This window comes from Panthera pardus, unplaced genomic scaffold, assembly GCF_024362965.1.
Source record: "Panthera pardus isolate Hobbes unplaced genomic scaffold, ASM2436296v1 HiC_scaffold_15, whole genome shotgun sequence".
NCBI lineage: Eukaryota > Metazoa > Chordata > Mammalia > Carnivora > Felidae > Panthera > Panthera pardus.
This window is the reverse complement of record NW_026526710.1, coordinates 51,327,305-51,615,662: the sequence shown is the minus strand read 5'-3', so window position 1 is coordinate 51,615,662 and position 288,358 is coordinate 51,327,305. Positions and strand designations below refer to the sequence as shown.

Here is a 288,358-nt window from a genome sequence, read left to right as displayed (position 1 = left end):
TTGCAAACCGGAGTGCACAAATTCTTGATGAGAATTTTTTTTTTAAATTTTAGAGAGTGCGCACACGAGTGGGGGATAGGGGGAGAAGGGGAGAAACAGAGAACCTCATGCAGGGCCCATGCTCGGCGCGGAGCATGACACAGGGCTCTATCCCATGATCCTGGGATCGTGACCTGAGCCAAACTCAAGAGTCGGACCCTTAGCTGACTGAGCCACCCAGGTGCCCCTGATGAGAATTTTATTTTTTTTTATTATTTTTTTAAACGTTTATTTATTTTTGAGACAGAGAGAGACAGAGCATGAACGGGGGAGGGTCAGAGAGAGAGGGAGACACAGAATCTGAAACAGGCTCCAGGCTCCGAGCGGTCAGCACAGAGCCCGACGCGGGGCTCGAACTCACGGACCGCGAGATCATGACCTGAGCCGAAGTCGGACGCTCAACCGACTGAGCCACCCAGGCGCCCCCCTGATGAGAATTTTAAAATGTTATATTGAGTAAAATGGTACAGGTGCTCTGGAAAAGTTGGGCAGATTTTTTTTTAATAAAACTAAATATACAATTACCATACAGTCCAGCACTCTCTTTCCTAGGCTTTCATCCCAGAGCAATGAAAATTTATGTTCACACAGCAACCTGTACATGAGTTCATAGCGACTTTATTTGTAATAGCCACGAACTTGATATCCCCCCGATGTCCTTCAACAGGCAAGTGGTTAAACAAGCTGCTGTGCCTGTACTGTGGAACAGTACTCCACAATAAAAAGGAACGTACCATGGAGGCACGCTACCCTTTGGGTGGATCTTAAGGGAATTCTGCTGAGTACAGAAGCTGGTCCTGAAAGGTTGCATCCTGTACGATTCCATTTATGTAACATTCTTGAGATGACCAAAAAGAGAATGGATTCGTGGTTGCCAGGGACTGGAGGACGGGTGCGGCACAGGAGGGAGATGTGTGTGGTTATAAGAGGGTAGCTCTAGGGATCCCTGTGGTGACAGAACTGGTCCTGATCGTGACTGTGATGGTGGAGACTACACACGGGGTAACATGGCATAGAACCAAATACACACAAGGACGCCTGGGTGGCTCAGTCGGTTAAGGGTCTGACTTTGGCTCAGGTCACCATCTCACAGTTTGTGGGTTCGAGTCCCACATTGGGCTCTATGCTATCAGAGCAGAGCCCACTTCAGATCCTCTGTCTCCCTGTCTCTCTGCCCCTTCCCCACTCACAAGCACGTACTGTTTTTCGAAAATAAGTAAACATTAAAAAAAAATGGAATACACGCAAAAATAAACACAAATCGGTCGGTGTATGTTAAGCCAGTGAATTCTGATGAAGATTGGTGCATTGTCACTGACGTCAATGTCAACATCCTGAATATGATATGCCTATAGTTTTACGAGAAATTACCACTCTAGAAACTGGGTGACAGATACATGGAATCTCTCTGTATTATTTCTTAGAACTGCATGTGAATCTATAATTATCTCAAAATAAGTTTAACTTAAAAAAAAGCTACATGGATATTTTCATGGTAATAAAAGGATGATTATCAGTGTATTCTGGATGATACACGTGACCTCTTTCTAGCCTTGTAATCTAGTTCCTTGGGGGATATCAGTACTTTCTTTGGCATGACTGTTTATGGCCAATCACTTTGCACCAGTAACAACCATTAGGCAAGAAAAGAGTCAAGGACAGGCCTCCCCAGTGAGCAGGCCAAGTGTCAGGCACATGGTACAAACCAAGGAAGATTTTGTAAGGCAGGACTGAGAAAAATTCTTACTGATTCCCAGGGTTGGTTTTATTATTGTAATGCTACTTAAATACATATAAGCTCTGGGAATGCAAGCTGGTGCAGCCACTCGGGGAAACAGTATGGAGGTTCCTCAGAAAACTAAAAATAGAACTACCCTATGACCCAGCAATTGCACTACTAGGCATTTATCCATGGGATACAAGTGTGCTGTTTCGAAGGGACACATGCACCCCAATGTTTCTAGCAGCACTTTATATATAAAGAAGATACATATACACATACATACAATGGAGTATTACTCGGCAATCAAAAAGAATGAAATCTTGCCATTTGCAACTACGTGGATGGAACTAGAGGGTATTATGCTAAGTGAAATTAGTCAGTCAGAGAAAGACAAAAATCATATGACTGCACTCATATGAGGACTCTAGGAGACAAAACAGATAAACATAAGGGAAGGGAAACACAAGTAATATAAAAACAGGGTGGGGGGGACAAAGCATAAGAGACTCATAAATATGGAGAACAAACTGAGGGTTACTGGAGGGGTTGTGGGAGGGGGGATGGGCTAAATGGGGAAGGGGCACTAAGGAATCTACTCCTGAAATCATTGTTGCACTATATGCTAACTAATTTGGATGTAAATTTTAAAAAGTAAAAAATAAAATGAAAAATAAATACATAAATACATACACACATACATACATACATATAAGCTCATCTACAGCTATAAAGCCAAAACAAACTCTAACTGAATGTAAGAAAAACTACAAAGCCAATAAAATTCAAATTAGTAGTATTAATTTAATGCAGTGATTGATGCTGATGTGCTGAAGGCAATTCGCTGATCACGAGGTAAGGACTATATTCACATTACTACAGAGCTTACCTACCATCTTCATCAAAAGATGGGATTTCTTTACTTACATCTTGAACTTTCTAGGGAGCTAGGGAGCAAGTAGGAAAAGGCCTTAGACTTTCTAGAATAAATGCAGCAAGGACCACTAGTTCTCTACCTTCACAAGACACATCTTTCTGAGACACAGCCATGACCAGCTTGGTTAGCTAGTTCCCTGGCCTTTGTCAACAGGGCAAGGGGATTGCTTTTGTAGGCTGTCCCCTTATGAAATGACCACAGAGAATCCAACAATCATGATGAGATTTAAAAAAATTATGAAAAGCAGGCACAGAAACTAAATATTTTAGCACTTAAGAGGAAAAGGCACAGAGCTTCTGAGGAAATCACTGTATGACTATATTACACGATAAATAACGTTCATGGTAATAACTGAGCAATAAATGAAAGGTTGAATTAGGTTAAGAATCTCATGTTTAGGAAGACTGGACAGTCCCATCGGGACCCTTACGTGTTTTTCAGCTCTGGTCCTCAAATGAGCATGCTTCAGTTACCTTCAGACCTGTGCATCTGTGGCTCTCCCTCCCAGCAGGGAGGAGGTGGCTGTGTGGGTGTGTGTGTGCACATGTGTGTGTGGTCTTTATGTGTGGTGTGTGTGTGTAGGTATGTGTGTGGTATATGTGTGGGGTGGTGTATGTGTGTGGTGTGTGTGTGGTATATGTGTGGGATGTGTGTGTGTGTGTGTGTGTGTGTGTTTGGGGTTAGAGTGGGGGAGGGGAGACTGTGTGTGTGTGTGTGTGTGTGTGTGTGTTATGTGGTGTATGTCTGGGGTGTGTGTGTGTGTGTGTGTGTGTGTGTGTGTGTGTGTGTGTGTGTGGTTTGTCTGTGTGGTGTGTTTGGGGGTGGGATGGGGGAGGGGAGACTGAGTTCTGTGACTCACAGAACAAATGCCTCCTGCATGATTAATCTGTGCCCCAACCCCCGCCCCACGCTCAAGGCTGCTGATAATTGCCCCCTGTTTCAGGAGTTTGAGGCAGCACATCTGACCTTCTGAGCTTTTATCTTTACACCTCTTCATCCCTCTTGTGACAGATAATTATGGCTGAGTATGAGCATCAACAGGAAAGCAGACCTCTTATCTTCCTGTTGGGCACTTAAATGAGCATTTTAAGACAAATTATTAATAACTGTGCTTGAAAAAATGATATCGGGAAAAGCTTCTGAGATATTGGATTGTTGTATTGTGACTGTGGAAGAAAAAGAGTCCATTTCCAGGATAAATAGGGGCACATTTATGAAGTAATTAAATATTAATTTATGCAACAAATATTTATTACACATCCTCAATATTCAAGATATCTTATTAGGGGCCACAGGGTACACAAAGCCATACATGATTGAGTTCCTGATCTAATGGAGTTTACAACCCAGGACTTTAGAAAAGATTTATATTTTCAAAGTCCTACACTATAAAGACGTGTCAAAAATGTAGTTCAAAAAAAATGTGGCTCAGTAATAGCACTTGAGGAGATGAGAACTGGGGGTGTCTAATGAGAAGGGGCACCCATGGGTGCTTGGATGGCTCAGGTCATGATCTCACAGTTTGTGAGTTTGAGTCCTGCATCGGGTGAGCTCAAGCCCCACTTTGGGTGAACATGAGCCCCACTTTGGTGAAACACAAGCCCCAGGTGAGCCCCACTTCTCTCTCTCTCTCTCTCTCTTCCCCTTGCTCACTTGCGCCCCCCCCATCTCAAAAAAAAAAAAAAAAAAAAGGAGCATCAGAGCTACCCCTGGAAGGGTGGGCAGTGCAGTGACAGGCGGGACTGGGGAAGGGCTTGCCGTGGAGGGACGCTGTGAGCAAAGTCATGGCGTTGACTGTGAGATGCTGATGGAGGAGAGGCTGGAGATGGACAGAGATCTGGCCGTAAACCATTTTTAAATGCTAGAGAGCCGTTGGCAGTTTCCGTGAAGAAGGCCTGGAGAGGGGAAGGGGAACTAGTTCAGTAGTTTCAGAGAGTCTGGGAAGCCTGTGTCAAGGGAAGTCTGAAGGAGGGTGAGATTCACTTTTTGTCAGAAGCTAGCACCGGGTTTGATAAGGCTGAGTGGGGTACAGCAGGGAGGGGACCCAGCCTCCGAGACATTCTCTTCCCCAACTTCAATGTTCTGAAATTAACCTACTAAATCTATCTCATCTGCAGGTTGCCATTTTGCAGTTTTGAGCTGATCCCACGGTCACGTGGTTTCACGCGAGGTGCCTTGAATCTCCCCAGAAGGTAACCCATACCTGGCAGTGAGTCACAAACCTGCTGGAATTGGTTCGGAGACTTCTCCCTGCGGAGCGTGCCTGGCACCCAGGATGTGCACAGCCGATGGCACAATTCATAACCGTGGTTTCTAGGAAAGGTCTCGCTCAGACCTTCATTTATTGGTTTGTTCATTCAGCTGAGTATTCTTTTTTTTAAACATTAAAAAAATCTCTTTTACTGTTTCTTTATTTTTGAGAGAGAGACAAAATGTGAGCAGGGAGGGACAGAGAGAGGGGGAGACACAGAATCCAAAGGAGGCTCTAGGCTCCAGGCTGTCAGCACAGAGCCCGACGTGGAGCTTGAACCCACGGACTGTGAGATCATGACCTGAGCCAAAGTCAGACGCTTAACCGACGGAGCCACCCAGGCGCCCCATTCAGCTGGGTACTCTGAGCCCTGTGGTGTAGCCAGCAGCTGGCTACCTGCATGGATGCCAGCCACGGTGAGCTGCTCTGAAATCCAGCTTTCCGGAGTGTGTGGGGCACATTGGTGGTTGGTCTCACAGGCCAGTTCTTCCCTCTGGAGGTGGTGGGAGTAGAGGGTTATCTGCTGGACGGGATCTACACTGACCTCCAGTGAGGAGTGGATTGAGGGTCACCTCTGTGGGGAGCCTGGAGAGTAACGTATCATATCACCTCTGAATGTGTCACCAGGAAGGAACCGCATTGCTGGTGCATACGGCAGCTAGAGCGGCTGCTGCCTGTGGGTGCTTCATCTGTGCCAGGCACTGTGGGCCACATTCTTTGGCCCTCATCCCATGCCATGGTGCCTCATCCCCTTAGTGCTGTAAGCGCAGCACTATACCCCCATTTTAAAGACGGAGAAACACGGAGCACCTGGGTGGCTCAGTGGGTTAAGTGCCCAACTTTAGCTCGGGTCATGATCTCACAGCTCATGGGTTTGAGTCCCATGTCGGGCTGTGTGCTGACAGTTCAGAGCCTGGAGCCTGCTTCAGATTCTGTGCCTCCCTCTCTCTCTCTCTGCCCCTTCCTTGCTCATGCTCTGTCTGTCTCTCTCTCTCTCAAAAATAAATAAACTTAAAAAAAAAATAATAAAACAAATAAAGTTGGAGAAACAAATGTGTTTTCACAAGGATTATGTAATGTTTCCCAAGTTACACGGCTCGTGAGTCACATTTGAACCCAGATTTGAACATTCTGGCTCCAAAGCTTAGGCCCTGGCTCCCCCTATACACTGAACCTTCCTACTGTCTCTTTGGGTAGAAGATAGGATTGCATTTGGCTGCAGGTAACAGATGCTGGCCACTACGGCCTGAACTGGTATAGCGTTCGCTATTTTATTTCCAGTGCTTAGCACAGAACCAGGCACACAGTCAAGCCTCTGTAAATGTTTGCTAAATGAATGAAGAGTGAATAATTTCCTTTGATAGTAATTCTTCTCCTACCTTCCATCAACAAAACATTGTATTGTTAGTGTTCACTCCCGCTTCGTGGGTGACAGAGAAAACCCTCGGCTGCTCTACCTGTGGAAACAACTGTGGGCAGAGGCCAGGACAGGTTGTTTTCGTTTTTGTTTTTGTTTTTTAATGTGGATTCTTATTTTTCAGAGAGAGAGAGAGCGCGCAAGCCAGGCAGGGGCAGAGAGAGAGGGAGACACAGAATCCCAAGCAGGCTCCAGGCTCCGAGCTGTCAGCACAGAGCCTGACGCGGGGCTCGAACTCATGAACCGTGAGATCATGACCTGGGCCAAGGTCGGGCACTTAACCAACTGAGCCACCTAGGCGCCCCTGGACAGGTTTTAATATCTCTGTTTTGCAGAGGGAGAAACTGAGGCTTAGAAACTTTAAGTGACTTGTCTGAAGTCCCAGAGTAAGGGCATCGCGGCGTAGAATTCCAAAGCTAGCTAGCAATTTGTTTGTCTATCTATTTAACTGTGAGGTCAGTATTCCTTTTTCATCACTTGCTTTTTCCTCTAAATAACATGGTAGAAGCCAAGGTGCATGGACTTTCTTTTGTTAGCATTCCCTCCAAACTAGGTGTGGAGGTTTTACCAGTGGGCCTGTTGTATTAAATACTGTAATCCAGTAGCCCGCAGCCTTTCCTTCACCGTGTGGGCTCCTGTCTTGCTTAGGGAAGCATCTGAGTCTCATGTTTGGCAGGCAAGGGAAGAAAATGTATTAGGTTCTCTAACATGATCATCATATAAAAGAAATTTATGGTGCCCCAGAGGGAGAGAATTATAAATGGATGAAAGGTAATTATTTAATGTAGAAGCGCTTTTTTTTAGGGTGTAAAAATAAACAGAAGAAAATAGAGACCAAAGAGAACCCGTGGCCAATGAAAGGCAAATGGGCCTGTTTTGTGGGTGCCCCTGCTCCAGCCCACCTCCCTGCTTAGTGATGGCCATTTTTAAACATTTCCTACTTTGTCATTTAGAAGTAGCTCTGCAGTCTCTCACTTATTTGCCAGTCTTCGAGATGTTCTAGAGCTCCCAGTGAATGAGGGGTGGCTTTGGCCCCGCCTTTCCCTCCCATGCCTTGCCCTCACCACCTCCCTCCAGGTTTGGGCCCTAGGCCAGGCGTGGCAGAGATGGAGGTGACCGGGGCTGCCGAGTTCGCCAGGCCAGGCCGGTCAGCGTGCCTGGCTCAGGGCCCTCTGTGGGCCGCCCTGTGAGGGTCAGGGGGCCTGTCAACCAGGGAAGCCAGGCCTTTGCTGACATTCACATGCCAGGGTCCTTCACAGGCTGTGGTCTCTGCCGCAGCCTTTTCCCTTCCAAACTCCGGGCAGGGTCCCCTATAGCAGGACACCCAAGGGCCTGCACCCCAGATGCACGGCCCAGGGTGGGGTTCTGCTCCCAGCCCTCCACCTGCAGGCCTCAGTCTGTCCAGCTTGCACCATCGCAGCCCTGCCGAATGGGGAAGCTGCCAGGACACTCTGTGCAGTCCAGTCCTGCCCTGAAATCCAACTGTGCTTCACCAAGGCCACTGGCCTTTGAGGAAGAAAATCCGCTTCTTGTTTCCCCCACGTCTCCCCCCATCACTGTTCTTGGGGAGGCCCCGACCCTCCACCACATGGTCTGCACTTGCTGCAGATGCTCTTTGACTCACCCAAAGCATCTTTTCTCCTCTGTCCTCAACCTGCTGCCCTCCCTGTGCTGATTTCCTTGTTCCACCATGTGGCAGGTGCGGTTCTGGGAGCTGGGGTTTCTGCTCTAAGCTTTTCTTTTTGATTCCTATTCTGTCTTCACACTGCCCTCTCACTGGCACACACAAGCCAGGCAGCTCTGGCTAAGCGTGGGCATGTAGGGTACCACTGGTTCCCTCCAGGACCATGAGGGGTTGGGGGATGGGGAAGGGCCCAGACAGCCAGTTGGGGCAGGAGACTTGTGTTGTTCTCACCTTCCTGCAACAATGTCAGCTTCCACTGTTCAGGCCTCCTCTGCTTCCCACCGGCCTTGGGCTCACCTTCCGGCTTGGCTGGGGCCAGGGTTTTCTGGCTGCTCCCCTCGGCTCAGGGTAGGGCAGAGCACCCACCACTGCCCCTGCCCCTCTGCTGTTCCAGCTGAGCCCCCATGTGGGCCGGGCCTCCGACTAGGGTAGAAGACCCCACCCACAGCACCCAGGGGATGTGCTATGGGGCAGGTGCAAAAGGACTCCAGTGGTCTGAGGCTTGGCCCTTGCTGGCCCACACTTCGGTTGCTGGTTCCTAGAGACCAGCTCTCCTAGCGTCGGGCAAATGGGCAGGGCGTGTGTTTGCTCATCATGGATCTGTTTGTGGGATCTGCTCATCACGGCCTCACCCTCTCTTGCTGCCTGGCCAGGGCTGGGGTTTGAGTGTCTCTGCTTTTGCATCACCATGGGGCTTTCTCCTCAGTGTCCTGGCTCCCTCTGTGTCCCTTAGTTTCTCAAAATACACCACAGGGTGCCACATATGTTCACAGTCAGAAGTGCTGATAAACACGGGGATAACTTCATTTTCCTAAAATGGAACTCAATCACGCAAACCCACTTATGCTGCTTTTCAAAGGCAAGGTCATCGTGTACTGAATTTCAGTTTCTTCTGAGTTTAGTCAGAATGAGCCAGCCCCCTGAGCGTGGCTGCCTGGGGACGCGAATACCATCTGGTGTCTAAGGACTTTCTAAGCAGAGGTCCTGGTGAGCGGGGAGCTTCTCCCAACAGCCAGCAGCAGGACACCACCTGGTGGCTCTGTGACAGGTTCTCCTTTCTCAGAGGTCCTGTCCTGGACCCTGAGAACACAACCAAGTCTTAAAAAGTGGGGGATGCCCAGAAGAGACAGACATAAAAGCTCCAGGAGCTTGTGGAGGGCAGGATCCGGGGAGTGGGAGCTTCTTGGTGGAGGTGAGCAGAGGGAGTGAGACTCCCATGGCAGGCATGGGCATGAGGACAGGGGCCCCATGCCTGTTTAAGCCATGGGGGTCAGTTTTCTGTTCCTTGAAGTGGAATGCAATTCTATTTAACACACAAGGGACAGAACAAGACACTAACCCTTTTCTCTCTCTACTGCCATCCGCTGATATTTTCCCTCAAGCCTGCAATGTTGATGCAGTCTGCTCTTTCTGCCTCCCTCTCTCCCTCCTTGTGGCCCATGTCATGTGGCTCGTGCACTGTCTTCCTTCATACCTTCTCAGGTCACCTTTTTTGTGATGTTTACTGCAGCACATCTCCTGCCCTGCCCTCCTAGTCCCCTTGTCCTGCTTTATTTTTCTCCCAAGCACTGCTCCCCTTCCATCGTGTATTTGCTTCTTTATTTGTACATTATTTGTCTCCCCCTAGAACGTGACCTTTATAAGGATGGGGTCTTTGCTTTGTACCTGCTGTGTCCTCAATGTCTAGAATTCCAACTGTCAGATCTATCTAGAATTCCAACTCTCTAGAATTCCAACTATCCAATATATTCCAACTATATTCCTTGAATGAATGCATGGATGTAACAAGAAGCCTGGAGGTAGAGGATAGGGCTGGTGTGTGGCCCGTTGAGGACATGGGCTCTTTCTTCCTCACGCTCACAAGATGACTGCCAGGCAGCACAGCCACCTTTCTGGCAAGAAGATGATGAAAGCAGAAGGCCAAAAAGCAGATGCCTCCTCTTGTGTGCCCTCATGACAGCAGAAAAAGAACAGCTTACATCCTTCATGATTAGAACTAATTCACAGGCCATCAGGCCATCAGCTGTAAGGAACACTGGGACATGGCCCCTGGGAACCCATCAGTGGTTCTGCTGGGGAGGAAGCAGCAGGGAAAGGAAACGGGATGGCAGCCAGCCGTACCTGAATGGCCATGTGTCCTGTGCTGCTTCCCCAGGACCTCATGTGGTCTTGGGTGAGAATTGCCTGGTTTGTGCAAGGAATTTGGGGGAAAAATAACTTACTTGGGGAACGTGTACCTCCAAGACACTGCACACACTTAGATCCAATGGTGAGAATTCAGGTGCCCTGGGAAGAACCCTTTTATACCGTTTAGGCAGGAGAAGGGATTATTTTCCTTCAAAGTTGTTCATTTTTAATCTGCTCAGTCTGTATAAATGTGGGCACAAGGTTACTCTGTGAGCCTCGGGGATTCGTGTCTTCTCTTATTGGCGGAAAATCATGTGATATTTCTATACTTTATTTACTGTCTAATCTGTGCTCTAAGTCCTTTTTGAAAGATGGGAGACAGCAGTAGGGTGAGCATTGCTTCTGATGACTCCATCAGTCCCAAAGCCGGTGACTTCAGCGGAGTTTAGCCGAAGGGGAGTCTGGAGGAGACATTTCAATAGGTCACCTTTGGAGGAACTGACGTGGAGCATTCTTTTGATTCTGGACCCACCTCCTTTTATTTTGTAAGGAAAAACAGAAATGGTTCACGAAAAAAAGAATCCACATAAAAATGATATGTAGGGGTTTTTGAATAAAAATAAGTCATAAGTAAGTAATAAATCCTCCCCAGGACCATTGGAAATGGAGAGCAATAACCCCGTGTTTACCGCCTTACTCCCAAAGGGCAGATATTTATTATAATTCAGGGCAATTCATTGTACTAGTCGGGCATTTATAAAATTCTCATCATAGTATTAGAGGAAGAACCCATTTCCTAGGAAGTATTGTGGTAATAAACTGTAATTAGTGGCTTGTAAACAGCCATAATTCATTTCTTGAAGGAAAAGACGTGTGGGCAGCTAAGTACCTGAGTGCAAATACGCTCTCTGAGCATTTGCGTCAGGCCCGGGGACTCACGTGGAGAGCGTGGCGCACACCCTGCCCCGCGCGGGGCTCCGTGCTGGAGGCTCCAGGCCGCCCCTCGCCGAGGCCGTTGGCGTCCCCCCCGCTGCCAAGGGTCCAGCCCCAGCCGCGGCACCTAGTCCCCATGCCACCCTCTGTTTTCCAGCTTGCCCGTCCCGGTGCACAGCAAGTCGGATTCGCCAAGCGGAAGCCAGGTGGCCCACCTGGAAGAGGAAGCGGGGCAGGTGCCCACCGGCCGGGCTCGCCACAACACGGTGTGAGACCTCGGGCTACAACACGGGACCCGGGCGCTGCTCCGACCCCTCGTGTCTTGTGTTGCAGCCGGAGGGACGCAGGTCCGCAGCGGAGCCCGCAACGCCGTCCCCCGCCCCGGACTCGAGGCGGACGGCAGAAGACCCAGCTAGGGCAAAGGTAGGTGTGGTGCGGGGCGGGGTGGCCTGTAGGGCAGCCCGCCGACTCACCCCTTCTTGGTGCGCCATCATTCTCCGTGCAGGGCTTCGCCTCAACCCTAGTGCGCTTCAGTAGCTTGTGCCAAAAAGCACTGGCGTTTTTAGTTATCTATTAAAAGGGGAGTTATTTTCCGGGCACCTGGGTGGCTTAGTTGGTTAAGCATACGGACTTTGGCTCAGGTCATGATCTCACCATTGGTGGGTTTGAGCCCCGCATCTGGGTTCTGTGCTCACAGCTCAGAGCCTGGAGCCTGCTTGTGATTCTGTATCGCCTTCTCTCTCTGCCCCACCCCTCTCAAAAATAAATAAACATTAAAAAAATTTTTTTAAGAATGGGTATTTTCTGCAAGGTCCTAGATTGAATGATGCCACTATGGGCATCACCTGGCTTTTATTTGATTATGAGGTCTTCCAGCGTAACAAAGGCTTGAGACAGGAAGTGAAACCAGATTGTGAATTTCAATAGGGAAGAAGCTCCAACACAGCGCCCTACGGGTGTCAAGGGCAAGTCCCTTCACCATTAGGTCGGGCTCCACCTTGGGTGGGGGGCTGGGGACACAAGGCCCAGCGAGTGACCCCTGCCTTCACAGCTGGAGTCTGCGGGTCGTATTTCCGCACAACAGGATTCCTCCAGCCAGAGCAGGCTCCACCCGTGGCCCTGTGGCTATCCGCGTGCCTCCTTCACACCTGCCCTGAGTCCTAAGTAGAAAGCATGTTTATTCCCTCACTTCCCACCGGCCTCAAGGTGTTCACAGGGCCCCCTCTTTTAGAAGAAACCTACTAGTTTTTAAATGTAATAGGCTAAACTGTTTCCTTCTTTGAAAGGTTTGGAGGGGAGTAGAATAAAATGAGAGACTGTACTTAAACCAGCACTGCTGGGGCAACCAGATTGTTAAGGGGTTGAGATGAAGAAATGGCCTACAGCTGCTGGTGGAATTCTTAGGCACTTGTCTTTATTTAGGAAAATACCTGGGGACGGGAAGACCTCGGAAATGTGGTTTGGCAGACCTCAAGGAATCAGTAAAAACAAGATTGCTTTACATTAGAAATGAAAGGGGCACCTGTGTGGCTCAGTTGGTTAAAAGTCGGAATCTTGGTTTTGACTCAGGTCATTATCTCGAGGTTCATGAGTTCAAGCCCCCCATTGGGCTCTGCAAGCCTGTTTGGGATTTTCTCTCTCTCCCTCTCTCTGCCCCTCCCCTTCCTCCCTCTCTCTCTCCTCAAAATAATAAATAAGAAATGAAAAATAATTGGGGGGTAGAAGAGAACAGAAAAGGAAGAGGGAGAGGGGCACCTGGGTGGCTCAGTCGTCTGGCTCTTGGTTTTGGCTCAGGTCATTATCACAGAGCCTGGGATGGAGGCCTGTGTCTGGCTACACGCTTAGCATGGAGCCTGCTTAAGAGTCTCTCTCCCTCTGCCCCTCACGTGCTCTCTCTCTCTCTCTCTCTCTCTCTCTCTCTCTCTAGCAAATAAAAAAAAAAAAAGAAAGAAAGAAAAGAAAAGGAAGGTGAGAGAAGAGAGAAAGTCAGAATCTTGGGGTTTTACTGTGCAATTTGAAGTTGTTTGTGTTGCTGAGAAAGAACCTATCCTGTATTCACTAATGTTACACCCACAAAGTCCTCATGTGAATGGGCTTCTATTGGCTTGTTGGTTTTGGGGGAACTTGATGGAGGAGGCTGAGTTTCACATTCACAGCACATGTGCGGAGGCCTGATGATTCATAAACTGACTAATTTAGGAGAAATACTCACTTGGAAACCATAGGAATGATCAACCTTCAAGAAAGTTAAGAAATCATGGTAGGGAGAGGTAATGGTTGATTTTCTGTGTCAATATTTGGTCAAACATTATTCTGGATGTTTCTGTGAAAGTATTATTTTGGATGATATTAACGTTCAAATGGGTAGAATTTGAGTAAAGTGGATTACTGTCCACAGTGTGAGAGGGACTCACGTGTTACTTGAAGGCCTTAAGAGAGCAAAGACTGACCTCCTCTGAGTAAAGAGTTCTGCCAGCTGACTGCCTTTGGTCTGGAACTGCACCTCTTTCCTAGTCTCTAGTTTGCTGGCTTGCCCTGCAGAGCTTGCATTTATCGAGCCTCTATAATCTCATAAACCAGTTCATTAAGACCAGTCTTTCAGTTTCTCTCCCTCTCTTCTTTTCCTTTCTCTCTCTCTCTACATATCCATATCCATACATTTACATATCCTGTGGGTTCTGTTTCTCTGGAGAACCCTGATAGTACAGGAGGGGCTATCAGATTTCCATAAAGTATGAGGGGTTGAGACTATCTTAGCTATATCATTTGAGTCAAGGAGACTCCTGATATATAGGTGAAGACTTATTTTGTTTTTTTAGAAAAAATCAATTTCTAGTTTAATTCCATTATGGTCAGAGAACATATTCTGTATGATTGCAATTCTTGAGATTTATTGACTTGTTTAATGGCTTCAATATATGGTTGATATCAGTGACTATTCCAGGTGCACATTGAAAAGAATGTGCATTCTGTTGTTGGATGGGAAGTTCTATAAATGTCAACTAGGTAAGGTTGGTAGATAGCAGTGTTCAAATTTTCTTTTTTTTCTATTATTTTTTTTCATGTTTATTTATTTTGAGAGGTGGGGGGGAGGGGCAGAGAGAGGGAGACCCAGAATCTGAAGCAGTCTCCAGGCTGTGAGCTGTCAGCACAGAGCCTGCTGTGTGGCTCGAACTCATGAACCATGAGACTATGACCTGAGCCCAAGTCGGATGCTTAACCAACTGAGCCACCCAGGCGCCCCTCAAATTTTCTATATATTTACTAATATTTCTGTGGACTTACTCTACAAATTATTGAGAGAAGAGGGTTAAAACATCCGACTAACATGAAGGATTTGTTTGGTTCTATCAATTTTTGCTTCATGTATTTGTAACATGAAGGCATGTTATGGGGTGCAAATATTTAGGATTGTCATGTCCCACTGAATTAAACCTTGTATCATTATGAAACATTACTCTTTTACTAGTAACAGTTCTTGTCTTGAATGTACTTTCTCTGTTATTAACAAAGCCACACCAGTTGTTATGATTTGTATTTATGTAACATATAACTTTTGACTCTTTTATTTCCAACCTTTGTCCTTATATTCATGTGTACCTCTTATAAATAATATATAGTTGTATTTTAAAAATCCAAATGATAATCCATATCTTTTATTAGAGTGTCTAGTCCATTTCCATTTACCATAATTACTGATACAGTTGGGTTAAATCTGCCATTGTTTTCTCATTTTATATTTGTCCCATCTGTTCTTTGTTCCTTGTTTCATGCTTTCTTTTAGAGTAAGCAAATACTTTTTAGTATGCTATCTTATCTCTTCTATTTGCTTTTTAGCTACATGGATAGATAGATAGGTAAGATAACTTGGTGGCTGCTTAAGATATGCATCCTTAAATTATCACACTCAACCATGAATTAATATTATACCACTACAAAAAAATTATAAGAATCTTACAACAGTATTTAACTCCATTTCTTGCTTTGTGCTATTTTTGTTGTGTATTTTACTATTATATTTGTCATAAAGCCCTCCACACATTGTTACTGCTTTTGCATTAAACAGTCAACAGTTTTTCAAAATCTTTTGCTTTTGAAATAGTTATAGCCTCTCAGGAAGTTGCCAGATTGGCACAGAGAATCACGTGTATCTTTCACCCATCTTCCCCCAGTGGTAACATTTTAGGTACCTGGAATACAATAGGGAAGCCAGGAAATTGACATTGGTGCCATGCTGTTAACTATGCCTTATGCCTATTTCACCAGTTTTCACAGATAAGTGTGTACGTATAGTTCCATGCAATACAGATTTATATAACTACACCACAAGCAAAATACATACCTGTCTGTCACTACTGAGAAGTTCTCTTGTGCTACTCACTCTGTCATAGTCACCCCCTCCAACCCCACACGCAGATTCTTTTTTTTTTTTTTTAATTTTTTTTTTTTTTTTAACATTTACTTATTTTTGAGACAGAGAGAGACAGAGCATGAACGGGGGAGGGGCAGAGAGAGAGGGAGACACAGACTCGGAAGCAGGCTCTAGGCTCTGAGCCATCAGCCCAGAGCCCGACACGGGGCTTGAACTCACGAACCACGAGATCGTGACCTGAGCCGAAGTCCGATGCCCAACCGACTGAGCCACCCAGGCTCCCCATCACACGCAGATTCTTATCCCTTGGCAGCCATTAATTTGTCCTTGATCTCTAGAATTCTGCCATTTTCAGAATGTTTTACATGTGGAGTTACATAATATGTAATCTTTTAGACTGGCTTTTTTCACTCAGGATAATGCCTCTGAGATCCATGCAATGTGTATCATGTATCGATGGTTTGCTCCTTTTTACTGCTGAGTAGTATTCCGTTATATCTTAGTCTGTTTATCCATTCACCCATTGAAGGACATTTGGGCTGTTTCCATATTTTAGCTATTGTGACTAAAGCTGTGGTGAAGGTTCATGTACAGGTTTTTGTGTAAGCATAAGTTGCAGTTTCTCCGGGTTAAATGCCCAAGCATGTAAGTGCTGGGCCAAATGGTAAGTATGTATTTAGTTTTATAGGAAACTGCCAAACTATTTTCCAGCTTGATCCTCCCGCTTTACATTCCCATTGGCAATGTATGAGAGACCCAGCTTCTCCACAGTCTCATCCACATTATTATCATCTTTACTTTACTCTTTCCAGTGATTTGTAACGTTTCATTGTTCTTAATTTGCATCTCTCTAATGGCTAGTGACATTGGCAACTTGTCTTATGTTTATTTGCCATCCGCATATCCTCTTTGGTGAAATGTCTGTTAATGTCTTTTATTCATTTTCTGATTGGATTACTTGCTTTTTTTTTTACTTTGAGTTTGTGAGTTATTTATGTATTTGAGATACAAGTCCTTTGTGATATGTATAGTTTGCAAACATTTTTTCCCAGTCTGTGGCTTGTCTTTTTATTCTCTGATGGCCTTTCATAGAGCAAAAAAGGGTTTTAATTTTGATGAATTAATTTAATTTAGTAATATGAACGAATTTAATTTAGCAATATATTCTTTTAGGGATCCTACTTTTGGTGTCATGCTAACAACGAATTAATGATGTTGAGCTTGCCCCCAGGTTCCAAAGACGTTCTTCTATGTTTTCTTCTAAAAGTCTTGCAGTTTTAAATTTAAGTCTGTGGCTCATTGTGAGTAATTTTTTATATAAGGTGTGAGGTTTAGATAGAGGCTCTTTGTTTTTCTTTGGTTTGGTTTCTGCCAATCGCTCCAGCACTGTTTTCTGACTAGACTATTCCTCCTTTGAACGGCTTTTGTACCTTTGTCAGAAATTGGTTTGGCATATTTGTGTGGATTCTCCATTCTGCTTTGTTGATCTCTGTGTTTATCTTCCACTGATATCATCCTGTCTTGAATTCTGTAGATGTGTAGTAAGTCTAAAAATTTTCCCACTTTATGCTTTTCAAAGCTCTTCTGGCCATTCTAGGTCCTTTGCCTTTCCACATGCATTTTACTTATTATTATTATTATTTTTTAGAGAGAGCTCACATGAAGGAGGGGCAGAGAGAGAGAGAGAGAGAGGCTGAATCCCAAGCAGGCTCCGTGCTGTCAGCACAGAGCCCAGTGTGGGACTTGAACTCACAAACTGTGAGATTATGACCTGAGCCAAAATCAAGAGCCCAATGCTTAGCTGACTGAACCACCCAGATGCCCCTCCATGTGCGTTTTAGAATAAGCTTGCTTTTGGGGTGCCTGGGTGGCTCAGTCAGTTAAGCATCTGACTTCTGCTCAGGTCATGATCTCACGGTTCATGGGTTCAAACCCTGCATCAGGCTTTGTGCTGACAGCTCAGAGCCTGGAGCCTGCTTTGGGCTCTGTCTCTCTCTCTCAAAAATAAACATTACAAAAATTTTATAATAAAAAAAGCGTATAAGCTTGCTTTCGATTGTCTTTTAAAAGAGAAAGTTTTAAATAGTCTTTTAGGGCACCTGGGTGGCTCAGTCAGTTGAGCCTCAATGTTGGCTCAGGTCATGATCTCACAGTTCCGTGAGTTTAATCCTCACATCAGGCTTGCTGCTGCCAGCACAGGGCCTGCTTTCATCCTCTGTCCCCCTCTTTCTCTGCACCTCCCCAACTCGTGCTTTTTCTCAAAAATAAACATTAAAAAAATAGTCTTTTGTGTTTACCCACATCTTTACCAAAGCAAGGACTCTTTACTTCTTCCTACAGATCTAGGTCTTTTTTTGTTGTTAATTTATTTTTAATTTTTAATTTATTTTTGAGAGAGAGTGTGAGTGGGGGAGGGGCAGAGAAAGAGGGGAACAGAGGATTCAAAGTGGGCTCCTCACTGACAGCAGTGAGCTCAGTGTGGGGCTCACACCCACAAACTGTGAGATCATGACCTGAGCCACAGTCAGCTACTCAACCGACTGAGCCACCCAGCTGCCCCAGTCTAGGTTGTTATCTAAGATTATTTTGCTTTAGGATTTTTTTTTTTGCAGTGTATTTCAATTAGTAATAAATTCTATTTTTGTATCAAAATGCCTATACTTTGTCTTCATTTTTGAAGGATACCTTTACTGGGTATAGAATTCTAAGTCAACTAATCTTTTCTTTCTTTCTTTTTTTTTTTAACGTTTATTGTTTATGTTTAAGAGAGAGGGTGAGCAGGGGAGGTGCAGAGAGAGGGTGGGACAGAGGATACGAAGCAGGCTCCAGGCTGACAGCAGAGAGCCCCATGTGGGACTCGAACCCACAAACCTTGAGATCATGACCTGAGCTGAAGTCAGACACTCAACTGACTGAGCCACCCACATGCCCCCAACTAATATTTTCTTATAATGCTTTGAAAATGTCATTCTACTGTCAGATTTCCATAGTTTCTGGTGAGAAGTCAGACATTATGGATATTGTTGTTCCTCTGAATGCAATGTATCCCCCTCCCCATATTGGCTGCTTTTAAGATTTTTCTCTTTCCCTTTAATTTTCTGAATTTACTATCATGTGCCTAGGTATAGTTTTCTTTGTATTCATCTTGCTGGGGTTAACCTTGATTCTTGGATCTGTAGATTAATGTATTTCATCAGTATTTGAACAGTTTCATGCATTATCCCTAAAAATGCTTCTTCCCCATTCTATTCATCTTCTTCTGGGACTCCATACATATATGTTAGGCTGTTAATGTCCCACAAGTCTCAGATGCTCTTGCTTATTATTGTAATTATTTTCTCTATATGGTTCATTCAAAAGTTTTGATTATAGTTGACATACAATATCCTGTTAGTTTCAGGTGTGCATCATAGTGATCCAATATTTTTATACATTATGAAATGATCCCCATCTTAAGTGGTTCATTTTGGATACTTTCTGTTGACCTAGCTTTAATTTCACTGATCATTTCTTCTGTGTCAAGTCTTCAGTTAAGCCCTCCAATGAATAACTTATTCAGATATTGGATTTTCAGTTTTATAAAGAACCATATGGTTCTTTTTAAGAGTTTCTCTTTCTCTTGTGGAAATTCCCATTTATTCACTTATCTCACAACTTTTCCTCTAATTTTAAAACATATTTATAGTGGTTATTTTACAAATCCTTGTCTGATAATACCAATATCTGAGTCATCTATGCATCTGCTTAATTTTGTATTATCTCTTGATCATGGATCACATTTTCTAGTAATTTTTTTCCTGAATGCTGGATATTGTAAGTGATAAATTGTATAGGTGCTGGGCTATGTTGTTTTTACAAAAGATTGTTAAGGTTTGTTCTTTCAGGTAATGAAATTACTGGCAAATATTTTTGATCATGTAGCTGCTTGGTTTTAGGCCAGATGTGTATGTGTATGTATCTATGTAATGAATTATAATAAGTATCATCGGAAAACAGTAGGCTAAGTGCTTAGGACCAATGAAAAATACATATTTCAGGACCTAAAAGCCCATGATGTGAGTATAATTGAAAATTAACTCCAGATTAACTGCAGATAATAGGTTTTTAGGAGTTTATTGGATGAGAATTTCTCTAGACTCTAGTCTAATTACAATCATTTTAATATCAAGAATCTTCTAGGTAGAGGTCTGAAACCTAAAATCATTAATCAAGTGATTGTCATAATTCTTAAATCTTTGTATCATAGGTCCCAGTATCACAAGTAATGAGACATTGTCATAATTCTTAAATCTTTGTATCATAGGTCCCAGTATCACAAGTAATGAGACAAGTTTACAGAGAGGTTATCTACAAGGATGTTTATTGCAGCATTGTTTACAATACTGAGAGAGAGAGAGTAGGAAAGAGAGAGAGAAAGAGACAATCCAAATGTCTATCATAGATGATTGATTAAACAAATGCACCCATAAGTTTGATATGACAGAATGCTGTACAAGTAACATATGTATATTTAAGGGCATAGGACAATGTGTTCATTTTATATTAACTGGAAAAGGTTACTAAACAGTATATAATATGATCCATTTCCCATTAACAAAAAATGTTGGAGTGTATAGAACAAAATCTCTAAGTATGTGTGTGTATATATACATATATATGTAGGTATATATATATATACATACATACAGATATACATATATTTTTATTTAAAATTTTTTTTATCAATTTAAAAATGATTTATTTGTTTTAAAGTTTGTGTATTATTTATTTTGAGAGAGAGAGAAAGCAGGGGAGGGGCAGAGAGAGAATCCCAAACAGGCATCCCACTATCAGTGGGGAGCCCAATGTAGGGCTCAAACCCACAAACTGTGAGATCATGACCTGACCAAAGTCTGACACTTAACTGACTGAGCCACCCAGGAGAGATATACATATATTTTTAAGGAAAACATTATCTTTAGAAGTAGGACAACAATTTTTATTTTAATTTTTAGATTTGCATTGAGGATCCCAAGACCATCCATTATGTTCGATGATTCACTAGTAGGACTCACAGGACTCAGAAAAGATTCTAAGCTCATATTAAAATCAGCAACGGGAAAAGGTACATAGGACAGAGTCCAGGAAAAACCAGGACAAGCTTCCAGTTGTCCTCACTCTGTGGAGTCACACAGACAGTGCTCAGTCTGCCCGGCAACAGTGTGTGACAACATGTGTGAAGTGTTGCTGGCCGGGGAGGTTCATAACTGGGGATGCTCACTAAGCCTTGGTATCCAGGGGTCAGTCATGTAGGCAGGCACACTCCACATCCCAGAGGTCAAACGGATATACAGCACGGCCAAAGCCTCAAGAATACGAAAATAGTTGTTCGGGGACACTTGGGTGGCTCAGTCAACTAAGCATCTTTCTCTTAATTTGAGCTCAGGTCATGATCTTACAGGTCCGTGGGTTGGAGCCCTGCATGGAGCTCTGCGCTGAGAGCCTGCTTGGGACTCTGTCTCTCTCCATTTCTCTCTGCCCCTCCCCTGCTCGCGCATGCTCTCTCTCTCTCTCAAAATAAATAAATAAAACTTCAAAAAAATTGTTTTGAACCAAAACACAAAGAGAGTTGTTCACCATAAATCACAATGTTAGCATAACTATCTGGTGTGGCCCAAGTCTTCAGGCATACAAAGACACTTCCATCAGGTGGAATGCTCCAAATGCTCAGAGATCATCTGGAAGGACTAGGCCAAGAGCAGGTCCTGAAGACCTTGACGGTGCAGGTTTGAGCAGCCCAAGCCTGCTGAGTCAACTCTTTACTGTACAATACTTTTCTTGTTTTTAGTGTTGTGCAATAACTGCATATTGCTTTTATCATCATAAACAGGAATGAAACTGGAAAAAATTCTGCATTTCTCAGAAATGTCTGTGTGCTGTCATTCTAATATTGTTAGATGTCACCAAATTCAAACCCTATATGCCAACTTTCTGAGCTGCCAGAAGTGACAGCCCAATGGCTGTAGGTGAAATAGATCATTATGAAGTAACTTTCCTGCCAGGAATTCTCTGAACTTTGTAAGTAGTCTCATGAATTTATACCAGAGATGACCAGGAGTCAATTCTCTTACTTCACTTTGAAGAAAATCTTAGTCCAGGATGCCCAATGACCTTCCTGGGCAGTATTCTTATAATACATTGTAATTAGTGGATTGAAGCAGATGGTTCTTTTCCTTTAAAAAAGTGTGTGTATCAGAGTAAAGAGCTTTGTTGGAGCTGTACTCTTTGAGTTAGAAAAGAGCTACAGTAGAAAATGGGTTATTCTTTTGGCAGCTGGGAGAAATGGTCTGTCAGTCAAGAGCCTGAATATTATTCAAACAGGAGAGAATGAACCCTGTAGAATGTTCAGGTGTAGAGAGGCCCTTGGAGCCTTGGAAAATATTCCGCGTTGCTTAATGCCGAATGCTAATTGATGGATCTCTGCTGATTGCTGTTAGTTTTAAAGCTGCATTCCGATTAGGCTTTCTCTGCCTCGGAAAATGTGGCAATTAAAAAGTGCTTTAATATAAAAGAGAATGGGCCCCGGAGCAACGTGGAAGGCTCCAAGAGCTCATCCAAAATAACGACAGATGTGGGGCTGTTGAAAGTGCTCAAGGTGGGTAAACAACTCAGCGAGGCCATTTTTAAACAAAGGCTCAGAGATTAGCATGTGATAGTTTGACAGCAGGGAGCTTTCTCCACTTTGTTCCTCGGTTACGCCCAGCCCGGCCTTTTCTCCCCTTGTGTTGTCCTTCCCCCCACCCCCACCCCCCTTTTCTCTTGGACCTTCCTGCCTTTGCTCTCAGGACCCTGGGTTCTGGAAACTTTCTGTGGCTGCCTTCCCTGCGAAGAGCTTCACCAAATCCAGTTATTTCTAGAACTACTGGAAATAGGAGTACACCAGAGGTGGGTAGAGGCTGGGAATTTTGTTTCCCCTACGCTTCCCTCCCATTCTGTTCCCCCAAAGACTGACTTCTATGGAGTGCAGCGGCTGGGTGTTTTTGGCCTCTGGCTTCTGATTAGATCAGCCAGTGGGAGGCAGCAGCAGCAGATCAGACGATGGGAGAGGAAAAGAGTGGAAGTATTTGTTCTCTGCTCCTGGTCCAGCCTGACTGCTCAGTTCCCATCAAGCAGACCCTCTCATGTGGTTATAGCTCTCACTGGATTGCTCTAACAGCTTAGGGGTTTAATGAGCTCCCTTTATATCTCTTGATGCTTCTCCATGCTTTTCAGTTCCCTTGACCCTAACTCACCCCTCTGTAAACAATCTATGTTTTAAACTCTCTTTAGTGTCCCTTTTGAGCAGCCATCTGTCACCTTCTGGGACCCTAACTGATACATGCAGCAACTTAGGTCCTTTCTGCAGAAGTGGTGAAGGCCAGCATCAGGTACCACTGATGTGTTGTCACCTGTGCCATTGTGTAGCTGCCCTTTTTGCTGCCAGGCTCAGGTTCCAGTCAGGGCCGTGAGGCCATGACCAGCTAAAGCAATGTGCAAGCCAAAGAGGGAGGTAAAACCACAAGGGAGCGGGGGCGGTGGTTAGTAATAAATGGAACAAGGAGAAGAGACAGAGGCTAAGTAGCTCACCAGGGAGGGCTAGAAACAACCAGTTCCCCAGCTGTCTGAGAACCTGATGGCTCCCACTTCTAATCCCTGTGATACCCAGCTGCACCACACTATTTGCTGTTAAGTTCCCATGTGATCATGGTTTTCCCTTATGTGCCAACCATACTCTAAGAGCTAGGGCCCTTTAACAGATCAATATCAGTGTAGGCCTCTGTTCTTCACAATAAAAATAAGCCTATCTGAAATCTGCGTGGGCCTCCAAAGTTGACAGCACACCTTGCTTGGAACGTGGAGACCAATGGCAGGCATAACATGTCTGGAGAGATAATGGAAGAAGTAGAGTTGGAGTAGGGAGGGAAGAGGTTCTCCAGTTCCTTCCTTACCTGTTTTACATGCTCTTTTCCATGGTTTCCAAAAGGAGACTTGGCTGTCCTCTGTCCCTTTTTCCCTTGGTGTAGCAGTTCCATCAAGTCTGATGCTTAAAGGATGTGGTACAATGTCATGATTTAGGGTGATGGCTCTGGAGTCTGCCTGCCTGGGTCTGGGTTCCAAATCGTTAAACTACCGAATGTGAAATCTTGGACAAGTTACATAGCCTCTAGTTTAACTTCAATTTCCTCGTTTGTAAATGGGTAAATTAATAGTATCTATTCATAGTCCTGTTATGAGTGCTAACTAGAGCAATCCTTATAAATGGTTCAGCACAGTTGCTGGCATATAGTGAGTGATTAGTGTAGTGGGGTGAATTGTGTCCCCCAAAAAGATATATGTATATATCTTTGATATATATATACAGTGCGTGTGAATGTGACCTTATTTGGAAACAAGGTCTTTGCAAATGTTATGGATCTTGATATGAGATCATCCTGAATTTAGGATGGATTCTGAATCCAGTGAGCAGTGTCCTTAAAGAGAAAGGAAAGGGATACTTTGAGATACAGTCATAGAGACACAGGGTAGAGAAGGTCTTGTGGGGAAGAAGGCAGAGATTGGACTAAGGCTGCCACAAGCCAGGCTATGCCAGGAGCCATCAGAAGCTGGAGGAGACAAAGGTGGATTCTCTCCTAGAACCTCTGAGAAAGCATGGCTCTATTGGCACCTTGATTTTGGATCTATATCCTGCAAAACTAATAAGAGAACAAATTTTTGTTGTTTTAAGCCATTGGGTTTGTGGTAATTTGTTATAACAGCCCTAGGAAAACACACAATCAGTATGTTTTCTCTTGATACTTCAAGAGAGATCTATGTTCACAGTGACTGAGGAAGGATAAGGGTAATGTTCAGATGCCACTGGAAACAGTCTCTCGAGTATTTTATGTTCTGTGTACACTTACAAGAGAAGGATGAGCAGACAGGAGAGATAAATCCACAAAAGTGGTCTTACTGTGATTTCTTTTTGTTGTTAATATATATTTTTCAGTTTTATTAAGATATAATTGACATATATCACTATATAGGTTTAAGATGGATAGCATAATGATTTGACTGCAGATATTGTGAAATGAGTATCACAGCAAGTTAGTTACTGTTTTAGTTACTATTCATCATCTCATATAGATACAATTAAAAAGGAGGGGGGATTTTTCCTTGTGATAAGAACTCAAGATTTACTCTAATAACTTTCATATATATCATACAGTAATGTTAACTATAGTTAGCATGCTATATTTATATCCCTCATATTACTTATCTTGTAACCGGAAGTTTGTCTTACTTTCATTCTTTACAAAACAGGGAAAATGCCATGGAAAGTATTTTGGCAATAGCAGAGTAGGTCAATTGACCCAATCCTTCCTACTGAGGGTTACAATTTACAATAACAGAACAGAATAGAAAAAAATATATTTGAAGGCATCAGAAAACTAGCAAGAGAGTGAGAAATTGCAGGACCAAGATCTGGGAGTGGAAAAAGGCCCAGAGGGGTGAGTGTAGGGTCAGTTTAAACTCAAAGTGTTTGCTGATTCTGAAAGTGTAGAGACTAAGAAGCTAAAGTTCAGTAGACTCAGTGACTTAAAGGAATGAAAATGGGAGTTCAAGATTCTACTAGAAGAAGATGCTGCTAAACTCCAAGGCTCTGGCTCAGGCTACCTCGTAGGAGTAAGCATGAACCAGAAATAATCAGTCAGTATATGAGATGAAGCCATTTCAAATTCTCTTAATCCCTTATTGGATTAAGATGGTCTGGGATTGAGAGTGTCTGTGGCTGCCTACCAGAAACAAAAGTAAATCCTTTCTGGAGAAAGATACTAACATCCAGGCCTCAAATTTTATCTATAATTGTTATATGCCCTGTCTAGTACTTAAAAAAAAAAATAGTGCCAGGATACAAGGAGTCAAGACTATCTGACCAAAAATAAGAGAGGAAATAGACAATAGAAACAGGCCCACAGGAGATTCAGATAGTTGAGGTATCAGATATGGGATTTAAAATAACAATGCCAAATATATTCAAGGAGGTAAAAGATGATATTCAGAATTCCAGGTGGCTCAAGAAAAATGGCAGCTGCATGAATCCTGATCAGTCCACATATCCTCCAAAAAGTATACAGATCAACACGAGGAACAAATAAACCACATAAAACAGATGCCTTTAGGATAACTAGAAGATAGAAAAACATGACAAGCTCCAAATAACTTATTAGTATTAATATAAACACTAAATCCCAGCAGACCTGTCTCTCTAGCTTCCACTATAATCCTTTGTGGAGAGTGGTTGTGGGAGGGGGAGACTTGGAAAAACTGTGTGGAAGATCATGGATCTAAGCTCATGCTGAAATCACCCTCAGGAAGAGAAATTTCATCCTAAATAGGAAAGTACTGAAAATGAGTTTTGCTAAATCAAAGCACTGACTACAGGAAAGAGACTTAAAACTGTGTGGAATTTGAAGTGGCATTCTTGGAAAGGCTTCTAGGGAAGAAGAAAGTAAAAGAGTGATGTTCTCGGCAATCAAAAAGAATGAAATCTTGCCATTTGCAACTACATGGATGGAACTAGAAGGTATTATGCTAAGCAAAATTAGTCAGAGAAAGACAAATATCATATGACTTCGCACATATGAGGACTTTAAGACACAGAACAGATGAATACAAGGGAAGGGAGGCAAAAATAATATAAAAACAGGGAGGGCGACAAAACATAAGAGACTCTTAAATATGGAGAACAAACAGAGGGTTGCTGGAGGGGTTGTGGGAGGGGGGATGGGCTAAATGGGTAGGGGGCATTAAGGAATCTACTCCTGAAATCATTGTTGCACTATATGCTAACTAACTTAGATGTAAATTTTAAAAAAAAGGGTGATTTCCTTTGTAACCTGAGTGGTGAGGGGGAAAAAAGAAGCAAGAGGAGGAGTTTTAGAATCCTGTGAGATAGAAAAGAATACAAACTCAAAGGAAAGCAAACTCTTCTCAACGCATTACAAAACAATCCATTAAAGAAAATGCACTTCACTACACTGACAGAAGAGGGTGCTCTCAATATAGAAATCTTGAGAAACCTGCTCCTCCCCATGAATACATGAATGCAGTCATTACCTATGTAAAGCTTTAATTAGAAGAGCACAACAAAGAATCAACGTTCCCACCTAAACCAACCATAAAGCAAAAGAAAACAAACATGGTACTTCAAACTGAATATCAACAAACACTTGATAGGAAAACTATCTTTTCGTAAGAAGAAAAAAAGAATAGATAAAGACAGAGGAAATAAAAGTTAATCAGACTCAAGAAGGAAATGGAAGAAAAGGAAAATCATCTCAGGAATGAAGACTAATTTACAAGATGACTAAGAGAGGATAGATTCTAGTGAACATTTAATCATGGGTCATTGAAGAAAGGCAGAAAACAATCAAGAAAATGAAAACAAAATGCAGAGGATGTGAAAGGGATTGCGGAGAAAGTGGTTGAGATAGAAGACAGACAAAGCAAAGTCAACATAATTTCTGCTTCCCTGAAGCAGAAAAATAAACAATGGAATAGAACTAATGTTTAAAACTATAGCCCAAGAAAATACTTTGGAATTAAAAAAAATTTGAATCTACATAGTGGTAAGTCTGACTGGGCACCCTGGAAAATTCACCAAGAGCAGTTGATTCCAAGAAGTATCTTAATGAAACTATTAGACTTCAAAGATTAAAAAAAAAAAAAAAATCCTCAGAGCCTCCAGGCAAAAAGACCAAATGGCAAGAGAATTAAGCTAACATCAGACTGCTCAGAAGAAACATACAAAGCAAAGCAAAATGGAAGGCATTACAAGGAATTCAAGGAAAGAAAAGTGTGACCCCCAAACTTTATATCCAGCCAAGCTGTCCTTCAAGTATCAAGGCTGTAGAAAAACAGTTTAAAATATACAAGAACTCAGCAAGTACTGCATTCAGTGAACTCTTAAGAATCAGCTACCCAAGAAGAAGCTACAAAGCGATCAGAGATCGAAGATAAAAACAAAATCACACATTTTTGAGAAGAAAGTATTGGTGAATTCCTCTATAACCTAGATATAGGCAAAGTTTTTTAGTTATCACTCAAAATATGGGGCAATTTTATTGAATAGTTAATTTAACTATATTTTAAAAACCTCAACCTTTACATGGTAAAAACAAACAAAAAAACCCATAAGCAAAATTAAACAATGAATGAAAAAATAGGAGAAAGTATTTGAAACATGTGTTACAGATAGAGCTAATTGCAGGAAAGTAACCGAAGAACTCAATAGAAAAGTGGATAAAAAAATATGAGAAGACAATTCACACACACAAAAAAGATATCCAAAATTACTCAAAATTAGAGAAGTGCAAGTCAAAATTATTCTGAAATACTAATTCCTCACATAATGAATTAGTAAAGATTTTATTTTAAATTTTTGAGTATAGTTGACACAAAATGTTACATTAGTTTCAGATGTGCAACATAGTGTTCAGCATCTCTGTACATTATGCTATGCTCACCATAAGTGTAGCTACCATCTGTCATCATACATCACTATTACAATGTCATTGACTATATTCCCTCTGCTGTGCCATTTATTTCTATTACTTATTCCATAACCCCACCCCCTTCACCCACTTTGCCCAATCAGAAGAAACAGTGAAACTTAGAGTTAAGTTAATGAATAGCATTAATATAAGCTGTGCTATTATCTGCATTACTTTTGGCAGGTAACATAACCTTATTTATACCTCATAGACATATTGGTAAGAATTGATGAATTAATACTTCTAAGTCATTTAAGACAAGTTGTGGAATGGAGTAAGCTGCCTGCCTTATAAATATTAGTTGCCATTTTTATTATGAACAGTATTTTTTTTTCTTGAGAGAGAAAAAGTGAGCATGATCATTAGAGGGACAGAGGAAGAGAGTGAGAGAGAATCTTAAGCAGGCTCCACACCCAGTGCAGAGCCTAATGCAGGGCTCGATCTCATGATCTTGAGATCATGACCTGGGCCAAAATTGAGTTGTATGCTTAACTGACTGGGTCACCCAGACATCAACAGTATTCTTGTTATTGAAACTGAAATTCCAGATAATTGTAGTGTGAGAGGTGGCAGGGGTGAGTAAGGGGGAAAGAAAAGCTTGTTAAGTTTCTTAAGTTAATAAATAAAGTTAAGAAATAAATATGTTTTAAATATTTAAGGAAAACCACTAAAAGAAAATAAAGTAAGCAAAATTCAGTTAATCTTTAAAAAGGTAGTAGAGAAAGAAAGAAATACCAAAAAATCATAGAAAATTTGAAAGCATAAATTAAAACTTTAATCACAATAAATATAAATGGGCTATATTTTATTAAAATTCAGAGTGGTTACAATAAATAAGTAAATAAATCAGCTCTGTTGTACATGAGATTTTCTAAAACAGAATGACATAGAAAAATATATGCCAGGAAAGCATTAACAAAACATACATATAGCAGTGTTAATATCAGGCAAAATACAATTTAAGGCAAACATGTTTTGGGATAGAGGTGTTATTTCATATTGATAAAAGTTATATTCCAATAAAAATATATAATAGTCACATAACATTGTATGTTTATGAGTAGTTTAAAAATACAGAAAAAACCCCAATAGATTAAAAAATGAAAATAAAAACTACAATGAACTACCACTTCATTCCCTGTAGGATAATTATAATCTAAAAGACAATTACAAGTGTTGGTGAGGGTGTAGAAGAATTGGAACCCTCACATACTGTTTGGTGTGAGAATGTAAAATGGTGCGGGTGCTTTGGAAAACAGTCTGGTAGTTCCTCAAAAAGTTAAACATCATAGGTGATCATCTGACCAGTGGTTTTACTCTTGAGTATATATCCAAGTGAAATGAAAACATCTGCACAAACATTTTACATGAATGTTCATAGTGGCATTATTCATAATAATCAAGAAGTGGAAACAACCCAAATATCCATCAACTGATGCAAGGATAAACAAAAATGTTGTAACCACAGAATCAACAATAAAGCAAGAGAATAGCAATAAACAGGAAATACTAATCCATGCTACAACATGGATAAACCTTGAAAATATTACACTAAGTGAAAGAAGCCAGTCACAAAAGACCACATATTGTATGATTCCATTTATATGAAATATCCAGAATGGGCAAACCCATAGGGACAAAAAAGTAGATTAGTGGTTGCCTAGGTCTGCAGGGGTTGAAGGGAAGTGGAGAATGACTGATAATGGGTATGGGTTTTGGGATGATAAAAATATTCAAAATTGATTGTGGTTATAGTTGCACAACTCTATGAATATACTAAAAGCCATTGAAATGTACACTTTAAATGAGTGAATTGTGGTATGTGAATTATATTTTAATGAAGTTGTTATAAAAATAAATATGAAAATAAGTATAAACAGGAATTGACAAAAATGCAGATTAAAAAAGCAATAGTAGTGTAATTATTTAATCATGTATGCACAGCGAATTATTCTGTGGAGCATTAAAAATGTACATAAATGTTCACTAATGCTGGAGTGGGACCTGGCCTCCACAGATTTAATATAGCTCCCACTGATGTAGTGTGAAGTCCATGGTCCTAGTCCCAGATTCTGATACCAACTTACGCTGGGCCCTGAGGAGAATCCCTCTACCTCTCTGGGCTTCAGTTTCTTTCCCTGTAAAATAAGAGGGAAAGAGTCTGTGTGATCACTAAGAACCTTCTCCCCTCACATCCTTTATTTATTTATTTTTTTTAATTTATTTTTTTTTTAACGTTTATTTATTTTTGAGACAGAGAGAGACAGAGCATGAACAGGGGAGGGGCAGAGAGAGAGGGAGACACAGAATCAGAAACAGGCTCCAGGCTCTGAGCTGTCAGCACAGAGCCCGACGCGGGGCTCGAACTCACGGACCGTGAGATCATGACCTGAGCCGAAGTCGGACGCTCAACCAGCCGAGCCACCCAGGCGCCCCAGACCCTCACATCCTTTAAAGACTTAGAGCTTTCCCTTGGTGTGCTATTCCAGGCAAGCTCTGTGACATTGACACAGTATTGGCATCTCTTCCCAAGCAGGAGTTAGAGCCCCATACAGTCAACAGCAGGTACCTGAAAGGTACCTATGCAAAGAGAAAAGACAGAGTGTATGTTCATTTCACTCTCTGGAGGCTATTGCTAATCTGGACCTATGTTCATTTTTTTTTAAAGTTTATATATTTATTTTGAGAGAGAGAGAGCACATGTGCACACATGCATGAGTTGGGGAGGGGCAGAGAGAGGGGAAGAGAGAGAATCTCAAGCAGGCTCCATGCTGTCAGTGCAGAACCCGAAAGGGGGCTCAATACCATGAACCCTGAGATCATGACCTGAGCCAAGATCAAGAATCAGACACTTAATTGAGTGAGCCACCCAGGCGTCCCCATTTTGGTTTTTAAGGAGTATATTTTGTCTCTATTTAAGGTATAGTCTATAATTATATTCAGGAAATTTGACTTATGGATATTTGTTTATTTGCATTTTCCTTTCTAGGGATCTGGGGAGTTCTTTCAAAAACTTTTGAGCAACTTTGATCAGAGGTAGATAAAGCAATGAGGGAATTTGCTACTCTGCATTTAATTTTGACCAGTTGGGTGGACATAGGGTGGACTGGTGGAAATGGGAGAAATTAAACTGGAAAGGTCAACATTAGGGCATAATGGATTGAACCTGCAATTTGGAATCAGATCTGAATGCTAATTTTGGTCCATCTATTTACTAGATGTATGACCTTGGATCTACAAAATTACCACTTTGAGTCTCAGTTTTCTCAAGTGTAAAATGAAGACAATAGGCCTTCACTTATAGAGTTGTTATAAGAACTAGAGATCATAATGGTAGCTGTTATCATTTCCAACCACTAAATGCAGAAACCATTTTACAACAGCTAGTTACTGCTCCAACACAAAGGGCTTAGGGACTAACTATGCATCATGGAAAACCATGTGTTTGTAAGTATCTGTGATTGCTAAAATTTCATCTTTCTATTGAGGTGAAATATTCATCCCTTTAACTTCCAACTATTGTCCTGGTTTTATTGTTTGAATTATTGTCATCGTAATGATAGACTTTAGATACTACATCACCTCCTACCCCTAGCACTAAGTATTCTCCTGGCTAAATACTTCCCATTGCCTCAGTTTTTCCTTATGGGACCAGGTTTCCAAGATTCCCCACCATCCTAGATATCAGCTTGGTGACAGCACTATGATTTGCAGCTGGGACCAATGGTCTAAATGTGGTTTGATTAACTCAAAAACTTGAGGCCATTTCCTCTCTTGATAATTGTAATGGAGCCAGGAGTGTCATTAGTTTGTTTAGTTGCCTAGTCATATCCTTAGTTCCTGTTGAACTTGCATTCAGCTGAGACCTGCAGAATTTTTCAAATGGACTTTTTTCAGAGTCAGGTCTTTCGTTCTCTTTATCCTACAGTTGTATATACAGTTTATAACTATATGTGTATATACATACATACACGCACATACATATATGTATTTCTTTTTTTTTAATTTTTAATGTTTATTTTTGAGACAGAGAGAGACAGAGTGCAAGTGGGGGAGGGACAGAGAGAGAGAGGGAGACACAGAATCTGAAACAGGTTCCAGTCTCTGAGCTGTCAGCACAGAACCCAATGCGGGGCTCGAACCTGTGAACTGCAAGATCATGACCTCAGCCGAAGTCAGACGCTCAACTGACTGAGCCACCCAGGCACCCCTGCATATATGTATTTCTAAACTTGTGTCTATATTCATTTATGGAAAGAGTTCCAGAAAGTACTAAACACAGCATGCAAATAATATTTAACATTTATTGAAAATTTGCTGTAAGCCATTACTGACTTTTTACCCTATTTTCTTTTGTTAAGTGTTTATTTATTTTGAGAGGGTGGGGGAGGGGCAAAGAGAGAGGGAGACAGAGAGAATCCCAAGCAAGCTCTGTGCTGATAGCACAGATCTTGACATGAGGCTCGTTCTAACAAACCATGAGATCATGACCTGAGCTGAAATCAAGAGTCGGCCGCTTAACCAACAGAGCCACTCAGGTGCCCCTACTCTACTTTCAAATGAGCAAACGGAGAGGTTAAATAGCTTGTGCAAAATTTCACAGCATGTGACTGTCAGAACCTGGTGCTCCAAGCTTGTACTCTGAACCGCTGCTCTACATTGATTCCTGACATGGCACCAAACACGTATGCATACACCAGCATCACTTCCACTGGGAAGGGCACTGAACTGCATTTAGGTCATAGTCTTTCTGGGCCGTGTCCTTATCAGTATGGTGACTCATTGGGCTAGAGAATTTCTTTTGTTTCACTCAGCGCCAAGAATCTGCATAAATCCACCAAGACACTAATGGAACTGTAGAAAAGAAGTTAAAGTTTTGATTCTCTTTCCTAAGGATTCTGCTTGCACTTGAGCTCACACACAGAATGGCACATTTGTCCCTATTGAGTTTTGGCTTATCAGATTTGTTGGAGCGATGAGAGCTTCTGGGACTAGTATTTCTGCATGCAGCCACATCGCGCCCCCCCCCCCCCCCCCCCCACACACACACTCAGCAGCAGCACATCCAGGCTGATGTCGCAATCTTTTTGGCCTTATTCCAAGTCACTGGTCACATGCAGCAGCCCACATTGGCTGGCAGGGTCCTTGCATGGCCACTGGAAATATAGGACATCAGGACAAGTTTTATATACTTCCATCTCCACAACTGTTTTAGAGATGAGTCACATAGTATTCTTTCCTGGAATAACCATCTGTGGTGTCAACCACGATGAACCATGACCACAGTCTCTGGGTCAGAGAGTGACCCTGAGCAAGTCCCCTAACTGGCTGGCTGTGACCAGTGGGGTCAGCTTCAAGCAGACCCTGTGAGCTCTTGGGCAGGGGTGCAGTGATGCTGAGAAGCTTGCTTACACATCACTCCACCATCCTGTCCCCAGCAGGCTCTGTGAGCCACTTTTTCTTCTTTGGTAAGATCAAAAGCTCACTTCTGGTAAGAAGAAAATGTTGGATCTTTTATTCCTAGCCTTCTTTCCTCTCACCCCCAAACCTAAGCAAGAACCTTATCTTTTCTCAGTCAACACACATGCCCTGTCTGCAAGAAATAGAATTCTTTTCATCACAAGGATATATTTTTACCAGTCATGCCTGTCTCTGGAATGCAAACACAGACCAAGCTGGTGTAACATTTGACTGGTAGAGAAACTCTGATACTATTTTGGGAAATCTTGGGGGAAAATCTTTTTGGTGCTGGAGATTTTTCTTTCTCATTGGCAGCAGATAAAATGAATAGAAAAAGTGTCTTTTTCTTAAGCAATGATGCAATAATTGATACATTCCTTTCCGGGACAAGTACTGCATATCTGCAATGAGGAAAAGTACATGTAATTTTGCAAATTTCTTGTTAATTTTCTCTTCTTGTTTAAAATTATGCTTGCTTGTTGAAAAACATTTGTAGTCAAGACTGGGGTGAGGGGGGTGGGGGAAGGGTGTCTCACTGTGACCCACATGAGGGAAGAACCTTGTGATTAGATGTCACCTTTAACCCAGAATTTCTGTCCTCAAGAAAGAGGTACAAGAAATAAGTTAGGATCCCTTGTGCCTTGCAAAGATACAGCCTCAGTTGTAGCCCTCTATGTTCTTTTGCTCCCAAAGACAAGTCAACCAAACCAGATCCAGGGCATTTGGTCATGTGTAGAATCCCAACTCAGAGGCAGTTGCAGCCAGGTATTTGTGGATTTTATGGAACTTGCCTTTCATAAGGCAAGGGAATAGGCATAAGCAAATAAGAGATGGAAATCCTTTGTCTGCTGTCTGTCCCTCAGAGTCCTGGCTTTCTATCGCATTGTGATAAAAAGAATTTGAGTATGACCTGACTCAGGGACGGCATCCCTAATTTTGACAGGTCCTAAAATAAGCACCAAGTGTTTAAGTGCTTATGCCAGGGTCACTCAATACCCAGGTTACCTCCTGACTCTAAACCCAACGTTCTAAACCCACTTAGTGTCAAGGGTCAGGTTTCCTTCAAGAGAAGAGCTGACAGATGCCACCCAGGGCAGGGTTTCTGACCTCATACTTCTGCTTGAGCTGGGGCCCCCAGCTTTAGGGGCTCTGGGGAAGGAGGTAAGTGACGAGGATATTTCTGCCAAACATACCGACTTTGAGCACGACGTAAGCAATAGGATTTCTTGGCTTAGAGAAGAGAATAAGAACAGACCCGAGGTTCCTTTCGGGAGTGTGTCTCTGGACAGCCGTGACCGCTGCAGCTCAGGGCACTTCTTCCATTAGCTGTCATGTTGCCCTGGGCAGCCTGAGCCAAGCACAAAAATGGATTCCGTTCCAACTTAGTGAACTGTGGTGACATCAGTTATTCTGGCTGTCTAGCTCTCCGTGGTTCATTTCTTCCGTTGATTGATCTGTCCTTCATCCCTGGACCTTCCTCCAGGTCGGTCTCTCTCTTAGCCAAGTGTTTTGACCCTCCAGAGAAGGGTGGCTTTCTGGCCCCTGTGGGTCCCTGACCCACTGTGCAGGCGTTTTGCCCGTTCCCGGCTCTCACCATGGCACCTGCATTCCCTCCAGACGTGCTACTTGATTAAGATGCCCCCCAGTGAAGCGTTAGGAAGCCTGTTGATATAGAAGTCTTGGAGACGGGCCGAGGAAGCCATGCATACTCAGACACTTGGACTGCATTGTACGGCAATCCAGCCCATCGAACTGCCCCTGACAGCCAGCCCGGGGAGCCCATTTTCCTGGTGACATCAGGACTGGGAGACCAGGGTTCATCTGAGTGCTGTTTCAGGTGCAATGATAGGTGTTTTTAAACTGGTTGCCTTTTGTGCCTTAGATTTGTAGCGGCTCTTACTTTGATCCAAGAACAAGTCAATTCCTCTGCCTGATCTTGGGATGATAAACATAACTCTGGTGAGAGACTGAATGTACAGACAGACAATGGTCAGACCATACATGACAATGGAACTCTGACTCAAGCCTCTGCAACAACCAGTCCCCGAAGGGTCAGTGCTTGAGCTGTGATTGCAGCGCTCTCTCTCTCTCTCTCTCTCTCTCTATCTCTTTTTAATAACCACCCCGCTAAATCAGGACCAGCCAGAGAATGCCAAATGAGCTCCCCAAACCAATCCCACAGGATGCCCCATTTTTGATTAGCCCTCCCTCCTCCAGCTTCCCCATGCCAGCAGCCTCCAATTAGAGCATTCCTGAAGCCTTCCACTATCTTCCACTATAAGCTTTCCTACTCCCTTGCCTGCTGTTGAGTCCCCGCCAAGCACAAGGGATGGTGACGGACTCCCTTGCCATTGCAAGCTCTGAGCAAATAGCCTCTGCCTGTTCTCATTCAGGAAAGCTTTGTTTATCTCCACACTGGGTAAATCATAACAGCTCTGGAACTCTGGCCCCCTCCCACCCTCAACTGCTCAAAGGGAAATATCCTCAGTAATGGGAAGGGAGTGATGTTATGGTGATGGCTCTATATCCTTAAAAAAAAAAAAAAAACAATAAAGTGACAGCAGAGGAACAGAAAAACATTTTTTTTTTCTTAGTGTTTAGCATTGTCTCTGCATTACCACCATGGATGTTAAAGGAAAGTGGCTTCCCTGGGGCTGAAGCTCCATTGAATGGAAAACTCAAGAAGTTCTGCTAGAGAGGCAAGCTTTTAGGATTCTGAAGTCTGTCCCCCTTTCCCCAGTAAGTGCCTTTTGAGGTTATAGGTGAAGCCCCACCCTGTCCCTCATTTCCCCCCACCCCTCATTTTTCTCTTTGTACTCCTTTCTTTTTGCGGGATAGCTCCTTGCTCCCTCTAGAACCTCCTATTAGTAGCAATTAAAAAAAAGTCTTCCAGCAACTTGACACTTTTTGAAATGCTAATTGATGCTAAGCAGAGCCATCAGGCTGTCTTTCACACCTACTCAGTCCCTGCCCCAGGCTTTTTTGCATATTTGAATCAATAAGTTTCTAAACCGAGGAAGTGTGAGCTGTGCAAATAGAGTGCTCCCACTGCCCTTGCCGAGATCGGGACCCGGAAAATCCCCACAGCACCCCACAGGTTGACAATGTCTTAACCCTTCTGCAGGTGGAGTGCTCAGATCAGTTTGGAAGTGACTATAGTTAGAGCTTTGTTCAATGATTTGCATAAACACTGTTGACAAACATTTGGTCAAGTCTGTCGTTGAAGCAGTGAGACGGTTTAAAATGAAACCAGTGTGCACATCCAGCAAAAGAAAGAATGCAGAGAGGAGATTGCTGGATTCGGTAGGGAACTGGCTGATACCCACCCAAACAAGAAAACCATGACCACGGGACAAAACCCATTTATAAAGTATTGATCTCTGCAAGTCAATATCTAATGTCACAGTCTGATCGGTGGTTGACAGTATGTTAATAGTATGTCAACCCAGGTTGCATTTCTCTAGAGCAGCAAATGACCCTTCAGCTTGTCAATAATCTCATATGTGTTTAAAGGGGCATGCAGTCATCATTGGCCTTTGTTTTAAATACTCCACGCTTTCAGAGGTTGTCCCTGAAGGGGTAGCAGAATATGCCAGTCCAAAATGTGCCTTTTTGGCATAAGGATTATTTTGAACTGATTATTTCTGAGAAAAAGCAGACACAGGAGAAGCTCTAAAAATAGAGTAGAATTTACTCTTTTGTAAAAGGAAATTTACATTTATCAGGGAAATCTCTGTTTGGAACACTGTCTCCCTCTTTGTACCAGAAAGAGAAGGATGACTAAATCACAGGAAGCCCCTGTCACTGCACCTGACTCAAAGCTGCATAACAGCCTTGTCCAAAAATCCATAACAGCCAGGATTTTTCCTGCTAACCTCCCATAGCTTGCCTCCCTTCCCACCAACATCCTTCTTTTGTCTTTAGCTGAAGATGGTATTTAAAGTGATGATGTGGGTATTTCAGGGCGTTTTCCTCAGTTTTCCTGGGTGTCTTCTGTATATGCAAGATGAGGGAGCAGAACACAAGCTGAGGGCAAAGTATAAGCTAGTACCCTCCCCCACCTCCACCTGGAATATGTGTGGTGTTCCTCAGACACTCCTGGCTACCCAAGAACAAAAGAAAGGTGTTTAACTGCTTGCCATGGTGATGTGGGAAACTAAGGCAAATGAAAACTTAAATTCCCTTACTGCCTACGGCCCGGCCCGTTGACAAGCCCTTGAAACTGGCAGAGTGACCTCCCTCTAGGAGCTCAACTGCCTCCATGATGACACTTTGCTAGCAAAAGGGGATCTTGGCTTAACATTATCCTGACCCGCAGGAAACTGTAAGTCTACTTTAACATATAAAAATTCCTTTGGAAACTTCCTTTATCTCACCTCCCCCAAGATATATGCTGGCAATCATACTCCAAGCTTATGGCCCCTGATATACATCTGAAGGGTCTCATGACTGAGGTTTTACTAAATGGTAATAAATGGCTTTTTCCTAACAGTGGCTAGCCCCTCAAGGTCCTAGAAACCTTGCTTCCAAAATTCCTTAGAGACTTATGCTGTCCCTGACCCCCTCCCAACCTGAGGGTATATAATCAGTTACCCATCACAACCCCAGTGCAGCTTTTTCTGCCCACAGGTTCTGTCCCCATGTTTTAATAAAATCACCTTTTTGCACCTAAGACGTCTTCAAGAATTCTCTCTTGGCCATCAGCTCTGGATCACCCCACCATCACCCTAAAGCCCCATTAAGGTACACATGTTATTAAACTTCTGCTTGTTTCCTCTGGATAGTCTGTCTTTTAGTACAGGGGGCTCTTCCACACGACCTAGAAAGGTAGAGAGAAAATGATTTTTCCTCCCTATATGCCCACATTTACAGGGCAGACCCAAGACTCCATGTGAGTGGTCTCTTCCAGGAACATATCCCTGCAGTTTATGACTGCAGCAGTATTGAGCAGAAGCTCCTCTCTGGTGGCCCTTCCTGTCCCTAAGCCTGGTTTGGGTAGCTCTTATGACAAAGACTCTCTCCTTTACCAAATGTCAGTGAGGCCCCTGTGAGCCTTCTTCTTGACTAGGCCTTGACCTTGGCCTTCTGTGCCCATTCTTGCTGAGTTTCCATTAAGTCAGTTTAGAAAGAATACCCACCCTTGATATTTGATCAAGTTCTTTATCTTCCACCTTTGATGTCCAAGTCCTTGGCCTGCCTAGAGCAAGAATCTTATTAAGTCAGTTTAGCAAGAATCCCTTACCCTTGATATTCACTCTTAGTAATGTTCTATTCACTGGCCTTTCACGCTGCTCCTTGACTATAAATCCCCACTGTCTTTGCTGGATTTAGAGTTGAGTCCGATCTCTCTCCCTCGTTGCAGTAGTCTTGAATGAAGTCTTCCTTACTGCTTTAACAAGCGTCAGAGTAATTTTTTCTTTAATACCACTCTTTCTGCCAGGCTTAGTACTGCTGAGGTCTGGGGCTTACAGCAACAGTGCTCAGCAGGTACACTAGGGTGGAGAATAATGGAGCTACTGCTTTGGCCAGCACAGTGTCCCCTTTATCTCCTTTTGGTAGTACCAGCCCCTCTCTTTGACCACATGTGGGCACAGGATTCCAGCCTGGGCCACTCCCTGGACATGGTCTGGTCCACATGCCCTGGGTCTGATACACAGTGGTAGAAATAAGGTCTTTTCTGTTGAGGTTGCCAAGCTTGGAAGATGTTAAACTGGGGCTTTGCCCCTGTCCCTCAGTGGAGGAATCCCTCTTAAAATTGGCCAGAATGAAGCTAAGATGCATAGAGCAGTAGGGCATAATGGAGAAGGGTTCTGAGGATATTCCAGATATTCCAACTGGTCCCGGTCAGTCCCAAAGCCAGGACATTCCCTTTGGGTCTGAGTTAAGATTTTTGTCAATAGCAGCCGAGAGCCCCAAGTATTACAGGGCCATGGTTCGGTTACCCCCTAATACAGTCCCAGAACAACCCTCCCTCACCTGACCCACAAGGCCCCAGGAGCACCTTCCCTGTCAGTTCTCAGGCCCTCTCTGACGTGACGTACTGAGCATATCTGAGCTGGGTGTGGCTTTCCTTTTCTCTTTCCAGCTTTTCTCTGAAGTCTGTCATGACAATACATTAAGGCAGTGTTTTTCAGATTTGAGCAAAGAACAGATCCTATTCAAAGAAAAAAAATTAGACCCCCCGTGTGAAGTTAAATTATTTTTATACTAAGTGCAAACATATAACATATGCCCATGGCTATATAAAACCAAAATAAATTTTCAACTATAAAACCAACAAAACTCAAATTAAAAACAATAATTTAAGGACATATTTTGCAAAAGCCATATTGCTGACATTGAATTTATTATTAGAAAATCTTGTCTATTGGGACTCCTGGGTAGCTTAGTCAGTTAAGTGTCTGACTTCAGCTCAGGTCATGGTCCCATGGCTCATGGGTTCAAGCCCCGCGTCAAGCTCTGTGCTGATAGCTCAGAGCTTGGAGCCTGCTTCAGATTCTGTGTCTCCCTCTCTCTGCTCCTCTCCCGCCTGTGCTCTCTCTCTAAATAAATAAGTATTAAAAAAAAAAAAAAAAGAAAATCTTGTCTATTTAGTTAGTTATGAATTTTGATGGGGAGTAAATGGTGGGAGAAGCCCTTGGGCCAATTACTGTTTCTCAACATCCTAACATTTTTGTTTCGTAATGATCTCCCAAAAGGAGGTAGGCACTTCTGGGTCTAAGATGGGGGACAACTTCTAAGTTTCTCCTTGATGTTCTGAGAGCCTGGCTTGGAAACCCTGGGTTCTGAGATGCTTTGGTGTCTCTGTTCAGGTCCCTTGTCTTGAGAATGGAGGAGTCCTGCCCATGAGGCCCATGGCCCTGGGCCCTTAAAACACCTGCTTCTCTGGGGTTTGGTCCTAGGCAGGCAGGTGTGAATGTCCCCTTCCCAGGGGAGGCTGCCCTAATCACATTTGTGCTAATTAAATTCTCAGAATTTGGAATAGATAATGGAAAAATAGAAATATATGAAAAAATAATGTGAAATAATAGCAAAGCAGAACAATATCTATTTTCCAGAAATATATATATATTTTTAAATACATACTGAGAAGAAACTGAGGCCTGGGGTCCTGGGTAGGGAAGCAGAGTGCAGAGAGAGGGATTACTCTAGGACCCTGGGTCCCCAGCCTTGACTCCTCCACCTCCTGCCTCCGGTTTCCCAGCCCCCCAGCACCAAGCAACCCTATTCCGTTCTATTTTTCCAATAACTTTATCCTGTTAGAGAATACCTAAGTTTTATTCATTACCAAACATACTTCTTTGTACTAAAGAATATGTATGATAATTGAAATGAAAAACTTTAAGAATTTTCCTATGACCATAATGCCTTCTTAAATTTTTTTGAAAGCAAATAATGGAAAGTAACATTTTAGAAGTACATCTCTTTTTAAAAAAAATTTTTAACATTTATTTATTTTTGAGAGACAGAAGCAGGGGAGGGGCAGAGAGAGAGGGAGACAGAATCCAAAGCAGAATTCAAGCTCCGAACTCAGCAAAGAGCCCAGTGTGGGACTTGAACTGTGAGATCGTGACTTGAGCCAAAGTCAGACGCATAACTGATTGAGCCACCCGGACACCCCTTTATTAATTCATTTTTAAGTGACTTCTACACCTAATGTGGGGCTCAAACTCACAACCCTGAGATCAAGAGTCGCATGCTCTTATGGCTGAGCCAGCCAGGCATTCCTGATGTACCATTTTGATAAGACATATACTGCTATAATTATAATCTTTATTCAATACAGAAAAATTGCAGATTAAGAAAGATTTTAATTTTAGAATTTTATTTTAGAGAGAGAGTGCAGGAGCAGGGAAGAAGGGCAGAGGGGTGGGGAGAGAGAGAGAAAAAAGACTCCTAAGTAGACTCCACCCTCAGCTCAGAGCCCAGTGCGGGGCTGGATCCCATAACTCTGGGATCATGACCTGAGCTAAAATCATGAGTCAGATGCTTAGCCGAAATCAAGAGTTGGGTGCTTAACCAACTGAACCACCCAGGTGTCCCAAGAAATATTTTCATACTGTGAAGGGGTTCAGAATGAGCCTCCCCAATGTACCACTTTGGCATGTGGATTACTTTGAGCTGAAGTCAGTCAGGGCCCAAAAGACTCAGGAAGAGCTTTTGTCTACCCATTAGCTGCCTAAAAGAATTAAGATAAAGGGCCTGGCCCAGGAAGAGAACTATCTCCAGAGATATAAAGAATATGGGCTAGGTGTGTTGAGCTGGGGGGAAGCTCAGCAGGGCCTGGAGATCAAATTCCTCTCTGTGTTCCATTGTCTCTGCATTGACATGGCAAACATTTGTTTTTTGTTTTTGTTTTTGTTTTTTTAAGTTTATTTATTTATTTTGAGAGAGAGAGAGAATTCTAACCAGGCTCTGTACTGTCAGTGTGGAGCCCGATGAGGAACTTGAACTCGTGAACTGTGAGACCATGACCAGAGCTGAAATCAAGATGCTTGACCAACTGAGCCACTCAGACACCCCAAACATTTATTTATTAGACATCTTCTCTGCCCATCTTCCTGTAAATTGTCTTCCTTTCCTTTGAAGTCCCTAAGGAGAGCCCTACCCCTTCTCCTTAGCTTAAGGTGACATATGAGCCCCAGTTGCCTGTATGCCTGAGGGTCTCATAGTTTTAAGGGGCTCCCATGTGTATGTAATTAAATTTGTTTTCTCCCATTAATCTGTTTTATATTGATTTACCAGTCAAAGAACATAGAAGAGTTGGGGAAAAAGTTTTCCTCCCCAGCTACCATCACAGGAAAGTTTTTTTAAGTTTTAAATTTCAGTTATCTGATGATATATTCCTTGTGAGTTTCAGCATAAAATTGGAAGGAATTCAAAGATTGGGTGAATTTTTTGACAAATCTTCCCCCACTCCCATCTACTTATTTATATGGATAAGGGTATTCAGTTCTTACATCAATGAAAATGAAAATTTCAGATCAAACCTTTACTGAACTCTGTCTCAGTCTAGTAATAAGTACTATCCATGTGTGAACAGATGAACTAATTAAAAAAATAATAGAAAGAAAAACTGGTTGGAGCTGACTTCTAGTGGGCATTCCTGGCAGGGAATAAGGGGTAAGATCAGATTCTCCTTGAAACCTGTTCCCATTCTCCCCTTCTCTCAACAAGAGTTATATTGCCCTTTAAGATGAAATCAGTATTCAGTATTTACATTATTATGACTGGGTAATGGGTGAACTAGCAGTGGACTATACTTTTATTTCCTTTTCTATACAATTATATTTTTTTATATTTCTTTTTTTTTAAATTTTTTTAATGTTTATTTTTGAGAGAGAGAGAGAGACAGAGAGAGCATGAGCAGGGGGGAGGCAGAGAGGAGAGAGACACAGAATCCGGAAGCAGGCTCCAGGCTCTGAGCTGTCAACACAGAGCCCGATGCAGGGATTGAACTCACGAACTGTGAGATCATGACCTGAGGCGGAGTCGGATGCTCAATCGACTGAACCAACCAGGTGCCCCTATTTTTTTCTATTTCTTAGTCTTCTACATTGTTATCACCAAGTCAGTCCTAAATTCTGTTATAGAATTGGAAATCTACTCTCAGCATGATTAAACATGTCAGGTATAATAATAATTTCAGTTTTTTTCTTGGAGACATTTTCTGTGGGGCTCTCACCATTCTCCTGCTCCAATCTGGACTTTGCCCCCTCGATATGCTACAGAGCTGTCATCGAAGACTCATCCCCACAACATCTGGGAGAACATCTTTGCCACTCTCCTGAGCTGGACTGCAGGTCTTTGGTCTACCTCATGGTTTTAATGGAACACATCCTCCTTAACTTCCTGAGAAAGTGCGCCAAGGGAAGTTCTCATTCTCTTCTAATTCCAAATACCAATATTCAGGAAATAGAACAAAGGAGAATATTGATATCATGGGGACGCAGTCAGCAAAATAATCTAGAACATAGGGAACGTTACAGGTCACACAGCCCAGTTTCTTCAACAAATAAATCTCAAGAGGGAAAAAAAAGCACCTGCAAGAAAATAATTTACAAGGAAAATAGATGGAGAAGGAAATTATAGATTAAAATATTTTAGAAAGCAAACTATTGACAATGTTGGGACCTTAAATAGATCCTGATTTAAACAAACTATATATATATTTTCTTTTTAAAGATTTTATTTTTAAGTAACTTTTACACCCAGTGTGGGGCTTAAACTTAACCCCAAGATCAAGCGTCACATGCTTTATTGACTGAGACAACCAGGCTCCCCAACAAACTATATTTTTTAAAATTATGTGACATTTATGAAATAATTGGAATTTTGAATACTGGAATCTGATGATGTTCAATTCTATTTTAGATGGAATAGTAGCATTATTCTTATATTTTTAAGTTCTTATCTTTTAGAGAGACCCACCACTAGGACGAGAAGGGGAAATGTGGTTAGAATATAGATAAAGCAGTATTGGCCATAACCTGATTATTGTTGATCAGATCATGGTTAAACCTAGTACTTGGCAGTTTATTATACTGTTGTCTAATTTTATACACATTTGACTTTTCCACCATAAATAGCTTTTTTTTTTTTGAAAATAGAACAACAGAAAGTCACTGTTTTATCCCCATACTTAGGTGATACCTCAACTGGATGTGAGTTTCTTTTTAAGTAAGCTCCACACCCAATGTAGAGCTTGAGCTCACAACCCTGAGATCAAGAGTCACATGCTCTACTGACTGAGCCAGCCAGGTGCCTCCTTATTTATTGACTAAAAAAATATTTTTTTGTGGATATAAATGACAAAAACTCCATTTTAAAGGAGTTTCTTCACTAATGTCTTCTAATTCACAGTAAAGTTAGTTTCTGGGAGATCCAATGCTTTTCTGAGTCTTGGTCCTTAGTCATAGCTTAGTTTTCTCCCTTTACATAAGTTTCTAAGAGCTTTGTTTTGATTACTTTAGTTCTGTAATTTTTTAATCAAATTCCTTGGCATGCATCTTTTTTCTCCTCTTCATTTATTGTACTGAGAATTCAAAGGGCCCTTTGAATCTAGACTGTTTTGCTTGAGAAATCATATTTTTCTTTGATAATTTTTTCCTACCATCGTCTTTGTTCTTGCTGAAATTCCTATCATTTGAGTATTGAACTGAGGTTATTTTCCTGGGATCACATTAAATTTGTAGATAACCTTAGGAAGAATTAACACTTATTATCTGGTAGATTTTCTTACCTTGAACATGATATATCCTTCCATTTATCCAATTGTCCTTGCAGTTTTGTCAAGAGTTTAAAATTATTTTTATCATATTTGACATTTTTAATAATCTTATTCCTAGCAATTTTTACTTTGTTGTGTTATTTTGAAGTGAAATCTTCTTTTGTGATGTTTGCTAGCTAGTTATTGTTGCATATAGGAAAGCTACTGATTTTACTTTTACACGAGTTTCACTGATTCTCTTATTTCTAATAGTTTTCCATTGATTATCTTGTTTTTTTTTTTTTTTCTGGATATACATCCATATCATCTCCAAATGAAGTTAATTTCACCTCTTCTTTTTAAAATTTTTAACCTTTCATTCTATTCTTTAAAAATAAATGGTGGAGTATTATTATTATTATTTTTATTTTTAGTGTGTTGCTCATTCTCTTTCCTAGTTTTTCATTTTGGAGTTTTCTTTCATTATTGATAGGTGATGTTGGGTTCTGTTGGTTATGATGCAGAAAAACATGTTCCCCTGGCTTCTGTATTTCCTGCAGATTGTCAGCTGAAGCCAGAAATGGACCAGTCTCAAGTTTAATTCTTTTGGCAAGACTATAGGAGGCACGTAATGTCTGGTTGTTTCTCTTTTTGTAATTACAGTAGTCATTGTTGCTTCCTACCATATTAATTCATTGGGGAGACTGGAAAATGGTGATATTCTGACATTCCTTTTTAAAATATTAAATAAAGTTTGGGGGTGCCTGGTGGCTCAGTTGGTTGAGTGGCTGACTCTTGATTTTGGCTCAGCTCATGGTCTTGTGGTTCATGGAATTTCCCCCCACCCCACCCCCACCCCACCCCGCTCCGCTGCGCTCTGTGCTGACGGCTTGGAGCCTGCTTGGGATTTTCTCTCTCCCTCTCTCTCTGCCCCTCCTCTGCTAGCACTCTCTATCTCAAAATAAATCAACATTTAAAAATACATAAATAAAATATTAAATAGTGAACTTTTTATTTTAGAATAGTTGTACATTTACAAAAAATTTGCAGAGATGGTGCAGAGAATTCAGTGTACCCTACCCAGTTTTCCCTGTTATTACCATCTTATGCTGCTATGATACATTTGTCACAACCGATGAACCAATATCGATACCTTATTAAGCTGCATACTTTATTCATATCCCCTTAGTTTGTGCCTAATTCTTTTTTCTGTCCTAAGATCCCATCCAGAATACCACAATACATGTAATGATCACATCTCTTTCATTGCTAGTAGGAATGCAGAATGGTACAACCACCTCGGAAGATAGTTCGGCAGTTTCTTATAGAGTTAAACATAGGCTTCCTATATGATGCAGAAAGTATGCTCCTTGGTATTTACCCAAATGAGCTGAAAATTATATCCACGCAAAAATCTGCACATAAATGTTTATAGCAATATTCATAATTGCCAAAAATTGGAAGCAACCAAAATATCCTGGGATAAGTGAGTGGAGAAACTAGTACATCCATACAATGGAGTATTATTTGGCAATAAAAAGAAATGAGATATTAAGGCATGAAAAGACATGGAGGAAACTTAGATACACATTGCCAAGTGAAAGAAGGCAATCTGCAAAGGCTATATACAATATGATTGCAGCTATATGATGTTCTGGAAAAGGGAAAACTTGGGACTCAATAAAAAGACCACTGGTTGCCAGGGTTGGAGGGAGGGAAGAAGGCATGAATAGGTATGTTCATGGTAGTAAAACTATTCTTTAGGATACTGTAATGGTAGATACATGTTATTATACGCTAATCAAAACCCATGGAAGGTACAACACAAAAAGTGAACCCTAGTGTAAACTATGGAGTTAGTTAATAAGAATATATCAGTATTGCCTCATAAATGGTAGCAAATGTACCACACTGATGCAAGATGTTAATGGGAAAACTGTGTGTGTGTGTGTGTGTGTGTGTAGGGTGGGGAATATATGGGAACTCTGTATCATTTTTCTGTAATTCTAAAACATAAAGTCTATTTTTGAAATCTCATTTCTCATCATTAGCTCAATTTAACTGGGATTTCTTTACATCTGTAAGGATTTGTAGATTCTGATTTTGTCCCATGGGTTCTAGTCCGTTATTACTGAGAAAGGAAAAGGCAGTCCCTGAGACATGCGAGCCAGTCTGATGCTTACAGCCAGGTGTCGTGTTTGAAGCTGGCCTGGTGTTTGCAGCCAGCCCACGTTATATTCTTCTGTTGGACACAAATCATCTCTAGAGCACCAACATCAGACAAGGTCACTCTGAGACCATGGTAAATTGAGACAAAACAAGGCCACTTCATAATTTTGTCTTGGCACAAGGAAAACAGGATGCAACCCACAAAATGCCAAACAGCCCTCTCTTTACGGCTTCTTTACCATTATGGCTATATTCCTGAACTGGTCTGCTAGATAGACATACAATTTATTGAGTATTGAGGCACCCAATCACAGAAATGTCCCCACTTTCTGACAGCGTGCAATCCAGAGTGAACCCTACATTGTTGGGCTCTCCTCAAACCCTTCCAAATCAAAGCCCAATCCTACAATAAGTTTTCTGACACCCTCTCATGAGAACTCCCCATGGTTCCCTGTTCTGTGTGTTCACTCTTACTGTAATGAGTCATCAACCCAACTGGTTCAACTACAGACAATGAGTCTATCATCTATTTTGATAATAAAATTGTCTCAGATTTTGCCTGTAGGCCAAAGTCCTTTTGACATATTCCCATTGTTCTTTGAGCACTTTCCCACTTTGTGGAACAACAAGATGTCCCAGGCTTATTTTGTAGGTTCCCTGCTCCAGGTCTGGTATTAGTCATTTTTCTAAGGAGTCATGGTTTCTTTTAGTTTGGAGTGATATTTAAAAGTTCTGGGAGCTAAGAGCACCTGGGTGGCTCAGTTGGTTAAACATCTGACATTTGATCTCAGGGTTTGTGAGTTTGAGCCCTGGTTCAGGTGAGTCCTGCTTTTCTCTCTCTCTCTCTCTCTCCCTCCCTCCCTCCCTCCCTCCCTCCCTCCCAGTCTCTCTCCCTCTCCTTCTCCCTCTCTGCCCCTCACTCACTTGCACCCTTTCTCTCTCCCTCTCAAAAAAAATTTTTTTAGGAGTTCTGGGAGCCTAGCTCATTGCTTTTGGGGTAGGGTTCACTGCTTCCAGACGTTGCCAGAACTAGGGAATATATATACATACTTTTATATGCACACTGCCTGGAGCCACCAGGGCTTTCCTCCACCTTGCTCTGCACTACCTTATGGTTTTAAGGCTGAATTGAGAGGAAGAAAATGAAGGAGAAAAGCATTTCTGTATTTCCTTTAAACTTTAAATAAAAAAAAGAAGAATGGTGTCAGCCAGTTTGGTCTAAGCAAAAAATCTGCCTAAGGGAATATCCATGGCAGCTTGTATATTAAACATTTAATTTTGCTTAACACATGTTTGTGAAAGCATATGCTCGTGTTTTATTTTAATGTACTTTTGTGACCAATTTAATATAAATAGGATATATTTCAGGGACAGAGCGATTCGCAGCCTTGTATCTGTGGGCACGGGCTGCCGTGGCAGCTCTCGCGTGCCAGGGGCAGAGGTGGAGAAGTGCCTACCTTTGCAAGGGCAGCCCCAAGCTGGGGGGCTCCCGCTGGACCCCCACCATGGGTGACATGGACAGGAAAGGTGCGGCCTCACTGTGGGCAGTATGGGCAGGAAAGGAGGGAAATGAGTATGTGGGTGGTGGCAGGTGGGGCGGGAGTGGGGAGGCTGGTGGTCCTGTTAAAGAAAAATTTATTTGTGATACTTGTTAAAGATGGTTAGGCAGACTTTATTCAGGACCATTGTGATACGTGTAGGGATAACCGCAGTGAGATTTTGCAGCAGGGAGAGACCTTGCCCTGAACAACAAATACAACATGGACAAGTGGGAATTTATGGCCCAGGAGCAGAGTAGGGGTCAGTCCATGGAATGTTACTAAGAGGGAGCATTAGAGGTAAGAGGGGTTCTGGCTAACCCAACCCAACAGGATTCTGCTGAAGACAGTGAGCGTGATCAGACATCACTTGGGGGGGGAGGGGAGGGGGATGAGGAGCCTGATCAGATGTGAGGGTGATCAGATATCGAGGGGAGGGTTCTTGTTAAAACTGGATTTTATAAGGATGTGCAGAGATGGTCCTAGGAGAAGGTTTGGGAGCCTGAGTAAAGTTTGGTCAAGCAGAGAATCTTTGTTAGTCCTTACAGAACCAGGCTGGCCCATGAGGCCTGTCACCCCCTCTGAGCCTGTCATAAGGGATTGTCCTCCAGGGACCCTACTGCTAAGCTACTGTGGTCCCACATCACTGAGAATGCCTAGAATCACCCACCATTTGACAGCTGATTCAGTCAGATGAAGCTTGGATTCTTCCCTCCAGCCCCCCAAATTCAATAAAATGAATACTGATAAAGCATGGATTTCTGTGTTACATGTTAACATTAAACTAATATATATCTGCTGGGGGAACATACCTCCCCAGCACACCACTCAAGACACATAAAAAGACTTAACTGTCCTCAGAGCATGCCCCGTTGTCCCGTCCCTGCCCCTTTGCCGAAGCTGTCCCTCCGTGGAATGTCTTCATCCATACTTCCATCTCTGCCCACCGTGCCCATCCTCAAACCCCTCCCTGACCAAGATGCTCACCAGACTCTCATCAGAATGACCCTGTCAATCTTTACCTGAATTACCCAGGCACAAAGGCACACCCTCCTTTCTACCTCCATTAGAACACACCTCCCATCTGGGCATCATCCACTTCCTATCTCTTTGCAATCCCACACAGTGTGGGGCAGAGCTCAGCAGCCTTGCCCAGAGCCGCTCACCTGGTGGTGCCCAAGGAAAGTTTGTAAATAGATATTACCCTCTGCATCATGGACCTCAGAGACCGTGGCCCTCCTAAGAGTTTCCAGAGCCTTCTCTCCTTTGTCTTCTCTTTCTTCATCCCTGCAGGAACTGTAGTTTCTCTTTTTTTAATGATCATTATCTTGACATTAGACAGAACTGCAGAGTTATTGTGATTGCACCCTGACAATGGTGGGGAGTGTAGTGAGGGGTTGTGTTCCTCAAGTCTAAGGAAATAAAACTGTCCTAGAATCTTCGCTGAGAAGCCCAGATGAAGCTGACCAAGTTCCTCAAGGAGTGATTCATGTTTTCAGGAAGCTTCCAGGAAATTGTGTATTTTACTAGCTACTGTGGGCATCCACTCTTGTGAGTTAAGTGAGTTACCTGTTATTCCCATTGTTATTTGTTTGACTTATCCGTTGACTGTCACTGTGGAGTTCTGTTTCCTCTCACTGGCTCCACCCACCCCCCTGCCTCCTTCATTTCTGTGTGCTGGTTTCCCCATGCCCTTGGGAATGAGTAGTTAAGCCATTCCATCAGCCGCCTCTGCCCCCTGCCTCTGCCCTCGCTGTGGTCACTCAGCCCATTGAGGTCTTCCTTGCTCCTTTGCTGTCTACAGAAGATAGATGGGGGACCCATGATGTTCAGAGATGTCTGTCCATTTTCACAAGCCCACTGACTGCCCCTTCACCCCCACCTAGCAGTTACCCTCCTTCAGAGTGCCCGACCCCGGGACTACAACCAGCCTCCTTGCCAGTGGGAGGCTGCATCATCAGGTTTTCCCGTCTCCACCAGGGTCTTTCTAACTTTCTTTTTTTCAACATGATTGTACTTTCATGAGCATTTGATGACTGTATATCTTGCCAGCAAATGTATATTCTTCTGATCGAGGTTGCTTCTGGGACTATTTCCACAGGCTGTGATTTGGGGTATTTTTGTGACTAAAGAGCCACAGGCTGGGAAAGCAGTTTGCTACCTCCAACTCTTTTTTTTTTTTTTTTTTTTTTTTTTTTTTTAGTAATGTTTATTTTTGAGAGAGAGAGAGACAGAGCATGAGTAGGGGAAGGGTAGAGAGAGGGAGAAACAGAATCCAAAGCAGGCTTCAGGCTCTGAGCTGTCAGCACAGAGCCCAACACAGGGCTTGGACTCATGGACTGTGAGATCATGACCTGAGCCGAAGTCAGATGCTTAACTGACCGAGCCACCCAGGTGACCCTCTAATTCTTTATCCTGTAAAGACAGGTGGCAAGGAAGCTATTTTTTTTTAATTGAAGTGTAATTGATATAGAATATCCTATTAGTTTCAGATGTACATCATAATGATTTAATATTTTTATACATTTCAAAACCTCCCCCAATAAGTCTAGTTACCACCTGTCACCATACAAAGTTATTATGATAGTATTGACTGTATTCCCTATGCTGTACATTACATTTCCATGCCTTAATATTTAATAACTAGAAGTTAGTATCTTTTTATCCTCTTCACCTATTTTGCTTATCTCCCAATTCTCTCCACTCTGGTAACCAACAGTTTATTTCCTTTATCTATGACTGTTTCTGTTTTGTTTATTTGTTTTGTTTTGTTTTTTAGATTCCACATATAAGTCAAATCATATGGTATTTGTCTTTCTATGTCTGACTTATTTCACTCAGCGTAATACCCTCTAGGTCCATCCATGTTGTCTCAAATGGCCAAATTTCATTCTTTTTTATGGTTGAGTAATATTCCAGTGTGTGTGTGTGTGTGTGTGTGTGTGTGTGTGTGTGTGTGTGTGTGCGCGCGCCACAACTTCTTTATCCATTTGTCTATCAATGGACACAGCCTGCTTCCATACTTTGGCTATTATAAGTAATGCTGCAATGAACGTAGGGGTACATATATCTCTTCAAATTGGTGTTTGTTTTCCTTTTATTTGGATCAACACCCAGAAGTGAAGTTACAGGATCATATAGTAGTTCTGTTTTTAATTTTTTGAGGGAAGAAGGCTATTCTTTTCTGTGTGTTCTCATTGGTCTGGCCTGGGACTGGAGCAGCCAGGGGTCCTGGCAGGTGGGTGGTCCTGTCCAAGGCTGTGAGATGATCCTCTCTTCTGCAGACCTATCCTGCCATTATCTGAGCCTTTTCTGGGAGCCGGGGTCTGTGCTATGTGCTTCGTTGCTAAGTTTATGATCTCCTGTAATCTTCATAACAGCTCTGTGAGGTAGGTGTTAGCAACCCCATTTTCCAGAGAAGGAAACTAAAAGGTTAGATAAGGTGTCTCTGGCCATGACAGTAAGCTGCAGCATTAGACTTCTGGCCCCAGCCTGCCTGGACAACTAATCATTAAGCTATTTCAGTTCACAACAGCACACCTACAGCGTTAAAAAGTTTGAGGACAATATTATTATAGTGCAAAGCATTAGTGGTTCAAATAACAAACAGGTTGTCCACTGCAAGCACGTGATATGGTTACAAAATCACCTTTATATGACTGGAAGCCCTGACCTAATTTCTCTTCCTTTGCCGTAACACAGACCAACTCTACCCTAGGCCCCATAATGGGTTTGGGGGTTTAGATTCTGCTTTTGTCCAAGACACCCACCCCAACCCTCAGACCTCAGAACCCACCCATGCTTAGGAATCCATCCTGAGCAAACTCTTATGGTTTTCTCAGCCTTGCCCTCAGGTCTTCCAGAATCTTTCTGAGATCTTCTTTCATCCCCACATCAGAGCACATTCTTGTTCCTTCTCACAAGGGTGCGATGCTGCCAGAAGAGCTCAGCTGCTGTTTATTATGGGATGGCCATCTAACCTCTTAGTCTTGGTCTTAGTCTTCTTGGTCTGTAAACCAGGGCAAAAAAACCCAACAACAACAACAAAAAACAAAAGGCAAGGTCCCAGTGGTCCCTCAGATCCATCCCAGCCCTTCCTCTGCTCCTCTGATCACAGAGACCTACAATTTCCTGGCTCCTTTACCAGTGGCCTTTGATAAGCATGGTCAATAACAGGAGGACTGGCAAACACTGGAGGGAGCACTCCCTGGTGCTTTCCTCACTCTCTCTGCTCTTGCATCTCAATGGTGGCTGCATTTCTTCATGGCCCACTTCTGCCACGTGGCCCCTCCCTGTGGTCCCAGCTCCCACTGGACCATCTCACCACAGTCTCAGCACCTACAGGAAGACCTGGCTTTGGCCGTGGCCACAACCCCTCGTGTGTTGGTAGCTTCCTGCTATGCCTAATTTCAACTTTGTCCACTGTCTCCTGTTGATTCCCCTGCGCTCCTGTCACTCGATCAACAAATTCCTTGTATTACATTTCTCTATTCAGAGACCTAGAGAGATTTCTGTTTTCCTGGGCAGAGCCCCACTCTCACTATGCTTTTTTTTAATGTTTATTTTTTTTTAATTTATTTTGTTTAGAGAGAGCACACTTGAGTGGGGAAGAGAGTCAGAGAGAGAGAGAGAGAGAGAGAGAGAGAGAGAGAGAGAGAGAGAGAATATCTTAAGAAGGCTCCATGCTCAGCATGGAGTCCGACACGGGGCTTACTCCCAGGACCCTGGGATCATGCCCTGAACCGAAATCAAGAGTCAGACGCTCAACCGACTTAGCCACCCAGGTGCCCCTCACTGTGTGCTTTTTGAACCATCTCTCCTAAACAAAGGAAAGAGACTTTTGTTCCTCCATTCCTCTCTTCCCATCTCAGAAGTGAGGAGGCCAGAGCTCATTTCTTTCTTTTAAAAATTCTAAATTTGTTATGATTATAGAAGTTATGTGTTAGTGAGGAAAGCCCTGCGCAGCAGCCATGAGACCCTCCCTCCACTCAGATTGTGGGCCCAGTGCCTCCTTCTCCCAGATTGTCAGCTCTGTCAAGGGGAATCAGATAAACATCTATAGCCAATAGTTCTTGTTCCCAGATGCCCACAACCACCCACCAGGAGCCAGGCTGCAAATCCTTCCTGGTGAGGTCATGGCTCAAGGCTTCAGTTCACCAAGCAGGAGCTGTACCTGGAAACACATGGATGCATTCAATCAGGCCCTGATAGCAGGAGATGTGAGTGTGAGGGGAATCCTGCATGAGAACTTCAAATGCCATTTTCTGGGGTGGGAACTTTGTCTGCCAGGGTCTCCAGGGAGCCCAGAAGGGGATGGGGGATGGGGAAGAGTAGGAGTCTGATGCAAATCAGCCCTGTAACCCTGGAGACCCATGTGGTTGGTACATTCAGCAAACACTGAAGACTTCTCTCTTCTATGTTAGATTTATTTCCTCTAATGTGTTACTATTTGACACTATTATTATGCTTTGTCAAAAAAAAAAAGGAATATTACATTTGAAGGGGGAATTCAACAGTTCTCTAGTGGAAGGGGAATGGAAAACGATGTTGGCAGAAGAAAATCTCCACTTGAAATCTGGCAGGTGCTGTTGAAGGTGGCTGTCCCGATATTACTCCAATGCTTCTTTCTGATGCTTTGATGGAGGAAATTGAGATATTCCAGTTCTTTTATTCTTTGTGTCAAAGAAGTGGGAGCTAATTATAAAATATCATTCAATATACTCTCTGTTGAAGAGTGACAGCCACTATGTTTTCCCCTTCTCAAAATGCAGAAGCGACTGATCCATTTCATTGCCTGGCCTGCCTGTGTAAAGTCTTTCTTATGGTACACATTCTGAATGCTAACTGTTATGTTTCTCAGAGAAACTTCCCTTTGATAGAACTTTTCCAAATAGTAGATGATGCATTCTATGGTTTTAAGAATGTGACACACAGCAGAAAGAGATAAACTGGGGCAAAAAGAGTCTGCTTCCTGCCCTCCGACCCTGAGACTAAATGCTCAGGGCTAGTTCTTCTGCCTTTGAGACTTTGAGGTGGGGGGGACCACCTTCCCCAAAACTCTAGTCTGGCTCAAGGGAAGACCGTGCCCCACAGTTCGTAAACTGATGTTCTCAGTTATTTAAAATTTTTTTTTCAACGTTTTTTTTTTTAATTTATTTTTGGGACAGAGAGAGACAGAGCATGAACGGGGGAGGGGCAGAGAGAGAGGGAGACACAGAATTGGAAACAGGCTCCAGGCTCCGAGCCATCAGCCCAGAGCCTGACACGGGGCTCGAACTCACGGACCGCGAGATCGTGACCTGGCTGAAGTCGGACGCTTAACCGACTGCGCCACCCAGGCGCCCCTGTTCTCAGTTATTTGATAAGGTGTGAGAAAAAGCCTCTTCCTTTGTACCCTGGGCATGGTCTGGAAAGAGGAAGATGGACCAAAGGGTCAGCTAGTACCTGACACAATAATGAAAAGGCCCACAGAAAACATGTATTCCCTTCCTAATGTTACACTGTTTTGTTTCTGGAAATTATTATTGTCATTATTAAATGTTTATCTATTTTGAGAGAGAGTGTGCATGTGTGTGCACATGCTCACATATGTGTGTGAGTGTGACTGGGGGAGGGACAGAGAGAGAGAGGGAGAGAGAGGATCCCAAGCAGGCTCTGAGTTGTCAGTGCAGAGCCCAACATGGAGCTCGAACTCACGAACCTTGAGATCATGACCTGAGCTGAAATCACGAGTCGGACACTTAACTGACTGAACCACCCAGGCACCCCCTGGAAATTATTATTTATCATTGGTAAGTGTGTCTGTGTTGGGTGTGGGGGCATTACTGCTCAAAAACTGTCACAGGGAACTGAGGGAAAGTGGACATCAGCAATGTGGCTGGAGCAGGGCCTATGTGAGACCAACACCTCCTCTTTCAAAACAAGATGGACTATGAGCTCTGGTTGGTGAGGCCAATATACTGTTGTCACAAATTCTCCCAGTATTTAATGAAGGGTTGTTCTAGATGTACCCATTGGTTATGATTTTATGATTGGTCAGCAGGCATTTCCCCCCAAAACCCATGCTATTAAAAAAAGTGAATTAATATAATAAGTAATTTATTGAGGGAAAAGCCCCAACCCACATATGGCAAATCATTATTTGGAAATTTTGGAGTGTGGTGAAGTAAAGAAACTCAATAACAAAATTAAAGCCTTAAAAGACCTCAAGTTATTAAAAAAAAAAGACTTCAGGTTATGATGTAGCATTGTGAAGTAGTTTTATGCTTTGAGCTAGGAAATACTGACAAATTTAAATCTCATTCATAGGATTTATTAAGAACCTTATCCAGGGGCTAATAGCTTAAAAGTAGCCCAATAATGAAATGGTTGTCGCCCATCCAAGCAAGATAGAATTCAAAATATTTCACAATTGAGTGGGACACTGGCCTCAACCGCTTAGATTACCTGTCAGCACGGAATGCTGTGCCAGATGACAACTCTTCAGTTGCCGGTTGTGGAAAGGACTGGTGGATTTCTGGGAGGAACAGGAGGATTCAAAACAGCCAGGACAACAGGAGGCACTTCAGGAGCTCAGGGAAAGGGCTTTTCACCAATTGATGTGAAATTACTTTAATATTTTGATGACTTGAATACCTTGAATATACTGTTGCATATCATCTTAGCCCTGCCTCCACCATCCATCCATCCATCCATCCATCCATCCATCCATCCATCCACCTACCTACCCACTCATCCATTCACCTATACACTCAGTATTCCATCTAGCTATTCAACAAGCATATCCTGGGGATGTTTCCTTGGGGGATATGTGTTGCAGTGAATATACAGATGAATTGGAATGGCTCCTATCCCTAGGGAGCTCACAAGTTATTCTTGTTACTTGTGGAAAGGATGTGTTTTAGCTGCTGCCATTGTGATGCTAGTGAGATGTCATGGAATAACAAATTAAATAAATTATAAAATTTATCGAAGAATAGGTTTATCATTTCATATTTTTGAAAGAAATTTTGTATTATTTTGCTCATTCCTCATTGCAGTTCGACAAACAATGACACTGAGGTACACAATGCTTATGTAATAGCCAGAGGGGGGCAGAGCCAGGAATCTGGCCAGTGGATTTTTCACCAAGGGTGGAAACACTTTGCTAAGTGATTGTGGTTTCAAAGTATGGATTCCATTCCTATCTTAACATTGACATTGTCTGACAAACTGTACAGCCAGGAGTACATGATCCAGTTTATTGTGGTTCAGGTGATACTCTGACTCTGCAATTAGCCAGTGTTGGGCTTTTGGCTGGTTTGATAAAGTAGGAAGGAAATAGAGGTCTATTGAAATTCAAGAGTTCCCTGTGGTGGGAATAATAAATTTTCATATAAAATACAATTAATTCAAACCCTCAAATGAATCAAGTGCTTCTCATTTTCTTTCAAGAACCTATTGAATCAAGACAAATGTCCCATTGTTCCCACTAGGATTTACTCTCTTCCTTTTCATGAAACCAGTATGAGTGCTTACTTTTCAGTCATGTAGATCTTTCTGCACCTGACTTTGACAGACTCTGATAAAGGGATTGCTTTTGGCTTTGAGGGTGAATGGAAAAACATATTGTTGTGGTTCAATGAAAGAATACCTCCCAGAAGTTGGTCAGGTTTGAGTCAATTTTTAAACTGTCAGTAAGGAACAGCCCATAGAGTATTTGTAAGAGGAAAATAAGATTTACCATCCTTCTCTCTTCCCTGAACATCACTGAAGGTTTTGGCTAGAGAAGAAATAACTGCAAGATGCATGACCTATCCTCAGGAGATTTATTGCCAGGGTCTGGCCCACAGTGATTTAAGCTAAAAGCACCTGGTTGAAAAGCGTAAGAAGAGTTCACTCTTGGGTTATTGGTCATTCAAAGGGTGAAACTATAACCAAGAATTATTACTCCCCAATCACATCTGCTTGAAATGGGTCAGCACCTCCTGTACCCAGAGCAAGGGCAGGTATATCCTTCTACCAAAAATCAAATGGGCTTTTCTATTATTTATGATGGCTGAAACCACAGGAGCCTGTGTGAACAGAATAGATTATTCATACACAAATCATCACAGGTTGTCATATGCCTGTCAAAGATGTTAACAGAGACGAGGTCCTGGGGAACCTACACTTGACCCTTTGGGCCAGGAGTGGGCCCTGGATTGGGAAGGGCTGGGAAAGGAAGATAGAGCATCATGGTCTGGTCCTGGAAAGCAACACCTGAAAGAGGCAGAGCCAGACTCAACAAAGGGATAGACAGGCCCTGTCTGCCGCATGTATGTGGCCTCCTGGCACAGGCCTCTGTGGTCCCTACCTGTCCCTTGTTCTCAGCAGGTCCTGGTTAACTCCCCACATTCTGCTTATCTCCTCCAGGTGGACTTCAGTGAAGTTGGGGCTTTCTATATATATAACCTCCAAAGGTATCAGAAAGCCTGCTCAGCACTTATCTGTTACAAAGAGCTCATATGAATTGTCTATTGCTGCATTAAAAATCACTCCCAAACTTAGAAGCTTCAAACAACGATGTTACTTGCCAATGATGCTGTGTATAAGAACATGAAAAATGGCACCAAGAGCCAACAGCTGGTAGTCCTAATGGTAGTCCAGCTGGTAGGTAGTCCTAAATGTACTTAAGCAATTTTCATGGCATATAAACAATATTCAGACAAGACCATCCTTTGACCATGATGGAATAAGACAAAGACAAGACTATCTTATGATCATGCCTGCAACTATACAGAGGCAAGGACATCCTGCAACTGAAAAATAACGAAACATCTCCCTCTTCCAGCTAATATGAATTGCTACTGACAGCTTTCATCCCACTTTAATCCTCCTGCTTCATAGATAAAAATTACCAAGAGATCCAGTCACCAAGTTGCCCCTACTTTCTGACAGCACCTGATGAAAAACTCTGCCTCTGGTTTCTCTAAACCCTTCATGAAATCACCCAGCAGACACCCAAATCCTATAATAAGACCCTCCCAATTTTCCCTTCCTGGTTCTTTTGGTGTATTTTCTCCCTTTCTGCAGCACATTAAGTAAAGCTAATTTTGTTTGACTACAAGTGTGTTTCTGGTGGTCTTTGATATGTGGGTTAGTAATTTGGGCTGAGCTCAGCTGGCTGGTTCTTCTGCACCTGGAGTCTCTTATATGGCTATGGTCACCTGACAGCTTAATCAGGATAGGATGGTCTAAGATGGCCTCACTCGCATGGCTGGTGGCTGGACTGGCTGACCTATAAGTTACATATCTCCAGCAGGCTAGTCCAAGCATCTAATACCAAACTTGAGTGGTATTAGAAGGCAGTCCCAATGCGCAGTATGTTTTAAGCTTCTGCTCAAATTATGTTTGCTAATGTGCCATCAGTCAAAGGAAGTCACATGGCTAATCCAGAATCAGTGTGGGAGGGGACCACCAAGGGTGTAGATACAAGAAGTGATTGGAGTCCTACTTCTATAACAAATTACTGTAGTGTTGAACACATGGTTTCATTCAATCCTCACAAATGAAGACACTGTTATCGTAATTTTGCTGATGAAAAAATTCATGTTTAGAGAAGTTTGAGTCTTTACTAAAGCCATAAAGCTAGTAAATGTCTGGGCGGCCAAAGTGCAAGACCAGATCACTGAGTCATACTTCAAAGTTTCTTTCCCCAGACCCTCACTGTGGATTTGCCATTTGGGTACAGATGTATTGTCACCTTAGTTCCATGGGGCCCTTCAAGTATGTTTTGTGACTGCTTTCATTTAGCATAATGTTTTCAGGTTCATCCAATCCTTGTTATGGCCAAATAATATTTCGTTATTTAGATATACCATATTTTGTTTATTTATTCATTATGTGATGGGCATTTGGGTTGAAATTCCTTCCCCTAGAAGGAAAAAGATCAGCGAGTTTAAATTATGAACTTTATATACGAAATTCATACCAACCCATTTATGCATTTTACTGGGGCAATTGAGTAGCGAGGCATAAATATTACAAACTACCTTCTCTTCTTCAGGTTGAGGAAGAGAAGACACATGCTCCAGGTTACAAGGATGGAATGGGCTCATCCTTGAGCCCCAGTGCATGGAGCCTCTCCCAGGACCATCTGAGCAGTCTTGTTGAGGGGTTCCTGTTGAGGCGTTCCTCACAGGACCTTGTCTGGGGTAGGGCTCTTATGGCAGGGCACAATTTTATTGCAGAAACATTTGGATACAGGTTATTTTATCAATCAGGGATTTCTTCGGTCACCAGATCACCAACTATTGCCCTAACACAGCTAGAAAAAGATTCCCTAAAAATACAGATTTGACCAATCTCTGATTTTTTTTTTAATAGAAAAGGCCTAGGGTAAAGGTTGAAAAAGAGGAGAAAAAATGATTTCTTTCTCCAAAGCTACTCCATGGCAGGCAGCAGTAAGTGTTGGGTGCCTGTGACAACTGACAGGGCTGCAGAAACTGGATTTGGTTCTTAGTCGAAGACCACACAAAACAAAACAATTGTGCGTTTTGAAACCTGTTGCCAGAACTAACTGTAAAAGGCTGCAATGAAAATGGTTGTCAGGCCATGTTGTGTGACCTGTTGTGGCTGCATAGGGGTCCCTGGAGTCCATCTGCCCCCACAGGGTTCCCAGGGGCATCTGAGGGGACCCAGAAATCCACCCTCTTCTCAGAGCCCTGAGTGATCTGAGCACCCCATTTTCAGAAACAATGTCCCAGATGCCACTTTGTTTTCTCTTCTTTAGGTTACAATGTTCATTTCTGAAGGTGGAAGTCACAGGAGAAAGGAGAGTGCTCTGGAGTCTTTGGGAGAGAAATGGATTAGTCTGCACCTAACTGGAAAATGTAATTGACCAGCATATTCTACATAATGCCCGTGCTCCTTTAGGTTGATGAAAGGAATACTTTAGTATCAGTTCAACTTGTTTGAGTTGAGAAACTTTCCAGGGAGTTTCTACTCATTTCTACTGGAAACTCATGGATATTCACAGGTTGACCAGGTTTTGTTGTATTAGTCAGGGTTCCTCTATAGAACCAACAAGGTATTATGTAAAGAAATTTATTATAAGGAATTGGCTAATGTGATTATGGAGGCTGCATCTGAGTCTGAAGCAGGAGAGACGATGGTGTACCATGTAACTTCTAGTCCAAGTCTGAATCCAAAGGCAGGAGAAGTCCATGTCCCAACTCAGATGCTTGGAGAGAGAGTGAATTCTCCATTACTCAGCCCTTTTGCTCCATTCAGGCCTTAATGGAATTAGATGAGACCTACCCATATTGGGGTGGGCAGGTGGGATTACTCAGCCTACTAATTCAAATGCTCATCCAGAAACACCCTCAGCGACACACCCAGAATAATTTTTAACAGAATATCTGGGCATTCCATAGCCTAGTTAAATTGACACATAAAATTAACCAATACATATGTTTTTTCACATTTAAAAATAAAAAGGGAACCAGGAGCACCTGGGCGGCCTCAGTTGGTTAAGCGTCTGACTTCGGCTCAAGTCATGATCTCATGGTTTGTGGGTTGGAGCCCCAAGACGATGGGCTCTTATGATGGGTGCTTACAGCTCAGAGCCTGAAGCCCGCTTTGGATTCTGTGTCTCCCTTTCTCTCTCTGCTCCTCCCCTGCTCACGCTCTGTCTCTCTCTCCTTCAAAAATAAACATTCAAAAAAATTTATTTTCAAAAAGGAATCTAAACACGTTATGTTACTCTTCATTAAACTTGGCGAAGGACCCCAAAGTCAAAAGGTTTCTAAAAAGATACCTCATTCACTGTTTTTTCTTGTGTTTGCTGGTTTAGTGCCCTTCATTTCACCATCTCTACTCTGTATCGTTAACAGTGGCTTTTTTTTTTTATTAAAAAAAAATTTTTTTTTTTTAAGGTTTATTTATTTTTGAGACAGAGACAGAGCATGAATGGGGGAGGGTCAGAGAGAGGGAGACACAGAATCTGAAACAGGCTCCAGGCTCTGAGCTGTCAGCACAGAGCCCGACACGGGGCTCAAACTCACAGACTGAGAGATCATGACCTGAGCCAAAGTCAGACGCTTAACCAACTGAGCCACCTAGGCGCCCCAGTGGCTTTTGACACATACGTCTTGACTATCAGTCTGTGAGTTCCCAGAGCCTGAAATCTGGTCTATACTGCTTATCCAGTACCATCAACCTGAGATGGTGCCTGCCACATAGGAGGTGCACAATAAACTTAAAAAAAAAAAAAAATTAAACTTTAGCGGTTCCTGGGTGGCTCGGCCAGTTGAGTGTCCAACTTTGGATTTTGGCTCCGGTCATGTTCCCAGTGTTGAGGGATCAAGCCCTGCTTTGGGCTCTGCTCTGAACCTGGAGCCTGCTTGAGATATTCTCTCTCTCTCTCTCTCTCTCTCTCTCTCTCTCTCTCTCTCTCCCTTTGCTCCTCTCCCCAGCTTGTGCATGCTGTTTCTCAATCTCTCTCTCTAAAAAAATAATAAAAAAAAATTGAACTTGATACTTGATCCATGATACTGGTTGTGTTGAGTTGCCTTCCCCAGCCCCCATCAAATCTCTGGCAGAACAAGTTAATGGCATTGTATAAGCTTGGTTTAACAATTTAATATGAAATACTAAGAGAAATTACTGACCTTTAATTGACAGAGAAAGCTGTAGAATGAAATAAAATAAAATTGTAGCAAATGACTAATAGAAGGGGCTCAAGTGAATAAACAACCTTTCTATCATTTGTTTTATTTTGGTGAATTGTGGCAGCAACTGCTGATTTACAACAGGCTGATTCTGACCGAATCTAGCTCAGCTAGTGATTTAGAAAAATCACTCAACATTAGTTACAAAATATAGTTCTTTGTTGTGTTTTTTTTTTTTCACCAAATGTCATTAAGGCATTTAGAAAAATGTTAAAATACCTTTCATGGATGATTTTTCTCCAGTAAATTTTTAATCACACCAAATATGCAATAAACAAAATGCAGCTTTTCCTCTATAATTAAATGGTCTAAATTCACAAGTTCATCGCATTAATTAAAAGAGCAGTCACCCAGTTGTAAAATTGCAAATAGCTGACTTTCTCTTGGGCTTCAGATGGTAGCTTTTATTAGTTCATATATTTAAACATATATAGGCTATTGTTTGCCCTGAACAGTTTCAGATTTGTTAATTTTTTTTTCAGGTTTGTTAATTTTGTAACAAATCCTTTTTTAGAAAAAAGTAGCAATTTAAGTAAAATCTGGCCTTTGTCTGAAGCCCACAGTCAACCCTGGTGCAGCAATGTTTCAGTCAAATGCCAGCTGTGTCCCTATAAATAAAGCTAGTTACCAACTTCAAAGTAATAGATAACCTTGAACTTTCAGAGAAAAAGGATGTTGATTTTAATCCATTTAAGCCTGGATATAAATGATTTCAGGACATAATGGTGCAAAAACCCAATATTCTCAGAGACTGATTATATTTGATTCCATAGACCCAGTGATAATACAACATAATTAAACACGTGGGGCACAAGTGTCTTTGAAATACATTATCTGCAGGGTGGATAAAGAGAAAAGAAATAGGATTCCTTTTTTAAAAAATGGGATTTTAAGAATGTAAATCTGGTTTTAAAATGTTTGGCTAAATCGTTCTCTTATCTCTCTTTCAAATCCCACATGAAGTCCATTTTCATAGACTCAGATTTGGAAGCTCTTGAGTCTAATTCCCGACTCAACGCCAGAATCTCCTTTGTGTTGCTCTAAGCTCAGGCAGCCTCTCAAGGCAGCCCTTCCCTCTGTTTGAAGGACTGATTGCTGGAAGCATCTTCCTGACGTTATCAGAGACTTAAGCCACGTCCCTGTAGTTTCCGCAGTCATTAGTCCTTATTCGACCTTGTTTCTGTAATAGAGAAAAAGCCCCCCTCGGCCCTAGAAATGACCCAAATTCTGCAATGATTGCTCATATTATACACTTCTTAGACTTCTCTCCATTCTGGATACCATGTCTCTTGCTGACTCAAACTTGTGAAAACTAGTTTTAAAAATGAAAATCGCAAATTCAGTGGTACAAAATGTATTGAGTACCATGTAGCAGGTATCCACTAGGAACTGGACATTATAAAAAGATAATTTATACATGTGCACAATAGCCCTGTTCTCCAGCAGTTTCTAGTAGGGAATAGAATAATCCTGTACCTCTCTCCATGCCTCTCTTTCTGCCCCAGTCACCCTCTATATGGGAAGTTGCACCTGTGGTTGGGTAGGTTCCTGAGTAGTCAATGGGCCCTATTTTACTGGATAACTAGGTGGCTGAGCCTTAAAAGATCACCGTCCAGGGGTGCCTGGCTGGCTCAGTCAGTAGAGGTATGACTCTTGATATCGAGGTTGTGAGCTTGAGCCCTATGCTGGGTGTAGAGATTATTTAAAAATAAAATCTTAAAAAAATAAAAGATCACCACCCATTTGTGGTGCACTCCTCACTTTTCTGTTTTATACCATGGTAAGACTTGGAGCCTACTATTTGGCTAGCTACTGTTTCTACTTTCTGCTGTTTCTACTTTCAGTGTCTACTCTGGTGAGTGGACTCAGTGCCCACTTGGGACCTCTCTGTCTCTCTCAGTGTCTCTGCCTCTCTCTCTGTCTACACTGGTGGTGGAGGTGGAAAGAGTAAGAGTCTCACTTTGACTTCAAGCCAAAGCTGCCTATTCCAATTTAATTGCCCTAGTGGGTTCTACTTTGTGGATCAAGGGCATTGGTTCAAATTTAGTCATGGCATTTTATTCTCATTCCACTAATGTTCTTTATACACAGATTACTCAGTTTGGGGCCCCATGAGGAGAAGTGAGGAGGAGAAGCATGATACAGGCATTTCTGGGACCCTCCCTAAGCCTAATTCCACCAGATGAACACCAGAACTTCACCCAGAGATCCCAACACTCACAAATTAGACATGATTTAAAAAATACATATATCCATAAGAGAAGAATAAAAACATGGAGTTTTGTGGATAGGAAATTGGAGGTAGAGGTGGGGGTGATAAGGCAAGGGGCAGGAAGGACTGGAATTTTCAGCAGGTGCAGCTGGAAGACTATGGAGAAAGATGGCACCCTGTGAGGGGATGGGAGAAATATATTCAGGGAATGGAGAGATCTCAAATTTGGTTGAAACATATAGGAGAATGTAGGGAGAAGAATACTGGAAAGAGGAGCTGGCCCAGATACAGAGAGCTCTGGCTGTCAGGCCAAAGTTTGCACATGATTTGATAGGCAGTCAGGAGCTGCTGAAGGTTGGGTGTATGGGTATGAAAGTGGTCCTGCACATATGATGACAGAGCTGGCAGACAGGGAGGGAGGAGGGAAAAGACTGGCCACTGCGAGGTGAGGGAGGAGGCACTCAAGCATAACACCCATACAAGGTGGTCCTTGGGGCGGGCAGTGCAGCCTCAACTCCCTGCTCTCTGGGGAGGATTGATGGACTCATCATTTTCACTGCTACATCAAACTTTTGGTTGATGCCGGGCCTGGTATTGACTGAGATCACCAAGTCTTTTTTTCACAGGATTTCTTCCAGGTGTCTTCACCCACAATTTATTAGTGATTTGGAGAATGTCTGTGTAAAACCTGACCTTCATCCTTTTGCAAATTAATCTTTTTAGTGTTAATTTGACATTCCCAGCTCCCAAGATAATTCTAAATTTTCACTCTGTCGTCTATCACGTTGTCTCTTCTTCCCAGCTCTATTTTGTTGGAAAATTGAACAACTGTCAAAGTTTTGCTGACAGTGTTGACAAGATAAGGGCAAAGACCGCCTCCTGGAGCTCTAATTGAAAGCCCCACTAATAGCACTGGAGCCGTTGACCAACAGACTGCAGGAGCCTTGCTTCCCTGGAGGCAAGTCCACCATCAACCTCATTGTGCCCCTCAGCATTCATCATTTCATTCCATAGAAACCTGAGTCATCAAAGACGGTGTGTCCCCTTGACCATCAGACTCTCTAGTGCCAGTGTGATGAGAGAAAAGTCCATGTGACACTGTCATTCTGTTACTTCTGCAAAGGCTGCTTTTTCTTAATTTTATTTTAAAGATTTTTAAAAAAAGTAATCGCTACACCCAAGGTGGAGCTCGAACTTACAACCCTGAGATTAAGAGTCGCATGCTCCACCGACTGAGCCAGCCAGGTGCCCCTATTTTAAAGATATGTTCATTTTTCTTATACAAATACAAGAGGTGGGATTGCTGGATCATCGTTTTCCACAATGGCTGCAAAAATTAACATTCTCACCAACAGTGCATAAGAGTTCTCTTTTCTCCACATCCTCACCAACATTTGTTATTTCTTGTCTTTTTGATGATCGCCCACTCTAACAGGTGTGAGGTGGTATTTCATTTGGTTTTGATTAGCATCTCCCTAGTGAGGAGTGATGTTGAATGCTTTCTCCCCGTACCTGTTGGTCATTTGTATGCCTTTTTTGGGGAAAACTGCCTATTCAGTTCATCTGCCCATTTTTTAATCAAATTGTTTTGTTTTATTTTAATTGCTACCAAGTTGTGTGAGTTCTTTATATATTTTAGATGCTAACCTTTTATCATATAAATGATTTGCAAGTCTTTTCTCCCATTCTGTTGGGAGAACGTTGCCTTTTCATTTTGTTGATGGTTTCCTTCGCTGTGCAGAAGCATTTTAGTTTGATGTGGTCCAATTATTAATTTTTGCGTTTGTTGGCTTTGCTTTGGTGTCCAATCCAAAAAATCATTGCCAAAACCTATGTCAAGAAGTTTACCCCCTATGTTTTCTTGTAGGAGTGTTATGGTTCCTGGTATTATGTTCAAGTCTTTAGACCCTTTTGAGTTGATTTGTGTGTATGGTGTAAGATAGTGGTCCAGTTACTTCTTTTTTGCATATGACTGATTGCCCAGTTTCACAACACCATTTATTGAAGAGACTATCCTTTCTCCATTGTATATTCTTGGCTCCTGTGTTGTAAATTAATCGATTATACATACTTGGGTTTATCTTTTGACTCTCTACTGTTTTCGATTGAACTATGTGTTGGTTTTTTTTGGCCAATATCATATTGTTTTGATTACTATAGTGTCATAATATAGTTTGAAATTAGGAAATGTGATGCTTTAGCCTTGTTCTTAAGATTGCCTTGGCTGTTTGGGGTCTTCTGTGGTTCCATACAAATTTTAGGATGTTCTATTTCTATGAAAAATACCATTGGAATTTTGGTAGGAACTGTAGTGAATCTGTAGATTATTTTAGTATGGGCATTTTAACAATATTAATTCTTCTAATCCATGAGCACATAATATCTTTCCATTAATTTGTGTCTTCTTTAATTTATTTCATCAATGTCTTATGGTTTTCAGTGTAAAAATCTTTCACCTCCTTGGTTAAATGTATTTCTAGGTATTTTATTGTTTTTGATGCAATTATAAATGGGAATGTTTTCTTAATTTCCCTTTCTGATAATTTGTTATTACTGATCTTTATAGAAATGTAACTGATCTTTATAAATTGATTTTGTATCCTGCAACTTTACTGAATTCATTTATTAGTTCTAATAGATTTTTGCTTTTCTATACAGAAATTAGTATATTTTATCTCTATATTATATATTCTTTATATAATTTATTTATTATTTATTTATTTATTTATTTATTTTGAGAAAGCACGAGTGGGGGAGGGGCAGAGACAGAGGGAGGGAGAGAAACCCAAGCAGGCTCTGCACTATCAGCAGAGAGCCCAATGTGGAGCTTAATCCCATGAACCATGAGATCATGATGTGAGCCGAGATCAAGAGTCAGACACTCAACGACTGAGCCACCCAGGCTCCCCTATAATTTATTTTATTATTATTAAAGAAATTTTAAAACACACCCTTTAAACAAGATTCTAAGGCGGTTGCATGATCACCACCTCCTAATGTTATGGCCATTATTAGGTTTCATTATATGGTAAAGGTGAAGAGATTTTGCAAATGTAGTTAAGGTCCCTAATGAATTGACCTTAAGTTAATGAAAAGAGATTTACCTGAATGGGCATGACCTAATCAGGCAAGCTTGTTAAAAGAAACTCAAAGCAATAAGGCCTCTCTCCTGCCGGCCCTGATAAAGCCAACAGCCATGCTGGAACTGCCTATGGACAGCGGCAGCTCATAGGAGCACAGACCTCAGTTCTACAACTGCAAGGAACTGAACTTGCCAGCAACCTGAGTGAGCTTGGAAGCACATTCTTCCCAGGCCGGGCCAGTAGATGGGAATCCTGCCCAGCTGATACTTTACTGTTGCCTTGTGAGACCCTGAGCAGAGGACCCCGCTAAGCATTCTCGGACTCCTAACCCATGGAAATGGTGAGATAATAAACGTGTGTTGTTTTAAGCCACTGAGCTTGTGGCGATTTGTTATGCAGTGATAGAAAACAGATAAACACATAAAAGTAGAGAGAATAGTACAATGAAGTGCTACTCAAACTGTAGTCTATGAACCCTGGTGTCCACAGCCTGTTTCTGATTCACGAGAAGTACAGAAATTGGGAGTCAACACTGAGAAACTTTCATGGCAGTTTGAGTTTGCTGTGACTTCAAAGTGGTCACAGCAAAGTGTGTGTCATTGGACTCATCTCAAGGAGCAGGATGTAGACCAGTTTGGATTTGGTAAGCTTACATGATAAATCGTGTATGGTGTGACCTGTGTACCAGATACATATTACAACATGTATAATTTTAAATTTAGTTTGTCAGTCAAAATCTGAAAGTGTACAAAAACATGAGAAATGTAAGCATTTGTTTATTTGTATAACTTTTTAAAAATCAAGCTTGTTTTTAATTTAGCAAATTGTTAGCTATATTAGGAAAGTAACAATCCAGTGGTTTATTTTATTTTTTATTTTAGTGTGTGTGTGTGTGTGTGTGTGTGTGTGTGTGTGTGTGTTTTAAAGTAAGCTCTAGGCCCAACGTGAGGCTTAAACTCACAACCCTGAGATCAAGGGTCACATGCTTTACTGAGTGAGCCAGCCAGGCTCACTTATTTTGATCCCATGTTTCAATGACCATAGCTTGACATAGTCAGGAACTTCTGAGTACAGAAATCCAACCCACAGAGCAAATAAACCAGTGAAGAATTTTTCACTGTAGCTTAAAGAATGCATAGATTTGTTAATGTGGCAATTCTAGTACATGTGCAACTTGAACAGGATGGTAATGTGAACAGTTCTTTTCTCTTTTTTTAAGTTTATTTATTATTGAAAGAGGGAGAGTGCAAGCAGGGAGGAGCAGAGAGAGGGAGACCGAGGATCCAAAGCAGACTTCACACGGCCAGCATAGAGCCTGACACGGGGCTTGAACTCACTGTACCATGGGATCATGACCTGAGCTGAAGTTGGACACTTAACTGACTGAGCCACCCAGGTGCCCTGTGAACAGTTCTTTTTAACCTCATTGCCAATTAATACAACTAGCTCTATACAACCAAAAAAAATACAACTATATAAAACTGTGAAAGAATACATTGTCAACAAATGTGGTTTGGAGCTAAAGTTTTCTGTAAGAGTGTGTTTTGCTAGCCAGCTGAATACACAGGAGCACAGGAGAATGTTCTGGAACAGTCATCGGGATTAAGGAGCTCATGACTCTAAGCACTGCTTCCTTCATTGAGAAAGTCTTGCTACCAAACAAATGAACAAACCAACAAACCAAAACATCAGGTGAACTGAATAGTGTATTTAGTGATTAAGAATTTGTGAATTACATAAAGGCAAATGCATTAAATTCAAGGCCATCCTACTTTTATGTGATGGATAGAAGTGGAGTATAATTTCTTACTGCATGCTGAGGTATAGTACTTGTCGCGGGGGAGAATTCTGTCAGAATAAAATACAGAACAAATTCATTATGTTTCTGTGAGATAACGAATCAGTTTGATCCAATATTTAGAGATGTGAATTGGACATCCAGACTTGCTGATTTTTCTGATAGCTTAGATATTTTTAATGACCTTAAAACTTCCTTAAAAATAACAAAGGAATGCAAGAAAGATCAAAAGATAAAGGCAAAATTTGGAATTTCTGTAGATTTTCACGGCAGATCTCAACAACAATCAGAAATGTAGATGGCAGCCTATTACTGCACACTTGTACACCTATGAATTTGAATTTTATTTTCCATCAAAAGATAATGCACATGTAAGGAATCTGTGGCTCAGGAATCTATTTTTTAAAATCAAAGGATATGGGTAATTTAAATTGAACTACAACTTTACAGGATAAATTGATGGCCCCAGCTACTGATCAAAGACTGAAGATGAATTCTTAAAATACAACATTATTTGTTTCATTTTTGATTGAAGCTAAAAATGGATATCCTGAGCTTGCTGAAATTACTGTAAACTCTCTTCTGCCATTCTAGTCAACACGCCTCTGTGAGGCTGATTTTCTCTACCAGAAGTGCCATGACAACAAAACACAGAACTAAGTTTAGATGTACATTATCCCCTGTGAGTAGTATTGTCAGCAGTCCAAACTAGGTTAGATAAATTAACAAGCAAGAAGTAAGCTCATTTGTCACATTAATAATTTTAAATATTGATGAACATGATTTTTGTTCAAACTGTGTGCTGAGGCATTTAATATGGGGAATCTCTATCTTATTCGTAATTCTCTGAGTTATGATTGGGAAATTACAAAAAGTTATGAAAGTAAAATAGCAATTCTCCATATTCCCTTATATACACACGTTCAATGGAAAACATGTATAGTTTTAACAACTCTTTTCTCTGGGGTGCCTGGGTGGCTCGGTCAGTGAAGTGTCCCACTTCAGCTCAGGACACGATCTCATGGTTGGAGGGTTCGAGCCCCACATCAGGCTCTGGGCTGACAGTTCAGAGCCTGGAGCCTGCTTCAGATTCTGTGTCTCCTGTCTCTCTGCCCCTCCCCCACTCTCAAAATATAAATAAACTTAAAACAATAAATAAACTTGGGGCACCTGGGTGGCTCAGTCGGTTAAGCATCCGACTTCAGCTCAGGTCATGATCTCACAGTTTGTGGGTTCGAGCCCCGCGTTGGGCTCTATGCTGACAGCTCAGAGCCTGGAGCCTGCTTCGGATTCTGTGTCTCCCTCTCTCTCTGTCTTTCCCCTGCTCACACTGTCTCTCTCTGTCTCAAAAAAGGAATAAATGTTAATAAATAAATAAATAAATAAACTTAAAAAAAACTCTCTCAAAAGTAAACTTAAAAAATACATAAAAATAACTTCTTTAAAAAAATAAAAACAATAAAAATTATTTTCTCTTTCCATATGGTAAGTTTATTTTGATTCTCTATATTGAAGCATAATTTTATGTGTGTTGAACCCGATGAAAAATTTAGATTTATCTGCTGTATGTCTTTTTAAAAAATTATTTAACTGTTTTGGCAATTCACTTTTATTGTACTTGATAAAAGTTTTGGCCTACAATAAATTAGAAAAAATTTTTAAAAAGCAAAGCAGGGGTGCCTGGGTGGCTCAGTCAGTTAAATACCTGACTCTTGATTTTGATCTCATGGTTCAGGAGTTTGAGCCCTGTGTTGGCTCTGCACTGACAACAAGACTGCTTCAGATTCTCTGTCTCCCTCTCTCTCTCTGCGTCTCACCCCTTCATGCTTGTTCTCTCTCACTCTCTCAAAAATTAAATAAGCATTTAACAAATAAATAAATAATAAAATTAAAAAGGCAAAGCAGTCCTCTCCCAGGTGGATGAGAAGCTACATGGGTGTAAAACTGCAGAAGCCAACAGCTGCCCCCAAAGATCCACCCCCCTGTCAGCATTCTTGTCTCAGCTCTTCTCTCCCTTACGTATTTTGCCAGAGTATTTTAAAGCAAACCCCAAATAATATATAATTTTACATGCAAATACTTCAGTATGTATCTTTAAAAAATAATAACTTAAAAACTCGAACCACAATGTTATCATATTCAACAAAATAAGTAATTTCTTTTTTTTTTATACTTTATTTAATTAATTTCATTTTCTACTCACTTATCACTTTAAAGAATAACAGTAAAGCCGTTTTTCTTAATTATAAAAACTAGTTGAACTTTCATAGCTCCTATCCTATAAAACCTTTTCCTGGTCTCAGGAAGGAGGTCAGACCTATAGACTCATAAACTTTTATTTTTTTATTTATTTTATTTAATTTTATTTATTTTTTTTATTTTTTAATATATGAAATTTACTGTCAAATTGGTTTCCATACAACACCCAGTGCTCATCCCAAAAGGTGCCCTCCTCAATACCCATCACCCACCCTGCCCTCCCTCCCACCCCCCATCAACCCTCAGTTTGTTCTCAGTTTTTACCAGTCTCTTATGCTTTGGCTCTCTCCCACTCTAACCTCTTTTTTTTTTTTTTTCCTTCCCCTCCCCCATGGGTTTCTGTTACGTTTCTCAGGATCCACATAAGAGTGAAACCATATGGTATCTGTCTTTCTCTGTATGGCCAAAATAAGTAATTTCTAATCGTATCTAATATCTGGCTTATATTCACTTTTCCCTAATTACCTAAGAAACTTATTGTTGTAGTTGGCTTGTTCAAATCAGAATGCAAATAAGGGCCACACGCTGTATTTGGTTGTGATGTCTCCAATCTCCTTTGATCTAACAATACCGTCCTCTCTTTTTTTAAACCATATATATTTTTTAAGTTTATTTATTTTGAGAGAGAGCACACAAGCAGGGGAGGGGCAGAGAGAGAGTGGGAGAGGGAGAATCCCAAGCAGGCTCCATGTTGTCAGTCAGCATGGAGTTTGATGCATGGTTAGATCGCATGAACTGTAGGATCATGACCTGAGCAGAAATCAAGAGTCTGACACTGAACTGACTGAGCCACCCAGGTGCCCCTAAACCATATGCTTATTGAAAAGCCTGAAGTATTTGTCTAGTAGAACTTCTAACATTTCTGCATTTGGCTTATTGCTTCCTGGGACTGTCTGTTAGCCTGTTACTCTATCCTTGATAGCTCCTTCTCCTGGAAGTTAGAGTCAAAGCCTCGATTAGATTCAGACTTTACTTACCTTTCTCCAAAATGACTTCTAGGAAGTGCTGTGCGCTTCCTCTTGCATCACCCCAACGAGCACATAAGTCTAAGTCTCGTTGCCTACCTTTGGAGATGCCAACTAACATTCAGTGGGTTTAGGTTTCACCAAAGGTTGCCTACCTTTGGAGATGCTAACTAACATTCAGTGGGTTTAGGTTTCACCAAAGGTTGCCTACCTTTGGAGATGCTAACTAACATTCAGTGGGTTTAGGTTTCACCAAAGGTTGCCTACCTTTGGAGATGCTAACTAACATTGATCAGTGGGTTTAGGTTTCACCAAAGGTTGCCTACCTTTGGAGATGCTAACTAACATTGATCAGTGGGTTTAGGTTTCACCAAAGGTTGCCTACCTTTGGAGATGCTAACTAACATTGATCAGTGGGTTTAGGTTTCACCAAAGGTTGCCTACCTTTGGAGATGCTAACTAACATTGATCAGTGGGTTTAGGTTTCACCAAAGGTTGCCTACCTTTGGAGATGCTAACTAACATTGATCAGTGGGTTTAGGTTTTCACCCTGATCCATTCATCATAATATACTCCACTGACTTTTAGTGAGTGGTTTGCAGCCATTAATTATTACTACCTGGATCTGGTTTGCATTAGGAATTCGCAAAATGGTGATTTTCTAATTATCTCATTGCTTCTTCATTTATTAGCTAGAATGGCTTTCTAGAGAAAGAATCATCCCTTCTTTGATTATTTTGAAATATAGTCTGTAGAGGAAAGCTCGATAAATGCTCGTTTTTTTCCTTTTATCAATTTTCAGAATAAGAAATTTGTGGTTTAGCAACTTCCCAAGATGATCAATTAATCTGGGGAGGTTTTCTTGAGTATCAATATGAACTCATAGATTGCAATATATTTGATGTGTTTCAAGACATTGTTATCATTATTCAAATGGTCTCCTTTTTGGGCAATGGGAGTCCCCTCAAGTTGGCTCTTGGATTTTTGTTATCAGTCTGGCAGTAGTTGAGAGCTCCTTGTTTTGTTTTGTTTTTTAATTTTTTTTATTTTTGAGAGAGATAGAGACAGAGCGTGAGCAGAGGAAGGGCAGAGAGAGGGAGACACAGAATCCAAAGCAGGCTCCAGGCTCTGAGCTGTTAGCACAGAGCCCAATGTGGGATTCGAACCCACGAGCTGGGAGATCATGACCTAAGCTGAAGTCAGAAGCTTAACCGACTGAGACACCCAGGTGCCCCAGCCACCCAGGTGCCCCCAAAGCTCCTTGTTTTCAGGCATGACAAAGTATGCCAGGTTTATGTTATATACTTTGGGCCTCAGGTCTGGAATCAGCCATTTCTCTAAGTTATCCTGGTTCCTTTCAGTGGGAGTTAGCATTTAGGGACTTCAGTCTGCATTCTGCATGTCTGATTTCTCTACTCTTTTCTCATGGACTGGAAAAACTCCCCAGGGACTGAACACATTGGAGTTTGGGGCCAAGGCCATTGCATTATGTTGTGTATATGTGTCATCGTCAGGTGCCCTATGAGGAGGCAACCTGGTCTCCTGACCCAGTGCCAGAAAATGACACTTGTAACACCCCCTGAAACATTTAACTGATTTCATGCATGCATTCACTCATTTATTCATTCATTCCCTTATTCATTCATTCATTCACTCAACAAATACTTAATGAGTACCTATTGTATCTATTGTTTCAGGTCTCAGGGATGTAGTGGTAGACAAACAGTACAGTCCCTGCTACCATGGAGATGGCTTTCCAGGGAGGGGAAGAAGACAATAGACACACATGTGATGGGGTGTGGGAAGGGCTTTCTATTCAGGGTAGTCTGATAAATGTTGGGGCAGAGACCTGGAGGAAGTGAGGAAGGATGCTAGGCAGAAGTCTGGGGGAAATTGCTGGGCCAGAAGGAGCAGGCCAGTGTAAGAGCCCGGAGTCAGGAATGTGCTCACTGATTCCTAATACTGCAGACACTGACAAATTCTTCGCTATCCAAGTTTTCAGCATTTCTTATCAGTTGCAAAATATTTTTTCACAGTAAAACTTTAGAGTTTACAACTTGCTGGGGCGCGTGGGTGGCTCAGTTGGTTAAGTGTCCGACTTCGGCTCAGGTCACGATCTCGTGGCTCATGAGTTTGAGCCCCGGGTCAGGCTCTGTGCTGACAGCTCAGAGCCTGGAGCCTGCTTTGGATTCTGTGTCTCCTCCTCTCTCTGCCCCTGCCCTGCTTGCAATCTGTCTCTTTCTCTGTCTCTCAAAAGTAAACATTAAAAAATATTTTTAAAAAATAATAAAGTTTACAGCTTGCCTTTTTCTTTTTTTAATTTACTTGAGACAGAGAGAGTGGGGGAAAGGGACAGAGGGAGAGAGAGAGAGAATCTCAAGCAGGCTCCCACACTCAGTATGGAGCCTGACACAGAGCTCGATCCCACGACCCTGGGATCATGACCTGAACCCAAATCAGGAATCAGACACTCAACCTGCTGAGCCACCCAGGCACCCCTACAGCTTGCTTTTCAATAGTGATCTTTTATTTTTTAATTTTTTTTAGAATTTATGAAAACAATTTTTTTTTAATATTTATTTTTGAGAGACAGAGACAGCATGAGTGGGAAAGGGGCAGAGAGAGAGGGAGGCACAGAATCTGAAGCAGGATCCAGGCTCCACACTGTCAGCACAGAGCCTGACACAGGGCTCAAACTTATGAATGTGAGATCATGACCTGAGCCAAAGTTGGACACTTAACCAACTGAGCCACCCAGATGCCCCTCAATAGTGATCTTTCAATTGGTGACTTTTATGTCATCACTCATGATACCTTGCAAAATATACCGTCTTCTCTCCACCCCATGCTATATTCTTAAAAATGACTTTTCTAATTCCAGAAGTCATAGGTGTTTATTGAATAATACACGGAAAGCACAAAAAATTAACACAGAACAAAGTGAAATGAGAACAAAACAGAAGCCACCTATTGCCTCCCCCCCCCCCCAATAACCTCTGTAATATGGCAGTCGGTGTCCTTCTATTTTTTTACAAGAATGTTGTCCTGCTGTGAGTACTACATTCTGCCTCCCACTTTCCGACATGGTCTTCAGTGGCTATAGAGATTTCTGGCTTATATCTGCTCAATACTTCTTTGTCAGAGCAGGAGTTCCTTGCTGAGCTGTGGCTTACACCTGCTGGCTTGAAATGTCCCTTCAGACCCAGGGTGTGCCCTGGACCAGGGCCCATGCCTCTGGGTCCTGCCATTTCCATATCACCAATCAGTTCTTGCTTCTTGGTCAGAGAGAAGTGACAAGGAGAGTGTTTCCTCCCCCCTCACCATTTCTCCTTCCTACCAAGAAAGAGAGAGAGAGAGAGAGAGAGAGAGAGAGATCATGGTAGAGGGGGATGAAGGACAGAGGAGAGGAGTCAAGCAGTATTTCAAAGGTAACAGTGGAGCCAGAATTTAATCAATTCTTCTTGGAAGGAAATAATTTATTTTCATGTAAAATGGAATTTTCGTTTACTGATTTGCTTTCATCACCTGAGGCCAGGTGTGATATTATGACAGAGGACCTACTCATTTGGTGAGCCCCATCACCAGTTACCTGAGCCCTTGTATATGTGAAATACTCCTAACAAATTTAGACACATGTAGGGGAAAGAAAAGTCTACCCAAATGAGAACAAACAGATACCAGGTGTTAGGATTTCAATGGATCTTTCTTGGGGAAACAATTCAATTTAACCTACAACAGGTACCTTGATACTAACAAAAAAAAAGCATTTTTGAGACACAGCGTAGCACAGTGGTTAGAGAAGTGGTACCAGAGTATCCAGATTGAACCCGTGGCTTTGCTGCTTCTTAGCTGTGTGATCTTGGGGAAGGTGGTAGGTAACCTGTACTTGAGTTTCTGCATCTATAAAATGGGGACAGTGCTAATCAAAGTACCACCCCCATGGGGCATGTTGTAAGGGGATCTTGTGACTTAGGACGTCTTTGGCACTTACAACAGTGCTGACATTTAGCAGGTGCCTGGCCCATGTTGGCCATGTTGATTGACCTAAGCGCTTCACAGGTATTAACCTTCCTAATCTTTAGAACAAGCAGTTAAATGCATATTATCATCATCCCCGTTTTACAGAGGGTTTAACTGGGGCAGACGGGTTAACTAGTCCAAGGTCCCACACAGGAAAGTGGTACAGCTGAATTCAAATTCAGGCAGTCTCAGCTCGGAGCTCATACTTTACTATAATGTCTGATATAATTACCCACTATTTAGTCCACCTGGCATTCCCTTCCAGAGCCTGCTGCTTGTGAATGGTTTTTCTTCCTCAAATATGGATATGAATATGGGTCTAAGTTTAAAATGAGGCCTTCTGTGCCTCCTGAGTCATTGAGCTGTGGCCCCTTACCCTGGACTGTCTCCAGTCTTCCAACTGCACAGACCTTTGACCTTCACCATGAACTTCCCGGCCCCTTTCTGCCTTTGCTTACTTGCAGGGAGATGCCAGCAAGACTTCAGTTACAAAACGTATCTCTGTGTGGAGGTTTGTCCTCACTGTCTGCTGGCCATCTCTCAACATTTGCCCCTTCTCCCTTGTTGTGTTCCGTTTTTAGAAAAGACTCATCCCCAATGCTGATTACTTCATGCTTTATTTATATCTGTAAGAGATGGCCCCTTTCACAGAGTTCACACCCCAGGTCCCCATGAGCATGAGTCAGAAGACCACACAGGGACAGAGAGGTGGCAATGCCTGGCCACAAAGGAAAGAGGGGCACGACTTGACATAGGGTTCATTTTGGAGGAGTTTATTCAGAGGCTGCTTTGGGTCGGGGCTGGGAATAAATGAGGAAGAAGTTCCCCTCCTGGTCTTGTAGTCTAGCATGGGAGGCAGACGCATAGGCCCTGGGTCCCAGGGTGTGATGCAAGTGCCACACGGAGGGTGTGTGGAGGTCAGGGAAGGCTCCCGGGAGGAGGAGACCCTGAGCTGAGTCAGACCCAGGTTTGAGCCAGAGCGTCATCGCTCCCTAACTGTGTGCCATCATTGGCCTCTCTGGCTTTCTTTCCTCACTGGCTAAATAGGGCTGTTGTGAAGATGAAATGTGTACCACACGTGGCACCCAAGGGTTGCCCTATAAATCACTGCAGGTGGTGCCGTTGTGAATATTGACCCACCATTAATAATAATGGTTGCTTTCTAATGATGTGCCCTCCTCATGTTATATTCAGAGGTCACATTCACTTCCAGTAGCAAATCCCAGCCTACATGCAAATACGGCTCTTTAAAAATATGATTATATAGAGAAGAACAAGCTTTCCTCTCCCACTTTCCTCTCCATGAGCCCCATTAAATATTTGGGGATTTGCAGAACTGGAATCAGACTTTCCATCCTCAAAGCTGACTTGCTTCTTGATAGCAACAAAGATGTTTCCTGCACCTTTAACACATTACCAGGGATGTGTAATTATGACAGTGGCAGAACACTCTTGGCTCCCTGGGATCACTTCCTAGCGATGATTCTTTTATACAATTGCCATTATTTCTCCACAGAGTACAACTGAGCGAAGCCAAGTTACTGAGACATAAATGGTGTAAGCATGTCATTGCATTAAACGGACGTTTCCCCCACTGTGGTGTTTAATAATTTATACCTTAAAGAAGACAAGTAGCTGCCCAGCTAGCTAATTAAAAATGCTAGATCTCACAGATGAGAAGTATGGTTCTTGTTAAAGTGTCCGTTTGCTACCTTGACAGTTTCTAAGAAGCAAATATTTCTACTGCTCCAGATATAAAGAAACAGAGTTACTCAGCCATGGGAATCCACTTTGGAAAACGAATGAATCCACGAGACTCCCCTGTGATGACACAGCCCTCGGTGCAAAATCAGATGATGAAGTGGAGTGCCATCCGAAAAAGTGCAGTTCTCATTAAATAAGAGAACTGGAACCTTCTTGATTCCAATAGCAGCCTCTGGTCCATGCATTCCCCTCAGTTTCTCAAGGAAGGGATTTATTGGACATAAGTTCTGGGCATCCCCTCATCGAGCCCAGGATTTCACTGAGGAGCAGCTCTCTGACAAGGCAGGTCCACATGACAGCTCTAAGGACTGCCAGTCACGTATGCTGTGGGATGTAGTCACCTGCCTCTGCTCTCTCCTGAAAGTCCCCTCAATGACTGTCAAGGGACAAAAACAGTTTTGGGTTTTTTGTTTTGTTTTTTAAGGCATAAGTCACCAAAGGTAAAGAGACTAGGCCAGAAGACTGCTGCAGAGAGAGAAGGCCACGAGCATTGAGAGACAGATCTCTGCGTGATCAACAGCCTAGCAAACTCAGGAAGCTGAGAAGCCAGCCACGCAGGCCATGAGTGCAGAAGGCTTGCAGTGGGGCTTCAGGGACCAAAACCACAGGTGCAGTTGGGGCCTCAGAAAGATCAAAACACACCCTGAGAGCTGGGAGCTAGCCTGGAACCCACAACCAGGCCATGATGTTCTCCTGTTCAACAGAAGCAGTTGCACAGAACGCCTCCATCAGACAAGGCCACTCTGTGATGTAATAGATGAAGATAACAACAGGACAGTCCCTGACCATACCTGAACAGTGACAGCAACCGGAACACTGCCCCAACCTGAAGAATGGCCCAGGGACCACCCCCCCCTTCCCAAGGCAAGTGACAGAGGCCTCTGATGACAGCATTAGCCTACTTCATGCCCTGCAACTCCTAGATGAAATGCATTAAGTCATCACAGGACTATTCTTCCTTGCCACAGTGCTCCCAGTCCAGAGGGAAGTGCTGCCCCCCTGGGCTCTCCTTCGTATCACCCAACTCAAGTCTAAATCAGACCCTAAGTCCTTCCTAACACTCACTGAGACACTTACAGTTCTCCATGGTCGGCCCCTCTCAATGCAATAAAATGGTAAACCCAAGTGTGCTCCCAGTGGTCTCTGATGAACACCAACAGGTCCCGGGCCTCACCCACTGCCCCACCCCAGTGCCAGCAGTCAGGGGTGGCAGGAAACCTCCGAGAGATTGGCCAGTGGGCACTGTGGTTGCAGAAGCACCAGGCCCTGCTGAGGAAGAGGTGTATTCTCCAAAACAGGGACATTAAATGCATGATGACATCACAGCCAGACTCCCAGCCTCTCCCCTGCCTGGCTCTCAAAAAAGACAAAGCAAAGAGGAACTGAGAATCTCCCCAGAAGCAGAGACCATGGCAAGAATGTCTAAAGCTGAAGCGTATTCTTTAACCAATACTTTACAAGAACAAAATAAGAGTTGGAAGGGAAGTTATACATTAAAAGAGATTTATGAGTTTTATCAACCAATAGAAAAGTGTGGACCTTACTTGAATTCTAGTTTAAACACACCACAAAAATAAAACCATTTATGAAACAACCAGGCAAAGATGAATATTGACTGCATTTTGATGATATGAGGAAATTGTCAAAAAGTTTAGATATGATTATTTGGATTATATTTACATAAAAAATTCCTTATCTTTCAGAGGTACTATGAGAATAAGTACAGGTGAAATGTTTTGAATTCTGGAATTTGCTTTAAAATATTCTTCTGGGGGATGGGTAAAGATGAACCAGGACTGGCACAAAGGGAGGTGTATAGAGGTTTAAGGTTTATCATTTAATTAGCTCTACTTTTGTATATGTTTGAAATTTTCCACAATAGAAAATGAGCAAAAACAAGAAAAAAAACTACTAAAGGTTAACTTTCTTTATTTTTTTCATTTTGAAGATTTTATTTTTAAGTAATGTCTACACCAAATGTGCGGCTTGAACTCACAACTCCGACTCCAAGATCAAGCATCACATATTCTACTGACTGAACCAGCCAAGTGCTCCAAGGTAACTTTCTTTAACCTCACAAAAATGCCTCCATTTATCCAGACCTGCCCCAGACCTCAAGCCAGGAAGATACCAGGGTAGTCCATTCTCAAAGTCTGCAGATACAGAAAACAAGGCTTTATTTTTTTAATTTATTTTTTAATTTTTTAAACAAGGCTTTAGAAAGCTCTTTAAAAAATGGCAAAAACCTAATTTATCAAGGAAGGTAAAGCAGGAAGGTAAGAGGACAGCCCCAAACACAGTTGTACACTGCTGTCTGTCCTCCTCCTGCTTCTATGCCCCCACTCTTTAGTGAGCCTGTGGTATCTGCAGACAAGGCTCCTTCCACAGCCCAGAAATCACCTTGCTGGGCATCTTGCCTGGGTGTTCTGGAGGGCAAAATGCAGTCGATGGCCATGATATCAGATTTAGCTGTGGGTGGGGACAAGGAGGTAGCTTGCTTTTGATGCGAGGGAGGGGACGGAAATGCCCTCCACTGATCTGGGTGACAAGTGAGAGGTGGGCATTGGGAAGAAGAGGATAATTCCATCTGTGGTACCTGCGTTGTTGGCAGAATGAAGGGTTGGGCAGGATTTGACTCCTGGGGGCAAGATGCTGGAGCTTGGGGGTTTTCCTTGCTATGTCTTCAGCACCTAGGACAGCTCTCAGTAGCGCCCTTGGATCCTTGTAGGGATGAATGAGAAGAAAGCAAAATACAACACTCTGAAAAAAACCAAGTGCAGAGATGGTGGCTAAAGAGTGGGGCAGAGGGAGTAAATCTCTGTGGAAGGTGGCAGGGAGACCGTGGAAGGTGTCCCCAGAGAGGAGAAATTTAAGCTAAGTTCTGAAGAATGAGACCTGGGAAGAGCATTTCAGATGGGAAGACCAGGGTGTGCATAAACCCCAAGTCAGGAGAGGTGTGCCATGGTGGCAGAGGAGGACAGGGTGAGTGGGGCCTTGGGAGGGCACATGGTGAACCTGGAGCATGGAAAGGACCTAGACACAGGGCCTTTTAGACCAGGGTAAAGAGCCTCTGCTTTAATTCTGAGTACTATGGGAAGCATTTGGAAGGTTTAAGCAATGCAGTAATATGATTTGACTTACATGTTCAGAAAAATCACTCTGGATACTATGTAAAGAATAAACCATAGGGAGTAGAGGATATAGGAGACCAGTTGTCTGGATAAGAGATGGAGATGGCTGTTTGGATAGGGAGGATGAATTGGAGGTAGTGAGAAATGGCTGGATATAAGTGACCTTTGGAGAGATTGCCAACCAGGTATGGAGATAAGTTGGATGTGGACAGAGAAAACCCCTGGCTCCTGGCTGGAAGGATGGTGTCTCATTTCCTCACAGAGGTGAGGAAAACAGAACAGGTTTTGAGGGAAAAGTTACAAGTTCAGAGTTAGATGTATTGTGTTTGAAAAGTTGATTGGATGCCCAAGTGGAGATGTGAAGAAGGCATCACTATAAGAAGAAGGAGTCCAGAGGTAGAATTTGAACTGGCAGCTGTCACAGCACAGCGGGGATTAAAATCTAGAGAGGTTAGGGGACATACAAAGTGGCCGTGGGGAAGCTGGCACAGGAGACAGAGCAGGAGGGACAGAGGCTGAGAAGGCAGGGCTCTGACTTGGCCCCATGTGCCTTCTCCAATGCCTCTCGCTCTCGCTGGCAAGACCCTCTGCACTTCAGCCAACCTGCTGGGACTTCTGAGTCTGGAACACACCATTTCTGCTAAAGCCTCTGCACTTATGCTCTGCTCCTCCTCCCTCCAATGCCCTCCCTGATCTAGGCTTTTCTTAATTCTGGCCATCCTTTTAAGACCCAGCTCACTCTTCCTTGATGTCCCCCTGGGGGCAAGCATCTCATCCCCCACCTCTGCTCAGCTCTGTGCTGAAAACCAGAGCTAACCTGCCTCTCACACATTTTCCAAGCAGGCATTGCACATACATCCATGGTGCCCCCCAAACCACAGAGAATGCAGATCAAGCTCTTCAAGTGCCCTGCTAAGCCCCTCTCTGTATTTGAGGTGAAGGGGAACCCCCCATCCCAATTTTCAGAACTTTTATGCCCTGGATGAAGGTGTGGATGAAAGTCACATGGCTTTTGGGCAAGTCCTGCATCATGGGCTTCCCACTCTCAACCATGGCAGCAATATGGTGCCTCTGCCCTGTCTTTTAAATATCCCCACTTACCACGCTTTGTTTCTAAGGTGGGAAGGGATTGGGAGGTGGTGGTGGCCTTCGTATGGGCCCTGGGGCAGGGGCAGGATTTAGAAAGGGAGGGACATTTAAAACATTTTTTTAAAAAGGGACAATGGGTGGTTCAGTCAGTTAAGCACCTGACTCTGGGTTTCAGCTCAAGTCATGATCTTGTGGTTTGTGGGATCAAGGCCCACAGTGGGCTCCGAGCTGACTACATGGAGCCTGCTTGGGATTCTGTCTCTCTCTTCCTCTCTCTCTGCCCCTCCCCCCCACGCCTCTACCCTCCCCCATCTTTCTCTCTGGCCCTTCCTCCACTGAGAGAGTGCTCTCTCTCTCTGTCTCTCAAAATAAATAAACATTGAAAAAATTTTTAATTAAAAAAAAAGGGAAGAGAGGAGGAGAGGAAAGCAATAGTGGAGGATAGGAGGCCATGGAGTAGAAAACTCTGGGAATTGGCATCTGGGGCCATTTCACTGCTTCTCTTTTTGACAAAAAGAATGCTTTGCCTCAGTCATGGCAGAATGGGCAAGTGTTCCTTTTTTTAACCAACTAAGATATACAACGGTTCTTCACGCTCTCTCTTGGAGCCTCCATTCTAAGCATAGTGACTGGACTTCTGGGTGGGGTGGATCTCTGAAAGCCAGAGAGGGAAGTTGTCAAGATTGTGGCAGGCAGCAGGGAGCCAGTATGGGTCCTAGCAGAGAGGAGGGGTATCACAAGAGCCCTGTGAGGTGCAAACCTGGGAAGAGAAATCAGTCAAATGCTCCTCCTGCCATCTGGGTGGGAGGCCGGAAACTTGATGCCCTCAGGATCAGAGCAGCTGCTGGGCCTGAGGCCCCAGATATCTCCTAGGAGATGTGGGTCCAAGGCTGAAGTAGAGGAGTGGGTAGAGATCCCTGTGGGGAGTTTTCTCAGAGTCGAGAGAGGGAGGGAGTGTGCAAGGAACAGGACAGACCGCTTAGCAGTCTCATTCAGCTGCTTTTGTTTGCTACTTTGGGCTACATCAAGAGAAATCACGGAGGCCTTTGTAGGAGGAGGCCACCGGTGTCGTCCAGCCCAAGGCTGACAAACAAGACAGAAAGAAGTCCCACAGTTACTCAGGGCTGGATCAGGTGCTCTCCGTGGGGTGCTGGTACACAGTTAGCAACTGCCTCTTTGGAAAGAAGGGGGACTGATTTGTAAGTGCTCCCACTGGGGCCAATTTTAAGCCACCAGCATAACCTGACTGCATCCCATTACATAGTCCTCCCACCACGGCTGTGAATGAGCTCAAGGACACAATAATAAAACAATAATGAAGTAATGAGTTCTGAGTATATTTTATCTTCATTTTAATATGTTTTGTTTGCTTGTAAGTTTACATAATTTAGTTTTTAATAATGATTGTTGAGGAACTGGCTTGCAAATTTCCTAAAAGCTTAATCATCAGCTCTTGAGAGGGGGTAAGAGCCGGTCCCAGCACCTCTGGCTGATGCGAGGGCAGGTCTGGCTGTGGGAATGGGGATCCCTGCCTGGCAGAGCTCTCCTGCAGGAAGCCGCGGCTTTCCAAGGTCAGGAACTGGGAGAAAACGACAGGCTGACTTCTAAGAAGAGCTCAAACCTGGGACAGCTGGACCAGCCTACAAGACGAGCACCTTTTCTGTAACAGGTCCAGGAACTGTCTGATTTTTAACCAAAAAGAACAACAACAACAACAACAAAGAGTTTAAAACTTGCATTTGCAAGTGTCATCTGAGCTGGAACGGCTACAAGACAATGTATCAGTGTTAAAATTAAAGTGAAAATTAAGCACACGTCACCCTATTAGTCAGCGTTTTAAGGCTGTATTATTGCGCGAAGTTCAGAAAAAGAGTTAAAGAATCTATTTAAATGCAAATGTGCCATAAAACCGACTAACGGCAATGCATCTCTGAAATGCTCTCAGCCCTTCTTTCAGCAGACTCTGCTTATAATAGCGTTGGTTTTTTTTTCCCCCAACTTGGGGAATAATATCTCCGAGAAATCCTGTGTTGGTGGAGTGCAGCTGTGTGATTACCTGGGGGTGGGGGATGAGCGGGAGGAGGGATCAGGGCTCCCACTGGGGCGGAATCTGCACTCATGCCCCTGTGCCCTCTGGGACTGGTTGTGCAGCACAGAAGCCCGGCTTGGCGGCCATCAGGCAGGGCTTAGGGCTTGTGCCTAGAATTGTCCCCCGCTGGCCCTGCTGATTACCATGCTCCAGAGCAGCCGAAGCTGGGGTTGCTCACAGACCAGGGAGCAGTGCGGTGCCCTGACCCAAGGACCGAATTGAGACACTCCTCCGAAGGAGGTAAGCACAGCACCTGACTCAGAGGGAGTAAACTGCCAGTGTTGACCACTAAACCCTCTGCCCCACACAGGAAGGAGGCAGGGAGGTGACAGACCCTCACGGAGACCCTGCGCTGTGCCAGGTGCCAGCCTCATCCTCATGATGGCCCTCTGGAGGAGGCCTTATTGCCCTGACTTGACAGAGGTTGGGAACAGGGGGCACAGGCAGTGGGTGGTCGTTGACATTGGGCTTCTGTGGGAGGACTGGCCCAGCCCCCGCCCTGCGTGTGGAGAGGAGTAACTAGGGCATCAGGCAGCTATGGCAGAGCTTGGTGATGAGCCTGGCCTGGTGCTGGGTGAAACCATCTGCTTCTCCCCATCAAGGCTGGGGGCCCACCCTGGGAGCAGCCAGGGATCCCAAGGTGTATCCAAAAGCCCATGGTTACCCTCGGCCCTGTCTCCTCAGCTAAGAGGGGACTGTGTACCTGAAAGCCCCTCAAACTCCCAGAACAATGTAAGAACTACCTTGTTTAAGGTAGACTCTGTCAGGGAGCAGGCAAAGCCCACCTCGCGCAGCTCACCTCATCTCCATCACTGAACCCGTGGGCACCTCAAGGTAGGACCGTGGCCCAGCCCGTGTGTGCAAGCAATAAAAATGTGTCGAGTGTTTGAAAACTGCTGCTCGGGCATGTAATATAGATATGGGGCAGAATTTATAGATATTATAATTTTAATATAAAATTAGCATTTATGTCGCTCTTTTTACTTTGGTTTATTTGGAGCCATTCAGAAGTTGGTTTGAGGGACCCTATGCTAAGATGGGTTGTTCTCTAAGTACCCTACCCCCACCCCCCAAAGGACCCGCTCCCTTCAGGACTCATGCGTGGATGCCCTTGGGAAGAAGGAATGCAGGGCTGTTGAAAACCTCCACTTCTGTTCTTCCTCTGTTTGGGGGATACCATGGGGGGAGGCACAGTTTGGGTCTGGGATTGCTTTTCTGCCTGGAAGAAGGCACCAGAGCCAGGGCCAACGAGGGGGCTAAAAGTGGTGCTCAGGGCTTAGAATAAATTGGTTCAGGCAGGGATCATACGTGTAGTTCAACTCTTGGGAATTCAGCCAAGCAGCGGTGGCCTTCAGAGGACTGATTGCAGAGGAGGGGACCCCAGCTGTGGTAGCAGGAGGGGAATAGCGCCTAACAAGGAAGCATGAGAGAAACTGTCACCTAAGGAGACCCTGCCTGGTACCAGACATGTGCACTATTTTATGTCATCTTCCCTCCAACCATCTCTGTTTGCAGACAACATAATCTTGAATAGACGAAATATTTAAGAATGCACTAAAATCCAGAACTAATTAATGAGGTCAGCAAAATTACAGAATACAAGATCAATACACCAAAATATAAACTACATACAAGATATGAAAAAAATGGTACTTATGTATACTTGGAATGAATAATCCAAAAGTGAAATTAAGAAAATAATTACATTTACAATAGCATCAAAAAAATAAAACAGGAATAAATTTAAGAAGTACAAGCCTTGAACACTGAAAACTATAAACATTATTGAAAGAAATTAAAGAAAGCCTAAATAAATGGAGAAGATTTAATATGTTTAAGATGACAATACTCCCTAAGTAACCTACAGGTTCAGGTTCAGCACAATCTCTGTATAATTTCAAGTGCCTTTTTGGCTAAAATTGATAAGCCGATCTTGAGATTCATATGAAAATGCAAGGGACCTACAATAGCCAAAACAAAGAAGAAAGTGGAGGATTCACATTTGCCCATTTCAAATTTCCTACAAGGCTACTGTATCAGGGCACTTGGGTGGCTCAGTTGGCTACGCATGTGAGTCTTGACATTGGATCAGGTCATGATCTCATCGTTGTGAGATCAAGTCCCGCATTGGGTTCCTGCTTGGGATTCTCTCTCTCCCTCTCTCTCTGCCCCTCCTTTGCTCGTGCGTGCACGCTCTCTCTCTCTCTCTCTCTCTCTCTCAAAATAAATAAATAAATAAATAATTTTTAAAAAGGCTACAGTATCAGGAAAATATGCTACTGGCATAAGAATAGACATACAGACCAGTGAAACAGAATTGAGAGTCCAAAAATAAACTCGTATTCACATTTATAGTCAATAGATTTTCAACAAGGGTGCCAAGACAATTTAATGGGGAAAGAAGTCTTTTCAGCAACTTGATATTCATATACAAAAGAACACTTCCTCAAACATACATATGTAAAAGTTAACTCAAATGTATCCTAGACCTAAATGTTAGAGCTCAAACTACAAAACTCTTAGAAACGTCTCTTTTCCTGTCCGGCTGCTTGAAGCTCAGCTGCCATCATGAATGACACCGTAACTCTCTAGACCAGGAAGTTCATAACCAACTGACTACTTCAGTGGAAACAAGTGGTCATTGATGTTCTTCACCCTGGAAAGGCAGCAGCACCTAAGACATATTTGGGGGAAAAACTAGCCAAGATGTACAAGACCACACCAGATGCCATCTTTGTATTTGGATTCACAACCCATTTTGGGGGTGGCAAGACAACTGGCTTTGGCATGATTATGATTCCTTGGATGATGCAAAGAAAAATGAACCCAAACATAGACTTGCAAGACATGGCCTGTGTGAGAAGAAACAGACCTCAAGAAAACAGCAAAAGGAACACAAAAACAGAATGAAGAAAGTCAGGGGGACTGCAGAAGACAGGGTCGATGCCGGGAACAAGTGAGCCGGAGACTGGACAACAGAAGGAATAAAGATTCTGCAGTGGCTCTGTAGTGACTGTGCCAATTTTTCAGGAGAGGGTTAATAAACTAAGAAATTCTACATGAAAAAAAAAGTCTTAGGAAAAAATATAGATGTAAACATGCATGACCTTGATCAGAACAAGCATTCTTAGATACGACACCAAAAGCACAAGCAATGAAAGAAAAAAAAGATAAAACAAACTTCATAAAAATTAAAGTTTTATGCTTCAAAGGACACCACCAAGAAAGTAAAAAGACAACTTACAGAAGAGAAGAACATTTTTGCAAATCATATATGATAAGGGACTTGAATCTAAAATATATAGGGAACACTTACAATTCAATAATAAAAAGGCAACCTAATTTTATTTTTTTTTAAGTTTTTTTTTTAATTTTTTTTTAAATTTTTTTTAACGTTTTATTTTTGAGACAGAGAGAGACAGAGCATGAATGGGGGAGGGGCAGAGAGAGAAGGAGACACAGAATCGGAAGCAGGCTCCAGGCTCTGAGCCATCAGCCCAGAGCCCAACGCGGGGCTCGAACTCACGGAGCGTGAGATCGTGACCTGAGCTGAAGTCGGACGCTTAACCGACTGAGCCACCCAGGCGCCCCAAAGGCAACCTAATTTTAAAATAGGCAAAGGATCTGAATAGACAGTTCCCCAAAGAAGATTACACATGGCCAATAAACGGTTGAAAAGAGGCCTTAACATCATTAGCCATCAGGGAACTGCACATATAAATCATGAGCTGCTATTTCACATTCATTAGGATGACTGGAATTTTTAAAAAGACAGAAAATAACAACTGTTGGTGGGAGTGCCAATGGTACAGCTACTTTGGAAAAGTCTGGAAGTTCCTAAAAAAAATAAACATGTGGGGCACTTGGGTGGCTCAGTCAGTTGAGTGTCTGACTTCAGCTCAAGTCATGATCTCGAGGTCCGTGAGTTCAAGCCCCATGGCAGGCTCTGTTCTGAGCCCTCAGAGCCTGGAGCCTGCTTTGGATTCCGTGTCTCCCTCTGTCTCTGCCCCTCCCTTGCTCTCTCCCTCAAAAATAAAGAAGTATTTTTAAAAATATAAACATACAGTTACCATATGACCCAGCAATTTCACTAATATGCCCAAGAGAAATGAAAACATGTCCACACAAAAACTTATATACAAATGTTTGTAGGTATATTATTCATAATAACCAAAAAAAGTGGAAATAACCCAAATGTCTATAACTAATCAATCAAATATGCTATATCTATATAATAGAATATTATTTGGCCATACAAAGAACCGAAGTACTGACCCATGCTACAACATAGATGAACCTTGAATATATTATGGTAAGAGAAAGAAACCAGTCACAAAGACTACACGTTATATGATTCCATTCATATGAAATGTCCAGAATAGACAAATCCATAGAGACAGAAAATAAATTAATGGTGGCCTTAGGCTGGCCTTTTGGGGAGAAATAGGAAGTGATTGCTAATGGACACAGGGTTTCTTTTTGGGGCAATGAGAATGTTTAAGAAATTTTTTTAATGTTTATTTATTTTTGAGAGACAGAGAGTGTGAGTAAGGGAGGGGCAGAGAGAGGGAGACACAGAATCCAAAGCAGGCTCCCGGCTCAGAGCTGTCAGCACAGAGCCCCATGCGGGGCCCTAACTCATGAACTACGCTATCATGACCTGAGCCGAAGTTGGACACTTAAACGACTAAGCCACCCAGGTGTCCCAAGAATGTTTTAAAATCGAGAGTTATCTGTTTTATGATGTGTGAGTTTTGATAGTTTGTGGGTTTGGACAGTTTGGTCCATTTCATGTCATTTGCCACATTCATTTGCATAGAGACGTTATTGTTTTAATGTCTATGAGATCTGTAGTTGCCTTTCCTTTTCCATTCCTGATTTGGTAATTTCTGTCTTCTTTCCTTTTCTGTTTATTAGTCTGACTAGAGAAAATCAATTTTACTGGTCTTTCAAAGAACCACTTTTTGGTTTCATTGATTTTCTGTTTTTTTGTTTCCAATTTTATTAATAACCATTCTTCATTATTTCCTTCCTCCTACTTGCTTTGGGTTTATTTTGCCCCCTCCTCCCATCAGTTTCTTATAGGGAAGCACAGGCGTTTGCTTCGAGACATTCCTTGTTTTGTAATATAAACACTTAATGCAGTAAACTCATCTCCCACTTTAGCTACATCCCACAAATTTTGATATGTTATATATTAATTTTCTTTCAGTGTAATATATTTTCTAATTTCCTTTGAGATTTCTTTCGGAAAAACGTCATTTCTTTCCTAGTGTTTGGAGAATTTTCAGTTATCCTCCTGTTATTGACTTATAGTTTAATTCCATTGTAGTCAGAAAGCATATTTTCTATGATTTGAATCCTTTTAAATTTGTTAAAGTTTGATTTATGACTCACAGTATGGTCTGTCTCGTTAAACGTTCCATGTGCACTTGAAAAGAATGTGTAGTCTACTGTTGTGTGGAGTGTTCTATAAATATCAATTAATTCAAGGTAGTTGGTGGTGTTGTTCTGTTCTATCTTTGCTAATTTTCTGTCTTTTATTTCTATATATGACATACAGAAGACAGTTGCAGTTTCCAAGTATAATGGTGGATACATCTCCTTTTCTGTTCTGACAATTTTTGCTTCTTATATTTTGAAACTCTATTTTTGGGTATCATACATTTAGAATTGTTATGTCTTCTTGGTGAATTGGTTCTTCTATCACTAAGTAACGTCTGTCTTTAACTTGTAATTTTCTTTGCTCTGAAGTTTACTTTGATATTCATATGGTTGCCCCTTGCTTTGTTTTGTTTGGGACTTCCATGTTATAGTTGTTGTTTTTTTTTTAATATTTTTTTCTTTTATCCTACCTATGTCATAATATTTAAGGAGATTCTTTAGACAGGATGTACTTGGATCCCTTTTTAAAAACTCCATGCTGTCAATCTTTTTTATTCGTGTGTTTACTTCATTTACATTTAATGTAATTACCAATATATTTGGATCTAGACCTCCTATTTGATTATTTTTTTCTACTTATTCCCTCTATTTTTCATTTTTGTTTCTCCTTTCCTATCTTTGGGTTAAACTTTTTGTGTGTGTTTTTAGTATTCCATTTTAAATTATCTAATATATATTTGACATTGTTTTTTTTTTTAATGTTTATTTATTTTTGAGAGAGAGAGAGAGACAGAGTGTGAGCATGGGAAGGGCAGAGAGAGAGGGAGACACAGAATCTGAAGCAGGCTCCAGGCTCTGAGCTGTCAGCACAGAGCCCCCACAGGGCGTGAACTCACCAACCATGAGATCATGACCTGAACCAATGTCGGTTGCTTAATGGACCGAGCCACCCAGGTGCCCTTAGTTTTGACATTATCTTAAGTGTTGGGGAAGATGGTCCTGCTTGAGCATCTGTTCTCCTACATCTCCTACTGTGTGGGCCTAAACTGTAAACCCTGACTACTTTTTTACCTGGCCACTTCTCAGCACTTGGCATGGGTGCCCAAAGCACCAACAGCTGCAGGTTGGAATGTGGTGGCCAGTAAGGGGGAGAAGCCCCAGGGCACAGGCACCAGAAACTAGGAGGAAGAAGTGCCCATGCTCAGGTATAGACCCTAAAGGAAGGGAGAAAAGAAGCTGACTTTGTTTCCTTTGCTTTGCTTCCACTGTCTTCCTGGGCTAGCCTCCACCACTCCCTGTGCTTCCTGAGCTCCTAGCCAGAGGATAGCCTGGTCTCCTGGTATTAAGGACTTTGCAGTCCCTGACTCGTATGCATGTTAGACTCCTTAATCCATGTTCTCATGCAAAGACTCCTAATTTCAATTGATGGAGTTTTGGTGAAGGAAAGGTAGGGAAGGAAAGCCTAAGTGGCCTTGTGGGTGGGGCCCTGTGGGCCATTCGCTGTACCCTTGTGGCTCCCCCTGCTGAAGGATAGTAAGAATCCATGTGTTCTGTGTCTGCACTTTCCCTCCCCTAAGTGCCAGAAGGGATTCTCCCATCCGGAACTGCAGCATGTACAAACATACAAGTGGTCATGTAGACTGCAACTTCCCCTTTCCCCTTTCCTCCCTAAACCATCCCTGGTGCTCCAGCAGAAACAATACAGAATTTCAGCAATAGAAAGAGAAATCGGTGTTCATCAGATTTAATGGCTGCCCGATTACTCAAGGGCATTTCCTAGTGTAACAGTGCCACCTGGTGGACAAGCCCCCCAGTATACTGTTTGCTTGTTTTATTTGAGGAGGTTACGAGCAAGCTCTTGTTGAAACCGCATGCTTGACGCCTGGGTGCCTTGTAATACTTTGACCTGACATCCCCATTTTGGGGTTGATCAACTCAGACTCGATGACTAGCAAGGTGAGAAGAGCCCAACAGACCTCTCTGTTCCATAGGAAGAGCAACTCAAGAGCCAGTGGGCCTGGCCTTACCGAATGTCTAGTTTATATAAGGAAGTGACAGCAACGCGCCTTTTGGGAAACAGGCCCCCACCACAGACCCTAAAGCAAGCTGCTGACTTAATGAGGTCTTCGATTCATGAAGATTCCCCTAAATTTCTGGGCCTGTTCTCTGGCAGTTTAGCTAAATCGATGGCATCTATATACCAATGCACCACCTCCATAGAACAGAAAGTGACCAGGGTCTATCACTGGGAGCAGAACTCATGACAGTCCTTATCTCCCTGGTCGGGACTCCCCTTGATGAACCTTGTCACTTGTTTACTGACTGAGCTGTCGCCGACGGGCTGGCCATCTGGCCTGCTGCGGGAAGACTCTGGGTTGGCAGATTACAGGAACCCTCTGTGGGGCAGCAAACTGTGGGAACAAATCGCTGCTGCTGGTGGGACAGTTGTGTCACTGATGCAGATGCTCTCGGTAAGGGTTCTCTGGTGAAACCAGCTGGCGTCACATTGCTGATCAGGCCTTCACGGCCCACACCACTGCCTTCACTGGTCCACATGCAGGTTTCGGGCCAGAGCTGGGCTTCAGGGCCCCGTTCATGCTGTTCCCTCCACCTGGAAGGTTCTCTCTTCTGCTCTTCACCTTGCCAACTCATTCTCATTCTTCGGGTCTCAGCTTAAATCTCACTTCCCGCAGGAAGCCTGTCTGACTGCTCCCTACCTGCTGAGCTCGGATGGTGGCCTCCACAGAATTTGGTATTTTCTTCTCTTGGTCCTTCGATGTATTTGTTAACTTAATCGTTTGCAGTTGTTTAATCCATACCAGTTTCCCCTTTTAGACAATGAGAATATGAGGGCAGCATCCACATACGTCTGCTCATTGCTAAGGTCAGCCAGTGAGGCAGCAGACTTGCAGGGAGAATGTGCTCTGTGCCCACCATGGCGTTGGGCTCCAACATTCCTAAGGACGAGGTGTGGCCCTTGCCTGCTGTTCTTTGCTTGTTGTCTCCACAAGTGCTGGGGCCCAGTGGTAACTGGCTGCCGGCCAGGAGGTGGGTCTACCTGTCAGAGGGTGTGTGCAAAGTGGAGACAAGGGGCAAGTGGCAGAAAGGGGGTCACAACCAGGCTGGAACCAGGGCCTGACGGTCAGAGCTGGACTCAAAAGTGGAAGTAGACATTGCCCACATCCTTTGGAGACCCTAAGGATCAGGGAGTCCCAACGTGGGACCCGCTGGTGTTTGCCACCCTCATGCAGGCTGTAGTGAGCCACGCTGCCCGGTGCTCTTCTAGCAAGCTCCAGAGGACCATCAGGGCTGGCGGGAGGAAGAGGCCCAGAGCTAAGGCTCTATGTCATTCTTTCCAACACCGTGGCCTCCTACGCCAGAGTGAGCCTTGAGACTCACTCTGGGGCCACTGACTTGGGGAAGTGACGGGGCCAGCCTGTCTGCTTGGAAATCCCCTGTGCTCCTCAGGGAGCACCTCGAAGAAGAGGGACCTGGGTGGGGAGGCTGCTTTGGCCATCTCCTTCATCATCCTCGATTTTCTGCTCTCCAAACGGCCTCCTGCCTCTCAACCTCCCTGGAGGCTCAGAGTCCTTGTTTCCCGAGGAGGAGGCTGGCCGGGACAAGCTTGCCCGTTGCGTCCATCAGTATTTCCCGCAGAGGGCTCTGCTCACAGGCTCTGCCACTTTCCTCTTACATCCCTGGCAGAGTCACCTCCGGTGAGAACACAGGGAAACGAGAGAGATTTGTCTAAATTTGTCTAACCCAGAGCTTCACACAGCTGTGTGATCAGTATCCATTTCCCACAGAACACCTTTTAAGATTGCAGGCAACCCCGACTGGGAAACTCCTGGATAAACGGTTTCCATTTTAGCCTAGCATGTAGTAGGCGCTCAGTGTATGCTTCCTAAACAAATGAATGCTTGAAGGGGTTGTGCCTCCTCGCCCTCACTTTCTTGGCTTCTCCAGGGGCACCATCTTTTCTGCCCATCCTCCTCTGCGCTCCAGATCTGACTCCTCTGGCCCTAAGTACATGCTCCCAGGGGGCCTGTGCACAGGCTGCACGGGGCCTGATCCATCTAGACCTCCCCAGGAGCCTGGATCAGCTACTCATTTTTAAGCCCAGATGAAACCTCCTCCCCTAGGGGGGTGGGGAGTCCAACTTTCATTAAAGCAGAGAATAGCGGGGCGCCGGGGTAGCTCAGTCGGTTAAGGCTGAGTGTCCAACTTCGGCTCAGGTCATGATCTGGAGGTTCATGAGTCGGAGCCCCGTGTTGGGCTCTGTGCTCATAGTGTGGAGCCTGGAGCCCACTTCAAGTTCTGTGTCTCCCTCCCTCTCTCTCTCTGCCCCTCTCCTGCTCACACTCTGTCTCTGTCTCTCTCTGTCTCTCTCTCTCTCAAAAATAAACAAACATTAAAAAAAAAGAAGAGCATAGAAAATGCCATCAGGATTGATTAAACACATTTCTCTTTTTTTAATGTTTATTTCTTTATTTTGAGAGCGAGAGAAGGAGAGAGAGAGAACACATGCACACTCTCGAGCTGGGGAGGGGAAGAGAGAGAGAGGGAGAGAGAGACTCCCAAGCAGACTCCGAGGTGGGGCTTGATCTCACAAACGGTGAGATCATGACCTGAGCCAAAATCAAGAGTCGGATTCTTAACCAACTGAGCCACCCGGGTGCCCCTAAACACAATTCTTGAGGAATGACTGTGTAGCAGACACTTACTTCGTGGTTGCTTTTTGGACACGCTTTCTGCTCTGAGAAGTTCTCGCTGCTCTTGGGGGTACATTATTTGATCCTGGAATGACCTGTCCCATCTGCTTGCCCTCCTCTGGCTCACAGATGACCATTTCTGCACACGGACCATACCCGGGCCCTCATTCCCCAGCACCTGCCCACCTCAGTCAGTGCCGAGGGGCGTCAGGTCAGACTGAGAAAAGGCGAACACAATATCACACCGTGGGCTGGAACTTGGGGGCAGAGGTCACAGGTGGCTGCGGCTCCTGTGGGCTGCACAGCTCCTCCCTCGGCAGCACAGGTGCCTCGCTTTCCGCTGCTAAAAATAGGTGCAGACCCGTAAAATCGTCACTTCTTGACATTTTAGAAGCCATTCTAGTCATTTCAGTAGATATTAGCTCTAAAGAAGTGACTAGAATCCAATGTCTGGCAATATCTGTCCGTAATGAAAGCTGGTATCCCCTGGCAAATTCATTCCTTTTAGAGGCAAATTATTTCAGACTCGCATCACGTAAATCGTGTATTCCCAGTGGGTTCAGAAACATTCATAGGTGGGTTACTATGAGCGAAAATAATCCAAGCACAGAAATCCAAGGTTTTTTGTCAAAGTAACAAGCAACATGCAGTACTCCAGGGGGGAGGAGGGGGGTGGCGGCAGGGGCTGCCTGGACCTCTTCAAGTCCTCAGGAAGAGTGATGGGGCTGGGGTGTCCAGGGTTAACTAGGAGCCCTGGGCCTCCCTGAGATGTCCCCAGCAGGCCAGGCTGTGGTGTGACCAAATTCTTTTGGGTCCTTTCAGCTGGGGGTTCTCAAATGTAGGGGGAAACATATGTTTTAATGGAAATTATGAATTGTTGAGATCACACCCTTGGGGTTATCTGATTCTGGCCTTTTATTGCCAAAGTGCTGTTTTATACTTATAAATTGTAGAAGTGCCTGGGTGGCTGAGTCAGTTAAGCATCTGACTCTTGATTTCGGCTCAGGTCATGATCTTGCGGTTCATAAGATGGAGCCCTACATCAGGTCCTCTGCTGACAGCATAAGCCTGCTTGGGATTCTCTCCTTCCCACTCTCCCTACCCTTCACCCTCTTGTTCTCTTGCTCTCTCTCAAAATAAACAAATAATAAATAAGTAAATAAATAAATAAATAAATTTAAAACATAATTATAAATTGTGCATGACTGAGAGTGCAAAATAATTTTTGTCCACAGCCATGCAAATGAATTCTCTCTGCTGTAAAGACAATCCTTCTCCCCTGTGGAAAAGCCAGTTTTGGATCCAAGTTCATTTAATATTCCTGATATATTAAAAAATTTTTTTTAATGTTTATTTATTTTTGAGAGAGAGAGACAGAGTCGAGTGGGGGAGAGGCAGAGAGAGGGAGACACAGAATCCAAAGCAGGCTCCAGGCTCTGAGCTGTCAGCACAGAGCCCAACGTGGGGCTCGAACCCACAAACCACGAGATCATGACCTGAGCTGAAGTCGGATGCCTTAACCGACCCAGCCACCCAGGCGCCCCTGATATTCCTGATGTATACAAATGTGTCTGTTCTTTGGATTCTCTTTTGAATTGACTGTAACATCCTCCAGGTTTCTTCATTAATAATGAGTTAAATACAATGTTTAACACATGCTCGTTTTATATCTATTAACGTCATAGGTTTAATTTTTGCTGGAAGTGGTCCACCAGAGTCAACCGCAGAGTTTGTGTTCCATCAGGTCTGGGGTAGGGCCTGAGCACGTGATTTCTAACATGTCCATGGGGCACACTTTGGGAAGTCTGCGTTAGGCTTCCTCCAAGAACAACTCTGGGGGGAGGGGGGTGCGGTGACAAGGGCTCCATTGCAAGGGGAGGTTCTCCTGGGGTGTCTAAGCCCCTGGGACCCACCGGGTACCTCCCGGACCCCCATGGAGACTCTGCTTTGCAGAGACCAGCAGAGGGGAGCCCAGATGAAGGGAAGAGGAATCATGGAGCCAAGGTGCCTGGCCGGTGCCTGCTACACAAGTTGTCCCGGGCTGTGGGCTTTCATCCATGTGTAGTTACCACTTGGGCCCCTAAAAGCTGGCGTGATCTGAGGTGGGCATGTGGCCCCGGAAGGGTGGGTGAGTTAGAGTTGCCTCCCCTGGGTGCCGTTTCTCTTACTGAGCACAGAGCCAGCCTGCATGCAGCGCTGCCTCGAGCAAGGGGCACATCACATCCTGGGCTAGTCTCTAGGACCCGGGACCCTGGGAGAGGCGGGGAGGGGTTGCTGCGGCACCCCATCCTACTACCATCCCCCACCATGACCACCCTCTTTCTGGGATGCAGAGGACAGGGAGACCTGAGACTGTGACCCTAGCTGTGAGCTGTCTTAGGCATGGCTAGACTATCCCCACAGGTTCCAGAAAGCAGGGGTCTTTTTGATTTTTCATGGCCACATTTGAATCTAGCCCTGTCTGGCTCTAAAAATGGGCTTTTTCTGGCACAGAAGAGGCTGTCGACACACAGGGGGGCTCCTCTGACTGGAAATATGCCTGCTTTTGACATCTGACCTTGCAGTCTTGATCCTGCTCTGAGACACCCCATAAGCAAGAGTCTTGTGACCCAGGACAAAATACCTAATCTTCTGGGACCTCAATTTTTCTCTCTGTAAAGGTTGCAACAGTAGTGGTGCTGGCTTTCCAGAGTTCTGGTGGGGACTCCTTGTTATTCTCACCAGAAGTGGTAGCCCTGGGGTCAGGGTGCTCGTCGCCTGCATGAAGTCAGATGGTGGGGGAGGCAGAATCATGGCCCTCCATGATGTCCCTATGCTAATCCCAGGAACCCGTGAGTATGTTAGGTTTCGTGGTAAATCGGAATTAAGATTGTTTCGGATGGAATTAGGGTTGCTAATCAGCTGACATTCACATGGGTAGCTTATCCTGTATTATCCCACTACAGTCACAAGAATCCTTAAGTAAAAGGGAGGCAGAAGAGGAGTCAGAATCATCATCTATGAGAAATTGACCTGCTATGGCTTTGAAGACAGAGGAAGGAGGCCGTGAGCCAGGGAATGTGGGCTGCCTCTGGAAGGTGGAGAAAGGCCGGGGACAGATTCTCACCTAAATACTACAGAAAGGAACACACTAATTTTAGCGCATGTCAGACTTCCAGCTGATAGAACTGCAGGATAATACATGTGTGTTGTTTTAAACCACCAAGGTTTTGGTAATCTGTCACAGCAGCCTTAGAAAACCGCTACAGAGGGTAACGGTAAAGCCCCTTTGTAAACCAAGCACAGCAATACGTGTGCTGTTGTGGTTCGTAGGAGGAGGCTCAGTATTACGTGTTCACACGTCCCACCTTCAGGAGCAGCAAAACGTTTAAAAATGTTAACGGAAAATGGGGTTTCTGGTTGCAGATGAAACAGAATAGGCACACGTGTCCCCATGTGGCCTGCTAAGTACACCCTAAGAACATCGGGCATTAAACATAAAACTCAAACGAGAAACCACTAAAAGGGGGAGAGAAGGCAGTGCAGCTAGAGACACAGGATCTCAGGAGGGGGATGATGTTGAATTCTGCTTTTTCTTTTTGTTATTGTTTTTGCTTTATACGCCTCTAGAACGGGTGTGAGAGAAGCCTAAAACCCGGAGTCGCACGTAGGCCAGCGCCGGCGCGGACCAAAAAAAGCCTCAAAGAAAGGCTGCTCCCTCCAGCTGAAGGACCAGGAAAGAGGCAGCCTGCAAGACAGAAAACAAACAACTGTTGGGGCACCTGGGTCGGTTAAGCGTCTGACTTCGGCTCTGGTGGTGCGTGAGTTCGAGGCCTGCATGGGGCTCCCTGCTGTCAGAGCAGAGCCCTGTTCGTATCCTCTGTCCCCCTCGCTCTCCGCCCTCCCCTGCTCATGCTTTCTCTGTCTTCTCTCTCTCTCTCAAACAACAACAACCTCTTCTACTCCACGCAAACACCACAGGAAAACTGGCTGCCACCAGCCCGTGTGTCCAAATGGAGAGTCTAGAGTCCAGATTTCTATCCTTGCCCCACGGGAACAAGGGGCCCCAAACCCCAGGTTAAGGAAACCCTAGTGAGGAGCCTACACTTCCACCCCGCCCACACCTGTGCCCTTCCCCCCTCGCCCCCCGCGTCAAGGGAGGCGGAAGGAGGAAACTTCTATCCTTCTCTGTCGGCAGCAGATGGCGCTCGCCTCCTCTCCCCACCCCTCGCACACGGACAGAGGCCGCGTGTGAAACAGAAAATTTAATTAAGATCCAGAGGCTCATAACCCAAAATGGCTGAAATGAAAGCCACTCATACCTTGAATGAGAAAAGATAATTAACAGATAGCAGCCCTTCCACAACGCAGATTTTGGAAAGATCTGACGAGCACGTTAGAGCAGCTGTTACTACAACGGCAATTATGAACATGCTTGAAACAAACGAACAATCTAAAAATTCTCAGCAAATAAATAGGAAGTCCCACCAAAGACATCGAAGACTTAAAGAAGACCCAAATGGAAACTTTAAAGCTAAACTATTACAGGGTGCCTGGGTGGCTCAGTCAGTTGAGCGTCAGACTTCAGCCCAGGTCATGTTTTTTTTCTAAAACCTTCCTAAAGTGCACTACAGTGACTAAGCCCTAGCTCTTTCTGGATAGCAGTGCTCCGGACAGATATCCCAAGGCATCTGACGACCAGCTGTTACTGGTGTATTCATTAGTATGGATTGGGTTCTGGGAGTGAAGGGCTGTTTTTTTCCCTCGGGAACCAGCTTGTTCTGTAGAGAAGGAGGAGATTGGCTACGGTTGGCTGGTGGGAGGTGGCCAAATCTGGCAGCACCGGATATTATCAAGTGGACTCACCTTTGGTTCCTCTGCGCTTTCGGTTTGCTCCGGCCTTTGACCTTGCTGATGTAAGCCTGGAGCCCCTGGAGCCCCTGGAGCCCCTGGAGCCCCTGGAGCCCCTGGAGCCCCTGGAGCCCCTGGAGCCCCTGGAGCCCCTGGAGCCCCTGGAGCCCCTGGAGCCCCTGGAGCCCCTGGAGCTTGTGCTGGTATCCTGGGGCTTTGGCCTCCGGGGGCCCTGGGCATCCTGGAAGGCGAAAGAGACCCCCAGGACCCACAGGTGAGATTCTCTCCTCAAGTGGGGGCTTGGATGTTACTACCCTTGCACTTCTGTTGGTACAGAACCTGTCCCTCAGTCCTTGCTGGGTCCCCGGGACAGCTGCAGTCCCATGTGACTCTGTTGGGTGAGGAGCAGTTTTGAAGATTTTTGCTTGCTTGGTAGGTGGCATGAACCACACTCCGTTCTGAAGGGTTTGGATAGAGGTGTCAAAATGTCTGGTTGACCAGTTGTCCCTTGGTGCTGTCCTGTGCATAGCTTCTTGCTCCGAGATGCCAGGTTAAGGGGTCATCTCGTTAACATGGTTGTGGCAAAATTGCTTTGGCGTGGTTTCCGAGTTTGAGCAGGTGGGAGGGTGAGGGCAGGTGGGAGCAGGTGGGAGGGTGAAGCTTTTTAGAGGTGATACAAGTGGCCTGAATGGGCAGTGGGTGTCTAATGCTCACATTTATTATTTGAATGGGATGGAGGGGGCCCCGAGGTTTATAGGCAAATAACCATAATAATTACTATAATATACATATGTTGTATAACCTTAAATATAAAACCTAGATCATCATAAATTATATATCCATATAAAAAAGTAAAAACCATATAAGCAATAAAAAAATAGAAAATTACCCAATCTGAGCTATAGAGAAGAAACAGTTTAAAAAAAAAAAAAACAAAGCCACAGGGAGTGGTGGGATTTAATATTTGTATTACTGAAGCCTCAGAAGGAGATGAGAAAAAAAGTGTGCGGCTGAGAAAGTGTTCAAAAAAATAATGGCTGAAAATGTCCCAAATTTGACAAAAGTTACAAGCCAACAGACTCAAGAAGCTGAACAAATCCCCAACAGGATCAGCCCAAGAAAGCCACACTGAGATACAGGATAAAAATTCTGCAAAGGAAAGACAAAAAATATCTTAGCAATAAGAAAAATGACATCTTACCTGTAAAGGAAAAATAATCCAAATTATGGTAGATTCCTCATAAGAAATTATAAAAGCCAGAGGAAGTGGCACAACATTTTTCAAGAGCTGAAAGAAAAGGTCTGTCAACGCACAATTTTATATTCCATGAAAAAGTCCTTGAGGAATGGAGGGCAAATCAAGACCTTCTCAAATGAAGAAAAACTAAAACAGAGGCACCTGGGTGGCTCAGTTGGTTAAGGGTCCGACTTTGGCTCAGTTCATGATCTCACAGTGAGTTCGAGCCCCGCATTGGGCACTCTGCTGTCAGCACAGAGCCTGCTTTGGATCCTCTGTCCCCATCTCTCTCTGCCCCTCCCCTACTGGTTCTTGTTCTCTCTATATATACTTAAACTACATATAAACTTAAAAAAAAAAAAAAAAGTAAAACTAAAACAGTCATTGCCAGTAGAGCTATTTTGAAAGAATGGCTAAAGGAAATTCTTAACACTCAAAGGAAATGATAAAAGAAGGAATCTTAACCCCTAACATATTATACACAAACATTAAGAAAGATAGAAGACCTAAATGTGACAGCTAAAACTATAAAACTCTTAGAAGAAAACATGGGAGCACATCTTTGTGACCTTGGATTTGGCAGTGCTTCCTTAAATAGAACACCCTAAGCACAAGAACCAAAGAAAAAATGGATAATTTGGATCTCGTAAAAATTTTAAACATTTGTACTTCAAAGATGCCATAAAGTGAAAAGATAGCTCACATAATGGAGAAGGGTTTCTCAAATCACGTATATGATAAGGGTCTTGCATCTATAATAAAGAACTCTACCAAGTCAATCATTTGGGGGAAAAAAGTTAAGAATGGGCAGAGTATCTGCATAGATATTTCTCCAAAGAAGATAAAACAATGACCAATAACCAGAGCTAAAGAATGTGCGCACCATTGGTCACCAGAAAAATGCAAAGCCAAGCCACAATGAGATCTACTCCACACTCACTAGGATGGTTATTATGGAAAAGACGGACAATAACAGGTGTTGGTGAGGATGTGCGGAAATGGGAGCCCTCATAGTTGCTGGTGGGAATGTAGAATGGTACTGCTTTGGGAGACCTTTAGGCACGTCCTTAAAGATTTAAACCTCGAGTTACCATGTGAGCCAGCAGTTTCACACGTAGTCCTGTTCCCAAGAAAAATGAAAGCCTACTTCCCACAGATATTTGTACGTAAATGTTGCTGGCAGCGTTGCTCGTAATAGCCGAAAAGTGGAAACAACCCAAATGTCCATTAACTGATGAATAGGTAAATCGAATATGGTATATCCACCCGATGGAATATTATTAATATTGCCTGGGAATATAAAGGAATGAAGTACTGACACGTGCTACAACAGGGATGAACCTAGAAAATATTATGCTAAGCGAAAGAAGCCAGTCAGAAAACATTATATATTTCAAGATTCCATTTATATGAAATCTCCAAAATAGGCAAATCTGCCCAGAGATAAAGTAGTTTTGTGGTTGCCCACGACATGGAGGGTGAGAGCTAAAGAGTATGGGGTTTCTTTTTGGGGTGATGAAAATGTTCTAAAACTGATGACCGTGATGGTGGCACACCTCTGCGAATGTACGAAAAACTACTGAGTCGTACACTTGAAATGCGTGAATTGGATGTAGGTGAGCCATTACCAAAACACGAAAGAATCTTAGAACCTCAGCAAGAAGGACAGAAAAGGAGTAAATATATGATAGATTTTCTTTTTTTTCCCCTTGACTTTTCTAAATTATGTTTGGTTGAAACAAAAATTACTGCATTTTCTGATGTGGTCCTCGTTGTGGACCAGCTAAGACAATTGTAATGTAAATGGGGAAGGGTAAAAGGGATGAAAGAGAAATAAGGGAAATAAGGGAAAATAAATCTCCCCTTGATTTCTCAGTGTTCCTATCAGAGCCTCAGACTCCAGAGATGAGAAATTAATATTCAACAGAGGATTTTTTTTTCACTCCCCACCTCCCAAAACATGTTACTTTGCACATATCATTAGGATTAGATCTGCAATCATTTGTTTCCCTGATGGCAGAGCTAACTATTCCCATCCAGTAGCCTTTTCTTCTCTCTCCAAGAGAAAAAAAAAATTATGTTCTAGGATGGACACTTAGGTTACAACATTATCTTCCTAGGTAACGGCTTTTGAAATTTCAAAAGGAATGAAACCAAGGACACACAGACATTTGCACATTTTAAAAGCTGACTGTTGAGCTTTATTTGGACCCTGGAGGTTTTATTTCAAAGGGTTAGAGTAAGACATTTCCAAAGAGACTCTCTGAAAAAGGGAGAAGGAGGGCTCTTTCTTTTGTACATAAATGGCCTAAGTTCTGTGTTCATCACTTAAAATATAGACTGTGTCTTTGCATTTGACCTAGCTTTCACTGCATCATTTCAGGGACACAGGAGAAGCATGTAAGTAAGGTAAATACAGGTACTAGATGGGATTGAACTGCGTGGGTCCATTTACAGGTGGACTGTTACCTTTTTTATTTTTCTTGAGTTGACAGTAAAAGCCACATGGCATTGATTTACAACTGCCCAGCCCAGTCTCCACAAGAATGAATCTAAGGCAACAAGCACAGAAGTCTTACCTGCTGCCCTCTGAGCATCCGAGCAGGGCTGGCAGACAGAAGTTGGGGCTAAAGTATAGGAACATATCCAGAGAGCAAGGACAGCTGGTGGCCCCAGCACCCAGGCTCCCAGTCCTCTGCCCCCAGCTTTGGGGCTGTGCAGGGATAGCTGCAGGGCCTGGGACCCTCCTGGCCGGGAATAGACTCTTGGTGATGGGTCTCCCCCCCCTGGTGGGGCCCTGCCCCGTCACCTCCTGGAGGCTGGCATGCTCACATGTGGTCACAGCTGCTGATGGCCATGGGCTGGTGGTACACCCCCAGGCAAATGGGGCATCTGTACGGTACTTGCAGGCTGCTCTTGCCCTCTGAAGTCCTGCCTGGCAGCTGCTGCTGCTCCTAAGCTGTGACCACCAGGCTGCTGAACATCCCCATCCCTGCGCCAGGCCCGCAGCTCCTGTCCTGGCTCCCTAAACATCATTTCTTTTCATAAGTATACATACAGTACTGTAAATCTATTTTCTCTTCCATGTGATTTTCTCAATATTTTCTTTTCTCTAGTATGCTTTATTATAGGAGTACATGTAACATACAAAATATGTGTTAATTGACTCTTGATGTTGTCAGTAAGGCTCCTGGTTATTAGTAAGGCTTCCAGTCAGCAGTAGGCTATTAGTAGTTCAGTTTTGGGGGAGTCAAAAGTTTTCTGCAGACTTTTCAACTGTATAAGGGTTGGCACCCCACAAGAGGTTGCATTGTTCAAGGGTCAACTGTAATATGAAAACTACTTCTGATACAAAAATCTCATGAGTATATTGAGGACATGTGTGTATTGTTTGTTTTGAGAGACAGAGCCAACATGAGTGGGGGGAGGGGCAGAGAGAGAGGAGGAGAGAGAATCCCAAACAGGCTCCATGCTGCCAGTGCAGAGCCTGATGCAGGGTTCCAGCTCACGAACCATAAGATCATGACCTGAGCTGAAATCAAGAGTCAGACACCCAACCAACTGAGCCACCCAGGCGCCCCAGTGTCCCACTCTTGATATGAGCTCAGGTCATGATCTCACAGTTAGTGAGATCGAGCCCCGTGTCAGGCTCTGTGCTGACAGCTTGGAGCCTGCTTGGGATTCTCTCCCTCCCTTGCTCATGTTCTCTCTCTCAAAATAAATAAGCTTTAAAAAAAAAAAAGTAAAAGAAAATAAAAACTATAAGGAAAATCCAAATGGAAGTCTAATATCTATAGGAAGGACTTCTGATTTCCAGTTCCACATGTATGGAGTTTGGAAGTCACTACTCCATTCTAACAACAAGTAAAAAGCCGAACAGACTAAAAAACCTACAACTCTTCTTGGATCCATAAGAAAGGGGAGGACATAGAGCAAACTACTGCCCTGAGATTGGAGAGTCAAACAGGCAAATAGAGAGAGTCGCAGCTCACCAGAGGAGCAGAGACTCATGATTAGAAACCAGTGCCAGGTGCCAGCTCAAAAAATCTGAGCTGTAATTGCTAGAGGCTCAGTGTGGACAACTCTGAGAGAAAAACTCAAAGGGGGACCCAGTTATAGGAGAGCCTCCACAAGATAGTGAGATTTACCTCCAGGAGCTCGACCAGATTCTCACAATTAAATATCAAGGAAAAAATACCACCACAGGGCATCAGGCATGGGGTAGGGAAAAGGAACAATTTTGAAATATGCCAGAGCACTCTGTTCTTCTTAACAGGGCATATCCTCAGGGTAAATTAGCGAGTTACTTTATAGATCTCAATAGACTGACTCTAAAGTTTGTATGGAGAGGCAAAGGACCAAAAATAGTCAACACAGTGTTGAAGAAAGACAATATTGGAAGACTGATGGTATCTGACTTGAAGACTTAATAAAACTACAGAAATAAAGACAGTGTGGTATTGGTGAAAAGATAGACATCTATAGATCAATAGAACAGAATCAAAAGGTCCCCAAAAGACCCCCACAAATATAGTCTTGACAAAGGAGCAAAGGCAATACAGTGGTGCAAAGATAGTCTCTTTAACAAATGGTGCTGGAACAACACCTCTCCATACCAAAAAAAAAAAAAAGAGCCTTATACCCCCTCACAAAAATTAACTCAAAATGGATGATAGATCTAAATGTAAAATGCAAAACTGTAAATCCTAGACAACTACATAAGAGAACACCTATATGACCTTGGGTATAGTGCTGCTTTTTTAGGTAGAACAACAAAGGCTCTGGGGCACCTGGCTGGCTCAGTCACTTGAGTGTCCGACTCTTGGTTTCAGCTCGGGTCATGATTCTGGGTTCATGGGATAGAGCTCTGCATTGGGCTCTGTGCTGAGAGTGGAGCCTGCTTAAAATTCTTTCTCTCACTCTCCCCTACTCAATCTCTCTTTCTTCCTCTCACATAAATAAGTAAATAAATAAATGAATAGAATAAAAACAAAGGCTCAATCCATGAAAGAAATAACTGATACGCTGAACTTTATTAAAGTTAGAAAGCTTCTGCTTTGTAAAAGACTATTGAGAGAATGAGAGGACAAGACCAGACTGGGAGAAAATATTTGCAAAAGACATACCTGATGAAGGACTGTTACCCAAAATATACAAAGAACTCTTAAAACTCAACAATAAAAAACAACCAATTAAAAAAATGGACCAAAGACTTTGACACCTCACCAAAGAAGATAAACAGATGGCAAATAAGCATATGAAAACATGTTGCACATCATATGTCATCGTGGAAATGCAAGTTAAAATGAGATACCACTACATACCTATTAGAATGGCCAAAATTTGGAACACCAGCAACACCAAATGCTGACATTACTTTGGAAGACAGTTGGCAATTTCTTACAAAATTAAACTTCCTTTTACACAGAATACAGTAAGTGTACTCCTTAGTGTTCACCCAAAAATGTAGAAAACTTATGTCCACACAAAAGCCCACACATGAAAGTTTATAGAAGACTTATCTGTAACACCTAGACTTAGAAGCAACTAATCAACTAAGACGTCCATTTATTGTTTTTTTTTTTCTAAGATGTCCATTTGAATGGATACATAAACTGTGGTACACACAGACAATGGAATATTATTTAGCACTGAAAAGAAACGCATTATCAAGCTATGAAAAGACATGGGGTAACCTTAAATGTATATTACTAAGTGGGGAAAAAAAGCCAATTTGAAAAACCTACATATGACCTGATTTCAACGATATGACTTTCTGGAAAATAAAAACTATAGAAATAATAAAAAGATTAGTAGTTGCCAGGAGTTAGAGGTGGGATAAATAGGCAGAGCACAGAGGATTTTTAGGACAATGAAAATACTCTGTATGATATTATGATGGATATATGTCATTATACATATCTCCAAGCCGATAGAATGTACAAGACCAAGAGTGAACCCTAAGGTAGCCTATGGACATTGAGTGATTATAATTTGGCAATGTAGTTTCATCCTTGGTAACAAATGTACCACTTTGGTGAATGATGTTAATAATGGGGGAGGCTATGCATGTGTGGGTGTGGAAAGTATATGGGAAATCTCTGTACTTTATATATATGTTTTGTGAACCTAAAATTGCTCTAAAGTCTTATCCTAAAGCAATAAAATAATAAATAATACCTACAGGAAAGTAAGAAAATGAGAACTAAGAAGTTAAAAGCAAAACAAACATTTAAAAAAGTGGTAGACTTGATCCTCACATCAATAATCACATTGAATGTAAGTGGTCTAAATATACCAATTAAAAGATTGGCAAGCTGAATTTTAAAATGTCTCAACTGTACACTATCTATAAGAAACTCACTTCTAATATGACAATTTAGGTAGGTTGAAAATTAAAAGATGGGGAAAGACATATGCAAAAACCAAAGCAGGTGTGGTTATATTCTCAGACAAAGAAGACTTCAGGGCAAAGAAAATGAAAAGAGATGGAAAGGAACATTACTAATGATAAAAAGGTCAATCCCTTAAGAAGATATAGCAATCTTACATGTGTATGCATGCTCTAAACACCAGCACTGCAAAATCTGAAGGAAAGACTGATAGAACTGAAAGGAGAAATAGATCCACAAATAAATTTGGAAACTTCAACATCCCTTTCTCCACACTGATAGAACAATTAGAAAATTAACAAGGATATAGAAGAATTCATCATCCTAATTCTCAACCAATGGAATCTAATTGAATTTACAAAACATTCTACCCAACAAGAGCAGATTACACATTTTTTTTTCAAGTGCCCATGGAACATTTACCAAATGTCATGAAGTAAATCTCAACAAATTTTTAAAAATGTAAATAATACAGATGGTGTTCTTTAACTATAATTAATTCAAATTAGAAATAAATAGAAAAAAAAGAGGACAATTTCTAAACACTTGGAAACTGAACAACACTCTTCTAAATAATACACATGTCAAAGAGGAAGTCTCAAGGGCAATTAAAAAGATGAACATGAATGTTAACTGAATGAACTGAATGACAGTGAAAATACAACCTATCAAAATGTGAGACACAGCTGAGGAAGTGCTTAGAGGGAGATTTATAGCACTAAATGCTTTCATAACAAAGAAACAATGTTTTAAACCAAAAGCACAAGTTCCCATCTTGAAAAACTGGACCAAAATAAGCAGAAAGCAAGCAGAATAAAGGAAATAATCAAAATCAGGGCAGAAATCTAAGGAATTCAAAGCAGAAAAATAATAGAAAATAATCAACGAAACCAAAAGAGATTCTTTGAAAAGATCAATAATATTGACAAACTTCTAGCAGGACTGACAAATTTTTAAAATGGAGAAGAGAAATGATCGGTATCAGGAGTGAAACGGGGGATATCACGACAGACCCTGAACAAGGATAATAAAGGAGTACTACACACGACTCAATGCACAATAATTCAACGTCTTAGATGAAGTGAACCAATTCCTTGAAAAGTACAAACTATCAAATTCATCTAATCTAAAATAATTTAGCCCTGTAACCTTCGAGATACTGAAGCTGCAGTTTAAAATCCTGTAAAAGAAATTTCCAGGTCAAATGGCTTAGCTGGAGAATTCTAAACATCCGAAGACTTCTAAATTGTATAAATCTCTTCTAGGGAACACTTCAGAATTAACCTATCGGACTGCACAGTGATAGCACAAAAAAGAAATCCCTCATAAATATAGATGCACTATAAAAGAATTATACACCAAATGGGTTTATTCCAGGGATGCAGTGGTATTTCACTATTTGAAAATAAATCAATGTAATCCACCATTGCATTAGTTTCTTATTATTGCTGTTACAAATGAACACAAACTAGTAGCTTAAAAACACAAGTATATTATCATACAATGCTGGAGATCAGAAGTCCAAGATGAGTTTCATTGGCCTAAAATCAAGATAATAAAAAAAATTTTTTTTAAGGTAATTGAAGTAGGCCTATGTTCCTTCCTGGAGATTTTAGGAAATAATCCGTGTTTTCACACTGTCTAACTTCTAGGGGCTTCTTGCATTCCTTGGCTCATGGCCCCCTTCCATCTTCAAAGTCAGCAATGGCCAGTTGAGTCTTTGTTATATCACACATGACTCTGGCACTGACTCTACTGCCTCCCTTTTTAACATTTAGGGACACTTGTGATTGCACTGGGACCACTCAGATAATCCAGGATAATTTCCCCATCTCAAAGTCAGTTGATTAGCAACCTTATTTCCATCTGCAAACTTGATTCTCCTTTGCCAAGTAACCTAACATAATCACAAATTCTGAGGTTTAGGACATGGCCATCTTTGGGGGCCATTATGCTTCCTACAACAATTAGTCCTCTGGTTGCCTGCTACTTGGTCCTGTCTTGAGCCCTTTCCCTTCTCCTAGCTATTGCTTGAGCACATTGCTGTCTAATCTTCCAGCTTTCTAACCTTATCCCTATGCCAGAGCCTTGCCCTCGCTGCTCCCTGACCTGGAAAACAGACCAATTGCCCCACAGCTTACTCTTTTGTACCTTTCAGGCTGTGGTCAAATAGTCCTTCCTCTGGTAGGCTGACCTGATAGAGAATGGCTCCCTCCCCTCTGTTATTTCATTAGCTGCATGAGTTTTCTTCAAGGCGCATTGTTTGTTTTGTTTCACGGTCTCTCCACTCCTCCTCCTCATGTCAGCTATGTGGGGACAGGAAGTTTGGCATTCTGAGTCCTTAATGGAGTGGATGTGGAGGAGGCTCTTAATGTATATTTGGTGAATTAATGAACGAGTAAATGACAATCATCTGCAAATAATGAGAACAAATTGTTGTTTTTGATGATATTTTTTTTGCCTCCTTTCTGTTTCATGTCCTGATGCATTGCCCAGAGCTTCCGGAACACTAGTATAGTGCTAATGGTGATAACAGGCATCCTTGTTTTGTTTGATTTAAATAACAGAGTCTCTAGAATTTTATCATCAAATATAATATTGGCTTTTGGTTTAGAATAACATAAGTTAAAGTACAAGAGTACTTTGTTTTTTTAAGACCATTTTTTAATGTTTATTTTGAGAGGGAGAGAGCACAATAGCAGGGGAGGGGCAGAGAGAGAGGGACCCAGAGAGAGGGACAGACAATCCCAAGCAGGCTCCATACTCAGTGCAGAGCACAGGACTTGATCTCATGACTTGAGCCAAAATCAAGAGTTGGACGCTTAACCTACTGAGCCACCCAGGCACCCCAGTACAAGAGTACTTTAAAAATAACATGTTAAACACATGTTTTTGCAACAAGTCTTACTAGTAGTGTTTTAGCAAACATTTACTGATAGAACTTATGCATAGATATTTTGTTAAACCTTAGTTACATTTTGAGACAATCCCAACTTGGTTGAAGTAATTGTCCTTTTAATCTAATGTTGAATTCTCTTTGTTAATGTTGTGTGTAGGAGTGTTGAGCCTGCAATCATGAGAAAGATTGACTGAGACTTTTCTCTCTTTCAGTTCTCTGTTTCAAGTCCTCTTTTTATCCCTAAAGCGGCCTGTGAAACAGCCTCCCCTGGAAGGTTGCACACTGAGGGGCGGGCTGAGCTGAGTAAAAATGGGAGTGCGGAAGAGTAAACACCAACAGGTTTCTTTACACTTTTTGCAGTTGTATGTGTTTCTTGGCTGGAGTTGAATCAAGCCATGCGTTGGTTAAGGAGGACCAGATTGACACTTTTCTGAACGGGATCCTCTGTGGGCTGTCCAGCCGCAGGCGATCCTTGGTCTGGTCTGGCACACAGCCAGGTGCAGCTGCTCCCACCACTGGCCCCTGTCCCAGCAGAAGCAAATGCTAACCGAGGAAGGGAAAGGTCATTTGTTAATGCTGGCAAGATGTTAAAACTCCCCAGTGAGGAAGGCATTTTATGTATGTATGTATGTATGTATGTATGTATGTATGTATGTATGTATGCATTTAGCGGGGGAAGGGGCAGAAAGAGAGGAACTGAGGATCTGAAGCAGGCTCTGCACTGACAACAGGGTGCCTGATGTGTGGCTTGAACTCTGGAACCCAACCCTGAGATCGTGACCTGAGCGGAAGTGGGAAGTTGGACACTTAACCGACTGAGCCACTTAACCGGGTGCCCTGAGGAAGGCATTTTAGAGATGACCAGACTGAGGCACAGACAAGTTACTTGCTAAAGATCCCCCGACTGATACATGGCCCACCTGGGGTTTGAACCAGTGACTGACTTGAAGCCAGTGCTCTTTCCATAGTGCCCGTGTCTCCTTTCACGGTCGGCACCCTTACTTTGGCCATTCAAATGCCATAGTTAAGAGCAATGTCCCTCTCCTGTCCTCCCACAGGACAGGGAGTGCAATGTCTCCTGCTGTCCTGAAAAGTGACAAAGGCCCAAAGCTGAAGACAGAAGGCAAAGATTCTTCCCGGCCTTGGAGGCAGGGGCTGAGGTGGGCCAGCCCCTCCACACAGGCTTATAGGGAAGCAGCAGTTTCTGACCCAGCCCGTTCTGCCTTCAGACCTGTCCCACGTTCAGCTCCCGAGCCTGCGTCTGAACACTGAGCTGGGGAGGAGTGGCGGCCAGTCCTTCTGAAGAAACTCGTCCCTTCCTGGGTGTGTCCCCACTCAGCAGAGCGGGGTGCCTGCCTGGAGGGAGCCTGGCATTGGCACCGCACACGCTGCCCATATGATCAGTCAGCAGGCTTGCTGGGGTTCCCTCTGCCACCTGAACGGCAGAGAAAGAATGTCCGGTGACAGCTGCCTGGGGAGGGGGCCCTAGTTCCTAAAAGTCAAGAAGCAAGATGGCAAAGGCCCGCCCGCCTAGGAGTTGGTCTCAGAGAGCAGTTCCCATCCCACACTAGAGGGGACTTGGGGAAGAACTAGGGCACAGCGGACTGGAAGATCCCCTCCCCCACCCCCTGCCTCTACCAAACACACTCTGAGAAGGAAGAGAAGAGAAAGGAGAACTCAGCTCAAGATGGGATATCAGAATGAAACAAATGAAGGTGGCTAGAAAGTTGTGAAACTGGGCCAAGGCATTCTTAAGGGAACTGCTCCCAAATGAGGGAGACCCCCAAAAGATGGCGGGGGGACAGTTACAGGGACAAGCGGAACCATTTCAGGTTAAGGCTTCACAATAACTGGGTTCCACACTGTTGGTTGACTGACACCCCGCCCCCACCCGAGTGGAGGAAATGGAAATCCTGGAGTCAACAGGCATTTGGGGAAATAGACCCTCAACCACTTATCTTCACACGTGCTTTAGTTTGCTGTGAAACCTTTAGCTCAAACCGACAGCATGACAGACAGGCCTTCAGAAATGGCTGGGTCATCTGCTTGGCAGCTCCCCTGGCCTTTGTAGCTAGACCAACGCCTCCTAATGGGCTAGGGCTCTTCCCTTCTTGGTGAGCCTTTGCTCTTGGTGAGCTTTGATAGCGGATTCAATCTTCTTGCTCATCACTAGTTGGTTCAGATTTTCTGTTACCTCATGATTCAGTCTTGGCAGAAGAATGTTTCTAGGATTTTATCCATTCTAGGTTATTCAGTTTGTTAGCAGATAACTGTCCCTAGTGTTTTTCTATAATGCCTTTTATTTCTGTGGTTTTGGTGATAAATTCTTCTCTTTTATTTATGATTTTAGTTTTGAATCTTTTTAAAAAATTAATCTAGACAAGGGTCTGTCAATTATATTGCTCTTTGAAAAATCTTAGTTTCAAGGGACGCCTCGGTGGGTCAGTCGGTTATGCATCCTACTTTGGCTCAAGTCATGCATGGTCTCAAGGTTCGTGAGTTCGAGCCCCGCGTTGGGCTCTGTGCGACAGCTTGGAACCTGGAGCCTGCTTCAGGTTCTTTGTCTTGCTCTCTCTCTCTCTCTCTCTCTCTGCCCCTCCCCTGCTCACACTTTGTTTCTCTCTCAAAAATAAGCATTAAAAAAAATTGTTTTCAGTCTCTTAGTTTCAGGGCACCTGGGTGGTTCAGTCAGTCAAGCATCTGACTTCAGCTCAGGTCATGATATCCTGGTTTGTGAGTTCAAGCCCCGCATCGGGCTCTGTGCTGACAGCTCAGAGCCTGGAGCCTGCTTCAGATTCTGCGTCTCCCTCTCTCCCTGCCCTCCCCTGCTTGCACTCTGTCTGTCTGTCTGTGTCTCTCAAAAATAAATATTAAAAAAAAAAATCTCTTAGTTTCATTGATTTTTTTTTTAAGTGTTTTTCTCTTTATTTAGTTTATCTCTGCTCTAATCTTTATTTCCTTCCTTCCATGTTTGGGTTCTTCTTTTTCTAGTTTCTTGAGGTATTAACTTAGGTTAATTTGAGATCTTTCTGCTTTTTTATAGTCCTCATTTACAGTGATATGCTTCCCCATTAGCACCACTTTCACTATATCCCATATGTTTTGGTATATTGTGTTGTATTTTTCATTTGTCTCAAGGTATTCTCTATTTTTTTTGTAAATTCTTTGATGCACTGATTGTTTAAGAGCGTATCATTTAATTTTCACATATTTCTGGATTTTCTGGTTTTGTGCTATAGATTTCTAGTTTCACTCCATTGTGATAGGAAAAGGTAACTTCATATCTTGTTTTGTGACCTAACATGTGGTCTATGATGGAGAACGTACCATGTGTACTTGAGAAGAATGTACATTCTGCTCTTGTTGGGTGGAGTGTTCTATATCTTTGGTAGGTCCAATTGTTCTATAGTGTTATTCAATTCTTCCATTTGCCTATTGATCTTCTGTCTGGTTGTTCTATGCATTATTGGAAGAGTGGAATTGAAGTCTTTAACTAGTGCTGTGTTGATGTGTATTTCTCTCTCCTATTCCTTTTTTAAAAATTCTAGTATAGGGGGGCCTGGGTGGCTCATTTGGTTAAGGGTCTGACCTGAGCTCAGGTCATGATCTCTTGGTTTGTGAGTTTGAGCCCCGCATCAGGCTCTGTGCTGACAGTGCAGGGCCTCCTTGGGATTCTCTCTCTCTCTCTCTCTCTCTCTCTCTCTCTCTGCCCCTACCGTGTCTCTCTCTCTAAAAATAAATAAACTTAAATAAAATAAAATAAAAATTCCAGTGTAATTAATGTACAGTGTTATATTAGTTTCAGGAGTACAATATAGTGACTTAATAATTCTATACATAACTCAGTGCTCATCACAAGTGTACTCTTAATCATCTCCACCTGTTTCACACATTTCCCCACCACCTCCCTTCTGGCAACTACCAGTGTGTTCTCTATATTTAAGTTTGTTTTTTTTTTTTCTGATTTAGTTTATTTCTTAAATTCCACATATGAGTGAATCATATGGTTTTTGTCCTTCTCTGGCTTATTTCACTTGACATTATACCCTCTAGATCCATCCATATTGTGGCAAATGGCAAGATTTCATTCTTTCTTTATGCTGAGTAATGTTCCATGTATGTATGTGTATTTGTATGCATGCATGTATATATACATATACGCCACATCTTTACCCATTCATCTATCGATAGGCACTTGGGCTGCTTCCATATCTTGGTTATTGTAAACATAGGGGCACACAGATCTTTTCAAATTAGTGTTCTCATATTGTTTGGGTAAATACTTAGCAGTGGAATTACTGGATCATATGGTAATTCTATTTTTAATTTTTGAGGAACTGCCATACTGTTTTCCACAGTGGCTATATCAGTTTGCATGACTACTACAGTGTAAGAGCGTTCCTTTTTCTCTACATCCTTGCCAACCCTTGTTGTTTCTTGTGTTTTTGATTTTTAGTCTTTATGGCATGTGTGTGGTGATATCTCATTGTGGTTTTGATTCACATTTCCCTGATGATGAGTGATATTGAATATCTTTTCATGTCTGTTGGCCATTTGTATGTCTTCTTTGGAGAAATGTCTGTTCATGTCTTCTGCCCATTTTTAAACTGTTTTTTTTTTCCAGTTTTGAGTTGTATACATTCTTTATATATTTTGCATACTAACCCCTTATCAGATATATCATTTGCAAATATTTTCTCCATTCAGTAGGTTGTCTTTTGTTTTGCTGTTTCCTTTGCTTACAAAATCTTTTTATTTTGATGTAGTTCCAGTGGTTTATTTTTGGTCTTGTTTCTCTTGCCTCAGGAGACATATCTAGAAAAATGTTGCTACTTGTTTTGAATAATAGTAATTCATGATAGCCGCACTTAGTTTTGTGGAGAAAAGCTTTATTAATTATAAGGGAAAGGGAATATAAAGAATTAAACAATTATAGTTAACATAAAGAGGGAAAGAGTGTAGAGAACAAAGAAGTCTTAATACATCAAATTGGGTACTCACAGCATCCAGCCTCCTGCCTGGGGAAGCCTCATGGTGAGCAGTGGGTTTGAGTCCCAGTTGAGGGTCCTGGGAAGAGCGTCCTCTCCTCAGGTGAGACACTTCCAACTCAGTATTTCCACCAGCGCCATACACACACACACACACACACACACACACACACACACACACATACATACATTACCCATGTATGATTTATGATTGTTCATTAAGTTTGCCTAACTGCAGTGCTGAGCAAGCTGTTTTTTCTCTGTTTCTCATATGGTATCACACAGTGTTAGGAGCGTGGGAACCTGCATATTTCTCTTCCCTCTCCAATCCAGTCCATGGAGCCAGACTGGTCTGACTCAAGGTAGTGAGGCAGAGTAATCCCTCTTAGTGTCAGGACAGAAGGGCCAGCTCTGACCCTGAGTCCAGAAATGGAATACAAGCCAAATAAACCCATGTATGTGCAGCTCTGGGCAGAAATGTTTGACAAGTCACAAACAACTTCTGTATAGAACACTGCAGCCAATGTCAGAGAAATTTCTGCCTGTGTTCTCTTCTAGGATTTGTCTATGTTCTCTTCTAGGATTTTTATGGTTTCGGGTCTCACAATTAGGAATTTAATACATTTTGAGTTTACTTTTGTGTATGTATAAAGGAGTGGTCCAGTTTCATTCTTTTGCATGTAGTTGTCCAGTTTTCCCAGCACCATTTGTTGAAGAGACTGTCTTTTTTCCATTGTATATTCTTGCCTCTTTTGTCATAGGTTAATTGACCACATAATTGTGGGTTTATTATTGGGCTCTCTATTCTGTTTCATTAACCTATGTGTCTGTTTTTATGCTAGTACCATACTGTTTTGATCACTACAGCTTTGTAGTATATCTTGAAATCACTGATTGTGATACCTCCAGCTTTGTTCTTTCTGAAGATTGCTTTGGCTATTTGGAGTTTTTTGTGGTTCCACACAAATTTTAGGATTATTTGTTCTAGTTCTGTGAAAAATGCTGTTGGTATTTTGATAGAGATTGCATTAAATCTGTAGATTTCTTTGGGTAGAATGGACATTTTCACAATTTTTGTTCTTCCAATCCATGAGCAATGGAAATATCTTTCCATTTGTTTGTGTCATCTTCAATTTCTTTCATCAATGTCTTACAGTTTTCAGAATACAGGTTTTTCACCCCCTTGGTTAAGTTTATTCTTAGATATTTTATTATTTTTAGTGCAATTATAAATGAGATTGTTTTCTTAATTTCTCTTTCTGCTACTTTATTATTAATGTATATAAATGCAACAGATTTCCGTATATTAATTTTGTATCCTGTGACTTTACTGAATTTATCAGTTCTAGTAGTTTTTGTATAGTCTTTAGGGTTTTCTATATATAGTATCATGTCATCTGCAAGTAGTGAACGTTTTATGTCTTCCTTACCAACTTGAGTGTCTTTTATTTCTTTTTGTTGTCTGATTGCTGTAGCTGGGATTTCCAGTGGTCTGTTGAATAAAAGTAGTGATAATGGACATCCTTGTCTTGTTCTTGATCTTAGGGGAAAAGCTCTCCATTTTTCACCATTGAGCATGATATTAGCTATGGGTTTTTCACATATGGCCTTTATTTTGTTGAGGAATGTTACCTCTAAACTTACTCTGTTGAGAGTTTTTATCATGAATAGATGTACTTTGTCAAATGTTTTTTCTGCATCTATTGAAATGATCATATGGTTTTTAGCCTTTCTTTTGTTGATGTGATGTATCATATTGATTTGCAAATATTGAACTACACTAGCATCCCTGGAATAAATCCCACTTGATCATGGTGAATAATTTTCTTTAATGTAGTTTTGGATTCAGTTTGCTAATATTTTGTTGGGGATCTTTGCATTTATGCTTATCAGAGATTTTGGCTAGTAGTTTTCTTGTTTTGTAGTGCTGTTATCTGGTCTTGATATTAGGCCTCATAGAATGAATTTGAAATCTTTCCTTCCTCTTCTATTTTTTGGGATAATTTGAAAAGAATAGTTATTAACTCTTCTTTAAATATTTGTGTAGAATTCTCCTGTGAAGGCATCTGGTCCTAGACTTCTGTTTGTTGGGAATTTTTGATTACTGATTCCATTTCATTGCTGGTAATCAGTCTGTTCAAAATTTCTATTTTTTCCTGATTCACTTTTGGGAGGTTATATGTTTCTAGGAATTTATACATTTTTTTAAGGTTATCCAATTTATTGGCATATAGTTTTTCATAATATTATAATCATTTGTATTTCTGTGGTGTTGGTTGTTCTTTCTCTTTTATTTCTGATTTTATGTGAGTTCTCTCTCTTGGTGGGAGGGATGAGTCTGGCTAATGGTTGATCAATTTTGTTGATCTTTTCGAAAAACTAGCTACTGGTTTCATTGATCTGTTCTATTGTTTAATGTTTTTTCATTTCTATTTCACTTATTTCTGCTCTAATATTTATTATTTATTTCTTTCCAATGGGTTTGGGGTTTGTTTTTCCTTTTCTAGCTCTTTTAGGTGTAAGGTTGGGTTATTTTTTGGAGCTTTTTCTTGCTTCTTGAGGTAGGCCTGTATTGGTATAATTTATCGTCTTAGAACAGCTTTTGCTACATCCCAAAGATTTTGAACTGTTGTGTTTTCATTTGTCTTCATGTATTTTTTTACTTTCCTCTTTGATTTCTTGATTGACCCATTCATTGTTTAGTAGCATGTTATTTAATCACCATATATTTGTGTTCTTTCCAGATTTTTGCTTGAAGTTGATTTCTAGTTTCATAGTGTTGTGTTCAGAAAAGATGCAATGATATGACTTCAGTCTTTTTGAATTTATTGAGACTTGTTTTGTGGCCTAACATGATCTATTCTGCAGAATGTCCCATGTACTCCTCAAAGAAAAGTGTATTCTGCTGTTTTAGATGGAATGTTCAGAATATATCTGTTAGATCCATCTGGTCCAATGTGTCACTCAAAGCCACTGTTTCATTGATGATTTTCTGTTCAGATGATCTATCCATTGATGTAAGTAAGGTGTTAAAGTCCCCTACTATTATTCTATTACTATCAGTTTCTTCCTTTATGTTTGTTAATAGCTGCTTTATGTATTTGGGTGCTCTTATGTTAGGTGCATAAATATTTACAATTGTTTTATATTCTTTTTTTTAAATTTTTTTAAATGTTTATTCATTTTTGAAAGACAGAGAGAGGCAGAGCATGAATGGGAGAGGGTCAGAGAGAGAGGGAGACACAGAATCTGAAACAGGCCCCAGGCTTTGAGCTGTCAGCACAGAGCCCAACGCGGGGCTCCAACTGACGGACCATGAGATCATGACCTGAGCTGAAGTCGGACACTTAACCGACTGAGCCACCCAGGTGCCCCAATTGTTTTATATTCTTGTTGAATTGTTCCCTTTATGATTATGTAGGGTCCTTCTTTGTCTCTTGTCTTTGCTTTACAGTATATTTTGTCTGATGCAAATATTGCCACATTGACTTATTTACTTCGATTTGCATGATCAATGTTTTCCATCCCTTGACCTTCAATCTGCATGTGTCTTTAGGTTTGAAATGAGTCTCTTGTTGGCAGCATATAGATGGGTCCTGCTTTTTTCTTCATTCATTTACCCAATATCTTTTGACTATAGCATTTAGTTCATTTACATTCAAAGTAATTGTTGATAGGTATCTATTTACTGCCATTTTATTACTTGTTTCATGGTTGTTTTATACTTCTTGTCTTGCTGTCTTCTCTTGTGGTTTGGTGGCTTTCTTTTACTGATATGCTTGGATTCCTAGGTCTTTATTTTTTGCATATATATTACTGGTTTTTGATTTTTGATTACCATTAGGTTTATATATAACATCTTATGCATATAGCAGTCTATATTAAGCTAATGGTCACTTAAGTTTGAACCCATTCTAAAAGTGCTAAATTTTAACTTCCCTGCTAGCTCCACTTTTAGGTATATGGTCTCATACTTTAAATCCTTTTATTTTGTGAATCCCTTGACTTTTTTTTTTTAAGAGAGCACACAAACCAGAGAGGAACAGAGAGAGGAGAGAGAATTTTAAGCAGCTCAGTGCAGAGCCTCATGTGGGGTTTGATCCCAAGTGTTGGATGCTTAACCAACTGAGCCACCCAGGTGATCCTTGACTGATTTTTATATTATACTTGAATTACTGCTTTTGTGCTTTAATCTGTGTACTGGTTTTATACATAATTAATCTACTACTTTTATTATGTTTATATGTACCTGTGAAATTTTTCCTTGCCTACTTTTCTTATGCTTATGGTCTTTACTTTTCACTCAAAGAATCCCCCTTTGACATTTCTTGTAAGGCTGGTTTCTTAGTGATGAATTCCTTTAACTTTTGTTTAGGAAATTATTTTTTATGTTATTTATTTTGAGAGACAGTGGGGGGTGGGGAGGGGACGAGCAGAGAGAGCAGGAGAGAGAGAGAATCATAAGCAGGCCCCATAATTGGCACAGAGGTGAATGAGGGGCTTGATCCCATGACTATGAGATCATGACCTGAGCCGAAATCAAGAGTCAGACACTCAATGGGATGAGCTACACAGGTGCCCCTGTTTAGGAAATTCTTTATCTCTCTTCTAGTCTGAATGATAGCCTTGCTGGATAGAGTACTTTTGGTTGCAGGTTTTTTTCCTTTCAGCGCATTGAAAATACCATGCCACTCCCTTCTGGTCTCCAAAATTTCTGCTGAAATATCAGCTGATACACTTATGAGATTTCCCTTGTGTGTAACTGGCTTCTTTTCTCTTGTTGCTTTTAAAATTCTCTCTTTATCACTACTTTTTGCCATTTTAATTACTATATGTCTTGGTGTGGACCTCCTTGGGTTGATTTTGGGGGACTCTCTGTGTCTCCTAGATCTGAATTTCTGTTTCCTTCCCAAGATTCAGAAAGTTAGCAGCTGTTATTTCTTCAAATAAATTTTCTGCCCCCCTTTTTCTTCTCCTTCTGGGATCCTTACAATGTAAATATTATTATGCTTGGTGGTATCACTGAGTTACCTAAGTCTATTTTCATTTATTTTTTATTTTTTTCTCTCTCTCCTGTTCAGCTTGATTGCTTTCCATTACTGTGTCCTTGAGGTCACTGATCCATTCTTCTGCTTCCTGTAGTTTACTATGTATTCCATCTAGTGTATGTTTAATTTTGGTTGTTGATTTCTTCACCTCTGGTTCTTTTTTCTTTTCAGTCTCAGTGTTGAGGATCTCACTGAGGTCTTCCACTCTTTTTCCAAGTCTAGTGAGTATCTTTGTGACCATTGCTTTAAATTCTCTATCAGGCATACTACTTATCTCCATTTTGTTTAGCTTTCTTGCTGTGATTTTGTCCTGTTTTTTCATTTGGGACATTTTCCTCTGTCTCATCATTTTATCTAACTCCCTGTGTCCGTTTCTATGTGTTAGGAAAGTTAGCTACATCTCCTGCTTTTGAAAGTAGTGCCCTTATGAAGAAGAGGTCCTGTAGTGCCCTTCGGTGTAGTGTACCCTGTTCACCAGAACGTGGCACTTCAAGAGTGTCTGCTGTGTGTGTTGTATGTGCCCTATTGTTGTGGCTGAGCCACTTTTGCCTTAATTTCAGTCATTTGCAGTGGCTCTCTTTGTCTATTGTTGGCAGGATTTGGTCCCTCCGTTTTTAAGGGGTCAGTCTAGGGCTGATTGGGGCTTGAGTTGGGTCAGACCAGGTGTTTGCCAGAGTTGTGGTCACTCCAAACTCAGGGTGTTCTCCCTGCATTGTCTCCTAAGAGGATATGTTGGTGGGTGGGGCCTACAGTCAGACCAGATGTCTGGCCAGAGCCCACTCCTGGGACTGACTTGAACTGTTGTATGTGGTTATCTTCCCCTCTGCCTAGGGCAGGAGTCACTTTGGAGTGGTACTGGCCACTGTTGGGTTTGCTTGCACAATGCCATATTTGTGGCACTGCTTTAGACGGATTTCTTCTGAGGGTAGATTGGATGGGGCAAGTCCATGGAAGAATATGGGGAAGTGGCATGCTGTTAGCAGTCTAGCTGGAGAGTGTTCCTGCTCTTTCCCACAGGTGTCAGTGTATCTAGACTGGAGGGCAGAGAGGGAAATGGCACTGGCCAGCTTTTCTGTTCTTGGAGAAATCCAAGGATCCCTGCCTGTTCTGAGATTGGGAAATAAATCTCTTGGTATACCCAAGACATTTTTCAAACTGCTCCTTCTATGCTGTATCTCAGTGGGGCCATTTGTTATGCTGTCTCTTTAAGGGTGAGGACTGTTTTGTCTCTCCCTCCTGCTCTCTCAGAGCAAAGCTGATGATTTTTAAAGTTACAAGTGTTAAGCCCCACTGATAGTAAAAATTCAGGTAATTAAGCCGCTCTGGCTTTGAAAGGGAAATGTTGGGGGGATTGCTTTTCCCAGTGGGTCCCCATACCTGGGGTCCCTGGTGTGGGGTCTGTTCCTCTCCCTTTTCCATGCCTGTGGTGTCCTTCCTCTCATGGACAATCTCACTGGTCATTTTGGTTCCTAATCATATCTTAACCCTTCTTCCCCTCTTCAATTGTGGACTCTTCTCTAATTTAGCTGTGGAGTCTGTTCTGGGTTGTTTTCGGGGTTATTTGCAGTGATGTGGGTATTATCTAGGTGTATCTGTGGGAGGAGGTGAGCCTAAGGTTCTCCTACTTTTCCATCTTCCCTGGAACCTTCTCCCTCCTATTGTATCAAAGTTTGCCTCATATATTTAGGAGCCCGGAGCTGTGGTGCATAGATATTTATAACTGATAGAGCTTCTTGGTAAAATTGATCCCTTTTTTCATTATATTGTATCTTTTTTTTTTTTTTTTTTTTTTTGTCTTTTTATTCTTAGAGCAGGGAGAGGGGCAGAGTGAGAGTGAGAATCAGGTTCTCTGCTCAGTGTGGAGCCCAACTCAGGGCTCAATCTCACAATCCTGGGATCATGACCTGAGCTGAAATCAAGAGTCAGATGTGCAATCAACTGAGACACCCAGACACCTCTCCTTCTTTGTCCTTTATAACAGTTTTTTATTTAAACGTTGTCTGACTTTAGTATAGCCACTCTTATTCTATTTTTGGTTAATTCATACAGAATATCTTTTTCCACCTTTTCACTCTTAGCCTATGTGTATCCTTAGGTCTAAAGTCTCCTATAGATAGCATATAGATGGATCATATATTTTTAAAATCCATTCACTCAATCTGTGTGTTTTGTTTGAGGAGTTTAATACATTCATATTAAATTTTTTTACATTTATTTATTTTTGAGAGAGAGAGAGAGAGAGGGAGACACAGAATCCAAAGCAGGTTCCAGGCTCTGAGCTGTCAGCACAGAGACCTATACGGGGCTTGAACCCATGAACCACGAGATCCTGACCTGAGCTGAAGTCGGACGCTCAACTGACTGAGCCGCCCAGACACCCCAGTACATTTATATTTAGATTAATAACTGATAGGGAAGGACTTACTATTGACACTTTGTTTTCTGTATGTCTGTAGCTTTATTGTCCCTCCTTTCTTCTCTCACTGCCTTCTTTTGTTTGATTTTTTTTTTGTAGTGGTATGCTTTGATTCCTTTCTCCTTTCCATATATATATTATATATATATATATATTATATATATATATATATATAATATATATATACACACACACACACCATATATCCATATATACACATATATATGCTATACGTATTTTCTTACATATATACATATATATCCATATATATATGCTATATGTATTTTCTTTTTTTTTCTGCTATATATATATATATATATATATATATATATATATATGCTATACATATTTTCTTCGTGGTTTATCATTTCAATTAAATATCCTGGAGTTGTAGTCTGTTTTAAACTAATAACTTCAATTGTATATAAAAACTCTACTCCTTCGCAGCTCTACCCCATTACTTGATGATATTGATGTCACCATTACATCTTTAAATACTGTATGCCTATTTTTTAAGGTTTGTTTGTTTGTTTGTTTGTTTTAAAGTTTATCTATCTTAAAGTTTGTTTTGAAAGAGCACACAAGCAGGGGAGGGGCAGAGAGAGAGGGAGAGAGAGAATCTCAAGCAGGCTCTAAGCTGTCAGCATGAAAGACTTGTGCAGGGCTGGAACCCACAAACTGTGAGATCATAACCTGATCATTACTGTATACCTATTGCTATAGATTTATTGCTGTTTTTATTTTTGTTAATTAAATTTTTTCACCAAGGGGTGCCTAGTTGGTTCAGTCCTTGAGCATGCAACCGTTGATCTCGGAGTCATGAATTGAAGCTCCATGTTTGTTGCAGCGATTACTTAAAAATAAAATATTTAAAAATAAATAAATAAGTATATGCACCAAAATTACAATTGTAGAAGTTACTATGTTTTTTTCATTTATTTACGTTTATTGAACAGCCTTATCTTTTCATACAGATTGGTGTTGCTCTTTACCATTTTTATTTCAACTTGAAGGACTCCTTTTATCATTTCTTGTAGAGCAGGTCTAATGGTAATGAACTCCCTCAGCAGTTTATCTTGGAAGCTCTTAATTTCTCCCTCATTTTTGGAGGACAGTGTTAACAGATAAAGTATTCTTGGTTGACTTTTTTCCGCTCCAGGCTCTGAGCATTTTGAATATATCATCCCACTTCTTGCTTTCAAAGTTTCTGCTGAAAACTCTGATATCCTTTGTATATGATGAATTACTTTTTCTCTTGATGCTTTCAAGATTTTGTCTTTGACTTTAGATAATTTTTTTAATGTTTATTTATGAGAGAGAGAGAGAGAGAGAGAGAGCACAAGCATGAATGGGGGAGAGGCAGAGAGAGAGGGAGACACAGAATCCGAAGTGGGCTCCAGACTCTGAGCTGTCAGCACAGAGCCTGATGCAGGGCTTGAACTCATGAACCTTGAGATCATGATCTGAGTTGAAGTCAGACGTTTAACTGACTGAGCCACCCAGGTACCCCTAGACAATTTTATTATCATGTGTCTTGATGTAGTTCTCTTTGAACTTATTCTAGTTGGAGTTCTTTGAGCTTTTGGAATCTGTATGCCTATTTCTTTCCTCGGATTTAGGAAGTTTTGGGCTCTAATTCCTCCAAATAAATTCTCTGACCCCATTTCTCTCTTTTCTTCTGGGATTCCCATAATGTGAATATTGGTCCCTTTGACGGCATCCCTTAAGTCCCTTAGGCTCTCTTTACTTTTCTTCATCCTTTTTTCTTTTTGTTCTTTGACTTGATAATTTAAAATGACCTGTCACGTTTGTTTGCCTGATCAAGTCTGCTATTGAATCCCTCTACTGAATTTTTTAGTTTAGTATTTATATTTTTCAGCTCTAGAATTTCTGTTTGCACCTTTTGTATAATTTGAAATAAGATAGATTGATGCCTCTAGCTTTGTTGTTCTTTCTCAAAATTGCTTTAGCTATTCAGGGTCTTTTCGTGGTTTCATACAAATTTGAAGATTATTCTAATTCTGAGAACAGTGGCATTGGGATCTTGATAGGGGTTGCATGGAATATTTGAATGTTTTGAGTAATATGAGCATTTTAACAATAATGATTCTTCCAGTCCATGAGCATGGAATATCTTTCCATTTAGGTGTGTCTTCAGTTTTTTTCATCCATATCTCATAGTTTTCAGTATACAAGTCTTTCACCTCCTTGTTGAATTTATTTCTAGGTATTTTATCTTGCTCCTCATCTTAGAGGAAAAGCTTTTAGCTTTTCACCGTTGAGTATGATGTTAGCTTTTTGTTGAGGTATGTTCTCTCTATATCCACTTTGTTGAGATTTTGATGTGATTTTTATCAGAAATGGCTGTTGAATATTGTCACCTGCTCTTCTGCATCTATTAAGGTCATAATATGTTCATTTTATTAATTTGGTGTGTCACATTGATTTATAGATGCTTAATCATCCTTGCATCCCTGGGATAGATCCCACTTGATCATGGTACCATCTTCCATTCTTCTCCTGAGTTCAGTAAGCATCTTTATGACCATTACTTTGGACTCTTTATCAGGTAGATTGCTTATCTTCATTTCATTTAGTGCTTTATCTGAGGTTTTGTCTTGTCCTTTGTTTGAAACATATTTCTCTGTCTCCTCATTTTGTTAGACTGTCTGTTGGTTTCTTTGAATTAAGTGAATAAGCCACCTCTCCTCGCCTTGGAGAATTAGTCTTGTGTAGGAGATGAAACTTACCATTCAACCCTGTTTTTGCTCTTGGTTGCCTGTCAAACCTGTGATTGTCCAAGAAGCCTATTTTATTTTTAATAGTTCCCAGTGTTTGAGGATCTACTAAGACCTGTTATTGTCCCAAATGGGAGGGTATCTGTTACCACCCAAATTTAGGCTGCTTGGAAGCCAGAACCCTCAGCAGCAGCTTTTAAAATGCAGATATATACAATCCTGTGGGACTGCAAGCTTAATCCCTGCTGACCACTAGAGCCATGCCATCTGGAGATGTCCCACAAAAATCAGGGCTCCATATGAGTGTATAAGCTCCTTTCTGAGAAGTAAAAGTCAACGGTAGTGAAGCAGAGGGAGAGCTAAAAGACAGTATTCCCCAGCCTGCGTTCCCTGTCACCTATGTATCTCCTAGATGTGTTCCAAAGCAGAAGCCTGCCCCTCAAATCTGCCCCTCTAATCTATGTGCTCCAATACAAGCACATAGGCCTCTTTTACAGAAAGACTGTGGGTGTGATTCAATATGTTGTCTGTGCAGTGCCTTCAGGATGGTAGTTGGCCAATAACTGTCTCTCCAATTGTTACAGTCCTGTGGGACCCAGGAACACAAGCTCCCCTGGCCACCAGCTAGGCAGTCAAGGGGCATTCCATGGGTGGCAGCTACAAAAATCAGATCACCATTCATAAAAACTGGTGCATGTAGGAGCTCCCCTCTAAGCGATACTGATGCTCTGGAGCGCAGCAGGTGGAGAGCATGAAGATGGTACCTACTGTCTAGAGCAAGGCAGAGTGGGAGTGCAAAGATGGCTTCCACCTGGAAAAAAAAAAAAAAGACAGTGCACACCAGCTTTAACATGGCAGAGGGGAAGAGTGCAAAGATGGCATCCACCAGCTTCTGTCCCCCAAGGAGTATCCTAGCAGGCACCTGCCCCTCAGATTGACACTTAAATTTAGGTGAAAGACTTGTATACTGAAAACTATGAGATATGGATGAAAGAAATTGAAGACATGCATAAGTGGAAAGATATTCCATGCTCATGGACTGGAAGAATTAATATTGTTAAAATGCCCCTATAACCCAAAGCATTAAAATATTCTATGCCCTATCAAAATTCCAATGCCATTTTTCTCAGAAATAGAAAAATCCTAAAATTTGTATGGAACCACGAAAAGACTCTGAATAGCTAAAGCAATTTTGAGAAAGAAGAACAAAGCTAGAGGCATCACATTATCTTAAAATCAGGTTCCTTTCAAAAGACTACTTCTGTTCTAGGTTTTGGGGTGAGTCCACATACAGGCATTTTAAGACCCATTTCTTAGTTCACCACAGCCCCATGGGTCTCATGGGCATGAACACCAATGGTTTCCAAAGCTAGATGTTTTGGGGTTGTATCTCAGGTGCAAGTATTAAAAATTGGGGTTCCCAATGTGGGGTACAAAACCATTGTTCCTCAGGGAGAAGCTCTGACTTCTGTGTTCCCTCCCATTTGTGGGTCATAATGCTGGGCATGGGGTTTATGGCAAGATTGTGTCTCAGCCTTTCCTACCATCTTCATTGTGTGTGTGTGTGTGTGTGTGTGTGTGTGTGTGTGTGTGTTTCTTCATTTGCCTGATGTGAAGGCATTTCTCCACTAGTTTTTAGGCTTTTTTTCCCACAAGATTTGCAGCTATAGATCTGGTGTGTCCATGAGAGATGGGTGAGTTCAGGATCTTCCTACACTGCTGTCTTGAACCGGACTCCAAATCTTTTAGATTTGGTCTAAATATAATATAAATATATTTGGTCTACAAATAGACCAAGTTCTACTTATATATTTGCTTTTCTACCTTTGCTGTTACTTTCAGTTTTATATCTAAGAGATTATTGCCCAATGATCACGTCATGAAGATGGTGGATATGTTTTCTTCTAACAGTGGTACAGTTTTAGCTCTTATATTTACGTGTTTGATCCATTTCGAGTTAATTTTTGTGTGTGATATGACATAGGGGGTCTCATTTCTTTTACATGTAGGCATCCAGTTGTCCCACCACCATTTATTGGTATTCTGTTAAATTTTCTTCACACTTTTGTTGAATAAGTATGGGGGTTATTTCTGGACTCTCAATTCTATTGATCTGTGGGTCTATACTTATTCCAGTACCACACTATCTTGAAAACTACAGCCTTGTAGTAAGAAATTGGGAAGCTTGAGTACTCCAACTTTTTTCTTCTTTTTCAAGATTGTTTTGGCTATTCTGAGCACCTTGAATTTCCATATGGATTTTAGGATCAGTTTGTCAATATCTGCAAAAAGACACTTGGGATTTTGGTAGGCATTACATTGAAATTGTAGCTCAATTTGGGAGAAATTACCATCTTAACAATATTATTTTGATTCATGAACTTGTGCTGTTTATTTAGATCTTTTAAAATTTCTTTTAGTGATGTGTTTTAGTTTTCAATGCATATGTCTTGTACTTTTTTGCTAAATTTGTTGCTAAGTATTTTATTCTTTTTGACACTATTTTAAATGTCTTCTTTTTAAAAATGTTTGTTTATCTTAGAGAGAAGGGGAGAGAGAGAATCTGAAACAGGCTCTGAGCTGATAGCACAGAATGTAGGGCTTGATCTCATGAACCATGAGATCTTAACTTGAGCAGAAATCAAGAGTTAGACACTTAAGTGACTGAGCCACTCAAGCAACCCTTAAATGTTTTCTTAATTTTATTTTTGAACTATTTATGCTGGTGTACAGAAATACAACTGATTTTTCTGTATTGATATTGTATTCTATAACCTTGCTGAATTCATTTATTCTAATGATTTTTTAAAATGTTTTTTCATTTTTGAGACAGAGCATGAGCAGGGGAGGGACAGAGAGAGAGGGAGACACAGAATCTGAAGCAGGCTCCAGGCTCTGAGCTGTCAGCACAGAGCCCCACGTAGGGCTCGAACTCACCAACCACAAGATCATGACCTGAGCCAAAGTCGGACACTTAACCGATTTATCCACCTAGGCGTCCCTCTAATAATTTTTGATGGACTTCCTAGAATTTTTTAATATATGAAATGATGTCATCTGCAAATAGAGATAGTTTCATTTCTTCTTTTTCTATGTGGATGCCTTTTGTTGCCTCAAAGTTGCCCTGGCCAGAGCCTCCAGTACAGTGCTGAATATACACAGCAAGAGTGGACATCCTTGTTATCTTCCTGATCTTAAGGGAAAAGCATTCAGTCTTTCCTTATTAAATATGATGATAGATACGGATTTTTCATAGAGACCCTTTATTGAATTGAGGAAGTTCCATTCTATTGAGTTTGCTTAATCAGAAAAGCATGTTGGGTTTTGTCTAAATGCCTTTATTGCATCTGTTGAAATGATCACGCAGTTCTTTATTCAAATAATATAGTGTATTACATGGAGTTTTATATGTTGAACCAACCTTGCATTCCTAGATAAATCCAACTTTATCATGGTTTGTAATTATTTTAATATACTTCTGGAATTGGTTTACTAGTATTTTGTCAAAGATATTTGCATCTATAATAATCAGGGATATTCATCTTTATTTTTTTTCTTGTGCTACTTTTGGCTTTGGTGCTGGCACCATAGAATGAATTGAGATTATTCCTCTTCTTTTGTGAAAGAGTTTGTAAAGGACTGGTGTTAATTCTTCTTTAAATGGTTAAGTGGATGCACTGGTTTGGATAGTGTTTCCCCCAAATTCGTGTCTACTCAGAAATACTTCAAAATAGGACTTCATTTGAAATAGAGTCTATTATTTTCCTGAGGCTGCCATAACACAGTGCCACACATTGAGTTGCTTAAACAGAACTTTACTGTTCTTGAGTTCTGGAGGCCCAAAGTCCAGAATCAGGGTTTTGGCAGGGAAGATTGCTTCTAAGGGCTGAGGGATAATCTGTTGTATGCCTATCTCCTAGCTTCTGTCAGCTTCAGATATTCCTTGACGTATAGATGGTTCTACCCATGTCTTCTCACCATTTTTTCTGTCTCTCTGTGTCCAAATTTCCCCTTTTTATAAGGACATCAATCATATTGGATTGGGGCTCACCCTTATGATTTCCTGATAACTTGATTACTTCTGTAAAAAACCCTATTTCTAAATAAAGTCACATTCTGAGGTACTCAGGGTTAGGGCTTTATCCTATCTTTGTTGGGTGACGTAATTCAGCCCATAACAGTGTCTTTGCAGATGTAGTTAGGAAAGAGGAGGACATACTGAATTAGAGTTAGTCCCAAATCCAATATAACTGGTATCCTTATAAAAAGGAGAAACACAGAGACACAGAAAGTATAATGCCATGTGTAGACAAAGGCAGAATTTGCAGTGAGATTGGCAGTAATCATGGAAGGGAGGAAGGGGGCATGAAACAAATTATTTCTCAGAGTTTCCGTTGTTTTCTCTCTTTTTAGGTGTCAAATGCATGTATTTTATCCTCAAGGCTGTTTTTCCCTCCCTCAATCTTTTTCTCCATCTGTGGTTTAGTTTGGAAAATTTTTTTTAATGTTTATTTTTGAGAGTGAGACAGACACAGAGTGCGAGTGAGGGAGGGACAGAGAGAGGGAGACACAGAATCTGAAGCAGGCTCCAGGCTCTGAGCTATCAGCACAGAGCCCGATGTGGGGCTCAAACCCACCAACTACAAGATCATGACCTGAGCTGAAGTCGAACGCTTAACTGACTGAGCCACCGAAGTGCCCCTAGTTTGGAAATTCTTTATTGACTTGTGTTCAAGTTCACTGATCTTTTTTCCTACTGTGTCACATTAAATTGATTTTTTAAATATTATTCAATTTTAGGATTCTTTTCTCCTTTCCAGTTTCTAAATTTCTTCTGAAATTTTCCACATTTTGATGATATCAGTTTTTTATCTTAAAAGAAATCCCGGGGCGCCTGGGTGGCTCAGTCGGTTAAGCGTCTTACTTCAACTCAGGTCACGATCTCGCGGTCCGTGAGTTCGAGCCCCTCGTCGGGCTCTGGGCTGATGGCTCAGAGCCTGGAGCCTGCTTCCGATTCTGTGTCTCCCTCTCTCTCTGCCCCTCCCCCGTTCATGCTCTCTCTCTCTCTGTCTCAAAAATAAATAAAACGTTAAAAAAAAAATTAAAAAAAAAAAAAAGAAACCCCATTTTTATTGATGAACTTATCTGCTAATTCCATCATTTAGGTCATCAGTGAGTCTTTTTGTTGACTATTTAAAAAAAAATCTACTTTCTTGTTTCCTCATTACTTTTCACCCTATACTGGACAACTCAACATTGTGATTGGTGCACCAAACAGTTCTGTATTATGTCCTCTTCTTCTGAAGACTGTTTATCCAAGTTAGCAGATTGTTGGCAGATCAACTTGATGTTGCAGAGGCCTGGTTTTATATTTTGTTAAGTATGGTCTTTCTGCATTTTGTCCTTGGCCCTAGGAATAGCCCCAAGTCCTTAAGAAATGGTCTTTATTCCTACACAGGGCCTTGGGGTTCAATACATAGGCATACTTTGTTTTATTGAACTTCATTTTATTGTTTCATGGACACTGTGATTTCTACAAATTGAAGGTTTGTGGAAACCCATTGAGCACCTCTACTGGCACCATTTTTCAAGTGGCATTTGCTCACTTCATGTCTGTGTTTCACTTTTTTAATGGTTACAATATTCCAAACTTTTTCATTTTTATTATATTTGTTATGGTGATCAGTGATCACAACTTACTCAAAGTTCAGAGAATGGTTTAGCATTTTTTAGCAATATTTTTAAATTATGAATGTACATGGTTCATGTTTTTAGACGAAATGCTATCACACACTCAACAGATTACAATATGGTGTACACATTACCTTTATATGTACTGGGAAGCCAAAAAAAATTGATTTGACTTGTTTTATTGCGATATTTGCTTTATTGCAGTAGTCTGGAATTGAGCCTACAGAATCTCCAAAGGTATGCTCGTAAAGTCTAAAGTGTTGATCAAGCGCCTCCAAATGGGAAGTTTTTTCTGTGGACTTCTTGGAGTCTCATCCTGCGCACATTCAAATCATTCCAGCAGTTGAGGAAATTCATATGCAGATTTGGGGACTCCTCTGTGACTCCCTCTTTTAGATATTCTCCAATCTCCAGCCACTCTGCTCATAAATACAGTCTCTGACTCCTTGGTCTAAGACAACAATTTCTATCTGTATGACCACTACCTCTAGTGTGTTGTGTACATTGGAAATGTTCTTTGGGGAAAAGACATACATATGTTACCTTATATAGAAGGTCCTTTTTAATAAGGGTTGAATCCTCTACATTTTGTGTCCTTTGTTCATTTCCCAAGGCTTTAAAACGTTTAAAAAATTGTTGTCCAGGACTATTAATTTATTGGCAGGTTTAATCTGACACAAGCTTTCATCACTTTGCCAGAACTTTGTTTTGGTAATACCTTGGTGGCTCATTTTCTCTTTTTAATAATTTCATAATTAACTTGTGAGCATATAGGGGCCTGGATTAATGTTTCCCCCCTCCCCCCACCCAAAGAAATACTGTATTCTCATTGTTTCCAGCAAGTGCCATAAATCTAGATTCACTCTATTTTCTTGATCTGCAGACTTTGTAACTGTGGTTTTAAACTCTTGATCTATTTAAAAGCAGGCCTTGGGGTGCCTGGCTGGTTCAGTTGGTGGAGCGTGCCGCTCTTGATCTTGGGGTTGAGTTCAAGCCCCATGTTGGGTGTAGAGATTACTTGAAAACAAAATCTAAAAACTAGGCCTTATGATCACAGTGGTGGCATCATCCTTGCCACCATTTACTACCTAGAAAAAGGGCAGAGTCTGTCAGATTTTACCCTTTGGTTTCCTTTACAAGGCAGACTTCTTTATGCATCCTTTTACTTATAGAGCTCTCTGAATTTTCCAATTTTATGTAGGGATCTTTAGTTTAATTCCCCAGCTTTGTTCAGGGCCAAGGCCTAGGAACTATCATTCCCCAAGCCCTGGTTATTCTATTTTGTTCTTAGGAGAGGAAAGGCTTTCACGTTTAACCATTACCTCTGTGACTTGTGTACTTATCTTCCCCCCTGCCTCACCGGACCGTAGGGTTTTCCCATATTTTCTTGTGAGTTCAGTTGAATATGTTTGTTGCAATTTAGCCAGTCTTTGGGTATTGTGTAGCAGTGGAAGGCTATTTAGAAAACTCTGATACCAGCAGGGTATTTTATTTCCCCCCAGCACTTTATTGAGGTATACAGATGGCAGAATGCATATATCCCAAGTATATAGCTCAGTAAAACTTTAAATTATCTAAATAATTTGCATTATCTAAATCAATTTATAGACTACTTCCATCATTCCAGAAAGTCTTCTCATGCCACTTCCAAGTCTATACTCACCCAAAGGTAAGCACCTTAGGTTAGTTTGGCCTATTCTTGAGCTTCATATAAAAGTAGTATGTCTAGCATTCTTTGTTTAATACTTTTTCCATTTATCCCTATTGTATCAGTAATTCATTTTTTTAAAATTGTAGACTAGTATTTCAATAACTATTTGATTATCCATTATCATGCTGATTGGTATTGGTGTAGTTTCTAGTTTGAGGGTTATTTTACATCTGCTTTGAATATTCTTGTATGCATCTTAATGTGGGCATATCCCCTCATTTCTCTTGGGTTTTATCTCTAGAAGTGAAATCAGAGTAGGCATACATTTACATTTATAAGAAACTGGGAAGCTGTTTCCTCAGGTGATCATACTTACACTTTTGCCAGTTTCTACACCTTCTCACCCTCTGGGCAAGTGTGCAACAGTTATTTCCTGGTGGTTGCATTCTTCCTTCCCTCATGGCTGATGCTGAACACCCTTCCCTATGCTAATTGCGCATTTGGATAGCTTCTGTGAAGTGTGTATTCAAGTCACTTATTAACTTTTATATTGTGTTGCTTTTGCAGTGGCTTTTAAAAGTTGGTTTTCTGCATACAAATCCTTTGTTATGTGTACTGCAACTATTTTGTCCTTGGCTGCAGCATGGTTTTTCACTTTATCTTTTTGATGAGAAGAATGTAATTTTGGTGAAGTCAAATCAGTTTTCTTTTATGGAGTTTATTTTGTGTCCTAAGACATCTTTGCCTATCCCAAGAGTCACGAAGATATTTTCTTCTAGATTTATTGTTTTGTCCTTCACATTTAGGTCCTGTGATCCATGTTGAAAACATTGTGCATTGTGTGAAAGTATCAATATTCAGAAAGTTTCTCCATGGAGTTGCTTGTGTTTTTTTTGTTGAAAAGCCAATGACCATATACGAGTCTGCTTCCCAATTCTCTTCTATCCACTGATCTATTAGTCCTGAACCCTAGTACCACTCTCTTAATTACTGTAATTTTAAAGCAAGTCATGAAATTGAGTAGTGTTAAGTCTTCCAACATGTGCCCCCTCCTTCAGGACTATCTTGGTTGTTCTGGGTCTGTTGGATTTCCATATATATCTGCAAATTTCTACAAGAAAGCCTCAGGGGAAGGATTGTTTTTTCACTGAAATTTGAATTGATTTCTGTAAATCAATTTGTGGGAAACAGATCTTGATATTATGCAGCCTTTCAATTCATGAACATATTTATTGCAGTGTTCTATATACTTTCAGCAACATTTTGTAGTTTTCGGGATAGAAGTCTTACATATCTCTTGTTAACATTTTAGATATTTGACTTATTTGATGTGATCACAGATGGTAATTTTAAAATTTAATTTTTAATTGTTGCTATGTATAGTCAATACAGCAGAGTTTTGCCTCATTTCCTTAAAATTATTAGTTTTTGGTAGATCAAGCAAATTCTTTATCTTCAGGAAGTCAGACAATGGGAGAAGTGTTGCATAATTGAAAACATCTAATTTTCCAGAGTAAAAAAATGGTTCACTCTTTGTATACCTCTGCTCACAGTTACCACCTAAGAAACCCTACCTTCTGATTTTCTTTCTCCTTAAAAGAACATGTAATTCTGAGTTCAATTTACTCTTGGTGTGCTTCTTGAAAGATGGGGAGAGCACCAGATCTTTACAGAGGAACTTCTGTTTCTCAGCTAAATGTAGAATAGGAAAATGAGGACATGTCCTACATGCTGCCCTTCACTTATATTTTCAGGGTGCCAATCAGAACAGAAAGACATTAAAATGGATTGGGATGGGAGGAAGGTGAATAAATTTGAAGATTCAGATTATTCTTGTCACATTGGTGAATTCTTCACTGGTCAAATAATCCCCTCTTTTCATCCTTTGCTTTCTTTTTGATTCATTCTTTTCTTCCCAATTTGACGTAGAGCGATTAGCATACGGCCTGATCTACAAATAGCTGTAATGATTAGGGATCCATTTTAACTTCAAATAAAACCAATGTAAGGCACAACTATTCAGGAATATTTTATATTTTCAAAGTATTTATGAATTCTTTAATTAGAAAAATAAAGGCAACGGGATTATCTATCAGGTTCTAAAAGTACCCATGAATTAAATCACTCACATCCCCCTCTTAAAAAAACAAAACAAAACCTTGAATCACATTGCTATTTAAGCTTTCTTACAATAAGGAATAAGACCAAGCTATACTAGAGTACAAAAACCTGAAATTCTGAGCATGAAAATAATTTATTAGACATCTGGTTTATTCGAACATTAGGCCTACTGAAGACAGAATTAACAGAGCTCATGGAGTAGGAAAAACACACACACACACACACACACACACACATACACACAAAAACAAAAACAACCCATCCAGCACCTGCTTCACTGCAAATTTCCTGGGGACAAAATGTATGCATTCTGTACTACAGTCTCACTCTAAACCATCCATATGTGTTTGATGCTGATTAACCTGAATAGGAGATGAGAAACTTTCTATACACTCAACTTGGCAAGTAGCCATTAGTGATGCAACTTTCAGAAACATTCTTAGGCACAAGAACTAGCACTGCCTGCAGTGAGAGTCTTTGATAATCAAAGAAAAGAATATCACTAAATATATTCTTACAAATAAGAAAATACAAGCACTTTTGCCAATGGACTGCTTTACATATCAGTTAAGATGTCACAATGAGATCTTCTATGAAATTAAAACACTAATTGTTATACTCAACTTTTAATCGATTCTGAAGTTATACTGTGGTATTAAAAATTAGAGGAAAAAACTGATTTAATCTAAATAGAATTTAGGGAAGAAATGCAGGACTAATATATAAGAGTAGCTGCACTTCTTTGGTTAACTCATTAAAAAAAATCAAACATTTTCAAATTAAAAAAAAAAAAAATCACCATTACAAGAATCTAATCTAAATATGCACCTGACAATAAAGCACATCTGAGTATGCAGTGAAAAAAGTTTTCCAAAAAATCATCAAATGGATCCTCTCCAAATACCCAAATAATCACTTCTGCAGGCCTTTTGTTGAGTGGAATCATAAAGAACTGAAGATTTATTGCTGTGAAAACAAATCTGTAGTACAGTAGTATGAATCTTGGGTATTAAGCATAATCAGCTGAATCAAGTTAAGAAGTTCAAACTCTAATAGGAAATTTTGTGTGTGTGAAAGTCAGCCAGTTGACCCAAGAGCAACTGAGAGATCTAACCTGTTCAGTGAGACCAGACATTGTTAAATCTTCATTCTTTGAAGGCAATTAGAAATTACAATTTAAACAGCCCATAAACCAAATAAAACAAAATTGAAGAAAGCAATTAAAACTACGTTCAAAGAGCCATTTTTTTTTTTAGCTCAATTTCAGCACCCCAAGGAAAAAAAGCATCCATGACTATCACAGATGAAAACAAAATGTCACTGGAATCCGTTATTTTTTCCCCACTGAGGTATAAAATCTATATAGAAATTTGATACTATACTATAACAAATTGTACTTCTCATAGTTCTGTTTTAATTTCCTTTAAACCCTGTTTAATATAGTTTTTTCTTAAATTGTAAAAATGTTGTTTTCATGATTCTGAAACTGGTTCCAGTTCTTTTTCACTTATTTTTCTATCAATATTTAATATACTGGTTACCAGTCCTAATCAGAAAAAAAATCTTAGAAATCTCTTCATTAGGACAGCACATTCAGTGAAAGTTACTGATGTGCAAGCAAACCATGAAAGGTGCAGCTCCCTGGAAAGCACGTTTGTTGACTGCTTCACTGCCTGAATATTCTTTACAATGATTCTTGATGAAAGACTCTTTCCATCGTGTAAACATCAGTGTGCGCAGTCTTGCTACTCTGTAGTTTCACGTCCTTGGACAAGAAGGCTGGTTCACAGCTAGTGAAAAGCGAGAGGAGTCTAAGTTTCAATGGCTGATAAACCTTACATCCCCACAGGAGGAAAGCACTTTTCCTTTTTTGCTACTTAAGAATGTGGCAGAAATGTATGCTGAGGTAGCCCAGTCAATCCTTATTTTTTTTTCTTCTTTTTCCTTTTTTGTAAATTTGGTCTCAGAATATTTCTGGAAGGGTGACGTTTCGAAGAAGCCACTGCTGGGACCGGCTTCCATTGCAGTCTCTTATGCTGGGCACCTGGCTGTCCTCTTCTGTGGCTTTATCCAGGCACTGATTACTGTTCACATGCTGCAGGGTTAATTTCTGCAAGTGACAGAAAAGAAATCTTAACATGAACGTGACAGAAAAAAACTCAAACATCTCAGCCATCGTTTCTGACGAGTATCAAACTGCCCTGTAGAAAAGGTGTCTACGTTAAGACCACCTTAAGAGCTATGTGGGAGGGAGAAAGGCACTGGGGTGCAGTGGGCTACAATGAATTTAAACGAACATGACCACAATGCTAGCTACTCCCAATTCTGCACAAGCTCTAACACTGAGAAATTTCACTTTGTGTGCTTCAGCTTCCTTTAAAAAAAAAAAAAAAAAAAAAAAAATCAGATTAGTGGTTCCTAATTTAGGATCCTCAACCTATTTTCAAAAGCTATTTCAAAATTGCTTCATTTCCCTGTGATAAGGCTGTTCAAATTAATTCTATGATTCCAAACCTCATGTCCTTAAAATTCAGGTCCTTTTGAAGACTCAAAATCTTAAGAGATCATCTTAAAGCAGCCATTAATAAATGGGTGACAGATGGTGCTATGTAACTTTTTATGTACTCATTTGTACTCCAGACTCAATACTGTCAAGTTGATATTTAGAATAATTTCAAAATGTCAGGACAGAGTTATCAGAGTGATTAGCCTAGGTCAGTTTATGTGTCTGTTACCGCACGCTGGTCACCAGCATGGTCACACAGCCAACAGCTGTGTAGGAACATGAGTTAACCATTATCCTGTAAATGTATACAACTGTTAAGAAAGTGTGAAATATGTTTACTAACACATTTATCGGACTCTTACTCATCCCTCTAATGTAATTCTTTTATCTGGAACATTTCATTTTCAGGGACTGTCATCACTGTGTTCAAGAGAGGACCCAGTCAGCACTGACTACTCTCCACACAGGAGAGTAGTTTTTTGTTTTTTGTTTTTTTTTTTTAACGTTTATTCACCTTTGAGAGACAGAGATGGAGCATGAGCAGGGAAGGGGCAGAGAGAGGGAGACACAGAATCCGAAGCAGGCTCCAGGCTCTGAGCTATCAGCACAGAGCCCGACGCGGGGCTCAAACCCACAAACTGTGAGATCATGACCTGAGCCGAAGTCAGACCCTCAACCAACTGAGCCACCCCAGCACCCCAGAAAAAGCTTAATTAAGGCAACTAGATAAACAGGTGACAGATAACTGACTGTAACCTTTTAAGCAGAGAATAAAAGCTATAATTATCATTGCAGAGTCTACTTGCAACCTAATAAAGGTAATTTGCTGGCTCCTGCCCCTAATCTCTAGTATAACTAGGTCAAAATCTGCATTTCGAAAGGACAGAGCCATGCATCAAAGCAGAAGCGTCTGGTGTCATAAATGGAATGTGATATAGAATATAAATAAGACTCTAAGATGTAAGAATATATAAATCTAATCAAAGACCTATGGTATTATGCAAAGAATCCTGGATCAAGAGTGGCAGGTCTGAGACCCGGTTCCATCATTTTACCTGCTCCGTGACCCTGGGGCAAGTTCCATTCTGGGCTTCAGTGTCTCTACGTGTATAAAACAAGGTCCTGGGTTTTATTTCTATGGTTCCTTTGGAGCCTTCGGTTTCATGATTTTAGGTTTAGATTATAAATCACTGACATGAATATTTTATTTCTCCAGATTGCTGTGGTTGAGACTGATGGAGGCAGGACACCGCCGACAGGCTGTTCTGGAGCTCCCCATGCAGTTGGCTCAAGCTGTGGGACCTGCATCGCAGCGTGACTCCTCCCTTTGCCCAATTCTGCTTTGTCCTTTTCACAGGCGTTGATCCAAAGGGTGCTCCCTAATAAACACTGTGAACACTGAACTTTATCTTGTGAATACTGAACTAACTTTATCTGATAGAACCCAGCCTGCAAAACTAAAATTTTACCTCAGAGAAGACACCATGCAAAGGGCTCCAGAAGTTTTAAAACTACATTCACAACTGGTTCTTTCTAAATACCTTAAACCTACTTTGGCTCCTTAAACTTCTAAGCACACATTTTACTTTTGGAACAACAGGTGTGGCAGATTGCATAGATCATACACAGGCTACGAACATCCACTCCCACTTCCTGTCCCCATCACACCTTAGAGACTGGAAAACCAACGCCTGTTTAACCAGCCTCCCTTGCAGATGGTCACTAGGGGATGAAGTTCTAGCCCATAAGACACAGCAGAGTCTGTGAAAAGAAGTGTGAAAGTACAGGGTATGTTCCAGAAAGAGGAGAGTTGATGATTAAAGGAGACCAGGGTTTGCATATGACCTGGTATAGGGAGAAAAGACAGCCAAAGTCTTAACTGCTAATAAAGTCATGATGCTAATAAAGAAGTTAAAGAAGTTAAAGAAAAAGAGACAGGAATGCTCCTGGCTTTGCAGCCAGGAGCTATTTCCATAGTGTCAGGCCGAGGCTAGAGCCACGGTTGGAGAACCAGAGGCAGGAGTGCCAGCCAGCCCCTCGCTTGCTGTTAATACATGTAACACATGATGGTATGTAGAAAGTAAGGTAGGAGCAAAAGTCTTTCCTAAGAGAAAAAAAATCAGTGCTTGTGCAGAAGAAAAAGAACCAGAGAAAGACCTACTGAAGATTCCAGTGCTGGTTCCAGAACCTTAAAGCAAAAGCACAAGCAGGTTAGCCAGATGCAAAGCGCAGGAGTGAGGCTTACTGGGGGTGCTCTGAGTGATCTTTTCTGCACCTGTGTGAGGACAGCACACACGGTGTGCTGACAGGAAGAGGTTCCAGAGGAAAGCAAAGGTAAAAAGCTTTGTTACATATGTCACAGAAAAATCATTATGAGCCAGAGAATTTAATTATTTAAAGCTCACCTTTTACCTAAGTGTTTAATTCACTAATTTAAACAGCCTACTCACGTCTCCATTTCTCCCACACTAGACGACTACAGAGCTTGAGGACATACACACAGAAGACTGGCTATAGTGGCAACAAGGACCCAAGAAATGGGGGGCAAGATTAATTACTGGGGAGATTAAAACATGTTTGTTTTTCCCACCTGTAGGTTTTTAGATGTAAGAACAATTTGATCCATCTTCAAACTTTACAAGAATTCATTCTTTTTGCCGTAAAGAATTTTTTTAGCTTCACAACACACATAATTTCATTCCTCTATGCAAGTGGAAAACTTACCACTGGGTCATACTCCCAAAGCTGGTTGCCTTTTAGGTGGTGGCATTTGAGCATTGTGACTGGGCCATTAAGTTTGGAGACATCCAAGCAAAGGTCATCTGTTCTAATTTCTTTGTTGGCAGTATAAGAGAAAACCTGAAAAACAAAAATGCACACGTATAAGCTTTAACAATAAAAGAAACTAGCCAGTAATCTAGCAGAGAAAAAAAACAAGTATCTCAAGATATTTGATTTCTGAACTTTATTAACGTAGTATTAGGAGAATAAATGATTCCGAAAAAGCTACCACAAATTTTACATACAGGATAGAAAAAATGACCGTGAGCTCTCTGTATACACTGAGTGTATTGTCAAGGGCTATCAAAAGCTGTTCGACTATAAAGGGCAAAATAAATCTCACGCAAAGCAATGTAAATACGGTTCTCACAAGGGGCCTTTTATAAATGTTTCCATTTAAAAACAATCATTAGACTGAAGGCTCCCTTCTCCTAGAGGTTTTTAGAATTGTCTCTTCATAGGTACGAAAATATTTCCTGAATGACGTCATGAGATAAAAGATTCAAACAAATCCAAAAATTATTCCTTTTATTTATTTCTAACATTTATTCATTTTTCAGAGACAGAGACAGAGCATGAGGGAGATAGGGGCAGAGAGAGAGGGAGACACAGAATCTGAAGCAGGCACCAGGCTCTGAGCCTGACACGGGGCTCAAACTCACAGACCATGAGAATATGGCCTGAGCTGAAGTCAGACGCTTAACCAACTGAGCCATCCAGGTGCCCCCAAAATTATTCCTTTTAAAGCTTTACTAAAATACTCACCTGGTTACCTCCCATACCGTGACAGTTAAAAATTCCAACTTTTTCATTCTCTTTTCTAGCCATGTTATCTAGACACTGATTTGTTTCCACATTTCTTATCTATGGAACAGTGAATAAAGAAAATACAAGGTGTTAGATAAACAAGACATACATATAGATGCATATGGACATTAAAGTCAATCGAAACTCTCTACCACATACATATACACAGTGTAGACTGACGGCAGAATGCTCAGTGGCTTCAATACACTATCAATTCCTTCCAGTTTACTCACATTCCAAGTTCCATCTTGATGACTGCCTTGGAAAGAGAAATAAGAGATGTCCTCTTGTTGGGTAAAATATTTGGTAAACATCAAGATGTCTAATGGCAACTGAGGTTCTAAATTATCAGGGACCCTTAAAGACTTGATGTAGGAAAAGAAGGGAGCTTTGCATCATTGGAGTAGATACTCCTGAACATAAATATGATCTTGATGTCCTCCTTAACCTAGCAGGAAAATAACTACTGACAGGATGGTTTGGGAATATGATACAGTACATCCCTATGAAAGTTGTTTTAGGATGTACCTAAATTGTTTGAGATTACACAGGGTATACAGTAGTTATGAGCTTTTAAAAACACCGGGTTTGACAAACAAATGTGGAAACCCCAACTTAGGGCCTGGCAGGGAGAAATGTGTGGAATGACAGCAAGACAGACAACTTCCTGTGTTGCTGTGTTAATTAGCACTAATAGAACTTTCTGTAATGATGGAAATGTTCTATACTTGTGCCATCCAATATGGTAGCCCCTAGCCATATGTGGCTATTGAGTACTTTATTACATTTTTTTCTTTTACTTCTTGCTATTGAGCATATCCATTCCTGGGAAACAGGCAGGAACCTATAGCCCAGATTTCTTAGTTTTTGCTATAATCTCCTCTAGGATCTTGGCACTTCCACTGGGCAGAACAACACAGGCAGTTTAAGGACTTCTCAATTCTAATATAATGGAATCTGGATTCACTCTTTCCCTCACTGCAATAAGAGAAATATTGGTGGATATGAGAAAGAGTATGGGTGTGAATGGTTAAGAGCACAAATTCTCAAGCCATACTGCCTATGTTCAAATCCTGTCTCTTCCATTTTGTGTTTAAACCATTTACTTATGCCTCAATTTACTTATGGTTAAGTGGGGATAATAGTACCTCTATCTCATAGTGTTGATATGAGGATAAAATGAGTTAATGTTTGTAAAGCACTCAGACCAAGACATAGAGTTGACATGGAGTTCATACTCACTAAATCTTAGGATTATTAGATCTGTCTGGGGAAGACATTGGTTAGTCCTTAAGACTGGCTAAACTGTGAAAGATCTGACTTACTTGTTATCTGTGGTTGTTGTTTAGTGTATTTATCTCCTGGATTAACAGGTCTGAAACTCATTTATTCAGTTTCAGGTCCTACAGGAGCCATGAAAGTCAGACTTAGTAAAGGCAGAGACTCTAAATTCACACCTTCTCATTCCCCTTTCTACTCTAAAATTCTATGATCTCAGGCTTCTCTAGACCCTTTGAAGCATGACAAAAGATCCCTGAAAGGCTAAATTCCAGTTTCTAGCATAGGAAAGCTCAACCAGGTGGAGCTATGGTCCCAGTATGAGACCCCCAGCTGCACTGGGGTGGGTGCTTGAGAATGACCCCAGCACCAGAAGTCAGAGCTTTAATCTGCCTAGTGTGGCCTGATACTGAGGGCAAACAAGCTTAAGACCATCTGCTTAGTTAAAAAGACAGTGTGACAAGTAAGCCACAGTGGGTAAAATCTGTTCCTTTTACAGAAAGCCAGCTGGCAAGAAGCAGGTAAAGAGCAAACTTGCCTGGGCAATCATCTACTGTGGGTTAGACAAGTGGCTCTTTGTAATATGCCTGGATCCTGGCTCAGCTAACAATGCCTAGGTGTTATCCAAAATTGGGTCAGTTCAAGGAAAAAAACCCCAACTCATTCCCTCTATTCTGAAGGCAAGTTATAGGAACAACTGCTATTCTGGACCGGAATGAGGCTACAGCAAAGGGAACAGAGTCTCATTAATGAATCAAGAAACAGCCTACTCCTCACCTGTTTGAGGATGAATTTCTTAAATTACTACAGAGTTCACACGTAGGGAGCTCAGGTCTCCCCTGAAGTAGCCTCAGTAACTACTAAGGACAAACGGTAGCCTGTACTCGTGCTGGCACGGGCTGAATGGTTTCACTCCGACTCACCACCATCAGCACCGGGCTCCCCTGTGATATATCTGCTGCTGTGATATATTGTCCCATATCCTGCTCTTCTACGTTCATCTCGTCCTTATTCCCTAAGCCCCTAACACCACCAATACACTCTCTCCACTCTCAACTGATGATCTTGTGTTCAAAGAGGACATGGAAGAATCAGAGAACTTCCCACCACAGACTACCCGTCTCTACCCTCCAATCACGACTGACCTTGCATTTGTCCCCACTCCCTCCACTTCCTTCCTACTTCAGTGGACACACTGCCTTCTCATCCTGCCCACCATGACCATCTATTACATCTAAACAACATCTATTACAGGTGACTGCCATTAGTACTCTTTTCTAACATCTTCACATTTTCTCTTTTGGTCAGTTGCATCAGCACAGTTCTGGTTTAGCAAAAATAAACACAAAAAACCCTTTCTTTAGCTCCATATTCCCCTTCAGCCACTATTTCTCTGCTCTCTTTACAACAAAATTTCTTGCAAGACTTGCCCAGACTCATGATCTCCACTTCCTCTTCTTCCTTGAAGCCATCAAGGATTTTGTCCCTACGAACCTCCATGGGAACCCTGCTGACACAGTGAGATGGAGCCCACCAACAACTTCTCCCTTACTAGTCCAGTGGTCAGTTCTCTGTACTAGGCTTACTCAGCAGTCAACCACTTCCTCTTTGTTTTTAAGTTTATTTATTCATTTTGAAAGGGGGGAGGGGAAGAGAGAGAGGGAGAGAGAGAATTCCAGGCAGACACCATGCTGTCAGTGCAGAGCCTGAGTTGGGGCTCGAACTCACAAACTGTGAGATCATGACCTGAGCGGAAACCAAGAGTCGGACTCTCAGTCGACTTAGCCACCCAGGTGCCCCAACCACTCCCTCCTTCTTTAAACACATCCTTCACATAGTCTCTGGGATACCCACTCTTAGTTCTCCTATTTCAATGGTCACTCTTTCTCAATCTTTTTGGCTAATTCATTCTTGTTTCAAAATTTCTAAATTGTGGAGTTTTCTAATTGCTTTGTTCTCAATCCTCCCCTCTTCTCAGTCTACACTCACTCCTACCACGGTGATCTCATACAGTTTTGTGGTTTTAAAAATTACCCATATATTGACAACTCCTACATTTAGATCTCCACCCCCAATCTCTCATGCAAACTACAGATTTGTAAATGCAAGTACCTACCCTGTATTTTTACCTGGATCCAATTTAACAGGTCCCAAACTGCACTGCTGAATGCCTGCTGTTACCTTCTCCACAAGCCTTCCCATCTCATTGCCAACTTCCCTGCCCCAGTTTCTCAGGCTGAAATCTTACCATAGTCCTTCATTACGCCTTTCCTTTCACCCCAGCTCTACTCTTGTTCCCACAGACAATCTGACCTTCTCCCAGTGAAAGTTTGCTTGTCTCTCTCTGGCTTCCCATCTCACTCAGAATAAAATCCAGAGTACTTACTGTGGCCTACCAGCTCCATGTGACTTGACCTTCAGTTTGTCTCGATCTCATCTTCTACTACCCTCCCAGTCCCCCTGTTCACTTCATTCCAGACAACTGTCCTCTCTGCTGTTTCTGGAACACGCCAAGTACACTCGTGTCTTAGGGCCTTTGTACCTGTTTTTCCCTGAGCCCAGAACACTCTTTCCCCAGGAATTCATATGGCTTGCTCATTCACTTCCTCTAAATCTCTGCTCAAAAATCAAAACTCTTATATGAGGTGCCTTTTTCAACTACCCAAACAGTACCGCTACTCAGGCCCACCAGCCATTCTCTTTCCCCTTTGCCCTTAGCACCACCTGCCGTACTGTATACTTTAAAAACCTGGCTTCCTCCACAGATTGTTAAGATTTGCAAGAGCAGAGACTTTATTCACTGCTATAATCCTTGTACATAAAATAGTGCCTATCACACGGTAGGTATTCAAATATTTATTGAATGAATGAAATAGCTGAAGAAGGGACAGCCTCCTATGGAGTCAGGGGTTACTTTTCCCAAATATCATGAGATTGAATCCTGGGATGGGGCCTGGCTGTGGCCCTGACCACACATATCATTTGCTGCTGTGACTTCTATTATATATGGTCTTTCAACTTTCTTTTTCCCTTCTTTACAATTTATCTTTACTTTGATGTTTGTTAAGCTTTGATTCAGGCTAATTAACACCAGGAGTATATGCTTTCAACTTCATGGGACATTTTGTTAAAGAAGTCTACTGAAGACACTAATATATTGAAATAAGAGTCCACCTCTGAAAGGTTAAGGGTGGAACATTCTTATTTTAATAACATGAAAAATTAATAAAATTTCAAGTTATGAGGTAGACTGTGTTAACAAGAACTGTCTCACACTTGAAGTTATTTAATTTTAATATGGAGGGATTCCCTTGTTGGATGTTTAAGCTCTATCGTTTTTGATAAATGAGAACACAACAACCACACAGAATATATATATTTTACCTCTCCCAAAGAGAAATAGTGACGTGGAATTTGGGAATCAGGATAAATATTCTCTAGGTACCAAGAGAAAGGTCTGCATTGTAGTTTGTGTCTTAGGCCAAGTCTTGATGATATATCTCCATAATCTACCTTTGTAACACCTGTTGAAAGAAATAATCGACTCTGAATTACTCATGTTCTATTAGGTAACATATTTCTATGTAAATAATGCATTTATTAACAAGCCAGGCAAATGGGAAAAGCGGTATCATTTTGGTGATATGACTACACAAGTGATATACCATGAATCCATTGTTCAAAATATAAAACAAGGAAATATATTTATGTGTTTTTTTTTTTTAAAGAAAAATTAGATTTTCATTGTGAGAATGGAATACAATGCTAGTAATATCACACACAAACATAAGTTATTATGGGATCAGAAAGCTTGAATATGTATGTTTAGGCAAAAACAAGAATCAAGATCTATTTTGCCCAAGTATTAAGCAGTGCAACTGCTTCCAGTCAGGTTTCTCTCCCACACCTCACTGACCTGTGCAAGCTGACTAGCCAGTCTTATGGTAATTAGAAAAGGGGGCTGCAATGGCAACAGCGTCAGGAAGATATAGAGCTTAGGGAACAACTATTCCCACAAAATTCTGAATAGCAGAGAAGTTCCTGTCCAGGTCCCTAGAGGCATGCTACAGTGCTCTGCACTGGCCCCGAGAGACTCCAATCTTCATATAAAAGTTAATCATCACAATTAGGTTAAAAATAGATACAGAACACTGACGACACCTGGGCTAACAGTAACATGTGCGATACTGACCTGGATAACTCATTGTGTTACTATATTAGGCACTTTGCTAAGCACTCTGGCACTGAGTGTGATTTCATTTATTCCTTATGACAACCCCGTGAGGTTGGTGCTGTCCCCCTACTCAAGGCTTTTCTACCCCTTATCTCTCAGATGCATTAAGATCAGGAATAAGAAAGCTATACTCTTGTATTTCTAATGTAAAATAATGCTAACCTGGAGAAATTATATAGAAGAAATTCTTGAACTCATCCATCCACACTTCTGCAAGTCGCCTGTTATTTTTATTGATAATCTGTCCTGTGCCTCCAGGAAATGTGTAAGGTGTGGCTTTCCGAAATACATGTCCGACATGTGAGCAGGTAACAATCTCCAAAGTTCCTCCACACTGCCAGATCTGAAAACAACAGAAAAGAAGACCACATAAGACCCTGATGTTTTTTTAAAAACTGTTCACATCTCTGGATATTCACAGTTAAAACTTCACAGAATCATGGCTATACATCCTCACAGTGGAGCTCCTGCTATATGGTCACAAAGCCAGTGCTTCCTCAGAAGGATACTTTTCTGTAATTTTTGGTTCTGATCAAACCAGAAGTTGAAGGTTAAATTCAGAAAAGATATGTTAAAGGCTAAATGCAGAAAAGATATAAGGTCTAGAGTATTATTTTTTTTAAGTTTATTTATTTCGAGAGAAAGCACATACACATGTGCGCGCACATGAGCGGGGGGCGGGGGACAGAGGGAGGGAGGCGGAGAATCCCAAGCAGGCTCCACTCGGACTGCATGGAGCAGGACGCAGGGCTCCAACTCACGAATCATGAGATCCTGACCTGAGTTGAAATCAAGAGTTGGATGCTTAGCCGACTGAGCCACCCAGGTGCCCCCAGAGTAATGTTTTTCTAACTGGAGGCCAGGACTCATAAAATGATCGTAAGTTCAACTCTGAGGAATGGCAACCAGCACTCACTAACAAGACATACTGTTTCATGAAATTGGTTAGATTTTGTGTGTAGTATACACATGGTTCATGGTCAAAACACTTTTGACCATGCAATATGCAGCCAGAGTCCTATCTACTCCTCCTCCTCCTCCTCCAGACCTGTCATAGCCTGTACATTAAACCGACTGGAAATTGAAACTGGATCTCTCATGAATTATTCACTGGGACAATGACAGCACGCTCTGTCATCTTCATGAGAATAAAAACAAAAGGGTAAAAGAAACATCAAGTTTGGGTTCACATTCTTAGTTTAATGAAATTATCCTTCTGTTCCTTTCAAAATACATTCTTCTGTAAGTCAAAAATCTGCTATTTACACTTAAAACAGATTTTGAGAAGTTCTGATTTTGTTAAATATTCAGTGTCTCTACTTTAAAGTTCTCCCAGGATCACAAAGCGATACAGCTGGATAGGATCTCCCAGATGATCTAGAGTCCAGACCTCTCCTTTTCTAGGGGAGCAAAGTGATCCACTCGAAACAAAATGAGCTAGCTGGTTTAGATTACAGGGCAGTTCAATGTGGTTTCCACTATACGCCAGGTGTCTCAAGTTAATTATTTTCAGAAATACACAATGTCACTTAATGGGTTGATTTTAGTGAATGTGAAATGGTTAAGTGTTTTATATAAGGTTGACTGGGTTAAATTAGAGCAATTTCAGAACTCCGGTCTTTTTCTTTTTATTGAAAAATGTAAAGCCAGTAAAGTGACCAAGTTTTATATAAGAGAGAACAATTTTCACAACAGAAGGACAAAGCATATTACAGAAAGTAAAATTACGTTTTTGGCAGTCAAGTACCATAGTAGCATATAGAAACTACATATTGTTTTTTATTTTTAGAGCTTGAATTACTTCCTTGTAAGTAACAGAAATTCAAAACAACTAGGGGATCTTGTGTAAGTTTTATACTTTAACTATTAAGATAACTGAATTATTTGCTTAAAATATAGTTTATAAAAGGAACCATTAATAGTAACACCTAAGTTTTTATGAAGTGAGGTTCTGGAGTCTGATGAAACTCAGAGTAAATTCAATTTTTATTTTTTATTTAGAGATACATAACATGAATAATTAACGCATACCTATATTTGAGGTTAAAAGATTATTTTTTGCAAAGGGAACTTACCCTAAAGGAAATCTCTAGGTTTTCTCCTCCCCAAATATCCATTCCAGCATCATATGTTCCAATCTCCTGGAAGTAATCTCTGTCTATTGAAAACAGGCCTCCTGCCATTGTAGGTGTTCTGAAATCCAATCATAACTCTATACGGTCAGTTGTAAGAATTTAAAATTTACAATCAATTTTTGTTTTTAAAAGTAGTTATATTAACTGTATACAATGACAGAATAAATGCTTATTCTCACGCTCTTCAGAAACATTCATAGGCCCCTAAGGACTTTCCATGTTTTTATGATCTGCTATTTGGTCTTCAGGCAGACCTATACCCACTGTGCTGACCGGTGGACCTACTCTTGTCACAGCCTGTGTGTGCCCTGACAGCCTTCTCTGCCCAGTCCCAAGGCCACTCCTGTTTTTAGTACCTTTCCTGGTCCTCAAGTCCTGACTAAGCTTAGTCACCTGAAACTCCTTAAATTGAGGCTAGTTCTCATAATTCTCTCCATCTGACTGTGTATCTTCCCACAGTTCCCAGCAACTACACTGACTATATAATCAATTAGATTCATGTTAGTTAACTCTCACACATGAGGTTTTAAAGTGTGGCAAATATTGCAAAAGATATAGATTAAATAGGACAAAAACAGTGAGACTCTTTTCCTACACCTAACAGAAACCTTTAAGGAAAGGAATGAAGTACACAATGAAATCAATACACTCTAAGGGGACTGTCATCCTGATCAAGTATGGCACACTCTGTGCAGAAGAGGAGCCCAATTCATCAGCACGTGACCCAGGTATGCAGAGTGGGTGGAAATGACTGGAGTTAAGCAAAGAAATGATAATGAAGGAGGATTTAAATAAACAAATACCCATCAACCATTTGATTTCCATGAAAGATGTGTATGAAGAAAAATGGACTTCAACTAGAAGAAAATAATTAAGTTCCAGGGAAAAAGGAAACTATGGCCATCATATTTCATGATGAATTGTCGCCTGTGATTCCATGTCCTCAAATATATGGATTCTAGGCTGTAAAGAGTGGCAGCATTTGCCTTTCCAGTAGAAAGTCGTTTCCACATAAAAGTTAGAATATACTTTGATTTTAGAAGAGAAAAAGAATGAGAAAAGCCTACTATCTTAGGAGGCAGAGGAAACAGGCCAACACCCACAGAGTTACCATTTAGTACCCAGGTTTCTTGCCCTGGGTTTTGAGCTATCTCTGCATTTCCTGGAATTGTATGCTCAATCTTCTGTTTGCACATGTGTATTTTCCCCCTATTAGAGAAGACTCACAGCTTTTATCAGACTTTTCAAAGAAGCCTACTGTCTACAAAATGTTTCAGAACCTCTGACTTAGATGGTGATTTCTTGAACTGTCAGCAAAAGAGTAGAAAAGTACCTTTGCTAGAAAAAGACTCTGGCAGGGCAGGAGAAAAAGCACAGAATTAATGAAATTCTCCTCAGCTTGGCCAAAACAGGACTTGAGTTCAAGGGAAAGCAGGCCTGAGAAGGCCGGGAAGGGAGAAAGCTAAGGCGTGGTTGGTTCTGAAGGGGCTCTCAACCACTACAGAAGCAGCAGGCTGGTGCTGCTGGACAAATCCCAGGATGGCTCCCAGAGCTCAAGGTCTCAATTTCAAGGTTCTGAACAGCATAAAGATTCTTATCCCTTTCTGAAAAAAAACTACAGATGACCAAATATAAAACAAACGAAAAATCAGAATGTGTCCATGGAAATCCTTTTTTATACTTCTGTCAAGTCTAGTTATTTTTATATCTGAAACAAGCTTTTCTAACCTTATCAGTCAGTAACTATCATCTGAATGGTACAAGTTGGAATTTACAATCTTATTTTTTGGTGCAACGACCCACTTTTAGGTAATATTTTCACATACCAACACTTACAATTAATTAAGGGACAGTTTAATTTAAAGCTAAATATTATTATCCTTAACAATTGAATCTAAGCATAAATCTGACAGATTTACAAAATGTTGTTCATACAGGAATGAAAAAACATATGCATGTTACCATCACTTTTCAGGTGCACTATTTATATAGATTTATATAAATGAAAAAATCTATATATATAGGCTTATAGAAAGAAAAATTCCAACTTTGTTAAATGATCAGAGTAAAAAGCCCTCTTTAAAATACTAATACACGTGAAAGATGGCTCTTAACTACATATATGGTATACACCTCGTGTATGTATGGTATACATTATATGAAGTATGTGCCTCATGTTTCTCAAAATATACTTAAAATCCTTTTGATAGGATTCCCAAAGCTTCGCTATCCCCCATTGATAACACTTTAGGGAAAATGTTTGACAAATCAATTACCTGACAGGAAGAGTCCGATCACCTTTCCTTCTGTCCATTTCTCTTTGGGGAACAGGATACCATCGAAAATTGAGCTTCCAGTTGAAGCCACCATAGGTCATATCAGAGCCTGCCATGTACTCAAAAGTATCATCGCTGATCACATCAATGATAGGACATACCACTGTTTTTCTAAAATCATAAAAGCAAACAAAAAAATCTTCACAACTTTCCTTTTTGAGGCACAGTATAACAACTATAATTATATGCTAAGTGTGTTTAAAATAAAAATACATTCTATAATGTTAAAAGCAATGATAAAAAAATTTCCTGCTATATCCTACTAAGTTAGCATAATCATTTATCACACTCACTTGTAGCCATTGATAACCTTTCATCCCTTTTTAGTTCATACTTTTATATAACTGCCACATATAAAAACAATCCAGGGGCACAAGGGTGGCTCAGTCAGTTAAGCATCTGACTCTTGATCTCAGCTCAGGTCATGATCTCACAGTTTGTGGGATTGAGCCCCTCATCAGGCTCTGTGCTGACAGTGCAGAGCCTACTTGGGATTCTCTCTTTACCTCTCCCTCTCTCTCTCTCTGCTCCTCCACTGCTCCCTTCTCTCTCTCAAAACAAATAAACTTAAAAAAACAAAATTCCAAATATTTCCAGTTTTCAAAAATAACGCTTTTAATGACTACATAATCATTTTAAAATGATTACTCTTAAAATGAAAACTCTTGGATATGTGTGTTCCTTACAGTTTTTTTGTTATTCAGTTACTAAGTGGACATGTTCATATAACCAGTATTTTGCTTTTGCTTTAGGAGTAAACTTCCAGTCTTGTATTTCTTCCTACAAACTGTCTGATCACAGATATTTAAATTTTTTTCTATTGGTTTTGTGAGTTTTTATAAATCTGAAAAAACTTCCACATGACCACAGCTCTTTCCTAGGAAAGGGTGCACTGCTCATAGCCTTTGGCAGCCATATTCTAGAGTATGTAACATCCTCAGCATCCCCATCTTTCCTGTCTTATTTAAGAAATCATTCCCAGTCCAAAATTATAAAGGTATTCTCCTATGCTGTCTTCAAAGAGAATTATATTTTTACTTTTCATATTTAAGTCTTTAATCCTCATGGAATTGATTTTGGTATGATAAACAGTAAGTATCCAACTTCATTTATTTTCCTCATGGATAACCAGTTATTACAACACTATCTGATGGTCTTTTTTCCTTCTGCTGTACTAACCAACGCCTCCTCTGTCATAAGTCAAGTTGTTGTGTAAACATGGGATGGTTTCTAGACATTACTGTTTCACGAATTTATTTGTGAACTTCTGCATCAATGTCACTGCCAGGGGCACCTGGGTGGCTTGGGTGGGTGTCCGACTTCAGCTCAGGTCATGATCTTGCTTCGTGAGTTTGAGCCCCACATCAGGCTCTGTGCTGACAGCTCAGAGCCTGAAGCCTGTTTCAGATTCTGTATCTCCCTCTCTCTCCGCCCCTCCCCTGCTCGCACTCTGTTTCTCTCTCTCTCAACAATAAATAAACATTTAAAAAATTTAAAACAAATATGTCACTGCCACAATTAATATAGCCTCAAAATAAGTCTTGATATCTGGTAGAGCCAGCCCTGTTGATACTTCGTCTTCTTCAAGAATATCTCACCTATTTTTTTAAAATATGCATTTCTACATAAATGTTAGAATCAGCTAGTTCCTCCAAGAAAATTCTGTTGCGATTACAACTGGAAGTGCACTGAATTTCTAGATCAGTGTGGGGAGAACTGATATTTTTACCTTTCTATCCATGATTATTATCCTTCTCTCCACTTATTTTCCAGTAAATTTTAAATGTTCTATTTTAGGCATATTTTGTTAAACATATTCCCAATTATAGCTTATTATTTCCTCTGCTATTATAGAAAGGACCTTTTCTTTTTTTCTTTTTACAATTTATTTTCTAACTATTCCTTGCTGGTGTGGAGAAGGCTTTTCTATGGAGATCTTATATTTGACAACACTGCTAAACTGTTATCATGTCTGTTTTGTGTAAGATTTTGTTTTCCATTAAGAACACATCATCTGCAATTGACAGCACTTGTTTTTTTTCCGTTTCCAATCTGTACACCCTTTACTTCTTATATTATTGCAAAACCTAAGGCTTCTATTAATACTGAATGACAGTAGTTAATTCAGGGCATCATAAGGATGTTCTGTATATTTTTAAAAAATTTTTCAACTTTTCTCCATTAATCTGATGTTTGTTAGCTAAGGCTTTTTTTTTTTTTTTTTTTTTTTTTTTTTAGGCCATCCTTTCTCAGATTAGTAAATTTCCATTCTGTAATAGTTCACTAAGTACTTTTAATCATAAGTGATGTTCATTTTAATCATAAATGAACACGTTTTTCTGTATCTACTGAAGAGATCACAGATTTTTAATGATAGGGTTTTAATCATAGTTTTAGAAATGTTAATGACAGTGTATTATGTGAACTGATTTTGTAATATTAAACTAAACCAATTAGTCATGATATGTTCTTTTACATGTTTTTCATATAAAAATAAATGCTATAGTTATTTTTTTTACTCCTAGTAGACTCAGTTTTCTGATATTTTGAGAATTTGGGGTTAGTGTTCATGAGTGGATTTGGATAATTTTCCACATACTTCCCTATTGTCTTTCATGTTAGAGTTCTACTACTCTCACAAAGAGTTCTCTCCTTTTCTATATACTCTGTTTACAAATTCTGTTTCCCCACCGCCACCCCACTCCAAGGTTGAAACAGGCAAGTATTCTTGGGTGCGGTGGGGTTTCTCTTTCTCACTCACACGGGGGCACAAGATCTTAGCTTTACACAGGTGTTTGCTCTTCATCTTCCCACCTCAGGCAGGGCCTAGGCCCGGTCTCCTATCTTCCTGTCGTTTGTCTATCTAAAGGCAGAGAGGCTCTGTGTCCTCTGAGTTTGGCAGGAATTCTCCAAGTGAGAGCTGGCTTTAGTGTTTGGACCACTCTCTTGCCTCACTTTTGAGATCTGCAAAACTTCTGACTTCAGTGCCAGTTCAGCGATGCATTTAGAAATGCATTTTATAACCTATCCAGCATTCAAACTCTTTCAGATGGAAATGTTACTCAGGACACCTAAGGCACCACACAGCCCCAACTAGAAGTTGTGACCGTCATTTCAGTCAACCCCTCTTTAGTTTGTCAGCTCCTCACCCTGCTTTCTCTCCCTGGGGCCAGGCTCTTGCTTATGTGTGCTCTTTATGCAAGCCAGTATTTCCCAAGTCAGTCATCTCCTCAAAGACAACAATTCACAGAGATATTCTCTTCCTTCTTCGGGCTGTGTTCTCCTCCCTAAAGCTGCTGTACCTTCTTGCTGTCCCAGCGCTGGTTTTTCCCTATTTATTCATCTCTGAAAGGGTGAGATGTAGGCTCAGCATTTGCTAACAAACAGAACAGATGCAGTGGCTTGTGCCATGTTTCACTTAACTTGTACTGAGTTCCCCTTCCTAAAGTCAAACCTTTATGTGGAGCTGGCCCAGGCTCAAACTGCAAAGGCAAGAAGAAATTCAACTAATCTTGAGTCTAGCAGACTGAAGTTAGCTTCCCTCCTGGTATACAAGAACTGTGCCAGGGACCGGCAGTAGGTCACACCGAAAAATGTGTGCATTGCTCTCACTGCTCTTCCTGCATCCTCAGAGATTATAGCGCTTTTCCATATACAATTAAGCACCTTGGGCTACGATGCTGATCTCCCCACCCCCTCCTACTTCCTGCTGTGCTACAGGCTGAGTGCTGTAGTCTCAGTAAGGAAGTGGAGAAGGAGAGGTGACCTGCCTGCCCCAGTTTAGCCTTAGGCAGCAGGGGTGATCAAGGGTTTTATCCTACCTCTCCTGAGTTCACAGCCTTCAGTTCTGCTCCCAATTAATAAATAGAGCATGAGGTGCACATCTGAACAACCTGCTTCCTGATGCAGCCTCATCAACAAGACTGCAAACATTTCTTCACGGTCGCCTTCACTTTTAGTTTAGAGTGTTCTTCACGGGTATTTTAAAGCAAACTTTAGAGGAAATTATTTTTACATTTATTTAAATATACAGAATTCTGCAGTTTACCATACTGTTTAGGACAAACACACTGAAAACAAGTTTATAGACTCTGGAAAATTACCTGTCATGTTTGATCCTGGCTAAGAGAGGCTCCAGCCATCCCACTGTACATTCACAGTGAGCATCTAAGAAGGTGATCACCTGGCCTTTAGACACAGCAGCTCCTTTTAATCTAGCTCTGATCAATCCAGAACGTTGTTCCATTCGAATTACATGAACTGGTACTTTTAATTTTTTCACATAACTCTCTAGAGGTCTTTTCAGAAAGTCTGAAAAATTAACAAAACAAAACATCACATGAAAAGACCAACCCGGTGCTACCCAGATGTAAAGCAATTCTGATGTGCGGTATTTCCGAACACTTTCAGGGAGGCTCCCTGACTCACAAACCCATTTCACAGCAGGGAGGCTTTTTCTTTCCTAAGAGCTCATCCTAGAGCTGCCCTACCTTCCTGCATGAAGACTTAGGAGAGAGCCTTTGGGTGCAGGCTCAGTCAAAGACAGGCAGGTCACCACGGTTCCCTAATACCTCTCTTGGCTCAATTCTTCTTTCTCCAACCATGCTTAAATCTCAGGAACAGAAAGAAAGTAGTTCAAGAGCATTAAATCCAGACCTCAATAGAGAGAAGGAACAGAATACGTCACAGCTGTTAGAATTGAGACAATTGTGGGATGTCGTCAAAGGCAGAAACCAACTGTCTTATTGATTACTACAGTCTCTATGGTTCTTGTATTGGGAAGCATGGAGTGAGGTCAAGCTCAGAAGAGAAATGCTGTACTATAAATGCAAGACCAGAATTCCTTAGCAGACAAGTAGGTCTAAGTAACAAAGGTCTTAAGGGGGAATCACAAATGAAGGAGAAGGAGAAATCAGAAAGGATGAGGAAGTGGCTACATGAAACCAGCAACTATCCTGGAGTGTTCAAATAGAGGTTGTGCCCTAAGCCAAGGAAGTCCTGCCTCCAAAATACGTAACACTTTAAAAAGCGGAAACGTCTCAGCTTCCTCAAAGCAAAGAGAAATAATTTTTTCAGATCAGGTTAGTTCATGGAATTTATGCCAGAGAAGCTATTGATGGTGGTTTGGTCAAATGTCTTTCCAACATTCCAACGACAGGATAGGTATGAGGATAATCTCTTTAGGGAAGGAAAATCCTGAGACAGAACTCCTGGGACTCCTAGGACTAGTTCTGTCCCACAGGACTCTAGTAAGGGGTAGGTCCCAGAGATCAGAGTGTATGCATTAAGGGGCTCTTAAAAGAGTAAACATGGGAATCCAAAGGGCTTCCTATGCCGCACAAAGGTTAAGAAAAACAGGGATGACATGGTTCTCGCCTGTCTGAACTAGAACGACTCAAAAATGAAATAATCAGGGACATGAAAATTATGAAAGAGAAAGGCCTATCTATCCCACTATGGAATACTGATTCCATTTCTGCTCATATATTTCCTAAAGTATCTGGGCTAAAAACGGTATCTGTAAAATACTGGGAGTAGAACTCGTACTGAGTCACCACTGTGATTTTATGAAGCAAATCTTAGGGTCAAAAAAATAGAACTCCATTCTGAATAACAAGGTGAGGACAGTACCAATCCCGGGGAAGAGGAAGATTCTGCAATAGCAGCTATCATTTTGTGTCTGTTTAGCATAGTGCCAGGCTCTTTGCACCAACTTAATACCATTTATTCCTTAAAACAGTAACCCTATGAGAATGTCATTACCCGTAACTTAGACACAAAAATTCAAGGCTCAGAATATAAAATGAACCAATCAAAGTGACACAGCTTGTTGAGGGTTGGAGCCAAGATTCAAACCCAGGTCTGCCTGACTTCAAAGCCCATCTTCTCATCCACAACAAGAAATCCCAGAAGGGAACTACAGAGAGAACAACTCAGGACAGTACGATCACCTGAGCTAACACAAATTTAAATTACTTTATGTCCAGAGTTGGATGGACTCCCATGTGTTAGGGTGTGGGATATATTCTAGGGCTTCAACCAATTGAGGCTGGGTGTGTCATACACAAGATGTCTCCTGATAAGCTTACCCAAAAATATCAGACAGCTTAAAGTCTTCTTAAGAATCAAAGCAATCTAATTCCCAAGTCCCACGTCTCTGAAAGCTAAAATACTCTGTCCTGTCTATAAATAAAATGAAAAATGCATGATTCTATGGTCTGGCAGCTCAAAAAAGTTGCTATTCCACAAATTTTCTTGGCATCTTTGTGGCCTTCATGCAATAAGGCTAAGAAATAGGTGTCCTCCTAACAGATGATACAGAATTAGGGACCCAGGGCTGGGTGGGGGATTAGGAACTACTTATTCAAGCCTAATTCTACAAAAAATGAAGACACAGAGGGTTAAGTGATTATGGGTCGAAGCCTCCATGTCATCTAAAAATAAATGAGAATTTTGTTTATTAGAATATCTTTATAGCTATTAGCCTATAAATGGGCCCCCAGGCATCTCTCCATCAGGGGGCATGAGGCTGCCAGAGAGTGTTTCGGGGGAAGTTTCATTGCTTCCAGCAACATCGAAGAAATCTTAGGCAGAACTCTACAGAGCAATAGAAAGAACAAGGAATTTAGAATCTAGTAAATCTGACTCCTAACCCCTACTAAATAAGAACTTCTGCTTCCTTTTGTGTAAAATGAGAAAAGCAACAGTCATCTCAAATTAGGAACATGGTATCAGTTCTAGGTCTTAAGATAACCTTCTGAGATGACAATTACATAACTTTGACGTGAATTAAAGACTCATCCTGACTCTGCCTTCATGACAGACCCTGTAAGCAGTGAAGTTATGAGACATGACGTACGCAACAGTTAAGAGGTCAAGCGTTAGGTTTATGCTAAGCCTCATCAGTAAAACAGGGATAATTATAGCACCTGCTTCATACGCAATAAATGGGGCTACCGACAACTCAGCAGGTTAACTGCGCAATTGGGTATCCTGAGGCCATAAGCAAACCATGCATGCTACACGACCTAATTAGAAGTCCGCACAGACAAGAAGTAAGGGCGAGGATTAATTGGTAGATTATTCTTTCACTCATTAAATTCTGGACTGTTTATGTAATAAGTGCTGTGGGCACTGAGAACAGGGAGGTGAGCACACAGCCCTGATGGAGTGTACAGTCTAGCAGGGGAGATGGTCATTAAGCACATGGATAAATAGTTAAAACTGATGACAGCCGTGGAGGAGTGCAGTGTTCCCAAACATGTTAGGAGGGACACAACCTGGTCTCCGGAGTTCAAGGAAGGCCTCTCTAAATATACCGTGATTCTGAGTAAACATCTGAGCTGAACTGTGGGGATGGGGTGGGCAGGGAGTGGTTTGGGAAGTGAGTAGAGATGCAGGCAGAGGCCGGGGCAGACAGGCCTCAGAGGAACAGTTTTAGTCAGAAGTGCCAGGATCACAGCCATGTGTTTAAAAGCTCACCATGCATACAGAGTGGAGAACGGATGGGAAGGGCAAGGGCGTGTGAGGGGAGATGGGACCAGCTAGTCTGTGTCAATAGTCCAGGTGAGGAGTGAGGGTGCCTTGGATGTATCTCATGAATAGAAAAGGCAGACTTACAGAGTTACATAAAAACAGAGTTTGCTCTAGTTCCTGGGCCTAACAGTTACCACCTAAAAAAGAGAACCAAAGAAAATTACCCTAGAGAATTCTCAATCTGGATAGAAGGACTACAAACAATGATAACCACAAAAACACAATACCTAGTGGTTCCCAAATATCAGAAATGGCGAGCTACACACCTGAGGCTTTCCAGGCAGGAAGATACAGGAGAACCAGCCCATGACCCAGGGCTCTGGGACAGTACTCAGGGACCCTGCATGGTGACTAAGAGCCCCGGGTGGAGCAGTGAGGGAGACCTCTGCCCATGTTTTCTCTTACAGGTTTATACAGGCTGGGTGACTAAGAAGGGCCTACATGAGGAATGGAAAATATAGTTGGTATATGTGACTTTGTCACTTTAGATTTGTGGGCACATGTGTCTTTGATTAGACCACTTCCTACAAAAATGTACTATTCACACAGCCCTCTCAGGCACTCAACAGAATATTAGAGAATACAAAGGAGGAAATGGAAAAATAACTCATTTCATCTGAGGAAAAAGATCTCTCCTTGAGTATTTAATTTAGCAAATATCAACATGTAAGTAAAACAAACGTTAAGTCACTTGCAGAATCGATGTTCATATATATACTGCTGCTGAAATGAACTTAAGCTTATTTTCTTAAAGGATTAATTAACTCCTGGCAAACAATTATCCACATGAGGATTTACACTTCTATTGTCAACAATAACTATTTAAGTGTGGTATTCTTAATTTCTAACAGCTCACATGTTGACATTAATTACATTACATATTATGCTATTATTCAAATGCTTTGTGTGTTTATAAACTGTCTCCTTAATTACACCAAGGAGGCAAGCTACAAGGTACTCAAGAAGGTAGGACCATATATTATTCTTCATTTGTACTTCTATAATCTGGCAAAGTGGCGAGATTTAAATTGCTATTAATGTGCAAATTACTCCCCATAATTAAGACATGAAGTGATTGTGATTAAATTTACATATTTAGAACAGTCATGGAAGGAGAAGATAAAATACTTAGATAAACCATCTTAGTAGATGCAGTGATATTAGGCAAGAAAGATGGAAGCAGCAAAAGAGGCTGAAATAATGGTCAGGAAGTCTATGGCTGGTCAAGGAAGAGACATTTTCTGTAGTTCCTTCCAAATTTTTGGAATATTAGGGGAACGAATACAGGACACCAATGATCCTCAATAGTGCTGTGGGGGAAAAAAGCCTGGGAAATGCCAGGTATGTCTGAGTTTAACAGGTTTCTCTACAGATGGGACTTAGCAGAGCCTTCTCTATGCTACCTTGTGGTGTGAAATCTCCATGAAGAATTCAAAATAAACGATGTTGGCTCAAGGTACTTTAAATTAATACACCTTTCCCAAACAAGGACTTCATGAGACAGTTTGAGAGATTCTAAGCTTGTGAAACACTCTGAGATCCCTAGAAGAGTATTTGGGCAAGAGTCACTGTATAGATTTATTATGAGATCAGAGTCATATTACATATCACTTTCTCATAAATTCCTTCCTCAGCCTTTTATATAACCAGCTATAGATCATTCTTGAACTTAGGAATGGAGAAAATGGGGAAATCTAAGAAGAATCTGGAGAACTAAGGCTTGCCCAGCCAAGACTCATTTTCCTTGCCAGAGGTACTTCCCTATGACACATGGAACTCAATTTCTCCATACTGGCTCTAAGGAGGTCAAGTCTCTCTCCATGGACTCACGGCCGCAACTTCCCAAAGGGAAAATTCTAATAAAATTATGTGGGTTTTTTCAGTAGTTCTGCATAAATGTTTATATGATATAGCATTATTTCTTTTTAAAACAAGATTAAGTTGTAATACAAATTAAATGCTAATTAAGGTAATACCTTAATTTTCTTTCACAAGGGTGTAATTTTTTGCATATGTGAATGAGTCCAAATGCCACAAACATTTTTAGGATAAATTAGAAGTCTGTATAAAATTGTTAGGTTAAAAATGATAGCGACGTTTCTTAACCATTAATGATAAAAGCTGTAGCATATTATGGCATTAAAATTTAAAATTTACCTCTTTCACTGGCATCATCTACTAGAACAATTTCTTCTAGCATGTGTCTTGGTGAGCGATTAATGACACTATGGACAGTTCGCAGAAGTGTGCTCCAAGCCTCATTGTGGAAAACAATCACCACACTTGTTGTAGGAAGATTATCTGGATACACCTTTGTTTTACACCTAGAGACAAAGCAAATGCCTTTATAAAAAGTGACTGTTAAAACAGCATACTCAATGCACCTGGAGAAGGAGGGGTATCAGAACAATAAAGACAGTTTGCTCTAGTGCTGGGACTCTTGGGAACTGTTCATTTAAGTTTCGGTTTATTTAAGTACCTATTTAAAGTTATATTTTTAGATGTAAATTATCTTAAAGATGTTAACTGTACACTTAAAATTAGGCACCTCTTCCTGGTCAGTGTTTTCTGTTGATTCAATTTAATGGACAATGTATTAAGGCGACATCATCAATCTGAAACTGAATGTGTCTCAAGAATCCAATTAAGACAAAAAAAAAATGGAATCACTGGAATCTATGCAGTTTAATAATCTAAACAACAACAAAAAAAACACTTTCCACAAGAGAACTCATATTTACTGAGTACTATTTTGTATCGGCAGAGAAGCTTCCTAATAATTCTTAGAAGTATCTGAGGACACATTTCACACAGGAGAAGATGAGGACAGACATAATGAGGAAGTAGCAGGGCCTGACTGAGAACTCCAAAGTCCATGCTCTGCTCAACCAAAACGCGTGACCCCCCTTCCTCCATGCTAAAATACCAATATGCATCTTGTGTAGTAAAGACCAGGTCTAGAAATGCAATCACCAAGAAGACCAAACACACCCAAAATATATGCACACAAAACCAACATATTAGTCATATGTTTCCAGCACTTTTTTAGGCAACATGCCCTCTCCCTCCAGTCTTGTTAGCTGGATGAAACTACTAAACCACAGAGGACTATAACAGCAGTTAGCAAGCAGACACCAAGGGATGCAGCTTAGAACATGAGCTCTCCTAAAAAATGCACGTGTTAACTCTTTTGGTTTGGTTTGCAATCTGCAACCATCACTCCAGCCTTCTATTTCCACCTTTGTTTCCTGCTCTCTTACAAGCTCCTCAAACCTTGTGGTCTCTCCTATCTCATCTGTTATCACCTGCCAGTGGGAGTGGAGAAAGGAAAGAAGGGGAAAGAAGTAAGAAAAATACCAGTGAAACCCCTCTTCTGAAGCAGTCATGATGACCTACTTACTCAAAGTCCCACACTAGGGCGGCTGGCTGGCAGCTGGAAAAAAAGGAAAATGGAAGGGAAAAGAGATGACAAGGGATAGGGACTGAAAGGAGGAGGAGGAGGAGCATTCATTGTGGGGGGCCCCATCAACACTACTCCCTCTCTTTCCAAGGAGAAAAGGACAGATAGCATCCATTGTCCTTCATTAAATCCCTCTTCAGCCCCTACCATCCTCTTGACCATTCTCCAAGTCCCCCTTCACAATGTGGTATTCGTCACCTATTACTTATAACCTTACTCCTGTCCATTGGCCCACAGCCTCATTTCCACACCACATTCCACACCCCTCACCTTAGGTTCATTCCAAGCCCCACCAGGAAGCCACCACACAGCCTGCTGCCCTGTCTACAGTTCCTTCCAAGTCCAGGCAGCATTGGTGAGGCCCAGACAACCAGGTGTGCAGGCCATGGGAAGGATATTGTGCCCTTAGCATTCCAAATAACACTTTTGCCAACAGCTTCCCATCAAAACTCTGTTATGTTATAAATGGTGGCTAGATTATATACATACTCGGTACTATGCTTCAGATACATCACAGGTGAGCAAGTCAAGACACTCATGTTCTCATGGTGTTCATCCTGAACACTTGACTCACAGACTACCGGCACAGGACTCTGAAATCAGGAATGGCCTGTATATGAGTAAAGGGGGCTCAGAAAAAGTGTTTCTAATATTATTTAACTGAATCATATTAAGTCATATATGATCTCTTTTCTCAAATTAATCTTTACTCATTATTGTAGAATTGGGACACAGAAAACAGCCAAGGTGACTACAAAGTTGTTGGCTTACAAAACAACAAAAGAGCAAAATCAAGACCCAGAAGATAATTAGGCAAAATGCACAGTGTATAAACAGTATGCATGGCTAGCAAGCAGACAGGAAGAAGAGAAAATCCTGAGAAAGCAAATTCTGCAGAAGAAAAGTAAGAAGCCAGATTTCTTGGAAGATACAGTAAAGAATTCAATTCTGGAAGTGTATGGAAAGGAAGACTTCAAAGACTACAAAGAACACTAGAAATAGAGACTAAAATGGAAATCATTCACAAGAGGATGTAAGAATCAGAAAGCCAAACAAATATTAGGATCTGGACCAAAGGGAAAATAATTTCCTAAATCAAACAGTTAAATTTAATAATTCAGAGAACACAGCAAATTCATAAATGTTCTCTCAAAGCAACACAGAAAATATAGAGAAAATATGAAAAGTCAACATAACTGATCTCAGAACACGTAACCCCCACCCCAACCTAGACATAAGGCTCTCGAGGAAAACCAAAGGTCCTTTCAGCCTTCTAGTTAAACTGTTCCCATGGAGGGACGACCTGTCCCCGTGGAGGTGAGAGTGGGGGATCCTTCTGGGGGCGGGACACACAGAGCTGAGGACGGGCAGGAAGGTCACAAGCAGCTTTCTTCCACCCTGTCCCAACAGAATCTTTCATCCTTAGGAATGAAAATTAGCCAGTGTAGGGTTGTGCTACTTAAATAGTTACAAGCAGGTTTAACAACAGGGTGTGGGGATGGGGAGAGAGGGAAAAGAGGTTTAATTTTTTACTGAAATAAAACATACATACACAGAAGCAGACAGATCACAAGTATGCGGCTGAATGAATTTCCACCAAGCGAATGCATCAAGTAGCCAGCACCCAGATGAACGACTGTTTATTTACTTATTTACTTCATCTGGCACCCAGATGAAGCCGACTGTCACCAACACCCCCACAGGTTTCCTTTGTCCCCTTCGCAAGGTCACCACTCTGCTGGACCTTTAGCATTACAGAGGAGTTCTGGTTTTTTTTTTGTTTTGTTTTGTTTTTGTTTTTTGAACTTTATTTGAAAAGAATAATATAGAGCAGTAGTTCTCAAGCTTTTTTTCATAATCCCTTTATGTGTTTAAAAACTGATGATCCCAAAGTGCTTTTACATACGTTATAGCTATTGACACTTACAGTGTAAACTAAAACAGAAAATTTTAAAACATAAGCATCCACAAACACGTATTACACTAGCTATCAGAGAGATGATTCATTACTATCACAGAGTGTGCCCATTATGGATTTATGGTCTCTTCGCTCCCAATATACCCTCCACTGTCTACTCTGTGGCAATGTAGCTGGCTCCTATAAGCATTTCTCCTTTGCAGCTGGCAAGAGGCATACAGAAGCTGTGCATGGCACACATACAAACAGAGAGTGTTGGAGGGACACTGCAGGAAGTAAGGAGTTCCCTTCATGGTTCCCGTGCGCTTTCATTTTTCTTCTCCTTCCCACTTTGTGGCTGCCAGTGGAATGTGTGGTGGACGCCCAGATGCGCTGTCTCCAATGAGTTTCAACAGCACCTACCCCCTCAGGCAGATTCTCAGCGAGTCTCCCAGGCACCTTAGCAGCTCGCTTCTCAGTTTTGGCTTCCTGCACCCCTAAAGGGGGGAGGTTCCTGTTTGCCAGTTCTGGCTCTGGTTTCCTGCCTCAATGCACTTCAAAGTGTATTTCCTGCTTATTAGGCCTGCCTACCAGCCCCCACTCTGGAGGGTACCATGTGCCAGGTCTCACCAGGAGTAACCGGTAAGATTTCCCTCTATCCAGTAACCAGTTATTACACATTCTCCAATGAGGTCTGAACCACAGCATTAGGGAGGGGGCTCCCTTCCAAGATTTTACATTCCTTGGTACTCTCAACCCATGATATACTTTACAATTGTCTTTGCCTCCCTGCAGTCAATCCCACTATAGTTAACAATTATATTAAACTTTCTCTGTTCAAATTACTGCATGATTTCAGTTTCCCAGCTTGACCCTGATCCATATAGCCTCTCAAACTCCACTGTGCACCAGCTGAGTAAGACAAAAAGGGTTAATAATTGTCTTGGTATTATTATGAAAACTTTTTGACCTTGCGGGCTCCCTGAAAGAATCTGAAGGACCTCCAAAAGTCCCAGCATCACACTTTAAGAAGTACTGATACACAGCATATTCTTTTGTGCCTTAATCCTTTCCTTCGACATTGTTTGCGTATCATCCATATTGTTATGGGTGACAGCTGCACAGTATTCTTTTACAGGACATATAAATTATATATATATACAATTATATATTATATATATAAATAATAAATAAATATATTATTATACATATATTAGAATGAATATATATATATATATATATATATATATATATATATATATATATTCATTCTAACACTGATGGACATTGAGGTACTTTCCAGTCTGGGCTATTATAAACAATGCTGGGGTGTCTGGGTGGCTCAGTTGGTTAAGTATCCGACTTCGGCTCAGGTCACGATCTCGCGGTTCACGAGTTCAAGCCCCACGTTGGGCTCTGTGCTGACAGCTCAGAGTTTGGAGCCTGCTTCGAAATCTGTGTGTCTTCCTCTCTGTGCCCCCCCCACCCTGCTTGTGTTTTGTCTCTTTCTCTCTCTCAAAAGAAACAAACATTTAAAAAATTAGAAATAAATAAAGCTGTGAAAATCACTCATGTACATGTCTTTTGGTGACTACATGTATGCATTTTTGTATTTTTGGGCAATAAAGTATATATAGGCTCAGCTTTAGCAGATACCATAAAATGGTTTTCCAAAGAGGATGTAATAACTTACACTCTCATCAGCAATGTTAGTTTCAATTGTTCCACAAACCTACCAAGAGTGTCATTTTTTTAAAGACCCCCCCCCCCCACCCCACAAAAGGAGGTAATTAAGTTTTCTGAGTTTTAACAAATGCAATAGTTTCATAAAACCACCACCACTTTCAGGAAACAGAACAATTTTACCTCCAAAGAACCCCTTTTGTTACCCTTTTATAGTTTCACCCTCCCCTACACCTAAGCCCTAGCAATCCATATCGGCTCTTCATTGCTATAGTTTTGTCTTTTCACAAATATCATATAAATGGAATTATACAGCATGTAATCTTGGAGACAGGTTTCTTTCACTCAGCACGTCTTTGAGATTCATTCAAATTCTATGTATCAAAAGTCTGTTATTTTTTACTGAGCAGTATTCCATTCCAATCAGTGTTTTCATTCACCAGCACTTTCCAGTTTGGGGCTATGATGAAGAGAGCTGCTAAACACATTCATGTATCAATTTTTGTGTGATCATGTTTTCATTTCTTTAGGGTAGATATCCAGGGCTGGGCTTGCTGGGTTACGTGGTAAGTATAACTTTGTAAGTGTAATTTTTAAACTGCCAAATTGTTTTCCAGAGATACTGTATCACTTTGCATTCTCACCAGAAATGTATGAGAGTTCCAACTGCCCTGGATCTTTGTCAGTGCTTACTATATTTTTTTATTGGAGCCATTTAAATAGGCATACAGTGGTACCTCATTATGGTTTTACCTGGCATTTCCCCAATGACTCATGTCTTTCCATGTGTTCACTTGCCATCCATATAGCATCCTGGGTAAGTCAAATCTTCTGACATTTTATCACATTCATTTTTTTAACTGGGTTACATGTTTGAGAGTTCTTCATGTATTTTAGATACAAGTCTTGTGTTGGAGGTATAGTTTGCCAATATTTTCTTCCAGTCTGTAGCTTGTCATTTCACTCTCTTTTCATCAGAATCAAAGTTTTAAAATTTGATGAAGTTCACCTGATCAATTTTTTATTTTGTGAAATTATGCTTTTTGGTTTTTTAATTTTTTAATGTTTATTTAGAGAGAAGGTGTGCATAAATAAGCATAAGTAGGGGGAGGGGCACAGAGAGAGGAAAGCGAGAATCCTAAGCAGGCTCCAGTGTCAGCGCACAGCCCAATGCAGGGATCAATTCTAAGAACCATGAGATCATGACCTGAGCCAAAATCAAGAGTCAGATGTTTAGCCAACTAGGACACCCAGGCACTCCTATGAAATTATGCCTTTGGCTTCATGTCTAAATACTCTATGCCTCATGCCAGGTCCTGAATATTCTCCCTAAAAATTATAAACATTTAGATTTTACATTTTAAAAAATGTTTAATAATTTTTGAGAGAAAGCAAGCGGGGGGTGGGGAGGGGGGGAGAGAAAGGGACAAAGGATCCAAAGTGGGCTCTGTGCCAACAGCAGCAAGCCTGATGTGGGGCTAGAACTCACAAATGGCTAGATCATGACCTAAGCCAAAGTCAAACGCTCAACTGACCGAGCCACTCAGGTGCCCCCTAAACTTTTAGATTTTAGATTTAGATTTAGGATCCAATTTGAGTTAATTTTCATAAAACACCTGAAATGTGAGATTCACATTTTTGCATATGGATATCTAATTGTTCCAACATCGTTTATTGAAAAGATGATCTTTACTGAATGGCTTTAACACCTTTGTCAAAAACCAAATAGCTATATCCCTGTGGGTCTATTTCTGAACTATGTATTCTGTTCCACTAATCTATACGTTTCTTTGCCAACAGCACTGTCTTGATTACTGTGGCTTTATAGTAAGTCTTTATTTTTTAACGTTTATTTATTTTTGAGACAGAGAGAGACAGAGCATGAACAGGGGAGGGGCAGAGAGAGAGGGAGACACAGAATCTGAAACAGGCTCCAGGCTCTGAGCTGTCAGCACAGAGCCCGACGTGGGGCTCGAACTCACGGACCGTGAGATCATGACCTGAGCCGAAGTCGGACGCTTAACCGACCGAGCCACCCAGGTGCCCCTATAGTAAGTCTTTAAATTGGGTACTGTATTTCCTCCAATTTTACTCTTTTAAAAAATTATTTTTGCTATTTTCTTTGCCTTTCCAAATGAATGTTTAAATCCCCTGCTGGGATTTTGAGTGGAACTGTATTGAATCTACACATCTCCTGGGGGAGAACAGACCTCTTTTATGTGGAATGTTCCAACACAGCTAGAGAACTGAGGCGTTACTTGTCTGACTCTGCTGGGCACTGCCTGTGCCTGTGTCTGTGCTCTAGGCCCAGCAGCGGGAGACAGGAAGAGAGAAGCATGGAGGATTCTACCCATGATCTGGAGACCAGAGCTGTTCTGCTCCAAGAGATTCCCCTCCCTCAGAGTCAGCTGCTTGTCTGGCCGTTGCCCCCATGGCTGTGCTGCCCCAGCAATACTGCCTAGGAACTGGGGTAGTAGAGAAGGGGAAAGAAAAAGAGACAAAAATAGGGGTGTTTCTCCATTAACCCTTAAGAGATCCCTTTCTCATTCCTCAGAACAGAAGGAGTAGGTTACTCCTGGGGCTCTCCTTCTGCACCCAGTACATGTATCTGAGTTCTGGCCTGCCTTCAAGTACAACGTTGAACAGAAGCGGAGAGCACACATCCTTTCCTTGCTTCTGATCTCAGGGGAAAGATTTTAGTCTTGTACTATTAAGCATGATATGATACTAAAAGCATGCTTCATGAAAGAAACAACTAATCAATCTGACTTCCTCAAAAGGTACAACTAAGGAAATGAAAAGACAAACCACAAACTGGGAGAAAATATTTAGAAATCACATTTGTATCCAGAATATATAAATGGCTCTTACAACTCAGCAACAGGATGACAATCTGATAAAACATGGGCAAAACATTTAAAGAGAAATTGCATTAGAGATGTAAGAATGGCCAGGGCAATCAGGTGGCTCAGTGGGTTTAAGCACCTGGCTCTTGATTTAAGCTCAGGTCATGATCTCACATCTCACTGTTCCTGGGGTCTAGCCCTGCGTCAGGCTTTGCACTGACAGCACAGAGCATGCTTCAGCCCCATCTTTCTCTGCTCCTGCTCTGCTCCTGCTCTGTCTCTCTCACTCTCAAAATAAATAAATAAACATGAAAAAAAAAAAAGACATAAGAATGGCTAATAAGTACATGAAGATATTCCCAATATCACTGGTCATAAGGAAATGCAAATTAAAACCACAATGAGATACCACTTCACACCCGGCAGAATGGCTATAATAATAAAGACAGGTAAAAAGAAGTGTTGGTGAGGATGTGAATAAACTAGAACTCTCATACATTTTGCTGGTGGGAAGGTTCATGGTGCAGCCACTGTGGAAAAAAGTTTGACAATTTCTTAGTTAAAAATAAGGTTACCATATGACCTAGCAATTAGGAATCTACAAGAAAAATGAAAACATATCTACACATGTACCTGTATACCTTCTTGTACGCCTATCTTCTACACAAATGTTCTTAGCAACACATTCATAGTAGCCAGAAAGTGAAAACAACCCAAATGCTCATCAACTGGTGACAGGAGAAATGAACTGTGGTGTATCCATACAACTGAATAACTGTGGCTGAGTGCGGGAAGGCAGAGTGAATACAAATGGACACGAGAGATCTTTTAGGGGTGATAGAAAAGTTCTAAAGTTATAATGCTTGCATAACTCTGCAAACGTGCTGAAAATATAACTGAATTTTACACTTCAAACGGGTGTATTTTCTTGTAACAGTAAAGATGGAGTAAGTCACTCCCCCCTGTCTCTCCCAGTGAATGGCACTGTAACTCCTGGATACAGTGCACGGAGCAGCTTCCTGAGGGGACTGAAATGTAAATGGTAGCAGCAGCAGGTCAACCAGGGAAGGAGACCAGAATTCGAAACTTCACCAAACCAGTGGGGAGTTTGCTACTTTTGTCCTCTGGCATTAGCCAGCCTGCACTCAAAGCCAGCTCCAAAACTGAAAGTGCACAATGGGTGCCCTAAGGTAAGAGCCCCAAGAGAAGCTCTCTGTTTTGGTCTGAGGAACAAGAAAGAAGTGTCCTTAAAGGTCTTGACTCCTGTTCTGTTTTGTTTTTTTCCTTTCTCCCTCCTCTGCCATCCTAGCAAGTCTGAGTTTGAGCAGCACTACACCGGAGCAGCGAGTCTCCTGGGAGGTGGGATGTCCGTAGAGATCAAAATTACCTGAGCACCATTATTTAGTTTTTATTTTGATCCAAGGCCATGTACATAGCTTAAAGAATAAACAGCTCTGCAAAGCTTGTTTTAAAAAGTTGTTCTCTCAAAAAAAAAAAAAAAAAAAAAAAAAAAAGCGCCGTTCTCTCACCTGTCTGCCATTTTCTCCTTTCCCATAAAACAAACCACATGCAATTCTTTCACTGCTTTCTCTTGGTATTTACCTCCATAATTCTAAATACTATATCTGAATTTTGATTTTTCAGTTCTAGATATTACATATTGACTTACTATAGAATATAGGGCTTATTTCCCTCCTATCCCCATCCTAACACATACACTTGCTACTCCTCAGTCTCCCAATATAGTTACGTTCAAAATTTGGTTCCCTGTTCTTTAATGTTCATATAAGGACTATACAAAATGCTATTTATAGCTGATTAATATATTGTGAATACTTTCCCTTTTCTGTACAACATTCCCTTCCACTTCACCCTGGATTATTTTTCCCCTTTCCTTAGTTTTCTATGTATTTGTCATTAATTCAAACACAGACTCTACAAATTATCTAAATAGTCTCTTAAGATGTTCAGAAGCATTAACTATAATATCACTGAAATCTTAAAACAAGCTCCCCTGGAATTTTCCAGGCTGGCTGCCTCTGTGCCTACACCACTGTCATCTGGGCTCTCCCCCTGCCACCCGTCTGTGGATTCTGTGAGCCCTCTGCACAATGCATCTCCTGGCTTTCATATCCTATGTCTTTCTCTTCCTTAGTTTACTGCTTTGTCTGGCAGAGAACACAGACTGAGAAAGGACGAGGGGAGACGGGCAGGTCTTTGAAACTATATCATCACTACCACAGTGGACTGATGATGCCTTTAATGGGAGTAAGTTATATACTGAAGTGGAGCTGGAGTTGATTGAAAATCCCTTGTTTTTAAACGAGTGAAAACACAAGTGGTTTCATTTAGGTCTCTATGTACAACAGAAATTAAACGATGGCCTATATAACAAGCACTCTTGTTAGAAGTGAAAGAAATACTGAATAAACTCTAATGCTTGAATTTCACTGTGTGGTCTGAGAGTTCGTTTGAGGGCCTGCCTGAGTGACTCAGCAGTGTTTTGGGAAATAGATTATTAAATTTACTTAGCACAGTGTTCATCTCAGCAAGACTGGGCTTACCAGAGAATCAATTCACACAAACACCTAACAATTCAGGAATGTATAAGTCCCATGATAATTACTATTTATTATATTTTGCAACTGTTACAGTCCCATTATACTTATTTTAACCCTTTTAGGGCCTGAAAAATTATTAAGAGTTTTTATGCATTGCCCCACTTTATCCTCACAACCCTAAGACAGAGGCCTTCTCCCAATTTTACAGATGAGAAAACTGAGGCTTAGGGAAAGGAAGTAGTTTTACTCTAAATCAAGGTACATATGCACATAATCCAATTCTCTTCTCTCTGTCCCTTTTGACTATTGTTTTTAAAGTATTCTTCATCATCCACTAAATTCAGCCTGTCACTGCCATTTACCAATGACGAGTCAGTATTTCTTAAGATGGCTGGCCACCTGTCTGGCAGTGTTTGGCAATGTTCTATAATTTCTCTTCCATGTACTCTCATTCAGACAAGTTCAATGAAGATCTAGCCATAAAAGTGATGGCAGGGCACAGTGATTAAGATGACATGTTTTATCAATGACAGATTTCACTTGGATCACTTATTAGCCATACTTTGCACAAATCATTTAATCTCCCTAAGTCCAAGTTTCCCTGCCTGTAAACTGGGCATGTTAGTATTTTGCTCAATTGCTCAAATATGACCATGTGTGTAGTGCCTGGTCCATACTAAACACTCACTAGATGGCATCATTATTACTTTTTAAACATCGGAGACCAATTTTATAGGATGGAATTGCCACATTAGGTGACTTGGAATTTGCCTCAAACCTCCTGCCCTAAGATCACACACTACAAAAGTTATTCTTTGTTTTTAAGTCTTCTTGACGCTCGAACAATGCTATTCTTTCCCCCAGTTTCCTGCAGGAAACGTGTCCTTGGAGATCCTACAAGACGGTAACGGTTCCTGGCAGGCACAGGATGGTTTGTACACTGCCAGCTATACCACTGGTTAAGCCAATGACTTAGAACAAGCAGGGCTTCTCAGGGTTCAGAAAAGGGGGTGGAAATGTTGCACTCTAGGGGCCATCCACACTGCTACTCTTCCACCTCTGCAAACTGGCCTGAAGATCTGCTGGCCAGCTTGGTTCACTGTAGTACACAGACAGCTAAACATTAATCTCATGTTTCTCATTTCACATTCCATTGTAAACACACCTCAGAAGCCAGATGGTGATTCATAAAAAGGATGGAGGAAGCATGCTCGCGGTCAGCTTTCATGAGACTCACACAGGAGGACCTAGAGCTCCCTCCCGGAACACAGGCCTTCTCCATATCCCGGTGCCACAAAGTATTCACAGCACTGCAAGTCCTCATGACAACCCCTGTTATTTTCTTACTGTATAGATGAGGATCCTGAGGTATGGAAAGGTCACTAACTAGTCCAAAGCCACACAGCGAGTAAATGGCAGAGTGAGACCTGGACTTTGCCACTATCAGGATATTAATGAGAAATTTATTCAGGTATAATTCAAAAAAGAACAAAGGGAGAGAAAAGTAAGGGTACAATTTGAGAAGCTCTAGTCTATGCACATGAGTAATTCCAGAAGAACGGGCTGAGGGAATGGTGACATGGCAATATTTGAGATTACAGCCAGAAATGTCCTGGAATCGAAGAATACGAACGCTTAGATCACAAGTATGCTATGTGAACTGAGCACGTAGATAAAGATAAATCCAAACCTTGACAATTACAATGTACCTGGGTCTTACTACTAAAGGAATAAAAATAAAATGTACAGCTTCCAAACAAAAGAGAGAAAAACATGAATACTTAATTTATCAACTGAAATGGTACCCATTAGCAAAACAGGAAAGGAGGAAAAAATGAAAAGGATGGTAAACAAGATTTATTAGTTGAACTTTATGAAACTCATTTTCATAGGTCAAAAATGGTTGAATATCAATGTCATATGGTTCAACCTAAAAGAAGCCCAAATATATCAAGTCACAATAAATGTAGATGCATCAAACTCACCTATTAAAAACTTATTAGGCCTGAAACCAATATTGTGCTGTATGTTAACTAACTGGAATTTAAATAAAATTAAAAAAAATTATTATAATGAATTAAAAATATAAATCCAGCCATTTAGTAGAGATACACCTAAAATAAAATCACACAGATAGCTGAAAGAAAAAGAAAAAATAATAGTCATATTAGGAAAATGTTACACAGACTAAAAGTTGTACAGCGATATCAAAACCAGGGTAAAAAAATTAATAAAGATATAGTGAACACTGGATTTAAAAACAACAATATACTATGCATTGCCATAAATTCAGCCAATGATGCAGCCTTGAAAAATAAAAGAATGAATTAGAGAAATTGTCAAATCCATTATCATAGTGGGAGGTTTTTTTTAAAGACAATGTAATCAGAACCTAATAGAGCATGCACTCTAAAACAGAAAAAATCCAGAAGTAGCAACCAACCAAACAATATTATTTTCAACTACAGAAGAAACAATTTTAAAAAACTGAACACTTTCTAGATTACAAATGAGGCTTTAACACATTTGAAATAGATCATGTTCATATACCGACCATGTTCTCTGACCATGACAAAATTAATCTAGGAATCACTAATAAAAAAAAAGAGGAAGTCAAAAGGCAAAAAGAAATGTACCTAGAAATGTTTTAATGTATTTCTAGGTCATCCCGAGTTAAGCAAAAATCAAACGGAAACTACAAACTACTTAGGAATAAATAAGAATGAAAATACTATAAATAAAACTAACAGGCTATACTGAAGTGATTCATAGATATAGAGTCTTTAATAATTATTAGAAAGCAACAATATTTTTAAGTAATAGTTTAAGCATTTAATTAAAGAAGCACTGGGGCACCTGGGTGGCTCAGTCGGTTAAGCGTCCAACTTTAGTTCAGGTCATGATCTTGCGGTCTGTGAGTTCGAGCCCCGCATCTGGCTCTGTGCTGACAGCTCAGAGCCTGGAGCCTGTTTCAGATTCTGTGTCTCCCTCTCTCTCTGACCCTCCCTCCGTTCATGCTCTGTCTCTGTCTCAAAAATAAATAAACTTAAAAAAAAATTAATTAAACAAGCAAGGGAACAGATTGAACATGAAACACAGAAGAAGAGATAATTACACAGAAAACAATTTAGGGGCACCTGGGTGGCTCAGCCGGTTAAGCATCTGACTTCAGCTCAGGTCTTGATCTTGCAATCTGTGAGTGTGAGCCCCGAGTCAGGCTCTGTGCTGACAGCTCGGAGCCCAGAGCCTGCTTCTGATCTCTCTGCCCCTCCCCCAGTCATACTCTGTCTTCTCACCTCAAAAATGAATAAATGTGAAAAAAAAATTTTTTAATAAAAAAATTTTTTTAAAAATCAGATAAACGAAAGAAAAACCTACTTCTTCTTTGGAAATTAAAAAACTGCACACCACTAGCAAGATTATCTAAAGAAAAAGGAGAAAAGTAACAAAAAATAATAGATATGAGAATAACTATATATTATATACCTAGTGAAAATGTTTTAAAACTATACGATAATGCTGTGAACAAGTAAGAGAAAACACAGGGCTTCCAGTCACTGTGAATTACCCAAAGTTTAGTTGCTATTGGGCTAACTAAAGCTCCTGACCTGTGTGAAAATTAATGAAGAGAAACCTCACTGAAACAGAGTCAGGAGGCCGGGCTGAGAAGCCAGTCCACCCAGCCTAGATTATAAGATTGTCAATTACAGGCCCCAACAGAAGAATGGTCAATAGGAAAGGATCACCAACTACAGGTCTCAACAGGAAAAGACATACACTGCATCTTCTACAAGAAATCGATTCCCTAGCTGCACCTCAGCAAATGAGAAACCATCATCACCCCCAACTCCTGCTTTTCTCTAATTAGCTTTCATTCAAAACAACTCCTCCCAATTTCCTCTCCCACCTCCATAAAAGAAGGTCTTCTCCTCTGATCATTGCATTTGCCTATGGTTTTGCCGTAGCCTGTCCTGAACTGCAATTCTCTGCTACTACCAAATAAACCCATTTTGCAGGTAAAATAACTGGCTGTTCTTTTTTTCCAAGTTAATACCTGCAAACCTTTCCATGGTGCTCTGGGGAATTGATGGTGCTGTCACCAGTAAAATCCGCTATAATCACAATCCTAAATTCACAGTTTTCTGAATACTCCCTTCATTTTCTAGCACTGATTAAAATATCACCAAGAGCACTGCTTCCAGAGTTGTCTTTTTTTTTTTTTTAACGTTTATTCATTTTTGAGAGACAGAGAGAGACAGAGCATGAACGGGGGAGGAGCAGAGAGAGAGGGAGACACAGAATCTGAAACAGGCTCCAGGCTCTGCGCTGTCAGCACAGAGCCCAACACAGGGCTCGAACTCACGGACCGTAGGATCATGACCCGAGCTGAAGTCAGACGCCCAACCGACTGAGCCACCCAGGTGCCCCCAGAGTTGTGTTTCAAGATGAGGCTGCATCTCTTCCCTATCTCACATACCACTGAGTCTGGAGGTGGGGGAAGATATCTTCCTTGTTCCTTACTGCTGATTCAAGACTACTGCTTTTCTCTCTTCCCTAAGAAGCCTCAAGTCCTTTAAAAAAAGGTGCTGTCAGGGGCGCCTGGGTGGCTCAGTCGGTTGACGTCCGACTTCGGCTCGGGTCATGATCTCACGGCCCGTGAGTTCGAGCCCCGCGTAGGGCTCTGTGCTGACAGCTCAGAACCTGGAGCCTGCTTCAGATTCTGTGTCTCCCTCTCTCTCTGACCCTCCCCCATTCATGCTCTGTCTCTCTCTGTCTCAAAAACAAATAAACATTAAAAAAAAATAAAAAAAATAAAAAAGGTGCTGTCAGAAGTTGCCACCCGATCCTTGTTACTGCCATCTATCACCTTCCCTATCAGTTCCATTGCTAAGTCTTGTCAACACGTTTTCGGTCATCTTAGCATCTATGTAGTCAATTTTTCAACACCCTGGCTTCTCAGATCTTTACTCTGCTCTCTTCCAGTGAAACTGTCCTCCAGGACATATCACCCATGTACTTTTTTCATGCTATCCCCCTAGATCCTCCATTAATGATCACCTCCATTTGAAGCACTACAATCTCTGGTCACCATTTCCCACCCTGTCCCCAATCCTAACTCTTCCAACTCAGTTACTCCAATAATCCCAGATCTTTAGCTTCCTTCACAGGGAGGCGGGGGGAGTCTCCACTCCAGACCCTCCCACTTTTTTTTTTTTTTCTAAGTTTATTTATTTTGAGAGAGAGAGAGAGAGAGAGAGCAAGCGAGCATGAGCAGGGGAGGGGCAGAGAGAGGGGGGTAGAGAGAATCCCAAGCAGGCTCTGCATTGTCAGCACAGAGCCCAGCTCAGGGCTCAATCCCATGAAACGTGAGATCATGACCCAAGCTGAAATCAAGAGTAGGACCCTTAACTGACTGAGCCAGCCAGGTGTCCCAGACCCTCTTTTTACTTTCTGTTCTGTTCATGTTTTCCAGTTCCTCTACTCTGCTTAGATCCCAGACCCTTTATTATTATCACCACCTTGTTATCTCCCTATTCTTTTATCTCACTTGCTGGAATATCCCAATCATAGCTAAATCCAACTTTCTGCTGGTTTTGCATCTCACTTGAGCTGCTGAATATGGCTAAAGAAAACTTATTAAGCATGCTAAATGACCTCATTTTCAATTTATAACCACAAACCTCAAGCAGGCGCTCTGCATTGTGCAGGATTCTTCCTTCCATTTCCTAGTCACCTCCTTCAACCTGTTTCACATGTCCACAGATACCCAATCTCCTCCGTACTTCCTCCTACTCACAGGTGGCAATTTCACCGAAAACCCAGAAGTTGTCAGGGGAGAATTTCCATACTCCCACGAACACACCATCCTGTAGGCATGTGTGATCATGCACATTGTGCCTTTTCCCCACTACACAAGGCCTGAACTATCCCTGTTGCTGTCTGAAGCCAAGTACAATCTCCTCACTCCCTTGAGTTAGATGTTCTTGCTATAATACTGCCCTCCCAAATTTTCCCTCAATGGGGTCATTCCCATCAAAACACACAAACATACTGTACTATACATCACATCTTAAAAAGACAGAGAAAATGCCTCCCTTATCACACCATCTCCCCAGGCAACACCTCCACTTCTCTCCCTACTCCAATGACAACTCAAAGTCACTGCTACGCTTGCCGCCTCCCCTGCTCCCCACCCCACTTTGTTTCCCCTACTCTTTTTTTCAAGTTGATTTTATGTGAAGTGTAACAGAGGACACAAAACATAAATTTAGGGCTGAATGAGTTGTCACACAGCAACCACCCATGCAACCATGACAGGGCAGAGCGAGAACATGGCCAGGACGTCACAAGGTCCTCTTGTTCCCATTACCTTTTCTTTCCTCCCCAAAGGTGATCAATAACTGCCCTAACACTTAACATCATCATTTTGTCTTGCCTGTTTCTGACCTTCCTAGCGACAGCATAATTCCATATATATTGTTGTGTGACTCTAAGGGTGAGATTCATCCATGTTGTGGCTTTTGTTCATTTCCTGCTGTAAAGTACTCCATTGTACGAATCTACCACATTCCACTGCTGATATGCACTTAGATTAATTTCAGTTTGGAGCCAATATAAAAATACTACCATTAACCATTTTGTCCTTGGGGTGCCCGGGTGGTTCAGTCAGTTGAGTGTCCGACTTCAGCTCAAGTCATGATCTTGTACTTCATGAGTTCAAGCCCCACATCAGGCTTGCTGCTGTCAGTACAGAGCCCGCTTCAGATCCTCTGTCCCCCTTTCTCTGCCCCTTCCCTACTTGCACTGTCTCAAAAATAAATAAAACATTAAAAAAACAAATACAATTTTGTCGTTGTCTTTTGATGAATATGTGCACACATTTGCTATATCCAGGTGGGGACCTGCTTGGGTCATTAAGTATGTTAATATTCATGTTAGTAGATACTGACATGGCTTTCAATGTGGGTATAACAATTTATACTGCCACCATAGTGTATGAGAATATGAAATGGTATTTATTTCATTAGTCTTGTGTCTTCCTGGTTACTAACGAAGTTGAGCATCTTGTGATATACTGATTGGTAGTTTGGATTATCTCTTCAAGTCTCTCATCCACTTTTCTACTGGATTGTCTGTCTTCTTTTACTGATACATAGGAGTTACTCATATATTCTGGATCTGAGCATTTTGCTGGATCTTCTGTAACTTGTCTTTTCAATGTATTTTTCTTTTCACTTTTTTTTTTTTAAATGAACAGGAAGTCTTTAATGCAGTCCCATTTATCAAACTTTTCCTACATTTTTGGGTGTTTTTTTGCCTTGTTTAAGAAACCTTCCCTTCTTTCAAGCCCATAATAATATTCTATGTGATCTACTTCATTGCTTTGCCTTCACATTTGTATCTGAAAAACACATGAAAATGATTTTCTGTATGGTGTGAGAAAGAGTGAGTTTCAGTTTTGTCCTTAAATTCCAGCACTTCTTTTTTCTTTAGGAGATCATTCTTCTACTACTATGCAGTACCATTTTTGCCCTAAACCAAGTGTTCATGTAGTATGGGACTGGTTTTAAACTCCATTTTGTTTCACCAATCTGTCTATCCTTCCAAAAATACCACACTACCTTACTATACTTTTCTGAGTAATTTTGATAACTGTTACTGCAAACCCCCCAACTTTATTTTTCCACAAAAACGTCTGGCTCTTCTGGGTCTTTGCACTTCCAGTTACATTTGAGAACCAATTTGTCAAATCACACACACACACACACACACACACACACACACACACACACACACACACGATGACTAGAAATGCACTGAATCTGTAAATCAATTTGGAGAAAGTCAATATTTTTATAACATTGAACTGTCCATCCACAGACACAGGCATTTCTCCATTATTTAGGTTTTTAATTTCTCTCAATAACATTTTAGAATTTTCTTTGAAGAGAGTTTCTGATATCTGATATTTTCTGACTGCACTGTAAGTGGTATTTTTAAAAAATTTATTGCCTTTTGTTAGAAAAGTGACCTAGAAATACAATTGATTTTCTTTACAAGCATCAACCTTAAAACAATCAACATAGCTAAACACTTATTGATTCTAATCCTTTGACTGTATTTTTTATGAATTTTCGTTATATATTACCATGTCAATTTCAAATAGTAGATTTTAATTTTTCTTTTCTAGTACTTATAACTATTATTTCTTTTGCTTACCCACCTTATTTTGGCTAAAACCTCCTGCCTAACATTGAACAGAAGTAATAATACACACCTATGTCATGTTCCAGGTCTCAAATTGAACATTTTCACTATTGAGAGGCTTTGTTTCATTTTGGTTTCGGTAGACATGTTTTATCAGATTAAGGAGGTTCCCTTTCATTCCTAGTTTGCTAGAATTTATGTCAGAACCAGTGACACATTTTGATCAAATCCTTTTTCTAGATCTCCTGAAATAACATGACTTCTTTCCTTTATTCCTGTTAATGTGGTGACTTTAAATGATTTTCAAATATTAAATCAACCTTGCATGCTGGCATAAGCCAATTTTGTTTTAATGCATTAATTTTACATATTGCCGGATTTAGCTGATTAACATTTTATTTAGAATCCTACATCTATGTTTATCTATATCAATGAGACTGGTCTATAATATTCCTTTCTTATCAAGCCCTTGTCAGATTTTCATATCAAGATTATGCTGATTTTGGGATACCTGGGGGATTATACTATCTACTTACAATTTTTTAAATGTCTGCAGGATGTGTGGTAATTGTCCTCTTTTCCATTCATGATAGTTGTTATTTAGGAATGGGTTTTTTGAGGGGTGCCTGGATGGCTCAGTTGGTTAAGCGTCTGACTCGATTTTGGCTCAGGTCATGATCTCGTGGTTTGTGAGATCGAGCCCCCTGTTGGGCTCTGCACTCACAGTACAAATCTTGCTTGGGATTCCCTCTTTCTGTCCTTCCTTTGCTCACGCATGATCTCTTTCTCTCAAAATAAATAAATATTTTAAATTTTAAAAAAAAGGGTTTTTTGATTTTTGATCTTTTGAAATAACTAACAATTGGCTTTGTTGACTCCATACTCTATGTTTACATTCTGCTGTATTAAGCTCTGCTCTTTGAAATATATTGTCTTTTGAGGTCAGCATCTATGGTAATGTTACCTTTTTCATACCTTATACGGATTATTTGTCCCTCTTCTTATTTTCTTGACTGGTCAATTTTATTAGCATTTTCAAAGAACCAACTTCTGGATTTGTTGTTCCTCTATTGTAAATTTGCTTATTAACTTTAGATTCCATTCCTCCATTTTTTTTAAGTCAATTTGCTGTCCTTTTTCTAATTTCTTATGATAGTTCATTTATATTCTATCTTTTTAAAAACATTAACTGCATTTAAATGTATTTATTTTTACCTGGACATGGAATTAGCTGTACCTCACAAGTTCTGATACTCAGTATTTACATTGTCAACTAGGATAAAATATTTTCTTCTTAATGCAGTTAAGCTTTTTGCCTTGAAGTCTCCTCTATTTACCTGACAGTAATATAGATCAGGTATGTTTTGTTCTATTCTTTACCCTACATGTTCCTATATCCTTTTTTTTTTTTAATGTCTGCCTCTTACAATAATATATATAGTCGTCATTTTTCTTAATCTAAAATCCTTTAAAACCTTCACTACATTTAATTATACATTTGCGTTTAAATCCATGATCTTACATAAATAGAAATAGTTGCCCTTTTCTCTCCTTTCTTTCCCTCTTTTGAATTTTTTTTAAGTGGGCTCTATGCCCACCATGGGGCTTGAACTCATGACCATGAGATCAAGAGTCACATGCTCTACCAGCTGAGCCAGCCAGGTGCCCCTGAATTTAAATTTTTTAAATTTCTACTTCCTCCATTCTACTAACATTTAGCTTCTTCTGGTGGTAACCTTAAAAATTGCAATATACAACCTTGATTTATTTATTAAAGTCTAATATTAACTGGCATTTTTACCCATGACTTGACAACACACATACACACACACACCCAAAAAACCATTATATGTTGACATTAATTCATCTACAAATTTACCACTTCCACTGCTCTTCCTTCATTTCTATACCTGATCACTCCAGTGGGATTTTTTTTTCTTTTTTTTTTTTTTTTGCTTAGAGAACACTCTTTACTATATTTTAGTGTAGGTATTGAATTATCTCAGTTTTGTTTATCTTACAGGTTTTTATTTTTGAAAGATACTTGGTATCTTGGCTGGATATAGAATTTTAGGCTTAAAGTTATCTCTCAGACTATAAAAGGCACCATGTTATCATCTTTTGGCTTCTTTATTTTTTCTCTTGAAAAGTCAGCAGAGAGGTCAGCTGTCAGACTCAACTGTTGTATCTTTTTTTTTGTTGTTTTTTGTAACATTTATTTATTTTTGAGACAGAGAGACACAGAGCATGAACGGGGGAGGGTCAGAGAGAGAGGGAGACACAGAATCCCAAACAGGCTTCAGGCTCTGAGTGGTCAGCACAGAGCCCGACGAGGGGCTCAAACTCACAGACTGCGAGATCATGACCTGAGCCAAAGTCGGCTGCCCAACTGACTGAGCCACCCAGGCGCCCCAATTGTTGTATCCTTGAAGGTAATCTTCACCGTCCCCTCCGCCCCTTTGCTTGTTTTTACAATTCTTTTCTCTAGCTCTGGCTTGCAATATTATGATGTGGCCAGCATCCTGCTGAAAATTCATCAAAATTATTGATATTGTGCCTTACGGTTTTAGCATCAGTTTTAGAAAATTCTTAGCCATTGTACTTTTGAATACTGCTACTGCTCTATTCTCTTTCTTACTTTGACTACAATTTGTTGACAACTCTACACTTCTCATTCTCTCTGTTTTCTATCTTCCATGCTTCACTCTGGATATTTACTTCTGATCTATAATTCAGTCACTAATTTTCTCTTTAGCTAGATCTCATCTGCTATTAAACCCATCCATTATGTTTTTACTTTTTATTATTGTACTTTCCCAATTCTAAAATTTCCACTTGGTTATTTTCTAATAGATTCTAGTTCCCTGCTGAAATTCTCAATCTTTTTAAAAAATCTCCTTGAACACATTAATATTATGTACAATCATTTTAAAGTCTGTGCCTGTTAACTCCCTTACCTGGGTCTATTTCCACTGTCTATTGTTAGTTGTTTTTTTTTTTTTGTTTTTTTTTTTTCATGTTGCCTTATTTCCTCAGGTGTCTAGCGAAGCCAGGCACGGTACATGAAATACCATTTAAAAATTTACTGGCCTGGGGCACCTGGGTGGCTTAATTGGCTGACTTTGGCTCAGGTCATGATGTCATGGTTTGTGGGTTTGAGCCCCACATCTGGCTCTGCCCTGACAGTACAGAGCCTGCTAGGGATTCTCTCTCTCTCCCTCCACCCCTCCCCCACTTGCACACTCTCTTCCTCTGTCAAACATAAATAAATAAACTTAAAAAAATAAAAATAAAAATTCACTGGCCTAATAGCTTTCTATGGAGAGGATTTACATTTGAATCTAGGGGGAGCCAGAGGCACCAGTAAATCTTAATCATCTTAATTCAGTTTCCTGGGTTAAGATGGTTTAAACTTGGGCTTCAGTCACTGCCAGGGCTGATCTACTTGAATTTCATCACTATTTCTAGGAACCTAAAACAAAAGCATGCAGGAAGGGCTATCTGACTCTCCCCTTACCACACACACAATTAGGCTCTGGACTATAGGTTTTATGTCCCAGCACCAAAAGGCTATCAAAAGCACTATTTAGTTTCTCAGTGTACACTTTCTGGAATCAGTAGAGGGCCCCCTGGTAAAAGTTCCAGGCTTGTTTCTGAGTTTTTATCTTCTCCCATATTTTGGCTCCGTAACTCTTTTTTTTTTTTTTTTTTTTTTTTTTTAATAATGTTTGTTTATTTTTGAGAGAGAGAGCCAAAGTGCAAGAAGGGAGGGGCAGAGAGAAAGGGAGACACGGAATCTGAAGCAGGCTCCAGGCTCTGAGCTGTCAGCACAGAGCCTGAAACAGGGCTCAAACTCACGAACTGTGAGATCATGACCTGAGCTGAATGAAGTCAGACACTTAACCAACTGAGCCACCGAGGCATCCCTTGGCTCCATAATTCTTCACTGCCTTCTAAGCTCTGCCATCTAACATCCAGATGCTTTCAAGCAAACGACTTATATATAAAAAAATGTATACATTTTTTCCTAACTTTCTCATTGTCCTCAACTGAAGAGGTGATTTGAAACACTGAGGCTGCCATTACAGAAACTGTAAGTTCTTCCTCATTCTTTTTTTTTTTTAATTTTTTTAGTGTTTATTTATTTTTGAGACAGAGAGAGACAGAGCATGAATGGGGAGGGTCAGAGAGAGGGAGACACAGAATCTGAAACAGGCTCCAGGCTCTGAGCTGTCAGCACAGAGCCTGACGCGGGGCTCAAACTCACGGACCGCGAGATCGTGACCGAGCCGCAGTCGGCCGCTTAACCGACTGAGCCACCCAGGCGCCCCTCTTCCTCATTCTTTTAAATGAGGGTCTCATTCCTATCACTCCACAGAAACAATGTTATCTAAGTTCCAACAGTCTCCACACCCTGAAATCCACTGGGCCATTTACAGACCTCCTCCTCCTCACATCTCAGCAGCACAGTTGACCACTTACTCCTTTCAAACATTTGCTTGACTTCCATATGCTTTCCCCCCTCATACCTCATGTTTTCGTACCCTTTGGCTAGATCTTCCTCTTCTCACTCTTCAAAAGCTGAAACAGCAGTCACTTAACCTCGCCTCCTTTTCATCTCATCCACTCTGATTGCTATCTCAACCAATCCCATATTCCTATTTTCCCCCTCTATTTTGGCAAGTATCTCTGCAATTCAGACGGCTGCTCAGACCTAAATTCTTACTCCTCCTTTTCTCTTTTACTCCATACCCAACCCACCAGCATTCTGATAGGTTCTATCTTAAAGATGCAATCAGAATTTTAAAACTTCTCCACCTGTGCTAGCCCAGTCCATGCCACTATTATCCTCTGCATGAGTATGTGCAGAAAGGAAGTCTCTCATTCTCTATAGCTGGAAAATGTAAACTGGTGAAAACAGTGTGGGAGCAGTATTTTTAAAAAATCGACTGAAATAAAAGAGCACATGCCTCTCAGCACAATAATTTCACTTCAACTGTCAAACACTTCTGACCATAACCCACAGTAACAAATACATTTTATGTTAACCTAGTGCACACATCCTGAAACAATGATTAATGAAAAATATTACCACACGAAAACACACTCCGATGTCTTCTATTTCACTAAAATGCTAACAGGTATTCACGACTGATTTCACAATCCATTAGTAAGTAAAGGGTCATGAATTATAATTTGAAAAGCACTATTCTACAGAAAACTGTTACATCTACAGAAAGGAATACATGTAAAAGGATGTTTACAGAGACATAACTGCAAAATATGTACACATAAAGTAAAACAATAATAGATAAATTATGGCATATTCATACAATGGACTTCTACAAAGAAGTTATATCATCCAGAATTACACGTACTGACATGAATAAATCTCAAAATCAATGCCTGAACGAAAACAATTTTTAAAAAGTTGCAGAAGGATATGTGCATATCCATATGCTGTACTACCATTTGTTAAGTTAAAAATATGTAAGTACACTATATTTTATATATATAGACATATAAAAGTACTTTTAAAACATGAACAGTAAGGATAAATGGAAAAATCAGAACGACTGTTAGAGAGAAGTGGCCTGGAACTGAGGAGGAGGATACAAAGGGATTCAACTATAGCCATAAAGTTTTATTGCTAAAAGCAAAATATAAAGAAAATATGGCAGCTGAAGCTTCAATAAAGCTGGTGGTTGATACAAAGGTTTGTTACCTCCTATAGCTTTCTGGATGTTTAGATGATTTTATTTTTGAGAAATAATTAAAGGAAACAGAAGGTTAGTTTTTCACAAAAATAAAATTTCTGAGATCCCTAGTAAAAGATGGCAAATACAAAATAAAAAATACATATAAAAAGTTTCAAGACAAATATTTTGAAGCATGTTTTTAAACTATAATTTATCAGGTCTCTCTGAGGCAAAAGATAAAAAACATCAGGGAATTTGCTAAATTTCTATAACAGAAAAATTTACATTTCATGAAGCAGGTAGAAACCAAATTAGAAGACAGGTACAAAAAAGTAGTATTTATGCTAGAATATTCACAACAAAATTTTATCTAAATGAAACAAAATATCTACCAGCCTTAGAAATACCAATTATTTGGGGGCACCTGGATGGCTCAGTCGGTTAAGCAACCAACTTCAGCTCAGGTCATGATCTCAAGTTTATGAGTTTGAGCCCCATGTTGGGCTCTGTGCTGACAGCTCAGAGCCTGGAGCCTGCTTTGGATCCTGTGTCTCCCTCGTTCTCTGCCCCTCCCAATCTTGCACTCTGTCTCTCTCAAAAATAAATAAAGAAAAGAAAAAAATGCCAATTATTAAAAAATTTTTTTAAATGTTTATTTATTTTTGAAAGAGACAGAGCAGGAGCAGGGGAGGGGCGGAGAGAGAGGGAGACACAGAATCTGAAGCAGGCTCCAGGCTCTGAGCTGTCAGCACAGAGCCCGACATGGGGCTCGAACCCACAAACTGTGAGATCATGACCTGAGCCGAAGTCAGACGCTTAACCGACTGAGCCACCCAGGCACCCCAGAAATGCCAATTATTTATAAAGCACCTGGAAAATACAAAATCTTAAAAAATTATAAGCAAAGCAACCTCCACAAATTCATCCCAAGTTATCTAGAGGAGCTTATCTGATGTAAGAAAATCAACAGAATTCTACCAAATACATTACTTGAATCAGTTTCCATAATTTCACCTAGCATTAGAAGGAATGGTTAAGAAAATGAAAAAAAGTAGCTTTCAGCAATTAGGAAAAGAGAAAAGAGAAGTAAGAGCCAGATGACCTGGATTCAAAGCCAATTCAATTATCCTGGCCCCGGCAATTTTTCTGAAGACCTTTAACAGCAGCCCGCCTCATGGAACTGATTATTTTTTAAACCAAAGTTAAATTTACTTTAAAAACTAGAAAGGCTGAAGCAGCTGGGTGGCTCAGTCGGTTAAGCATCCAACTCTTGATTTCAGCTCTGGTCATAATCTCACGGTTTGTGGGTTTGAGCCCCACACTGGGCTCTGGGCTGAGAGCACAGAGCCTGCTTCGGATTCTGTCTCCCTTGCTCTCTGCCCCTCCCCTGCTCATTCTCTCTCTCTCTCTCAAAATAAATAAACTGAAAAAAATTAAGAACTAGAAAGATTAAAATGCTATTGTTATACTAAATATCTCACAAATTCTTACATGTATAAAAATGGTAAAGTGCAGAATTTTGTGCCTACATTTTTAAAATGCCAGATAACAATGGCAAAGACTTAGTAACAAAAAATTTAACAAATAAATTCAAGAGAATAGCTCAAAGATAGTCTAGGATTTTTCCCTGGAAGGAGAAAAAAGAGCAGATGAAAATATAAGAGACTAAAAGAATCAATTCGAGTAGCCCAGAGCCTGGCTAATGGGAGTTCCAAAAGAAAAAAACAGACAGATGGGACACAGAACGCACCTGTCCAATGGAGATGCACATGACTGACCAGAGTGCACACCTTTCCTACCACAAGCACACAATTTAGTTGACTTGAAGGATACTGGTACAAAATGCCTTTAAGCTACCAATCCACAGCGAAGAGAGGGAACAGAGGAAGAGCCAACGACACCACAGTGACACAGTCCAGAAAATGCAGGCTGAGGAAAGATACGAGACATTCAGCCTGGTCTTCCAATAACAAAACTCTAAGGAGAAAAAAGATGGAGAGGAAACTTACAGAGACTAAGAAAGACTTAATTAAGAGACCTGTTCGCCAGTTGCAATGTGTGGACCTTATTGGGATCCTGATACAAATACTACAAAAAAAATAAAAGTATGACGTAACTAGGGAAATCTGAACACTACCTAGGTATTTCATGTTATTAAGGAGTCACTGTTAATTATTTTTTCAGGTATAAAAATGGTATCATAACCTTCCTACCTTCCTTCCTTTCTCTGTAAGTCCTTATCTTTCAGAGATACATAATGAAATATTTACAAATGATATGCCTTTGCCTGGAATAGGAGAATCTGCTTCTAAGAGCACTCAGCTGGTTATCCACAAAAGGCCACAAACCAAATGGGCTTTACCACAGGGGTGCTCATGTCAAGTCAACTGGGTAATCTCAGAGCTAATAATCCAAGTGAGAATAAAAAACCAAACTGGAAACCACAATGCATTTTATAACCTAATCCTGAAAGCGACACTCCATCACTTGTACTGTGTTCTACTGGTCATACAGACCAATGCTAGTGCAGTGCAGGAAGAAAATACATAGAGGTGTAAATACCAGGAGACAGAGACTGTTGGAGGGACATATAAAAGGGCATTAAGAGACGAGACTATTAGGGATTATTGAAGCAAGGTGATGAACACATGAGGATTCATTATACTACTGTCTCCTTCTGTATACATTTGAAACTTCCCACAATAAAAGTTAAACAAACAACAACTTTAAAGGACACTTGCACAGAGATGGAGCAAGAAGGTGTAAAAAGGCTACTCAGTTGCAGTAGTGACTTTGTGCCGGCTTCCTTAAGTGGCCCACTCCCACGGGGCCCAAATGTCTGGCAAGAAGGACTATGTATCAGCAGCTTGTGCAAAGTAAGACTTTCGAATCTGAGCAGTCTTCAACAAGCCCAAAATTCAGTGCACGAGCATGTGTATCACACCATTTAAACACTGTTCAAAACGTAAATGCTTAACAAAATGTGTTAAGAGTGATAATGTACATAGGGGAATTAATACAATTACAAAAATAACTTTGCCAAAACAAAAATAATTGAGTCTTTTTTAACATAGACATCATTCAAATTTTAACTGCAGGCTTCCCTGAAGAGTCTGGCTTTCTTTAGTAAGAAAATTGTTCTTAAATTGTTCAGGAGAGTAAATAGCTTGTGAAAACCTAAGATTTACAATGAATCTGCTGGATGAACATATAGATACTCTCAATCCCCCCCACCCCGGTTTAATTTTTATATGCACAATATTAACTGCATCCCAAACTCCCCATCAATTGTCAGATTTAAATCTCTTCTAGAGACATTCAGCGGTACCATCCCCCATCTTCTTGAAGTCTCTCCAGGGCATGAGTATCCTGGCCTCCGTCCATCTGGGTGGGCCGCCTCTTGGCCTACACAACTCTCATGAAGGGCTCTCCCTTCACCATCCTCAAGGGATTCTCACCACATTAATTTTATGTCACATCTCCTGTCTTCTATATCCTGTGTCCATCTTTTCCCTGGTTTGAGTCCTCACTTGGTGAAGCATAATCTCCAGTAACTTCCCAAGAAAGGATGTGTGGCAGCTCAGTGTTATGAGACCTTTTTGGATTTCCAAAAATGTCCCTTTTTAACCTGTGTGTTTGACTGCAAGTTTGGACAGATATAGAATTCTAGGTTGGAAATTGTTTTCCTCTAGAATGTTGCTCCTTTGTTTCTAGGGTTGCTGCTGAGCTGCTATTGAGTTCTGCCTTTTTCTTTCTTTCTTTTTAAACTCCCAAAAACTCTTTTTGGCTCTCCTAGTGTATCTTTTGAATAGTATCCTACTCTTGTTTTACGGTTGTAATATTTTATTTCTTTGGGATTATTTTTTTTTTAAGTTTTCTTCTACCTGAATAGTTTTTGCTTCTCCCAAATTACTTACTTCTCTTTTTGGGGACTATACTTTCCATGTTTGAGGGTTTCTTGTGATCGTCTAGTATTTCTTGGTTACCTATTTGTTATAAAAATAGGGAACCAAAAAGGTGATTATTAGCTCTGAATGATGCTTAATATCAGTTTTCCTCCCTCTCTCTGTGTTTAGTCCTATTGTGTTACGAATGATCCTCCAATCTCTTGCCTGGAGAGGGAGAGGGAAGGCCTGGCTGTTGGCATCAATGGGAGCCACAGAGGGCAAGGTGGTAGGGTCTCAGGAGCTACATGTATCTGCCCACTTGTTCCGTGTGTTTTCTGCATAGTTCCTTTGCTCTTCACTGGGCCTGTTGTCCCCTAGCCCAGATATCTTGTGTACCTTTCACACGCAGCAACTGGGCCTCTTATATTGGGGGTGGGAATGCAAATTGGCACAATCGTCCTGGAAAAATGTTTGGCAGCGCATACTAATGCTAGATATATGTATAACCTACTCCTTTCCCCTAGACATACCAAACAGAAACAAGAGTCTAAGTCCTCCAAAAGACACGCATAAGAATGTCACAACTGCTTTGTTCATAATAGTCAAAGGGTGGAAACAACCCAAATGTCTATCAATGTGTAAATAAATTATGGTATATTCATTTAACACACATATCTTGATTTGGATAATGATGAGACAGGTGTATATGTATATGTAAAAATTCACTAATATGTACACCTATGACTATATACATTACTGTTTTAAGTTACAACTTAAAAGAATCTTTTTTAAAAAGCTGATTATAGGAACATTTTGATAAGTTTAAAATACACTTCTAATCTAAAGCCTAAAATATATAGCCTAATGATCAGTACTATTTTCATCAACATTTAATAAGTTAAATGGGATAAGTAATAACAGTGATATAACATTCACTTTCAGAATAGTCAACACTGAAGTGCAACTTACTGGGACTTGAGAGCACACTTTTCATTTTAATTAAATGCCAACAGGACCACACTAGGTACTTACCCTTCTAACCTAACATCTGGTAACGATCTGTTGAGTGCAATCATCTCACTTGCCATTAAATTGAACTGATTGATTTTAAACATCTCTTTCATCTTTTCTTGATCCTCTTTAGGAATGACAACTGGTTTCCCCATTTCTCCAGGACCTTCATGAGGCTTTTGTACTGGCTCTAGAACTAAGAATAAGGAGGAAACTTAATTAACAATTTTACAGCAAATGTAAATATTTCTGTTTAATAACATGAGTTTAAATTGTGCCCTCAGCACCCAGAGCCATTTCTGAGCCCGTCCTCTACGTCTGTGACACCTTCTAGGGGCTGCCCTGTCCTCCTCTTCCACACAAGTGTCCTCACTCAAGACCTCCACACCCTGCACTACTCACTCACCTGAATCGCACGCAGCCTTGGCGTTCCCATCTCAAATACTGTCACCACATTAACCTCTCTAAAGCATGACCTTCATTGTGGTATTCCCATGATCTCCTAAAGTCTAACCCTTTAATAGGGAATTAAAAAAGATTTTTTTTAATGTTTATTTTTGTGAGAGAGAAAGAGAGAGACAGAGCATGAGTGGGGGTGGGGGTAGGCAGAGAGAGAGGGAGACACAGAATCCAAAGCCGCCTCCAGGCTCTGAGCTATCAGCACAGAGCCCGACATGGGGCTCAAACTCACAAACCGCGAGATCAGGACCTGAGCCAAAGTTGGACACTTAACCAACTGAACCACCCAGGCGCCCCTCTTTAACAGAAAATTTAACCAAATTTCCCAAACCTAACACTTATTCAGCCCTCCACCATGCCACCCCCCACGCCCACTCCAGTGTGTCATCATCCTTCAGTCAAACAGCAACTCACTACTTTCCTTCATAAGTGCCTCATGTTTTCCTGTGTTGGTGCCTTTGCTCACACTGGTCCCCTCCCATGGCATCTCCCCATTCCAATTTCTACAATACCAAACCCCTACTTGTCTTTCAAGTCCCAGCTACAACAGCTTCTTTTGCCTGCAGCTTTTCCAAATCTCTCTGCAGCGATCATCTGCTACTCCTGACTGCCACATCATTTCATTTAGGGCTCTTAGATCTCTAATCAATTACTACCTCCATAATGATTGTTAACCTGTCTTGTGGGCTCCCCACTAGATTACGATCTCTTTTTAGCTGAAGTTTGATTCATTTGCATACTTTTTGGGGAGTTTAGCACAGTGTCCTGTAGGAGTTTTATAAGTATATGCTGAATTAATGAGAGCAAAAGTGCTATTCAAAATAAGCCAAAATGAAACCCTAGAAATGATAATAGACATCAGAATAAGCATCAAGCAAGGTGGAGTATCATGAAAGATCATTCTAAGTCATGTTATCTCGTGATAACATAAAAAGGGTAATATTCTAGATCAGCAGTTTCGAAATATTATTCCTTGTTTTATACTTTTGACATGTTAAAAAATGTTCCAAGAAAAACAAGTTCCCAGATATATTAAACTTGGAAAAAAGTGTATTAAACTTCTCATCTAAAAGGGATGGGGCAAAAATTTTTAAAAAATAAAAGGGATTGGTAGAGAATGGGGTGAGGCCAAGAATGGGATAAAAATACCTGTTTTGAGGGCACCTGCGTGGCTCTGTCGGTTAAGCGTCCAACCTCAGCTCAGTTCATGATCTCACAATTTGTGAATTTGAGCACTGCATCAGGCTCTGTGTTGACATTTCGGAGCCTGGAGCCTGCTTCAGATTCTGTCTCCCTCTCTCTCTGCTCCCTCCCCGACTCATGCATGCAGTGCGCTCTCCCTCTCTCTCAAAAATAAACATTACAAAAATTTTCTTGAATACCTGTTTCGTACATTACTTGTTTATTTTTAAAACTGAAAATTTTATTCTCCCATTGTTTACGTTTTAGGCACCTCCAAAAAGTCTGCACAAAAATAGAGACATCAAGGCAGTAGACAAGCCATCTCTCTTCAGCCAGGCTTCATCTGCCCAAGAATAGGACTAGTTGGTAAAGCTGACCTGTAGATTGTTTCAGATCGTGGTACAAAGCAACCTACCAACACCAGAGCCAGAGAATATGAAATTACTGTGTCTTCAACAACTCTGTCTAGAATATAAAAACACCCGTCTTAGACAACCATCAAGAAAAAAAAATGGTATAAGATAATTTTGCTCTTGTTCTCAGAATGAACTGTGATTTGGGGAGGGCATTAAAATATTAGGAAATAGGGGCACCTGGATGGCTCAGCTGGTTAAGTGACAAACTCTTGGTTTTGGTTCAGGTCATGATCTCACAGTCCAAGAGTTCAAGTGCCACATCAGGCTCCATGCTGACAGTGTAGAGCCAACTTGGGATTCATTCATTCATTCATATGTTCTCTCTCTCTCTCTCTCCCCCTTCCTCCCCCCCCCGCCCCTCCCCCAGCTCAATCTCTCTCTCTCTCTCTCAAAATTAATAAATAAACTTTAAAAATATATTAGCAAATAACTTCAATTATAGGAAAATTATAGGAAACTCATGTAAAACAATTTTTAAAAACAAAGCCTGTCTAATGTTTGCCAAGTAACTAAGCTCTTTAAATATCAGGGTTGATACAATTTCAAGATTTCCCAATCACAAGTGTAATAAAAACTATAATACAAGTAGTATTTTAAATATTTAAAAATCACAAGTTATAAAACTCTTATTAGAGTCAATTCTAATTGAGTCTGTCTCTGAAAAAAAAAAAGCAACCAACAGATTTGGGGATTGGGATATTCAGGGGTCAAGAGAAAGCAGCAGAGTTCTGGATGTGGCAATTTTACTGTGTGCATGGAGAGCACAGTTAACACAAAGAGTAGGTGGGAGACATTTAGTGGCTCTGATCATAAATATCTTTCGTTATCAGAACCCTATTTTAGTATAAGACGATGCTTTAAAGTTAAAATGGAAAAAAAACATTTTCATGCTGTTTGGCTTTTAAATTAAGAGTGTTAAGTTATGCATGGGGTGCCTGGGTGGCTCAGTTGGTTAAGTGTCTGACTTCAGCTCAAGTCATGATCTCATGGTCGTGGGTTCGAGCCCCGTGTCAGGCTCTGTGCTGACAGCTCACAGCCTGGAGCCTGCTTTGGATTCTATGTCTCCCTCTCTCTCTGCTCCTCCCCCACTCATGCTCGCTCTCTCTCTCTCAAAAATAAATTTTAAAAAAGTTAAAAAAAAAAAGTAAGAGTATTAAGTTATACAGAATACCACCTACAACATATTTTTGCTGGGGTGAGGTGGTGGGGGAAAGAGGGAGATCCTGAATTTGATCAAGCCTTCGGACCTACCTATCAATTCACAGAAAATATAAGACACCAAAGGACATGACAAAAAGTGTTAAAGGGATGCAAATCCTAACTGTGGGAAACTGGGGGGGTGGGGGGGAAACACCCAATTTTTTCTTCATCATCAACAACAAAATATTGAAAGGGAGGACAGAGAGAAAGAGACATCCACACATCCATGCCACCAGACCAGCTCTGAAATGAAAACTGCTGATGCCAGATGGTGGGTATATGGGAGTTCGATTTCTCCACTTTTGTTTATATTTGACATTTTCCCTGGGGGTTGTGGGAGCATGAAGGAGGACTCTAGATATTACTTCTGTGAGGACTAGTAAGTATAAGCTTGATTTCTTATAGCTTAAGAGACTATATGACCAGAAAGTTAAAATCTTGCCCAATCACTGTGAAGTAAAACTCTGGCCTTAAGATCTTAAAGAAGCAGACAAAACTCTAGAACATATACAATCCTGCTATTGTGACATGTTACTAATCTGACCACCTGGTACTTATTAATAACCTGAATATCTAGTACAGTGTCCACATTAAGTAACTCAACCTACTGGTACACATGAAATTTCCAAGCTATAATAGAAATTACCAAAAATTATATGACTACTAGATGACTTACAGAATCCACCACAATACTCTAATTTAGAGATTATAATATCCTAAATAATTAAATGGACTAGTAAACTAGTTTTCTTTGGCAAAGAGCTCAGGATAAAGTGCATGTGGATAATGAATGTATTTTTCCTACTAATGCACTTGCAGATTAAATGATAAGCATTAACTTTCCATGCACTCTACTTACCAGTCTTTTATGTAAATTAAAAGTTCAGTGAAATTTTTGTTTAAAACCAACTGAAATGGGATTTGGATATCATTTTATGAACTGAAAGAAAATCTTCCTTGGCATAAAATTTTACATGCAGATCATTTCTAAAAATCAAATCAACTCTGACAAGGGAGAGACTAAGGTGTTTTAAATCCACAGTATTATGTGAGAACAAATGTATTTTACATTTCAGGTAAACCTCACTTATAAAACAATAAAGTCTCATGTTTTATTTTAAATAATCTCTACTCCCAATGTGGGGCTCAAACTCACAACTCTTGGTCTTATGAGCCAACCAAAAAGTATCATGTTTTAAAAACTTAATTACCAAGAAAACTACAGATTCACCCTGAATGCCACCAAACCAGATTAATATACACAAGCCACACGACCTACCTTTGAATGTATTTTAATAAATCTTACAAATTTTAACTTGTATTTTTCTCAAATAAGTAGAATAAAGAGGTATAAAGTTATGAAACCCTTTTGGGGAAAAATACAAATAAAAGGCTAAAACCACTTCTCATAAATGATTTTCTCTTATTACACAATTATCATCTTTTTAAAAAATGTTCATTTATTTATTTTGAGAGGGAGAGAGAGAGAGCACACACAGGCAGGGGTGAGGCAGAGAGAGCGGGAGAATCTGTGCGTCAGCGCAAAGTCCGAGGAGGAGCTTGATCCCACTATCTGTGAGATCATGACCAGAGCCGAAATCAAGAGTGGGGCACTTAACCAACTGAGCCACCCAGGCGCCCGTACACAATTATCATCTCTACTGTTTTTAGGCATTATCTCTTTTATGTATTCCAAAATATTTTTTCCACATTTTAACAACTCTGATTGGGATGTAGCTTACAATGATAGCTGGAATGTTTCTGCTTTCTTACAGTATATAAACCAATAAGTATGCTACCTTTGAAGCCCCGTCTGGAACCCTCAGCCTCTCACCTGGTCTCCCTTCCTACAGTTTCCTCACCTCCTGGCTTACTGCTCAGCCATTCTCTCATGCTTCCCTCCTCCTCAGTCGTGTGAAACAGCCTGATCCCCTCTACCCCCCACCAATGTAAAGCCTCTTCATTCTCTTTCTCCACAACACATAGGCCCTTCTAGCAGATTTCACTCAAATTTGCCCTCCCCCAGAGCCCACCACCCTCACAAACCTCTTCTGGGAGAACTGGTCATTCTCTGTGTCTCACAAGGTTCGGATGAGATCTCACATCTCCACACCGTTACTCCCAGACCATTTCTCCTTTACCTAGTACCTTTGTACTTTGTATAAAAGCTACTTCTTATCTTTGATGCTCATGCCACCGTTGTTTTCAAAACTGTATTAGCCTCGGCAATTTCTTCAAATACAATCCTTTTCTTATGGTTTTGATACCACATAGTTTCATCTGCTAAGAACCTGCTTTTTCAGGTATTAGTTTTCCCTTACATTTTAACCTCCCCCTCAATGTACATAAAAAATACACACAAACATAAAACTGCCTCCATTCCTTTAACTACTGCGCTACCCTTCTCTTTTTTGTCTTTTCCGTTAAGATTTTATTTTTGAATAATCTCTACACCCAATGTAGAGTTCAAACTCACAACCCCAAGATCAAGTCACATGCTCCATCAACTGAGCCAGCCAGGCACCCCATGCACCACCCCTTTTTCTGTGTTGAAGCTTCCTAAAGAATAAGCTACACATCTCTACTCTTCACGGGTACATCAAACCTATTGGCAATCAGATGGCACCTGCCAGGGTCAAAACAAACCTCATACAGAAACATATAGAAACACTTCCTCTTCATCGCAGATAAAATCTCTTGACAAACAACACTCCAGGGTTTTCATGAGCACTCTCCCTCTGGCTTCCCCTTCCACCTCTAACTTCCTGAGATGACTCTTTACTGACCTCCACGATGCTCTTCAACACTGGGTCTGTCCCTTCTGAGTCTATACATGCTCCTGATGCAGTCCTCTGCACAGACCAGGCTTATGCTACCACCTACATTCTGCGCCTCGACTGCTCTCTCCTGCAGAACGTCTCTACCAGAATTTTCCAAGTTAAATACTCCCAACCCAGCTCATCCTTTCACCTTCCACCAAAGCTGCTCCACCTCTGGGGGCCCACCTCCTATCAGTTCATCGAACAGGGAAACCTGAGAAGTATCTTAAACTCTTCTTTCATTACTACCTACATTCAGTGGCTCAAGTTATATAAATTCCACTGTTTACGTATTTCTTATGTATATATATTTTTCCTTTCTACCTCAGTATCACTTTAGTGTAGGCTCTAAGAACTTCTCTAAACTTTCATGACAGCTTCGACTAGCTGCTGCCTTATTCTCTTCTAGTACGTGAGCCACATGCCCACCGAGGCTTTCTTCAGAAAGTCTGGATCCCATCAGGTTACATACTCCCTTGTTTAAAATCCTTCAACGGCATGCCACTGCCTACAGGAAGAAATCCAAAATCCTCAGGATGCCATAAAAGGCCTTCGGGAATGTGGCTTCTGCTAACCTCCCAAGCTTCATCTGTGCTCCTTCCTCACATTCTCTATCCATCAACTCTATTCTCTCACTTGCATATCTTGCACATGCTTCTTTCCTTTGCTTATTTATCAAACGTAAAAAACACCTGCTCACCATGACACTTCTCAACATGAGCATTATTTCCCTATTGAACCTTCTCAGACACCCCGAGATGTTCCCAGCACTTTCTGCTCTTGTGCACATCTCTAGAATGCTATTTATTCTATCAGTATTTTACTTATTCTTTCTCTCCTCTTGAACTGTGAGTTCCTCAAAGGGAGGAATTTTGCCTTATTTTTTGTTATTGAACTGTGTAGCATATATATACTGCCCAGCACATATCAGAGTTTTAAAAATATTCACCAAGTGGATCTTCACACACTAAAGGTCCTATTCTAACTTTTATGTCTCTGTGTTTAAAATAGAACATCATGAGCTTCCACTATAAATGGCAATAAATTAAAGCAGGGTGAGGGGAAAGTTAATCTGTTCTATTTGGGAAAAGAATATCCAACTTACTGGTAGATGGTAATACCTGCCCTCTGAGTTAAATCTAGACAGAGTTACAGTTCTGACAACAGTTAAGGAGTCAACCAACAAAGGTACTAAACAGCAGAGCCACAGAGTAAACCAGGAAGGTCAACAAATTAATAAGCTGACTTTGAATTAAAGTATATTTTATTAAAACTTAAGGGGAGGGGCGCCTGGGTGACTCGGTCGGTTAAGTGTCCAACTTCGGCTCAGGTTATGATCTCACAGTTCGTGGGTTAGAGGCCCACACCAGGCTCTGTGCTGACAGCTTGGAGCCTGGAGCCTGCTTTAGATTCTGTGTGTGTGTCTCTCTCTGCCTCTCCCCTGCTCACACTTGGTCTCTCAAAAATAAATAAAGATTTAAAAAAAAAAAAAAAACTTAAGGGCAAAGTGAAAATTAAAAAGTCAGGGAGGGATTATAGCCTAGGTATTACTAGAGCCAGTGCAAGCAACTGAATCTAATTTTAGGTAAATTTCCCAAGAAGAAATGAACAGAACTTGTTATACAAACCCATCTATAAAAATTACAGTAAGTAGGCACAGTTAACCAATACAAACAAATATTTTTAGATTATAAATTTTAGGGGACCAGGTGCTCTCATTATAAAAACACAAAAAATTTAACTGTGATTACATATTCAAATAAAACTGATGTTAAAACAGTAATCATTCACATAGAATTCCTAAAAATAGTAGAATTACTGCATAGCCAGATTTTCTATAACTAATCATAGAGAGTTCAGAGCTCAGAACAGCTGAATTATTGACTCATAATGCAAAGTCATTTTCATTATGTTAAAAAATAAAAAGCAGCACTTGTTTGTTGGTTTGAACACAGGTATTCAAAACTGAATTTTCCAGGTGTCCACTGCCCAAAATGTCAGGACTTCAAACCTAGGTCCTTCATATTTGTGTTTCCTTTCTTTTCCATACCAGATACTGCAGTCTCACTGTGGTCTTTATTATACAGCCTCATCCTTCCAAAAGTCCTCTCAAAAGTGCTAACTGGAGCTATTTACAGCATTAACAAAAAGAACTCTCCAGACTACCTCCATCTAGAATGATTTCCCTCAGCAATGAGATGGGAAGGCAGGAAAAAACATCTTTTAATACCCAACAATGAAATTTTAACACTCTATTCAGCATTTATGTCATTACACTAATGCCATACCATTTTGTTGGTTCCAACTATTAGTTGTTATTAGTTTCAAAACCATTAATATTAGTTTCTCCACATTACTTGGTAATACAGTTTGCAGAAAATTAACTACAAGTAACAGTGAACACAAATATTGAATTCAGCAACTCTATACTGAGACTTGAATCTCGTTTTTAACTGTTGGAGGAACCCACTGGAAAACTGTTGGTAACATGATCATCATATTTAGGAAGTCAGGAATTACTATTAATCTAAAAAAATGAAAATTTTATAGTATCCAAATTAGTGAACAAACTAGTGACATACTTATTGAAACAGATGTATCAGTGTAAAACGTCACTCACCATCCCCAGCAGGAAGTCCTCGCTCCTTTTTTTCATCACATTTGTTGCATTCACTGAAGTAAAGCAGCAGGAACATATCCAAGAGTACCCAAATCAAGGAGGTGGCTAGGACCACCTTGCAATATGCAAATTTTCTCATGGCACTTTAAGTCAAATGCAAAATTTTAAAATATATATATATATATATATAAATATGCAAAGATCATGAAAACTATTCCAATCCAGTTTCATCAGAAATCACGTTCATAACCTATAGAGACAAAAAGAAAAAAGATAACTTAAAAAATCAGAACCTTAAAAATGAGCTGTAAGATTAATTTAACATGCACATGAAATTTTACTATTCAGAGTAAGTTTAAACATTTGACTTAAAAAACACTTGTAAAATACATAAAAATGAATAGTGCCAAGAGTGTACAAATAACTCCTACAAATCAATATATAACAGTCCAAAAGAAAAATGGGTGAAGAATATACAAAAGCACTATGCAGAAAGGAAACCTGAACAGCCTATAAATGTGGAAAAGCGCTCAATTCAGTATTAGGAAAACGCAAATTAAAACAATAGTGTGCCACTATCTCATATCCATGAAACACACAGGGCTGAACTGCCTTCTATTCAACTGCTATGTTAAATGCTAAGCCATTAACTGCCACAGGAGTTTAAGAAACCAGTGATTCTCAGTCCATTCAGGTTTCCAGGTCCTAAGGACTAATAGGAGGTCTCCCAGTATTGTACGATAGCAGTTTATTGGGCTAATTCTTATCCCTCTGTTCCATTGAATCCCATTCTAAAAACACTACAGTCACCAGCCACCATTCAGAAACACTCACAGCAAGTATAATGGAGAAGAAAAGAGTTTAAGATCCGAGACCTAGTCCTGGCTCTTGACAGTAATTTTACAGACTTCTCTGATCTTTAGTTTCTATTCCCCCCACCCCACCCCACCCCTCAATCTGTTAAAACACCAAAGAAAATGATGGAAGGAACTATCACCCAATTTGGAAAGTCATTTGGGATAGTCTAACTAGTAACATTTCTGTTACTAAGGAGCTCATCTTGGGGAGCTCTGGAGCAGTGTGAGGGACCTCAGAGAGGTCAGGAATCATTCTGATAAGCAGCTGACATGGAAGCTCAAAGGCCTATGTCACTGCTGATCAGGAGGGAGACAAGCCAAGTGCATTCAGATGAAGTGGATAGAAGAAACACACTTTGCACATGTGCCTCACGAAAAAAGCCAAATGAGCAGATGTTCTGAAGGATTGGGCTGATGGGCAACATAGCAGCTTCTTAAAGGGCAATTTTACATGCCATGGTGGGCAACAGTGGTACTTATTACCTGAGCAATTCAGGACAGGCCAGAGAGTTTATCTATAAAAAAGATATATAATAGTTCTTGCCTACTTCACAAGGTTGCTAGACAGCGACCTGAAAAGCACCCAAAAAAATACTAAGTGATACTTACAAATGTAAAGTATTATTTGTGCTCTGAGACCTTTGTTTTCTTGACATTCCTCCTTCATCAAACCAACATTCCCTGACTGCACAGTGAACAGGGATGTATGTTACTGTCATATGCTTGCCTCAAAGTTGTACTTATTCAATCAATATCTGATACTGTGTCCCATGCGGTGAGCAAGTACTGATAACTAGGGTGACTAGGGTTGGGGAGGGGGGGACCAGAAGCACTATAGTGCACAGCATCGTAAAGCAATAGTTTTCTCCAGAGAAGCTAGATAGAAACAAATTTTTATTTTGAGCTACTTTACATGAAAAGCTGTCTCTTTTGGTCACTGGCAAAGCAAACAATCTGACTGCTAGTACAGTATCTGGGATTCAAATGTAGCTTTCTATTCTCGAAAATCTGCTGATTGTTATTTTTTTAAATGCTTATGGCCCACAATACTCCAGTGTAAATCTCTATTACTTTGTATCCATTCTTATTTAATTTTTCCAAGGCAGCACAATTAGATTAGAAAATTGAAGATGAAGTGGGTATGTATGTGTTTGGGAGAAGAGGGGTATGGATGAAGCAGGAGGTGTAGGGAGAAAGGAGGATAAAGGAGAGACAAAAAGTCTTTGAGACCCTGGGTGAGGCAAAGTTTCCTCAGAACAGAACAAAAGAAGTACAAATCATAAGATGGTAACTTGGACTTCACAATCAAAATCTTCTCCAAAAGACAGTTAAAAAAATAAAAAAAGCAAGTCACAGATTGGGAGAAGATATTTACAAATTGCATATCTGATAAATGACTTATATCCAGAATAGAAGAACTCTTAAAATACAGTAAAAAAAAAAAAAAAAAAAAAAAAAAAAAAAGAAAGAAAGAAAAGAAAAGAAAAGAAAAGAAAAGAAAACCCAATCCAGGGACACCTGGGTGGCTCAGTCGGTTAAGCATCTGACTCTTGGTTTTGGCTCAGGTCATGATTTGGTGGCTCATGAGTTCAAGCCCCACATTGGGCTCCGCACTGACAGTGCAGAGCCTGCTTGGTATTCTCTCTTCCTCTCTCTCTCTGCTCCTCCCCTGCTTCTGCGTGCTCGCTCTCTCTCTCTCCCTCCTTCCCTCCCTCTCTCAAAATAAATAAACTTAAAAAAACACAAAACAATCCAGTAAAATAGGCAAAAGGTTTCATCGATTTTATCACCAAAAAACCAATACAGATGGTAAATGAGCACGTGAAAAGATGTTCAACATCATTAGCTTTTAGGGAACTGCTAATTGAGACCACAGTGAAACACCACTATGTGCCGATATATATGGCTAAAGGGAAGAAGAAAACTACCAAGTGCTAGCTAGGAATTGCTGCAACTGCGACTATAATAATGCTGCCAGGGGAATGCACAAGGGTACAGCCTCTCTGGAAAACTGGCAGTTTCTTCCTACAAGAATCTGGCAATTCCGTCCCTGGCTATTTACTTAAGAGAAAGGAAAACATATGTCTACACAAAGACCTGTACATAAATCTTTACAGCAGCTTAACCGTAATCATCAAAATCTGGACACAATCCAAATGTCCATCACCTGGTAAATGGATAAACAAACTGTACCACACCAGTGAAATACTAACCTAGCAACTAAAAAGAACAAACTCTTGATATATATGCAATCATTTGGGTGAATCTCAAAAGCATTATGCTAAGTGAAAGAAGTCACAAAAATGCTGCATACTGTATACTGCATGATTCCATTTAGAGGGCAATCCAGCAAAGGCAAAACTATGGACACAGAAATCAATCAGCGGTTGCCAGGGGCTGTGGAGGAAGGAGAGAACTGCCTCAAAAGGGGCATGAAGGAACTTGTGATAATGAAAACATTGCAGGATCTTGCTTGTGGTGGTGGTCAGATGACTCTGTCCATTTGTCCAAACTCATAAAACTACATCTAAAAGGGCAAGCTGAATTCAACCTCAATTCCCTTAAAAAAAAGAAAGATAAATATGGGGGGAATACTTCAAAGAAACAATGCCAATTTCAGAAGCAGACAAACGGTGTACATTTCCTCAAATGACACACACCAGAATTTATCTTGGAAGTCACTTAAAGCTCACAGTTTTTGTCCCAACAATGATAAATTAAAACTTTCCATTTGAAATGCATTTGACTACCTAATTTTTTTAAGTTATAAAATCATAATTAATATCAAAGTACAGTGATCAATTATATCAGCAGAGTTCTTTTTATTTATTTATATATATATTAAATATAATTTATTGTCAAATTGGATAATATACAGTGTGTAAAGTGTGCTCTTGGTTTTTGGGGTAGATTCCCATGCTTCATCACTGACATACAACACACAGGGCTCATCCCAACAAGTGCCCTCCTCAATGCCCATCACCCATTTTCCTCTCTCCCCCACCCCCATATCCACCCTCAGTTTGTTCTCTGTATTTGAGTCTCTTATGGATTGCCTCCCTTCCTCTCTGTTTGTAACTATTTTTTTTTTCCCCTTCGCTTCCCCCATGGTCTTCTGTTAAGTTTCTCAAGATCTACCTATGAGTGAAAACATGGTATCTGTCCTTCTCTGACTTATTTCACTCAGCATAATACCTTCCAGTTCCATCCACATTGCTGCAAAATGGCATGATTTCATTCTTTCTCATTGCCAAGTAGTATTCCATTGTATATACAAACCACATCTTCTTTATCCATTCATCAGCTGATGGACATTTAAGCTCTTTCCATAATTTGGCTATTGTTGAAAGCATGTATCAGCAAACTTCTGATCCTACTCTATGTCATACTGTCAAGTTCCTCCAAAGATTCATCAGCATTTTCTAGGGCTAAATAATTATTCTTTTTAAAGTTTATAATGTTTTGAGAGAGAGACAGAGACAGAAAGAGAGAGAGAGTGCACACACACATGCACAGGAAGTGCAGAGAGAAAGGGAGAGACAGAGAGAATCCCAAGCAAGCTCTGCACTGTCAGTGCAGGGCCTGACGCAAGGCCTGAACCCACAAACTGTGAGATCATGACCTGAGCCGAAACCAAGAGTCAGACACTTAACCGACTGAGCCACCCAGGCGCCCCTAGAACTAATTATTCTCTCCTACTTCTAATCATACTAATACTAATCATACTTCTAATCATACTTCTAATCATTCTAATCTCTCATACTTCTAATCAAGGTTCTCCAGAAGTTTCAAGTCTAAGAAGAGAGTCTTGGCTCAATAGTATCTTTACGAAAAAATGGAAGTTTCATTCTCTTAGACCTAAAGCTTTTGACTTCTGGGTACATCGTAGTGTATATCTCTCCTCTAACAGGAACACAGTATTCTCAGGCACCTCGGATCACTAGCTTGGCATCATACTGACCCAACAGAGGTAGGAGAGATGGGCCCTTTCGACAGATCTATTCACTTAATTTGTAGCTGGAACTTCTGTCAGAAACACTAACGACTTAAAAACATGATAGTTATCCTCTAACATAGTAAGGGAAGGCTAAATTATTTTATTTACTAGTTATATATTCCATTTACTCTATTTCTCAGAGCTATAATCAAACATATTCATTCGCTTATTAATTCATTCAATGCACACAAATTCGGTAAATATAGGGAATGTGTCAAATGTAGGGAATACAAAAATAGACAAAACGCACACTCCCTACCCTTATGAAATTTAGAGTTGGCTCCAGGAAAGCAAGCATTAATCAAACAGTCACATATACATAAAGTTTCAGTGGTGATAACTTTTTGAGGGGAGGTACACAGCAATATAAACAAATATCTGACTGTCAAAAAGGCTTCCCTGAGGAAGACATGACTTGAGATGAAAAATTTGAGGCGGTGAGTAGCAAGGGCTCTGTAGCAGAAAGGAGCCCAACACTGAAAGGTCAGGGGATCAAAGACAAAAGAAGAGGAAACCTGTGATTAAGATAAAGCTGGAAGCTGGATAAAAGTGGGCAGATTCAAGAGGTATTCAGGAACAAATTCAATGGGATTTAAGGATGAATTAGACAGGAGGAAATACTAGCTTATGCAACTGGATGCAGAATGGTGCCAGTCACAGAAACAGGGACCAACAAAAGAGGAAAAGAAGGAGAAGCAAGATGGGAAGAAACTTAAGTTTGACTTTGGACATGTTAAGTATGAGGTAACCCTGATACCTTCAAGAAGAGATATTAACCACAGCTAGGATACAAAAGTTTGAGGCTCAAAGGAGGTGTCTAAGGTAAAGATATACAGAGAGAAGCCTTTGATCTTATGCAACTTTGTTAGGGCAGACAGACTTTTAAAAAATTAAGATGAAAAATAATTTCTGTGGACTGTAATTTCCCTCCTAGAGTGGGGCTGGACTTAGTGACTTGCTTCTAACCAACAGAATATGGTGGAAGTAATGGTGTGTGGTTTCAAGGCTAGTCATAAAACACATTTCCTCCTACCTTTCTCTCAGATCACACTCTGGGAAAAGCCAGCACTAATGTCAGAAGGATACTCAAGCATCCATATAAAGAGGGTCACATAGAAAGAAACTGAAGCCTCCTACCAACAGACCCCCAGGCATCTATTACACCAGGCACGGAAGTGAACCCTTTGGAAGCAGTCCCAATTAGCCCTTCAGATGGCTGTAGCTCCTGCTGACATTGACTGCAACATCCAGAAAGATCCTGAGTCAACACCACCCTGCTAAGCTGCTCTTGCATTCCTGACCCAAAGCAAATACGATAAATGTCTGTTGTTTGGAGTCATTAACTTTGGAGATAATTCATTATTCATCAATTATAAAATTTCAACAACAAAATAGGCCTAGAAAGAAAATTCTTCAACCCACAGTAAACATATTTAATGACAGAACTTTTCAGGCATTTCTGTAACATGACTTATGCATCTTTACTTCAATTTGACACCATACTAGAATCTAAGCAATAAGACAAGAAAAGGAAAAAAGATGAGCAGGGGGGGAGACAAAATTATCTGCAGACAGCATGATTTCTACACCAAAACTCTAAAAGAAATCAATAGATAAGCCATTAGAGCTAATCATGGTTTCATCAAGGTTGCTGAATACAAGATGAACATGTAACATCAATCAACTTCCTGTATAGTAATAACTAATTAAAATATGCAAAAGAAAACAAATTACATTCAAAATAGCTATAAAAACCCTAAGGTATTTGAGGATGAACTTAAAAAAATATGTGTAAGACATAAAAAAATGTGGCGCTTTATTGAGAGATATAAGAGAACACCTGACTAATGGATAGATATACTATGTTCAGTAAAGAAAAACAACAGTCTCTTCCCAAAATTAATCTATAAATTCAATATAATTCTAATCCAAACACAAAGTAAGCTGTTGGAGACTGGATTTATAACAAAACAGAAGAATCCAAAACCATGTGGTTCTCCAAAACAAACCTGTACATGTGTGGAAAACTGGACAGGTGCTACTACAAATCAGAGTAGAAAACTGGTACAGGGACAAATGGCCTTCCATATGGTAAAAAATAAATTTGGATCCTACCTTATACCAGTAACAAAAGTAAATCTGTGAATAGATAATAACTGAAGCCAAAATTGTCAAAACAAAGAGCAGCTATTCTGGCCTATTACCTACTGCCTAAGGTAAGTATGGCCTCTGGTTCTTTAGTTTTTAATTTTATGGTTTCTGCTTCCTGGGAAGCAGTGTTTAGGCCAACATTTCTCCCACTGTCTTTGAGTTGTCAAGTGATTACTGACTAAAATTTGGCACTGAGAAGGCTCATTCACCAGACAAAAACGCAAACCAATTTTTAGGTATTAGCATACTCTCATTCTGAGTATTGAACAAAGACTAGTTAAGAACCAGTCTAAAAATTCTGTATAAAATGATGTCCACATTTCATACGAATTTGGATATTCTCTTTCTCTGTTTCCCAGGTGTTAACAAGTTTACAGGTTGGGGAACAAGTTTATCATTTGGGGTTCTCACGGTATAGACTCCTATAAAATTTACTAGTATCCTGAATGGAATCTCAGTTTCCAAGGCAATAAACTGACTTAACCTACAGCAATACCTTTAAAAGTTAATATTTTTCCTGATTATAAAGTAATATATGCTCAATGCAAGGAATTTGGCAAACACAAAAAAGTAAAAGATACAAAACCACCTAAACACTACTAATCCCAGTTAAACAATACCACCAATGGGCCAAGTGTCCTCCCAGTCATTTGGAATATAGTAAATGTCTTAAAGCAAGTTCATAATGTCTATTTTGACTCAAACATTTTATTATCTTTAAATGTCCTTATTAGGGGGAAAAGAAAGAAATGGGTATGACTATAAAGGGGATAGCAAGAGAGATCTCTGTGGTAATGCTATATTTTGATTTTCAGTAATACACACAACAGACATTTCTAACCCCCCTCCCCACCCAACCACTGAATATCAAGTCCTAGGCAATAACAAATGTCTTGTCATTTCAAAATAGCCTTGATATTCACCAAGCTAGGTTGAATGCCACATACTGATTTACACTTAAAGAACAGACATAAAATAAATGCAAACTGAGAGGGCTTCCAGGTTCATGATTCTGACCCTTGCTCTCCTTGCCTTCCCCCAAAGGTTTCTTCTGGTAATAGACCCAGCCCCTTGGCCACAGTCAAATGATCTGGCCAGGCCAACCACAAGATCTCTTCCCTTGGCTTCTTAAGTCACAGAGCTTGAGGCTATGCATGTAGTTCTGCAGTCAACCACAATGCCCAACACATGGAGAAAGCCCACCTGTAGCCCAAGAGAATGAGCCCAAGCAGAGGCATACAGAACAAGAGGCAGAGGGTCCTGATGGAGACAAAGTCCCTGACTCTTCCTTGGCTTCTAGAAACATCAGCAATCCTTCTACTAATCACCTTTTCTGCTTAAGAGTTTGAAATCGGTTCCTGACACAACCAGAACACCTGGGATGTTGGCGGGGGGGGGGGGGGGGGGGGGGGGGGCTGGCGGGCGGTGTGGTGAGAGGAAATGACCTATAGGTGAAATCAAGCAGGTTCTGGCCCACTGATGAGGTTCCCTTCTGGTAGTTATAAATAACTGTACATTATGAGGCAAATTACACTATTTGAAAAGATACCTTTTAATGCTCCAAATCACAAAAACTTATCAAATATCAAAAGTATGTATAAAACACAGCACTGAAATAAAGTTTCACAATACAACACACATGTATACCCACCACCCAGTTTAAGAATAAGAACATAATCTGGGGAGCCTAGGTGGCTCAGTCAATTAAGTGTCATTCTCGATTTCAGCTCAAGTCGTATCTCACGGTTCGTGAGTTTGAGCCCCGCACTGGACTCTGCACTAACAGCTCAGAGCCTGCTTGGGATTCTGTCTCCCTCTCTCTCTGCCCCTTCTCCGCTCGTGTGTGCACACACACACTCTCTCTCTCTCTCTCTCTCTCTCAAAAATAAAAACATTTAAAATGAGACTTTAAAAAGGAAGAAGGGCATAATCTTTAAAGTTCCCTCTCTAATACTATCTATTCCCCAGCTCCTCCAAGGCAACCTCTATTCCAAACTTACCATTCTCTCTTTTCCTGATAGTTTTACCTCGCAGGTATCCTTAGCAATGCCTTTTTACATTTATTTGTCTGTTTCTGAACTGCTTATACATGGAAAAATCTGAGACTTGCGTTTTTTTTTTTTAATACTGAGTTCTGAGACACATCCGTATGTTGCATATGATTACAGTCCATTCCACTACTGAACAGTACTCCACTGGCTTAGCATACCACGGCTTATCCATTCGATATTTAACGAACATGTGGTTCTTTCTAGGTTTCTATTATCAAAAACAGTACTGTTATGAACATTCCTAAACATGTTTCCTGGCGCGCGCGCGCAACGCTGCAGCGCGCGCACACACACACACACACACACACACACACACACACACACACGAGTATTTATTTAGGGCATGGGGTCCTAAACCACTTCTGCAAAGAGTAAGGTGGTAAGCATTTTAGGCTTTACTAGACAGAAGATCTCTGGTGTAACCATTCAACTCTGGTGCCACACCACAAAAACAGCCATAATGATATATAAATAAGTAAGCATGATAGTATTCCAACAGAACTTTATTTATGGTGACTGAAATTTGAATTTTATATAATCTTCACATTACAAATTACACAATTTTTTTTCATCATTTAGAAATGTTAAAAACCATTTTTAACTCATGAGTTGTCACCAACCCCTGATCTAGAGTCCATACATAAGGGTATTAGGTCACAGGGTATGCATATTTTCAATATGACTAAATATGACCAATTTGTTTTCCCAGGTGGTTGAAGCAAAATAGTAAGCAAAATGAGAGCTCTGGATGTGTCATATCCCTGGCAACACTTACTGATGTCAGACTTTCTTATTTTTTGACAATCTGGTGCGTGTAGTTGGTATCTTAATGTAGTTGCATCTCCCCACGGTCTCTGCCATTACTGGTCATTCCATTTCCACTGGTCATTCCATTTCCTCTTCTCTAATGTGCCTACGAAGTCTAGTCCACTATTCCATTCAGTGGGTTGTTTTGTCTTTTTTTTTTTTTTTTTAAAGTAGGCTCCATGCATAGCACAGAGCACAACGTGGGGCTCGAACTCACAATCTGGAGATCAAGACTTGAGCTGAGATCAAGAGTTGGGCACCCCTGGGTTGTTTTCTTTTTTCTGTTAGTCTGTAAAGATGTTTGTTGCAGTCTGGATTCTAATCTTGTGTCAATTACATGCACTGCAAGAATATTTTCCCAGTTTATACCTTATCTTCTTAATAAGAGGTGTCTTTTGTGGTTCACATTTTCTATGTCTTAAGAAATTCTTCTCTATCTAGAGATCATTAAAGATACTGTTCTAACGTCTAAAAATTTTTAAGTTTTACCTTTCAGGTTTAAGTAAAGATTCAATGTCACTTTCTGCCATGTGGATAACCAACTGTCCCAGTACAATGTATGGAAAGTTCATCCCCTTACTAAAGGTGTGCAATGCAAACTTTGTCATAAACCTGATTTCCAGGTTTCTACGTTCTGTTCCACTGGTTCGTCTACCCCTACACCACATTGCTGTCTTACTTATTACAGCTTTATAATAATTCTTAATAGATGCTAAAGAAGCCTTCTCACCTTGTACCACTTCTTAAGGAGGGCCTTGGCTACCCTTGACCCACTGGCCTTCCTTAGCTATGACAACCATTTAACTCCCATGAATGAAAAAAAAATTCCACATACTGAAAAAAAAAATCTAGTAGTTAAAAGAATTTACATGTCTATGGTGGATCAATTCTACTGTTCTGAGAAAACAAATTAAAAATAATACAAGTCATAAAAACAGAACTACCCCACAACCCAGCAATTGTACTACTAGGTATTTATCCAAGGGATATAGGTGTGCTGTTTCAAAGGGGCACTGTTATAGCAGTGCTATCAACGATAGTCAAATCATGGAAAGAGCCCAAATGTCCGTTAACTGATGAATGGATAAACAAGATGTGGTGTATACATACAATGGAGTGTTACTCAGCAATCAAAAAGAATGAAATCTCATCATTTGCAACAACGTGGATAGAACGAGAGTACTATGCTAAGCGAAATAAGTCAGAGAAACACAATCATATGATGTCACTCATATGAGGAATTAAAGATACAAAACAGATGAACATAAGGGAAGGGAAGCAAAAATAATATAACAACAGGGAGGAGGACAAAACATAGGAGACTCTTAAACACAGAGAACAAACTGAGGGTTGCTGGAAGGGCTGTGGGTGGAAGGATGGGCTAAATGGGTAAAGGGCATTAAGGAAGACACTTGTTGGGATAGACACTGGGTGTTATACGTAAGGGATGAATCACTGGAATCTACTGAAAACATTATGGCACTATACACTAACTAACTTGGATATAATTTTTAAAAATGATAGTAAATAAATAATGATACAAGTCATAAAAAAGAAGTTGGTGATAAGGAGTTCAACTTAAGAGCCATTTAAAATAAAAATTTCAGGGGCGCCTGGGTGGCTCAGTCAGTTCAGCGTCCAACTTTGGCTCAGGTCATGACCTCACGGTTTGTGAGTTCGAGCCCCGCATCGGGCTCTGTGCTGACAGCTCGGAGCCTGGAGCCTGCTTCCGATTCTGTGTCTCCTCCTCTCTCTGCCCCTCCCATGCCCACGCTGTGTCTCTCTGTGTCTCTCAATAATAAATAAACATTAAAAAAAGAAGAAAAAAAGAAAAGAAAAACCCAAAAATGTCTTATAAAATGACATCATTATTAAAATAAATGTATAGCATCCAACTTTTATGTCTACTATACTGTTGTTCCTTAAAAAAAAAAAAAAGTTTCGGTATTTTAGAGTCAATTCTATACTCTCTGATACTTACTGAGTCTTGGCCAACCATGTTCTTGACACCGTGTCAGGTACTGCAGATGGTACTAGCCTGAAACAAATCACACCCTGGAAACTTATGCTGTCAAACACCAATCTAAGAGACACGCCATTCACATCACAAAAGACAAACATCAACTCAGGAAACCTGACAGGAAAAAGACAGACAGATAGGGAAGTTTCTGAACAGGTTTTATCAGAAGGCAGTGCAAGATACTAAACTTTTCTGCAACAAGGTTTTCTTTAATTTTGTTTCTGTAGTTGTTTTGTTTCTGTCTTTCCTTTACCTAAAACCGTTTAATGGCTTCTTACTTTTCTTACTGTTACTGCAGGACTCATACCTGCAAGTTGTCACTAAAGAAATTCCATGGTCAAATAAGTTAGGAAAATGTTATATACTCTATACGCCCTGGGAGATTCATACTGTCTACTACTGACTGCCCTAAAGGTTCTATGAAGTTCTGCAATAAAGAAACCTATTTCATTTAGTTAACTCAGAACCTCTCACTTTCAAGCATGGAACTTTTCCCATCCATTTTGTCTTTTTTGCATAACACAAAACAGGTTTCAAATAGCAACAGATTAAGTAACGGATTGGTTTCAAATCCTGCAATCAGCCAGTTTTTAAAGTATGGGTTATTCTTTTCCAGCAAAAATGGTTTTTCTGTGCACCTGCAAATTCCATTAAAGAGACCTTACCATGTTCACAAGGAAGATCTTCATAAAGCAAAGGTTAATTTTGTAATATCTAAATTGAACTGTTTAAAGTTCATATTTCTGTACCATCTTTTTTTTTAAATAAATGTTCATTTATTTTTGAGAGAGCGTAAGCAGGGGAGGGGCAAAGAGAGAGGGGGACAGATATCTGAAGAGGGCTTGGCACTGATGATAGGGAGCCCGACGTGGGGCTTCAACTCACGACCCATGAACTGAAGTTGGATGCTAAATTGACTGAGCGCCCAGACACCCTTCTGTACTATTATTTAATATAACATATATGGCACAAATAGTTGTAAACAAAAATGGTAAATCCAGAAGTCACCATTACTATAAATCCTTAAAAGAAAAGAATCTAGAAGAAATGAAAAGAATTCTAAAGAAGTGAAATTTAGCAACTATTTACTATCAATTGTTTTTTCTAAGTTTAGAATATCATGTACTGAAGAATATATCAGCATTTAAACGGTACATTCAACAAATGCAACATTATTTCACATAGGATACTGTGAGGAAAGAGTTAACATAGCAGGTCTGTTTCACTCAGTCCATGCTAATCTCTGGGGCATTCCTGGAGCCATGGCAATGACCCCTGGCCAAACTCTGAGAACTAAACTCCTGGAATGTTCACAGTCACTGGGTAAGGATGTTAAAGGCAATGGGTCAGGATGTATCAGGCTGTCAGCATTGTTTAAAGTAATCACCAAGATTTATGATGTGCACCTGGTGTCTGGTCGGGTCCTAAATTTTAGTTACCAGGGCTGGCCACAGAAAGTCATGTCCTTGGGATCCTCACAGAGGAAAGACATGGACATTTGTGCCTGATCTTCCTGGCATTCACCTGTATGTATCTTTTTCCTGCTGTTCCTGTACTGTATCCTTTGCTATAATAAACCTTAGCCATGAGGACAACGTTACATTGGGGGAGTCCTTCTAGCAAACCAAACTAATGGGCAGTCATTCGTGGGACACCCACACACACACACCCAAAACAAACACCATTAAAGCATTTGGTTTGCCATAATACCCACTTCTCTCATTATTTTTCAGAAGCTAAATGATCATAATCACAATCTACTTAAATGAATAAATCAATGTACAGGAGAAAAGTTAACAAAGCAGGCGTAAGATTCTTATCCTTAGAAAGGCTGGCTTGCAAAGTTGGCCCTTGGTTGGTAACTGGGAATTTGAATGACAAACAGTTCCCTATACTGTTAAAACACTTAGCTCAAGTGATAAGTGTCTAACTGTGTCTGTTTGTACAAACAATATGGTTTGTGCAAAACACCTGATTTTCTTCTGGGAGACTGAAATTTTGGTACATGCTAGGCAGAGGGTGCCTCCATGACCAGCCCAGAATAAATAGAGTGACATTGAGTCTAATGAGTTTCCCCAACTGGTAACACTTCACATATGTTGTCACAATTTATTACTGGAGCACAGCTTATGTGACTCCACTGGGAGAGGGTCTTGAAGGCTTGTGCCTTGTTTCCTCCAGACTTCACCCTATGTACTTTTTCCCTTTGCCAATACTGCTCTGTATCCTTTCACTGTAATGTTAGCTGTTATTATAACTATATGCTGAATCCTATGAGTCCTCCTAGCCAATCACTAAACCTGGGGAAGGCCTTGGGAACCCGCAACACAATCAGCATATGAAAAAAGAAGTTTAGTGTCTATTAGGCCAAATGCTAAAATTCAAATTTGGGTTCAAATTTCAATTCCAACACTTACTAGTTAAACAATCCTAGCAGGGGCTCCTGGGTGGATCTGTCATTTAAGTGGCCAACTGGTGATTTTGCCTCTAGTCATGATCTCAGGGTTCCTGAGTTCGAGCCCCACATCAGGCCCCTCCCCTGCTCATGCTCACTCTCTCTCTCCCTCTCAATAAATAAATAAATGAATAAATAAGCAAATAAATAAAACAAACAATCCTAGCAGTGTTATTCTTTATTTGCATAAACCAGGAGCTCTTTATTCCTCTGAGAAAAACATGCCCACCTTATAATTCGATTTCACTAAATTAAATGGGGTCATGTACAACACTTAAATATTATAGTACACACTTGGTAAATATTGAATAGTATTTTCTAGAGGCACCTTCTTAAATAAAACAAAAAATCAGGAAGCTTTTATATTTGTACTGATATAATGATTATTCAAATGGCTACAGTACTGCAAAGCTCAGAGATAAACTTTAACCCTGAATCTTTTTTTGTTTATTTATTTTGAGAGAGCACAGGTGCACGCCTCGTGAGTGTTATGTGACTGGGGAGGGGCAGAGAGAAAGGGGGAGAGAGAGAATCCCAAGCAGACTCTGCACTCTCAGTGCAGAGCCTGATGCGGGGCTTAAACCCACGACCCACAAGATCATGACCTGAGCTGAAATCAAGAGTCTCATGCTTACCCGACTGAACAACCTAAGCACTCTCAACACTGAATCTTCAACACTGATTCTATGAGTGATTTCCAGCCCACTTGACACGATTATTGGGTGAGCTCAAGCAGGTTAAACCTAAATAATAAGAACCTTTTTATTTCTAAACGTTACGTTCATCTAGTCTTCAAAATGACCTCCCTAATGAAATATGAATGCACTAATTAGTACCAGGACTATGCTTGATGGTTACATTTCTGAAATAACTAAACTTGGATTTTAGTACAAACCATTAACTTATGTATATATGAGGCATAAAGTCCAATCAACATAAGTGTGAAACCTACATAGCTGTAAAAGCAAACCCCAAGGTAAGGGAAGTGAAACCCTGAAGTCATTCACTCCCAGCTATCAACTTACCCCAAAGTGGTTTTTCAAATGAATTCATATCCCAAATCCACATGTCCCACATGTCCTGTTGAAAAATAAATTTCCTAAAATCAGATTATTACAGAATAACTCTATCCTCCCCCCTTATTACTTCAGCCATGCTATTCCACTGACTTTAGGTCAGCCGCATCTGAGGGCAAAAACCATGTCTTATTCAGCTACTTCCCCAATGCTGAGCACAGGCACATAATCGGTATTTCTCCAAACCTTGCACATAGTAGGTATTTAGTTAATGTCTAGTGCATGAGTGAGTCAATGAATAAAATATCACTGAGATCCAACCTCAAGCTCAGTGGAAAGACTATAAAAGAGTCATTCCTCCTCTTAGAAATCTAACAGGATATTAACTTTCCAGGTGGGCAGTCCAAAGACAAATAGCACCTGGAGCAGGTCCTGTTTATTCCTCATCCCACCCCAACCCACCATGTTTTTCACTGCATTAGACTACCAACTGAATTCAACTGATCATTCTCTGCGAGACTACCTATTCTTGTATTTTCGTTTCATTCAAGCCAGCCATGGCTGTTCTATTCCTCTTGCTGGTGCAAGTGACCAAATCTCAACCAACAGCACCTGAGAGGAAATCTGTTGGGTGCATTCAGGAAAAGTTATCCTCTCTCAAAGATGTTGAAGGAGAAACTATACTTTTCTACCTTTGGATATTGTGTGTATAGTATATTTAGAAGTGTATTTATAGCAGCCATCTTGACTCATGAGGGATGCCAACATCAACATGTTTAGGGTGACAAAGTTAAAATACGGAAAGCACATAGGAACCTGACAATATCACAGAGCCACTGAACAGACCAACCCTGAAATCTATGTCTGGACTTACTGTTACCCGAGATGATAAAACCCTCATTGTTTAACCGGATACTCTGCTACTACAGTTGAAAGCATCCCAATACACCACGCCGCAACCTACAGTTATTGATTTACACAGGTATGTATGCTATGAAGAAAAAAACAAGATGCGAATCAGTGAAGGGTCCAAATTAAGGAGTCTACTTTTACAGGAGACTGCAAAGAAGCAGAATTTTAGCATAAATTTAACAGCTACAAAACAGAACTTGGTGTATAACATGCCCATCTTAGACACAGCATTATTTAATCTACCACAGACTCACATATCCCTAATTTATTCAAACTTTAATAAATATCAAATATGTGCAAGGCACATAAGTAGTCTGATGCATATGAATATGAAAAAGGCTCAGTGCCTGTCCTCAATGAGCTTGCAGTTCACGGGGGAGAGAGAACAAGGTAAGTCTGCGTGGCACTTCACGGTTTATAAAATGCTTTTTCATATTTGCAACAGGTCCCACGTCACAAGGGGCTGTAGTGCACAAGGGAGAGAAACTGGTGGGGGAGAATGATGGAGGAACCAGTTTGAGTTAGGAAAGGGAAAAAGGATATTTCAAGGAGACAAAACGGTCTGAGCTAAAATAAGAGAGGCAGGAAAATGCAGGGGATGTCTAGGGGACAGCAAAGAAAAACTGGAAGACATGGCTGAAAGAGTATGTTCAGAACAAGAAAAATCTTGATTGGCAAGCTAAGGAGTTCGAAGAGCAATGTTGACCATAGTGTTCCCATGTTTTTATCCCTTTTATACAAATGCCAAGTCATTACCTCAGAACACTGCAGTTTCAGAAAATGTACACCTTTCCTCCAACCATGAACTCAAGACACTAGGAAATAGAACACGGCCACCATCAACAACGACAAACCCCTCAGAGAGTGGGAAGTAGTTTTTGGGAAGGATCCGGCAGGAACTTCCTCCAGGCCAGGGGCTCATCCTATTTTCTGGCTATGAAGTCCCCAAACTCTCCAAAGGTGTTTGTATTTCTGCCCAAACACCAACCATAGCCCTGGGCTCCATAATCTGCCCTCCTCCCCCAGATTATCATCTCTGTGCAAGTTGTCTTTATTCTCTAATTTCTCAACTCCTCAACCCAGTGTGGTCTGACTTCGCTTCAGCGAAACAGTTTGATCAAGTTACTCTAGTATTCTAACTACCAAAACAGGTCTCTTTCTCCAAATCATTCGTAATATCTAAAACATCTTCTTTTCTTGTCTCCCGGGGTCATTCCTTGTTCTCCTCCTTTTCTGATCATCCTCTGCAGTCTTCTTTACTAGTTCCTCCCACTCTGCCTTGGATCTGTCCCCAGGCTGACTGTCACTCCACACACCCTCCTTGGGAAATTTGCCAAGTGTAAAGATTCACCCCTGGTGTGCCAGTGGGTCCCGTATCTGTGTCTTCTTCCTGGGACTCTCTCATTAGCCTGCAAGCTTCTCCAGCATGATAATTACTTTTTCACACCTGAGCCCTAAAAATCTTATAAAATGTCTGAAGACAGCAGAAAGGAATATGCAATAAAGCATTTCTGCCCCAATGTCATTCTTTATCCTTTTCTAATGTTTTACTTTCCATTCTTTTTTTTTTTTTAATATATGAAATTTATTGTCAAATTGGTTTCCATACAACACCCAGTGCTCATCCCAAAAGGTGCCCTCCTCAATACCCATCACCCACTCCCCCCTCCCTCCCACCTCCCATCAACCCTCAGTTTGTTCTCAGTTTTTAAGAGTCTCTCATGCTTTGGCTCTCTCCCACTCTAACCTTTTTTTTTTTTTTTTCCCTTCCCCTCCCCCATGGGTTTCTGTTAAGTTTCTCAGGATCCACATAAGAGTGAAAACATATGGTATCTGTCTTTCTCTGTATGGCTTATTTCACTTAGCATCACACTCTCCAGTTCCATCCATGTTGCTACAAAGGGCCATATTTCATTCTTTCTCATTGCCACATAGTACTCCATTGGGTATATAAACCACAATTTCTTTATCCATTCATCAGTTGATGGACATTTAGGCTCTACTTTCCATTCTAGCACCAAACACTAATTTACAGCAAAATATATATTGATTAATTTATTACTTATGTCACAAACTTCATGAGGGTAGAAATTCTGTTTAATGATTTTACTATAACATCTGGAATAATACCTAGCACATAAGAGTTCAATCATCATTTGTTAAATAAATGAAAAACCAGAAAGCAATACTGTGTAAGAAAAAAGGTAGCTAAAATTAAAGCATTGTAAGGTTGTTATGTTCAGGTACAGGATAAAGATAGGTGATTAATTTTAGACGTTTTAAGATTAAACATTATTGAAAATTTAAAGGTAACAATTAGTAAAGTAAAAACAGAATGTACAACTTAAAAACCAAAGTTGAAAGAAAGAATATCAATCAATTAAAAATAAAACAGGAGGGGCAACTGGGTGGCTGCCGGTTAAGCACCCAATTCTTGATTTTGGCTCAGGTCACGAACTCACAGTTCATGGGATCAAGCCCTGTGTCAGGGATTCTCTCTCTCTCCTCTCTCTGCCCTTACCTTGCATGCATGTGCTCTCTCTCAAAATAAACTATATATATATATATATATATATATATACATATATATATATATATACACACACACACACATATATACACGCATACATAAACACACTCACATATATGTGTGTGTGTATATATATACCCACGTACACATATACATATATATATATATATATATATATATATATATATATATATGAGCTATCAAGCCATGAAAAGGCATGAAGGAATCTTAAATGTATATTGCCAAGTGAAAGAAACCAATCACGTACTGTATGATCTCAACTATATAACATTCTAGAAAAAGCAAAACTATGGAGACAAAAAAAGATCGATGGTTGCAGGGGTGGGGGTTGAGATAGGCAGATCAGAGAGGATTTTTAGGCAGTGAAAATACTGTCTATTGTACATAATGTCCTTATACATTGGTTCAAACCCATACAGTGTATACCACGAAAAGTGAACTCTTAGGGTGGTTATGATATGTCAGTGCAAGTTTATCCTTGGCGAAAACATGTACCACTATGGTGAGTAATGCTGATAACAGGGGAGCTATGAGCATGTGAAGGCAGGAGGCATATGGGAAATCTCTATACCTTCCCCTCAATTTTATTGTAAACCTAAAACTGATCTTAAAAAAGTCTTTAAAAAAAATGAAAGCGTGAAAGACACACAGAAAGGTGAAATAGCTTATACTGGACTAACCTTCCCACAAACAACAATTATAAACTCTGGCCAAAATGTAAAAACCACTATTGAAAAGCACTGGATAGGTTAAATAAGTTATGGGGATTAAGGACTGCACTTGTGATGAGCACCCCGTGTTGTATAGAAGCGTTGAATCACTATATTGTATACATAACACTAATATTACACTGTGTGTTAACTAACTGTAATTCAAATAAAAACATTTAAAAAAAGAAATTAAAGCAATTAGAGAAGCACTGGATAGCAACCAAAAGACAGAAAAGAGAAGCCAATCCTTGAAATAGGAGAACTGAGATTTGCCTTTATATTGCTACTTGCCTACGGGCAGATACCAGCCTGCATAGCGTAGAGTAGGTCAAACTAGAGGACAGTCATTCACTGGCTCTCGGCAACAACTAATGAAGTCTGGGGCTAGTAGAGCAATTGGAAAGTGAGGAAGAAAATCCTAGATATGTTAATATATGTAAACTCCGCCACAATCCTTAGCTTAGCCCTGAACACACAACACAGGAGACTCCAGAGGTCTCCCAAAAGAGCAACAGCTAAAATGGATGAAAGAACTGAGCAAGATATCAGGTATACTGCCCAATGCAGGAGAAACAGAGTTTGGAATTTAAGTCCAGCCAGCCTGCTAGAACAAGAAAGAATCAACGCTCTTTAGGAGAAAACAGAATTATACATCACAAAAACATATTTAAAACAGTCTGTATCCCAAGCAGGCTCCACACCATCAGCACAGAGCCCAACACAGGGCTCAATCTCACGAACCCAGAGATCATGACCTGAGCAGAAAGAGTCAAGACGCTTAACCGACTGAGTCAGCGAGGTGCCCCAAAACGTATTTCTTAAATAATTAGACTTAGAAGTAAAAAAATATTCTTTGATCCATGAGCTAAAAATGGATGTTGTCGTCGCAGACATGAAAACAACATTAATCTCATTGTACATCTCCATCAGAGCTCTTGGGTGACCAGGCACATTGTCAATGAGCAGTAATATTTTGAAAGGTTTTTTTTTCCTGAGCAGTAGGTCTCAGCAGTGGGCTTAAAATATTCAGTAAACCATGCTGTAAACAGATGTGCTGTCATCCAAGCTTTGTTGTTCCATTTCTAGAGCACAGGCAGATTCAGCATAATTCTTAACGGCCCTAGAATTTTCAGAATGGTCAATGAACACTGGTTTCAACTTAAAGTCACCGGCTGTGTTAGCCCCCAATAAGGTAGTCAGGCTGTCCTTTGAAGCTTTGAAACCAGGCACTGACTTCTCTCTAGCTATAAAATTCCTAGATGGCATTCTCATTCAATAGAAGGCTGTCTCATCTACACTGAAAATCGGTTGTTTGGTGTGGCCACCTTCATTAGCTTCGCTACATCTTCTGGATCAACTGCTGCAGCTTCTACACCAGTACCTGCTGCTTCACCTTGTACTTTTGTAGAGACGGCTTATTTCCTTACACCTCATGAACCTCTGCCAGCCTCAAACTTTTCTTCTGCAGCTTCCTCACCTCTCTCAGCCTTCACAGAATTGAAGAGAGTTAGGGTCTTGCTCTGGATTAGGCTCCGACTTAAGGGAATGTTGTGGCTGGCCTGACATAATATTCATACCACTAAAACTTCCTCTGTATCAGCAATAAGGGTGTTTGGCTTTCTTCTCATTCTCCACTGGAGTTGCACTTTTAATTTCCTTCAAGGACTCTGCCTTTGCATTCACAACTTGGCTGTTTGGTGGAATACACCTAGCTTTCAGCCTATCTCAGTTTTCAACATGTCTTCCTCACTAAGCTTAATCATTTCTCGCTTTTGATTTAAAGTAAGAGACAGGTGACGCTTCCTTTTACTTGAACACTGAGAGGCCACTGTAGGGTTAAAATTGTCCTAACTTAATTTCTTTTGTGTCTTGGTGAATAGGGAGGCCCGCAGAAAGGGAGAGAGGTGAAGCAGTCAGAACACACACAACATTTACCAACTAAGTTCACTGTCTTCCATGAGTACAGTTTATGGCACCCCGGAACATCAAAGCTCACTAATTCAAGGTCACCATAACAAACATAATAATATAATGAAAAAGTTTGAAATACTTTAAGAATTACCAAAATACGACCCAGAGACGCAAAGTGAACAGATGCCATTGGAAAATGGTGCCAATACACTTGTTCAACACGGGGCTGCCACAGACCTTCAGTGTGTAAAACACAGCACCTGCAAAGTGCAATAAAATGAGGTATGCTTGTAAAGGATCAGTCAATTTAAAGATACATCAAAAAGCAAGTATCTGGGGTACGTGGATGGCTCAGTTGGTGAAGTGTCTGACTCCTGATCAGTTCATGATCTCACTGTTTGTGGGATCGGGCCCCACACTGGGCTCTGCACTGACAACAAAGAGCCTGCTTAGGATTCTCCCCCCCCCCCCCCCCCCCGCCTTCTCTGCCACTCCACTGCCCAGTCTCTCTCTAAAAAAAAAAAAAAAAAAAAAGCAAGTATCCAATCTGATCCAATCTGAAGATCTGAGAGGAAAGAACAATCTTTTAGTGAACAGAGCTTCAGTGAGTTATGGTACAATATCACAGAGTTTAGTATATATGAAATCAGAGTCGCAAAAGGAGATTATACAAAAATCCTATAGAAAATTATACAGAAAAGTATATGCAAAAATAACAGCTGAAAATGTACACAATTTGGAGAAAACATAAAATTTCAAATCTAAGTCCAGTGAACCCTAAGCAAGATAAATACATGGAAAATCCCAACTACAGCACATCATATTCAAAGTGCTGAACACTAGGGGCACCTGGGTGGTTTCGTGGGTTCAAGCCCTGAGTCGGGCTCTGTACTGACAGCGTGGAGCCTGCCTGGGATTCTCTCTCTCCCTCTTTCCCTCCCTCTCTGCTTCTCCCTCACTCATACTCTCTCTTTTTCTCTCAAAATAAGTGAATAAACTTAAAAAAAAAAAAAACCTTATAATAAAAAAAAAAAAGTGCTGAACACTAAAGATACAGAGAAAATCCTGAAAGCAGCCAGAGGAAAAAGACATATTATATACAGAGGAAAAAATAACAGTTGACTTCTCATTACGCAAAACAATTTTCAGGTAAAGAGAAGCCAAAACAACTCGTCTCTTGCAGACCTGCACTACATGCAATGATATAAAGGAAGTTCTTCAGGCAGAAGGGAAGTGACACCAGATCTGTAAGTATGAAGATGTAATATATGCAAAAATTAGAGCAAACAATAGAGGTGGGAGTAAGTGGAACTACATAGTTGCAAGGGACTTACATTTTACATGAAATAGTACAACCTAGTACCCATTCATGGTATGTAAAACAAACAAAAGAAATCCCAGGAGACTGAAATGAAGAATAAACTTTGTTAACCTGATAAAGGATATCTGCCCCAAATCTACAGTAAACAAAACAGTTACTGGTAAAGTCCTGGAAGCATTCTCTTTAAAGTTAGTAAAAGGATAAAAATGTCTTCTATCACTTCTTCCTCTCAACGACATACTAGAAGTCATACCCAGAAGAGTAAAACAAGAATATGAAACAAAAGATTTAAGAACTGGAAAGCAGAAGAAAAAAACAGAGACAGAGAGAGAGAAATGATAGAGAAATCCAAGCAAATAAAGACATTTAGAACTAATGAGAACTTTTGGCAAGCCTGCTGGATACAAGTTCAACATGCAAAATTCAATAAACTATTTTTGCCGATAATAACTAGAAAATTGCTTAGAAAGTCCCTTTAAAAAATAAAAATAGCATGTTCAAATATGGATGGTTTATTAAAGAAATAAATCCTCTCAATATTAATCTATACATTTAATACAGTTCCAATCAAAATCTCAATACAATTTTTTTTATATATAGAACTTTAAAAGCAGGGTAAAATCACATGGGAGAGCAAAGCCATGGAAGCAAATAAAAGTTTGAACAGGATGAGAGAACTCTACCATATATCAAGCTGCAGTAATTAAGTCAGTGTGATACATGGGCAGAGACAGATTAAAGGACCATAGAAGAGAATGAAGAGTACAGAATCAGACCCAAATGATCATACAAACTTGATACATGACAGGTGTCACTATACACCGGTGTGAAAAAGATAGACTGTTTAATAAATGTTCATCCACATGTAAAAATAAAACTCCCACCTCACATCATTAAAAAAAACCCCTAATTCTAGGTGAATTAAAGATTTGAGGATATACAGTTCTAAAATTTTTAAATAAAATATAAGCAAGTATCTTTGTATCTTTGGGTATGAAGAATTTCTTAAATAATCCCCAAAAGCACAAACCATAAAAGGAAAAAGTGAGTAATTTCTACTACATGAAAATTAATTTTTTAAATATAACCAAAGACATCATCATAGACAGTTAAATGATAAACCAAAGACTAGGGGGGAAATATCCACAAGAGAAATTATAAGAAAAGATTAATATCAGAATGTATTAATAATTTCTCCAGGGCACCTGGGTGGCTCAGTCAGTTAAGAGTCCAACTCTTGGTTTAGGCTCAGATCATGATCTCATTAATTCAGGAGACAGAGCCCCACGTGGGCTCTCTGCTGACAGCATGGAGCCTGCTTGGGATTCATTCATATTCTCTCTCTCTCTCTCTCTCTCTCTCTCTCTCTCTCAAATAAATAAACAGGGGCACCTGGGTGGCTCAATTGCTTAAGCATCCAACTCTTGATCTCAGCTCGGGTCATGATCTCACAGTTCATGTGATTGAGCCCCACATTGGGCTCTGTGCTGATAGCGTGGAGCCTGCTTGGGATTCTCTCTCTCCGCTCCCCCCCCCCCCCCCCGCCTCAAAATAAATACACTTAAAAAAAAATTTTTTTTTAATACATAAAAATAAATAAACTTAAAAAAAAAACGCTTCAACTTAAAACAAGCAACAAAGTGGAATGAAAATTGTCATGGTAATGGGTAAATCACAGGTAAGGAACCATAAAAAGCCAATGAACATGAAAATATGCTCAACTTCAATAGTATTCAGAGAAATGAACGTGACCTCATCAAACTGGCAAAACACAAATGTTAATAAGGAATAAATGGGACACTCATACAATGTTGTTCCAAGTGTAATTTGGCACAGCCACTTTGGAGAGCAGTCCGGCATTATCCAGAATAGCTGAAGAAAACACTACCCCATTATTCAGTAATTCCACTTCAGGTATATACCCGGGAGAAACTCTCTCTCACATACTTACAAGGAGACATGAACAAAGACTACAGCATGGTTTATAAGCGGGGGGGGGGGGGGTAACAACCTAGATGCACAGCAAGAGGAGAATGAATAAACTGTGACAGAATAATATATAGCAATTACAATTAAACTAGAACCATGTGCATCAATATTGGTAAACACTGTTGAATAAAAAAAGCAATGTATGTATAGTATGTTCCATTTATACACAGTTTTAAAGCATATTAAAATAAAACATCCCATGGACACAAACATATATTGTAAAAACAGCATAACATGAAGGAATACAATATGCCAAATTCACATTATGGGTATTTCTGAGGAGGGAAGGAAGGGCTTCAATAATACTGGAACTTTTTTTATACAAAAGATCTAAATTGTGGCAGACTGCTAGTTTCTCACCAAATACCAATTTTCTTCTTCCGTCTTATACATCAAACTGCTGTATTAATAACAGTGGCAATTTACCTCTCTTGGCCTGCCAGCAAGCTGAAGGTAGCCAACAAGATAAAATCAGCAATCACTGGGTGGGACTATGGGAAAGATACTGAAAGGATGAGGACTTCACGGGGACAGGGACCCTTTGCCCTTACTCCTTCATTTATTCTCCTGCCTGGAATAGGGACGTGAAGGATGGAGCTGTAACTGTGAGATGATGACCTTGAGAAAAAAAGAAAGCTACGAGGTAAGGACTGGAAAGCAGAAATGAGATGTCCGGTCCTTGAACCAAACAACTGCCACAGCCAGAGAGGAAAAAAGTCCCTTTTAAAGCACCTTTTCCAGGGGGAAGAAAGGTTGCAGGGATCTTTTAAATGCAACCAAACCTATGGCTAGGCTAACTGACACAGAAGAAAACAGGGGGAAAGTGTGAAGATAAGGCAGATTGTGCTACTGTACTTTTCTCTGTTTTTAATTTTTTATTAAAAAAATCTTTTATCCCTCAGATTTGAAACAGAGATTCTCAAATGTTAACCACAGACAACTGCTGGCCCACAGACCAAGAAAAACTACAAAGGCAACATGTACACTTTATGAGGTGGCCAACCAGAGTGGATAAAGAATTCGACAGACACGAGCCAACCACACTTGGAGAGCGCAGACCGCTACTATGCTATTGCCACCAGCACTGCTACCGCCAGTTTGGATAACAAAACAATCCCACAGTCTCTTGGCTCGGGCTAGGGATGAGAAACACCAAAAACAATTTGCAGACTAAATGGAAATCTCTGTTGTCATTCCCTTTTCCCTATTTTTCCTTCTCCATGCATTCCCCAGAGCTGGTGCCACAGTTTTCTGCTTCCACAACGGGATCATCTGAGAAGCAAAAATATCACAGGACAACGGTACCTTCAGATAAAATTTAGCTGTCTCTTACAACTGCAAACAGGAAGGTTCTTTTCAGAACTACTTCATCCAAAACACTGTGTGACGTTACTAACTTAAGTGACCTTTTCAGATCTAAAAGTTTTTTAAATTTGCTCAACAGACCAGATGAAAACACAAGTTTGGAATGAAGGTAGATTTTAGATTTTGGTGCAAGATAATGGTCTAAAATATTTAGGTAAACACGTGAAAAAGAACACAAGAAAACAACAACAAAGTCCTGTGTACTTATTGGCCTGTTACAGAAAGACGATAATCTAGTGGTCATGACTTACCACAAGTACCACACAATGCAAAACATACCCTTCATTTTCTTTCCTTACCTAGTCAGCAATTTGGTACATTCGTTTTTGCGTGGGTTTTTTTTCCTAATTTGATTTCTCACTTATTTGGTTTCTCTCTAATGCCACTTAAATTTGTTTCTTAGCTTACAACGTTAGTGGTTGTTCTGCATTCTCTGCTGCTGATTTTATTCAACTTTCTGGCCCCCTGCCTTGTGCTTCTGTGAATAGCTATTCCCCACCTCACTCCCTCAATGTGGTTTTCCCCCAGTCTCAGATGGCTTCTGCACTGACACTAGCTGAGATCCATACTAGGCCCTAGCATCCCAAGTGCCTTTTCTTGGAATTTTTTTCAGTCCTTTGGGGGCAGATAATAGGATTTGCTTCCTGATCTCAGAACCAAGAAACAAAACAAAACAACAACCTCTGAGATCAGTATGTTTACATTTAAGAATGTAGTAGAAAGTTAACAGGAAAATTACTGGAAAAAAAAATCCCTGAAAGAATCCTGCTATATTCACATCAATAGCTCAAAACACTTCTTCTGCATTATTTTTTTCAGTTCCACTGAATTCTCCCAATTCTGCTAAAACCTCTGAACACTAGGGTTCTCTTTGCTTCCTACTTAACACTCCACAGTTGCACATGTTTTTATCACTAATAAAAATGTAACTAAGATAGGTTTTTTTTGCAGATGACATTTCTCTACTTTAGCTTTAGAGAATTTAAGAATTAAGTTCACACATGACCAGGGTTTTTCAAACATACCTACTATGTTCCAGCCTGGATTTAGCTTCCTTCTTATAACTATAAATTCAAAAATAATTAAAATAGTTAAGATACATTTAAGCATTATCAAAGAGCATATACTTTTTATTTTTTTATTTAAAATTTTTTTAACTTTTATTCATTTTTTTAAAATTTTTTTTTTTAACGTTTATTTATTTTCGAGACAGAGAGAGACAGAGCATGAACAGGGGAGGAGCAGAGAGAGAGGGAGACACAGAATCTGAAACAGGCTCCAGGCTCTGAGCTGTCAGCACAGAGCCCGACGCAGGGCTCAAACTCACGGACCGTGAGATCATGACCTGAGCGGAAGTCGGACGCTTAACCGACCAAACCACCCAGGCGCCCAACTTTTATTCAGTTTTAAGAGACAGAGAGAGACAGAGCGTGAACGGGGGAGGGGCAGAGGGAAAGGGAGACAGAATCTGAAGCAGGCTCCAGGCTCCCAGCTGTCAGCTCAGAGCCCAACGCGGGGCTCAAACTCACGAATAGTGAGATCACGACCTGAGCCGAAGTCAGATGCTTAACCAAATGAGCCACCCTGGCACCTCGAGAGCATATACTTTTTAATGAATATAAAATAATTTTACAGCTTTAATGAGAAGTCCTAACACCACTGCAGAGAACAGTTAAATTTAACTATAACTTTCAGTTTTGCATTTTGCTGTGCTGTTAACTGTAGTACTGCCCTATATACATGAAGTGCTTGATTACCAAAAAAAGAACAGCAAAGTAGTCTTAAAGGAGAAGATGAAAGAGTTACCTGATACAGCAAAGTTTATGGTTTTATGATAAAGAACCTTAATCTGGAGGGAGAGTTATTTTAAAAAGAGCAAAGGAGAAGGAGAGAGAAATAATAAAAATTAGGTATCGTTTTATTTCTCCACAGAAGAGTTTTTTCACAAAGACCAATCGTAACGTGTGGATTTGTTTGACTTTCGACTCTACAAACCAACTCAGACATTTTAAAGACCACTGGGGAAATCTGACTGGGTATTAGATGACATTAGGGAATTAATGTTAGTTTTATCAGGAGTAACAACAGCAATAAGGCTAGATTTGAGAACATTCTCATTATTAAAGATCCATACTGAAGAATGTTACAGGTAAAATGACATGATGTCTTGAATTACTTTAAAATACTTGGGCTTGGGGGTCAGGAGTAGCAGGGATTGAGAAGTAAAGCACATGTGGCAAATCTTAACCTTAGTTGAATATGGAAGATGGATACACGTTTAAGGAGATTCATTTTACTATTTCTTTTATATATTTAGAATTTTTTGAAATACAAAAAAAAAAATAACTTTTAAGCTTGTTCTAGATAGCTCAAAGCTAAGTTAGAATTACGAATGGATTTAACATTCCACTGTGGCAGGCCAAATACTGCAAACATTAGCATTTTGTGAACAAAATCAAGGCATGAATACACTCATTCACTTAACTTCAATTTAATAATGCACACTTACTATATGCCACACATTTTATTAGACCCTGGGAGAGCAAAGAGTTAGACAATGTCACTGTCCTTAGGGAGGACACAGTCACCATGAATACCTGTGATAAAGGATTCCAGGTGGTCAGACAGAAGGCACAGAGAATAGCAGCCACAGACAAAAGACTGAGCAGAAAACTGTCAGACTGCCTGCGATGTGCCATGTACATTACATCCATGTATCCCTGCTACTCTCAAATAGAAGAGAGTTCTATACTAATAGAACTCATTAGTTCTGTCTGTCTTCATACAAGACTCCACCTCAGCATAAAAGAATCTATGGGTAGAAGGTTCCTCTATAGATGACTGTGCATGAGAAAATTTTAGACTAACAACAAACCTTTCAAGTGGGTTTTATCTTCATGTTTCAGCTGAGGAAGCTCAAGAGTCATGTTTTAGGAGTAAGCAGAACATCCACATTTAGAGAACCGGAAGGTCTAAGAGGTCAAAGAAGAATCTGGAGAGTGACACATAAAACCAAAAAAGAACCAAGTTCTCAGAAAGGAGTTCTCCACAAGACGAAATGCTACAGAGGAAGGTTAAGTGACACTGGAAGCTGTTTTTGTCAATATTTAGCAAGCTGCAGGGAGTTTGGTGATTTAAACATGACACTAAAAAACACCAGAGGGACTCTTAAACTGTGCTAAGTAAAAAAAATGAAACACTACTCAAACCTTACTACTAATCCCATTAGCCATATGTAGTGGAAAGCTACGGATAAAAAAAAAAAAAAAAAAAAAAAATCTACAGTTCCTAAAGCTAGAAAGACTACTCCTTCCTTTAATGGGGGTAGAGAAGTTAAAGAAGGAGAATGAAAGCACAGCAAAGGCTACTGCACTTACTGAGAGCTAAGCACTCTCAGAGGCACTATGTTACATAAGCCTCCCACTGAGCAGTGAGCTAGGTACTGTTATGCTCTTCACCTTACAGATAAGAAAACAGACACTTTAAAAGGTTGGGTAATTTGGCCAAAGTCACACAGAATTTCTAAAGACCGGAATTCAAAATCAGCCAAGTCCCAGTAATCATGATAAAACCCATAAATCTGTAGCCTTTATCATCTACCTCCAGAGTTTACAGAAATGGAATCATAATAGAATAGTCTTTTGCTACCTTTTTACTCCAACACGTTTTTACGATTTGTCCACATTGCTGTATTAATAGCTAACTTTTCTTTGGTGCCATAGAGCAGAGGATTGGCAAATTGCTATTTTTATAAACAAAATTTTATGCGAACACAACCACACCCATTCTATTTCTTTATGAATGGTTTATGGATGCTTTTGCACTATAACACCAAAGCTGAGGAACTGCAACAAAGACTGTATGGCCTGCAAAGCCTAAAATATTTACTATCTGGAGCTTTATAGTTTGTTGACTTCTGCCACAGAGCACTGCAGTGGCATACCTGATATTGTCCAAGTTTTATATTCGATATAGTTTTCCTGTGCATTTTCTGGTTGACAAATATTTAATGCCTAACATTTTTCTTCTACGAAATGGCTTTTCTTTTCTATTGTCCATTTACCTTTCTCATTGTCATATATGTGTGTGGATATATATACATACGTGTGTATATCACTGTGATAAAAATTTGTCAATTGTAGAAATCTCTTCAAAAAATATCTTCTACTTCTGTACTTGTGACTAGTCTCTACACTCTGTTGTAAAGAAGAAATAAAAGATCGTAATTTTAATACAGCCACATTTATTAACCTTTTCCTGCAACTGTTTTGCTTTTAGCATCTTCTTAAGAAAGTCTGAGGTCATAAAATTCTCTAATATTTTATTCTGAAAGCTTACGTTTATCATTTCACAATTACATTTTTAATCCATCTGGAATTAGTTTTTTTGAATATGGTGTGAGGTTGAAATCTTTTTTTTTCCCCCAATGTGGATAAATAATACCAACACCACTTACAGAGTATTCCATTTCCTTATTTGATTTGTAACACTAGCTCCGTTATGTATCAGATTTCCAAGTATGTACAGTTCTGTATTTCACCTCAATTTTCCTCCATTCCCTAGTGTCTATCCTTGCCCTATTACTACATGATCTCAATTACTATAGTTTCACAGTAGTCTTAAAATCTAGCAAGACAAGTGGTCTTCAGAAAATATCTTGGCTATTCCTGGTAGTTTGCTTTTCCAAATAAATTTTAGAATTAATTTGTCAAGTCCCACAAAAACAAATAAAGCCATACCCTGCAGGGTTTTTATTGAAATAGCAATGAATTTATACATTAATGACAGATTAATTGGTATGTTTACAACACATAGTTTTTCTCCCTATGAACATAGCTGGCCCCCAAATTTATTTAGGTCTTCTAATGTAACTTTTATAACTTTCTATATAACTTGTTACCTCTTTTTATATTTATTCCTAGGTAGCTTTTTTTTTTTTTTTTTAACTGCGGTCAAGTATCCCTTTTTTTTTATTGTGGCTTGGATTTTTGTTTTTGTTTTTTTGCTCCATTCAAGCAGTAGGATCTCCAAGTCCAAACCCAGTGAGAGTGGACTTGCAGTTACCATTTCTCAAGGAAGACTCCCCTCTCCGATGAAAGACAGGCTGAGACAAGTAACCCCCCTTCCCCTACTCCTACTTGCCCCACCCCTCACTGTGGGACAAGTGTCTAATTTTTTTTCCAAGTTACTCACCAACACCTTTCATGGAGTTTCAGCTTTATACACAGACTGTGCATCTTCTCATCTTGCTTGATCCCTACACTCTACCTAGTACCCCATTGTCACCCTGCAAAATTCAAAGCTCTAGGCGTCCAGGGATCGACAGATACCAGAAGCCCCAGCATAGCAGCCAGTGTCAACATTAGTCTACTTCTCTGGATTCAAGATTTCTTGTTTTTGACCACTGAGGCGTTTCCTTACCTGTTTGTCAGCTCAACTATGCATTTTAAAAACTATTTTGAATATCTGGTCCAGTATTTTTAATCTTACACAAAGGGAAACTTTTTTTAAAAAAATCTGTAGTCTGCCACATTTCCAGAAACTGAAGCCTCTGAATATTTGAATAGTCTGCTACCTGAGTATTTTTCCCTAGAAGAAATGTATCTCTACTTCTAAAAGCCAAAGGAAAAATAATTCATTCAATTAACAAATATCTGCCAAACACTGTTCTACGCACTTGGCTTATATCAATAAACTAAACAAAGATTAATGCATACAAAAACTCTATGTGGAAGGAGAGGTGCACAGACAGCAAACAAAAAAACATAAGTAAAACTGACCTGTATCAGAGAAGGCAGCAAGAGCAATGGTAAGAAAGAAGAAATTGGTCAGGTAGAAGGATCAAAGGTAAGGCACCTAGTATTTCCACACAAGATTATACCAATTATTTTTTTAAACATAAAATCATAAGAAACTATGAGTTTTCTTCTCTTGATGTGAAGTAGGATGGCAAGCAATCTATAGACCTGTTAATATTATATGACTCCACACACCTCAATGAAATAGGAACACATTTTAATATCAATAATTGGAGATGATGCTCAAAAAGTTATGACACTACCTATTCAAAAACTAAAACTCAAATAAATGGAATTTAAAAATAAATTTATGAGGGTGCCTGCTAGCTGAGTCAGAAGAACATACGACTTTTTTTTTTTTTTTTTTTTTTTTTTTTTTTTAAGTAGGCTTCATGCCCAGTGGAGGGCTTGAACTCACAACCCTGAGACCAAGAGTCGCATGCTCTACCAGGTGCCCCAAGTATGCGACTCGTGATCTCAGGGTGGTGGGTTCGAGCCCCACAATGGGTGTAGAGATTACTTGAACTTTTAAAAAATGTTAGAAAAATAAAAATAAACTTATGATTGGGATCAAAGTAGGCACTTAAATATTTACTGAAAAAATGGTTAAATGTGCATTATCTTTTATATTTCTAAAGATATTTAGAATTTAATTATCACTATTAGGCGGTTCTTACGAATGCTGAACCTAATCTAGAAGGCAATTAGTCCCATTATATTTCATTCTATCTTTTATGGAGCTCTACTATCCTATTTATAACTACTTAAAACAGGATTTTCTCTTTTCATAAGAAGAATCATGTATGAAGCTGAGTTATTAAATCATGCCTTAAAATATTTAGCTCCAAATCCAAGACCATACTTTTAAGTCCTATAATTATTGTCATTGCTTTTCTCTGTATTACTCAATTTTTCCTTCCGTGTCTTATAAGGTAGACAATAAAGCTAGAGCTTATATTACAAACACTGTGTCATAATTATATACAACAATCTTTTTTAATGATGCAGGTAATAAATAATGTAATAATGTAATGAATGAATGTTCCAGCACAGCCACTTTATGTTGTATGTCAAAGAAGACTCCCTAAGGACAGAACCTATAAAACTTAAAGACAAGATTTACATGCAACAGCAGAAGCTTTACAGGAAACTTGTGACCCTTTTTCAAGACAAAAAATTAGAAATGGTTCCATGTAACAAACAGACTGTCTTGAGAATGCTGCCTGAGACAGACAATAGTAACATACTAAAATCAGCTAGAGGTAAGAATGCTTCAGCACCGTCCAACCTCCTGTCCTCTGCTAGCTACTTTCTACTCCGTTTTCCAGACAGTGAGAATTCTTCCTCTATTTGGCAACTAGAATTAGACTTCCTCTAGCTCCTTACTTACATCTTGGTTATGTACTGGGCCTTGACTATATTTTATTTTACATACTCTCAGACATGAAAGACAGAAAATAGTCTAAAAAACCTGAGTTAGATGATGTCTGATGACATAAATACTTCTACAAGGTTGCTGCAAATTTCAGTTAAATTTTCTTACAAAGCTGGAAAAGTAAACCTCTGAAACAAAATTAAGTCTCTGGTTGCAATTAAATCTTTTTATTTATTTGAGAGAGAGAATGAGAGAGTGAGAGAGCAAGAGAGTGGGGGAGGAGCAGAGAGAGAGGGAGAAAGAGAATCCCAAGAAGGCTTTTTTTTTTGGCCGCGGAGCCCGAAGCAGGGCTCAATCTCACAAACCTTGAGCTCATGATCTAAGTCAAGTTCAAGAGTCAGAGGCTTACCTGGGAGCCTGGGTGGCTCAGTCCGTTAAGTGCCTGACTTCAGCTCAGGTCATGATCTCACAGCTCATGAGTTTGAGCCCTGCGTTGGGCTCTGTGCTGACGGCTCAGAGCCTGAAGCCTGCTTTGGATTCCGTGTCTCCGTCTCTCTCTCTGCCCTTCCCTTGCTTGCGCTTTGTCTCTCTCTCTCAAAAATAAATAAACATTAAAAAATAAAAAAAATAATAATAAAAAGTCAAAGGCTTACCCAATTGAGCCACCCAGGCGCCTTGCAATTACATCTTTTCATTTATCTTTTTTCAACGTTTTTTATTTATTTTTGGGACAGAGAGAGACAGAGCATGAACGGGGGAGGGGCAGAGAGAGAGGGAGACACAGAATCGGAAACAGGCTCCAGGCTCCGAGCCATCAGCCCAGAGCCTGATGCGGGGCTCGAACTCACGGACCGCGAGATCGTGACCTGGCTGAAGTCGGACGCTTAACCGACTGCGCCACCCAGGCGCCCCTTCATTTATCTTTTTTAACTGTGTTTGTTCTTGTTTGTTTTTGAGACAGCACAAGCGGGGGAGGGGCTGAGAGGGAAGGCAATAGGGAATCTACAGCAGGCTCAGCGCTGGCTAGCAGCAGGACTAGACCTCATGAACCATGAGATCATGTCCTGAGCTGAAATCAAGAGTTGGATGCTAAACTGACCGAGTCATCCAGGCACCCCAATTAAATCTTTTTATGAAAACAAACCAATGATAACACACTTAAAGGAAAATGGCTTCGATAACATATTAATACAAGTATTCCGATGCCTGCTATGATATAAAGAGCCATGAAAGAAGTCACTGAAAGCTACGCTATGGTAGAGTGCAAAATCTGCACAGCATGCTCACCTGCCTCACTCTCTCACACACAGTATTCTCACGCTGGAGGCATCAAACCCACGGTCAATTCAGCAGCAAGGCCAAGGAAATGAGAAAGGAAAAGCAGGGCCCCAGGGACCTCCTCCTCCCTAACCTCCAATACATATGTACCTTTATGTGTTTTATACACTGGAGCTTGGTAGAAGATATCTGAAAATGTACTCCTGCCACTAAAAAGATTCAAAACCATCCACCTGTCGCAGCAGGAACCAACGCCAGGGTCCTCGTCATCCTTTTAAGGAGTCTGCAAGGTCGAAACTATTTGTAAACCAAGTTATTATTTGTCTGCTTCCTCTTGTTCTGTCATGAGTAGTTGAGTTCCAGAGGATACATGACATACGATATCACAACAGAAGGAACGCAAAAGAAGATGCAAGAATCTAGCTATGAGAAGCCAGACATCAATGAGATTTACACAAATATAAAACAAGGACACATTCCTCACTAATTTTGTTTTGAAAGCAGTTATTTTCATAAAAATGTATTTATGTTAACAGGTAATGGGCTTATTATTTTAAATGAATTAATGTTTTTTGAAGTGTCTAGGTTTTTATCTTTAATATCATAAATATTAATAGACATAACCCACAAAACAAAATTTTGTTTTGAGGTCTTCAATACAACAAAATTCATAGTAAAAAAACTCCATACCTACATTTGCTCCACAAATATTTGTTAAATACCAGCTTTATGCTAGGTATTTAACTAACCAGCTTTATGCTAGGTTCTAGGTGCTGAGGACACATTTGCTCCACAAATATTTGTTAAATACCAGCTTTATGCTAGGTATTTAACTAACCAGCTTTATGCTAGGTTCTAGGTGCTGAGGACACAGCAATCAATAGGACAGACCAGGTTCCTGCTCTCATTGAATGTAATGATGTTTTGGAATATAGACAATAAGCAAAAATAAACCAAAAGTGTCAGCTAATAAGGAATGCTCTATAAATAAAGAGGAAGGAGCGTGTTGGTAGGTGACTAGGCAGGTCCTTTACAATGGGTGATCAGGAGAGGCTTCTCTGAGACAGCGTCATGGAGGAGGAGGAGACTGGAAAGAAGGGCCAGCAGCCAGCCAGAACAGCATCTCAAGCAGAGCCTTTGGGATTCTGCCCACCATACCCCGACCACACTTCAGTTCTGCTCTGCACCTTCTTCAGGTGCCCTGCCCTTCAGTCACATCCAACAACTCCTAGTTCCCCAAATAAGCCTTGCTGCCTCTCGCTTCCATGTCTCCACACGTGCTGTTCCCACTGTTTCATATGGCCTCTGCTTGTCCTCACTTGTCAAACTCACACAAGATTCGGGCCAAAGGTCCATGAAGGCAGAGCTCTCATATTCCCTGGACCTACAGCTGTGCCTGCTGACGCACTGCTGGGACTCAAAAGAATGGGTTCTCACCTCCGCAGACTTCCCCCTCTGTACCACCTGTACTGATGTCATCAGTTGTATTTTTGCATGCCAAGTCCACCCATTTGATGGTGAGTCCTTGAAGGCACTTCTGAATGCAGCATCGAGCACAGTGCCTGATTCATAGTGGTAGGTGCTTAATAACTATCAAACCATGACTAAGTCACTGAATCACAGTTGTTATTCTAACTACAGCTATTTTTACGTCTAATCTCTTAAAAGTGGGAATTATGGCTTATCTTTCTATCACCCACTCAGTCCACCACTGTGCCTTTTACATCACACATATTCCATAAATGTTTGTCACATTAACATTAATGAATGTCATCTCTAAAGCACTTAATAAATTCGAAAGCCTTTTTGCAAAGGGCAACATTCTCCAACAGGAATACGTCCTGTTTGGTTTACCCTAATGGTGTAGGAGGTGGCCAGTATCCACATCATAGGTCTCAGCTTGCAGAGAAGCAAATCCTCATTAGATAGATACTGGACTGTTGTAAAAGTCAGTTGAAAACTGAAGGTTAAGTAAAGTGGATTTAGTGTTCTAGGGGGCAACTTCACACAGAAAGCAAAACAGTAAAATTATTTCACTTAGAAGCGTGTCTATTCTTACTGTTTGTTGCTCATCAGCTGAACTGATTTGTTATGTGGAGGCAGAACTACCACATGATAGCTATTTACATTACCAATCCCTTAACCTTACCATGTTCTTAATTCTCACATGCTATGAACAAGCTTGTTTCCTCATAAACTCTTCTAAAAGTTCTCTTCAGTTGGCTGTCTACTGTATTCATCTGAGCCTATAATGCTAGAAGACCAGGTCTTATTTTCATTTTATTGTCTGTGAGTTAAAACATACAATGAAAATGATTTACTCCAAAAGACCCTGTGAGTTAAAGTTTAAGCTGTATTATTTAGACTTGTATTTAGAACATTAGAATGTGTCACTTTCTCTGAACTGTTTATGGAGTCAAGGACAACACCAGATAACTCTTCCTGGGGACAATACAAGCCTTAATAAATATCTATTTAAGTATCTAAATAAATGGGATTTAGCAAAAACAAAAACAAAACAAAAACCACACAGAAAACCAAAATACATCACACAAAATCTTGTCAGCTAATAACATACAAAAATACACCCCAAAAGTAGCTATCACAGGGTCAATATTCACATTTTAAAGTGATTTAACCATGAATCATGCGTAAATAGCTGGTTGCTTCCATTTATTTCTATCAGCAGCCACAATTAACATGATCCTGCAAAAGCAAAACAGAAACTGTGATTAATGGCTAAAACTATAGTGACAAAGGATGTACACAGCAGATTTTCCACAACAAACACATGCTGCCTATTCTTCCGTGTGTCCTATGAGCAACAGGACTTCGGCCACACTGACACGAGCACCACTCTCAGTTATAAAGAGTTTGTTAATCTACATTGTAGATTATAAGCCCCTTTGCTTCTTTTCACTCCCCTTCCTGTGGGTCCTTTCAAGGCCCATTAGAGCTCTCAAAGAATTTATAAGAAAACAAAGAAATTTAAATCTAAGCCAACAAATTATGCACCAGGGCAAAATAGATTTTAAAAACAAAAATCCTTGTCGGATGGAGAATTAGTAAACAGTTCCAGATAAAATTCTTTGGGATTTATTTCAATTCTTGTCAGTATTTTTATGACCACTGAGAATAATAATAATTTTAAAGTGGTTTTTGTTTTGTTTTGAGAGAGAGAAAGAAAGAGACAGAGTGGGAGAGGCACAGAGAATCCCAAGCAGGCTACACACTGTCAGTGCAGAACCCGATGTGGGGCTCAAACTCACAAACCATGAGATCATGACCTGAGCTGAAACCAAGAGTCAGACGCTTAACCAACTGAGCCATCCAGGTGCCTCAGCACTAAATGAATTCCCAGAGTTCCTTGCAGTGCGTTTCATGGACCCATGCCCTATGCCATCACACAGGCACCAAAAGGGCCCTGGCACTGGGTTTAATGCTCTGCCATCACTGTCTTGAAGTACTGAACAGTTTTTTAGTAAGGGCCCCACATTTTCATTTTGCACTGGACTTACATTATATAGTTGCTCTATTCCCTGAAATTCTAATACTCTATTATTCTGTAAAAGTACACCTCCAAAAAACAGAACTGAGGTGACCAATGTTCCATTTGTTTCAGAATAATGACTTTTAGAACTATGTTCTATGTCTTTGAAAAACAACAATTGTACATGGAAGACAATTCAAATCCTAGGAACTAATTTCACTTTTAAACATAAAAAATACTAAATATTATTTGGGATATCATTATTATAACATATGTCATTCAAAGCCAAGAATCTAAAGGAATTAATACTAAGCACAGAGCTCATCATAATCAGTATAAAAAAATAATTCTCTTTGTCTCCTAGTCACTGCTTTCTCCAAAATGCTTCTGATAATCTGTCTTTCCTACCCTCCACTTTTGAAAATACAGTTGACTCCTGAACAGCATGGGAATTAGAGGTACCATCCCCTGCACAGTCAAAAATCAGCATATAACTTGATTCCGCAAACACTTAACTATGGACCAATAACAGAAACAGTATATTAACACATATTTTGTACATGTATTATATATTGTATTCTTATAACAATGTAAGCTAGAAAAAAGAAAATGTTAAAATCTTAAGGAAAACACATTTACAGTACTGTGTTTTTTGAAGAAAATTCACACATAAGTGGACCCCCACAGTTCAAATCCATTGTTCAAGGGTCAACTATAATTCTCCTACAGGAAAACTTTTAGGGGGGGACAGTCCCAATAGTATTATGATATCAAGACAGTAAAGAATTAAAATTAAAATGTAGGTGGCTATAGGGGCGGCAAGGGGGGCTCAGGTGATTGAGCATCTGACTCTTGGTTTCAGCTCAGGTCTTTTTTTTTTTTTTTAATTTATTTTTGACAGAGAGAATGAATGGGAGAGGGGTAGAAAGAGAGAGAGGGAGACAAAGAATCTGAAGCAGGCTCCAGGCTCCAAGTTGTCAGCCCAGAGCCCGATGTGGGGCTCAAACTCACAAACCGTGAGATCATGACCTGAGCTGAAGTTGGAGACTTAACCGATTGAGCCACCCAGGTGCCCCAGATTTCAGCTCAGGTCTTGATCCCAGGAACGTGGAACTGAGCCCCTCCCTCACTGGGCTCCACACTGAGCATTGAACCTGCTTAAGATTCTCTCTCCCTCTGCCCCTCCCCAGCAAGCACAAGCACACACGCTCTCTTTAAAAAAAAAAAAAAAAAAAAGAGCTATAATTAATCCAATAATCTACTATGGAAAATAAAATGCTTTCAACTCATACAATGAACACAAAATCTGACAGAGCAAACAGAGAAGAGGCCCAATGGTAGTAATGGGCTCCAGGTAAAATAAAAACACCATTTCAAAGAAGAGGTCTGAAAAACAAAGCTATTTCCACATACCAGGAGATGGGCTGTAGGAGCAATGCTTTATTAATCTCATTTTATTCCATATATTCTGCATAAACTGACAGCATTTTAACTGACATGAATTTTTTTGTATAAAAATTCATTTCACTCTACGCTTATTATGTAGATATCCCCTAAAGCACTACTATACCAAAGATCAACTTTTTAGTTTTTTGTTGTTGTTGTTGTTTATTTATTTATTTTTGAGAGAGACAGAGTGCTAGGGGGGGTTGAAGCAGAGACAGAGAGGGAGACACAGAATACGAAGCAGACTCCAGGCTCTGAGCTGTCAAGCACAGAGCCCAACACGGGGCTCAAACTCACCAACTGTGAGATCATGACCTGAGTGAGCCGAAGTCAGATGCTTAACCAACTGAGCCACCCAGGCGCCCCAAAGATCAATTTGTTAAAGACACACAATAAGAAGAGTAAATGAGGATGAGATTTAAAGTAAAACAGGGATGCCTGGGTGGCTCATTGGTTAAGTGTCAGACTTCAGCTCAGGTCATGATCTCACAGCTGGTGGGTTTGAGCCCTGTCCTGTGTAGGGCTCTGTGCTGACAGCTCGAAGCCTGGAGCCTGCTTCAGATTGTCTCCGTCTCCCTCCCTCCCCCCTGTCAAAAATAAACATTAAAAAATAATTTAGAGTAAAACAAAACACCACTGGTTAAGTCAGTCCATGAAAAGATGGTCACGTAAAGAAATTTTCAAAGGAGAACTTGGTATTTTTGTTGTTGTTGTTGTTTTTTGTTTTTTTTTTTTAACATTTATTTATTATTGCGAGACAGAGACTGAGTATGAGCATGGTAGGGGCAGAGAGAGAGGGAGACACAGATTCTGAAGCAGGCTCCAGGCTCTGAGCAGGGAGCACAGAGCCTGATGCAGGGCCTGAGCCCAAAAACCGTGAGATCATGACCTGAGCCAAAGTTGGACGCTTAACCGACAGAACCACCCTGGCACCCCAAACTTGGTTTTGATCAAACTAGGTAACTGGATTATCTGGAAACTGGGGTTTGTAATGAGAAGAATTTTCTAGGACATAAAGCATTGTACATACAGTTACATGTATATTGCTCTTTACTGTGATTAGTCTGGAGATTTATTTTTAAAAAGCTTTTATTCTGTCCACTAATAGGGTAGAATTGGGAAGTTCTTATAAGAAAGAATCTCTGAATTTGGACTGACACTGCCCCTGCCAGGCGTGGGTCTTCATTTCCTATGACTTGAAGAAAGAAAAGAGGTAGAAGACACAGCCAGCATTCTTCTCTGTCATCCTAGTAGGTACACTGTACATTCATTACTGCAACATTCATTACTGCATTTATCACACTATACTGTTATCACTTACTTACACATCCTCCCTCTGCCAAACCGTGAGCTCCTTGAGGGAAGAAATTATACACTATTTCATTTTTGTATCTTTTCAATACCTAGAACCATACTTGAAGTACATGAATAAAATGTTTAATAAATGAACAAACAAGAAAATCTTTGTTTAGTTTGGCTGAAACAATTACTGGAGCAGAAACTCAAATACAAATGGGCATAAAATCAAAGAAGGAAATGCTGAGAGGAAATTTAGGCTCTCTTTATACCAAAGCACAGAGACCGCCTCAAGCAACAGAGTTTGTTTTCAAGATACGTAAAGCAGGCTACGAAGTGTCACTCAATATTCATGCCCCCTTTTTCTAGACTTACAGACTCCCAATTTTTACTAGACATGTGGTCTGCTGGAATAAAGATATACTTCCCAGCATCCTTTGCAGTGAAGTTCTAGTTGATAAAATAGGAGCGAAGTCTTGTGTGCAACTTTTAGAGTTATCTAAAAAGGACTGGAGAATACTCTTTCTTCTGGTCTTCCTCCTTCATATTGGAATACAAGTGTGATGGCTCAAGCTCCATTTTAGTCCATAAGGATGAAGATACACCCCAGGATGGCAGATAAGAAAGCTAAAACCAATGGGGCGCCTGGGTGGCTCAGCTGGTTAAGCGTCTCACTTCAGCTCAGGTCATCATCTCGCGGTCCATAGGTTCAAGTCCCACACTGGGCTCTGTGTTGACAACTCAGAGCCTAAAGCCTGCTTCAGATTCCGTGTCTCCCTCTCTCTCTGCCCCTCCCCCACTCATGCTCTGTCTCTCTCACTCTCAAAAATGAAAGATGTTAAAAAAAAAAAAAATTTAAAAAAAAAAGAAAGCTAAAACCAAGAATCCAGAAAATCATGGATACCAGCCACCAGCTGTCTACATCTAGATTTAGACATTGAAAAATAAGTATCTCTCAGCTACTCTTACCTGGATCTCTGTAACAAGTACGAATCCTATCCTACAGAATGCATGCAAGAAACCCAGAAATCCCAAGTGAAGCAGGGCAGAAATGAACATAGGGCCAGGACTCACAGAGGGAAGCAAAAATGCAAAAGCTCTGAAGAACACAAGGACCCCAGCAGTTGGAATTAGCAGAGTGTTCCTCAAGGACTGTACGATGACACAGGACTCCAGGAGCTGGCTTCCTATTCTTCTCATCCCCAAGCTCTGTCTGCTCTCTTTTATCCCCACCACCATTCTCTCAGACTTCCTCAGATGGTCTATGGATGATCATGGCTTTTACTCTCTCAAGGCATGGTGTTAGACTCAGAGCCTCGGTCTCAATCTTTAAGTTAACTTCTTGGAAAAAGAGAAGAGCTAGGGGGCCTCACTTATCTTTTCAAGCCAGATCATGTCACAGCAGCCACTAGTGAGCTGACTGCCTTGGGTCCGGTACACATTTCTGAGGGGTATAAAATATGATCAACCAAGAGGACCTATGAACAATAGTTGTAAGGGTTAGGCAGTTTCCTCCAGAAGATGATATAAATGTGGCTGGTGCTATGACTGATATAACTCATACGGGATGGTCAGAATCTATTTGTTTCAATCCCAGCCTCCAAAAGTAAAGGACACAAACAAAGAGAACTGATCTAGAATCCTGAACCCCACTTGAAACATTCCAATGGTCTGACCTGGGATTTTACCCATGTCAGAATTCAAATCCAAAATGCTACTTTAAAAAGGAGGAGGGCCAGGGCTGAGCAAGGTCTTCTGTTAACACAAAGTAAAGAAGCTACAATTATTCTGCTCCTTCCCTGCGACACTAGATCACCTGAGAGAACTGAAAAGTCTTATCTTCCAGAATGAACCAGGGATCCAACCTAGAAACTGCCATTTCCTCTTTTGAGGATGTTTTAGAACTGGTTAAAAGTAGCTTTAAAATAAGCAACAGTTAAGAATACAATAAGGTTAGTTTTAATATCATTGCCAACACTTGGTCTTAAAGGGTAACTAAGTCTTGAAGCCTGAGCTGTTAACAGATAAAGTTCAAAGGCAGATGAGAGTTTTTATTTATCACAACGCTATGATAGTCATTAGTGCTATCCACCAAATTTCTCTGATTCTCTGAGAAATTCTCTGTCTGCCACAGACAATGGCAGATTTGCACTTTTCTGTCCCCTTGACTTTCTTTGATCCATGACTTGTGAACAGAAATGACATGCCTTAATTCCACAAAGAAGCTTAAAGAGACAGTGCACCATTTACTCTGTTTTCTATCCTTCTGTGACAATGCTCCCAACATACAAAAACAGTAACTGCTCCCTCAGTATGGGTCCCTGAGGAGGATGAGGCACAACAGAGTCCCCAGACAACCAGTAACAAAACCAACAAGTTGTGTTCAGACACTGAGATTTGGGGGTTTTGTTAGTACAGTATGACTCATCCTACCTTGACATGCACAAACATGAATGCCTAAATATTCACAATTGTTTGCTCATAAGTGCTAAAATAAAGTTTTCACGGTGTTGTAACTTCTTTCGATGCCAAAAAGAACAATAGTAAATAAACCCAGGCAGGCAACTAAAACCTTGCCTAAGGTTTAGGCAAGGCCTAATTTAGCTCCAAAGTTTAGGTGGAAAAAAGTCTCTGTCTAGAAGAGTCAAATGTGAGCACTTATAAGCTACTGGGTTTAAGACTATCAAAATGTTGATAATTCCTGAGGTGAGAAGATGAAAATATCATAAGTTCATTATACTATTCTACTTCTACATATATTCCACAATAAAAAAAAAAAAGTTAGAGAGAGAATATGAACAATCTGAAGAATCTTAAACCAAAAGAAAAAAAAGCATTCTGGTTTTAAGCCCTCAGAATGAAAAAGGTTTTAATAACACTGTTAAAAGACTTCACCAGTGCTACTTATAGACAAGTTGTAGAAATTGAGTGTCTTGGCACTACCAGATCATAGTAAAAATCTAAGACGGCTCACTGCCTTTCCAAAAACATCTTCTTAATTCATAATTAAGTTTAACCAGATATTTTTTCACGGGTTCCAAAATTAGAGAATATTTGAGATGGAAAGTGCATTACAATGTATCCAGGGCAACCTCCTTTTCATTACTGATAATGAAATTTAAATCTGGTGACACAGTTAATGGCAAAGTAGAAACTAAAGTCCAGGTCCTTTCAACTCTGATTCACGTTAGTCTCTACCTTGCCAGGTTAGGGTACTAGCCTATTTAATAGTATCTTAATAATTTTACTTTGAACATCCAGCAGAAAGATCTTGTTATCTCTTCTCATTGTAATTCTGCATCATGACATCAGTTGGGATAACTTTAGCTGTTAAATGAACAGAAATTACACCTCACACTGCTTAAAAGTAAGGAAACTTACTGGCTCACATAACTGGTAGTCCAGGGGTAGGATGAAATCCAGGGACAGCTTAACCTAGCAGTTTTAGCTCCACCCCTCTTCAACTCCCTCAGTTCTGCCACCTTCTTGAGCTAGTTTCCTCCTTGGGTTTGATAACAAGACTGCTGTAGCAGCTCAGAGCCTCACATTCACATATGGAGAGGTAGTGTCTTCCCATGCACAGGACAAGGAAAAAGTCTTTTTTAGAAGCTTCTGCAAACTTCCTTCAGCCTAAAATGGTAATATGCCATTTCTGAATCAATCCCTAGCAAAGGGAATAAGACTTTCATGATTGCCTTAGATTATTCAAGGTCCATCACCAACCACCACACAGTAGGGAAGACTAGAAGCCATGGTGGGGAAAGAGCCATATTTAACTACAAGGACAGCCAGTGACTCCTAATGTACAGCCCAAGAAGCCTTGGGAAGTTGAAAAACTGCCTGACTCTGAGTAAATTATATAACATGCATGTGTACTGAAACAGAGAGAGAGAGAAACACTGATTAAAAATATATACAGATACTCTAAAATAAAATCCATATTCACCTAAAAGTATTAACTCATGGTAATTTTTAAAATAGCATAGAGGCAGTACCACACCAGACTACTTGGGTTTGCACCTGGCTCTCACACCTGCTATCAGGTAAGTCCACACAAGTGATTACCCACATCACAATATTGTTGTGAACATTAAAGGGGCAGCAAGTAAAGGGCAGGGATCAGAGTGTAAATTGTATTTAGCAAAGTACTAAATACATTCCTGCTATTATTTGTCTCATACAAGTGAACTACTATGATGTGGAAAATTATGACTTTTTTTAATGTTGAAAATGGGCATGTAGAAGATACTTCTTTTCAGCTGCCCAGCACCCATCTGTTTCCCCTTCCTAATTTCCTTTTGGAGAATTCCTTTCCTCTGCCTTATAGTCTTGCCGAGACTGTAAATCCACGTGCCTGTCTTCCCACTATGGAGGCCACAGGGATTCTGGAGGGTTCCTGCAACTAAATCCCTCCTCTTGCCACTGGTATACCTAGCATGGCATAGGCTCAGCCAATCAGATGTGTTCTCCAGGGGCCTGAAATCTTGAGCAAGTTACCTGCAGAGTTCAAATAAGGAGGTGGAGTTCATCATCCCAGTGGAAACATCCCGACCAGATCATTCCTGTAATGCAGTTTGCAGCCCTCCCCGCAGCCTCCTACCACTCTCCCCAGCTTCTGCCTGTTTCTAACCTTGGTTCTCTAGCAGTACTGTCAGTTCTTTAAGTTTCCAATTCCTTTCTGATTAACTACTACTTGCTTACATTAGTAGAGCTAAATTCTACACCTGTAGCTAAAGATCTCAACTGAGAAATGGACTAAGATTGGTCACTGGAGTACAGCATGAAAGTACTGTGCTAAGATTCAAGAGTGGAATGGGGACTCTGTGAGAATGAAAAAGGCAAGTCTTAGAAAGATGCTTCCTGGAAGTATAGGGAGAAGCCAGAAGGCTAAGTTGTTAAGCAACGGGATAAAGTTTATTCCAGTGTAGGGGTGTGAAGGACTGCCCCCAGAGATCTGGTCCACCCACCATGTGAGAGGTAAGTTACATAGGAAGAAGAGAGACCAACTACTTCCCAATGAGAATTTCTGCCTGGTGAAATTCTAGGCCAAGTATTTTTATGAGGCCTCTTCTAAAGAGTTACATGATAAAAAAGCATAACCTCAGGTTCACTGGTGCCATCTGTACCAGAACAGAAAGTGGGAAGACCTTCCCTCTCTTACTCTCTCTCTCTCTGGTGGAAATCCTTTTTCCCTAGGTCAGCATACTCTGGCATACAGAAGGGTCAAGTCCATAAATGGAACTCTATTACAGCTCAAGAGCATTTAAGGGCAGAGAATATTCAAAGGTAGGAGAACAGTGTAAAAGTTATCCAGTGGGCTAGGTTTAGGTTTAAAGTCCTCAACAATATTTTCCAGGAATTCTATTTTTACTACCCTAGTCTAAGTCACTAAATCCAAGTCTGCTTTGACTTTACTACCTATTTCCATCTTTCTGCCCAATCTGAATCAAGCTACTGTTTTTAGCTTTCATGTTGCCTCTCTGGAGAAAACAAGTTTGGCCCAGTTCAGGACTCAAATAAACTCCTGCTTAGTGACTGTGCACTTCTCTCTGCTCTGACATAAGCTACACTACCCTAACCTCTATATCCAATGCTCAGTGTCCCAAGTTCTCCCTAAAGTCCGTCCTGTTTCCCTCGTCTCCACAGAATCTTCCCTTTCCAAAATACACATTCCCTACTTTCTTCCAATTCTCAAAATGCACCCCAAACTGAACTTTTAAAAACTGCCTACTAGCAAATCACATCCAATTGGTGGGTTTCTTTCCTAGCTTAATTATCATATTCCCTCATAATATTCTAATTCACACAAAAGTTTTTGAACCAACTCTCATCTGGCCCAGAAATATCTCTGAGTTCCATTTATAAGTTTACAAAAAGAAAAAACAAGATGGAAAAATTCCTTTTCATTGTATATCTTTCGGTACCGTAACGATATTTCACTACACAAACATGTTATTGTTTTTCTAATAAGAAAAATTCCAATTATTTAATAACGCAAAAAAATTTTTTTACCTTACTGTTACTTTCCCAGTAGTATCTGTATGCAGAAATATGTGGACATTAAGGCACCTACCTGGGTGGCTCATCAGTTAAGCATCCGACTCTTGACTTCAGCTCAGGTCATGATCTCGCAGTTTGTGAGTTGGGGCTTGCGTGTCAGCTTGGGATTCTCTCTCTCCCTGTCTCTCTGCCCCTCCCCTATTTGCACACACCTTCTCTCTCTCTCAAAATAAATAAAAACATTTAAAATTTTTAAAAAGAAATATGTGGACATTAGATGAAGAGAAGAAAGCATCTCTAAATTCATTTTTTGTTTTTGTTTGTGGAGGTCGGCAAGTGGACAAGCAGGAGCTGGTTATCACTGATTTAAGGTCTGACTGTTAAACAAACTGATGGTCTGACGATGAAAGTTTAGGAGAAATCTGAAGACCTTTTATAAGTGTCTGACCCCTGAGGAAGTGATGCTGCAAGTAAGTACTTCCAGGTTCCCGGTGATGGAATGACCGGGTTAGTCACTGCCACTTCTCACAAGTCTGGGAGTGGCTGGCAAATCAGAACAGAACGGGTCAGGGCCGGCAATCGAGCATCTCTGTAGGTGTGGGTCAAGTTAACCCCTGGTACACTCCACCCTGCCAGCCTAAGCAAAACAGTTCAGTCCAAATCTTTTCATATGTTATTTTAGAGTTCGAGCGGTAGCGGGAGCAGAGAGCAGACACCAGAGAGCCCTGAGCATCCCGCCGCAGCTGGCCTAGTTACCCTCACACCCTGGGCGGAGCCACAGCTGCCGGCCAGGTCACCATCAGGACCCAGTCACCATCACCACAGCCCGCGGCGCTGCACGCACCAACCCCGGCACCACGGGCAGCGGCACAGGGAACAAGGCCTCCTATCGGCTGCACCTTGCCCGCTGGGGACAAGAAGCCCATGGCAACACAGTCAAATGGTTCAATGGAAGAAACGGATGTGGTTTCATCAACAGGAATGACACAGAGGAAGATGTATTTGTACACCAGACTGCCATAAAGAAGAATCCCAGGAAATACCTTCGCAGTGTAGGCAGTAGGGGAGACTGGGGTCTGATGTCGTGGGAGGAGAAAGGGAGCCGAGGCAGCAAACGTGACAGGCCCCAGTGGAGTTCCAGCACAGGGCAGTCAATATGCAGCGGGCCGTAACCATCACAGACACTCTCCATGTGGCAGGGGCGCAATTCCCAGCAGAATTACAACAGTAAAAGTGGGAGAAAAAAAGAGGGATGGGAGAGTGCTCCTGAAGGCCGGGCCCCATAGCGCCGGCCCTAGCACAGGCGGAGGTTCCCACCTCAGTACCAGCGGAGACCTCATGGATGCAGACCACAGTCCTCGGCGCCTCCTGTGCAGGGGGAAGTGATGGAAGGTGCTGCAAGCAGGATGCAGGAGAACAAGGTAGACCAGTGAGACATACTAAGTACCGAGGTTACAGACAAAGATTCTGCAGGGGTCCTCCTTGCTAAAGGCAGCCTAGAGAGGATGGCAATGAAGAAGAGAAGGAAGAGCAAGGAGATGAGACCCAAGGTCAGCAGCCAGCTCAGCTTTGGTACCGCCGCAACTTCCAATTACGGAAAAGCAGACACCCAGAAAACCTTCAACCACAAGATGGCAAAGAGACACAGGCAGCCGATCCACCAGTGGAGAATTCGTCCGCTAGCAAGGCTGAGCAGGACGGGGCTGAGTAAATGCCAGCTTCCCATCGCTACAAGCATCTGGTTTAGTCATCCAACAAAGAAATGAGCAAAAGATTGGAGCTGAAGACCGTAAGTGCTTGCTTTTTCCCCACTGACCAGATAAACAGATCTGCATTGTCTATGCAGCATGGGGTTTTTATTTTCACCTAAAGACATCACTTTTTGGTGATGACAAATGTGTTTAAAAAAAAAAAAAAAAGCCTGGTTTTTCTTAAAACCAAAAAAAAAATTTTTTTCCCCTCCAATACACCTTTAAAAATTTTTTAATTGTTTCATATCTGGTCAAGTTGAGACTTTTAAAAGCCTCATTTTAATATGTAATAAAAGTTTACACCTTTTTTTTCCCAAAAAAGTCAACAAACAGCAAGCACCTGTTAATAAAGGCCTTAAATAAATATATATCATTTTTTATGTGAGTATTTTACAAATATTATAATAGCATATCATAATAGTTAAATCTGAATTGTAGACTAGTCAAAATCTGCTACTTCATTCAGCACCCCTGCCCCCCAAAAAAGATTTATCCTTCTGTTAGGAGACTGATCTTCAAGGCACCCTCCAACTTCCCCAGCGAGTTGATGTTAGTTAGCACTGAATCCACCTTCTTCCTCCCCACAGCAAACCTCCCTCGATCCAATGGGCTCCAACACGCAAGCTGACTTCAAACACTGTCATCCTCGGCAGCCAGCGCCATCCTGGTCACGGAGCCAAACACCAACCTACCTATCAACCTGTAAACTGACACTTCAGCCAAAACCAAATCCAGATGCAAACCACGACCCAACCACCATCTCCTGACCCCCTGGCGCTTAGATTCCCTCACCCTGCCAAACCTGCTCTTCTCCATCTGCTTCCTAGTCCCCTCCAGCTCTCCTAACTACAAGGCTTCTAGTTTCACGTGGTGCTTAGCTACCGACCTAGAAGTCACACAACCTTTGTGATTACGCCATTTGGGACACATACAAAAAATCCCTCACCTTTTGGACATCTTCAGCCTGTCCATCCCTAACCCTAGACGAGTCCCACTGCCCACGTGTTCTGTTCCAACTTCCAGGATATTAACATCACAGACAAAGTTCTGAGTCCACGGTCCAGCCATGCTAAGTAGCCAGATGGAGGGGCCCTCACCGCTCTTTACAAGCCCTCTCTTGGACGCCCCTCACCACCCCCTCCCGTGTGTGCACCCTCATGGACCACCCCACAGAATCCTGGCCTCTGACTCTACAGTGTCACCTCCTCACACTCAAGTCCCCTCCACCTCACTTTCACCTCACACTCCCTTTGCTCCCCTCTGAGTCCTTCCTCCTTTTCAAGGATCATGCTCGCCTCACTTGTACACTTGACTGCATCCTCTTCAGCCTCAGAAGCCTGGTTCCACAACACTCCTGTCTTCTTTCACACTCACCAACTTCACTAGCCTCTCTCCCGAGGTAACTTTTAGGCAAACTGCGCCTGAAGGCTTTTGTCCCTCCCGTCTCCACGAAAAAAATACTCTTAAAAACTGAACTGTCAACATTTACAAATCAGGACACTTCACTTGAAAAATCAAGATTCCTGGCTTCTCTGGTAAACTAGAATCCTCTGCCACCACTGAATGAGCACACCCAAATCGCAAAATCCCAGGAGCTGATTACTGGTGGCCCCCTTTCAATGGGTATTTGCCATCTCCAATGCACCACATTACTCTTTCTTCATCCCTGGTCAAAAGACTCTCACGCTCCTTACCTCCCAGTCTCACAGACGGCCACCACCACACCAGCCCACTGCTTGCAATTAACAGGCTCTGCTCCTTCCAGTTCTAAAAGACGTTTCCCTCAACTATCCCAATTCAAGCTACACCCCCCTTCCCCCTCCCCACAATATTTCCTTCAAGGAAGGGTCCACACTCACTGTCCCACTTAGCACTATGCACTTACTCCTACACCCCCTGTAATGTGATTTCCACTGGTACCTCTCTGCTGAAACTGAAGAGAGCAGAGAAAGCAAGGAAGTGGAAGAACGCTTTTCACATTTCTGCCTGCTCAACAGCACTGGACATAGGTGCCTGTCATCCTTCAGAAGGTCTTCCACCTGGGCTTTTCTCCTGCTACAGAAATCACATAGACCTTCCGTGGTTAGAGACCTAGCGACACCTCTGAATGACACACGGGCCCTGTCAGCATACGCCGTCCCTGTAACACTGCCACCAGCAAACCCAGCTTTCAGAGTTTCCCCAAGGACAAAAACAACAGGAAAAAGACTCAGTCTAAAACCGACCACAGTCTCACACCTCTGAAGGTAAGCACACTGATTTACTAAACACATACTGATCACTTTGCTGGTAGGGACTGGTGCTTAAGAGACCGGTAAAACAAGGTCCCTGCCCTTGCTTAGGAATTCAGTCTAGAATGGACACAGATGGATACAATGACAGTGTCGACATAATACTTGATATGATAAGGGGGAAAAAAGAAGCACAAAAGAGAAGTCCAGGGAGGGCCAGAGCAGCTTGCTGAGAGAAACACTGGAGCCGCCCTCGGCATCAACAGATCCACTGTCACCATTTTAGTCCAGGCCCCCTGCAATTCTCCCAACTGGCCACCAGGCCTCCTTTTTAGTCATCCTAAACTCTCTCCCAAATCCATTCTCCACACTGCAGCAGGGGTGGTCTGCTTAAAATTCAAAACAGAGCTCTCTCCTGCCCAAAACCTCTCAACAGCACTGCAAATATGGTCCTGCCACATCTGCCCCATGCGGATTTTTCTCTCTCATCTCACCCCACCTTCTGTGGCACCAGCGACCCCTCAGCCACACGGATTTTGCAGTTCCTTAAACAGAATGAGTTCTCCTCAGTGACACAGTCTCTGCACACACCATTCTTTTCCCCTGGAATCCTCTTGCCACCACTCTCTGTATGAAAACCATTTTGAACCCTGGGTCTCAACTGAAATGTCATTTCCCCTGTTTACTTGTTTCTATTTCTGTCTGCCCCATTACATTGTGTGATCAAAACAAAACCAAGTCTGTTTTATTCACTTTGTATTCACAGTGTCTGGCATGCAACACGCTACCAATATTTGCTTGATGAGGACATAAAGGACTCCTCTTCTAGAGTCCTGATGTAAGCATCCCCTCAGGTTCATTTCTCAATCATCTCTACCACTCCCTATTTTTAGCACCCCAATGCTAATCATGCTTATCTGTCCTGTCCAGACCTGACCTGTCCTCCCAAGATCAAGTATTGTAACTATGATGCCCGCAGGATAATTCCACCTGGAGTCCCATTCTGATACTTGCAATCGGACATGTCTCAAGACACATTCATTAACTATCCTCAAACAAAATTTATTTTCCTGTTGCTGTCGACTTTAACATCCTCTTACAGGCTGAGTGACTGACTTCTCTCTTTCTTTAACTCATTGACAAGAACAACTGCTTCCATCTCTAAAAATGCACTTGTATGTTCCTATACACACAAGTAATTGACCTAGTGCATTAGTCTCATTTTCCTGCCTCTTATCTTTTAAAGTATGGGCACATTAAAGCTAAATTCTGATGTCTACCAATACTCCCATCAAAATCCTTCAATGGCTCCTTGCTGCCTTCAAAGTTCATACTATTCAAAGCTCCTATCGGGGTGCCTGGGTGGCTCAGTCGGTTGGGCGTCCGACTTCAGCTCAGGTCACGATCTCACGCGGTCCGTGAGTTCGAGCCCTGCGTCGGGCTCTGGGCTGATGGCTCAGAGCCTGGAGCCTGCTTCCAGTTCTGTGTCTCCCTCTCTCTCTGCCCCTCCCCCGTTCATGCTCTGTCTCTCTGTCCCAAAAATAAATAAACGTTAAGAAAAAAAAAAAAAAAGCTCCTATCAATCTTGTCCACACTATTCTCACAAGGCAGTCCAATTTGGTGGTTAGGACCAAAAACTCTGCAGCCAGACTGCCATGCTAAACGCACAGAAACAAGGACAGATGCAGATCCCTCTGTACTACTGTTCCTTCATCTGTACAATGGGGATAATGATAAAAAGTATTTACCTCTGAGGTGCCTGGGTGGCTCAGTCAGTTAAGCATCTGACTCTTGATTTCGGCTCAGGTCACACTGACACTGCAGAGCCTGCTTGGGATTCTCTCTCTCTCTTCCCCTCACTTTCTCTCTCTGTCCCACCATGTGCACTCTCTCTCAAAATAAATAAACTTTTTAAAAAAGCATTTACCTCCAAGTGTTGTTACAAAGACTTAAGTGATAAGGAGAACCCTTAGAATAGTTCTCGGCGCAGGTCAGTGCCATATACATTGTGTTTTACCACCCCATCTCCAATTATCAATAGCCTACATCCCAGTCTATCTGAACCAAGTCACTCTTCCTTAAAGCTTTTCACTTTCCCTTCCAAGGTAAAAGCCCACAGCTGATAAGCACCAGCCGTTAAGCTGCCAGTATTCCACCCCTCTTGAAGGGCATTTCCTGTCAATAGCTTCCACCACAAAGCGCCTTTCTCTCCAGGAGTGTCCTTTATATCTCAAGCACTGAAATTCCCCAGAGGTTGCTCATCAAAAGATTTCCAGCCCTGTTCAAAGACTGTTAGTCTACAATTAACCATCCTCTTCTTCCCTCTACTTTCTCAATTCTCTCCTAAATTTCAGATCAAAGGCAATCCCACCACCATTTTCCATGCCCCGTGGCAAAGGTGTTTTAGTTCTCCTGTGTCCCTAATCTGGGTAAAAGTTGAAACTTTCATGACTACTACATCCCTGCAACAGTTCTATTATATCAGATAGTGTTCCCTTTGCATGGAAACACTTCAATTAAAATTAAGTTCTGCAATGTTATTATGAGCAGAATATGGATGGACTTCAATACCTGAAGCAGCCAACCCTCACCATCATGACAGTGCTGCCCTCTAACCCTCTAAAGTCCTTGCTATGCACAGGAACTTGGGAATAATAGTAAACTGTATTAATAACCCAGCTCATTCCTAGGGATGGAAAAATAAGAGTTATTACCAGAAAACTTAACCTTAAGGAAAATAATAAATCATAAAATGTAATGTGTAATTTCCAAAGAACAACCCAGTAACTTAACATATGGCCTTCTCAATGCAATGCAAATTCTGCTCCTTTTAATAACTGAACTGATACTTGAAATAAACATTTTTTTTTAATGAGAAGGAAGTCATAACTACCAAAGACACTAAAATATAGCAAAAACCATGACATCTTAAAAAGTCTCTAAATCACCTTATGGCACTCCAGAAGGCTTTACCTAGTGTCTCTTAGGTCTTACGGCTGAGGTTGTCAACTAAAAAAGAAATATACCGAAGCCTAAAGAGGTCTTTACAGAACCAAAAAGAATCATATGCTCTCTGTAACCTCCGAAATCATAACCTGCCATGACTGTAAAATATTCTTATAAACACTTACAAGAATTTATTTTATGATTTACAACAATTTAAAGGAATTCTAAAAATTAGAGGAGAAATGGGTCCATAAACCAGAGAAGCACTCTCAACACTCATCACTATTACTACAGCTGCCCTAAACAATCCTCAACATTCCTTCTCCTTAAGGACCAAAGGGGTTTCACACTGAGGACATCTCTAAAGACAAAAGTACAAGGAAAACAGTAGAGCAGAAACTAAGCTGAACTGTTAATCGTTCATTTATAACTTCAAAAAGAATTAAGTCGTAAGATCTAGGCAGGACTAACCAAAGTGTAGTCCTTAGAGAGCAAATTGCTTATACCTACTCCATGAAAAGGTACATACAGAGATTGAGAGTAAGCATTTATAAATTCTGACCGAAATTTGACAGAAATTTTATATCTATTAAACCTAATGATTTTAAAAATCTGGGAGTTACATAACGCATGACAAAGGAGGGGTGTTAAAAACTGGTCCTTCAGGAATGTTTGCTTCTGGGAAGATGGAGTAGATGTACTTTTTCCTATTCTTCCCATTAACTATAAAAAATTTGAACTGCATATAAAACAAACATAAGACTCTCAGATGTGCAAAGAAGGCAGACTAGACCTCAGGCCCTGAGGAGCAACACAATGGTGTGTTTCCTGGGTTTTATTTTTGCCTCATACATCCCAGACTTGGAGCTGAATAAGCTGGCAACCTGGGAATGCCAACGGGCAGAGACAAAATAAATCCCAACAAAAGCCTGTTTTCTCTAGCCGAAGGACCAGAAATGGAACATCCTACCAAGACAGAAGACTCTTACAGGGAAAAAAACCAAAACCAAAACAAAGCCCTCTACTCCAGGCAAATAATACAGAAAAACCTGTGGTCTAACCTAGGCCAGCAAAGGTTAGGTGAGTAGCTTAGACTTCCATGTTCTCACCAGGCTGTAACAAGGCACTCAAGCCCCTCCACGGTACAGTGACACTGACAAGGCCAAACAGGGAGCCCAGGCTTTCATCCACGTCAGCTGGCATCAAGGCACCCTTCCACACCACCACCCTCAGAAACCCTGGACCTCTACCCCACCTGGTAAACAAAACACTCTACTTCTGGGTCAAGGAAGCCCAAGTAGGGAGCCTGCACATCTAATTCCTCTAAGCAATAACAAAACAGCACCACATGCTGCCCCCTGCCTCTACTGGAGTGGTGTCAAAAAGAAGCCAGCTAAAACAAGGGCTTAAATAAGATCCAAAATTTCATAGAATGTGAAAATTTCCAGGTTTTAATTTTAAAAATCACCCATCATACCAAAAGTTAGGATAAATTCAAACTCAATGAAAAACACATCAGTAGACACCAAAACTAAAATGACTTATCAGAATTATCTGCCAATGATTATAACACAGCTGTGACAGAAATGCTTGAACAGATTTCAAACATGCTTGAAACAAATAACCTTAGAAAAGAAATAGAAGATATAAAGAAGAGTCAAAACAGAAATTTTAGAGCTGAAAAATATCAAAATAAAAAGCTAAGTGCATGGACTCAATAGCAGAATGGAAGGAATAGAAAAAATAAAATGAAAAACACAGCAACTGAAATTAAGCTGAACAGAGAAAAATAAAGAAAACAGACAGTAGGGACCTGTGGAACCATAATAAAAGATCTACCATTCAAGTCATCAGTCTTGAAGAGAAAGGAGAAAGAACAAGGACTGAAAAAGTACTCAAAGAAATAATGGTGAAAAATGTCCCACCTATGTAAAAGACATAAACCTACAGATTCAGGAATGTGAGTGAACCCCAAACAGTATAAACCCAAAGAGATCCACACCAAGATGTATCATAATTAAATTTCTGAAAACTAAACTAAAAGAAAACTCCTGACAACAGTGAGAAAAAATGACCCCTTAACCACAGAGGGATAACTGGATGACAACAGATTTCCAATCAGAAACTACAGAGGCCAGAAAAAAGTAGTACATTTTTCAAGTGCTGAAAGAAAAGAACAAGATGGAATCTATGACCAAAGAAAAATACCCTTCAGGAATGAGGAAGAAATCAAGGCAAGGGGTGCCTGGGTGGCTCAGTCGGTTAAGTGTCCAACTTTTGATTTCAGTTCACGTCATGATTTCACAGTTTATGAAGACAGAGTCCTGTCAGGGTCTACACTGGAGCCTGCTTATGATTTTCTCTCTCTCCCTGCCCATCCCCTGCCAAGATTAATTTTAAAATAAATAAATAAATAAAATTGGGGAAGGTAAAGGGATATAAAAGGAAATAAGGTTCCTATACTTCACTTGAACAGGTAAAATGATGATACCAATACACAATGATAGTTATGTATATAAAATGTAACAGCTAAAGAAATGAGTAAAAAAACAATTTTAATTTGTTAAATTAAAATTAATTTGTTTGGGGTGCCTGGGTGACTCAGTCGGTTAAACATCTGACTGGCTCAGGTCATGATCTCATGGTTCATGAGTTCAAGCCCCACGTCAGACTCTGTGCTGACAGCTCAGAGCCTGAAGCCTTCTTCAAATTCTGTGTCTCCCTCTCCCTCTTTAATAAAAAATCTGAAAATTTTTTAAATAAACAGAAATAAAATTTAAATTGTTTAATTTAAGTTAAATTTGAAAACATTCAAAAACAATATAGATAAATCAACATGATTTCCAAAACAAATGTTCAAATAATCCACAGGAAGTAAAGGATATCCAGAGAAACAAAAAACAGAAGGCACAATCAAAAAACAAAAAATAAAACGGCAGACTTAAGTCCTAACAAAAAAATAATTACATTACATGTAAATGGCCTACATGCATCAATGAAAAGACAGGAATTGGCAGAATGCATTAAAAGACATGATCCAACTACATGCTGTCTACAAAAAACATTTCAAATGTAACAATACAGGTTAAAAGAAAAACAATAAAAAAAAAAGATATATTCCCCAGTTAAAAACAAGCAAAAGAAAAAGTAGTGGCAATATTAATATCAGATAAAGTAGAATTCAGAGCAAAGAAAATCACTAGACACAAAGAAGGACATCATATAATGACAGAAAGGGTTAATCCATCAAGAAAACAAAGCAACCCTAGATGTGTATGCACCAGGGAGCGGCAAAATACGTAACTAAAAACTGCCATAACCTACAAGGAAAGACAGCCAAATGCACAAATATACTTGGAGGCTTCAACATCCCTCTCAAGATCTGACACAATATCCAGACAGAAAACCAACAAGTATAGAAGAACTCAACACCACAACCAACCAACAGGATCTAACTGAACAATTCACTCAACAGCAGAAAACACATTCTATTCAAACATTCACAGAACATACACCAAGAGGGACCATATATTGAGCCATAAAATAAGCCTCAACAAATTTAAAACAACTGAAATCACAACATGATTCGGTGTGTTCTCCAATTACAACGGCATCAAACTAGAAATCAAAAACAGAAAGATAACAAGAAAATCTCCAAACACTTGGAAACTAAACAACTTACTCTTTTTTGTTTATGTTTTTATTTTTGAGAGAGAGAGTGTGAGCGGGAGCAGAGGGAAAGACAGAGAGAATCTTAAGCAGGCTCTATGTATGCTCAGCGTGTAACCCAACACGGGGCTGGAGCCCACGACCCTGGGATCACAACCTGAGCCGAAAGCAAAAGTTGGCAAAAAACAAAACCTATCACAATTTGTAGGATACAGCTGAAACAATGTTGAGATGGAAATTTATAGTGCTAAATGCCCTCATGAATATAAATGCAAAAAATTCTCAACAATTACTAGCAAATAGAATTCAGCAATATATAGAGTTACACACCATGACCAAGTGGGGTTTATTCCAGGGATGCAATGCTGGCTCAACTCAAAAGTCAACCAAAATAATCCATCACTATCAACATGCTAAAGAAGGAAAATCACATGACCATACTAGTGCACAAAAAGCACTTGACAAAATTCAACACCCACTCATGATAAAAACTCTCAGAAAGACAGGCATAGTGGGCAACTTCCTCAACTTGATAAAGAGCATCTACAAAAAATTTACAGGTAATAATACACGTAATAGTGCACAGTATCAGTGCCTGGCAATTAATTTTTTCAACTGTAGTATGAATGCCTGACATTAAGCTTTTCATTGCCCAGGCATCCACTTCAAAGACATCATCCCATCTTGAATAAACAGAACAGCCTGCTACACAATTGGATAAAGAACCAGGCTGCCCCACCGATGAAGTCCCCCCACCCACTCTTTTTTAGGAAATGCTATTACACTTAAGTAACTAACCATTGGATAGCTTTCTTTTCCCTTCCCATGCCCTAATTCCCACTCTTATGTTTTAAATTAACCAGTAAAGAGTGAACCTGCAAAACCCTAGACACCTCACCATCTACACCATTAAAAGCAGAACCCCAGGTGTGCATGCTCTACCTGCTGTGTGCCTCAGACGTGGGGTGTACCCTCGAGGACCTGTGTGTAAGAAACCTTATCATCTTGTCAAAGTTCACCATAGATTGTTGCTGAGGTATGTCTTGCAATCATAATAAGAACTTCAAGAGCCAGTCCACAACACTGGCTGCAAAAGGGAAAAGTCTATGAATGGTGAGAGCTCCAGACATTTCTAATCAACAGTATCACTATGGATAAACTGAGACTGGCCCAAACACGATGAAAAACTAAATGCTTTCCCCCTAAAATCAGTAACAAGGCAAAGATGTCCTCTGTCACTATTCTCATTCAACATAGGATTGGAATTTTAGCCAGCGCAAGAAGGCAAGAAGAGGAAATTAAAGTCAAGTTGATTGAAAAGAAATAAAACTGCCCCTATGTATACATGACACAATTATCTATTTAGAAAGTCACAAGGAATCTACAGAAAAAGCAATAAATGGATTCAGCAAGACTGCAGGAACAAGATCAACAGGAGAAAGAAAGTTAATGTTTCTCTACATTAGCAATTAACACATGGACACCAAAGTTTAAAACATGTATCATTTTCAACTGCTCGAAATAAAAATACTGACATGTAAATGTAACAAAACACACAAAAAATTAAAACATAGATTTGTATGATAAAACCACACAATACTAATGAAAGAAATCAAAGATATAAATAAATGGAAAGACACACCATGTTTACGGACTGGAAGACACAACTTAGTAAAATGTCAATCCTCCCCAGACTGATACACAGATCTACTACAATTCCTATCAAAATGCCAGCAAGATTTTTGTATAAATATAAACAAGATTATTCCATAATTTATATGAACAAGCAAAGGAACAAGAATAGTTAAAACAATTCTGAAAAAGGAGAACTGGGAGGAATCAGTCTACACCAACTTATGTCTTACTATACAGCAGAGTAACCGAAACTGTGACAGCGGTGGAGGGACAGACACACAGACCAATGGAATAGAACAGAGAACCCAGGAATGGATTCATGCAAATATACCCAACTGCTTTTTTTTTTTTTTTTTACAAAGACACAACCAATTTGATGAAGGAAAGATGTTGCCTTTTCAACAAATAATGCTGTAACAGCAAAAACTATAAACAACCAGATGTCCTTAAACAGATAAATGGTTGAAAGAACCATAAAAGTACACCCACACTATAAAGTACTACTAACCAACACAAAAGAATCAATTATTGATACACGCAACAACCTAGATGAATCTCCAGAAATTATACTGAGTGAAAAAAAAAAGCGAATTCCAAAAGGGACTCACTGTATGATTCCATTCATAAAACATTTTTGGAATGACATAATGATAGAAATAGAGAACAGATTAGTTATTGCCAGGGCTTAAGGAGCACGTAGGAAGGTAGGAAGCAAGTGGGTATGGCTACAGAACATGCAGAAACCTTGTAGTGGAAATGTTCTGTATCTTGACTATCCAGTGACACGATCATGGGTCTGATACTATACTATAGTTTTACAAAATGACACCACTGAGGGCAAACAGGTAAAGGGCACACAGGGTCTTTCTAAATTCTTATAACCGCATGTGGATCTACAGTTATGCCACAAAAAGTTTAATTTAAAAAAACAAATTGGATCTTCACTCACTGCTCTAAGGTTCATCATCCAAATATTAACACTTCAGAATGGCTCTAGCCTCTTAAGAACTACTTATTAATCTTGGCTTTGTGCTGGACTAAATGAAGACACACAGATATAAATGTAAAATACTATCCCTACCCTCAAACACCATACACTCGAATAGAATGACAGAGGCATTAATCAACACTGAAAGATTTCATAAAGGAGATGGGATTTGAGCAATCAATGATTTATTGAGAAGAAATCATATACAAAGACACGGAGCTAGAAATCAGCACAGTTCCTACGGAGAAAGAGGCATGTACATGTTGTGATGTGGAAAAAAACAGTGTGGTATAATTATGGAAGGTCCTCAAAAGTCACAGAGAGGTCAAATTTCACTTACTCAAAGAATCCTTTCCTCATCAACCCAGACAACCAAAAGCAGCAGCTGCCCCCACCCACAGTCTCTCCAGCATCCTTTACTGTTTCTTTACAGCACTCATCACAAGTTGTAATTATTACATACTTATTTGCATGTTTATTTGCTTAATGCTGTCCCACTTTCAGATATTTCAACTATCTAGTACTGGGTCTGGCACATAATAAGCACTCAATGAGTATTAATTGAACAAGTGAACACACAGTAAGTATTCACTCCTAGTTCTCTCCTAGCGGACTGTTCCTCCACTACCCGTCACTCCGTTCACCTTGGTCCCTCTCTCACCTGCTGCCTCTTTCAGCCAATCTTTTCCCCTGCTCCTCCACCCCGGCCCAGCTCTTAACCCATCACAAAAATAAAAACTCAATATTTTTTAAAATAGTGCATCACAATGGCAATACTGTAATACTCTTCTGAATCTCAACCAATCAAGAACTGTATCCCAAGAAATCTGTTACTGAATAAAAAGTACTAAAGTTGTATATTGTTACATAAGCCTAATATATGTATTGTGTAAACGAACAAGAGCAGAGGAAGTTATTCCTTTCACAGCCTTATTGTCCTGAATATGAGAGTCTTTCCCCAGAACTGGATGGTCCTATCTGGTATAGGGAAAGCTGTTTAGAGAGAGCCAGGACAGTACTCCTCAAGGCTACAAAGTTACGAAAAATAATAAAGAAAGAAACTGCTACAGACCAAAGACTAAGGAGACATAATTACTAAATGCAATGTGGTACCCTGGACTGGATCCTAGAACATAAAGAGAATATTAATGGAAAAACTAGTGAAATCCAAATAGTCTGGAATTCAATTTAAAAAATATAATTTACACACACACATATATATATATATAGGATTAACATGATTGAAATTTAAACTTGTTGATATTATTTTATATCATTAAAAAGAGAAAGAGAGTGTGGCGCCTGGGTGGCTCAGTTGGTTAAGCGTCCAACTTTGGCTCAGGTCATGATCTCGTGGTTCGGGAGTTCGAGCCCCACGAAGGGCTCTGTGCTGACCGCTCAGAGCCTGGGGCCTGCTTCAGATTCTGTGCCTCCCTCTCTCTCTGCGCCTTCCCCACTCGTACTCTCTCTCTCTCTCTCCCTCTCTTTCAAATAAATAAATAAACATTTAAAAAAATTAAAAAAGAGAGAAAAAGAGGGCATGCAAGTTAGCCAAGAGTGAAACTCAGGCCTCAGTTGGGGCTTACAGTTGAAAAACTACACATAGTTATACCTTCATTTTGACTCTTGTCACATGCTCTTACCTGATGCCATGAGAACTAACTTGCTTGCAATCGCTGGAGACCAACAACCAGTTCTGACTTCCTAGCAAGCTCATTCATACACTCAGCAAGCATTTATTAAGTGCCTGCTGCCTACCAGGCACTATGAAGTCTTTGGAGATACAAGGCTTAAAAAAAGAAAGGCACAATCTCTGCTTTCATAAAGCTTATGTCCTTCCGCCTGGAGAAACCAGGCATTTAACAAGTATTTGCATAAATGGTGAGTGTTCCCAAGAGTTTTAGAGCCTGCTTTTTAAAAACCCTACCAAACAATCCATCAGGTATTGGTTCAAGTCGGGTATCACTGATGTTCTCAATAAGGCCTTCGATGTGAACGAATCACCTGAGATCTGTTAACTCACTTTAACAGATACTTTTTCGGTTGATGTGGTTTAGGACCTGAGATTTTGGATTTCTTCCCAACTTCCAGAAGACGAGGATGCTGCTGTTGGTTCACGAACCACACTTTGATTCAGCAAGATTCTGAACTATCATGGAAACATCCCTCAAACTATCATGCAAAAAGCAGGCTCCAAAAAGGCAAGGACACTGCGTCTCTCTTATTCACCACAGTACACACAAGACTTAAAACTATGCCTGAGAGACAGCACTCAATAAACATTCATTTTCGCAATAAATGGATGTATGGTCCTGATAAGCACTGTTCAACAGTAGTCATTGGTCACATCTGGACACTGAACACTGGACATGTAGCTAGTGCAACGGACGAGCTGAATGTTTTTAAACTTAATTTTAATTAATTTAAAGTCAAATGTGGTCAGTAGCTACCACAAGGGACAATCCAAGTCTGGACAAGGATGTGATGTAAAGAGCACTGGATTAATAAGGCCTAGGATTGAACCCCAGCTCTGCTGCTTTAGCTTGTGACCTGTGAAGTTACAACTTCTTCAGGCCTCAACTCCTTCCTCCGTAAAATGAGGACAAGACCCCCCTGCCTCCAACACACTCACACACACACACACACACACACACACACCCCCTTCTCAGAAATTATTATAAATTCATGTAGTAAGCATAAGGTACGATTAAGGTAACATTCTCTGCCCTCCAGAAACAGTTCACAATCACAAGACTACTTTGCCTATTGCCCACACTCGCCAGAAAATGCCAAGCGCCTTGGCTTGAAGGACTGGTTAGTTAGCTCAGTAGCTTTGAGAATGAGGCCAAGGTCACAAGTTTGGAGGAGGGAGGACCCTCACTTAGCAAGGCTGATCAGGTAAGAGAGGCAATGACAATGCACATCAACACAATTCCTGGCAAATCTTTAAATGGGCACTGTGTTGACTGTGGATGAGTAAATGACATTTCATTCATTCGATCTTCCAGGAAGAGCTGCCACATTACCTAAAGCCCGCTACTTCCCAGCCACAGACCTTTGCGAATTCAGGTCCCCTCCGCGGGCAGTGAGCCGGGAAGCCCCCGCCCCGGGCCGCCCGCGTGTCCTCCCCTCCCCCGTCGCGCCGGCCCGGCGAGGGTCAGCCCGGCACCACGGCTCCAAGTACCACGCCGCCGGGCCGAACCCAGGAGCCATATTTAGCTGTATTTCTGGTCAATAAAAGAAACTTCCGTCTCCCAAAGAAGAACGGTTCTAACTCAATGACAAACTAGGACGGAAACTCGCTGCTCGCCGCAGTTGCCAAGCAGAGGCGCCGCGTGTCCGGCAGCCCCGGAGTCCCGGACTCGGACCCCGCGCCGAGCGCGCCCGCGCCCCGGCCACGGCAGCGCCGGCCACAAAGGACGGGGAGACGCGGCCGCGGCCGGGCCTCCCCCTCCTCCTCCCGCCCCGCGCGAGCGGCCGCAGCTCCGGGACGGCCCGGGCGCGGGCGGACACTCACCTCGGTCCGCGCGCGGCGGCGGCGGCGGCAGCGGGCGCTCCTCGGGGCCGGCCCGGGCGGTCGCGGCGCGGTCCCGCGGGCCGCAGCGCGGGCGCTACTCTCGGGCCGCCGTCCGCCGCGCCGCCTCCTCGGCCACTGCCGGCGGCTCCCCCGGCGGGCGGGCGGGCCCGGCGCGGGCCCCGCCTCCGCCGCGCCCGCCCCCGCCTCCGCGCCGGGCCTCGCGGGCTCGGCGCGCTACTCCCGGTCGCCCCGCATGCCGCCGCCGCTGCCGCTCGCTCAGGGCCGCCTCACGCGGCGGGCCGGGCCGCAAGGCCGCCCGCGCAGGCCGCTGGGGCGCAGTGCTCTCGGCGCGCGGCGTGCTCGGCGGCGGCGGCGGCGGCCCGTGCGGCTGCGCGGGGGAGGCGGGGGCGCCGCGCGCTCACCCGGATGCGCCGTCCCCCGCCCCTGCGGCGAGCCCACCTCGGGGCCGCGGCGCTTCCCTCGGGGCCGCGGCGCGGGCGGGGGGAGGTTCCGGCGTCTCGGCGCCCCCACCCCTGCTTGCCCGACCCGCGGGGCGGCGCGGAGCCGAGGCGCCGCGCGGCCGGCCGTAGCCGTGGGCGGGAGGCTCCGTCCGCGACGGGCTGGGGCCGTGCCGTCCGGGCCGATGGCCTCCACCTAAACCTGTGTACGGACAAAGAGGCCGCCGCAGCAAGTAAAATAAAACTCGGGCCGTTTCACGTCGAGCAGACCACGGGGTGAGAGGAAATGGAGGTGCCCTCACCGCGCCGTGGAGGTTCTGGGTCGACCCCGGGCCGAGCCCAAGGCTGCTCCGGACCCGGGCGGGGTCGCCCGGGAGCGGCCGAGGTGCACTTGGAGCTGGAAGACCGCCGGCGGCACCTTCGTGCGGCCCTGCTGAGCCCTGCGCCAGGCGACCGGGATGCAGGAGGTCCGGGGGCCAGGGTGGGCGGTGAGAGGCGAGGCCACCGACCGGCACCGCCGGAAGAGGCAGCCAGGCCTCGGGGGACGAAAACAGCCCCGGCCCCCTGCAGAATGGGGATTGTTTGGGGCAGAGTCTCCTGCGTAGTGCTCTGAGAGGGGCCCTTCCACTGTACCCTCTGGGGAAAAGCTCCGCTTTAGCACTAAGTCCATTACCCAGCGGTACCTTCCTCCGAAGGGAGGACACAACCCTGGTCCTCTGTCACTCACACATAACCAACCGTTCTCCAATAAATTAATTTTCTACTTTTAAGTCATCCAGAGGTCTGTGTGCCTTGCTTGCCATCCAAGAGCTGGAATGATTAGAGACTAATGTTGATACTATTATTTAAATGGCCCCAGTGTTACTCTTTTAAGAAATGCTGTGTATGTTCACAGAAAGAACCAGAAGGCTGTAAGCAAACAGATGTTACCGAAGGTTATCTTTGGAACTACCCTGTTTTGTGTTTATCTACATTTTTCAAGTATTCTAAAATAAAAGTTGCTCTTTAAAGGTACATCTATAATATTTTGAAATTAAGTGAATCGTGATTGGCCTGTGGGGACTACAAGGAAACTTCACTTTGAAGTTTGTATCTCTTTTTAAAATATTGTATCAAGAAAATAAAGTACTGTATCTAGGGGGGAAGTCCTGCAAATCATCGATCTGATAAGGACTTGTATTTAGAGAAAAAAAAAAAAAAAAAAAAAAAAATATATATATATATATATATATATATATATAAAGAACTCTTACAACTCAATAAAACTAATAATCCAATTTAAAATGGGCAAAAGAATTGGAAAGACATCTCAACCAAAGAAAAGATTTCAATGATCAACAATAGCATGAAGAGATGTAAAACATCATTAGTCTCTACAGAGAGGCAAATCAGAACTACATACAGTGAGAAGGCTCTTCACACCCACTTCGATGCTGGGGGGGAAAAAAAAGGCCTGACAATAATAAGTGTTGGTAAGGAGACAGAGAAATTAGAACCCTCATACACTACAGATGGGAACGTGAAGTGGTGCAGTCACTTTGGAAAAGTTTGTTAGTTTCTCAAAAAGTTACGTATAAAAAGTACCATATGACCCAACAGTTCCATTTCCTGGGTACATACCCAAGAAAATTTAAAACATGCCCATATGGCAAGTTGTACAGAAGTATTCACCAGCAGCATTATTCATAATCCCCAAAAAGTGGAAACAGTCCAAATGCCCAGGAACTGGTGAATGGATAAACGAAAGGGGGTATATCCATACAACGGAATGCTATTCAGCAATAAAACAGAATGAAATATTCATAGAAGATACACGTAGAAACATTAAACTATGTGAGGGCAGATGCAAAGAAGCACATACTGTATAAATCCATTTCGGTGAAACCTCTAGAAAAGACAAATCTACACAGTGTATTTGTTGCCTAGGTCTGGGGGTGGGAATAAGAAGTGAATGCAAAGGGAAACAAGGGATCCTTTTTGGAGTGATGGACGTACTCAAATCAAATTGTGGTAATGCTTGCACAACTCTATAGATTTACTAAAAGTCATTGAATTGTGCGTTTGAAACGAATGAATTTTATGGTATGTAAATATTACCTCAATAAAACAGTGGGAAAAATCTGTGTGCCAAGAAGTAGCCCAAGATAATAGCACCTTATCTAGTTGTAGCAAGTTCTTAGCAGTAAAAGAAACTTTTAAAACAAATGGAAAATTGTAGGGGCACCCGGGTGGCTCAGTCGGTTGAACGTCGGTTGAAAGTCGGTTGAAAGTCAGTCGAAAGTAGGACGTCGGCTCAGGTCATGATCTCATGGTTTGTCAGTTGGAGCCCCCCACATCGGGGTCGCTGCTGTCAGCAGAGCCTGCTTTAGATCCTCTGTCTCCCTCTTTCTCTGTTCCTCCCCCATTTGCGCGTGTGTGCTCTCTCAAAAATAAACTTTAAAAAAAGTATAAAATAAAACATGGAAAATTATGTGCTGTTTGCACAGTACAAGGTAATAAAATGCACTTTTTACAACTGATTGTGTAACCAAGCACCATAACTTTCAACACCCTCAATGTACCTACTCCTATTCATTCAAAATATATCCTCCTTTTTACCCACTGAAAGAATTGGAAATGAGGTAGAAAAGAGTAAACATGCTTGAGAGCAAGAAAGAACTGAATATCTTACAACAAGGAGCAGGGTGTAAAGGGCTCAGTCTGGGAATCCAAAGAGGACATTGACATATTCTTTCCGATTTTATTCTTGTTTCCCCCTCAGTCCTGTGCCCCAGACTCACCAGATTCTTCCAGTTGTGGAGATGAACTCCACATTGTTGTGCTCAGAGGGAGCACTGTCTTTGGGCTGGATAATGGTATGACTGAGAATTTTTTCATGATTTTACCATGGAAGAAATTAACCTTTAATTTGTGGCGACCCTGACAGTGGACGAACCTACAAGAACTAGTCTACCTGCCCTGACTTTTTCTCACTGAGGCGCCTCAGAAGCATACCAGGGGAGCTGCTCTATTGAGTGAATGATTAACTCAGTGCATTGTTCCTATCCGGCTCTCCTTGTTTCCAATAATAATAATGCTAATATTCTTTTTGTGAATAAGTACAAGTTGTTTGTTCCCAATTAGCTGGAAAAAGATGGACTCATGGTAATGGGGAGATGTGGGAGATTGCCCAAAGCAGGGTAAACTGCCCAAGGATAATTGGGCCCTGTGGTGGGCAGCAGGAGGAGGGGGAGGGGATCTGTTACAGAATTGGGTGTCAGATGTCCTGACAGGGTGGGGAAGAACTGAAGAAGGTGACATTGAAAGAGGGATAGGCAAACACAAGCCCACACAGGAGTCAAATGACATGAAGAAGGTGGCAGTTATGCAGAATGTGTAAATGCTATCATTTTATGATTTTTTATTCCTTGTTTTGCCTTTCCAACCAAAGCCTTGTGGCTGAAGCCTTAAGACCATGGCTGCCCGTTCTCCTCTCCACACATGGTCTCTATACTTCCTCCCCAAGTGTCTCTTTTATGCTTGTGTTTCAGTGGCCAAATCAAACCCCCTGCCACATCTAACTTCTAAAGGAGCGGGAAAATACAATCAATTTCAGCATTGTCCCCAGAAAGCAGAGAGCTGCGAAAATTTGGATTATAACTTTAATAACTATCAGAAGTATGAAAATCGGAGGATAACACTTTCTTTAAACTTTTAATTTTGAAATAATTATAGATTCAAAGGAACGTGTAAAAGTTGTACAGAGAGGTCCTTTGTACCCTTCATCCATTTCCCCCCTTTTACATCTTTTTTTTTTTAAGTAACCTCTACATGCAACCTGGGCCTCGAACTCACCACCCTGAGATCAAGAGTCGCATGCTCTACCAACCGAGCCAGCCAGGTGTCCCCCTTCAGTTACATCTGTAACGTAAAACGGACTATAAACTTTTAACTATAGCATAAAATCAAAACCAGGAAATTGACACAAGTACAATGGGAGTGTAGAGTTCTGTGCCATTTTATCACTTGTACAGGTTCCTGTAACAACTACCAGAAGCAAGCTACAAAATTATTCCATCACCATAAAGACCTTCCTCACTCTAGCCCCTCATAGTCATACCTACCCCTCCCTGCCCCACTATCTCTAACCCCTGGCAACCACAGCTCTCCATGTCTATAGTTTTGTCATTTCAAGAATGTTACATAAATGGAATCATATAGGATGTGACCTTTTTGAGACTGGCCTTTTTTTTTTTTTACTCTGCATAATGCCCTTGCATGTACTTGGGTCATTTTGTTTTGTGCTAATCACTCTGTCAGCTGGGCCTGGCTCCCCACTTGGTCTTCTCTGACACCATCCAGCCGAGGTTAGAGGAGTCACCACGGCTGCCCTGCCTGTCGTGTAACAATAGGGTGAAGGTGGGAGTGTAGACTGTCCATTCAGCCTTCCCTGACTGGGATGGGGTGAGGTTGCATTTTTTCCTGCAATTGGCTGGAATTGGGTAGTTACTGTGTAAACATTTTCTAGGTTGCCCCTTTCCTGGTTCTTTAGCTAGCGGGAGCAGGCATTTCTTGGGCTTTGTTTTGTTTTGTTTTGTTTTTTTAAATCTGTCCCCACAGTATTTCCAGGTTGCCAGCTTCTCCAGCACTCAGACCAGGATATATGAAGTAAAAGAAAACTCCGAGAACTCATTTCCCTGTCATTCTTCAGATCCCACGGTCCTTAGTAAATTGGCTTCTCCCTACCTTTCAGTTTTCTCATGTTTGTTTTATATACAATGTTCGGGGCTTTTAGCTGCTCTTAGTGGGAAGTGTACTCCGTTCATGAGTCCATCTTGTTCTGGAAACAGAAGTTGAGAATAAAGTTTTAAGACATAAAATAGAGCAGATTGCAGATTATTCCTATAAAAATGTCACGTCCAGTTCCAACAGGCTTTCTTGAGTCAGAAGGAAGGGAAGATTTACTGCAGGTTTATTGGGAATCCCACACATAACACTCAGGACATTTGCATGGGCCACAATGTTTACTATATGGAAACCAGTACGGGGGGTCCGGGGAGTGGGGGATGCCGGAAACTGCTAGATCAGAGACTCAGCGGAATCTGAGGTCAGTAAGTATGGCAGAATGAGAAGGTTGAGATAGCCAGAGCCAGAGGATCAGGTGGAACAGGCCAGGCACTGATAAGGCTCAGGATACACCATTTGGACACATGGCCAATGATGTCGGAGAAAGAACTAAGGAGCTGAAAATGAAAATGAACCTAAGAAACTGAAGATAAAAGAGTCAGAGGTGTTTGGGGCAGAAGAGCATGTGACTCTTGATCTCTGGGTCATGAGTTCGAGCCCCATGTTGGGTGTAGAAATTATTTAAGTAAATAAACAAAGTTTAAAAAGAGTCATGGGGCGCCTGGCTGGCTCCGTTGGTTAAGCGTTTGACTTCAGCTCAGGTCACGATCTCACGGCTCATGGGCTCAAGCCTTGCAACGGGCTCTGTGCTGACAGCTCGGAACCTGGAGCCTGCTTCAGATTCTGCGTGTCTCTCTCTCTGTCCCTTCCCCCACTTGCTCTCTCTCGTTCTCTCTCTCAAAAATAAATAAGCATTAAAACTTTTTTTTAAATTAAAAAATTTTAAAAATAAAAAGAAAAAGTGATCAACATAAAGTTTTTTTTTTTTTTTTTAACATAAAGTTTTTAAATTTTTAAGGAAACCGGGAGTCAGGATATAAGGAAAACCTAATTTGGGGGCAAAAATCAAGGACAATAGAAGCAAGTCTTAATTGGCAGCAGATTTGGGCAGTCATTATTTAAAAAGAAATCAAATGGCATAAACCTGAAATGAAGATAAATGGAAGAGCTGATGGGTTTGGGGCTCAGAGAGGTACTATGGAGTTAAATGACCACAATTTTAACTGGGAATGCATAGGAATTCATGGTATGGTTAGATGGCTTTAGGAAGACTCAATGGGAAAAAAAAAAAACAAAAACATGTTGAATAGCACAGGGTTGGGGAGAAGACTGCAGAATTTTACCAGCCCCAAGTGGCTTTTAGAGATCTATAAAATACATTTTCTTGGCCTCTTCTTGCCTCAAGTCATAGCTTTTTGGTCCTGTAGAACAGCAGTCTATCTGCATAATATTCTACATATCCCTACCGTATTATAAATTTAGGCCCAAGGGATATGATAACAGAAGCTACATGACTAATAACCATGCCTTCACCTATGCCGTACCATGTGTCTAAATGACCCCTCGGATGGTTTCCACTAGCTCTGAGGATTCTGATGGCCACCCATCCTACACAGCCCTGCTATACTGGTTTTCCTAAAACACCTCATTCACAAAGCTGCTCTCTGTCTATACACGTCAGTCAGGGATTCCAGGCTCTGCACAGTCTGGCCCTATTTCCACCTGCCACAGGCCCTCTTGCCCTCAGCTCACTCATAAGACTTCTCTGCTCCTGTCACACCACCTACCTCACTCTTCCTGACTCCCCACATGTTTCACTATTTGCTGCCTTGACTACTTTCCTCCACCAATCTTAATCCCTCAGGATTATTTGACAACCTCTTCAATCAGATTGATCTTTTCTTTCTCCTGAATTCCTATGACTTCTTCATATGTAGCATATTTTTCCCCCAACACAAATTAGCTGCCTCATCATATTGTTGCCATAACATTTTATGTGTTTAAGGCTCCTATCACCTCCTGGATGGTTTGCACTGTTTATTAAAATAATTATAAAATAATATAAAAAATTTATAAAATTTTTATAAAATTTATTTAAAAATTATATAAAATAATTATAAAATAAATGTTTATTTATTTATTTATTTTAAAAATGTTTATTTATTATAAATGTTTATTTATTTATTACAGGCACCCCTGTACTTTGTACATTTTGAATATAAAAGTAATACATATGATACAAAATTCAAATAGGACAGGAAGATATGAAGCAAAGACAAATTCTCTCCCCAACAGCATCCCCAGAGGTAGCGACCTTTAATTTGTTTGGTGGTTGTCATCCCTACCTCTCCTGATGAATACCTCTCCTAACTCTAAATAGTATACTTATAGTACCAATTGTTGATTTATCAACCTTAGACAATGTGCTTATCAGTTGCTGCTGTCGTATAAACAATCCCCGAATCGTGGCTTATAATAAACACTATACAAGCTTAGGAGTCATTGGCTGCCACTATCCTGGACTTCGCTAGACTTGGCTCTAAGTGTCTTCTAGTTTGGGGACTTGGGCTAAAGGAGTGTCTATCACTTGGCGCGTGCTCTTCCCAGGCAGAGGGCCATAGTTAAAGCACATCTCACTGTTCCAAATAATTCATATGACTAAGCCCAGAGTCAATGGGTAGGTATATGCCATACCAGGAGGCACAGCAAAAATCGTATGACAAAGAGTATGGGTGTATAATCTATTGCAAAGAGGGAGGAGAAAGTTGGGAACAATGATCTAGTCTACCCCACATAAGTTTCTATTGATTCCCACTTGCCAAAGATGAGGAATTGAGCTTATTAACACCACCTGTGTCTCCCTCCTTTTCTCAAAATTGTGTTAGTTGTATTATAAGTAGTTCTACTTTATAACTTTATAGAAAAAAAATACTTACTTGATCCTTCAACTTCAGACAGTACCTAAAGTACCCAAATTTAGATAGTATCTTCAAGTCTTCATAATAAAAAAATGAAAATATGTGTACCTTTATACTTCCGTATTCTCTCTTCCCTTTCTATCCCTTTCTAACTCATATATTGTGAAGGTTTATTACATTTTCTTTCTATTTTGGAACTATAATTAAGTCTTCTATGTGTTATATAGAAGCTGATTCAAAAAAAAAAAAACAAAACTAAAATCCAATAAGGAGCCTTAAAATACTCTCATTGTGGTAGATATTCTGTAGACTCAAGAAATGTAGTTGGACTTGTAAGAAGGAAATGAGTCTTTTCCTCAGTACGTATAGCTCCAAAATGAATATTTCCAATACCAAGAGCTAATATTTTCTCACTCATGATATTCTATACGCTATCCAGAGTCATGCTACATGTGATTTGTTTTATACGAGCCATGATTTTCATTTTTGAGGGAGTTTCTGTTTGCCTTACTTTTTCCTCATTGACAGAAGAAACAATCACCTTCACTCTGTCTCTAAGTTCATACAACTCTTAAATCACATTATTTGTTGAAGTGAATCCATTTTCTTATCAAACACATTTGTCCGCAAGTCTTCTATGTATTTTACTTTGAACCAACTGCTTTTATACCTGCTGCCCAGCCAACAGCCTAGGGATTCTTTTTATTGCTATTCTGAGATGTGGCCGTTATTTCTTGGATTTCATAGCTTCACCTTTTTTGATTTCTATTTTCATTTTCTTAGAGCATATACTCAAGTGATTTTTTCCCCCAGATAAATATTGAGTTCTTTCAGTCCAACTTGTAGACTGAGAAAGTGGCTAGGTTTGGAATTCTATGTTCCAAGCCACTTTCTGTTTGCATTTGAAGGCATCGTTCCATTGTATTCCAGCCTAAAGCTGGAGAATCTGAAAGCCAATATGATTCCCCTCTCTGCGAACAAGGTGTTTTTGCTCTCAGGAAGCATTTAAGTATTTTTTCTTTAACTGAGTGTACTGAAATTTCATTAGGATTTGCGGGTTCACAATGAATGCTTTTTGAAAAGCATTCAATTATTTAACCAACAGGCATTTTTGATATCCTATTACATGGTCAGCAGTGGTGAAGACATACGGGGTACATATAAGAGGAACACAATTATTTCTCAGAGAGCTTTAATCTATAGGAGAACACGTGCAGTTTAGCTGGAGATTGAATTCTTAAATGGCTCTTACATAATGAATTCATAATGAGCCAAACATTATGAATTCAGACATATTTTGTGTCTGATGAGATTGTGTTTACTAAAGTTTATTCATGTTTGTACCTTCTGGTAAAAATATTGAATTCTGCGACTTTGTGAGGAGGGAACAAAATCAGCTGTTCCTTTGCTCTATTGCCTCTTTTTTTTAATAAAACTTAGTTACCTTTTCTATGAATCCTTCCCCATTACTGTCATTAAAAAATAATTTAAGGGCACCTGGGTGGCTCAGCCGGTTAAATGTCCGACTTCGGCTTAGGTCATCTCACATTTTGTGAATCTGAGCCCCACATCGGGCTCTGCACTGACAGCTTGGAGCCTGCTTGGGATCCTCTGTCTCCCTCTCTCTACCCCCACCCCCATTCATGCTCGGGCTCTCGCTCTCTCTCTTAGAAGTAAATATTAAGGGGCACCTGGTGGCCCAGTTGGTTGGGCGATTGACTTCCTCTTGGGTCATGATCTCACTGCTAGTGGGTTTGAGCCGCGCATCAGGCTCTGTGCTCAGAAGCTGGAGCCTGCTTTGGATTTTGTCTCTGCCCCTCCCCTGCTTGTGCTTTGTCTTTCTCTCATTCTCTCAAAAATAAGCAAATGTTAAAATAATTTTTTTAACGTTTATTTATTTTTGAGAGAGAAAGAGACAGAGTGTAAGCAAGGAAGGGGCAGAGAGGAAAGGAGTCACAGAATCGAAGCAGGCTCCAGGCTGCAAGCTGTCAGCACGGAGCCCAACTCGGGGCTTGAACCCACAAACTGGGAGAGAGATCGTGACCTGAGCCGAAGTTGGTAGCTTAACCTACTGAGCCACACAGGAGCCCCTAAAATTTTTTTTAATAATAAATAGACATTTAAAAATAATAATTTAAAATAAACACTTCAAATCATATTATTATAGACCATTTAGTTAGCAAGTGACTATAGAAGTTGCAATTATTTTCATTTCCTCTTTTTGGCTTGTCCTGCAACTTGATCACATCTATAATGAGCGTTTGCTGGCTTGGTTTGTCCTCTTGAGACTGTTACTAGACTTTCTTTCAGGGTCATAGTACTCACATTCCCTAACCTAGGTTTCTATACCAGCAAAGAAAATAAAACCACAAGCATTTTGTCTTTTTCTTGTGGGTATATTCCGAGACCACTTAGACCATCACATTGAGCAATGACATGATCTCCTTTCAAAGTGGATAAATAAGTAAAATATGACTGAAAATAAAGACCTGAAATGATTTTCCCCCCAAAATGAATAAAGTGAGAATACCACCTCCTAATGTCTTTATAATCTCTGTGTCTCCTGTAAAAGAAAACAATCAAGGAATATTCTAGAGACATTGGTACTTAAAAGCATGGGAAAAGAGCTTACTTCTTTTATGCCAAGGCCCTGAGATACCTTAAATTCATGTTTCTCAGTCCTTCGTGTGATTCAGAATCCTCTGGAGATGCTTAGGAAACCACTTCTCCGGGCCCCACCCTTGGAATATCGTGGAGCAGGTAGAGCTGGCTCTTATCCACTCCCAGCCCCGGAGACCTTCCCGAAAATTCTTTGAGATTTTTTTTTTTTTTGACACATTGTGAGCTGGTAGTTAAAAACCCCAGGACCTGTATTGCAAAAGAACAGCCGAATACTATGGCCAAGTAGTTGCCACCCACCCCACCCTCAAACGATGTTGCCCTGTTCTGAAGGCCTTGCAATGCTTATCTTGCTTTGCTTATCTGTTAGTAACTCAGGCTACTAACTGTTGTTGACTTAGATGATGAATGACGTTACAATCTCCCTTTGGGAGGCTTTCTCAGACAAATAGTTAGAAGACAAATCTCCAAGTGGAGGAAATTGATGTCCTAACAGTGGACATGTGGGTACACATACAGTCTAATGCACACATAAATCACCCTCGTACCTATACACACATGTGCACAAGACTTTTTACCTTAAAGATGAGGCTTCATAATGAGGTGGGAACGTCAGAAGTTTCCTGCTGATGCATGACTAATCAGGAAATCTTCTAGCCATGAGAGAATGAAACAATTTGAAAGACGATGGGAAAATGAGATAAAATATTAAGATGTCCCCCAATAGAGAGGAACTATGTGGTCATTAAGTCCCATCCTTTCTGTGGTGGTTTAATGTCCCCCTGACACACTGACCAAATAGTCATCACCTCGGATTTGAATTTCTCAAGGGATGGGAAATTTAGTGACTCCAGAGGTCACTTGTTTCACTTTTGTTTGACTCCCTTAGACATTTCTTCTTTACATTGACAAGAAATCCTCTTCTTTTAATTTCACCTTCGCATCTTTTTTTTCTGATGTTAATATAGTTAGACCACTTATCTTTCTGTTTTGGTACTTTTTTCCTATCTTGTCATTCACAACTCTCTGTGTCTTATGTTTTAGGCATGTCTTTTGAAAATGACATATAACTAGATTTTTTTAAATCCATGCAACTTTGTCTTTATTTTTTTTAATGTTAATTTATTTTGAAAGAGAGAGTGTGAGTGGGGGGGGGGGGAAGGGGGTAGAGAGAGAGGAGACACAGAATCTGAAGCAGGCTCCAGGCTCTGAGCTGTCAGCACAGAGCCTGACGTGGGGCTCAAACCCACGAACCATGAGATCATGACCTGAGCCGAAGTCGGATGCTCAACTGACTAAGCCACCCAGGGGACCCTAACTTTGTCTTTAAAACTGAGTATACTCTATTTAGAATCATATTTGAATTTGTTTCTCCTATTTATTTTCTACTTTCTTTAAAAAAATTTTTTTTAATGTTTATTTTTGAGAGAGACAGAGACAGAGTGCAAGCAGGGGAGGGGCAGAGAGAGAGGAAGACACAGAATCCAAAGCGGGCTCCAGGCTCTGAGCTGTCAGCACAGAGCCCGACGCAGGGGTTGGACCCACAAACCGTGAGATCATGACTTGAGCCAGAGTCAGACACTGAACTCACTGGGCCACCCAGGCGTCCCCCTGCTTTCTTTTTTAAATTATTATTTTTACTTTCTACTTGTCTTATCTTTTTGTTTTGTTTCTTGTGTCCTTTTTTGCCTTTTAAAAAATCCATTCTGCTTTTTCCCCTTCACAATTTTTACCCATCTGGTAGTTTGGAGATTAAATACACTATTTCTATTTGTTCCATAAAGGTTAACAATATTTAGACTCACTGATAATTTTATTGATGTATGTCTCTTTGGAGACGTCTTTAGTCAAATCTCATGTCCATTTTTAAAAATTGGGTTATCTTTTTATTATGGAGTTGTAAGAGATTTTATATATTCTGGATACAAGACTCCCCCCACCTTTTTAAAAAAAGATTTTATCTTTCAAGCAATCTCTACACCCAACATGGGGCTCAAATGCATAACCCTGAGATCAAGAGTCACATGCTCTCTACCAACTGAGCCAGCCAGGCATCCCTGGATAATAGACCCTTTTCAGATATATGATTTACAATGTTTTCTCCCTTTCTATGGGTTGTCTTTTCACTTTCTTGATGGCATCCATTGAAGCACATTTTTTAGTTTTGATAAAATCCAATTCATCTACTTATTCTGTTGTCACTTGTGATTTTCATGCCATATCTAAGAAACCATTGCTGGGCGCCTGGGTGGCTCAGTCGGTTAAGCGTCTGACTTTGGCTTAGGTCCAAGCCCTGCGTTGGGCTGTGTGCTGACAGCTCAGAGCCTTGAGCCTGCTTCAGATTCTGTGTCTCCCTCTCTCTCTGCCCTTCCCCTGCTCTCTCTCTCCCTCTCTCCCTCAAAAATAAATAAACATTAAAAAATTAAAAAAAAACATTGCTTAATCCAAGGTTGTAAAGACTTGCTCTTATATTTTCTTCTAAGTTTTTTTTTTAAATGTTTATTTATTTATTTTGAGAGAGAGGTAGAGCATGTGCAAGCTGGGGGTGGGGCAGAGCGAGAGATAAAGAGAGAATCTTAAGCAGGCCCCACACTCAGCACAGAGCCCAATGTGAGTCTCACAACCATGAGATCATGATCTGAGCTGAAATCAAGAGTCAGATGCTCAACCAACTGAGCCACTCCGGTGCCCCTAAGAACTTTATGTAACTCTTACATTTAGGTCTTAGATCCATTCTGAGTTCATGGTATGAGGTGAGTACATGGTATGAGGTGAGTCCAATTTCATTCTTTTGCATGTGGACATCCAGTTGTCCCAGAATCATTTTCCAAAGAGATTATTCTTTGTCCTATTGGTGCCTGTTATAGACTGAATGTTTGTGCCACCCCTCCGATTCATATGTTGAAATCCTAACCTCCAATGTGAGGATCAAGGGATGTATTTCCATTTATGTAGGTCTCCTTTAACTTCATTCGATAACATTCTGTCATTTTTAGTGTATAAGTCTTGCATTTCTTTTGTTTTTTTATTTTTTTGTTTTTTTAAGTTTATTTATTTATTTTGAGAGAGAGAGAGAGAGAGCGCACAGGTAGGGGAGGGGCAGAGAGAGAGAGAGAGAGAGAGAGAGAGAGAGAAAATCCCAAGCAGGATCCGCATCATCAGTGCTGAGCCCCACTGGGGGCTCAAACCCATGAACCTGAGCCGAAGTCAGATGCTTAACCAACTGAGCCACCCAGGTACCCTTGTACTTCTTTCGTTAAATTTATTTCTAAGCGCTTTATTCTTTTTGATCCTATTATATATATAATTTTGTTAAATTTAATTTTCAGATATTTTTTGCTTATGTATAAAAATTTAATTGACTTTTATATATTCACACTGTATCTTGCAATCTTGATGAAAGTGTTTATTAGTTTTAATACTTGTGTTTGTCTGTAGGAATGTCTTAGGATTTTCTCTATATAAGATCATGTCATCTATGAATAGAGATAGTTGTGCTTCTTCCTTCCAATTTGGATGCCTTGTACTTCTTTCTTCTGCTTAATTGCTCTGGCTATATAACCTCCAGTACAATGTTGAATAGAAGTGACTTTTTTCCTGATCTTAGACATCCAGTATTTCATCATCAAGTATGTTGTTGGTTGTGTACTTTTTTACAGATGGCCTTTAACAAGGGAAGAATTTTTCTTCTATCTCTAGTTTATTGAGTACTTTTTCATTACATGCTATTGGGTTTTGTCAACTGCTTTTCTACCTCTATTGAGATGATCAAGTGGTTTTTGTCTCTTATTCTATTAATAGAGTCTATTACATTTGTTGGTCTTCACGGTTTCATAAGACAACCTTGCATTCTTATGATAAACTCCACTTGGTCATGGGGTCATGGTGTACAATCTTTTTCATATGCTGCTTAACTCAATTTGGTAGTATTTTGATGATGGTATTTTGAGTCTGTTTTCATAAAGTATTTTGGTCTGTAGTTTTCTTATGTCTTTGTCTAATTGTATCAGGGTAACACTGGCCTCATAGAATGAGTTGGGAAGTAGATCCACCTGTTCTATTTTTGGGAAGAGTTTGTAAAGGATTGGTGTTTATTCTTCCTTAAAGTTTGGTAGAATTCACTAGTGAAGCCATGTGGACTTGAGTTTTGCTTCATAAAAAGTTTTTTTTTTTTTTTAATCATTTAACCTCTTTATTTCTTATAGCTCTATTCAGATTTTCTCTCTCTCTCTCTCTCTCTCTCTCTCTCTCTGTGTGTGTGTGTGTGTGTGTGTGTGTGTGTGAGACTTTTGGTAATTTGTGTCTTTCTAGTATTTTGTTCTTCATTTAGTTTATGTGACTTATTGGCATACATAGTATTTCCCTATACTCCTTTTTATTTCTGAGAGGTTAAAAGTGATATCTCTCTTCCATTCTTTTTTTTTTTTTTTTTAAATTAAGGAATCTCTATACTCAACATGGGGCTTTAATTCAAGACCCTAAGATCAAGAGTTGCATGCTCCACCAGCTGAGCCAGCCAGGCACACCCCCCACCCCCACCCCCACTTTCATTCTTGATTTTACCATTTGGAATCTCTCTTTTTTTCTTTGTCAGTCTAGCTAAAATTTTGTCACTTTTGTATATCTTTTCAGACCAGCAAAACTTTCAGTTTTGTTAATTTTATCTATTGTTTTCTTTTTATTCTCTGTGTTATTTATTTCCTTGCTAGTCTTTATGATTTTGTTCCTTCACTTGCTTTGGGTTTAGCTTGCATGTTTTTTGTTTTGTTTTGTTTTGTTTTGTTTGTTTGTTTTTGCTAGTTTCTTAAGGTAGAAGTTTACCCTCTTGATTTGAGATCTTTCTTTTTTTTCAGAGAGAGCTTGCATGTGTGCACAAGTGGGGGAGAGGGGCAGAGAGAGAGAGAGAGAAAGCATCTTAAGCAGGTACCACACTCTGTGAGGAACCCAACAGAGGGCTCAGTCTCACGACCCTGAGATCATGACCTGAGCCGAAATCAAGAGTCAGATACTTAACTGACTGAGCCACCCAGGTGTGCCACTTCTTTATAAATATAGGCATTTGCAAGCATAAATTTCATTCGAAGTCCTGCTTTTGCTGCATCCCATAAGGCTTGGTGTGTTGTGCTTCATTTTGATTCATGTCAAAGTATTTTCTAATTTCCCTTGTGATTTCTTCTTTGACCCTTTGGTTATTTAGGAGTATATTATTTAATTTCCATATACTATATTTGTGAATATCCGACTTTTTTTCCATTATTGATTTCTAATTTTGTTTCATAGTGGTCAGATGTCTATAGTATGATAAATATATAGTATGATTTTACTCTACACATAAAGTATGTAGATATATACGGTATATGTGTAGTATGATTTTAATCTATATATATCTATTATGATATATATCTATATATGATGTTAATCTATATATATATTAATATGTATATTAATATTATATATAATATGGAAAAATAGTGTGATTTTAATACTGATTTCTTAATTTGGAGGGGGAGGGCACGTGGGGAGGGCCAGAGAGAGGGGAACAGAGGATTGGAAGCAGGCTGTGCGCTGACAGTCTGACAGTAGCCAGCTGAGGTGGGGCTCAAACTCGTGAACCGCGAGATGGTGACCTGAGCCAAAGTCAGACGCTCAACTGTTTGAGACACCCAGGTGCCTCTGATTTCTAAATTTACTGGGGCTTGTTTTATGCCCTAGCATATGTTCTATTTGGAGAAGATCCCATGTGCACTTGAGAAGAAGGTACATTCTGCTGTTATTGGATGGAATGTTCTGTACATACTATTGGGTCTAGTTGGTTTGTAGTGTCATTTACATTTTGGCCGTTAAAATTGTGCTTGGTTATTTTTTTTTCTTTTTTTTAAGATTAAAAAAATAATCTCTATAGGCAGCATGGGGTTTGAACTCATGACCCCAAGATCCAGAATCACGTGCTCCACTGACTGAGCCAGCCAAGTGCCCCCCATATGCTTGGTTATTTTCAACTAGCTCTTCTCTCTAAGCATAGTGTGCCTCCCTTTTTAATTTCTATGTATAAATTAAGCAAATTTATTTTATATTAGTATCTGACAATTCCAATTAATGCAAGTTTTTATAGATTGAATCTCTTGTCTGCTCTCACTCATGTATGTTGCCTTGTTTCTTGCATACTATGTAATACTTGCCAGAGAACTCCTGTTCTCTGGAACTTAAGCTGTGAAAATTCTTTAAGACTTGACTTTCAGGTATGTTCTTTCATAAGATATTTGGCTTGCTTCTCTGGGTGCCCAAGGTTATTTTAACCTTTTAGACTGATGTTTTTAAAACCTCGTAGGTAGTTGTAATTGAGGCCAAAACTCATATGAGTCATGAGTTCTCCTGAGGATTACACATTACTAGAGCAGATCCAATGTTAAAAAGTCAATATAGCAAGTCTGTGTTTTTCATCAGAGCAAATTTATTTGTAGTTCATTATATTGGTGCTGTAGTCTTTGGGGTTCCCAGGTTTATGCAGGGTATCATTCTAGATGCTGCAGTTTAGGAAGGCCTTGGAGTTTAGCTTCTGAGTTTTGCGCCCTGAAGGGCTATGTAAGGAAAGCTCAAGGTCACTAGAGTTGGGCAGATGGCCTCAAGGTGAAAGCCAACCTCAGGGCCGTTTTTCCTATCTGGATTTCAATTTTCATTTCATTTTTGGCTTGGGAAGCTTTTTTAGTGCAATTTCAGTGATGCATTTATAAATACATGTTTTTAAAATTTTTATTCAGCAGTTTTAGTTGTTTCTTTGGAAGGCTATTTAAGGTATATAGTTCATCATACTGCCCTATATTACCAATTAGCCCTCAGAAGCATAGAGAACTTCTATAATTCAAAGAAAAGAACATATTAAAAAGTTGCTTCTTTTGACTACTGTTTTTTTTAAAAAATGAGGGTGAGGGTACTTTATTTTATTATTTTTTTAAGTTTATTTATTTATTTAGAGAGAGACAGAGACAGCGCAAGTAGGGAAAGGGCAGAAAGAGAGAGAGAGGGAGAGAGAGAGAGAGAGAGAGAGAGAGAGAGAGAGAGAGAGAGAGTCCCAAGAAGGCTCTGCAGTGCCAGTGCAGAGCCCAGTGTGGGATTCAAACCCACGAAGCCGTGAGATCATGACCTGAGCCGAAACCAAGAATCAGATGCTTAACCGACTGAGCCATCCAGATGCCCCTTGACTACTTTTTTAAATTTTATTTTTCAAGCGGGCTCCACGCCCAATCTGCCCCAATCTGCCACTCGAACTCATGACCCTGTAATCAAAAGACGTGTTCCCCTTGACTACCTTTTTCATGCATAATTTGAAAAAACACCTTCTTAAGAGGAAATGCTTGGGGGCATAACCATTCCCACTGCTCACCCTTAGCTCCTCTACTCGTGTCCATTCAATCTCCTTGACATCAGTGTCTTGGGTCGGAAAGAGAGTATCCCAAAGCAGAGATGTGAGAAGTGAGATGATTCATTTTTAGAAATACCAAAGAAAAGCTGTGCTGCCTAGTTAACAATAGGTTTTACAACCCATTGGAAATTTGTACGAACCACCCCCCCTCCACACACACACACACACACACACACACACACACGCACACAGTGGAGTCCCAGACCCATAGACACTTCATTTCCTAGTTGTTCTTCCCCTCTCCATTTCACTGGCTTATTTTTCACAGGCTTGGCAATGAGCGTGTGCCAAAGAAGTGACATCTCTGCAGCACCTCAAGGAATGTACATTTGTTCCAATCAGACTATTTTTTGCCTTACATGGGCATAGGCGACATCCAGGTAAGGCTGTAACCCCTGTCGTACACAGCCAATGAGGAATCAGGGGAGGGACTTGCACGCTAGGAGATAAATTGCTTGCTTTAACTGCCCCTTGTGTGCCTGTCCATCAGACACCCTGTCTTGCAAGAACGTTGATTAAAGCCTCACCTCACTGTGTGAGTCTCTGTGTCCCTCCTCCGATTGGGTCAGTGGGCTTATTTCTCACAGAAAGCAGCGGGATGAATGACAAGTGAAGATAAGTGGCAGGAACAGAGTGCCAAGCTGAACCTCAGGAGCAGGTGGATAGTCAGATAAAACCTCAGGTGGATAGTCAGATAAAACAGAGGAGGAAAAGGTGAACATCAGAGAGAGGGACCAGGGTCATGACTGTGGAGAGTGCCCCAGGATAGCCCTCCATATATTTGAGGTCAGTTTCATGTTTCCTCCACTTCTCTAAGCTGTGCCTCTATACCTTTCACATGGTAGTCTGAGAACTGCCACTTTGAATGTTGCTAACAGAGCCAGACCCACCCTCCCCCCTCCATGGAAGACCATGTCACTCCATTAGTGCAGTCAGCCAGCACTGCTCGAGCTCTGCCCATTGACTCATTTTGAACCATCAGCTAAAACATTCCAATTCTTTCCCACAAACAACACTCATTCATATCTTCCCCATTTCTTCTCTTATTAGACGTGTGTTTTTTCGGAAAAAAAATCCGAGTGCACGAACACACAGTTATCACCTCACGTTGTTAGTTTCATCCTGCCACTCTAGCCAACAAGAACTTTTAGTCCTGATTCTATCTTCATCAGTATTTATTACTTTCGTCATTTGCCAATTCGACGCGCACTTCACTATCAGTCCAAATCATTGATAAAATATTTAGCTAGATCCAGGCTTATATCTTGAAATTTCCTTCCAAGTTGACGTTGATGTATTACTCAATACCCTTTGGGTATGATTGTTCAACCAGTTATTACTCCACCTAGTTGTATGTGTACCCAGAACAAGTCTGCATGGATGTCACGCATGTTCTTGTTCAGTAGCCTCGTCACAAGTATATGCTCTGCTGACCTACCAGCATAGGAACCGTCTCAAAAGAGTGAAACCAAGACAAGCTTAACAAGGCTTGCTCTTGGTGCCACCATTTTAGAGCCTAGCAATTTCAGCTGCCTTTTAAAGTGACTCATCAACATCCTTTTATTAATCTACTCTGGAAAATGACCCAAGATTGTCTTCAAACTCATCACTTTAAGGTTTATGGGCCATGCAGTCTTTCTTTGTCTGAAGTTCAAAAACACCAGTTTAAATCCATTGAAATCATTTAGCTTACCTGGTTAAGCTCTTATATTATGCAGGCAGCTATAAATGGAGGCCTAAAGTACAGGGGCTTAAGCAAAATAGAAGTTTATTTTCTCTCCCAGAAAAGCTGGGTAAGTATCTCTAGTTGTTATGGCAGCTTCCTAATAACCAGGGAGTCTGCATCCTCCTCTCCTGCTGCTCTTGCATTCTTAACAGGTGGATTCAATCTCATAATTTAAGATGGCTTTACCTGCTCCTTCTCTCTTCCCCTTTTGAGCCTGTGGGAAGACAGAAAGGAAGGGAAGGGCTCTTTCTTTTAATGTGAAAACCTCGGAAAGTACAGACATCACCTTTTCTTTTATTTCATGGTCCTAGCTTAATCCCATAGCCACATGTAGCTGGAAAAGAGGCTGGGAAATAATCATTTTCGTCTTGAGTCGTCGAGGACCTACCTAGGTGATCATGGTTTCCCTGGGTCTTTTCCAGGTTGTTAGAAATAAGCCCATTGACCCAATCAAAGGAGGGACGCGGAGACTCAGAACACAGTGAAGTGAAGCTTTAATCAACGTTCTTGAAGAGCAGGTGTCTGACAGACAGGCCATTAGAACAGGCAATTTATCTCCTAGCGTGCAAGTCTCTCCTCTGACTCCTCACTGGCTGAGTACTACAGAGGTTACAGCCTTACCCGGAAGTCACCTATGCCCACGTAAGGCAAAAAGTTGTCTGATTGGAACAAATGTACATTCCCAGAGGTGATGCAGAGACTTTCAGTACCTGTCCCTTTGTTCCTTGGTGCACGCTCATTGCAAAACCTATGAAAATAAGCCCAAGAAAAGGACAGGGGAAGAAGACCAGAAAGTGAAGTGCCCAAGGGTTTGGGACTCCATTGCAGGGTGGGCGGGGTTGGTTCATACATATTTCCAATAGGCTGTAAACCTATTGTTAATTAGACAGCACAGCTTGTATTTAGTATTTCTGAAAATGAATCATCTCCCTTACTTCTCACAAATTCTAGCACTGAATGTCCTGCCTCCTGGGAAACCTCTCAATCCTGGGCAAACGGGAAAGTTGGTTATCCCATATCTAGCTAAAATGTGGAAGTTCTCAAGAAAGAAGAGGAAAATAGTTATCAGTGGACCACTAGATCTCTTCCTTACTCCCCAATTTGTCTTATGGATCCACCATTCCTTCCTATACATGGGGCTGCCTTTCTTCCTTTTAGCCTGGAGATTTTGCTTCATGAAATAGAGGACTAAAGCAAAATAGGTGTTGAAGAGTCTGCATTATCCTTCTGATCTGTTACATTGCATCTATTATACATTCTCCCTTCTCTTGTTTCTGAAGTTATTTATAGTCCCTTTTGCTGATCTTGGCATTGAAAAAAAAGTCATTCAGACAATTCATGAAAGAATGTATAAAAATGGCCAAGAAGCTTATGAATAGGTCCTTAACATCACCAGTAATCAGGAAAACTGTTTATCATCTGTGTATCTATCTATCTATCTATCTATCTATCATCTATCTATCTCCTATTCATTCATCCATCCCATGTTGCTTTTCCAGAAGGTTTTACAGATTCTCACTCAATTGGGCTTCTCTAGCATTACAATGGTTGTTCACTTTTTCTTTCTTCTCTGATACATTTTTATTTTTTTTAAAGAGAGAGAGAGGCAAGCCAGGAAGAGGGGCAGAGGGGCAGAGAGAGAGAATCTTTATCAGGCTCCACACTCAGCATGGAGCCTGACATGGGGCTTGATTTCACAACCCCAAGGCGATGACCTGAGCTGAAATCAAGAGTCTGACATTCGGGGCACCTGGGTGGCTCAGTCGATTAAGTGTCCAACTCTTGTTTTCGGCTCAGGTCATGATCTCACAGTTTGTGGATTCGAACCCTGCCTCTGCAGCATGGAACCTGCTTGGGACTTTCTCTCTTCCTCTCTCTCTGCCCCTCCTGTGCTTGCACTGTCTCTGTCTCTCTCAAAAAAATTAATTAATTAAAAAAAAAAGTCTGATGCTCAACTGACAGAACCACTCAGGTGCACTTCTCTGCTATCTTTTTTTCTAGTCAACAATATAAATATTTTTAAGATTTTATTTTTAAGTAATCTCTACACACAACTTGGGGCTCCAACTCACAACCCCGAGATCAAGAGCTGCATGCTGTATTGACTGAGCGAACCAGGTGCCCCTAGTCAACAATATTTTGATTCAAGTTCTATTTCTATTCACTTCCTCTGAATCTTACATTTCCTAGCTTCCTTCTTTCTGGAGTGTATATTATTTCTTCCAGGGGATCTAGGAATTTTACCTCTTCTCTCAAGTGGCATCAGAATAACATTAACTCATTCTTTTGGCAGGGAAATTATGAATGCAGAAACATAAGTATCCCTTTAAGAAGGGAATTGCTTTTGATGAAGGGGAAGTGAGGAGGCAGTCCCGTGACTCTTTGTTTATTCAGGTGCAGTACAGTAACTGGCCTCTGCTCCAGAACATTTCCAATGCTCAGGAGTTATACAGCTCATTTCAAAGCTAGCCTGGGCAGACGAAGATCAAAGGTCCCTGCAGGCAGTGTTCAGTTCTACTCTGGCTTTCCCTTCTGAAGTCATCTGCTTTTTGCCTATCGTCACTCAAGGTCCAAGGAGATGAGAACTCTCAGATGTGTTACAGAGTCAGCCTTTATCTTTCACAATGAAACACTATCCACCGTGCACCATATATTCCTCTAGGTTTGTTGACAATATCTTAGATAGCCTCACAAAGCATATGCACTAGTGTGAGAGAATGAGAGCCACGTACAGGCAGAAGATGGCACATGAAGGGAAAGAATGTATTGCTGTTGTCTCTGAGGCCTGTTCTATCCTGCCTTGTCATAGATTATTTACTGTAGCCCAAACTTTCTTATTTAATCTTACACTATCTGTGCTTTTGCCACTAGCATCCAAAAAAAGCCTTGGGCAGCAGGCGTGTGCCCCACATGCCAGTGGGATCCCAGCCAATGACAGCCCTCATCAGTAACTGGATTTGGGGAAGGCGGGGTCAGATCTGGACCCTCCAGACCTACAGGCTTGGACTTCGAAACTGAAATGGAAGAGAAGAGAGGAAAGACGGCATCTCAACCAATAGTTCAGATATGGAAATAGTGGCTTCTTCCTCCAGACTCCAGGCCAAGGTCAACCTGGTAAACCAAGTGATCATCACCTATGGAAGGCAAAATGAGAACTGTCCTCCAGCTTTAAACAGACCAGCCACTGTTCTGTTCGGAGCCCATTAACTGTTCCTGTTTGGAGAGGAAGCATCCCACAGAGGTGTTGTTACCCTCAGCCATCAGAGATTCACCTACCTGTCTCCACCTCAATAGTCAATGTTTTTGGGTTCTCAGGCACTGACTCATTTTATTGTATAACAACCATGACATAGCTACTATTATTATACCTGCTGTAGAGGTAAGAAGACTACGGGGTAAAGAGAAGCAGTGACACATGTCCAGGTCCTGCGTCTGCTCAGTGGGAAAGCTGGGATAGGAGCCCTGGCAGTCTGGCTCTAGAGCTGGCCCAGCAGAGAAATGTACACTCAGTACCTCACCAAAAGTCCATGTGAACTTGCTGTTGACCCAGGGTCTCTCATAACCTTTACTTCTTTATGGATACCTATTTTTTTTTTATGTTTATTTTTGAGAAAGAGAGACAGAGAGGGAGAGAGAGAGATTGCAAATGGGGGAGGGGCAGAGAGAGAGAGGGAGACACAGAATCCAAAGCAGGCTCCAGACTCTGAGCTGTTAGCAAAGAGCCTGACATGGCGCTTGAACCCCGAGATCATGACCTGAGCTGAAGTCAGTCAACCAGCTGAGCCATCCAGGCACCCCTATGCATACCTCTTTGAAGTCATAACTAGCAGACCAATCTCATGCACTTAACTCTGTTTCCCCTAAACTTCCACTAAGTTGTACCTTTTGTACCCTTTGACCAGTATCTCCCCATTTCCCCCATGAAATTCTTAATAATTTTTGAATAAGGAGTTCTGCATTTTCAGTTTGTGCTGGACCCCACAAATTATGTAGTTGGGCTTGTGAAATGCTGAGGCTCACACATAGGGATGCAAGGGAGTAGTGCAGGCCCGGCTGTGGTCAGTGCAGGCTGGAGGTCACATGCAGGCCTGGCAACAGGTAAAATCACGTGAAGAGCAAACACCGAACATCACCCTCTCTACTGTCCCGTCTTCATAACACAGGTAACCACACATTGAATACCTCGGCATATCCCGAATTTTTAGAAAAGTATTTTTGTATTTTTTAAAGAAATTTATATTTTATTTATTTTGTTTTGTTTTGTTTTATTTTATTTTATTTTACTTTATTTTATTTTATTTTATTTTATTTGAGAGAGCACATGCACGCATGCGTGTGTGCATGCATGAAGGAAGGAAGTGGGACAGAGGATCCTAAGCAAGCTCTGTGCTGACGAACCATGAGATCATGACCTGAGCTGAAGCCGGATGCTTAACCGACTGAGCCACCCAAGTGTGCCCCCAGTTTTTATCCTAACTTTTCCCAACTTTCATTGCCATATTTAGATTGAAGGAATTCCTAACCCAGTATTTGTTTCACTATGTTCTTTTATTCCAATAGTTCCCTTACTGCCCATTTTCCCTCATTTCTTTCATACATTTTCTGGCTGAGTCTGTCACCACAACTCCTCCTTCACTCTTTTTTGGAGAGTTGGAATGGCAAAAAAAAAAAAAAAAAAAAAAGGCTTCTAGAAGCTTCTAGAAACCTGAGGATAACTCACAGAAAGGCTCCTATCACTCCATAATAAAGTCTATTGTTCCATGCACTCTGAAGTTTTAGTTAGATTTTAAATAATGGTAGTCCCTTCCAATCAAGACCATCAGACATTTAAGTGAGGCTTCAAAATGAGTCAGATTGCAAAACAAATTGAAGGGAAGCAAAGGAACCTGGAGAAAAGAGACAATGAAGAAAGCAGTAGATAATTTAAAGAAAACACTGTAAATACCATCCTCAAAAACATTTTAAAAAAGGACATTTCACTCTGAAATAAAAATAGGAGTCTATGAAAAAGAGGAATGATTAAAGAACAAGAAATATCATTTGGAGATTAAAAATATAACTGTAATATATGAATGTAATAGAATGCATAGAAGATGATGTTGAAAAAAATCTCCATGAGAACAAACTGAGGGCTGATGGGGGGTGGGAGGGAGGGGAGGGTGGGTGATGGGTATTGAGGAGGGCACCTTTTGGGATGAGCACTGGGTGTTGTATGGAAACCAAGCCAATTTGACAATAAATTTCAAAATAAATAAATAAATAAAATAAAAAATTTTTAAAAAGGAAAAAAAAAGAAAAAATCTCCAAGAAGGTAGGTTTAAAAGGCAAAGATATAGAAATCAGGAAGGTAGGAGGGAAGGTAGGAGGGATCATTTGAGAACATTGGAGACTTAATATAAAAATCCAACATTTGGGGTGCCTGGGTGGCTCAGTCGGTTAAGTGGCTGACCTGGGCTCAGGTCATGATCTCACAGTTCATGAGTTTGAAACCAGCACCCGGCTCAGCTCTGACAGTGTGGAGCCTGAACAGGATTCTCTCCCCGCCCCCCCCCCCCCATCTTCCTCTTCCCCACTCACTCACATGTGTGCACTGTCTCTCTCTCTCAAGATAAATAAATAAACTTTAAAAATCCAACATCCGCTAATAGCAGTTTCAGAAAACAGAACAAGGAAACACGAGGGAAGAAATGATCTGAGAACACAGTATCTCTAGATTACATCAGCTGACCAAATAAATGCCCAGTCAAACAGAAGGAAAGACTCACACCGAGGAACATTATCATGACATCTCAGAATATGAGGGATAAAGAGGAGATCCTAAATGCTTCCATGTTGGGATGGGGGGAGGAGGGAAATCACACGGGAAAAATGAGAAAAATAAGAATTGGATTTTAGAAAGGCCAACCCCAGAGGCTGAGGAAACATGATATGATTGGTTGTGATGTTCACGTCTTTTTTATCTTCGTGGATCTGCTGCCTCGTTGTTCTGTCAATGACGAGAAAAGAGAAAGAGGAAGTCTCTGCCGCAGTTGTGAATTTGACGGTTTCTCCTTTCACTTCCAACACTTTGTATTTCACAGAGGCTGGATGTCTGTTGCTAGGTGTATCCCCGTTTAGGATTGCTACATATTCTTGGAGAATCTACTCCTTTTTCTGATGTAATACCTCTTAGTCCCTAATAACATTCCTTGCTCTGTAATCTCTTTTATCTGATGTTAATACAGCCACTGCAGCTTCCTTTTGCTTCCTGTTTACATGTTTTATCTCTCCCTACCTAAGCACATTCAATGCATTATTGATGTGATAGATATGATTGGGTTAAATCCTATCATTCTGCTAGCTGGGCTTTTCTCTTTTTCCTCTTTTTTGGGCTTCTCTCAGGTAATTTGAACACTCTTTATGATTCCGTTTTCTCTCCTCTATAATTATGATGTACACCTCTCTAAAAAGATTTTTAGTGGAGCGCCTGAGTGGCTCAGTCAGTTAAACGACCGACTTTGGCTCAGGTCATGATCTCGTGGTTCATGAGTTTAAGCCCCACACCAGACTCTCTGCTGTCAGCACAGAGCCTGCTTCAGATCCTCTGTCTCCTGCTCTCTCTCTCCCTCCCATCCTCTCAAAAATAAATAAAAATATTTTTAAAAATTTAGTGATTTCCCTAGGGTTTACAATACAGTTTTTTAAACTGATCAGAATCTATCTTGAAATAATACTATAGCACTTCACATTTAGTATAATGGATTTCCAACAATGTTCTCAATTTCTTTCTCTCATTCTTCGTGCTATTGTCACACTTTTTTACTTTTACATTTACTTACAACATGTAATACATTACTACTATT

At 40.9% G+C, this 288,358-nt stretch overlaps 1 protein-coding gene, 1 long non-coding RNA gene and 1 pseudogene across 4 annotated transcripts; 2 read left to right on the top strand and 1 right to left on the bottom strand.

Moving 5' to 3' along the window:
• The first annotated feature begins 86,931 nt into the window (after positions 1-86,931).
• On the top strand, positions 86,932-87,468 carry LOC109276507 (40S ribosomal protein S24-like; annotated as a pseudogene).
• An 11,763-nt stretch (positions 87,469-99,231) lies between these two features.
• Positions 99,232-138,525, top strand: LOC109276409 (uncharacterized). The gene is made up of 2 exons (XR_002084654.2): positions 99,232-99,709; positions 138,339-138,525. It is a non-coding gene; the product is annotated as an uncharacterized LOC109276409 (long non-coding RNA).
• Positions 134,512-261,833, bottom strand: GALNT1 (polypeptide N-acetylgalactosaminyltransferase 1). Of its 3 annotated transcripts, XM_019465395.2 has the most exons (13): positions 261,711-261,816; positions 213,541-213,595; positions 198,178-198,427; positions 189,503-189,677; positions 160,387-160,553; positions 154,797-155,004; positions 150,634-150,804; positions 148,298-148,415; positions 146,385-146,565; positions 145,373-145,512; positions 140,669-140,767; positions 139,847-139,981; positions 134,512-136,726 (listed from the first exon to the last, which is right to left on the bottom strand). In XM_019465395.2, exons 3-13 carry the CDS (start codon positions 198,314-198,316, stop codon positions 136,580-136,582), a joined length of 1,680 nt encoding a protein of 559 aa, XP_019320940.2. In that variant the 5' UTR covers positions 198,317-198,427; positions 213,541-213,595; positions 261,711-261,816; the 3' UTR covers positions 134,512-136,579. The 3 variants fall into 3 exon arrangements, with proteins under 3 accessions (XP_019320940.2, XP_053758555.1, XP_053758556.1); XM_053902580.1 differs by lacking the exon at positions 213,541-213,595 and having other exon boundaries at positions 261,711-261,833; XM_053902581.1 differs by lacking the exons at positions 154,797-155,004; positions 160,387-160,553 and having other exon boundaries at positions 261,711-261,815.
• Positions 261,834-288,358: the final 26,525 nt, after the last annotated feature.

What these genes read in the sequence shown, in the direction of transcription:
- GALNT1 (XM_053902580.1), bottom strand. Translation starts at nt 198,316, where the DNA reads ATGAGAAAATTTGCATATTGCAAGGTGGTCCTAGCCACCTCCTTGATT. An exon ending in ACCTAGAGATTTCCTTTAGG is followed by an intron (nt 146,566 to 148,297) that starts GTAAGTTCCCTT and finishes TGTTGTTTTCAG; the next exon opens with ATCTGGCAGTGTGGAGGAAC. An exon ending in CTTCTATATAATTTCTCCAG is followed by an intron (nt 145,513 to 146,384) that starts GTTAGCATTATT and finishes TTCTTTCAACAG; the next exon opens with GTGTTACAAAGGTAGATTAT.